The sequence below is a fragment of the Ranitomeya variabilis genome, chromosome 5 (assembly GCF_051348905.1).
Source record: "Ranitomeya variabilis isolate aRanVar5 chromosome 5, aRanVar5.hap1, whole genome shotgun sequence".
Taxonomy (NCBI): domain Eukaryota; kingdom Metazoa; phylum Chordata; class Amphibia; order Anura; family Dendrobatidae; genus Ranitomeya; species Ranitomeya variabilis.
The window spans coordinates 656,137,610-656,374,998 of record NC_135236.1 but is presented as its reverse complement, the minus strand read 5'-3'; the positions used below and the strand labels follow the sequence as shown (position 1 = coordinate 656,374,998).

Genomic DNA, 237,389 nt, shown 5'->3' with positions numbered 1-237,389 from the left:
TAGCTGTGCCATACAGTGCTCTGCACCATTATTGCCCCATAGCTGTGCCATACAGTGCTCTGCACCATTATTGCCCCATAGCTGTGCCATATAGTGCTCTGCACCGTTCATAATTGCCCCATAGCTGTGCCATATAGTGCTCTGCACCATTATTGCCCCATAGCTGTGCCATATAGTGCTCTGCACCATTATTGCCCCATAGCTGTGCCATATAGTGCTCTGCACCATTATTGCCCCATAGCTGTGCCATACAGTGCTCTGCACCATTATTGCCCCATAGCTGTGCCATATAGTGCTCTGCACCGTTTATTATTGCCCCATAGCTGTGCCATATAGTGCTCTGCACCGTTCATTATTGCCCCATAGCTGTGCCATATAGTGCTCTGCACCGTTTATTATTGCCCCATAGCTGTGCCATATAGTGCTCTGCACCGTTCCTTATTGCCCCATAGCTGTGCCATACAGTGCTCTGCACCGTTTATTATTGCCCCATAGCTGTGCCATATAGTGCTCTGCACCGTCCATTATTGCCCCATAGCTGTGCTGCTGCTGCAATAAAAATAATAAAACACATACTCACCTCTCTTGCTTGCAGCTCCCCAGCGTCCGGTCCCGGCGTCTCTCTGCACTGACTGATCAGGCAGAGGTAGGCGCGCACACTATATGCGTCATCGCGCCCTCTGACCTGCACAGTCAGTGAGGAGAGACGCCGGGAAGATGGAGACAGCGCCCGGCGGGTGGAACGAGGACAGGTGACTATGTAATACTTACCTGCTCCCGGCGTCCCGCTCCTTCCCCCGGACAGCTGGTCTTCGGTGCCGCAGCCTCTTCCTCTATCAGCGGTCACCGGCACCGCTTCATTAGAGAAATGAATAGGCGGCTCCGCCCCTATGGGAGGTGGAGCAGCCTATTCATTTCTCTAATGAGCGGTCCCACGTGACCGCTGAACAGGGGAAGAGCTGCGGAACCCGGAGACCGTGGGACGGGCAGGGGGAGCGTCAGGAGCGCCGGGACTAGGTAAGTATGCCTCGGGCGCCCTCTCCCCCTCACCCGCCGACCGTGACTCGAGTATAAGCCGAGGGGGCACTTTCAGCCCACAAATTTGGGCTGAAAATCTCGGCTTATACTCGAGTATATACGGTAGCTGTCAGCGGCGCCGCGGACCGGCTGAAAAACCCCAACGGCCCGGTCCTGGTCCGCGGACCGGCGGTTGGGGACCTCTGGTCTAAAATGTCTCGAAACAAAAATTTAGGAAATATCCAGTTGTAGAGCAAAAATTGAGACAGAATAACTCCAATCTTAGTATCCTTCTTGAGCAACAAGACCTTAGGCTGGTGCTGTAAGAGGGTCTGCAGTCACGTTATACATGATGAAGTATTGGTCACCGGTAGTCTGCCCGCAATGCCACTGACCATGTCAGCAACCCACTAGTTGAAGTTTCTTAGTATTACTGAATGGGCTTCAATGGATGTTGTATAGAAGGACTATGTATGAGGAGTCACCAACACCATACGTAAAGGTTGGGGTGACCAATAGCAAAGATTAAAGGTTTATTCCCCAAATCCAATCGCTTGGACTACCAGCGATTATTAGATCGGGGCCCCGGCAGCTTCGTCTTAAATGAAGTGGAGATGCTTCATTCATTGTCAATAGGATTGCCGTAAATGGTGGAGTACAGCGTTTGGCAACAAGGACCCTTATTCAAGTTTCAAAGACCCAATTTTGGATCGGCAAGTTATCTCCTACCTTACGGATAAGGGATAGATTGTGATTTTGAGAATAACAAGGCATTCTTGTGGTGCTGGTTAACATCACTAGCCCCATAACCAACCACTTGAGATAAGAGGATTTGATGTTTCATTTCACATCTCCCTTCCAGTTTACATCTATGTTAAGGCCTCCATACACATTATTATTATTTATTTATATAGCACCATTGATTCCATGGTGCTGTACACGAGAAGGGGTTACATACAAATTACAGATATCACTTACAGTAAACAAACTAACAATGACAGACTGATACAGAGGGGCGAGGACCCTGCCCTTGCGGGCTTACATTCTACAGGATGGTGGGGAAGGAGACAGTAGGTTGGGGGTTGCAGGAGCTCCGGTGTTGGTGAGGCGGTAGCTCCGGTAGTGATGAGGAGGCAGCGAGGTCAGTGCAGGCTGTAGGCTTTCCTGAAGAGATGGGTTTTCAGGTTCCGTCTGAAGGATCTGAATGTGGTTGATAGTCGGATGTGTTGGGGCAAAGAGTTCCAGAGGATGGGGGATATTCGGGAGAAGTCTTGGAGGCGGTTGGGTGAGGAGCGAATAAGTGTGGAGAAGAGAAGGTCTTGGGAGGACCGGAGATTACGTGAGGGAAGATATCGGGAGATTAGTTCAGAGATATATGAAGGAGATATTAGACTAACTTCGACCAAACCCGCTGATATCGGGGGGATTAGCTGACAGTTTAATGTGTATGGGGGTCTCTATAGATGTCGGGTGACAGAAGCAACTGGCATCTATGATCTTGGACTGCTGATCCTTTAGTGGAATCTGACAACGGCTCTCTCATAGAGGAGAAACGATCGCTAGCGACTCATATGTTAGGAGCAGTCACGAATAAACGCTGTTGGACAAGCGATTGGCTAAATCAACCTCTTTAATCTTTTTTTTTTTTTAGAATAACCCAATGCTGGTATCATGTCTAGGTACAACAGGAAGTATGTCCTCTGTCTGTAGGTCTCTTCCAGTCATTATCACTTTCCTACTAATGACGTGGTGTTAAAGTGATGCCACTGCCTGGGGCTCATTAGGATCTCATTAAGGCTGACAGGTGCAGGCATGGAGCCTGACCTCAGTCGCTCTCCAGGGCAGGGGCTCGGCCACTTCTTTTTTCCACATTACTGTAGGTGATGTCAAAACCTTTAAGCCAATTACTGCAAATAAAGCACAGGCGGTCAGACTATATAGGACCAGATCTTTTCTTCCCTGGAGTCAATGGATGAATGGAGAAGACCTTTCCCTGTATTATAGTACAACAAAGAAAGACAACTTACACATCATAATAGAAGACATGTAAGTGACCATTGTACATGGGACCAGGGGATGGAGGCCATATATGAATTCATCCTAAAATACTATGCAGTAATCTTTGTATTTTATCCATTATCTGTCTACCTATCATCTATCTATCTACAGTCATGGCTGAAAGTGTTGGCACCCTTGAAATTGTTCCAGAAAATGAAGTATTTCTCACAGAAAATTATTGCAATTACACATGTTTTGTTATACACATGTTTATTCCCTTTGTGTGTATTGGAACAGCACAAAAACACATGAGAAAAAAAAAGCAAATTGGACATAATTTTGCACAATACTACAAAAATGGTCCAGACAAAATTGTTGGCACCTTTCCAAAACTGTGGGTAACAACTTAGTTTCAATTATGTGATGCTCATCCAAACTCACCTGTTGCAAGTAACAGGTGTGGGCCATATGAAAATCACACCTGAAATCAGACAAAAAGGGGAGAAGTTTACTCAATATTTGCATTATGTGTCTGTGTTTGTCACACTAAGCATGGAGAACAGTAAGAGGAAAAGAGGACTTGAGAACCAAATTTGTTGAACAATATCAGCAATCTCAAGGTTACAACTCCATCTCCAGAGATCTTGATGTTCCTTTGTCCACAATGTATAACATAATCAAGAAGTTTACAACTCACGGCACTGTAGCTAATCTTCCAGGACGTGGACGGCAGAGAAAAATTGATGAAAGGTTGCAACTCATTATAGTCGGGATGATGGATAAGAAGCTCCAATTAAGTTCCAAAGAAACTCAAACTGTCCTGCAGACCCAGGATGCATCAGTGTCAGTGTGAAATATACGTCAACATTTCAATGAAATGAAAAGCTATGGCACGAGACCCAGGAGGACTCCACTGCTGACACAGAGACAGAAAAGCTAGACTGCAGTTTGCAAAAATGTACGCGAGTAAACCAAAATCCTTCTGAGGAAGGGTCTTGTGGACAGGGAAGACCAATATAGACCTTTTTGGTAAAGCACATCATTCTACTGTTTACCGAAAGCGGAATGAGACTACAAAGAAAAGAACACAGCACCTACAGTAAAATATAATGGAGGTTCAAATATGTTTTGGGGCTGTTTTGCTGCCTATGGCACTGAAAATTACCGATTGATTTTGGGTCGCAATGTAGTGCCCAGTGTCAGAAACCTGGATTTGTGTCCTAGGTCATGGGTCTTCCAGTAGGACAATGACCCCAAAAATACATCAATAAGCACCCAGAAATGGATGGAAAGAAAGCACTGGAGAGTTCTGAAGTGACAAGCAATGGGTCCGGATCTAAATCGCATTGAACACCTGTGGAGAGATCTTAAAATTGCTGTTGGGAGAAGGCGTCTTCAAGTATAAGAGATCTGGAGCAGTTTGCAGAGGAAGAGTGGTCCAAAATTCCAGCTGAGAGGTGTAAGAAGCTTGTTGATGGTTAAAGGAATCGATTGATTAGCGTTATATACACTGCTCAAAAAAATAAAGGGAACACAAACAACAGAATCTAACTCCAAGTAAATCAAACTTCTGTGAAATCAAACTGTCCACTTAGGAAGCAACACTGATTGACAATCAATTTCACCTGCTGTTGTGCAAATGGAATAGACAACAGATGGAAATTATTGGCAATTATCAAGACACCCTCAATAAAGGAGCGGTTCTGCAGGTGGGGACCACAGACCACATCTCAGTAGCAATGCTTTCTGACTGATGTTTTGGTCACTTTTGAATGTTGGTTGTACTTTCACACTCGTGGTAGCATGAGACGGACTCTACAACCCACACAAGTGGCTCAGGTAGGGCAGCTCATCCAGGATGGCACATCAATGCGTGCTGTGGAAAAGTTTGCTGTGTCTGCCAGCGTAGTGTCCAGAGGCTGGAGGCACTACCAGGAGACAGGCCAGTTCACAAGATGTGGAGGGAGCCGTAGGAAGGCAACAACCCAGCAGCAGGACCGCTACCTCTGCCTTTGTGCAAGGAGGAATAGGAGGAGCACTGCCAGAGCCCTGCAAAATGACCTCCAGCAGGCCACAAATGTGCATGTGTCTGCACAAATGGTTAGAAACTGACTGAATAAGGATGGTCTGAGTGCCCGACGTCCACAGATGGCGGTTGTGCTCACAGTCCAACACCGTGCAGGACACTTGGCACTTGCCACAGAACACCAGGATTGGCAAATTCGCCAATGGCGCCCTGTGCTCTTCACAGATGAAAGCAGGTTCACACTGAGCACATGTGAAGGACGTGACAGAGTCTGGAGACGCCATGGAGAGCGATCTGCTGCCTGCAACATCCTTCAGCATGATCGGTTTGGCAGTGGGTCAGTAATGGTGTGGGGTGGCATTTCTTTGGAGGGTCACACAGCCCTCCATGTGCACGCCAGAGGTAGCCTGACTGCCATTAGGTACCAAGATGAGATTCTCAGACCCCTTGTGAGACCATATGCTGGTGCGGTTGGCCCTGGGTTCCTCCTAATGCAGGACAATGCCAGACCTCAAGTGACTGGATTGTGTCAGCAGTTCCTGCAAGATGAGGGCATTGAATCTATGGACTGGCCCGCCCGTTCCCCAAATCTGTATCCGATTGAGCACATCTGGGACATCATGTCTCGCTCAACGTCACGTCTCGCTCCACCAATGTCACGTTGCACCATAGACTGTCCAGGAGTTGGCGGATGTTTTAGTCCAGGTCTGGGAGGAGATCCCTCAGGAGACCATCCGCTGCCTCATCAGGAGCATGCCCAGGCGTTGAACAGTAGGGAGGTCATACAGGCACGTGGAGGCCACACACAATACTGACCATCTTTTCCTTATCATGAGGCATTTCCACTGAAGTTGGATCAGCCTGTAATTTGATTTTCCACTTTGATTTTGAGTATCATTCCAAATCCAGACCTCCATGGGATATTCATTTTGATTTACATTGATAATTGTTATGTTTTATTGTTCTGAACACATTCCACTATGCAATGAATAAAAATTTGCAACTGGAATATTTCATTCAGAGAAATCTAGGAAGTGGTATTTTAGTGTTCCCTTTATTTTTTTGAGCAGTGTAGTTACATTGGTTGAAAAAACACATAGGCCTATTAAGTCTGACCATTCTCCACCTTTGTCCAAAGAGTGTGCAGCCGAATATTAAGCTGAGATTGCCAACAGTTTTGTCCTGCCCATTTTTGGGGGCTTTGTGTGAAATTATGTCAAATTACCCTTATTTTCTTATTTGTTTTGTGTTGTTCCAATACACATAAAGGAAATAAACGTGTATAACAAACATGTAATTTCAATAATTTTCCAAGAGAAATACTTCATTTTCTGGGACAATTTCAAGGGTGCCAACACTTTTGACCATGATTATCTAATCTACAATAATCTACTGTAATCCATCTACACTCCTCAACATATACTGTAATTGCAGCACAAAAATGGAAAAGTCATGGAATTGGGGAAATCATAGGATGGAGACATGTTAATGATCTACAAATAATGAAAAAAATGGCAACCAAGTTTTCAAAACATCTCAATTTATTCATGGAAGCACATTTAGGCTGAAAGTAGCAAGAGCAACATGCGGCCTGGCGTTGTTGTGTGGAAAGATCTCTCTTGGGACACCTTGAAGAAGTGGCCATATAACTAGTTCCATGATTGATGCATTCTGTTCCGCCACTGAAATAGGACATCACCTACCAAGACGAAGGTCAAACAGCATCTACACAAAGCAGTAGATGTTTGCATGACATTGGGCTACAAGCCAGACGTCCGGCTACAGGTGTCCATTGACTTCACGTCACTGCTCTCAAAGGTTATCATGTTGCAGAGCAAGGCGGCAATGGAGCCTGGAATAGAGGTCTGTCCTCTTCAGCGATGAGTTCAGGTTTTGTGTTGGATGTAATGGTCTGGAGATCACGTGGGCAACTCATTGAAGAGGTCTTTGCGAGGGAAATATCACCGAGTTCCTACTTCCAGGATTATAGTGACCCATCTAGGTTCTATTCCAGGTACAATAACAGCTCTCTGTTACATTGATTTGGTTGTGGAACCAGTGGCGCACCCATTTCTCTAAAGTGTCTCAGGAGCCGGTTCTCAACATAACAAAATGCCAGGCTGCATGTTGCTCGTGCTACTGTGAGCAGCCTGTGTGGCCTAAACGTGCTACCACAACCTGAAGCATCTCAGGACTTGTCTCCCATCTAGAACAACTGTGTCATTGGTGGGTAATTGTAAGAGGAGCTGCCAGCAGTGGATCTTGCTGACTTGCCCAAGTGCATTCAGCAAGGCAGAACATTCCTCAGGCGACCATTAATAACCTCACTGATCGCACGTGGGGCTCATACTCCAAACTGAATAAATTGAGAGGTTTTGAAATGTTTTTATTATTTCATCATTTTTAGATCATTAACATGTCTCTCCATCCTGCAGGTTTGCCAGTTCTCTGGTGTTACGTCCCTCTCCTACAACCACTGCCTTTGCCACCAGGCAGCGTTACACTTGCAATGTTGATGGCTTTGGGAGATGTTTTGTTTTAGATTAGGTTGGCTGGAACTTGTGGTCCCACCCAGACAGGGTGTCTATGTCTTGCTATTTAAGCCCCCGTAAACAACTTCAAGCTGCCAGCTATAGCTTTCTACTGCCTGGGTAAGTTGCTTTGTCTGTCCCTTGTATAATGAAACCACTGGGTATTGGTTCAGGCGTAAAATAGCTTTACATGTTATTAAATCTTTGCGCAATTTAGAGCTGGGCAAAAAAAATGTGCAACTTTTGGCGTTTTTTGACATGGTAGGTCAATCTTTCTTCTGGGGAGCATGCTCGTAATTTGTGTCTTGTATCAGTATCGTAGATAAAGAGTGCAGCACTTACCAGCTCTTTGCTATAGAGCTTGCAAGTGCTGCTCTGAAACCTCCAGGATAGGCGAGTGCACAGTTCTTCCCACTAATGGCCCCTGCTAAAGCCTTGGATAACTTGTCCACATCTACATAGGATGTTCACGACAATACACAGCCATTAGCTCACTCACACCAGTGTCTGAGTCCCCCCCTGCCTGTGGAGGTCTTTATGCCATCCATAGTGACTCCTCTGAGCGTTTCTATATTCAGGACTTATCTCCCTTAAAGGGGTTATCCACTATTATATTTTATTTTCCAAATAACCTGTCCTCTCCTTTGCGCTGCTGCCCATGTCGCCACCAAAGTCTCCTTTGTTTCCTTTTCCGGTAGGGAATGGCATGTGACCTCTGCAGCCAATCAGTCACCACTGATTTGCTGCAGCGGTGAAATTCTATCTGAACTGGAAATAACTGCTCTTTCAGCTCTGACAAAAGGTCACAACTGCAGTCAAATCAATGCAACCATCACCAGAAGATCATGCTCGAAGACCAGGAGGATCACTGGTGCGGAGGAGCGGGTATCTTTTTTTTTAGCTCCTCATCGGCTGCCTAGGCCCAGACCGTAACACTTAAAGGGTTTGTCTATTACTTTAAAAATGGACCGATGATTTTTTAAAAAAATCAACAAATTGAATATAACATAGATCCCTCTGCTTCTCCATACCACTGACATGTTCCCACGACTTCCGGCAAGGAACGTCCTGTTGAAAAGTGCCGTCTGAGCTGAGAGGGAGCAGGAGTCTCATATGGGAATGTTTATGTTTATTATAAGACCCATTTCTTAAATAATAAAAAAAAATTAGTGGACAGCCCCTTGAAATATGGTGCACAATTTTAATGCCCTGTATGTGCATCGCAAGTGAACCATACAAGAGCCCCTACATTTTTTTTTTTGTCCCTTTCATCTGAACTGTGTCCTATTATTGTCCGGGGCATCTGGGGGTAGCTGAATTTACTGTAGAGGTTGCATAGTCCCACCGTGTATTATGCTACTTAACCAGACCAGATTGTGTGCACACTGTGAGTCTACACATCCCTGCGGAGATTTGCTCCTGGGCTTTCACAAATAATGTACCATAACTGGGACCGTCACCTCCTTGTCGGAGAGGTCATGCAAACTGCTGGGACATAAACAACACTGCTCAGCGAGAGGGATCCCTATATATTACACCACCATTATGCCCAGTAATAGCCCTAAAGTATAGATTAACAAAGCAAATATATTATCTCACGCGGATGGGATTTTTATATATATCTTCTTTACTACAACCTAGCATCACTATTTACATATGAGGTTTGAGGGTCCATTTAATGGGAAGAAGGGTCTCCAAGACGTCTTTAGCAAATCAGTGCAGTTGAGTACAGGAGGAAATCAAATGATCACGCGGGATCTTCTCCATTGAGGTCTATGAGAGTTAAATGCTCTCTTTCTTGGACTCAGCCTTGGGTGGTCGAATCAAGCAAAAAAAGGAAACAAATGGGTTAACCTGGTTGCTGTCGAAAGATGATGAGAAGATGGAAATCCAAGTAATGCGAATTGTCAACGCGTTTCGAAGTTTGAAACTTAGGCATCGCGGTTTGTGCCGATGAAGAAGCTTCAAACTTCGAAACGCGTTGACAATTCGCATTACTTGGATTTCCGTCTTATCTTTCGACAGCAGCGCATGTTTCCATTTTCCTTGATTTCTACACTTTAGTAGTAAATGCTTGTGTTTTCTACTAAATTTTGGAGCATTTTCACCCCTTTTTCATTCCTTATTTTTTTTTAAAAAATGTATGAATAAATTGACAGATGTTCAATCAACACTAAGGCATCGTGGTTTGTGCCGATGAAGAAGCTTCAAACTTCGAAATGCGTTGACAATTCGCATTACTTGGATTTCCGTCTTCTCATCTTTCGACAGCAGCGGATTTGTTTCCGTTTTCCTTGATTTCTACTCTGCTCCTTAAAGAAGCGTAAGCCTCTTCAATGGTCGTGTGAACACAACCCGACCAGATGAGCAAGATTGTACAATTTTATTCATACGTTTTACCCAGATAAGTCCCTATTGCGTTTTTAGCCATTCTCTTGTTTAGTAATTTTTGGTTGCTGAATGGTTCGGATTGTCCTGATAGTTGGCAATCTCAAAAGGTTATGTTAAAGAGCATATCTTCGTGCAAAAAGGTCTTTTGGTCATCCGGAAAGTTAGGTCCTCCTGGCAGTCACTCCCACCTCCATGTAGACTGGCTTCTACACTTTGAAAAATGACCTGTCACCAGTAATCTAATGTTCACGTCATTTTTTTGGTTGTTTTTTCTTAGCTTGTTTCCTAATCTTATACCAGACTTTTAAATGATAAAAGTCTTGCTATATTTGACCACCACTAGGTGGAGCTGATTGAAGACACAAGTCCCATTGAACCAAGTGATAAATCTGTCTACAGTGAGCGCACTCGGTTGTCCGTCAAAGAGGACCTGTCTGCTCTCGTGACATGTCTGTTTTAGTAAATGCTTGTGTTTTCTACTAAATTTTGGAGCATTTTCACCCCTTTTTCATTCTTTTTTTGGGAACAGACTACATCAGACTCCCAACAGACAATGTTCCCAAGCTGAAGTCAAAACCCCAACCACAACGCTCCAGTGAGCTCCGACTGTCTTTGCTTCCTTCCCACCAGCGATGACAAGCTGTACATGCACATGACCGCAGCAGGCAATCATTAACCTCTCCAGTGATGCTAGCACGTTGGACACGAGACTGCTGAAGCCAGTGATTGTCTGCAGTGGTTACACGGGTGTACGTGATGTCATCACTGCAAGGAAGCACACGAAGAACAGCAAAAGAACCACTAGAACTTTGGCAATTAATTTTTTGTTTAATCCTGTGAAATGTAAGTATTTTTATATTTACCGTAATCAAATTTCATGCTTTTAGGCAATTTTTATAAAATGAAAAAAACAAAAAACAATCACATCAATGTGAGTCTCTTATTTCAGGAGACTTCAGACTAAACAGTCAAGTGGGAGCATGAGAAATAACACAATTTCTTCCACTACGGCTTAGATTTTCAGACATTTCTGTAGGGTCTACTCGTCTCTGAGCTAGTGAGTAGAGACTAGCTGCTAAGATCAGTTATTGTAGAACCAAAGAAGAAAAAAAGGATTTTACCTCATTTCCATCCATAAAATTAATCTTTTTTTAAATTTTTTTAAGAAATTTTTTTTCCTGTGCATCCTGAACAATATTGACGTGTTGAGTTTCTCCATTTGTTTTTTTTAGCTGTCAAGATGTCTTCTTTTTATAGCACACACAGACACGAGAGATCCCTGCTCTCCTTTCTTTAAGTAGAGCATGTTCAGAAGCATCATGGAGGACATTATACAGAAGTACTGAGCAGTGTAGCTGTGAACTCAGCTTTGGATTTTACATACAACTTCTACAAGGTCTGTTTGCGTTTGGGCTTCTAATCTGATCCTTCAGTGGGTTGTCAATGTGTTTTATTTTGACCAATCTTGATTTGAACAGTTTTTTTTTTTCAACAGAAGGAAGAAATGGCTCATAAGTGGAGAAAAAAAGCACAATTCTCTGATAAGATATATTACAAAGTTTCTTATATGGATTTATGCAAAGTTTGTAGAAGCAACAGCGGCCAATGATCCTGTAATACGGAGGCCGAAAATATAAAAAAGTGGAAGTTTGTGGTGGCGCCGTAACCCCAAAGCCTATCATGATAGAGCCGTAGCGGCTGCCACCGTCCAACCGCAGGGTTATGGGGTCAGATCCAGCTGTCACAATATTGCAACAAGTCATTGCTGTGGATATTGAATAGCTCGAGGCTTCTCTTCTGAAATCTATCGGGCCGCTATTCATCAGGGGACAGAGATTTACTCCACAGGAGAATCACCGGCCGGGGACTCGCCGCGAACTCCCACTGAGACAATCTAGCAAGTTCAGAGGAATATTAAGAGCGTGGTAGGCAAGTGCTGCAGTCACGTATGGCCGACTGTGCACCGGTCCTGGGAAAAGTGATCACACAGTCACTGGGGGGAGATTAGAAGACCCGGTGCCTATTGTTACACTTTATACCCCACTAAAGAGCGTGGGGGGGTGAAACACTAAATACTACACGAGGGGCCGCAACATTGTCTTCTGTCCCTGATTGAGATGCTTAGAATATGATATTATACGGCTCTTATGGAAGAAGCAAACCTACCAAAAAAAAAAAAAAAATGGATCCCATCATTTATGAAAAATTTGGGTCAGCGACAAAGTCTTTTGCATATAGTGCCCTCTGCAGGTTATAGTTAGATATTGCAATCCATCCTTTAGGAAATTAGTTGGTTTAAGTGGCGCCTTAAAAAAATATTTATTTCTTCCCATATATATGTCAATTCAGTATACTGGGCACCAAAACAATACAGATTTGTACCATAAAATTGGAATTGTAGAATCAAAAGGAATATAAGAGTCCATGGTAAAACCCAGAATTACAGTTCGATGAAACGTCCACCATAGTTTTATATTATATTTATTGATAGGGGTTCGGATCTTTCTCTTTACTAGTAGTGCTTCAAATCCTCCACTGATAAAACTGTGGCTCCTTCCGTCACCACTAGATGGAGCTAAATGCATACGCTTCCCTCTAGTGGTGGCAGCAGGCAATCGCTTTGATTGTGACGAGAAGCAGTTAAGAACTGGCTCCCCTTAATAGTTGGGTTGAAACTTTTTCGGTCTTTTTGCCAACCATTGTACTTTTCTAAATGTGGAAGAGGTCATAGCTGTAGAGGGCATGGACATGGTTGGTCCGATAGATTAATTGATAATAGCTGGAGTAGAATTTAGATTATGGAGGATGCGCAACCCAAAAGGTGCCACAGACTAATTCGCCCCCTTTCCAACATACAATGTAAATGTACAGCAGATGTCGTGTATGCATGTCAGGAGCTGGCTAATAAATAATGATTGCTACCCATGCAATAAAAAAAACCTCCTAAAATGGCTCCATCATGTGAAAAAAAATAAAATTAAAAAAATCGGTTATCAGAAAAAAAGCAGAAAATCATTTTTTTAAATTCTTTTAAAAGCAGATGTCGGCTGTGCATGTATAGAGCTGGGCTAAAAAAAAAAAAATGCCAAAAAAAAGCCCTTAAAACAACTACATTTAAAAATAATAATAATAAAAAAATATATAATTAAAATAAAAAAAAATCGATCAGATAAAGGACACTTATTTTTAAAGTTTCAACCCCCCCAAAAAAACAATGGCAAAAGTGAGCACTTTTCACCCCGTTTGAATTTTTTTTCCCCCCATTTTTCAATACATCATATAGTAAAATGAATGGTGTCATTCAAATCTAAAACCTATTTTGCCAAAATCAAACCTTCGGGAATTAAAAAAAAAATTAATTCCCTGGAAAGACGGGGAGGATAAAATAAAAGCACAAAAATAAAAAACGGCTCCGTCAAGAAGGGACCTTTTCTTCAAGGCTGGCATATGGGACCCAAGTCATGATGTATGAACCGGACCCCTATTATCTATTGTTTTGAGCATCTAGAATTTCCCAATTTTTTTTTTATTGCTTGAATAGGGCTGAGCTGCAATATCAAAAATGTCCATGAACAAAAGGTGGCGCTGTTTCTGGGTAGAAAAAACAAAAACTTCGTATGGTGTCGGTGAATGTGCCGTCTTGCTCCATTTACAGCGATAGAATTAGGAATTCTTTGGATCTGTCAAATATTAGTAATGAGCGGACATGTGCGGATAAGGTGTTATCTGAGCATGCTCGGGTGCTGACTGAGTATCTTCGGCGTGCTCGAATACTATGATCCAGTCCCCGCTGCTGCATGTCTGTTCGACAGCCGCAACACATGCAGGGATTGCGTGTTCGTTAGTGGCGCCATTTCTGGAAGATGGCAGTAATGTTGTTCTTTTCTAACCCCCTTTATAACATTTCAAATAAATCCTGCGCATTTTAGGACGAGGCATTGTTCCTGGCTGTAAAGCCGTCATTGCCCATTTTCTCCCATTTAACCAGTGAAGCGCCCATCTCGGGCATTCTTTGCGGTTTGCTCACACACTTCCACTTTTGATGGATCCTAATTAAAACTTAAAACGCTACAATAAATATCTTTAACGAGCGCCGACTTTCCCAGGAATCTTCCAAAAAACCCTCCGAGAGGGAGAAGCCGTAGCTTTAAATTGGGCGACTGATTTAAGTTTTTTTTTCGCAGCCTTGTAAAGTGAACTGCGAGCCACATGTGGTACGACCTGATAAGTCCGCTGTGCGGGAGGATACGGGGGCCATCACGGCTGTAAAGAACTTTCTACATTTACAACAAACGCATGATCCAGGGTCTTTAATAAATCCCCCCCCATTATAGACCCATTCTCCCACCACCTGGAGACGTTGCTTCACTTTCTCGGTCTAAAGGGAACCATTATTATTCTGGATCACCGTGAGCTGTAAACCCAAAGGGTCCCCCCATGTGTGCCGCAAAAATAGGCAGTTGCCTAACTAGCAATTCCCTGATCTAAATGATTGGGAGCTATCCATTAATACAGCAGGCGAGATTCTCAAGTGTCTTTTTTCCAGAATACACAGGCTGCACTTGGTCCAAACCAGAGCGCGCGTCGGGGAAAAAAGGCATTTTTGTACAACGTTCGATAAATTCTAAAAAAAAATAAATAAAATAATAATAAAAAAAAAAAATACACCCATAACTGTGCCTTAAACATGCCAGTACTGAGAAATTAAGCTTTAAAGCCACACGCTAATTAGTCAAGGAGTGCATTGGGGGCGTGTCAATACATTCCAAGTGCACTGTCACACCCCCAGTGCACTTCCAGACTAATTTGCAAGTGGCTTTAAAACCTGTCAGCGCTGGCACATCGTCACACTACCAAACAGGAATAATTTGTATTGCGGTGCTAGCACCTATACGGCCATATTACTAGTTTCAGTAGTAAACTCCTCCCAACCGGTTCCCTTTAAAGGGGTGTCTCACTTTGAAAAAAAGTGGTCCCCAACGCAAGATGAACAGAAAAAAAAAAATTATATAAAATTAGTTACACTTCAATGGAAGTCTTTGACATGATGACTGAAAAGCCCAATCTAAATCAATTATAACAGTTTTAATATAAATGTAAAAATAGCATGAAAAAAGTGCAGAAAAACCCCACTTAGTTGCACTAGATGCTACGCTATTGAAAATTCTGAGCTGCAATACCAGATTCAGCCCATGGAGATTTTTTTTTCCGATCTTCTGCCACATTGATTGTAATCGGGTTATAATGCAAGGAACGTTTAAGTGCAACATGCAATAACATTTTCCCTGTGGTCCAAGTATTAAAATAAGAAGATATTTTTTGGAATAAGCTCGTTCTTGGTTCCTGCGAGTCCAGATTCTCGCTGCCGTGGACCGTATCACATACGAGTGCCCAACACTGCCTCCTTGTGGAAACAAATGGCATTTACAGGGTAAATGTAGCCAAAAACTGGACATATATGTGTTCCCCTTTCCCTTTTTAGTGTTTCCTATTCATTCTCACAACTTCCTATCAATGAGGACAGTGGAAGGCCATTTTGATAAGAGCGCAATTCAGTTGCGTGCAGTTTTTCAGTCCAACAGCAGGTTGATGTCATATGATGGCTTCGTGAATCACCATGACCCATGATTGGGATTATGTGGCAATATCTTATTAGCGTGAATCTGGTTTGACAAGGAAATTTGTAACACTGTTCATTCAATATTGGCTGACGCTACACGGCGACTTCGAGGATGGCAGACATTGCGCAAAGGTCGCTCGGTGCCGCTGATACAAGTGAATGGGGTCACAATGCAACACCCATACTACGGAGACAAGCAAGTCGCAAAACATCCGATGGAGTGATTTCTTTGCGGCTTTCTTGTTGCAGTCGCGGTTGTATAGGTTTCATAATGTGACTTCATTCACTCGTAAAGCACTGCGAATAATTGAGGAATGGTACAGGGCAGGTATAATGGAGATATTTATATATATATATATATATATATATATATATATATATATATATATATATATATATATATATATATATATATATATATATATATATATATATAAAAATATGTCTCTTGCCCCATGTCCGGGGCATTGCAGTAGCTTAGGCATCCATGGAGAGCTGTATTACAGGAGAACTGTATTACATTTCTAATTGGGGGTAATTGTCTAATATTATTATACCTACTACGTATTAGGATGGGATCTTAGAGCAGCGAATAACCCTTTAATGACACTGAATAATTTATGAAGCAATATGTTTCCACCATGTCATACATACATACATACATACATCGCACTATATCATAGCAAAAACATATAGGCCTCAAAACAGGCCTGGTTGCCCATAACAACCAATCACAGGTCAGCTTTCATTTCACAAATAGCTCTGGAAAAAATTAAAGCTGTGCTGTGATTGGTTGCTATGGAGAATAAGGCCTGTGCTCTAGTTTGAGAAACGAAGCCTAGCTAGATTATTACTAAAGCCCATATAATTAACGAGCCAAGATGCGAGGTGATTTTTATTTTTTTTTACTGAAGTTTGGCAGTGACTATGATCATAAATAATCTATGATCAGAAATAATCAACATAATTTTCTCACATCAATGTTCTCTGAACATTTATAATGTTACATATAATACACAGCTTTATGAGATAAGACTCCTCATAGATACTGAAATCCAAATATCCGTCAGCCTGTACCTGTGGCACAAGGCCAGTTCTACAGAAATAAACCAGTGTCTGCCGCACACCGGCTCAGCCTTAATCCTCACTTCTCACAGTTTTATACATTTTTAACAAGGAAGCCCGAGGTCTGCAGGATAACGGTCACTCGTTGTATCTTGACAGCTTCAGCCTGGGTATGATATTCATTGACTGTAGTTCCTGGAACAGGAGTTTGCAGGCATAGGGGATCCTCAGAGAAGATACGTGGCAGGAGGACTTACAGTAATGGCACCTGGTGAGATATATACACAGTGATCAGGAAATGCGTCATAAAAATTAGTGATGATGAGGATTATGTGATTGAGGTTGGAGGGTGATGACGAGAATGATGGCGGCGGCGAGTAACAGTAATTGGCATGTCTCGTTTGTGTTGACAGCACACATGCCAAGCACTCCTGTGCACTCTATGAGACAGTCGCTGCCAGACATCTCAGGTGGGCACTTCTCTCAGTAAGGAACTGGACAGGCCAGATCCTTCTGTCCCCTGACATCATCAATGGGAATAGAGCACTTTAGTGATCACTGCCGTTGTGATTATTACAATGGCCAGGGCAACCCTGGCGGCTGCGGCCAGAGCACACGCTGGCGGCAGCCAAAGTAACGCTGGCATCACGCACAGCAACGCTGGTGGCAGCCTTTGAAATGATGACAGAGGCAGAAGTGGGCCATGGAACGATGGCGGAGGCAACAATGATCAGGCAACGCTGACGGCAGTGGCCAAAATAATGATGGCTGCAGTGGTGCCCAGAGTAATGATATATGTACTAGTAGAGAGCACTTTGAGGCGGGAAGAATAATGGTGGGGAGAGTGATGGTGACAGTAATTAGAATTATGATGGTGGTGATGATGGTTATGACAATAGTAATAAAAATAGCAGAATATATATACACAGTACAGACCAAAAGTTTGGACACACCTTCTCATTTAAAGATTTTTCTGTATTTTCATGACTATGAAAATTGTACATTCACACTGAAGGCATCAAAACTATGAATTAACACATGTGGAATTATATACTTAACAAAAAAGTGTGAAACAACTGAAAATATGTCTTATATTCTAGGTTCTTCAAAGTAGCCACCTTTTGCTTTGATGACTGCTTGGCACACTCTTGGCATTCTCTTGATGAGCTTCAAGAGGTAGTCACCGGGAATGGTTTTCACTTCACAGGTGTGCCCTGTCAGGTTTAATAAGTGGGATATCTTGCCTTATAAATGGGGTTGGGACCATCAGTTGTGTTGTGCAGAAGTCTGGTGGATACACAGCTGATAGTCCTACTGAATAGACTGTTAGAATTTATATTATGGCAAGAAACAAGCAGCTAAGCAGAGAAAAATGAGTGGCCATCATTACTTTAAGAAATGAAGGTCAGTCAGTCCGAAAAATTGGGAAAACTTTGAAAGTGTCCCCAAGTGTATTTGCAAAAACCATCAAGCACTACAAAGAAACTGGCTCACATGAGGACCGTCCCAGGAAAGGAAGACCAAGAGTCACCTCTGCTTCTGAGGATATGTTTATCCGAGTCACCAGGCTCAGAAATCGCAGGTTAACAGCAGCTCAGATTAGAGACCGGGTCAATGCCACACAGAGTTCTAGCAGCAGACACATCTCTACAACAACTGTTAAGAGGAGACTTTGTGCAGCAGGCCTTCATGGTAAAATAGCTGCTAGGAAACCACTGCTAAGGACAGGCAACAAGCAGAAGATACTGGTTTGGGCTAAAGAACACAAGGAATGGACATTAGACCAGTGGAAATCTGTGCTTTGGTCTGATGAGTCCAAATTTGAGATCTTTGGTTCCAACCACCTTGTCTTTGTGCGACGCAGAAAAGGTGAACGGATGGACTCTACATGCCTGGTTCTCACCGTGAAGCATGGAGGAGGTGGTGTGATGGTGTGGGGGTGCTTTGCTGGTGACACAGTCGGGGATTTATTCAAAACTGAAGGCATACTGAACCAGCATGGCTACCACAGCATCTCGCAGCGGCATGCTATTCCAACCGGTTTGCGTTTAGTTGGACCATCATTTATTTTTCAACCGGACAATGACCCCAAACACACCTCCAGGCTGTGTAAGGGCTATTTGACCAAGAAGGAGAGTGATGGGGTGCTACGCCAGATGACCTGGCCTCCACAGTCACCAGACCTGCACCCAATCGAGATGGTTTGTGCTGAGCTGGACCGCAGAGTGAAGGAAAAAGGGCCAACAAGTGCTAAGCATCTCTGGGAACTCCTTCAAGATTGTTGGAAGACCATTCCCGGTGACTACCTCTTGAAGCTCATCAAGAGAATGCCAAGAGTGTGCAAAGCAGTCATCAAAGCAAAATGTGGCTACTTTGAAGAACCTAGAATGTATGACATAATTTCAGTTGTTTCACACTTTTTTGTTAAGTATATAATTCCACATGTGTTAATTCATAGTTTTGATGCCTTCAGTGTGAATGTACAATTTTCATAGTCATGAAAATACAGAAAAATCTTTAAATGAGAAGGTGTGTCCAAACTTTTGGTCTATACTGTATATACACATACACCATATTCACAAGTTCCAACTTAGCCACAGACCACTTTCCTTAAGGGGGTTGTCCCATTAACACAGTTTATTTTAATCAATAGATCATGCAATAATAATAATTTCCACAATTGGATGTGTTAAAAAACATGTTCCTGTGCTGAGATAATCTTATAAATGTGTCCCTGCTATGTACTGTGTAATGGCTGTGTCTGACCATACAGGAACATGGTCTGATCATACCACAGCTCCTGGGCAAAGGAGGACACAAAAGGGTACACAGACTTTACAGAACTGGATCGCAAATAGTTCTTTCTGTGAGGTAAAACATTTTTTAAAAACAGGCAGGGAAATGCTGTATTTCACAAAAAGAATCAGCTGTGATCCCAAGCTGTCCTGTCTGTATACTCTCTTTTTCTTTCTCCCCTGCCCAGGAGCTGTGGTATGATCAGACCATGTTCCTGTATGGTCAGACACGGCCATTACACAGTACACAACGGGGGCACATTGATGATTATCTCAGCACAGGAACATTTTTTTTAAAACACTTTCAATTGTGGAAATTATTATTATTTCAAAATCTATTTTTGTTAGTGCGAAAATCTCTTTATGTTTGTAGAAAATTATTAGGACACACTTTTTACAAGTGAACTGTACAGGAAAACAAACTCTAGATCAGTGTTTCCCAAACTCCAGTCCTCACGGCCCCCATGGGTCATATTTCCAGGATTTCCATAGTGTTGCACAGGTGAGAGAATTCCCGATGCCTTGATGATACTTCCACCATCTGTGCAACACTACTGAAATCCTGAAAACATGACCCGTGGGGGCCGTGAGGGCTGGAGTTTGGGAAACACTGGTCTAGATCCACTTTATCATCAGTAGGGGTCGATAGGCTGGAATCCTCCACAACCCTCAAACTGATGACTAGAAGGAAGGGGTTGGGTGGGGAAGAGAATACTGCAGCTTTCATTGAAATGAAGGCAACATGCATTAATGTGACGCAATGTAGTTCCAAAATAAAACATGGTCTAACATGGTAAACACTTTCTTGAAGGACAATCTTTTTCGACACAGAGACTTACCAGCCGGAATATCCAAGTAATCCACACTGTCCGCAAACATCAACCTCAAAGGCATCGCTGGAAATCATCAGCCTCTCCAGTAGCAGCATACTGGCCCCATAACCGATTAAGCAGTCACGTTCCATTTCTCCAAGACGCAATCCACCATCACGGGATCGCCCTTCAGTAGGCTGCCTGGAGAAAACGGAAAACAAGAGAAAGACGGGAAACAGAGGTTTACTTTACAGAGACATTCGTATGCCAAATTTAGATCTATGCAATTAACGTGCTGGCCAATTTACACTATTTATTGATACCACTGACACTCGTACGGATGACAATCGTGTTTTCACCCATGTCACTACCAACACTCACACTGACTGATATACTCATGACACTCCTTTTCACATCACTCACAATGAAGTGACATGGTCTGACAGACGTCACATAACTCGCACCCACTCGTGTAACTCCTGCTGACACTCATGTCACGCTCATGCCAATATATTGGGGGTTACTATTTGCACTTAGGACCCCCCATACACACACAAAAAAAAACTACAGACGCAGAGAATTTTGCACAAATATCACTTACTAACCCCAATTAATACTGTCACAACATATACATATAGTAGCGACAAGACTGAGTATAGTCCCTAATGGATGCCATGTGCACACAGCATCTTGTCTGAAAAAGCGCTCGATAAACGTTAAAAGTAATGAACATATGCACAGCAATGTCAACATAACTTGCTGAATATATATTCCTTTTTTTTTTTTAACCGCTTTAGGCTTCGAAAACCATGAAGCAATATATATATACACACATACTGTATTTTTAGGCGCACTTTTTAGCAAGAAAAAAAATCTTGCTAAAAAGTGTGCATCCTATGATCGAAGAGAATATAAAACTAAGGCCACGTGCTCCAAAGTGTAAAAAAAAAACAAAAAAAAAACTAGATACTTTTTACATTAACTTCATATTGATTTTAAATAGGAACACATTATTACGCACTTTTTTTCCCCACATTTTGTATGTATATAAAAAAAATAAAAAGGTATTGGTGTAAAAATTAAAAAAGTCAATTTTCATGTATTGCTTGGTAAAAAAAAAAAAAAAGTCTGTGATGGTATTTGCTTTGGAAAACCTCCACTGCCATAGCCGACAGCAGAACACTGCACACAGGAGACATGGTCACAGCTTTCACTGACAGCGGCTCTGTCCGAAGCCTTTTCTGCACATGTCTGAAACAGATGCCGTCAGGTCACCTCTCCCGACACTGAGGACCATGCACTCAAATCAAGGCTGAGGAATTGGATTTCAATTAACACCCGTCTAGCTGAATCTGGGCAGGATCCCAAGATCAGTTATAGTAGTAATCCACTTACAAGATATGTAGCCTAATCATTGTACAATTAATAATAATGCCTTTTTTTTCTTTAATATACTTTGTGTAGCATTTTTCAGGCTTGCCAAGATCTCCGCTTGCTGTCATTGAATTGGAACCTTCACTGTTTATTTCCAGAAATGAGAGCAAATCACCGTGTGAGCAAAACAGACGTAAACAGCAAATGTTCCCATACATTTACTATAGAGATTGTACATACAGAGCGCAAATAATGACGTTTTTGAATGCCAATCCCTTAATAACCAACCTTCAAAGGGATTAAATGACAGGACAATTTTTTTCATTTTTGCCTCTCCATTTTTCAGCAGTCAAAACTTTTTTATTTTTTTCCACTGAAGTACATCAGGCTTGCTTTGTTTCATGTGGGACAAATTGTAAATTTTTTATCACTGTCTAAGGGTACATATAATGGTTTTCTTTTTGAGAGTCAAATATTGAAAAAAGCGATTTTTGGTTTAGGTTCTCTGTTTCTGTTCTTTCATCCATCTATATAATATAATGTATTTTATGTGAGAAAAAAAAAAATCTGATTTTTCTCACTTTTTTTTTAGTGGATACTTACTATTTTGCGTAAATATTTATAACTTGTTCCCCAAATTATCAAAGTTCTGTGGAGAATTGTTTTTACTTTATTGATTTTTTTCCCCCACTGTAACTGAGGCATCTATAGGAGACCCAGTTACAGGGAAAAAAAATTCCCCTGAAGTTCCAAATGTCACTGACAGAGCTGAACTGAGTCTGTAAGGACCCAGGAGCTCTGCTACACCTGAGTACACCTAGCGAGCATGTGATTCACCAAGTCGTAAACTAAGTAACATTCATTGAGTGCTATGTACCTGGTAAAATAGAAGACAGAAGTGGTTGTAGACCGCTTCTGTCTTTTCGCCTGGGTCCACAGCTGTGTGTAACAGCCAGACACCCAATCCTCTCCTGCTAGATTGCAGGATCTTTAATCCTGTGATAGAAATCTAAAATATTGTGGGTTTTAGCCCAGGGCCAAGCACTTGGTCAGTATGAGGTTACCTACGTGGCCGCTTCACTCGGGTCCTACGAATCGCTTTGGTACCTTACCTTGTGAGAACAGCTCTGGGTCCTCTTGCTCGGGCATGCATCTTATCCAACACCATGTGCTTCAGCTTCTGGTAGTACACAGGGCCAAAATAAATATAAGCCTCCAGAGGTTCTCTATAAAAGGAATAGTGATACATAGAGAGTCTTTATTAGAATGTAAAATATACAACATTTTGAAGCCTCTTTAAAAATATTGTTAAATTCCTCTGCTGTTCCTCCTGGAAATGTATGGCAACTGGGTGTTCCTATTTGCCTTGACCAATGTCAGACTGTCAATAGGGTGTTTGTCTACACAATCAGTGCTGATCGGTTCAGAGAGTGTGTTAGGAATATTTGTGTCTGTCAAATTATTCACTAATTTCCAGGAGGAACAACAGAGAACAGTACAAATAATAATTTATCACAACCAGAATCAATGGAGAAGAAAACAATGATATACATCTGAATCTCGCAAAGCTAAACAAAACCTTGTCAAGTCTCTGGCATCTTTAAGAAAGCCAAGTTCTTACCCAGTTATCCCAGATGTTACATAATCCTTTCCCAAGTAATTATAACCGTATCGAATGAGGTCTTCACACACATCCTTTACTTTGCTGCCCCCAAAGGCTGTTCCATAGTGAAATCTTCCATCGAGGACCCCGGCCTTTCCAGCTAAGAGTTCAATCAGTTTCCCGACCTGCGTAAAGACATGTTTTAGGAAATTCTGGGTAATAAAAATGTCAAATAATTGGAATGAAAAACATCCTTCAGTTTCAGGTCTACAGCTCCTAGGCTGAGCCATGTGTATCCATGCTTACACCACGCTCTCTACCCTACAAAGTAGAACAGGTTGGCAAATGCGAAAAAAAAAAATAACAGAATAGCAGTGTCAGACTACACACAGGGTTTGTTTGTAGTCTGTTGCCATGGATGCACATAGGATTCTATATCAGAAGTATACACAAAACGATAGAAGATATTTAACCAAGGCCAATTACAAAGCTTCTTAGTTTTTTAATCTAGATTCACGCGAGCAATAAAAAGAGATATAACCTCTACATATCCCTTTTAAAAAAAAGATGTAAAAAGTAAGGGGTGCAGTTGACAGATGCAGTTTAGTAGATGCATCAATTATTTTTTTTAAATCATTTTATAGATGTCTTAAAATCCTAAAGGTTAAGATCACAGGTGTGTAATAATCGCACTAAATGACATTTATTCAGTTTGATGGTTATCTCCAAATAATTGCGATCCAGAGACAACCGCAATCTTATACACCGTGACAAATAACATTGCTCGGGATTACCGCTCATACTTCTTACAAGGATTTGATGTCACTCCCTGATCACAAAGTCTCCAAAGTCAACAGCCGGGGGTTTATTAGTTTCACGTTAACAGGATTCTGCACTTTTGCACAGATTGCCCCCAATAAGCAGCCTCATGGGCTTGAAGACTACCCACCGCCTGTCAGACTCCGTAGACCTAAAGGGTAGTGTGTCCCTGAAATTTTGGACCTTAAAGGGGTTGTCCCATCTGTTACATTTATGGTACAGGCATGTCATAAATATCCGATAGATGCTTGGCCCTGACAGTCAAAGTTAGAAGACAAAATGCAGTCACCAATTGGTGGAGCTTACTGAGGACACAACCACGGAACTTAATAATAAATCACTTTTCATCTGACTCATAAGCTCTCCCGTGTGGTGGAAATATAAAAAGGAAATGTCATCTGTGCTATGTGTGAAGGGAGTTGGTGTACTGACTCATTTCAAAAGCTAAGCCAGCCCCCTCTCTCTCACAGATGATGCAAAGACAAAGAAAGGGGCTGGCTAAGCTATTGCAATAAGTAGTCAGTCAACCATGACTAATGTATTTTCTGATGCTGGTGCATGAGCAGATGAAAAATGCGCTAAGATTATTAAGAGGAACATGTTTATTAGTGGATTTGGCTCATCTTACTCCATCCTGAGATCAAAATTGGCATACCACCCACATTTTTCATATTATCTAGTTCAGGATCAGGCCATTTTTCCCCCCATTCCTGACCTAGCACCTTTTTTTTTTAAATTGTATTTTATCGTACATGCGCTTTTGGGGGCGCTAAAAATTAGTTTTGTTTTCACAATACAGGGCTTAATTTTTTGTAGTTTTTAGATAGTTTTTTCTGAAATCAAGGGAAAATACTAAATAAAATAGGAAATACAGTATATACTCGAGTATAAGCCAACCCGAGTATAAGCCAACCCCCCTAATTTTGCCACAAAAAACTGGGAAAATTTATTGACTCGAGTATAAGCCTAGGGTGGGAAATACAGCAGCTACCGGTGAATTTCAAAAATAAAAATAGATGCTCCATACCGTTCATTATTGCCCCAAAGGAGGTTCCATATAAAGCTGTGCCATATAGAATGCTCTGCACCGTTCATTATAGCCCCATAGATGCTCCATATAAAGCAGTGCCATATATAATGCTCTGCACCGTTCAGTATGGCCCCATAGATGCTCCACATAAAGCTGTGCCATATATGCTCTGCACTGTTCATTATTGCCCCATAGATGTGCCATATAAATCTGTGCCATATATAGTGCTCTGCACTGTTGCCCCATAGATGTGCCATATAAAGCAGTGCCATCTATAATGCTCTGCACCGTTGCCCCATAGATGTGCCATATATAATGCTCTGCACCGTTGCCCCATAGATGTGCCATATAAATCTGTGCCATATATAGTGCTCCGCACCGTTGCCCCATAGATGTGCCATATAAAGCTGTGCCATATAAAATGCTCTGCACCGTTGCCCCATAGATGTGCCATATAAAGCTGTGCCATATATAGTGCTCTGCACCGTTGCCCCATAGATGTGCCATATAAATCTGTGCCATATATAATGCTCTGCACCGTTGCCCCATAGATGTGCCATATATAACGCTGCTGCTGCTGCAATAAAAAAAAAAAAACACATACTCACCTCTCTTGCTTGCAGCTCCTCAGCGTCCCGTCCCGGCATCTCTCTGCACTGACTGATCAGGCAGAGGGCGGCGCGCACACTATATGCGTCATCGCGCCCTCTGACCTGAACAGTCAGAGCAAGAGGACGCGAAGACAGATCGGCGCCCGGCGGGTGGAACGTGGACAGGTGAATATAAAATACTCACCTAGTCCCGGCGCTCCTGACGCTCCCCCTGCCTGTCACACTGTCTTTGGGCGCCGCAGCTCTTCCTCTGTCAGCGGTCACTGGCACCGCTCATTAGAGAAATGAATAGGCGGCTCCGCCCCTATGGGAGTGGAGTCCATAATCATTTCTCTAATGAGCGGTCCCACGTGACCGCTGAACAGGGGAAGAGCTGCGGCACCGAAGACAGTGTGACAGGCAGGGGAGGTGCCAGGATCGCCGGGATTAGGTGAGTATGCCTCAGCGCCCTCTCCCCCTCACCCGCCGACCCCACCGCCGACCGTGACTCGAGTATAAGCCGAGAGGGGCACTTTCAGCCCAAAAATTTGGGCTGAAAATCTCGGCTTATACTCGAGTATATACGGTAAGTAGTTTTCATTTTTTTTATAAATTCACAAAAGAACAATATAAAATTTAAATTGCATTCCCCGTTCTGTAGAAACTATATCTATTTGAGAACTATAACCATTTTTAATTACATTTGTCTTTTTTTATCACGTTTTATTCCGCTTTTTGTTTGGTGGTATGATGAAATAGCATAGTTTTATGTTATTCACTAGTGGGACAGTCTTATAGGTCAGTTTGTTCCGGACATGGTGATACCAAATACGTGGAGGGATTTTTCTTCATAAAAATACTTATTTATGGGTAAAATCTATTTAGTTTTGTTTTATGATTTTGTGACTTTAAAAAAAATTACCTTCAGTAGTTTACAAATTCTTCTGTAACCAATGCCATCAGTATGTTCTGCAACAATAATGCTGCGAAGGTCTTGAGACATCTCACTGGTTTTACTCATCATGAGCTGTTTCTTGTGTAGACCTTGGTAATGAGACACCTTTATAGACCATCAGTTGAACCAGCTGATATTTTTCAGGACTGCTTTCTAATTACTGATAGATTTCAGCTGGTGTCATGACTTTCCATGGCTTTTTGCACCTCTCTTTCTTCCCTGTCTCATTTCTCATTATTACATATAACTTAATTAATGGACATCTACGGTTTGATTTATTTGCCCGTGCGGACTGAATGGGTTGTTTCTGACCTCTGGTGAGAATTTCATGTCAATAGCACCTTTAGAAATAGATTTACTTAGAAAATTGGTGACGTGTTCAATACTTATTTCACCCACCGTATGTTTCGTGCTTTATTGATTTTTCCATTTAATTTACAAACTGTGTCCCCCATGAAGTCTTAAAAGACTGTTGCGGGGCATTTTAATTTATTAAAGTATTTTTTTTTAAAATTTCACCTGAAGGTAAGGAATCAGTTGTGACTAGCCTGTTCACCCCGTGTTTTCTGTGTGGACCAGAAGTCACTTCTCAATGTAAGTCTATGAGCCTAAGGCCGGCGTCACACTCAGCGTAAGACAATACGGTCCGTTTTTTACGGCCGTAATACGGAGAAATGTTCCCAAAATAGTGATCCCTAAGTCATCCGTAGTCAGGGTGTGTCAGCGTATTTTGCGCATGGCATCCTCCGTATGTAATCCGTATGGCATCCGTACTGCGATATTTTCTCGCAGGCTTGCAAAACCGACATCTAATGGATTTATGTGCTCAAATGTTCGTTAAAAAATATATACAGTATATATATACACGCACACACACACACACACATATATATATATATATATATGTCATTGAGACACATATATATATATTCTGTATTTATATTTAATTCAGCGCGATATATGTGATAAGCCGGTAATTCAATTGCCGGCTTCTCATTTCTCCTTCCCAAACCCGACAGGATATGAGACATGGTTTACATACAGTAAACCATCTCATATCCCTTTTTTTTTGCATATTCCACACTACTAATGTTAGTAGTGTGTATGTGCAAAATTTGGGCGCTGTAGCTGCTAAAATAAAGGGTTAAATGGCGGAAAAAATTGGCGTGGGCTCCCGCGCAATTTTCTCCGCCAGAGTGGTAAAGCCAGTGACTGAGGGCAGATATTAATAGCCAGGAGAGGGTCCATGGTTATTGGCCCCCCCTGGCTACAAACATCTGCCCCCAGCCACCCCAGAAAAGGCACATCTGGAAGATGCGCCTATTCTGGCACTTGGCCACGCTCTTCCCACTCTCGTGTAGCGGTGGGATATGGGGTAATGAAGGGTTAATGCCACCTTGCTATTGTAAGGTGACATTAAGCCAGATTAATAATGGAGAGGCGTCAATTATGTCACCTATCCATTATTAATCCAATTGTATGAAAGGGTTAAAAAACACACATTATTAAAAATTATTTTAATGAAATAAACACACAGGTTGTTTTAATATTTTATTGCTCTCTCAATCCACCTGAAGACCCTCGCTTGGCAAAATAATAAATCAACAATATACATACCTTCTGATGAACTGTCAGGTCCAACGAAGTAAATCCATCTCAAGGGGTTAAATCAATTTACAGGCAGGAGCTGTGCTAAAGCACTCGCTCGTACCTGTAAACCCCGGGTGCTGAAAGGAAAGCTGAGTGATCTGTACTGACATTGAGTTGCGGTGAGGCGCCCTCTGGTGGATGAACTCATATGAACTCGAGCGTGGGAACTTTTCCAAGGCTCCAGTTCATGACAACATCCACCAGAGGGCGCCTCACCGCAACTCAATGTAAGTACAGATCATCCTGCTTTCCTTTCAGCACCCGGGGTTTACAGGCACGAGCGAGTGCTTTAGCGCAGCTCCTGCCTGTAAAATGATTTAACCCCTTCAGATGGATTTACTTCGTGGGACCTGACAGTTCATCAGAAGGTAAGTATATTGTTGGTTTATTATTTTGCCAAGCGAGGGTCTTCAGGTGGATTGAGAGAGCAATAAAATACTAAAACAACCTGTGTGTTTATTTCATTAAAATACTTTTTAATAATGTGTGTGTGTGTGTGTGTTTTTTTTTTAACCCTTTCAGACAATTGGATTAATAATGGATAGGTGTCATAATTGACGCCTCTCCATTATTAATCTGGCTTAATGTCACCTTACAATAGCAAGGTGGCATTAACCCTTCATTACCCCATATCCCACGGCTACACGGGAGTGGGAAGAGAGTGGCCAAGTGCCAGAATAGGTGCATCTTCCAGATGTGCCTTTTCTGGAGTGGCTGGGGGCAGATGTTTGTAGCCAGGGGGGGCCAATAACCATGGACCCTCTCCTGGCTATTAATATCTGCCCTCAGTCACTGGCTTTACCACTCTGGCGGAGAAAATTGCGCGGGAGCCCACGCCAATTTTTCCGCGATTTAACCCTTTATTTTAGCAGCTACAGCGCCCAAATTTTGCACATACACACTACTAACATTAGTAGTGTGGAATATGCAAAAAAAAAGGGATATTAGATGGTTTACTGTATGTAAACCATGTCTCATATCCTGTCGGGTTTGTGAAGGAGAAATGAAAAGCCGGCAATTGAATTACCGGCTTTTCACTAACACCGCTGCGTATTTCTCGCAAGTCACACTGCTGGTCCGTGTGGAATCCGTATTTTTCTCGCCCCCATAGACTTTCATTGGCGTTTTTTTGAGCAATACGCTGACAAACGCAGCATGCTGCGATTTTCTACGGCCGTACAAGACCGTATATTACGGATGCGTAATATACGGCTGATAGGAGCAGCCCCATAGAGAATAATTTGGCCGTGTGTAATGCGTTTTTTACGGACGTATTTTCGGCGCTCATACGTCCGTAAAACTTGCTAGTGTGACGCCGGCCTTAGAATGAGGCTTTCAAACACTTACATTAGGAGCTAAAGTAACGGTTTGTCACTGATTTTCGACAAGCCAAACCTGCGGTCACAGGATGGCAGAGAAAGACTAGAGCTGTGCAGGAAAGAATAGAACGCTGTGACCAGTATTTTGCTACACACCAGGAATATACATTACTGACACCCATGTTGGGGTGAAATTAAAAAACCCCCGCTGGAATGGAACTTTCATACATCCTGTTCATTGCCAATTTTCCCTGTAACTGGGGCTGGTATGGAACCAGTACAAGAAAATTCAGCCACCTGCCTATCTTTTATAATCCAGCAGCTCCTGTTCTCTTCCTATACTCAGCAATCACAAGATAACTGGGTCCGGAGAAGGAAGCACTGTCAGTGCATACTAATCTGCATACAAAAGCACTGGTTCAGCACTGAACGCATAGTAATAAACATTGTTTGTCTTCTCTTTGGAAAGTTGTATCAAACAAGCTCACTGCCCCCATGACTTCATAATATCTTGCTAACTACTTACTCTGCATTGAAATTTTAGAATGTCAGTGCAGTATAAAGTATGGACTGTCAGGACATTTCTATATGGGCAGTCCACAAGTAGTTTATAAAAAATAAATAAAATAAAATCACACTTACCTGAAGAAACAGGGACATCATTCACAAGTACACAAATTTCTACAAACTAATTACTGTACCATTATACAAAACTTAAATGGAGAAAAATCCTTTAGAAAAATCAATATGGTAACACTTACCGTCATACGAGATGGGAAGCCATGAGGATTCATGATAATATCAGGGCAGATCCCAGTTTCGCAAAATGGCATATCCTCCTGCTGAACTATTAAACCACATACACCTGCAGATGAAAAACCCATGAAAAGTGAATATTTGGAATGTGTGAAATTCTGTTGTGTCTTGGTTGCAAGAGACAAGCTGCTCCCCCACCCACGGAAAGAGAAACCAAATTGCAGAAAAGTAAAGAGACTAAAAGGGCTGAAAAATTCACAGGAGAGCGGCATTTTCTGCACTTAAATGGTTAAAGTAATGAAATGCATTACTCAGATTTTCATTATATTTCTTTAATAATTTGGGGAATAAAGCTTTTAAAATATTTTGAAACCGTAATATAGTATAGATATTTTATAAACCATGACTAGTAGCTAAAAAAAAACCAAAAACAGATCTAATATCTTAATTACTGAAAAGCTATACAACAAAAAACTAAAAAAAAAAATAAGAAAATGTTATTTTTTTTCTTCCAGGTTTACATTATAAAGTAGCCCTAAGGAATGGTCTGGGGTAGACCTGGGCAACATGTAGTCCTCGGACCACATCCAACCCTTTGAATGTTCCTATCCGGCCTTCAGACCAAGAGTCAAAATGCTAGAAACACTGGCGTACCGCCCATATGTTGAGGTAGCCACAGAACCGCAACCCGGTGGCACATACTCAGGATTCAGATTCTATTGGGTAAAGTCCTAAAAGAGGGACCAGCCAAGTCCCCTATTCAGCCTGTGCAATGGATTTAACTCAACCGGCGCGGTGGCGTCACTAGATCACGCCTGTTGCGCAGACCCTCAGTTTGCACATAGGACAGACCAGAGCAGAGGTGGGGAACCTGGGGGGAGAGACATAGTATCTGTTTTTTTTTTGTGGTCACTGATTTGTGTTGGGGGGATAGGTGGGGACAACATACTGTGTGGGGGCCATTATACTGTTTGGGGAGCAATAGGGGTCATCATACTATGTGGAGGGGAGGTTATGGGGTCCATCAAATAGTGTGTAGGAGAGTCCGCGGGAGCCATCAAACTATGCATGTGTTGTGGGGCCATCAGACTGTGTGGGGGTGGCTGTTGATCAAGGTATAAGGCCTGAATAATTATAGAAGTATGACTTTTTTTTTTATAAACTTTATAAAAAGCAGTAAATTATGGTAAGCTGAGGGAGGGCCTGGGTGACATATCACAGATTATGGGCACTAAATTCTGTGATGGGACGTTGATCAAGGGAGCTAGTGTGACTGTTGTATGTGGAGTCGGGAAGTATTTTTTCCCCTAAAATAGGGCTATTAGCATTTGCCTTCCTCAGGACCAACATGTTGGGGTATAGGGTGAACTTGATGGACTTGTGTCTTGTTTCAACTTTAAAACTATGGTCATCAAACTTAGAAGGTGTTGCCCACTACATGGACAACCCCTTCTCAATCAGTAGGTTTCCCCCAAGTAAAATAATAGCAACTATACTCCTCTCCGATGCCGGCGTCATTCCAGCGGTGTTGGCACTGACTTCCTCTGGGTGTCAGTCATGTTTGAAGGAGGGGAAAGTGAAACGGACACTTATTGGCTGCAGGGATCACGTGACAATGTCACGGGAGCCTCGGGAGAGCCAATGCAAACACCACTGGAGCCGCGACTCAACTAGAGGTGAGTAACGCTGCTATTATTTTACATACTGATTAAGGGGTTGTCCGAGTAGCGGACAACCCCTTAAAGGGGACAGATGGATGCAGCTATGATATCGGCCACTTTATATATTTAAGTGCACAGATTTATTTATTTTTTTGATACTTTTGAGTATATTTCCAAGTTGCACCAAAACCTCTGCCCTATAAAACTACTTCATCCGTCTTAATAATACGATGCAAGAGTTTAATAAACATGGCAAACGTGCATAATTTTGGACCCTCTTACACTTCAAGTTAACAACCATCCTATCCTTTATATATAATTTAAACATTATTTCACTTTTTTTTTTTTTTTTTTTTAGAATTAAAAAATAATAATTCTACAGTATTTAGACACATTAAAGAAGAAAACTCCAAAAGATAGATATTAGTGAGCATGCTCATGGGCTAAGAGAGTGTCTTCGGGGTGCTTGAAAAATATGTCCGAGTCCCCGCGGCTGCATGCCTAGTGGCTGTTCGAGAGCCATAACACATGCAGCCGCGGGGACTCGAGCATATTTTTCGAGCACCCCGGAGACACTTCGTTAGCACCCGAGCATGCTAAGATAAGACCTTATCCCAGCATGCTCGCTATTCACTAATAGATATCCATGTTACTGACATAGGAATCTTGTTGGAACTCACACAAACCACCCTCATGATCACGGTTGCATCCTAATTACCCAAATTTGATCCTGAAGATGCAACAACGAAAAAAAAAATCAAAAAATAAAACAATGGCCCGATATCTAAGAAAAAACAAGCATATCCACAAAAAAGGGCTGAAAATTGAAGTTTCTATTAAGCCCTACGCTGAAGGTAACATGGAATATGCCAACCCCCGAGAGCCCCTTTTATGTGCCGGAGTGGTTCCCATAGCAGACAGTCACTGTGTTGTTTGTTTTGTGTGAAAGTGAGTGATAAAAGAACCATGAAATCGACACAGAAAAGCAAAACAGCAGAAAGAAGTGGGGACTCTCCATCATAGCGGCTCCTACCCTCTGCTGACTCGCCCAACAATGGGATCGACACATCCATCCGCAGATCTAACACAGCTGTGCATTTCATTAGATCAAGAGGCCGAGGGACACAAGTAAATAATTAACTTATTCTGCTCTGCTGACTGTGCCGCCAACACCAGTCAGAGCTGACAGATTTTAATACAGGAGAACACAAAAGGGCCGTAATGAGCTTAGAATAAGTTATAGTTTGAAAGTAATGAATACTTACAGGGCGAATATTAAAACTAAGAGCGGTTAATGCATGCCGGTACGGGCGGCCATCAAATAGAAACACTGAGTCAATCTCCAAAATGGTAGGTTATGGTTTTATGTTTTTTAAATTGCAAAATTATTAACAGACATTTGTCCATAAAAAATAGTGTATATACATATATACACACACAAAAAAATACACATGTATAATATCTAGTGCAGTGAATGATTTCTAACGTATAAAAAAAATACAGGAGAAAGAAAGAAGTGTATGTATATATAATAATAATAAATAATTTTAAGGGTGTGTATACATAATTTATAATATATTTATTTTACTTAAAAATGTGTATCCTCACCCGTCCCCTGCAGACTGTGAGCCCTCGCGGGCAGGGTCCTCTCTCCTTATGTACCTGTATGCCATGTTTTTTTGCTCATGTTTAATGTATTTGTCTATATTTGCCCCGTATTCACATGTAAAGAGCCACGGAATAAATGGTGCTATAAAAATGTATAATAATAATATTAAATAAATATATATATATATATATATATATATATATATATATATATATATATATATATATACACACACACACACACACACACACACATATATATTATAGATATAGAGAGAAAAAGTGATGCATGGCACTGCTACTAAATGTCTCCAATACCACCACATAAATATTATTTATATATATATATATATATATATATATATATATATATATATATATATATATATATATATATATATATATATATATATATATATATATATATATATATACACACATACACACACACAATGCATTGTAAAGCAATATACACAATTTTATAAAAAAAATAGATTTTAATATAAAATTAGATATCTATTACAGCATATGTAATAGTAGTAATTTATTGTAATATATTTTATTGTACACGTATTTATACACACAAACAGACTTGTATTAAATGAAATATATGAATTATTTATCTTGGTACAATATATATATTTTTTTAAAGTAGTGTGTGTAAATATATATATATATATATATATATATATATATATATATATATATATATATACACATACACACTTAAAATAAAAAAAATAAAAAAATATATATTTATATAATATATCTATATCTACTGTATCTATCTATATATATATATATATATATATATATCTCTATCTACTGTTCTACTGTATCTAATATATATATATATATATATATATATACCGGTATATATATATATATATATATATATATATATATATATATATATACACACACACACACACACACACACACACACACACACACACACACACACACCACTTTTCCTAACTTTTTTTTTTTGCTAATTTTTCTGGATACTGAAAAATTAAGGTAGGATGTAAATGGGTGGAAAAAGCGACATCAAGTCTGCAAAATGTTCGTGTTCCGCTGTTTTTGATTGTCAATGGGGGCCATGACCGTAAGCTGTGAAAAATATCGAGCAGACTCGATATTTTTTCACGGCCGTAAATACAGCCCTCACGGCCATACGGCGTACCGACGAATTATTGCGGCCCCATAGAAATCTATTGGGGGTCGCAAAAACTGACCGCAAAAATACGGCAAGTGTAAAAGAAGCCTAAATCTGTGTGTTACATCCTATATATTATTTTACTTTTATTTAAATTAGTTTGAATGCAATAAAATAACACATTGTGTTTTCGAAACACACCAAAAATTAACCATGGATAATTGTATTTTTATTTTTTTAATTATTATTTGCTATCAATATTGATTTAGAACTCACTATAAATTGTTAAACAATAATTATAATGTATATAATTATAGGGCATTAATAGAAACGGATATACTATTATTCACCAAGACATTTCATGAATCTGACAAAAAAAATGTTAAAGAGACACCATGTAGTGTAAAATAAGTAGATAAAAAATAAATTAAAAAAAAAAAAAAAAAAAAATCGAAAAAAATTAAAATAAAATAAAAAATAAATAAAAAAAAAACAACACAAACACTTTTTGCTTCCTGGTTAAACAGGAAAGTGAAATGATCTACTTAAAACTTGTGAAGACGACAATACATTTGCAGCGCAGTGTTCCCAGAAGCCCCTGAAAGGATCGGACTAATACATTTGCATAGTGGTAAGCGCACAAAAGAGCTGATTAATTGAAATCCTCACAATGCTCCTGCCCTGTTATAAAGCAACCGCAGGAACTTGACAAAACACACATACCGCACAAATAAAAAAAAAAAAAATGGTTTGCTTAGTGGAGAACTGTAATTTTATTCTGTGCCATAAACGGGGAGGGAGAGAGTCAGCGGCTCCCTGAACAATGTGCTGGAGGTCGGGGGTCACTCATTGAGCCTGGGGAGGAAGGACAGGGGGGGATCTAAATATTTGCTTACCTCCAAATGAGCATTTAATACGGAATTCATAGATGGAGCTGGGGACACGGACTAAGACCCTAGAGGATGAAAAGGAGCCTCGTTTGCGGCTACTACTTGCCAATTAGTTGGTCACTTTAAATGGGTATGTACTTACAGGAGGGACGGCTTCTTTCTGAGAGAACTCGCCCGACACTGTGCGCTTTCATCGCCATTGTGCAAGAGGCAGACACTTGTCCGAGGGAAGAACACCAGCGCCATTGTTTATCCCCCCCCCTCCCATGTATTTCCTCACAGACTACTTTTATATCATCCTTTTATTGTGATCACAAAATGAGCTGGCAGCATGAAGCACTTAAGCTGGTGCAAAACTACAAATCCCAGCTTGCCCTGACAGCCACAGGTTGGTCACTCACGCATTATAATGATCAGCAGCTGGTTAGATACAATAATAGTGATCAACCTGCGCCTCTACAGCTGTTACTCACCCCTGCATTATAATAGCCAGCATAGACTCAACACAGTAGGGGTGAGCAACCTGCGCACTACAGCTGTTACTCACCTCTGCATTATAATAACCAGCATAGACTCAACAAAGTAGGGGTGAGCAACCTGCGCCTCTACAGCTGTTACTCACCCCTGCATTATAATAACCAGCATAGACTCAACAAAGTAGGGGTGAGCAACCTGCGCCTCTACAGCTGTTACTAACCCCTGCATTATAATGATCAGCATAGACTCAACAAAGTAGGGGTGAGCAACCTGTGCCACTACAGCTGTTACTAACCCCTGCATTATAATAGCCAGCATAGACTCAACAAAGTAGGGGTGAGCAACATGTGCCACTACTGCTGTTACTAACCCCTGCATTATAATAACCAGCATAGACTCAACAAAGTAGGGGTGAGCAACCTGCGCCTCTACAGCTGTTACTCACCCCTGCATTATAATAGCCAGCATAGACTCAACAAAGTAGGGATGAGCAACCTGTGCCACTACAGCCTTTACTAACCCCTGCATTATAATAACCAGCATAGACTCAACAAAGTAGGGGTGAGCAACCTGCGCACTACTGCTGTTACTAACCCCTGCATTATAATAACCAGCATAGACTCAACAAAGTAGGGGTGAGCAACCTGTGCCACTACAGCTGTTACTCACCACTGCATTATAATGATCAGCATAGACTCAACAAAGTAGGGGTGAGCAACCTGCGCACTACTGCTGTTACTAACCCCTGCATTATAATAACCAGCATAGACTCAACAAAGTAGGGGTGAGCAACCTGCGCACTACAGCTGTTACTAACCCCTGCATTATAATAACCAGCATAGACTCAACAAAGTAGGGGTGAGCAACCTGCGCACTACTGCTGTTACTAACCCCTGCATTATAATAACCAGCATAGACTCAACAAAGTAGGGGTGAGCAACCTGCGCACTACAGCTGTTACTCACCTCTGCATTATAATAGCCAGCATAGACTCAACAAAGTAGGGATGAGCAACCTGTGCCACTACAGCTGTTACTAACCCCTGCATTATAATAACCAGCATAGACTCAACAAAGTAGGGGTGAGCAACCTGCGCACTACTGCTGTTACTAACCCCTGCATTATAATAACCAGCATAGACTCAACAAAGTAGGGGTGAGCAACCTGTGCCACTACAGCTGTTACTCACCACTGCATTATAATGATCAGCATAGACTCAACAAAGTAGGGGTGAGCAACCTGCGCACTACTGCTGTTACTAACCCCTGCATTATAATAACCAGCATAGACTCAACAAAGTAGGGGTGAGCAACCTGCGCACTACAGCTGTTACTAACCCCTGCATTATAATAACCAGCATAGACTCAACAAAGTAGGGGTGAGCAACCTGCGCACTACTGCTGTTACTAACCCCTGCATTATAATAACCAGCATAGACTCAACAAAGTAGGGGTGAGCAACCTGCGCACTACAGCTGTTACTCACCTCTGCATTATAATAACCAGCATAGACTCAACAAAGTAGGGGTGAGCAACCTGCGCACTACAGCTGTTACTCACCTCTGCATTATAATAACCAGCGTATACTCAACAAAGTAGGGGTGAGCAACCTGTGCCACTACAGCTGTTACTCTCCCCTGCATTATAATAGCCAGCATAGACTCAACAAAGTAGGGGTGAGCAACCTGTGCCACTACAGCTGTTACTCACCCCTGCATTATAATGACCAGCATAGACTCAACAAAGTAGGGGTGAGCAACCTGTGCCACTACAGCTGTTACTCTCCCCTGCATTATAATAGCCAGCATGGACTCAACAAAGTAGGGGTGAGCAACCTGTGCCACTACAGCTGTTACTCACCACTGCATTATAATGATCAGCATAGACTCAACAAAGTAGGGGTGAGCAACCTGTGCCACTACAGCTGTTACTCTCCCCTGCATTATAATAGCCAGCATGGACTCAACAAAGTAGGGGTGAGCAACCTGTGCCACTACTGCTGTTACTAACCCCTGCATTATAATAGCCAGCATAGACACTCAATGTACGGGTAAGCAACCTGTTCCACTACAGCTGTTGTAAAACTATTATAGTTTCTCATCAGCTTAAAGAGGACCTATCACTTTCTAAAAAAAAAAAAAAATTGAGTCATATACTTTGTAAAAATCCCTGATCTCCCCTGATTCTGCTGCTTTTCCATTTTGCGCTCCATTGCATAGATATTCACGTTTCTTCTACAGTGCACTATGTGAAATCTCAGCTTTCACTACAACTGAGCGTTTCTTCAAAGTCTTCTCTGGGAATATGTGCTTTCACCTCCCCCCAGATGCTGCCAATCACGGCTCGGCAGCTGATCTAGCAGTCTATTAGTAGTGATGAGCGAATATACTTGTTACTCGAGAATTCCCGAGCACGCTCAGGGGGTCCTCCGAGTATTTTTTAGTGCTCGGAGATTTAGTTTTCATCGCCTCAGCTGAGTGATTTACAGCTTTTAGCCTGCATAAGTACATGTGGGGGTTGCCTGGTTGCTAGGGAATTCCCTACATGTCATTAGGCTGGCTAGTAGCTGTAAATTATCCAGCTGTGGCGAAAAAAAAACAATCTTCGAGCACTAAAAAAAACTCGGAGGACCCCCGAGCGTGCTCGGGAAATCTCGAGTAACGAGTATATTCGCTCATCACTATCTATTAGTCTTATAAGCTGCTGACCTATGATTAGGAGAGTCTGAGGGGGAGAGGCTAAAGCGTATGCCCCCAGAGAAGACTCTGAAGAAACACCCAGTTGGACTGAAAGCTGAGATTTCACATAGTGCTCTCCAGAAGAAACAAATGTGAAAATCTCTGCAACGTACAGACCAAAACAGAAAAAAAGCTACAGAATGAGGGATGCTCAGGGATTTACACAAGGTAGTTAACTCATTTTTTGCTCAAGTGACAGATCCTCTTTAAATTCCACTCCTATATTATAGCTAGCCAGCTGCTGATCAATATAATGGCGAGGAGAGCAACTTACGACTGTCAGGTTCACAACAATTGTAGTGCCGCAGGTTGCTCACTCCTGCAAGATTGTATCTAACCATCTGCTGAAGGCTATAACACGGGGTTGAGCAACCTGCGGTAGTACAGCTGTTGTAGAGCAAACACCCAGCAGGTCCCTGACAGCTGCAGATGGCTCACCCCTGCATTATAGAGACCAGTGGGGAGTTCTGCACAAAGAAGCATTGCTGAGACTTTTAGTCCAAGGACAGATAAGGCATTTGTGTTTTCGCACTACAAGCAGGTTCTATTTGTTAAGATGCCCAAACATATTAAATGAAGGACAGCTGAACAAGGCTATGTGACAGGACAAGACCACCAAATGTGAGGGTGTCCCGATTTAGAGGAAATAAGGAGAAGATAGATGTTCGAAGGGGCATGTTTCACTTCACTTTCAGACTGGAAAGCATGCATGATTGCAGTGTATATATGTGCATTCACAATTTTTTTTGTCATTGTTGATTGCTTACTAAATGAAAAATTACCCATCTTTCTAATTAGTATTCATTAAAAAAAAATTCTACCATTTTGCTTCTGCACAGTGTCCGCAAGTTCTTAGTCTAGCTGAAAGACCTGCAAAAATGTTACAAATCAGTGAAGAGATCCTGGTCCTAGTTCTGACTGCTCCTCCCTTTTCTCAGTGTTCGAGATAACAGGGAAAGGAAGTGAAGTCTACGGAGATCGCCATAGAATAGAGAGGGGGTAAAGTATCTTAAGAAGGCCAAAAAGAAAACGGGCTATAAAGAAGGTAAGAACATGAAGAGGGAATTGCAGGATAGAAGCTGTGATGATAAACGAGATATATCATCACCCTGGATACATGCAGTGCCCATATCCAGCCTATATTACTGGGAAAGACACTCCTAGAGGAGAAAGGGATACATGCAGTGCCCATATCCAGCCTATATTACTGGGAAAGACACTCCTAGAGGAGAAAGGGATACATGCAGTGCCCAGATCCAGCCTATATTACTGGGAAAGACACTCCTAGAGGAGAAAGGGATACATGCAGTGCCCATATCCAGCCTATATTACTGGGAAAGACACTCCTAGAGGAGAAAGGGATACATGCAGTGCCCAGATCCAGCCTATATTACTGGGAAAGACACTCCTAGAGGAGAAAGGGATACATGCAGTGCCCAGATCCAGCCTATATTACTGGGAAAGACACTCCTAGAGGAGAAAGGGATACATGCAGTGCCCAGATCCAGCCTATATTACTGGGAAAGACACTCCTAGAGGAGAAAGGGATACATGCAGTGCCCAGATCCAGCCTATATTACTGGGAAAGACACTCCTAGAGGAGAAAGGGATACATGCAGTGCCCAGATCCAGCCTATATTACTGGGAAAGACACTCCTAGAGGAGAAAGGTTAGAAACTGCATATCAGAGGTCCGAAAACAAATCAAGAAACAAAGACTGGACACTGAACCTTAGAGCAAGTGTATTAAAGGGTATCCATCTGTCAGCAGCATCAACCCTACCAGGATGTCTAGATTGCATGTCGGTCATAGGAAGCCGAATAAAATGATACCTTGATAACTGCGATCTGACGTCTTAGTTCAGAAAAATACGCATTTTTTTCGTACTATGTAAATTAGCTGTTAGGATCTATGTACGTCCCATAGATCCTATCTGAGAATCTGACTCCAGAAATTATTTTAAATGAAAGGGGCCGTTACCAGTGTGAGACATGTAATGACTGACAGTCTGCTCTCCGGATCTACATGTCTCATACTGGTAATGCCACCTTTCATTTACAATAATCTCTGTAGTCAGATTCTCTGGGAGATCTATGTCCGGCCCATAGACCTTAAACGATCATTTACATATTAAGAAAAATATTGATTTCTTGGAAATAAGACATCGGATTGCAGATATCGAGGTATCATTTTATTCAACTTCCTGTGACCCGCATGTCCATATAGACGGTTCGGAGGGTTGATCCTACTGACAGATTCCCTTTTACTAAAATAAGTAAAAATCTATTTTTCAATGTCAAAATTTGCCCATAGTCTGTAACTCCTTCACCACACTAGGCCACCAGGGAATCTAAAACTAACCTCTCAGTAAAGTAGTCACTGGGGATTTTGGCAATAACCACTTTCCTGTCATAGGCGACCATCACTCTTCTAGACCACCAGGGACGTTGGGATTTACATATTTGGCACACTAGACCTTAAGGATATTAGATAATAAATGTGCATGAAGTCACGCTCCGCTTTTTTTTTAAAGTCGTTAATCATTGGGTGAACCAGTTACACATAGACAGTGGAACTGGTCTACAGGCAGTATGTAAGTAATACCACTTTTCCAATTGTGGTACAGAACTGCTGCTTAAACAGGTCATCCACTAGTTAGATCCTGATGGCCTATCTGTAGGATAAGTTATCAATGTCCGATCCGTGGGGGTTGGACACCTGGCATCCCCACCAATCAGACACTTGCAGATTGGAACAGCACAGCGCCGTATGGTTTAGTGGCCACTCTAAGGTACTACAGTTCAGCTGCTATTTAAATAATGCATCTTTTTTACTTCTACACATTTTTTATTGGTAAAAAAAAAACAAAAACAAAAAAACACACACGACAAAACTCTACTGTAACACTGATGCAAACTGTTGAATTTTTAAACAAGCATATAGTTTTTTTTTTTCCTTTTTAACATGTAGTGGCATGTATAAGTTTGGGCACCCCTGTTCAACTTGTTTACTGTTCACAACAACAGTAATTTTGAAGATGAAATGACCTCTAAAAGGCCTAAAGTTATTGATGACACATTTCTCTTGTATTATAGACAAAAAATATATGTAAATGGGCCAATGCAAAAGTTTGAGCACCCTGCCTGGTTAGTGTCTAATAGCACCCAGTTTTGCAAGTGTCACAGCTTGTAAACGCTTTTTGTAGCCAGACAAGAGTCTTTCAATTCTTGTTTGAGGGATTTTCATCCATTCTTCTTTGGAAACTATTTCCAGTTCTGTGAGATTCCTGGGTCGTCTTGCATGCACTGCTATTTTGACATCTAGCCACAGATTTTCAAATCAGGGGACTGTGAGGGCCATTGTAAAACCTTCAGCTTGTGCCTTTTGAGGTCGTCTATTGTGGATTTTGACGTGCGTTTATCCATTTGTAGATATGTCCAACAAGAAAAAGTAAAGCAGCACAGCCCGCACAGGAGGCGTAATGTGTAATCAATCCCGGAGGCAGTGGACCTGATAGTCTCGGGAGGTGCTCGCGTGTAAATTAAGTCCAAACCCCGTAGAAGCGCTGTTTTGGTGTGAAACGGCCGTCGTCCTTCTCTGCTCACCCCTCTCTCCGCTCCACTCCCCCGTGCCGTGAAGATGTTATAATTCTGCTTCAATAAAGACAAGCTTTTGCTACAGGATCGGTGAGTGCTGCTGCGTTTTTTTCTTTTTCTTTGACTGTTATCCATTTGTAGAATCCATCCTCTTTTCACCTTCAGCTTTTCTACAGATGGTTTTATGTTTCACCAAGAATTTGTTGAAATTTCATTGAATCCATTCTTCCCTCTACCCGTGGAATGTTCCCTGTGCCATTGGCTGCAACACAACAGCAAAGCATGAGTGATCCACCCCCATGCTTAATGGTTGGCGAGATGTTTTTTTTTCCTGAAGTTCTGTGCCCTTTTTCTCCACACATACCTTTGCTCATTGTGGCGAAAGAGTTCTATTTTAACCCCATCGGTTGACAGGATTTGTTTCCAAAATGCATCAGACTTTTTTAGATGTTCTTTTGCATATTTCTGATGTTGAATTTTATGGTAAGGATGCAGGAGAGGTTTTCTTCTGATGACTCTTCCATGAAAGCCATATTTGTGCAGGTGTCTCTGAACAGTAGAACCATGTACCGCAACTCCAGAGTCTGCTAAATCTTTCTAAATGTCTTTTGCAGTCAAGCAGGGGTTCCATTTTTGCCTATCAATCTCTAGCAATCCTACGAGCAGCTCTCCCTGAAATTTTGCTTGATCTTCCAGACCTTATCTTGACCTCCACTGTTCCTGTTAACTGCAATTTCTTAATTACATTTCAAACTGAGCAAAGAGCAACTTGAAAACACTTTGTTATGTTCTAATATCCTTCTCCTTGCTTTGTGAGCCTCCACCATTTTCAGAGTGCTAGGCAGCTACTTAGAAGAACCCATGGCTGCCGTTTTTTTGGCACAAGGTTAGAGGAGGCTGGGTTTTTATACAGTTGGCACATTTTCATCACCTGGCCTTTCCCAATGATGACAGTGAACAAGTCATAACTAACAGGCAAATTAAGGTCTGAAACCTTGGTCAAAGATATCTGAACACACACAATTTCAGGTGTGCCCAAACTTTTACACAGGCCCATTTTCCTTTTTGTAATTTGTAAAATGTAAACAATGACATACACATATATGTTTGTTTATTTATTTTTCCTATAATACAAGGGAAATGTGTCATCTTTAACTTTAGGCCTTTTAGAGATCATCTCATCTTCAACTTGCTCACAATAACAGTAATTTTGATCATGGGTGCCCAAACTTTTACATGCCACTGAGTGTTGCCTCCAATTTTTTCTTAAGCATTAATTTAAAAAGAACAAAAAAAGATGATATAAAAAAAAACAGATGAAAAAAAAGAAGGCAAATGGATGATCTACATCCTGAAAAAGAAAAAATTGAGACAATTTGACACTTGATAAATAAGGCTTATGGGTGTTGTCCACCTTTAGAGACAATTTTTTTTTTCTTACGTAGGTCCATGTGTTTGAAGGGAAAAGAAAACAACAAACAAAAAACGTTCTACACAATTTGGCTTTTGTTATACTGCACATTTAACTTTTATTGTGGTAAAAAAGAATAAAGTTCCAAACTCTTCTGTCTGACCATTAGAAGGAGCTCACTGATAGATTCTCAGTTAACTCATTCTTAATCCACAAAAGGAAAGTGCAACACAGAGGCTACAGAAGGCAAGAAGTGCAAAATTTTAAATAAAACTGGATTACATAAAAAAAAAAAAAAAAAAAGTGTTCAAAAGTTTACCAAACTTTTTTTTAAAGGGGACGTGCATCAAAATCACTTGAACGCAACACCAGCAATACTATACTTGCATTGCCGTTATATGTTGGATTTGTAAAACTGATCGTTACAAATCCAATCTACATTGTGAATACGATTTAATACAAAGCAGGAGAAATAGAAGGAGAATTAAAACACAATGGAGCACAAAGTATCAGCTTTAAGCAGGCGAGGCTTACAACAAAGTATTACTGCAAAAAGAAAAGGGATAAAGGGGGGCGCTGATGCCTTCAAATCACCACCTCGACGGTCTTACAAAAAGGAGAAATCTTCGCACTTGGAAAAAACGACAAGGAATCTGTTTCTTCAACATTAAAGATTTTTTATCCTCAAAATTTTTTCTAACTTGTAGAAGCTCGGAGAGAAGGAAAAAAAAAAAAAATAAGAAAGGGCTGGTTCTTTGATGTAAAGAAATCAATATATGACCGGTCTTTAAGAGCATTTCTTAGTCTGTCATGTGAAAACGGATTAGCACCTCCAACAAAAAGGGTTTGCAGATCAGAGGACTAAAGCAGTCATGCCGGGGAGTATTAGATGGGTGGGGGGCGAGGTGAGAGCGCAGGGACCGCGGTAAGAAAAGTTTTCCAAAAAGTGTGTTGTTTTTTTTTTTTTTAATGGTCACATGTTAAGATAGCGGTTGTCCATCATCCCCTTTACCATGTAGTAATATTGGTTAGAAGATTATATATATATATATATATATATATATATATATATATATATATATATATATATATATATATATATATATATATGTATATATATATATATATATATAACAAATATATTTTCACAGACACATGCAGTCATCTATTATCTATCCATCATTTAGAGGTGTTTGGAACTATTTCTATGATTTTATTTATTTATTTTTTTTACTATGCGACAAATTACTAACAGGCAGGTAGTTGCTCATCTACCTGCTTGTTGTGCCTGGCACTGATCGGTTTCTGCTGATGTCACATCGACAGAGCAGCAGCTTTTCTTCTGTTCTGCTGTGTTGACAGGGCGTGACTGCGGACGTCATGCTAATTGACGACTGGCTCCCTACTGTCTAGCTGCGGGGAGCCGGCTGTCAATCAGCATGACGTCCGCAGTCACGCCCAGACAGAGCAGGGAGGAAGAGGAAAAGCTGTTCTGTCGATGTGGAGCAGCTGAACTGCTGGCAGGAGAAGTTGGTGACTGCTATGTGCCGGGTAGAACAAGAAGGTAGTTTTTAATCCCTTCAAGACCTTGCCCTTTTCCGTTTTTGCGTTCTCGTTTTTCGCTCCCCTCCTTCCCAGAGCCATAACTTTTTCATTTTTCCGTCAATATGGCCATGTGAGGGCTTATTTTTTGCGGGACGAGTTGTACTTTTGAACGACATCATTGGTTTTAGCATGTCGTGTACTAGAAAATGGGAAAAAAATTCCAAGTGCTGTGAAATTGCCAAAAAAGTGCAATCCCACACTTGTTTTTTGTTTGGCTTTTTTGCTACGTTCACTAAATGCTAAAACTGACCTGCCATTGTGATTCTCCAGGTCATTACGAGTTCATAGACACCTAACATGACTAGGTTACGTTTTATCTAAGTGGTAAAAAAAATTCCAAACTTTGCTTTAAAAAAAAAAAAAAATAAAAATAAAAATTGCGCAATTTTCCGATACCCGTAGCGTCTCCATTTTTCGTGATCTGGGGTCGGGTGAGGGCTTATTTTTTGCGTGCCGAGCTGACGTTTTTAATTATACCATTTTGGTGCAGATACGTTCTTTTCATCGCCCATTACTACATTTTAATGCAATGTCTGGCGTTTCACATTTTTTTCTCGCTAGGCTGTTTAGCGATCAGGTTAATACTTTTTTTATTGATAGATCGGGCGATTCTGAAAGCGGCAATACCAAATACGTGTAGGTTTGATTTTTTTTTTATTGTTTTTTTTTGAATGGGGCGAAAGGGGGGGGGGGGATTTAAACTTTTATATTTTTTTTCATATTTTTTTAAACTTTTTTTTTTTAACTTTTGCCATGCGAGGCTAGAAGCTGGCATAGCCTGATCGGCTCTGCTACATAGCATATCATCAGATCGCTCCTATGTAGCTGAATTGCAGGCTTGCTATGAGCGCCGACCACAGGGTGGCGCTCACAGCAAGCCGGCATCAGCAACCATAGAGGTCTCAAATGCGTTCATTTCCGGCCGCACGCATTTGACAGCGGCATTTAACTAGTTAATAGCGGTGGGTGAATTGCTATTTCACCCGCCGCTATTGCGGGCACATGTCAGCTGTTCAAAACAGCTGACATGTCCCGGCTTTGAGGTGGGCTCAGCGCGCATCAAAGCAGGGGATCCGACCTCCGCTGTAATAGTACGGCGGAGGTCAGTAAGGGTTTAACTACCTACCTGTTTTTTTTGTTTTGTTTTTTATAATGGGCATAAAAACTAAAATCTTGGATAAGCCCTTTAACACAGTATGCTCATTGCCTATAAGAGTAAAAGGTTGGGGTGCAGCCCGCGTCTCAGGGTCCGTCACTCAATGACAGCACATCCCTAGCGCACGCCCATTGTGGGTGTGCACTAGCGATGCGTCCGACATTGCAGTCAATGGCGGCCGGAACGGACTACGTTACACCGCGTTTATGCCGCGGTGTAACGTAGTCCGTCTAAAGGACGCCACTAACGCAATGTGAACCCAGCCTAAGTATTGAAGACATGAAAAAAGAGGTGTGAAAAGCAATGGAAAGTCGTGACACCAGCTGAAATCTATCAGTAATTCGATTACATGCCATTTAGATTGACATGCCACTTTGTGAAAAATGTCAGCTGGTTCAACTACAGTAGTGGTCCAGAAAAAGTTAATTACCAAGGTGCCACACAAGAAACATCTCATGATGGCTAAAACCAGTGAGCTCTCTCAGGACCTTTGCGACCTTATTATTGAAAAAAAAAAAAGATGACATTGGTTACAGAAGATTTTTGAAACTACTGAAAGTTCCAGTGAGCACTGTTGGGGCCATAATCCGGAAGTGGAAAGATCATCATTACACCATACAGTGGCATGTGAAAATTTGGGCACCCCTAGTCAAACTTACTGTTCGAGTGAACAGTTAAGCAAGTTGAAGATTAAATTATCTCTAAGAGGCCTAAAGTTAAAGATGACACATTTCCTTTGTATTTGGGGCTAAAAAACATATAGTGATTTTTCACATTTTAAAAATTAGAAAAAGGGCAGATGCACGTTTGGGCACCTTGTATGGTTAGTACCTAGTAGCACCCCCTTTTGCAAGTATCACAGTTTATAAACGCTTTTTGTAGCCAGACAACAGTCTTTCAATTCTTGTTTACAGTCATGGCCAAAAGTATTGACACCCCTGCAATTCTGTCAGATAATAGTCAGTTTCTTCCTGAAAATTATTGCAAACACAAATTCTTTGGTATTATTATCTTCATTTAATTTGTCTTAAATGAAAAAACACAAAAAGAATTGTCCTAAAGCCAAACTGGATATAATTCCACACCAAACATAAAAAAGGGGGTGGACAAAAGTATTGGCGCTGTTTGAAAAATCATGTGATGCTTCTCTAATTTGTGTAATTAACAGCACCTGTAACTTACCTGTGGCACTTAACAGGTGTTTGCAATAACTAAATCACACTTGCAGCCAGTTGACATGGATTAAAGTTGACTCAACCTCTGTCCTGTGTCCTTGTGTGTACCACATTGAGCATGGAGAAAAGAAAGAAGACCAAAGAACTGTCTGAGGACTTGAGAAACCAAATTGTGAGGAAGCATGAGCAATCTCAAGGCTACAAGTCCATCTCCAAAGACCTGAATGCTCCTGTGTCTACCATGCGCAGTGTCATCAAGAAGTGTAAAGCCCATGGCACTGTGGCTAACCTCCCTAGATGTGGACAGAAAAGAAAAATTGACAAGAGATTTCAACGCAAGATTGTGCGGATGTTGGATAAAGAACCTCGACTAACATCCAAACAAGTTCAAGCTGCCCTGCAGTCCGAGGGTACAACAGTGTCAACCCGTACTATCCGTCAGCGTCTGAATGAAAAGGGACTGTATGGTAGGAGACCCAAGAAGACCCCACTTCTTACCCTGAGACATAAAAAAGCCAGGCTGGAGTTTGCAAAAACTTACCTGAAAAAGCCTAAAACGTTTTGGAAGAATGTTCTCTGGTCAGATGAGACAAAAGTAGAGCTTTTTGGGCAAAGGCATCAACATAGAGTTTACAGGAGAAAAAAAGAGGCATTCAAAGAAAAGAACACGGTCCCTACAGTCAAACATGGCGGAGGTTCCCTCATGTTTTGGGGTTGCTTTGCTGCCTCTGGCACTGGACTGCTTGACCGTGTACATGGCATTATGAAGTCTGAAGACTACCAACAAATTTTGCAGCATAATGTAGGGCCCAGTATGAGAAAGCTGGGTCTCCCTCAGAGGTCATGGGTCTTCCAGCAGGACAATGACCCAAAACACACTTCAAAAAGCAGTAGAAAATGGTTTGAGAGAAAGCACTGGAGACTTCTAAGGTGGCCAGCAATGAGTCCAGACCTGAATCCCATAGAACACCTGTGGAGAGATCTAAAAATGGCAATTTGGAGAAGGCACCCTTCAAATATCAGGGACCTGGAGCAGTTTGCCAAAGAAGAATGGTCTAAAATTCCAGCAGAGCATTGTAAAAAACTCATTGATGGTTACCGGAAGCGGTTGGTCGCAGTTATTTTGGGTAAAGGTTGTGCAACCAAGCATTAGGCTGAGGGTGCCAATACTTTTGTCTGGCCCATTTTTGGAGTTTTGTGTGAAATGATCAATGTTTTGCTTTTTGCTTCATTCTCTTTTGTGGTTTTTCATTTAAGACAAATTAAATGAAGATAATAATACCAAAGAATTTGTGTTTGCAATCATTTTCAGGAAGAAACTGAGTATTATCTGACAGAATTGCAGGGGTGTCAATACTTTTGGCCATGACTGTACTTAGAAAATTGGTGACGTGTTCAATACTTCTTTCACCCCTAGTAGTTGCCCTCACCCAGCAAGCCCCCCACAGTGACAGATAAGGATTAAGAAACGAATATAAAGTACTGCACCTTTTTGTCCGTGACGGCTGCTGAATTTATCACCAATTTCGGGCCTCCGTGTTTGTCTCAGTAGGATTTTAATAAGAAACGCTTCTTCTGCATTGGAGGAAATCATGACTTTTTCGATATAGGACTCGGTGGAGCCTTTGTAGCTACAAAGAAGAAAATATAAAAGTTCAGCGGGTCTTATATTTCGGATAGCTGGGGGACATAGTGCTTCCCCTTGTGGTCTTCTGGAGAGACTTATAGATATGCAAAGCACCTTTGGATAAAGTTATGTAAATCAGATTTCTGCCAGAAAGATGGCAAGAACTCTCTAGCTGCACCTAACAACCCTAAGACCAACCTCATACATCCGACATAGTCAATGAAGGGATCTCCTGATCCCAATAGCTTCATACATGCCTATGAAGATTCTGAGTTGGAGTTCCAAGTTCAGTCCGAACGTTGCGATATGGAGTCTGACTGTGATATACGGATGTGCGAAACGGACTTATAAGTCTATAACTCGGCCCTTTTAAGTGCTATGCGTAGAACGTTAAACTCATTCAGATGTCCTTGCAAATACGGGAATAATCAACAAAAGATAAAGTCACACAATATAAAACTTAATAAAAGATCTTCACGCCCCATATTCACTTACGTTACAGGCACGTCTTTAAACTGCGGCTGCTGAGGCACACTACTGCCCTCCAGAGAGGTTTGGGTGACGGTCGGCATGGACTTGTTGACGAGCACTTGTTTGTTTTCCACTTTTTCCCCTAGTGACAAAATTTCAGGGGGAAAAGAAAAAAAATAAATAAATATACATACTATGGAGTAATCTCCAAAAATAATACTGCCGGCACTGACTATAAATACACCATATCGCACTGTGCAATTTTTGTTAAAATGAAAATTTTTACTTTATTTTACAAATGGGGGGGAAAAAAAATAAAGTCAATCAAAATAAATAAATAATTCTCAGAAGTCCCAATTGAGAGGATAGAGCAAAGACTTGGATGATCTGCGCGGAGGCGTCTTATGTGTCCGTAGTGAACACAGTTATTTGCTTCTCAGGGTAAATTTATGTATTTTATCTCTTTAGCTAAAATGTGCATATTTTTAGAGTACCGGAACTATCCCTTTCTTCTCAGCCCCCAATGGGGCTGGTCTTTGTTGTCCTTTCTCATTCTTGGGTCCTCTACCAGAGGGTTCTGCGCAGGATCTTCGTTGTTCCCAGCATTGCACTTTTCTGGACAGAGAGCTCAGATGTTGCTCCTGGGATCTGTTGAAGCCATTCTTCCAACATAGGGGGTCACAGCTCCAAGTGCTCCTATCACCACTGGAATCACTGTTGCCTTCACCTTCCACATCTTCTCCAGTTCTCCTCTGAGGCCCTGGTATTTCTCCAGCTTCTCATATTCCTTCTTTCTGATGTTGCGGTCACTTGGCACTGCCACATCTATTATCATTGCTGTCTTCCGATCCTTGTCTACTATCACCATGTCTGGGTGGTTAGCCAACACCTGCTTATCCGTCTGGATCTGGAAGTCCCACAGGATATTAGCCATTTCATTCTCCACCCCTTTTTCTGGGGTCTCCCACCTGTACTTAGGTGGACTTAGCCCATACGCTGTGCAGATGTTCCTGTATACAATTCCCGATACTTGGTTGTGGCGTTTGGTATACGCTGTTCTTGCATTTTGCATCCTGCCACTATGTGTTGGACGGTTTCTGAGGTTTCTTTGCATAGCCTGCACCTTGGATCTTGTCTTGTGTGGTAGGTTCCTGCTTCTATGGATCTGGTACTTAGTGCTTGCTGTTGTGCCGCTGTGATTAGTGCCTCTGTGCTGTCTCCCAAGTCCCGCTTTCTCCAGCCACTGGATTTCTCCATGTCAGCCACCTCTATTATCTGTTGATGGTACATCTCATGCAGCAGCTGGTCTTGCTATGGCTCTTCATGTTCTTGTTCTTCCTTCCAGATCTGTTGTTGTTGCTGACTTAGGCTTTCTCTCTGCATCTCATCTTTTGGTGCCATTTTTCTGATGTGTTCCTGGATACTCCTTGCTTCATCCGTGATGGTGGCTTGGATGCTTATCAAGACTCGCCCATCCTTTTTTCTGTTGGCATACAATCTTTGGGTGTTAGACTTAGGGTGGAAACCTCCATGCATTGTGAGAAACTTTCGTGTCTTCACATCGGCAGATTTCATCTCTTCTTTTGGCCAACACACCATGCCAGCATGGCATCTGACAACTGGCAGGGCATATGTATTGATGGCGTGGATTTTATTCTTCCCATTGAACTGGCCCTTCAGGACCTGTCTCTCCCTTTGATGGTATTTGGAGGTTATATAACCCAAAGAATAAGAGCGGGACTAAAAAAAATAATAAATAAATAAAATATCGCAAGTTGGGTGCAAAGCCCCCCAGGCAAAGACGAAACCTTACATAGAGTTTCATAAATTGGATATAGATATATATACATAGAGAGAGAGAGAGAGAAAACCAAGAGTGTGCAAAGCAGTCGTCAAAGCAAAAGGTGGCTACTTTGAAGAACCTAGAATATAAGACATAATTTCAGCTTTTTCACAGTTTTTTGTTAAGTATATAATTCCACATGTATTAATTCATAGTTTTGATGCCTTCAGTGTGAATGTACAATTTTCATAGTCATGAAAATACAGAAAAATCTTTAAATGAGAAGGTGTGTCCAAACTTTTGGTCTGTACTGTATATATCCCCCGTCCTGGTATATGTCCCCCATTCTGCCACTGTTCTTTAATGCTTAAAAAAAAAATCATTATACTCACCTTCCCTCTGCTCCCCCACTTTTCGGAATCCTGTTTTGAAGCCGGCAGACTTCAACACACAAAATATGGGAGCACATGATGTCACATACCAACGTCAGCTGCTGGCCTCTGATTGGACGTCAGCGTGTACTGCAAATCACAGACCCAGCGAGTCTTTGCGCCGCAATACACTTCAACTGAATGTGCGTTCGAGGATGGATATCCAGGGGAGTTTTCACTGGCGTTGTTGGGCCCCTCTGTAGGGGTCCGGTCGCGAACTCTGCAACCATGATCATTACAACCCAGTACATAGGTACTGAGAGTAATCAAAGAACGATCAATGCATAAAGAAACATTCTGCACCTTCCCAGTTCAGTTTAGGGAAATGTATTTTATGCCAGTCTTGAACCATAAATCTGCCAAAATAAGGAAAGGGCTGATCTCTCTTCACCCTTTAAAGGAACCAGACATTTTTAATTTTTCTCCTGCTCTTCACGACTTTTTTTCCCTCAATATAACCGTAAGAGAGCTTGATAGTTTTCTTTGGGAGACGAGTTGAGCTTTTTAACGACAACCAAAATTTTACCGTAGAATTTGCGTAAAAAAAAAAAAAATGCAAGTGTGGCAAAATGGTGAAGAAAAAGACAGAATTCTGTCATGGTTATTTTGGGGGTATTTTCTTAAAAAAAAAAATTACCTGGAAATAAGGTTAGTACGATTACCGAACTTAACTTTTTTTTCTTATATTTTTTTAGTGCTTATAATTTAGAACCTGGTTTAAAAAAAAAATTTTGTTTCTGTCGCCATTTTTGAGACCCAGTAACTTATTTTTAATTTTTCCACCCTTGGAGCTGGGTGAGGGTTTGGTGTTTGTACACTGAACTGTAGGTTTTATTGATGGCATTTTAGGGTACTTGCGGCATTTTGATGAATTTTTATTGCGCTTCTTCAGGATGTTGCGGAAACAGAAAAATAGCAATTCTGGAGTTTTGTTTTTTCTTTGGTGTTTTAACTACGGTTTAAATAAATTTATATTTTGATAAATTGGACTAATTCCTCAGTCACAGTGATGCCAAATGTGTTTGTTTTTTTCAATTTTTGAATGGGGAATAGAAACGCAATGTAGACTAGATAAGTTTGGAACTTTTCATTGTAGGATGATCAGGGCTTCATGTTCGTAAAAATGGAAAATCCCTTGAAGAGATTAAAACAGACAGAATCAAGGTGATGCATATCACGTATTACCAGGCGAACCGTACCGCACTTACCGGGTGAACAGATGCCATCAGCGTCTAAGATTTCATGTCTCCAGATTGGCTTGCGTGTGGTGGCGTCCAGCATGGGTCCCATCACTTTGTCGAACGTCTGGTTGCTGTAGCGTTTCAGCGTGCACTTGGCATTTTTGTAAACGAGACAACGTCCAAAGCCTGAAAAGAAAGCAGCAACAGGTTAACCCAAGGGTTCACAAAATTAAGGAATGTGTGGAGGCTGTGCAACCGCCGCCCCCAAATACACCAGCACGCACTAGCCCACTTGGCTATACCTCATTTGAAACCCTGCTCCCCTCAACAACGCCATAATAAATGGAAAAGTGTTATCACAAAATTACCTATTGACAAAACATTTTTTTATGTTAAATTTAATTTAACACAGTTTTTTTTTCTTTACTTTTAATATCACGAGCTACTGTATATTAAAAAAATAAAATCTTGCAATTTTCACTCCGGTCAATACTCCATATTGAGAGCAAGTACTAGAGGCAATAGATCGATTCAGGCACTATCTTTTGTATTGAAGCATCTAGTGAACGTGGGCAAATGTTATTGTACCAGAGGAGGAGGAGCAATTGAGCTGTGACATCACCTATTGTGAATGGTGGATCCTGTGCTATCTGCTGTATATATAAAGGTGCTATCAGTCATTGTACAGGAGGAGGAGGTGAGCTGTGACGACACAGACTGTGAATGGTGGATCCTGTGCTATCTACTGTATATAGAGGTGTTACCAGTCATTGTACAGGAGGAGGAGGTGAGCTGTGACATCACCTATTGTGAATGGTGGATCCTGTGTTATCTACTGTATATAGAGGTGTTATCAGTCATTGTACAGGAGGAGGGGGTGAGCTGTGATATCACCTATTGTGAATGGTGGATCCTGTGTTATCTGCTGTATATATAAAGGTGCTATCAGTCATTGTACAGGAGGAGGAGGTGAGCTGTGACGACACAGACTGTGAATGGTGGATCCTTCTGCTATCTACTGTATATAGAGGTGTTATCAGTCATTGTACAGGAGGAGGAGGTGAGCTGTGATATCACCTATTGTGAATGGTGGATCCTGTGCTATCTGCTGTATATATAAAGGTGCTATCAGTCATTGTACAGGAGGAGGAGGTGAGCTGTGACATCACATATTGTGAATGGTGGATCCTGTGTTATCTACTGTATATAGAGGTGTTATCAGTCATTGTACAGGAGGAGGAGGTGAGCTGTGATATCAGCTATTGTGAATGGTGGATCCTGTGCTATCTGCTGTATATATAAAGGTGCTATCAGTCATTGTACAGGAGGAGGAGGTGAGCTGTGACATCACATATTGTGAATGGTGGATCCTGTGTTATCTACTGTATATAGAGGTGTTATCAGTCATTGTACAGGAGGAGGAGGTGAGCTGTGATATCAGCTATTGTGAATGGTGGATCCTGTGCTATCTACTGTATATAGAGGTGTTATCAGTCATTGTACAGGAGGAGGAGGAGGTGAGCTGTGATATCACCTATTGTGAATGGTGGATCCTGCGCTATCTACTGTATATAGAGGTGTTATCAGTCATTGTATAGGAGGAGGAGGTGAGCTGTGACATCACCTATTGTGAACCGTGGCTAATGTGTGATGTACTGTATATTGAGGTGATCAATCATTGTGTGGGAGGAGGAGGTGAGCTGTGATGACACCGACTGTGAATGACTGATTCTGTTTTACCTCTACTATATAGAGAGGGGCTACCTTCATTGTAATCCTGTCCGTAGTGACGAGACTGCTGAAAAGTCACCTGTACAGAGCAGGATGTGCGAGTCTCATATTTACACAGGTGCTTCTCACAAAATTAGAATATCAGCAAAAAGTTAATTTATTTCAGTTCTTCAATACAAAACGTGAAACTCATTACATAGAGTCATTACACACAGAGTGATCTATTTCATGTGTTTATTTCTGATAATGTTGATGATTATGGCTTACAGCCAATGAAAAACCAAAAGTCGTTGTCTCAGTAAATTAGAATACTTCATAACACCAGCTTGAAAAAAATTATTTTAAAATACAAAATCTTGGCCTACTGAAATGTATGTTCAGTAAATGCACTCAATACTTGGTCGAGGCTCCCTTTGCATCAATGCGGCGCGGCATGGAGATCAGCCTGTGGCACTGCTGAGGTGTTATGGAAGCCCAGGTTGCTTTGATAGCAGCCTTCAGCTCTTCTGCATTGTTGGGTCTGGTGTCTCATCTTCCTCTTGACAATACTCTATAGATTCTCTATGGGGTTAAGGTCAGGTGAGTTTGCTGCCAATCAAGCACAGTGATACTATTATTTGTAAACCAGGTATTGGTACTTTTGGCAGTGTGGACAGGGGCCAAGTCCTGCTGGAGAATGAAATTTCTATCTCCAAAAAGGTTGTTGGCTGAGGGAAGCATGAAGTGCTCTAATATTTCCTGATGGACGGCTGCGCTGACTTTGGTCTTGATAAAACACAGTGGACCTACACCAGCAGATGACATGGCTCCCCAAACCATCACTGATTGTGGAGACTTCACACTAGACCTCCAGCTGCTTGGATTATGGCCTCTCCACTCTTCCTCCAGACTCTGGGACCTTGATTTCCAAATGAAATGCAAAATTGACTTTCATCTGAAAACAACGTCTTGGACCAGTGAGCAACAGTCCAGTTCTGTTTCTCCTTGGCCCAGGTAAGACGCTTCTGGCGTTGTCTATTGGTCATGAGTGGCCTGACACAAGGAATGTGACTAGTGATGAGCGAATATACTCGTTACTCGAGATTTCTCGAGCACGCTCGGGGGTCCTCCGAGTATTTTTTAGTGCTCAGAAATTTAGTTTTCCTCACCTCAGCTGAATGATTTACATAGGCAACCCCCACATGTACTTATGCTGGCTAACAGATGTAAATCATTCAGCTGCGTCGATGAAAACTAAATTTCCGAGCACTAAAAAATACTCGGAGGACCCCCGAGCGTGCTCGAGAAATCCCGAGTAACAAGTATATTCGCTCATCACTAAATGTGACACTTGTAGCCCATGTCCTGGATACGTCTGTGTGTGGGGGATCTTGAATCAATGACTCCAGCAGCAGTCCGCTCCTTGTGAATCTCCCCCAAATTTTTGATTGGCCTTTTCCTAACAATCCTTTCAAGGCTGCAGTGATCCCGGTTGCTTGTGCACCCTTTTCTACCACACTTTTTCCTTCCACTCAACTGTCCATTAATATGCTGGATACAGCACTCTGAACAGCCGGCTTCTTTAGCAATGACCTTTTGTGGCTTCCCCTCCTTGTGGAGTGTGTCAGTGACTGTCTTCTGGACATCTGTCAAGTCAGCAGTCTTCTCCATGATTGTGGAGCAACTGAAACAGACTAAGGGGCCTTTTTAAACACTTAGGAAGACTGTGCAGGTGTTTTTTGTTAATTCTAATTTACTGACATAATGACTTTTGGGTTTTCATTGGCTGTAAGCCATAATCATCAACATTAACAGAAATTAACATGTGAAATAGATCACTGTTTGTAATGACTCTATATAATGCATGAGCTTCATTTTTTTGTATTGAAGAACTGAAATAAACTATCTTTTTGATGATATTCTAATTTTATGAGAAGCACCTGCATATATATATTGAAGTGGAAATAAAAAAAAATAAAAAAAGAAACCGATTAAAAAATAGGTACCTAATTTTCTTATGATACATTCTCTTTAAATGGCATGTCCACCACTAGGAGAAACTCGGGAGCTCTGTGGACGCTGAATTCAATAAATCAATATGTAGTAAGCGCCCTTGAGCTGTGACTATGAGCAGGCCACAGCGCTGCAACCAATCAGTAAACTCAGAGGCTCGGGCAGTCTATTTGGGCAGAGCCGTAGAGATCAGTTACTGGTTGCAGCGCCGGCAATGCGACGCCAGTGCTGCAAACAATAACAGACATTGGGAAAAGCAGCGGAGACTTAGTTATGGACCCAGGGAGGGTGACTAAAGCTTAACATAACTAGTAGATCCATCTGTTGGCAGTGGTGTCGCATGTAACTCCTGCAGCGGTCACCATTGGGGGGTCTTGAATTAAATTCCTGTTAATAATAATCTTTATTTTTATATAGCGCTAACATATTACGTAGCGCTTTACAGTTTGTACACATTATCATCATCTGTTAATAGTCTGGATGTGCTGATTAGAGACCCTCAGAGATGACACGCACACAACACCAAGCTTCAACAGCCCCCCGACAAAAGAATGGCACCTCCAATTAACATCACTCACTGGACGGACGCCTCTGTGCCATTGTTCCATAAGGCAAAGCTCTGGGTCCCAAAACCAGAATAAAAGGACTTTTTTTTCCCCGTCCCCGCACTCCTCTTCTTAATGGTGTGCTCAGTAATGGGCATCAGGGCACCCCGGGTTTGCAATCCAGGCTTAATACTACTGTCGGCCACTTCTGCAGAACGCAGCTTAGAGAGCACGCTACTATATTATGACCGTGAAAGCAGCACAAAGGTGTTTTTTTTTCTTATAGTTTCGATTTTACAGAAAAAGGGGGGAAAAAAATTCAATTCCTATTTAGTTCCACTTGTACTGACATGGGCGCAAAAGCAGACATTAATGTCAGGGATAAATGTCTGGGAATCATTTCATAGGAGCCTAGCAACCGCTGCTGCCCATCATGTCTACTAAAGGGATGAAAAGACTGGCGTGTGCGGCGTGCATGGAAGGAAAGGTGATCCAAGTCCTACTGACAAGAGAGACTCAATTATTTCTCGCTAATGACCATCAACCCCCCCAATCTCAGTCCAATTAGCCTGATAGAAAATAAAGAAAAGGACGGAATTCGGTTTGCAAACAGAAGGTAGAAATGAATAGATGCCGGCAGCGGCGATCACGCAACTACTCATCATACATGTGCAGAAGAGTAGGAAGAGCGGGGGAGAAGCCAAATTTAGGAACCCAAAAGAAGAGAGGGGAGCACATGTCTGCAACAATAAAAGCTGACCAGTAAGGACTTATTCTGGTGTCCGTGCACAATGTTCTGATCAAGGACAGGCTGCGTGTCCCTCGGCCAAAGTAGGTCCTTTGTACAAGGTTGCGGGTGTCTCGACCGAAGCAGGACCTTTCTACGAGGTTGCGAGTCTCTCGACCAAAGCAGGACCTTTCTAAGAGGTTGCAGGTCACCCGGCAGAGGCAGGACCTTTCTACGAGGCTGCGGGTCTCTCAATTAAAGCAGGTCCTTTCTACGAGGTAGCGGGTCACCCGACCAAAGCTGGACCTTTCTATGAGGTTGCTGATCTCCAGACCAGAGCAGGACCTTTCTACGATGGTTGCGGGTCACCCAACCGAAGCAGGACCTTTCTACGAGGTTGCGGGTCTCTCGACCAGAGCAGGACCTTTCTACGAGGTTGCCGGTCTCCTGAGCATAGCAGCACCTTTCTATGAGGTTGCTGGTCACCCGACCAAAAAGCAGGACCTTTCTACGAGATTGCATGTCTCCTGACCGGAGCAGGACCTTTCTACGATGTTGCGGGTCTCTCGACCACAGCAGGACCTTTCTACGAGGTTGCAGGTCTTCTGACCGAAGCAGGACCTTTCTACGAGGTTGCGGGTCTCTCGACCACAGCAGGACCTTTCTACGAGGTTGCGGGTCTCTCGACCACAGCAGGACCTTTCTACGAGGTTGCAGGTCTTCTGACTGAAGCAGGACCTTTCTACGAGGTTGCGGGTCTCCTGACCTTTGCAGCACCTTTCTACGAGGTTGCGTGTCACCCGACCAAAAAGCAGGACCTTTCTACAAGGTTGCAGGTTTCCTGACCGGAGCAGGACCTTTCAACGAGGTTGCGGGTCTCTCGACCAGAGCAGGACCTTTCTACAAGGTTGCAGAGGTCTCCTGACATTAGCAGGACCTTTCTACGAGGTTACAGGTCTCCTGACCGGAGCAGGACCTTTTTACGAGGTTGCGAGTCTACCGACGGGAACAGGACCTTTCTACAATGTTGCGCGTCTCTCAACCAAAGCAGGACCTTTCTTCGAGGTTGCGGGTCTCCCGACGGGAACAGGACCTTTCTGCAATGTTGCATGTCTCTCAAGCGAAGCAGGACCTTTCTATGAGGTTGCGGCTCTCTCGAACAAAGCAGGACCTTTCTACGAGGTGATCACACTCTGATCAGGAGAACGTCGGCCAGTATGGACGCTGCGGTCCAAGATCAGACCAAATAGCATGGATATCTGAATAAGCCCTAAGGCTGATTCCACATATCCAATAATCACAATTACAAACAGATTCAGCAGCAATCAGGATAAAATAAATTGTGCAGAAGAAACTTTTTTGTCCAACCAAAAAAAACAATTGAAACTAGATCCATATATTTTTTAAATTTTAACATTAAAGTCTATGGAAAACAGATCCGTTAAATAGCGGTCCGTTTTTCTGGAAACTTTTGCTCAGTCTCATCCTGCCAATTTTATATACATTATTGGTAGCTACAAAAACTGCTGATGCTCCTGTAATAAACAGAAACCCTATCCGTAATGAAAAACATGTGGATGCAACTTTAAAAATCCTCATAGTGCAATATTAAAATCTCATATCGCAATACTGCTACAGCAATACAAAGAAGTCTGTATATCAATGTTTTGCTGATACACAATATAAACATACAATTTAAAACATACAATTCTGGCTGCCTGCCATCACCACTAGGGGGCGCTAAGTAGTTGACTGCAGACAGGTCAATGTAGAAATAGTATGTGAAAGCTGCCAAACCATCCAATAATTCAAGGGTGTCAGGGATAACACCAGGGAGAACACGCAGTTCACACCGCTGCCACTAGTTTGTCAGGGTACGCAACTCAACAGCCTTCAATCGTCAGGACCTATTGAACAATTGACTAACAAGTGATGTATGAAGTTGTGGCTGCTTCCACTACTTGGCCGGTTATTGGGGAACTCACAGTGAGCATATATTATATACAGCGTTGATTTCAATGTGGAATATATATATATGTATGGCTTCAGGGGTGCAGTTTACAGAACAAAAGGAACAGAGCTATTACATTTTAAATATTTAATCTGGAAAGGTAGGAATGGTTTATAAAAATATATACAGAACATAAAATGGGAAAAAAATAATATGGTATATACAATTACATAAAATAAAAAAGAATAACTAAAGAAAAGTACTAAACCTGATGTTGCAGGAATCTTTATAGAGGGAAGCTCTCCGATTAAGAAAATGAACACACTCACTGAAAACTATGTCTTCCAGAAATAAAGAATGACAGAAACTCAAACTCAAACATTGTGGGATGTGCTAGGTCTGTTAGAATTTTATGAGCTCCATAACTTTCATGATATCTTCACCCCTGGACGTTACAGGCAGTAGATATTGTACTCATGTTTCCTACTGTGATTTTACCTTTCTATAGAGATGAAACATGGCATGGATAGCATTATCCATAAGATAATTAAGTTGCAGGAGATAGAATGGCCCTACGGTGATGAGAGTGAATGCATCATATTCATCCCTTCTCTATTCATCACTGAGCACTGGCTCCAAACTGTTTCAGACAAGACCTTTGAACAGAGGAAGCTTTTGCCTCAGAAGTGTACTTCTCTGCCTCTGTCTAATGGAATCGCAGTCTTTGTGGCTGGTTCCCAGAGCATATCTCCGCTATAATTACCGGGTCACTGCATGAGGTCCCTACTTCAATGGAGGCTTAAGTGTCAGCTCTCTCTCACCTCCCTAGTTATAATTAATCCCACATGTTCAATGTGAGCGTGATATGTCCCCTCTCTGGAGATGTCTTTATAGATTTTAATTTTCATCTATGGCACATGGGTTTTGTTATTCAAAAATTTTCCCACAACCAATAATACTGAAGAAATAAGTGAAAAATGTACACCTATCCATTTAATCCAGTGCCACGTCCCTGGTTCTCTACTGGTGCCATATATCACTAAAGCCAAGTCATTGGCTGTAGCTGTGAAGCCAGTAAAATAGAAGACTGGCGGGGAAAAGCAGGACACATTTTAAAAGGGAAAAGCCCTTTAAAATATTTAACAACCTAACCTTTTAATTCCGGACAGGTTAGCCCTCAGTGTACAGACAGGTATTGGTACGTGCCTGAACCTCACTTACCTCTATCCAATGAGGCTTTATTTAACACAAGGGCGTCTTCAATGTCATAACCACTGTAACTCATCACGGCCACGGTGGCGTTCTGTCCGGCTGGAAGTTTTTCAAAATCTATAAGTTCAATAGTCTTTGTCTTCACCATCGGCCTCTGTGGATATGCCAGCAAGTACATCAACGTATCGATCCTGTTCCTCTGGTTGTAACCAATCGTCCCTGAAGAAAAAAAAAATATATTAAAATCATACACCACATTTCTTTGGGTAAATGTTAAAAACTTAAAGCACAAACTAATAAAATCCTAAGCTACACAGGCGTAAAGAGGACCTAAACTTTTATTGTATAGAATTCTGTCAAGCATGGAAAGTTATGAAACTTTGCGTTTTAAGTGGCTTCCAAACCCCTCATTTTCTTCACTTTATTTTTGTGCCTTTAGCTGTATTGATATCAGAACATATCATGCTTCAAACATAAAGATACCAAATGTAAATTTTTGGTGAAGAATCAACACAAGTGGAACACAATTGTGAAGTTGAAAGAAATTTATTGGTTATTTTACATTTTTGTGGAAATTCAAAAACTGAAACGTGAGGCGTGCAATATTATTCTGCCCCTTTACTTTCAGTGCAGCAAACTCACTCCAGAAGTTCATTGTGGATCTCTGAATGATCCAATGTTGTCCTAAATGCCTAATGATGATAAATATAATCCACCTGTCTGTAATCAAGTCTCCGTATAAATGCACCTGCTCTGTGATAGTCTCAGGGTTCTGTTTGAAGCACAGAGAACATCATGAAGACGAAGGAACACAACAGGCAGGTCTGTGATACTGTTGTGGAGAAGTTTAAAGCCGGATTTGGATACAAAATGATGTCCAAAACTTTAAACATCCCAAGGAGAACTGTGCAAGCGATCATATTGAAATGGAAGAAGTATCATACCATTGCAAATCTACCAAGATACGTACAGGCAACACAGCTCATCACCCTGAACACACCATCCCCACTGTCAAACATGGTGGTGGCAGCATCATGGTTTGGACCTGCTTTTCTTCACCAGGGACACTGAAGATGGTTAAAATTGATGGGAAGATGGATGGAGCCAAATACAGGACCATTCTTGAAGAAAACCTGTTGGAGTCTGCAAAAGACCTGAGACTGAAACGGAGATTTGTCTTTCAACAAGACAATGATCCCAAACATAAAGCAAAATCTACCATGGAATGGTTCACAAATAAACGCATCCAGGTGTTAGAATGGCCAAGTCCAAGTCCAGACCTCAATCCAATCGAGAATCTGTGGAAAGAACTGAAAACTGCTGTTCACAAACTATCTCCATCAAACCTCACTGAGCTCGGGCTGTTTGCGAAGGAAGAATGGGCAAGAATTTCAGAGTCTCGATGTACAAAACTGATAGAGGCATTCCCCAAGCTACTTGCAGCTGTAATCGCAGCAAAAGGTGGCACAACAAAGTATTAAGTTAAAGGGGGCAAATAATATTGCACGCCCCACTTTTCAGTTTTTGAATTTCCACAAAAATTTAAAATAACCAATAAATTTAGTTCAACTTCACAATTGTGTTCCACTTGTTGCTGATTCTTCACCAAAAATGTACATTTGGTATCTTTATGTTTGAAGCATGATATGTGGGAAAAGGTTGAATAGTTCCAAGGGGCCGAATACTTTCGCAATCACTGTAGTATCCTGTTATCCTGTTAAAAGGGTCATTTTCACCGAATTGATCCTCCATAGCCATGAAATTTGGAAAGAAGACCACATTTGAAGGTCTTAAATCACCCTCTTAATAACAGGTGGGTAGTTGACCTCTTATACCAATTTGCGGCATTTACTTTGAGGTGGATGGTCCAGTAAACCACTGTAAGATTTTGAATATATTGGGCAGTGATGAGAGAATCTTTTGGTGGGATTTGAAAAAGCCAAGAATATTTTTGACCTAAAAGCCATTAAAAACTGGGCTAAGATTCTTCAGGAACGCTGCCAGAAGCTCCTGTCTGTTTGTGCATCATGTTTGCAGGAGGTCACAACAGCCAGAGGGGCTCTACTTTACTAAGAACTAAAGACATTTATCATGAAGGGGTTGGGTAATTCTGAGACTGAAATTTAGATTTTACGAGATATACAAAACACAAATTATCAAGTATTTGTGAAGTGTAAAGGAAATGATGCACATAAATCTGAAAAATGTGATGTCCATTTGTACTCCGCCTCCCTGAATCGGTAGCTTGTAGGACCACCTTTTGCTGCAACTACTGCTTCAAGTGTTTTGGGTCCGTCTCTACCAGCTTTGCACATTTAGAGGCTGACATTTTTGGCCATTCTTCTCTGCAAACTAGTTCACTGATATTGGATTGAGGCATCAGTGAACAGCATCTTTCAAGTCTTGCCATAGATTCTTACCCTACTTTGCTCTTCTTCCCAACTTTATCCCTGACCTCTCTGGTGTGTTCCTTGGTTTTCATTATGCCATTTGATCCCTAATGTTCTCAAACAAACCTCTGAGGCCTTCACAGAACATCTGTAGTTATACGGAGAATACATTACACACAGGTGGACTCAGCTTACTAATTATGTGACTTCTGGGGACAATTGGTCACTCAGGATTTTATTTGGGGGCATTGGACTACAGGGGGGTGGTAAATACCAAGAGGTGCCACCTCACAACAGAAGGTCCAGCAACCCCCATCCTTATCTTGTATGTAACTTCTTCCCATGTACAGAACCATGGAATCAATGGTGCTCTAAAAATAAATAATACTTTGTGTATATCACATATAATCTCCAAAAAATACATCTTAAATTTTAAGCTTGTGGGTGTAACGTGAAAAAAAAAGTAAAAAAAAGTTCACTGGGTATGAATACTTTTTGAAGGCAATGTCAGTGTATATGTATATACACACACACAAAATATATATATATATAAAATCCATATACTGTATGCATACATTAAATGTATTCCATATTTGACATAGTTCAGGGGTGAATACCCAGAGTTTTTCTATGGCTGTAAAATGCCAAGCCTCGGCATATTGATGCGATTAGCCCACCGCAGAACAAAACCATGGTTTCTAGCTGATTTCACATTAGGTTTCAGGTCATAACATGTCAGATGTTTTGTATTGTTGGTCTGAAAATTCCTCCAAAACATTTTATTGCCATTTAAAATTACGGAGATTATTATGCAGGTGATTTCCAAACAACAAAAGGTCCCCGGCACAAAGCGCTTTATCCCGAGCAGTGAATGCAACGCGCTCTGCTGGGTTAATAACACATAAAGAAACACTAAAGAGTGATAAAGGTCGAGTGGAATGAAACCAAAACGGAGACAAAAGTAAAAGACATAGTACATTATACAGCAGTCGGCAAAGCTGGGGCACTCCAGATGTGATGAATCTACAACTCGCAACATGCACCGACAGCCACAGAGCAACCACTTCTGCGTTCACAATCTTACACCAATAATACCATCTAAATAAATATATACATATAAACAAAGTAAGGCAAAAGTTTTAGGCAAGGTTAGAAAAAGGTTAGTAGTCCATTCTAATCAATTAAATTTAATGAACAAAACATAAGTCTAAATAAAACTTCCGTAATATTTGGTGACCTCCCTTTGCCTTCATCAGTTCTTCTAGATACACTTGTACTTCACACAGTTTTTGAAGGAACGTGGCAGGTAGGTCGTTCCAAACATCTTGGAGAACCAACCACAGATCTTCAGTGGATGTTGCTTGTCTAGATCCTTTCATCTCTTTGTGTAATCCCAGACAGTCTGGATGATTTTGAGATCAGTGCTCTATGAGGCCCATACCATCACTTCAAAGACTCCATCCTGCTTTTGTCTTGGACAAAATTCTAGCCAGAGATTGGCCTGAAGACCACATGGACCACCCCATGAAAAGGCCTTCACGAGGAAACATAAAAGTGTGAGAAGAGCAGTTTTTCAACATGACAACTCCAGGCCATATGTTGCTGGTGCTACTGTGAGCAGCCTACGGGGCCTAAACGTTCTACCACGACCTACGTCTCCAGATTTATCTCCCATCGAGCACATCTGGGACGTCGCTGGTCAAAATTACACAGGAGCTACCAGCAGCTCTAGAGCTCAACCCACTCTAACATTCATGGGAAATTCTGAAAACACAAGTTCTCACTCTCCATCCAGCATCCAGGCTCTAAAAGAGGTCGTTCTTGAAGAATGGAAGAATGGAAAAAGATGTTGCAGGTTGTCTTCAAGTTCTTCATTCCATGCCCAGGAGACTTGGTGCTGTCATCATGGAGGTCATACAAAATGCTAGATGTAGTAGCTCTTGATGTGAGGTGTACTCATTTTCGAAACAACTAATTTGAGCAAAACTGAAGATTTTGCAACAAAACTTATATTATTAACCTTCGTTTTGGGTTTAAAAAGAAAAAACATGTTCTATGAAACTCAGTCTTGTCCAAATTTTGGAAATTGTTCTTGTGTTGAATGAGATATTGATTAAAATCTTACTTTTCAAAAGGGGGTGTACTCATTTATGCAGAGAGAAAGTGTAAATGGCACAGAATTGCTATTAAATGTAAAATTTGAAGAGACTACAAAAAAACCCAGATCAGACTAGTATAGCACATAAGAAGTCCTATTTATGCTGAATTAAAGAATGTATTAAATTATCTCTTTTTATCTGGAAATCCTAAATCACCAAACTAAAAAGATTGTGCAGATATATTTATTCAATTTTCTTTATATTTATTATATACAATGGTAAGCAAAAGTATTCACCCCCTGGCTTTTTACCTATTTTGTTACATAAATATTTAAACACAGGTTGTAATGTAATACGATTTGTGTGTGATGCATCAGCACTAAATAGTCTAAGTTGGTTAAGTGAGAAAAAGATATAGTCAAAAATTAAATTTATGGGATGAAAAAAAAAAATTGGCATGTGCATAACTATTCACTCCTTTTGCCATTAAACCCCTAAAAATTTCTGGTGGAAGCATTTACCTTCATAAGTCACATGCTTAGAGAAAGGAAGTCCACTTGTGTGCAATCTAAGTGTCACGTGGTCCGTTAGTATATACACTTCACTTTTTCTGAAAGGCCACACAGGCTGCAACACCATTAAACTGAACCTGTCAGCAGGATTGTGCTAAGTAAACTACAGGCATTGTCAGGTTGACGCTGTTATACTGATTAAAATGATACCTGGGGTGAAGAAATCTGTCTTGTGGTTCTTGTGTAATCAGTGTTACAAGTTTTAAGTTAATGAGATGCCCGTGCTCTGGGGTGGGACTGTAGGCAGAGTCTTATCTACCTGGTCCAAGCCAGAGAAACCAAGGAGAGACCTGTCCACAGGCCGCCCCGAAGCACAAAGGGACAGAGAGACATACTGTTTGTGCTTCGGGACGCCTGTGGTCAGGACTCTTCTTGGTTTCTCTGGCCTAGAGCATCATGAAAGACTCTGCCTACAGTCCCAGAGCATCAGCATATCATTAACTGAAAACTTCTAACACTGATTACACAAGAACTACAAGACTGATTTCTTCACCCAAGCTATCATTTTACTCCGTTTTACACTGCCAACCAGACAATGCTTGTAGTTTACTTAGCAAAATCCTGCTGACAGGTTCACTTTCAGCAAGAAGCGCTACTAACCAGGAACAAAGTTGTTGAGAAGAACAAGTCAGAAAGGCAGCAGAGAGACCAAAAGGTAACCCTTTAGGAGATGTAGAGTTCTGAAGCTGGGACTGCAGTATCTATCCATTCAACCACAATAGGCCGTACACTCCACAGAGGTGGCCTTTATGGAAGAGTGAGGAGAAAAAAATAAAAAAAATCACAAAAATGATAAAGCTCGTTTTGAGTTTGCCAAAAGACTTGTGGGAGACTCCCTAAATGTATGGAGGACGGTGCTGTGATCAGATGAGACAAAGGCACCAAAGTAAATACTATTTTTGGCGCCAAACTAACACAGCTCATCACCCCAAAGACACCATCCCACAGTGAAACATGGTGGTGGCAGCATCATGCTGTGGGGATGTTTTTTGGCAGCAGGGACAGGGAAAATGGTCCAAGTCGAGGCGAAGATGAATGGTGCAAAATAATATTCTTGAGCAAAACCGGTTTCAGTTTGTCAGTAATTTGAGACTGGGACGGAGGTTCACCTTCCAACAAGACAATGACCCAAATAAAGCAACACTTGAGTGATTTAAGGGGAAATATACAAATGTTTGGGAGTGGACTAACCATAGGCCAGACCTTAATCCAATTGAGAATCTGTCATCAGACTTGAAGATTGCTGTTCACCAGAGAAAACCAATTAACTTGAAGGAATGGGAAAAAATCCCAGAGGCAAGATGTGGAAAGCTCATAGAGACTTATCCAAAGTGACTTGCAGCTGTAATTAATAAATTTGCTAAATTTTCTACATTTATTTTTTCAGTAAAGATGGGGTGCAGAGGGTACATTAATGAGAAAATAAACTTTACTAAATTTACCAAATGGCTGCAATGAAACAAAGAGTGAAAAATTTAAAGGGGTCTGAATACCTTCCGTACCCACTGTAGACAAGGCTGACTGCAGTGTGAGCAGCCTCTTCTTACCTCTGCATCTGTGGTATCTCCGGTATTAGATCAGATAGACAAGGTTGGCAGCCTCTTCTTCCTCAGCACCCCTGATGGCTCCAGTATTAGATCAGATAGACAGGGAGGACAGCAGTGTGAGCAGCCTCTTCTTACACAGCACCACTGTTCTCTCCAGTATTAGATCAGATAGACAGGGTGGACAGCAGTGTGTGCAGCCTCTTCTTATACCGCACCACTGTTCTTTCCAATATTACATCAGATAGGCAGGGAGGACAGCAGTGTGAGCAGCCTCTTCTTATACCGCACCACTGTTCTTTCCAATATTACATCAGATAGGCAGGGAGGACAGCAGTGTGAGCAGCTTCTTCTTACACAGCACCACTGTTCTTTCCAGTATTAGATCAGATAGACAGGGTGGACAGCAGTGTGTGCAGCCTTTTCTTACACAGCACCACTGTTCTCTCCAGTATTAGATCAGATAGACAGGGAGGACAGCAGTGTGAGCAGCCTCTTCTTACACAGCACCACTGTTCTCTCCAGTATTAGATCAGATAGACAGGGTGGACAGCAGTGTGTGCAGCCTCTTCTTACACAGCACCACTGTTCTCTCCAGTATTAGATCAGATAGACAGGGTGGACAGCAGTGTGTGCAGCCTCTTCTTACACAGCACCACTGTTCTCTCCAGTATTAGATCAGATAGGCAGGGTGGACAGCAGTGTGCGCAGCCTCTTCTTACACAGCACCACTGTTCTCTCCAGTATTAGATCAGATTTCCCACTAGGTGCACAGTTTCCTATACATAAAAAGGAGAGGCAAAGCTTCTTCCTACTGCACAGGCTCCGGTCCTATTAACATTCCAGGACATGTTTTGATCATTTTAATAAGGTGGAGTCCATTTTAACCCTATAGTGATTACCTCCCTAAACAAATTACTTGTGATTTGCTAATTATATATAATTTTCTTGTAAAATACTTTCAATGACCTTTTCTTTTCTTCCTAGAAAACCCCTTTAATAAACAATTCTTCCATAACTTTTCTTCCTAGATGAGTCTTAGCAGCTCCATATTCATTCATTTAGGACATATTCCTACCCGTTGGACGTCTGGTGCCAATTTTCCCCGGTGAGGGGTTTTTATCTGACGACTTCTTTATTCAGGTGTTTGGTAATAACAGAAACAAAGGCCTTTTTTTATGGCTTAGGATATCTTGCAGCCTTTGTATCCTGACCATCGACAGTAACGTCAGCGCATTGTATCCAAGGAGCTAAATGTGCAAGACCCGGGGTCACGGCAGCTGAATACACCGACCTCAGAAAACAGACAATGAATTGCAAATGACGCTCCGAACAAAAAAAAAAAAAAAAGAGGAAAAAAAACCTTATTCAGGGAGAGGATGACAAAGGCCTGTGCGAGGCTGAATTGGCTTTCTGTACTCACTGAGCCAGTCCGACTGTGTGTGGCAAGAAAACCAAATGTGTTCCAGCAAAGAAAGCCAAATCCAGTAAAGACCTCACGTTTTTTTCTTACCCCCGGAAATCTGTCTACGAGGCATCACTCTTGGTCTCGGACTGTACGAGCCGCCTCGGCCATTGTCTTACACGTCAATCAGAATTCTCTTTATTGTGACATTATCATATCATTAGTAAAAATGAGCCAAAGGAATGACCGGTCTGTACACAACACTGGCAAAGAGAGTATCATATCATCATATCAGAAATGGACTAGGCTGAAGATAAACAGTGCTACGCAGCTGCTGCAGAACCTCATAACACACACCTCAGCTGCTGCAGAAGCTCATAACACACACATCACCTGCTGCAGAACCTCATAAAACGCACCTCAGCTGCTGCAGAACCTCAACGCACACCTCAGCTGCTGCACAACCTCATAACACACACCTCAGCTGCTGCACAACCTCATAACACACACCTCAGCTGCTGCACAACCTCATAACACACACCTCAGCTGCTGCACAACCTCATAACACACACCTCAGCTGCTGCAGAACCTCATAATACACATCAGCTGCTGCAGGGCCTCATAATACACACCTCAGCTGCTGCAGAACCTCATAATACACACCTCAGCTGCTGCAGAACCTCATAATACACACCTCAGCTGATGCAGAACCTCATAATACACACCTCAGCTGCTGCAGAGCATCATAACACACACCACAGCTGCTGCAGAACCTCATAATACACACCTCAGCTGCTGCAGAGCATCATAACACACACCACAGCTGCTGCAGAACCTCATAATACACACCTCAGCTGCTGCAGAACCTCATAATACACACCTCAGCTGCTGCAGAACCTCATAATACACACCTCAGCTGCTGCAGAACCTCATAATACACACCTCAGCTGCTGCAGAACCTCATAATACACACCTCAGCTGCTGCAAAAATCCATAATATACACCTCAGCTGCTGCAGAACATCATACACCTCAACTGCTGCAGACATGGTACGTGAAATCCACATCACATCTCCAATGTGTATAGGTATCCATACATTAGTGAACGCTTTCCCCTTTTCCATTACACGCCTCATTATAAGTAATCTGTCACTTTTTTTCCTTCTTGCAGATTAGCCAAAATGTAAGAAGTTATCGGGAAACCGTCAGAAATGATGCAATTGGCTGATTTCTTGGTGAAGAAGAACATTGAGCTCTATGTGGGTTCTTCACACCATATGCAGGAAGGAATGGTGAGGATGTGCAGCCCCTACTTATGTGACCCGACGTCTTGGCTCCGTGTATCGCTCGTCGATCCTCCATAATGCGTGTAAAATATAAACACTACTAGGATGGCATATGGCCATGTAAGTGGAACTTTTATTTTTGTATATTTGAAAGCGTGTGACTTTAGGGATAATGTAGAAAAACATTTTGTAGTTACCATTATCATTAATGTGTATAAGGGCCTAAACGTGTTTCACTGGGACAGCGGCTTCATCAGTGGTTGGGACAAAATGAGGACTATCCCATCCCCTGATGAAGCTGCTAAAATGGTAAATCTGTGGGGGACACTTCTAATGTGTGCTTCATTTGTAAGATCACACTGTGGAGTGTCCCCTCAAACAAGTTCCACTGCGACAGCGACTTCATCAAGAGATGGAATAGAATGTGGTGACTGTCCGATCCCCTGATGAAGCTGCCATCATGGCGAAACACGTTGGACTGGAATACTGCCCGTGTAAACATTTTGCCACTGGTTCGTCAAGTGATCGGATCGGACCGGAAAACAATTGCCTAGACCGTCGGCACTCACTAAGAAGCCAAAATCATGAATTATAAATGGGCCCAGAGCCAAAAAGAGACAAAAAATGGTTTCCTTACCCATGGCTTGTTTCCCCATAGCACACTGGTAAGTGTTTCTTGGGGACTGGTTGTGATGTGGGTACGGGATAAGTCCAGCACAAACCCCGAGCAATGTAAAGGGTTCAATTTCCAAATGGGTGGTGTGCCTAAAAAACAATCACACACAGCAGACGTCACCATAAAGTGCGGCGCATCAGAAGGAAGACAAGTCTTACAAGTAATACAACACGGGACGTTCTAGAAGATCGTCAGGAAAAGCAAACTATGCGCTGCGAGAATTTTCTAAAGACACCGTTTATTTTACCATATAATATCCTGAAAAGCAGGAAAAATATGTCAGGTGGAGTGAAATAAAAATAAACATGAAGAAAAATAGTATAGTTCTTCTGATTAGCTATGTTGGTTATCTCCAGTGCAGGGAATTTTAGTAGCTTAGGTATCCATGATTATGATCACTCATATAGTGACGTTAAATGGCTCTTAGTGGCCGTAACCATGGATACCTAAGCTACTGCAGTGCACTGCATATGAGGTAAGCCACATAGGGTATCTGAAGAACTATACTATATTTCTAACTAGAGGTATTAGCTAATATTATCATTATTACACATATTACATACTGAAATAGGATCTGGGAATAGCCCATCTCAAAAATATTCAAAAGTTTGTAAAATTCCACTTTACCCTTATCATACAGGAGACAAAAAGCGTTTTTCGGGGGATTAAAAAAAAATATGCTCGCTTTTACTGAATGTTTTGTTTTTTAAATGGCCATTTTATGGGGTTTTTCCTCACATTTTTTTCACGCATTAGTATGATCAAATCCGTTCTTGTCCGTTTTTGAAAATCCAACTTGACCATTTTAGTCAATAGGAATGGAAAAAAATAATTTAATGTATAAGTCATCCATGAGCTACATGATTGACTGGTGCTTTACATGATTTTTCACAATAAGCTGTATATGAATAACACCACTTCTGGTCATTATTAGTGATGAGCGAGCGTGCTGGGATAAGGTGTTATCTGAGCATGCTCTTTGTGCTAACAGAGTGTCTTCGGCGTGCTTGAAAAATATGTCCGGGTCCCCGCAGCTGCATGTCTCACGGCTGTTCGACAACACATGCAGTGATTGCCTAACAAACAGATAATCCCTCCATGTGTGAGCAGCGGTAAGACATGCAGCAGCGGGGACTCAAACATATCTTTCCAGCATGCCGAAGATACTCGGATAGCACCTTATCTGAGCACGTTCGCTCATCACTAGTCATTACATGAATTGCTTCTAGCACTAGTCACCGGTTTCCCATCTAGCTGCTATGTCTTAATACACCATGTAGGAATACACCAGCACATGTTCAGCACATGTATGAGGATATTATACAGCAGTACTGAGCAGAGTATCTGTGAATCCAGGGTTGAAAAAATAAAAACTGATTACAATCCTGCAGTCCCGCTTTAAAATATCTGTTCTTCTCTTTTTCACTCTGCTCCTCTCCCTCCCACTCTACACAACCTTCAATAAGCATCTGCAATCTGATCCCTCAGTGAGCTGGCGGCCCTTGTTTAGACCAAGACAAATTTTAGCAGTTAATGACAGACTGGTACAGAGGGGCGAGGACCCTGCCCTTGTGGGCTTACATTCTACAGGATTATGGGGAAGGAGACAGTAGGTTGAGGTTGCAGTAGCTCTGATGGTGTTGAGGTGGCCATGTGGTCAGTACAGGCTGTAAGCTTCTTTGAAGAGGTGGGTTTTCAGGTTTCTTTTGAAGGATCCAAATGTGGTGGATAACCGGACGTGTTGAGGCACAGAGTTCCAGAGGATGGGGGATATTTGGGAGAAGTCTTGGAGGCAGTTGGGTGAGGAGCGAATAAGCGTGGAGGAGAGAAGGAGGTCTTGGGAGGCCCGGAGATTACGTGAGGGAAGATATTGAGAGATTAGTTTGGAAATATACGGAGGGGACAGGTTATGGATGGCTTTGTAGGTCAGTGTTAGTAGTTTAAACTGGATACGCTGGGAAATTGGGAGCCAGTGAAAGGATTTGCAAAGAGGGGAAGCGGAGGAGTAGCGAGGAGAGAGATTAATTAGTCGGGCAGCAGAGTTAAGGACCGATTGGAGGGGTGCGAGAGTGTTAGCAGGGAGGCCACAGGGGAGTATGTTGCAGTAGTCGAGGCGGGAGATGATTAGGGCATGCACGAGCAATTTGGTAGAGTGAGGGTTGAGGAAAGGACGGATTCTGGAAATATTTTTGAGCTGGAGGCGACAGGAGGTGGCGAGAGCTTGGATGTGCGATTTCAAGGACAGGGCAGAGTCAAGGGTTACTCCGAGGCAGCGGATTTTGGGGACAGGGGAAAGTGTGATTTCATATATTTTGATAGATAGATCAGGTAGGGAAGATGTGCAAGATGGAGGAAAGATAATTTGTTCAGGTTTGTCCACTCTGAGCTTGAGGAAGCGAGAGGAGAAGAAGGATATGGCTGATAAACACTCTGGGATTCTGGAGAGCAGAGAGGTGACATCTGGGCCAGAGAGGTGGATCTGAGTGTCAGCAGCATATAGATGGTACTGGAAGCCATAGGACCTTATGAGTTGTCCCAGGCCAAGTGTATAGATTGAGAAGAGAAGGGGTCCTAGGACAGAGCCTTGGGGGACTCCAAGAGAGAGGGGGCGAGATGAAGAGGTAGTGTGGGAGTAGGAAACGCTAAATGAGGTTGGTAAGGTATGAGGAGATCCAGCATAAGGCGAGGTCTTTGACCCCAAAGGAAGAGAGGATCTGTAGTAGGAGGCAGTGGTCCACTGTGTCGAAGGCAGAGGACAGGTCTAGAAGGAGGAGTAGAGAGAATTGTCTGTTAGCTTTGGCTGTAAGTAAGTTGTTAGTAATTTTGGTCTGGGCAGTCTCAGTAGAATGATGGGGACGGAATCCAGATTGTAGGTTGTCGAAGAGAGAGTTAGATGCAAAGTGAGAGGAAAGTTCAGCATGGACGTGCTCCTCAAGGAGTTTGGAAGCGAATGGGAGCAAAGATATGGGGCGATAGCTGGACATAGCGCTTGGGTCAAGGGATGGCTTTTTGAGGAGAGGTGTGATTGTGGCATGTTTGAAAGCAGTGGGCAAGGGTAGAAAAGAAGTGGCTCAGAAGTGGATAAAGAAGCAGATTTCCCTGATAGGACATATTATACAATTTCTTATACTCACTGTTTTGTATCATAGATTTATATAAAGTTATATAAAGTTTGTTGAAAGTGACCTTTTAATTTAGTTATTGGTGAAACATTTGGAAGAAAAAAAAAACAGGAGTATAAGCTTTAGATAAAGCGGTCACTTACTTGGATATGGAGTGTTCGTACAGAGAGATGTAACAATCGTTCTCTTCATTCACATCCAAATATTCCACCAGACTTTCATGGAGGAAATCCTCAAAGCTCCTGTAAATGGTCAGCGAGATAATGAGGAGGGAGTCCCGGCACTCATATAATCACATTCGAGTATGGAAATCCTCAATCCCAGGAGCGGTCGCTCGCGGGAGTCGCCTGCCAGGCCTGAGGAGTCCGACGCGTTCCTCAGGAGAATCATCTCGGTTCCTTCTTATCAGTATATTAAGAGATATGTGCCGAGACTCCCATTACTTCTGCTCAGATTACTATTCTCTCTACTGATACGAATATTATCCCATGGCGCTCTTCTATTTAACAAGTAATTAACATAGGCAGATATAACAATGATGTAATAAAAAAGTAAAAGAATAAAAGCGCTGAATGCGAAGGCATAAATTGAGAAACCATTCTGAAAGACATTGCAAAATGCAGAGTGAACATGCCAGATTACTCTTTTGGTCCAGACTCATTAATGGAAATCTGTCAACAGCATGATGTAGAGGCAGAGATCCTGATTTCAGCAATGTATCACTTATTAGGCTGCGTGCTGACGATTTAATAAAATCAATGTTTTATCAGGAGGAGATTATCACTGCAGGACTAGGTGTCCCCTGACTTCTGGTCCAACCACGCCCCCACCACCCAACAGTAAGCGACCAATCAGTGAAGTGGGCGGGGTTACACACAGCTCAGCATTCCAAGCTCTGCAGCAGAGAAAATAGGGACTGTAGGACTGTATGAAAATTGTGTAGAACAGCAAGTGACACATCGCTGGAATCAGGCTCTCGGCCTCTACATAATGTTGCTCTCAGATTATATAGCAAGAACCTGCTGACAGATTGGCCTCCATTCTTCTAAGGTAAAAGGCATGGATGTCAAACTAACCTGTAGCCCTGAGACAGCTCCAGGATGTGCTTGTTGGTCACCATCGGTCTCTGGTTTTTGACAATAATGTAAGGTCTGCAAAAAAAACGGATATTAAAAAAACTAGTTAGCGGAATTTCATTTTTCATAACACAAAACAAAAACAAAAACATCCGGGGACTCAAACACATTATTCGAGCACATCGAAGACCCTCGGTTACACACATCCGCTCATCGCTAGTGTTGCCCCAAAATGACAACTTATCACCTATCCTGAGAGCTGGTGATAAATGTCCCACCCCTGGAACTCCTACTGATCGTGAGAACGGGGGGTTATGTTGATCACATTTTAATGGAGTGGAGGTTGTGCCTGAGCCTTGCTGCTCTACCTAATGACTATGGGACAACCAAGTGTGGTGCTTGGTTTAGACCAAAAAAAAAAAAAGCCTCACAAATTATGAATTGAGCCCATGGAAGTACTGATTGCCAATCTTCATTAGTCCCATATGCAATCAATGGAGCCTATGCGCAATGGCTGATTAATTCAAATAAGGGACACAGGACCCCTATGATCTAAATAATTGGTGGTCCCAGCAGAACCTCTAGTTATCATGCACTTATCGGTGGAGGCCATTTTTCAGGGAGAACGAAGGAATGACTACAAGATGCAGCAGCGGGGATGTTGGCTACACATGTCCACCGTATGGTCAAACTTCGACAGGAGGGTGTAGAAGACCTGGAGAGAGGTTGTGCTCAGTATAGGACACCAATAAGGCTCACAATAGAGAGCATAAAAAAACTTCCTGGCCCTAGAAGTGTGGAATTAGTCTCCAACTCAAAGCTGTCATCTGTGATGGCCTTTCTTCATACTACAGTTTTGAGTTGATTTTAAAGGTTGTTTTTTTTTACGGCAAAAAAAAAAAAAAAAAGTAAAAATAAAATTTACTCTCCAGCAACAATGTACATGCAGAAAAAAAATTCTGGATCTGGCTCAAAAAAAAAATAAATATGAGGCCTCCAGGGATGTCATCGGCCAACTACAGATTGGCAGCTCCTATTCCCAGGTGTCTATGGGCCACCGGCAGAAGATCTGTTCTGTAGAAGACTCGAGGGACCTCAGCTGTCAGACAGTATTGGGGCATGCAGGACACCAGGCTATACAGGGTCGGCCATATTGTGGAGGGCTGGCAGATAACAGGCATTGTGCGTGTATCTGCTGTCAATGAGGCTCCGTCATGGTGCGGGACCAATAGGCCTCTGCCAGGTGCACCCTGCTACTATAGGACCCTCATTACCCCAATACAGGAGCGTTACATTATCCCTCTCAGAACGAGCTGCTCCAAAGAAATATTCATTAGTGTTTGTAGGATTCGGACGATTCTCTTCTGCAGTTAAAAATTAGATTTGGGAGGAACGACTATTAGATCGCAGGTATAGTTACCAAATGTAGGAACATCTTATATGACTTCTGGGCTTTCCCACCCGGTCATTGATAATTGGACTATTCATCCAGAGCTACCTGGTTCTTAAGAGTTTTGGGGGTATTTAATTGCGAATTGGGGTCGGAGTTAGAACCCGTGGGCAGTACAATGGCTATCATGAGTCGTTGAGAACTTGTGTGGAGGCATTCATAAGAGGATGAACAAATTAAAAGAAGGTTTACACTGAAGATTTTTATTTTTTTAAGGATTCAAAAAGTAGCAATATTTACCTAGATTTTATTAGATCCCTACTTTTCTCTACTTCCAGATCCTGTCTGAACCGACCAAAAAAGGACAGGAAGTGCGGGCTCAGCCAATCACAGCCACAGCAGGGACCTCCGTAGTCAGTGATTGGCTGAGGAGGCATCTCCTGCCTTATTCATTAAGTCAAGGACAGGACCAAGAAGTAGCGATCAGTAAGGACTGGATAAGGAACAAGAGCGACAGGAGATTGCTGGGATGAGTAATGTTTCATTTATCAGGGTTGCACCTCAGGTACCCCCATGTAATGGAAGAAGGAGGGTCCCAAGAGGGGGGGGGGGCAACATGGTCCTTCCATAGAAGTGTATGAGTTTAGACACACTATTGGCCTCCTCGCCATTCCTCTCGTAGTTGATGTGGCCACTTTCCACCTATTTGCCATAAATGCCCACGGTGGGGATAACTATGTAAAACTTACATATAATCATCCGATAGTCTAGCGTTTGTATGACGCCATATTAAAGGGACTGTCCTGTGAATGCAAGTCTAATAACAGGATAGGTGAAAAATTACTGATGGATGGGTGGTCCACACCGATCGGGAATTTTCATCCCAGGAGGTGAGGACTTAACTCAGCTACAAAATGAAGCCAAAGATTGGATGATCAACTAATTCTACAGTTATTTTCTATGGGACTCCAAGAAAAAAGCCGAGCGCAGCAATCAACCACCACATAGTGAATGAATGGACTGGCGGTCGAGCAGGCGCACTGGTGATCCATTCTATGAGAATAAAAAACAAACAAACAATTGAGAGCAGGTCCCAGTGGTCAGACCTCCTTTGGATAGGTAACTTATTTTTTCACAAACTACCCTCTTTCAATGAATTTGTACCAATAATCAAACGCATCTTCATAATGCACCAGAATGAGAGAACTTCTCCCATAGTACATGTGCACCATCTCATCTGCGACAGGTAACTGATGTATTAGTATTAGGCCCAAGCGAGGGATTCCAGAAATAGTCACTAATGTAAATCTTATTGCCCGAACGTTAATAGGGATCTGCAGAGGCCTCCAGTCATGTAACAGAGGCTATAACTACATGCCGCGCGTGTGAATTGCCCATACATATAAAGCCCAGTGCAGGAGGAAGGTGGAGCAGGACACAACTAATCCCCCACATATTAATAACAGCTTGTAAATGAATCACAAGCTGTAATTATCCACCATGGGGGTTTTAAACTATTAAATCAACTTTTTATTGCGGTTGTAAATATGAATTACCAGTGACAGCGATGATGACATCACAAGGCGCATGACATCACAGACCTCACATGACATCACAATAGGTGTAGAATGTACGAAGCTCCGCACCGGAGCCATCTTGTATCACTAGGACCTGACAGCTGGAAGGGGACGAGTCCAGGTAGGTCGCTGGGGAGATTTACTGTGATGGGGGTATTTATTGTAACGAGCCTGGGGGAGATTTACAGTCATAGGGTATTTAGTGTAACGGGCCTGGGGGAGATTTACTGTGATGGGGGTATTTATTGTAACGAGCCTGGGGGAGATTTACAGTCATAGGGTATTTATTGTAACGAGCCTGGGGGAGATTTACAGTCATAGGGTATTTAGTGTAACAGGCCTAGGGGAGATTTACTGTGATGGGGGTATTTAGTGTAACGGGCCTGGGGGAGTTTTACTGTGATGGGGGTATTTAGTGTAACGAGCCTGGCAGAGATTTACTGTGATGGGGGTATTTAGTGTAACAGGCCTGGGGGAGATTTACTGTGATGGGGGTATTTAGTGTAACGGGCCTGGGGGAGATTTACTGTGATGGGGGTATTTAGTGTAACGGGCCTGGGGAGATTTACTGTGATGGGGGTATTTAGTGTAACGGGCCTGGGGAGATTTACTGTGATGGGGGTATTTAGTGTAACGGGCCTGGGGGAGATTTACTGTCATGGGGGTATTTAGTGTAACGGGCCTGGGGAGATTTACTGTGATGGGGGTATTTAGTGTAACGGGCCTGGGGAGATTTACTGTGATGGGGGTATTTAGTGTAACGAGCCTGGGGGAGATTTACTGTGATGGGGTATTTAGTGTAACAGCCAATTATTTATTCCGGGGCTCAGTGTGGGGCAGATATTTTTATTCAGGAGCATTATAATGACACTTTTATCTTTAAGGGCGTCGTGTGGGGATGTGCTGCAGGAGACTGGAGAAGATGGAAGTCTGCAGATAAGAGCTGTGGATGAGAAAACTCATCATGGTGTCTGGACAAGATGTAGAAGAAAAGAAACGTCATCTATCAGGTACCTGGATGTAAATGTTTTTCTGATGGTGACTAATTCTCATGTTTTTAGTGGTTAGAAGAAATACAGGGGTTTCCAAGTTTGTGCTGAGTCTGCACTCATTCTATGTGACTGCAGACTTCTGAATTCTCTCAGTGCGCACTGCACGCTGTCAGGATTCTCTTGTGCCCGTGATTTGCATACATGCAGTCATGTGCCAACTAGACATGTGCAACCTCACTCTGTGAAAATGAATTGAGCGAGGCCAGACACATCTAGATGTAATGTGGCCAGAAGTATACAAACCACATACTTGTGCTCCATACAGTAAAATGGCCCCACATAGTCCTCCATACAGTATAATGGCCCCACATACATAATAATAGCCCCATCTAATGCTCCAAACTGTAATGGCACCACATAGTGCTTACTACAGTATAATGTGCCCGAATTGCCTTCTATACATTATGATCGGCCTACATTGCCTTCCATACAATATAATGGCCTCACATAGTGCTCCGCACAGTATAATTGTGGGGTCATCATGCTGTATGGGAGCACTATGTGAGACCATTATACTTTATGGAAGGTAATGTGGGCCCAAAATACTGTATAAAGCACTGTGGGTCATTACACTGTATGGAGAACAGTGTAGGGCCATTACACTGTATGGAGCACTATGTGGGGCCATTACACTGTATGAAGCACTATGTTGGGCCATTACACTGTATGGAGCACTATGTGGGGCCATTACACTGTATGGAGCACTATGTGGGGCCACTACACTGTATGGAGCACTATATGGGTGGGGCCTTTACACTGTAAGAAGTACTATATGGGGCCATTCAACTGTATGGAGCACTATGTGAGACCAATAGACTGTATGAAGCACTACAAGGGACCAATGTACTGCCCCATACAGTGTGTGGGGCCAATGCACTGTATGGAGCACTCTGTGGGGCCAATACACTGTATGGAGATCTATGTGGGGCCAATACACTGCATGAAGCACTATGTGGAGCCAATATAGTATATGGAGCACTATGTGGGGCCATGACAGTGTATGGAGCACTATGTGAGGCCATTATACTGTATTGAATTGCTCCACATAGTGCTCCATACAGTATAAAGATCCCATAGTCCTCCATAAAGGTATAATGGCCCCACATAGTCCTCCATAAACTGTAATAGCCCCACATAGTCCTCCATAAAGTTTAATGGCCTCACATAGTGCTACATACAATATAACTGGCCCACATAATCCTCCATATAGTATAATGGGCCTCACATTGACTTCCATACAGTATAATGGCCTTGCATAGTACTCCATACAGCAAAATGACCCCACATTGTTGGGCCATTATAAAGTATGGAAGGCAATGCAAGCACATTATACTGTATGGAAGACTATGAGGACCCACTGCACTGTTTGGAGCACTGTGGGGTCATTATACTGCATGCAGGACTATATGGGCTCATTATATTGTATGGAGAACTATGTGGAGCCATTTGATACAGTATAATGGCCCAAAATAGTGCTCAGTACAGTGCAATGGCCCTGCATAGTGCTCCATACAGTGTAATAGCGGCACATAGGGCTCTATACAGTGTAATGGCCCCACATAGTGCTTCATACAGTATAATGGGCCGACATTGCCTTCCATACAGTATAATAGGCCTCGCATTGCCTTCCATACAATATAATTGGCTTGTATGGAAGGCAATACAGAGCCCATTGTACTGTATGGTGCACTATGTGGGATAATTATACTGTATAGAGGACTATGTGGAGCCACTCTATATAGTATAATGGCCTCACAAAGTGCTCCATACAGTGCAATGGCCCCATATAGTGCTCTGTACAGTGTAGAAGCCCCACATAGTAAAGGCAATGGAGGGCTTTATGGGCCCATTATACTGTATGGAGCACTATGTAGGGCCATTATGTTGTATTGAGCCCTATGTGGGGCCATTATACTGTGTGAAGCACAATGGGGCACAATTATACAGTATGGAAGGTAATACAGGGCTTATTAAACTGTATGGAGGACTATTTGGGGCAACTATACTGTGTGGAAAACTATGTGGTGCCACTATACTGTATGGAAGAGGAATATTTGGGGCCCATTATACTGCATGGAGGACTGTGTGTGTTTCATTATAGTGTGTGGGGATTTAAACCCCTTTAAATTTGTTTCTGTATGTAAATATTCATCGTTATATTTGATAAGGAAAACTCGCTTAGTTATAGACATTTTTTAATGAATTTCAAGGTTTCTCGCAACTGTCTCCAAACTTTTAATCTTGTCCCTCTGTGTATTTGAGTTTGACGTCCCTGGAATAGAATGTTCAAAGTTCTAAGCCTGAATCATTTTGTGTTTTTAGACCCAGACAGTTTGAAGGTGACCGGCCCAGGTAAGTAACTCTTCAGACAATTTTGGGGGCCTGTTCACACTTTATGTAGCTGAGGGTGTTTATGGTGAAGTTCAGAACTTTACCATTTATCCCCCACAGAATCAGAGACAACACCTCTGTGTTCATTACTATGGTTATCAAGGTGATGCCTTTACAGTAAGACATTTCTAAGAAATATCTCGTAGGCCTCATTCATTAGGCCTCAGATGTTAAAGTTTGTTTTTTGTGTCCGAGAAAAAAATGGACCGCACTGGGTCCAAATTTCAACCAATTTTGGTCCCAGTCTCTATTCAGTGTGGAAACAGATTTTCTTATACGCAAAAATAAATAATAAAAATGACTGCTACTTACCAGGAATTTGATTTACTGGAAATCCATAACAGCAACCAAAAGAAAGGGATTTACCCTATCAATGGACAGGAAGCCAAGAGCTCAAAATAAAAAGGCAAATCCCAATTGCTCCTTCAATGTGGTTTCCAAAAAGTCAAGTAGGAGTCACCGGACTTATTATCATTCTTGTTATTATAAATTCACTCAAGACCATTCTTCATTGTGAGAAGAGAAGACTGAGAACCACCAACAACTATAAGCCAGAGGGAGGGAATAAATAGGGGGTGCCGTCATGGGTTTCAGGAAAATCTAATTACCGTTAAGTAATTATCATTTTTCCCACCACCATGACCAAGGAACCCTCTGATAGGCAGGGAACACCCCTGTAAGATCTTACACCTGAAGAAAGTTCCCAAGATTATCCTAGTTCAACGGATAGTGCTTAAGGAAAGTAAATTGTGAAAGTTTTAGATATTCTCCAATCAAGATAGGAGGATCAACTGGACGTACACTAATTTTGCTCAGATCAGCCATACGAACCTTACAAAATGCCACCAGGAAACTAAATGATGAAATGGGCAGCCCACCAGACGCAGGGCCAGAACCGAGGTGGCGGCCCACCACGCCAGACGAGAGGCCAGACCCGAGGCGGGCGGCCTACCACACTAGACGGGAGGCCAGACCCGAGGCGGGCGGCCCACCACACCAAACGCGAAGCCAGACCCGAGGCGGGCGGCCAACCACACCAGACGCGGGGCCAGACCCGATGCGGGCAGCCTACCACACCAGTCGCTAGGCCAGACCCAAGGCGGGCGACCCACCAGACGCGGGGCCAGACCCGAGGCGGGAGGACCAGGAGACGCGGGGCCAGACCCGAGGAAGGTGGCCCACCAGAAGCGGGGCCAGACCCGAGGCTGGCGACCCACCACACGCGGGGCCAGACCCGAGGCTGGCGACCCACCACACCAGCCGCTAGGCCAGACCCGAGACAGGCGGCACACCACTCCAGACGCGAGGCCAGACCCGAGGCAGGCGGCCAACCACACCAGACGCGGGGCCAGACCCGATGCGGGCAGCCTACCACACCAGTCGCTAGGCCAGACCCAAGGCGGGCGACCCACCAGACGCGGGGCCAGACCCGAGGCGGGAGGACCAGGAGACGCGGGGCCAGACCCGAGGAAGGTGGCCCACCAGAAGCGGGGCCAGACCCGAGGCTGGCGACCCACCACACGCGGGGCCAGACCCGAGGCTGGCGACCCACCACACCAGCCGCTAGGCCAGACCCGAGACAGGCGGCACACCACTCCAGACGCGAGGCCAGACCCGAGGCGGGCGGCCCACCACATCAGACAGGAGGCCAGACCCGAGGCGGGCGGCCCACCACACCAGACACGAGGCCAGACCCGAGGTGGGTGGCCCACCACACCAGGACGCGAGGCCAGATCCGAGGAGGGTGGCCCACAAGAAGCAGGGCCAGACCCGATGCGGGCAGCCTACCACACCACTCGCTAGGACAGACCCGAGGTGGGCGGACCACCAGACGCAGGGCCAGACCCGAGGCATGCGGCCCACCACACCACTCGCTAGGCCAGACCCGAGACAGGCGGCCCACTACACCAGACGAGAGGCCAGACCCGAGGCGGGTGGCCCACCACACCAGACACGAGGCCAGACCCGAGGCGGGTGGCCAACCACACCAGACGCGGGGCCAGACCCGATGCGGGCAGCCTACCACACCAGTCGCTAGGCCAGACCCAAGGCGGGCGACCCACCAGACGCGGGGCCAGACCCGAGGCGGGCGGACCAGGAGACGCGGGGACAGACCCGAGGAAGGTGGCCCACCAGAAGCGGGGCCAGACCCGAGGCTGGCGACCCACCACACGCGGGGCCAGACCCGAGGCTGGCGACCCACCACACCAGCCGCTAGACCAGACCCGAGACAGGCGGCACACCACTCCAGACGCGAGGCCAGACCGAGGCGAGCGGCCTAGTACACTAGACGAGAGGCCAGACCCGAGGCGGGCGGCCCACCACACCAGACAGGAGGCCAGACCCGAGGCGGGCGGCCCACCACACCAGACACGAGGCCAGACCCGAGGTGGGTGGCCCACCACACCAGACGCGAGGCCAGATCCGAGGAGGGTGGCCCACAAGAAGCAGGGCCAGACCCGATGCGGGCAGACTACCACACCACTCGCTAGGACAGACCCGAGGTGGGCGGACCACCAGACGCAGGGCCAGACCCGAGGCATGCGGCCCACCACACCACTCGCTAGGCCAGACCCGAGACAGGCGGCCCACTACACAGACGAGAGGCCAGACCCGAGGCGGGCGGCCCACCACACCAGACACGAGGCCAGACCCAAGGCGGTCGGTCCACCACACCAGACACGAGGCCAGACCCGAGGCGGGTGGCCCACCACACCAGACACGAGGCCAGACCCGAGGCGGGCGGCCCACCACACCAGACACAAGGCCAGACCCGAGGCGGGCGGCCCACCACACCAGATGCAAGGCCAGACCCGAGGCTGGCAGCCCACTAGACGCAGGGCCAGACCCGAGGTGAGCGGCCCACCACACCAGACGCGAGGCCAGACCAGAGGTGGGCGGCCTACCACACCAGACGCAAGGCTAGACCCGAGACAACTGGCCTAACAGACGCGGGGCCAGACCCGAGGCGGGCGGCCCACCACACCAGACACAAGGCCAGACCCGAGGCGGGCGGCCCACCACACCAGACACGAGGCCAGACCCGAGGCGGGCGGCCCACCACACCAGACACGAGGCCAGACTCGAGGCGGGCGGCCCACCAGATGCAGGGCCAGACCAGAGGAGGGCGGCCCACCACATCAGAAGCGAGGCCAGAACCGAGGCGGGTGGCCCACCACAGCAGATGCAAGGCCAGACCCGAGGCTGGCAGCCCACCAGACGCAGGGCCAGACCCGAGGAGAGCGGCCCACCACACCAGAAGCGAGGCCATACCAGAGGCGGGCGGCCCACCACACCAGACGAGAGGCCAGACCCGAGGCGGGCGGCCCACCACACCAGACACAAGGCCAGACCCGAGGTGGGCAGCCCACCACACCAGACACGAGGCCACACCCGAGGCGGGCGGCTCACCAGATGCAGGGCCAGATCCGAGGTGAGCGGCCCACGACACCAGACGTGAGGCCAGACCCGAGGCGGGCGGCCCACCACACCAGACACAAGGCCAGACCCGAGGCGGGCGGCCCACCATACCAGACACGAGGCCAAACCCGAGGCGGGCGGCCCACCACACCAGACACGAGGCCAGACACGAGGAGGGCGGCCCACCACACCAGACACGAGGCCAGACCCGAGGCGGGCGGCCCACCACACCAGACACGAGGCCAGACACGAGGAGGGCGGCCCACCACACCAGACACGAGGCCAGACCCGAGGCGGGCGGCCCACCACACCAGACACAAGGCCAGACCCGAGGTGGGCAGCCTACCACACCAGACACGAGGCCACACCCGAGGCGGGCGGCTCACCAGATGCAGGGCCAGATCCGAGGTGAGCGGCCCACGACACCAGACGTGAGGCCAGACCCGAGGCGGGCGGCCCACCACACCAGACACAAGGCCAGACCCGAGGCGGGCGGCCCACCATACCAGACACGAGGCCAAACCCGAGGCGGGCGGCCCACCACACCAGACACGAGGCCAGACACGAGGAGGGCGGCCCACCACACCAGACACGAGGCCAGACCCGAGGCGGGCGGCCCACCACACCAGACACGAGGCCAGACTCGAGGCGGGCGGCCCACCAGATGCAGGGCCAGACCAGAGGAGGGCGGCCCACCACATCAGAAGCGAGGCCAGAACCGAGGCGGGTGGCCCACCACAGCAGATGCAAGGCCAGACCCGAGGCTGGCAGCCCACCAGACGCAGGGCCAGACCCGAGGAGAGCGGCCCACCACACCAGAAGCGAGGCCAGACCAGAGGCGGGCGGCCCACCACACCAGACACGAGGCCAGACCCGAGGCGGGCGGCCCACCACACCAGACAGGAGGCCAGACCAGAGGCGGGTGGCCCACCACACCAGACACAAGGCAAGACCCGAGGCGGGCGGCCCACCAGATGCAGGGCCAGATCCGAGGTGAGCGGTCCACCACACCAGACGCGAGGCCAGATCAGAGGCGGGCGGCCCACCACACCAGACGCGAGGCCAGACCCGAGGCGGGCGGCCCACCACACCAGACACGAGGCCAGACCCGAGGCGGGCGGCCCACCACACCAGACACGAGGCCAGACCCGAGGCGGGCGGCCCACCACATCAGACACGAGGCCAGATCCGAGGTGGGCGGCCCACCACACCAGACACGAGGCCAAACTCGAGGCGGGCGGCCCACCAGATGCAGGGCCAGGCCAGAGGAGGGCGGCCCACCACATCAGAAGCGAGGCCAGAACCGAGGCGGGTGGCCCACCACAGCAGATGCAAGGCCAGACCCGAGGCTGGCAGCCCACCAGACGCAGGGCCAGACCCGAGGAGAGCGGCCCACCACACCAGAAGCGAGGCCAGACCCGAGGCGGGCGGCCCACCACACCAGACACGAGGCCACACCCGAGGCGGGCGGCTCACCAGATGCAGGGCCAGATCCGAGGTGAGCGGCCCACGACACCAGACGTGAGGCCAGACCAGAGGTGGGTGGCCCACCACACCAGATGCAAGGCCAGACCCGAGGTGAGCGGCCCACCACACCAGATGCAAGGCCAGACCCGAGGCTGGCAGCCCACCACACCAGACACGAGGCTAGACCCGAGACAAGTAGCCTGGCAGACCCGAGGTGGGCGGCCCACCACACCAGACACGAGGCCAGACCCGAGGCGGGCGGCCCACCACATCAGACACGAGGCCAGATCCGAGGCGGGCGGCCCACCACACCAGACACGAGGCCAAACTCGAGGCGGGCGGCCCACCAGATGCAGGGCCAGACCAGAGGAGGGCGGCCCACCACATCAGAAGCGAGGCCAGAACCGAGGCGGGTGGCCCACCACAGCAGATGCAAGGCCAGACCCGAGGCTGGCAGCCCACCAGACGCAGGGCCAGACCCGAGGAGAGCGGCCCACCACACCAGAAGCGAGGCCAGACCAGAGGCGGGCGGACCCACCACACCAGACGAGAGGCCAGACCCGAGGCGGGCGGCCCACCACACCAGACACGAGGCCAGACCCGAGGTGGGCAGCCCACCACACCAGACACGAGGCCACACCCGAGGCGGGCGGCTCACCAGATGCAGGGCCAGATCCGAGGTGAGCGGCCCACGACACCAGACGTGAGGCCAGACCAGAGGTGGGCGGCCCACCACACCAGACGTGAGGCTAGACCCGAGACAAGTGGTTTACCAGACGCGGGGCCAGACCCGAGGTGGGCGGCCCACCACACCAGACACAAGGCCAGAACCGAGGCGGGCGACCCAGCACACCAGAGACGAGACCAGTCGCGAGGCCAGACCCGAGGCGGGCGGCTCACCACTCCAGACTCGAGGCCAGACCCGAGGCGGGCGGCCCACCACACTAGATGAGAGGTCAGACCCGAGGCGGGCGGCCCACCACACTAGACGAGCGGCCAGAACTGAGTGGGGCGGCCCACCACACTACACGAGAGGCCAGACACGAGGCGGGCGGCCCACCACATCAGACGCGAGGCCAGACCCAAGGCGGGCGGCCCACCACACCAGATGCAAGGCCAGACCCGAGGTGAGCGGCCCACCACACCAGACGCGAGGCCAGACCAGAGGCGGGTGGCCCACCAGAGGCGGGGCCAGACTTGATGCGGGCAGCCCACCACACCAGTTGCGAGGCCAGACCTGAGGCGGGCGGCCCACCACATCAGACGCGAGGCCAGACTCGAGGCAGGCGGCCCACAACAGCAGACGTGAGGCCAGACGTGAGGCGGGCGGCCCATCACACCAGAGACCTAGGCTAGACCCGAGGTGGGCGGCCCACCCCACCAGACAGGAGTCCTCTCCAGGAGTCATTCAGTATTACAAGGCCCCCGGTGATGGGTGATGTAATACATAGGTGTTCTGAGTCTTCCAGAACCCGATCTGCTCTTTGTATTAGCTCGTCACTGTGGCTAATAGAGGGAGAGAATAGTTGGATCTCACCCTCTATTACATCCATATGTTTTAATACCTACAGGGATGGTACAGTTGGTACTCCACGAGTCTCAGTTGTTGGGTATTCTTAGCATTGATGTTCACAAACCATAGCATTTTGTAACAAAACTTTGCAAAGTGTTAGTGTTCTCTGTTTTCAGCAGTTTTGCTGCGGTCAGGAAATCCAGTATGGAGTCCTGTGTGTTCCTTTAGTATACAGAGCAGTAGGTGATATGCACTAAAGGAAGTGTCTCTTATAGGAATTTGCAAGACATTGGAAGGATGATTTATTACCTACTAGTCATCCTGTCCTTTACCACTCATCAGTCTTAAAGAGGTCGTCCGGTCACAAGATATTGTTGACCTATTCTTGTAATTGGTCATCAATGTAAGATCAGTGGGGGTCCGACACTCGGCATGCCTACAAATCAGCTGTTTAGCCCCAACGGTGGTCGGAGGTGAACACTGGACTGCACAGCTTCATTCACAGTGTAGTGGCCGCTGCTGGGTGCTGGAGATCAGCCTCTATTCAAAAGGAGAGCTCATCATTATCAAGTGACCGGACAACTCCCTTAAAGTCCGCAGACACAAGTCACTACTTTGGAGGCCATTTGGAGCCTCCATTATATTTACCAAAAATAATGCTGAATGTAATGCAAAGGACACCTTGGCATTACCCAACAGACCCCAATAAGAGTCAATGGCAACTTATCTCTGAGCGAAAAATGTTGAAATTCAACCTGCCGGATCCTTCTTTCCCTGACATCATCTGTCGGGAGAAAGTTGGAAGGTCCCCCATGTACATGAGGTGGGCGCATGTTCCCTCCAAAATCAGTGAGTCCACCATCTTATCTAATATGTATGGGGGTCTTTAGCTGGCGGAGGGTATATTGTATATTAGTCTGTAAGAGCAGAGCACCCACTGTACTAGACTGTGAGCTCCTGTGAGCAGGCTGCATGTCTTTCCTTCCAGGGTCGGCTCTCCTGAGCTTATAATTACATACAGCAATATGCAGCAGGACAGACGAGATCCAGGGAGATATCCGATCGCCAGAATTGGGGTCAGGAAGGAATTTTTTCCCCCCCTGAGGGGGGGTTTCTTCGCCTTCCTCTGGATCTATGGGTCCAGTGGTTCTCATCAGGTCCGCAATGTCCGCAGCAAGTTCTGTGGCCTCCATCGGGCCTGACCTGAGAGTCATTGTGACCTTTTATTTATTAAAGGGCCGGTAATATTTTCATTACAATGTTGCTTATTGCTATTCCAATAAAAAAAAAATTAGAAATAATATATTGTGTCGTGTGTTTTATTTGTGTGCACAGTGACAATGATGAGAGTGATCGCCGACACTCAATATTACAGGCTGCTGATCCGGCACATAATGAAGTGTCTCATCTGCTATATACATGGCTGCAGCTGCTGCAGGACCAGGGGCTGACTATAGGGGGCGCTGTATACACAGAGACCAAGTTACATCACTAATGTTATGGGGGTCGGGCTCTGTAATGGGGTCCTATATAACACACTACCTGAGAGACTGGAGACGACGCAGAATACAGGAGAAAGAAAATAGGAACATGGCCAAAGAGGCGTCACAGGGTGCAAGAAGTAGCCATGGGGCCCGGGACACAACTAGGGCCTCACTCAGAAATTACCACACTGGTCCATTCACCAAGATCGGCTATAGGAAGTAAAGCAGGTACTCAGGAGGGATTTGTGCTAAATTTTACACCTATTAGAATAATATAGATACATGATTGTTGTTAAAGGGAATCTGTTAGCAAATTTTTTTTTTATTATGGAATCTGAAAGCAGCATGATGTAGGGACAGAGAGCCTGATTCCAGAGATATATCACTTACCGGACTGCTTGGTTTGATAGAATCCCTGCTTTCTCTGCTGTCTAAGTAGCAGTGCTCAGAATGTTAAGCCCTGTGTAACCCCGTCCTCATTCCTCATTGGCAGTTTCCTGTGTACAAGCTGCAAATCAATAGTGAGGGCGGGGTCACACAGATTAGCCTGACTGGCCTGCACCTGACACAAAGTCAGACAGTGATAATCTGCTGCTGATAAAACACTGATTGTATTGAAACTACAGCACACAACCTAATAAGTGACATATCCCTGGAGTCAGGATCTCTTGCTGTTCTCAGATTAAATAGCAAAAACCGACTGACAGATTCCCTTTAATCATGTACATGTCCTGTCTGACATCCCCCACAGCAATGTCATCAGTGTCCCTCACCACCTTTGCAGATGTGAGCGGCCCTGGCGGCCCCTTTATGTCTAATAATTACCTGCAGAGCCGGCCTCCATTAAGCTCCATTAGTTTGGGGCAGGAGAGGGACTGCTGGTTCTAGTGTACTAGACCCAAAATGGCTAAAGAAAGCCCTGATGAGCTTAGAAATTGGTGTCCACCATTGTTACTGGACACATGAAGTCCTCACATCCATGATACCCACACACATTAATACAAGCGGGAAAGCCTTGTCCTTGTGAACACTACACCTGACTTGAGGCCACCACCTCTTGGTTGCCCAATGTTTTTGCATCTCTAGGGTTCTTCTCAGATAGTCGGTACACCAGCGCCCCAGAATACTAAAGCTGGTGACCGAGAGCCCCTGTGGTGGCCATAACTGCCGCAGCCATGGGGCAATCCTCTATAACGACAGTCCCCTGAGGTGGTGGAGGATGTACAGACCCATTCACACTGCATTCAGCTGTTACGCAAGGCTTCCATGTGAATCCCCGATATTCTGAATTGTGCCATCTGAAATGATAGACACCTCCAAAATGGAAGGAAAAAGGAACCGAAGATTTGTACTTTGTTCTTTTGCCTTTGCTCAATTCAATGTCTGTCAAAGGAACATATGAATTCCATTCTTCTGTGATTTAGACAGAAGCCCCAAATGGGGCCATGAATGCAATGTAAATGTCAGTGTGAATAAGGATACCTAGAGGATGGTTATTAGTGCATCATGCGTTTCATTTACCCTTTCTCCATACTACAGGTTTGAGTGGATTTTATGTATAAAGAACAAAACAAACCTTATTCCCCAGTAATCTATGTGCAAAATAATTTTTTGGCACTGGCAAAAATAAACATGAGGCCTCCAGGGATGTCATCGGCCAACTACAGATTAGCAGCTCCTATTCCCAGGTGTCTACGGGCCACCGGCAGAAGATCTGTTCTGTAGAAGACTCGGGGGACCTCAGCTGTCAGACAGTATTGGGGTATACAGGACACCTGACAATACAGGGGCGGCCATGTTGTGGAGGGCTGGCAGGTAACGGGCATTGTGCGTGTAGTTTGGCTACTGCCCGACGACGGCTTCTATTGATACAAAATGGCTCTATTTAGTGTAATAAACTTGTATCTGCTGTCTGTGGGACCGATGGCCTCCGCCAGGTGCACCCGGCTGCCTTAGGCAGGAGCGTTACATTTTCCAGTTGAGCGATCCCTTTCAGAACCAGCTGCTCCAAAGAAATATTCACTCTATTTAAAAATTACATTTGCAAATTGTACCAATAGTTAATAGTCGTTCTCATGCATATGTATCAGAGCTGTGTGTGTCTACATGTGCCTATGTAGCAGAGCTGTCTATATGTGCCTATGTAGCAGAGCTGTGTCTCTATGGGGCTATGTAGCAGAGCTGTATCTCTATGGGGCTATGTAGCAGAGCTGTGTCTATATGGGGCTATGTAGCAGAGCTGTGTCTACATGGGGCTATGTAGCAGAGCTGTGTCTATATGGGGCTATGTAGCAGAGCTGTGTCTATATGGGGCTATGTAGCAGAGCTGTGTCTATATGGGGCTATGTAGCAGAGCTGTGTCTATATGGGGCTATGTAGCAGAGCTGTGTCTATATGGGGCTATGTAGCAGAGCTGTGTCTATATGGGGCTGTGGAGCAGAGCTGTGTCTACATGTGCCTATGAGGCAGAGCTGTGTCTATGTGCAAATGTAGCAGAGCTGTGTCTATATGGGGTTATGTAGCAGAGCTGTGTCTATATGGGGCTATGTAGCAGAGCTGTATCTATATAGGGCTATGTAGCAAAGCTGTGTCTATATGGGGCTATGTAGCAGAGTTGTGTCTATATGGGGCTATGTAGCAGAGCTGTGTCTATATGGGGCTATGTAGCAGAGCTGTGTCTATATGTGCATATGTAGCAGAGCTGTGTCTATATGGGGCTATGTAGCAGAGCTGTATCTATATGGGGCTATGTAGCAGAGCTGTATCTATATGGGGCTATGTAGCAGAGCTGTATCTATATGGGGCTATGTAGCAGAGCTGTATCTATATGGGGCTATGTAGCAGAGCTGTATCTATATGGGGCTATGTAGCAGAGCTGTATCTATATGGGGCTATGTAGCAGAGCTGTGTCTATATGGGGCTATGTAGCAGAGTTGTGTCTATATGGGGCTATGTAGCAGAGCTGTGTCTGTGCATATGTAGCAGAGCTGTATCTATATGGGGCTATGTAGCAGAGCTGTGTCTATATGGGGCTATGTAGCAGAGCTGTGTCTATATGTGCATATGTAGCAGAGCTGTGCCTATATGTGCATATGTAGCAGAGCTGTATCTATATGGGGCTATGTAGCAGAGCTGTATCTATATGGGGCTATGTAGCAGAGCTGTATCTATATGGGGCTATGTAGCAGAGCTGTGTCTATATGGGGCTATGTAGCAGAGCTGTGTCTATATATGCATATGTAGCAGAGCTGTGTGTATAATACACACTGCAGAGAAACACTAACAATCTATTACCTCCATATTCTACTCTGTACATTAAAATTAGCGATAATGAGTCACTCCTCTACTTTACACCGCCAGGGAAGTTTTACTTAACAGGAAAAATGTTGCTACTAAACCTGGGATGCATATTATGGTAAGGTGAGGTTTACAGTCTGAAATATACAGTAATATATACACATACTTTTTTTGTGTTTGTTTTTTTTTGTTTGTTTTTTAAGTGATTCAGACTGCTTTTAACTAAAATAAAAGACACAAAAACCCCTAAAGTAGCAACACTCACCCCTCAACCAGTCTCCCCATAGGTCTCACTGTGACACTTATCAGATCCCTACTTTTTTCATCTTCCTGACCCAGGCTTAACGCAATGTAAATGAGAGCAAGTGCAGGCTCAGCCAATCACAGCCACAGAAAGGACCATCCTCAGTCAGTGATTGGCTAAGCAGGAATTGTGCAAAACATGTTGTAACTTTCGGTGCTTTTACGCTAGTTCCCCCAACTTTTTGAAAAGTGGGCACAGCTTACCAGAGAAGGGGGCATTGCAGAATGCAGACAAAATACTAATCATAATTTACATCACAAAAGTAGCATAAATTAGGAGAAATGTAATCCAGCCCCTGCCTAAAGTAATATTTACGGTGGCGCACGGCTGCTGAGTAACGCAATTAATCATTTATGAATTTGGTACTTTTTAGTCCAACGCTCTCCATCAAGACTGGAGTTCAAAACACCAGTCGGAGGCCAAAATGTGTGAACTCGGCCAAAGGTACACATCTGTAGTAACTGTGTGGTCATACTTTAGGTCTAAAAATTACCTGCAGAGCCGGCCTCCATCAGAGGAGATGTACACGCATCTGTCCGACAGGTTGGTGGAGATGGACACAAATTCGTTGATGTAGCCCGCTCTTCTCATTAATCGGAACGTGTTCACCAACTTCTGGTGCTCGCGAATAACACCAAGAATGTTTCCTTAAGATGGAAAATAAATTACAATCTTCTATAGGACATAGATAAATAGGATACAGACAGTAAACTCAGGCAGCGGTCGAAAAAAAAGAGTCATAAAGAGTTAGGTTTTAATAGTCCATTGCAGATACGTTTCGGTTCATGGTATAAACCTTTCTTACTATGAACTGAAGCGTTGCCACAATGGGCTATTAAAACCTAACTATTTTTCACTTTTTAGAGTGCTGCCTCCATTTAGGACTATATTTTCGAAGGTTTGGTTGCCTATGACACTTGGCAGCCAATCTCAATTTATGCAATGACTCGGTTCAAAATAGCACAGCCCTTCTCCTGGAGAGGTACTGTAATAGGAAAGAGGCCTGGTAAAGGCCCTGGAAATCCCCCCCCCCACACCCCCTTCCCCGTAAAAGGCCCCAGAGAATCCCCCTGTAAAAGGTCTTCGAAAACCCCCACTTGTAAAAGGTCCTGGAGAACACCCCCATGTAAAAGGTCCTGGAGAACACCCTCTGTAAAGGGTCCTAGAGAATTCCCCCCCAGTAAAAGGCCCAGGAGAATCCCCCGGTAAAAGATCGAGGAGAATCCCCCCCTCCCCGGTAAAAGGCCGAGGAGAATTCCCCCACCAGTAAAAGGCCCAGGAGAATTGATTGCCCCCCTGGTAAAAGGCCCAGGAGAAATCCCCCCCAGTAAAAAGCCTAGGAGAAATCCCCCCCCAGTAAAAAGTCCCCCCGGTAAAAAGCCCAGGAGAAATCCCCCCCCCAGTAAAAGGCCCAAGAGGATTCCCCCCCCGGTAAAAGGCCCAGGAGAATTCCCCCCAAAAAAAAGGGCCAGGGGAATTCCCCCCCCCCCACTAAAAGAGCCAGGAGAATTCCCCCCCCCCCCCCAGTAAAAGGCCCAGGAGAATTGCTTGACCCCCCCGATAAAAGGCCCAGGAGAATTCTCCCCCCAAAAAAGGGCCAGGGGAATTCCCCCCCCCCCCCACACTAAAAGAGCCAGGAGAATTCCCCCCCCCCCCCCAGTAAAAGGCCCAGGAGAATTGCTTGACCCCCCCGATAAAAGGCCCAGGAGAATTCTCCCCCCAAAAAAGGCCCAGGAGAATTCCCCCCCCCCCCCCCCCCCGATAAAAGGCCCAGGAGAATTTCTTGCCCCCCCCCCCCCCCCCCCCCCGGTAAAAGGCCCAAAAGAATTCCCCCCCGATAAAAGGCTCAGGAGAATTCCCCCTCCGGTAAAAGGCCCAGGAGAATTCCCCCCGTTACTAATTATGTTCTCGAACTCCTGGCTATCTTTAATCCTTAATGTCCTAAACACTCTGCCCCTATTTGATATGTATACAATTAGAATTAGGCCAAGGGAAAAAAAAAAAAAAAAAAACTTTGCAGGAGCCCGGTCCAGCGGCCCCCAGACAGAGTCCTGCCAACCTCCTCCTTGACACTATGCAGGTACAGAGCCAGGCCTTTCAATCAGTGGAGGCAGCAGGGATGCTAGAAAACAGTAGGAGGCTCGGAGGACTCTGGTCTGGAGGCCATGGACTACTCATGTTGCTGCTGGATCGAGGTCCTGGGAATCTTTTTGGTCTACTCTATATGGGTCGAATTAGGATGTAAATTACCATTGAGGAACACGATGAAGATATTTGAGTAGGCCAGTTCTTCACCACACAGCAGATTGACATCTTCCACTCCAAGATTACCGGCCAATTTAATGATAGGCCCGTCCTCCATATCTGTTGTGATATGCGTCATTAGAGCAAGGTTTTTCACAAGACCGCAAGCCTAAAACACAAAATAAAAGGAGAACACGTCTGAAGTGAGTAAATGCTGAACAGCCCAATACAGCTGTCATAGGACTACAACCCCCAGCATGGCTAACGGTTATTTTCAATCCTCAGCATATGTTTACCTCTCCTTCAGGAGTATCGGACGGGCACAGCATACCCCACTGCGAAGGCTGTAGGGATCGAGGACCGCTGACTTTTCTCGTCTTTTCAAACTGGGACGATATTCTCGTCATCATTCCCAAGGCGGATATGAAGGACAATCGCGAGAGTACCTGCGTCACACCCTGACGGTCCATTTTAAATCTCTTCAAAGACCAATTTCCCTAAATAGAAAGAAAAAAGGTTAACAAACCTGTGACAATCCAGTGTGGCCAATAAGGTCAAAGGGTGACTTATGTTTTATGCCAAGAAACTTGAAACCCCCTCAGAGGTCTCTGGTCAAGTGTCCACATCGGTAGTCTGAGGTCACCAGATCAGAGCCCCGAGAATCTCCTCTTACCTGTCGGCATCCCCGGCTCCTCCTTGGTTAATCGCCCAGCTCAACAATGCTCATGTCAGGCCAAAGCTACTGCTTAGGATGCTGGTAAGTAGTAGAAAGACTGAAACATTCTGGCCTGGTGGTCACAGACTACAGACATGGTCACTGGGCAAAGGAAAAACACAGCTTAGAGCATATCTGGTGGTGGGGAGCACTATTGTGGAGGGTTCAGGCAGCTGGCATAACCTCATAAAAATGTCATCGCTTCCTAAAAGTTAAGGAGCCCAAAAAAGTATAACCTTAATGTATAGGGAATAGAAGGCTAAGAGTAATTCACTGATGACCTGACTGTAGGAGAAGTCTCTGTACGACAACATACCGGGTACTTGACCATTAGTGGTCTGTAAGTGTCAAGTAAAAGGTTTAAGTATAACCTGGTCTGTAAAGATCCTGAAATGTTCAGGGAAAGTTAAGAGCTAGGTCTCTAAACCGTCCTCTCAGCTTACCGTAGAGATGGCATTAACCATGCCATTGGTGATCTGGTCTTGGCGCATGTGTTTGACCACGTCGAACTGTGCGGCTCTTTGCTTTGGGATGACTTGGTCGGCGATCTTCTTCATCTCAGAGTTAAACTTTTTGAACAAGTCTTCAAATAACAGAGAGAGCAGCTGTGATATAAAAAGATCAAAAAAAGTACCATAAGCCATTAGTACCGGGGAGCCCCAAAATCTGATTTAAAGATTTAGTCCCTGGAGAGAGGAGCAGAGAATAGAAGGTTAGGCAGAGGTGAACCTCAGCTGATCATCTACGCCAATTTGTGTTACCAATCAGTGTGTGTGGGGGGGGGGTACCTGTTAAGATTTATGGGCCAGACATAGATCTCCTCGAGAATCTGCCTCCAGAGCTGATTCTAAATAAAAGGGGGCGTTACCAGTGTGAGACATGTAGATCAGGAGAGCAGTGTCAGTCATTATATGTCTCACACTGGTAATGCCCTCTTATTTACAATAAGCTCTGGAGGCAGATTCTCAGGAAGATCACACTGGTAACGCCCTCTTATTTAACATAAGCTCTGGAGGCAGATTCTAAGGAAGGTCACACTGGTAACGCCCTCTTATTTAACATAAGCTCTGGAGGCAGATTCTAAGGAAGGTCACACTGGTAACGCCCTCTTTTATTTAAAATAAGCTCTGGAGGCAGATTCTCAGGAAGATCACACTGGTAATGCCCTCTTATTTAAAATAAGCTCTGGAGGCAGATTCTCAGGAAGATCACACTGGTAATGCCCTCTTATTTAAAATAAGCTCTGGAGGCAGATTCTCAGGAAGATCACACTGGTAACGCCCTCTTATTTAAAATAAGCTCTGGAGGCAGATTCTCAGGAAGATCTATGTCCGGCCCATAGATCCTAAAAGCTAATTTACATATTACGATCAAAATGTGGATTTCTTTGGAATAAGACATCGGATCACAGATATCAAGGTATCATTTTATTCATCTTCCTGCGACTAGCATGTCCGTATAGACGGCTTACGAGGGTGGATCCTAATGTTAGATTCCCTTTAAGCATCCTGGCGCAGCTTTAAGAAGCAGCACAGTGACCTTTCTGGCACTTCAAAGGTTAACAGTGGTAAAATTTTTCAATTTGCATTAATCAAAAGAGACTTTACAGTTTATAAAACGCCAATAATAAAAAAAAAAAAAAAGAAGGAGGGAGGTTAGAAAATATGAAAGAATTTAAGCCGCAGCAACAGTTTCACCAATTAGCTTAATGTCAGAGAATTCTAATTAGGCGCCTTGAGACTGCCATTTAGCGCGCAAGCTTTTAGAGTGCCAAATTCTCCTTTTCACACAAACCGGTTTGCGGAATTAAAGACATTAGGCGGCCCTAATTACATTATCAGAACAGCTGGGATTAAGGCAATCTCTGAAGTCAATGCGCTGGTCTTTTGTCGCGAGGAAGAAATCCCTTGCCGTGCAAGGTGGTGGATTTCGAGGCCTGCTCCATATCTCGTCCTCACAAAGCAAGCTGCATTAGACAGAGAAAAATACGGCGAGACAAAAGGGACCGGGGAAACGCTTCACAAATAATGAACACGTTAAGAAGGGGGAAGACGCAAGGTGAAAAGATTAAGTCTCCAATCGGTAGGTCTTGCTAACACCTCCGCTGGCGAAGGGCCTACCCCAATCCTCTGGTGACAAAAAAAGAAAACCGGTTCGGCTTATGGGTCCACATCTGTTATCTAAAGCTGGAGCCCGTCTCATACTTCTATTTCCCATGGGGTGTGAAATTAGCAGAAAAATCACATCATTCCGTTTTCTTTCCTTTCTTTGGAGACACAATACAGTCTTACGCGCGCCATTGTTGGAAGAGACGTCTCTTCCAGTGATCTGAACACATTGAGGACTGTTTGTTTGCCCTCCTTTTCTTTCCAACAGTATGAACTGAACATTTCACTGGAGAAGCAGCCCAAAATAAAAAATAAATAAATAAATAAATAAATGTTCCTGAAATCACTGCCAGGTTCAGATTAAATACAAAGAATGAGGAAAATTTGTGCAGGAAAACTTTCGAAAATAAACACGAAAAAAAGATGATCGAGTCGATCCCAAAAATGTAAAAAAAAATATTAAAAAAAATTAAAATAAAATGCAAGTTATTTACTTAAATTTTGCAAAAAATAAAATTGACATTTATATAGACAGTCGTGGAGATTTATCAAAACCGGTGCAAAGAAAAAGAGCTCATGCACTGGCTGTAACTGCTAGAAACATGGCCCCCAACATTCACTGCACTGGCGGCCGGACGTGTACATCTTACTGTGACCTTTCTGCTTGTTGAGCCATGTCTCCGCCCAACGTGGCACAGAATGCACATGCACAATGGGTGCATACTCCACCAGCACGCAGCAGTTCTAAAAAGATACTGGTCAGGCATGGAGATATGTAGTTGAGTAGAGCAAACCGGATGTGAGCATGTATGGCAAAGAAGCTTCTCGTCAGTCCATTAACCCGGAAATATCACTGTCAATCAAGAGGCAGTGATTTTAAAAGGTGAGATTTACAAATATGGACCGATTCCTATGAATCCTATGAATATATTTTGTATATTCTTATTTAGTTTGGAGTGACCCCCCCCATACTGGGCTCCTGCTCCAAGCATAAACTATAAGGGCAAAAGTATTGGGCAGACGTTTTACTCATTGAATTCAAGTTATTCATTCAGTCCTCTTGCCCCCAGTGTATAACATCTGGCCCCTTGCCCTGCTCTCATTGTATCCAATCCGATCCCTCGCCCTACTCCCGGTGTATAACATCCGTCCCCTCCCCCTAACTCAGTGTATAACATCTGGCCCCTTGATATATAAAATTGGACCCCCCATCACACTCTGGTGAATAACATTGGGCCTCTCCCTGGTGTATAACATCTGATCCCTCACCCTACCCCAGTGTATAACATTTGATCCCTCACCCTACCCCGGTGTACAACATTTGATCCCTCGCCCTACTCCCCCCGTGTATAACATTTGATCCCTCATCCTACCCCCCCCCGTGTATAACATTTGTTCCCTCGTCCTACCCTCCCGTGTATAACATTTGATCCCTCGCCCTACCCCCCCCCGTGTATAAAATTTGATCCCTCGTCCTACCCCCAGTGTATAACATCTGTCCCCGCAACCTACCTCGGTGTATAACATTTGATCCCTCATCCTACCCCGGTGTATAACATTTGATCCCTCGCCCTACTCCCCGTGTATAACATTTGATCCCTCATCCTACCCTCCCATGTATAACATTTGATCCCTCGTCCTACCCCCAGTGCATAACATCTGTCCCCTCAACCTACCTCGGTGTATAACATTCGACCCCTGGTGTATATCATCTTGTCCCCCTCGGTATATAACATCGGACCCTCATGCCCCTACTTGGTGTATAACATCCAGCCCTTTGCCCCCATTGCACAACATCAGGCCCTTCATCATGTTGTCTGCTTTGATGTGACAGAATGGCCGGTGGTGCAGAGCTCACTGATACTAACGTGTAATAAAAGTCACCAGGTAACAAGTCGGTTCATGATATTTCTTCTCTCCTAAATCCTCCCCAGTCACCTGTGAGTCATATTATTAAGGAGCCGAAGGAACCGCAGCAACTCAGCCATGAAGTGGAGACCCCGTAACGTTACAGAGTGGGATGCCGAGCACTGAAGAGCAGAGGGCAGAAAAGTCACCAACGCTCTTGCTGACTCCATAAATGCAGTCTCCAGACCTCTTCTGGTATAACATCAGCATAAACACTGAGCTCTGCCTGGAGCTTCATGGCCGAGCAGCTGAATGCAGCCTTACATCACCAAGCACAATGCCGAGCGTCGGATGGAGTGGTGTAAGTCCACCACCACTGGACACTGATGAAGAGGAAATGTGATCTGTCCAGTGACAGATCAAACTTCTCTATCTGGCGTCTGATGGATAAGTCTGGGTGGCTAGGACTACATATAGTATTGCACCACGACAAGAAGCAATGCATACAATTGATAAACCTCATTAAGGCCGCAAACAACCAGGCATGTTGAAATCCAACATGCCCAACCCTTCCATTATGAAGTTTGGGAAACACTAGGTTAATTCTACTAGCCATTTATTTTATGTGTCTTCCACCATTTATTTCTATGTCCTGAATATATATAGAACGGACTCTACCTGTCCTGCCAGCTCCAACCTCTTGTTCCCATAATAATCTCGATCGTCGACCTTATTTTCACCTTGAGCCAAGATGACTCTCCGGACCATCACCGCCGTGTAGATGCACTTGGCCCTGAAGTTGAATTCCTTCACCTATGGAATAAAGGAAGAAGACTAAAGTTATAGCTCCGTCACCAAAGATCACAATCTTTACATTAAACCCACAAAATCCAAAAGTACAACCCAGATAGTTTTCCTTTAATATACTGTATCTATGGAGCTGTGCGCAGAGGCGCCATCTAGTTCCCGCGGCTCCACATTACATAGCTGTCGGTGCACCATGTGCCGATATATATGGCTTCATATTACCTATATATTCTCCTGTAGAAGAAATGGTTATAGAAAGAGAACATCTGAGTAATACGGAACGTGGCACCATTTTTTTCTGCCTGATCAAAAAAAGATTATGACCCCAAAAAAACCTCATGCAAAGACCTAAAAACAGATTATGGCGCTGAGCCTTCTGTGTTTACTTAGGAGCCGCCGGCTTTCAGTCATAGAGGCGTGCCTGGAGCGGCTACATCACCACACGACTGTAAACAACCCCCGATATGTTGATTGACAGCTCGTTCTGCAGCACATCTATTTAAAGCTAGATGTCCATCAAAAGTTGGGGTCATGCTTGACTCTACAGCTCACAATGCTGTGAGGGGTGACTGTAGCCGCTCCATGCACACCTCTAAGACTGAAAGCCGGCGGCTCCTGGGAGAAATACAGTTTACTTTCTCCTGGTAGCTATGCTTTCGGTAAGTTGGACAAACAGCATTATCCTCACATTAAAGGGGTTTTCCCCAAGATATTAAGTCATTCCTAACCATAGTATAGGGGATAACTTACTGACCATTGGGGGTCACGGGCAGTACTCTACCATCTCCAGCAGTCCCATAGACCATGAATTGTGCAGAGGTGAGCGTGCCCGATCTCCACATCGCTGGCGGGGGGATCCGACCCAGGGATCCATTGAATAGAGGATAACTTACCATCTTGAGAAAACTCTCAAGGATGTTAAACCAGAAATTAACCAAAAAGGTAAAAATTGACAGAGCCATAAGATAGTACTCTAACCATCAGTCAGTATTGGGTTACTTACCGGCACATGAGCCAGTATGGTCGACGCCAGAAGCTCTCGAGCTTCATCCACTCGGGACTTTTTGGGTCCTCCTCCCCACATCCTCTGCCTTCTCACTTTATTACCAATATACTTTAAAGCCTGTAATAAAAGGGGAAAAGACATTGGTCATTGAAGGGGTAAAATATTGCCTCCTCCATTAAACAAAAAGTCCAGCTGTGTTTGGATTAGTTGCATCTGTGCTCCTGACTTTACATTCTTAAAGGAAAAAAAATGGAAGCCATGTTGCTCTAGATTTAAAGCTGTTGTTCCACTTGGACAAACTTTGCTCGAACCAAAGACTGTCAGTAGATAAATTAATTAAGTTCTTCAAGGGGTAGTCCACGTTATATTTATTTTAACAGGAGTATTGTGTGGTCTGTGTGAGAGGAAGTACTAACAAGATGGAAAATCCCTTTAAAGGGGTTGTCCACTACTCTGACAACCCCTTTGCAATCCATAGGTTTCCCTCTTATACAATAATATCACCCATACTAACCTCCGGTGCCGGCGCCGTTCCAGCGGTGTTGACACAGACTTTCCCGGAGACTGCATGACACTTATGTCACGCCATCCCTGTGGCCAATATCACGCGATTCCCAGGACATCCACTGCCGACACCGCTGGAACCTCGGCAGCACTGAAGGAGAGTATAGGTGTCTTTTTTTTTTTTCAAGGGGAAAACATAGGGATTCAGAGGGAGTTGACCAAGTAGTTGCCAAACCCTTTAAAAGAAGACGCGCGCTTCTTCCCTGGCTAATTAGGAATCTATCATATGGCATAAGGACACGGTCTGTCCTAATGGGACACCCCTTAGATAGACGTTTGTAAAGTTTTTGGGGGGAGAGGGATTACAGTTTTTTTTTATATATATTTTTAAAGCGTCAAATAGGACATTTCAATAGTCCGGAAAACTGGGGGGGGGTAACAAAATTGTAAAAGTCGAAAACTTTATCCAAGACAAATTGTCAAAAAAGAAATTAAATCATTCAAAGTCAAATGTCTCAAAACACAAATTTCTGCATCTAAAATGATGAAAAAAAAATAAATAAATGCTATAACTGGAAACACATGTAGTATGTTCAGGCTATTCAACTGGGTCACATCAAAAGCGTAAAAAAATAAAAACAATAAAACTTTATTTAGTGTTAAGCCCAACGTAAAAGCCTTGTAATTGAGCTTCTCTCTCTCTACCTTGTTAGGCTTTGTATTGCGGGCTGCATACCAACAGCATAAAGTGAAATAAAGACGTAAATATAAAAAAAAAAAAAAAAAAAAAAAAAAAAAAAAAAGCAAAAAAAAAAAAAGAATCAAACATAACATACATAAAAAAAAAAAATCCCACCTGCAGCTGGGTGAAGATCTGAGCTTTCTGGCACTCCTCCAAGCTTGGCCCAAAAGCCGCCATCACGTGCTCCTCCGTTCCGATCATTTGGACAATTTCTTGGTCACTTTCGACACCCATCGCCTATCAGATTTAAAAAAGAAAATGTATAGTTTTGGGGTTTTTTTTTTTTTTTTTTTTGGGGGGGGGGGGGGATGATCATTTAGTGACATTTGCTTATGTGAATGCCGCGCCGCTTGATGGAATCGTTTTCAGGCACTTGTTTGACTCTTGTAAGACCCCGGCCATCTGGCAGAGGCGGCCACACAATAGTGGGAGCCATTAAAAGCGATTTGCTATCAGTTTTAGTGCGGGAGGTTAAATACTGCGGCATGTGAACATAAGTGTGGTAGTAAAAAAATAAACAAAACAAAGTAATAGAAAAAAATGTTTGTCGTTCACCAGAACCTGGCGGACATCTTTGGAATTTTGCCTGTTGTTGGGGGAGGTGATTGCACCAAATATTAGGTACAGAAATGAATGATGTGGCCGATAAGCTTGGCTGATGACGTGATCTAGAGGAGGTGCCATGTTTGGGTGCCCCCATTCCCATGTTCATCCGGAACAAACCTACACATCGCTATGACAAAACCGTACCTCCACCGCTTCCACTCAAATTCCGCATTACGAGTAACTGTAGTATTAACGGATGGCAAATTAATTAATTTACTGGTGTCCTGACGGATAAACTCTCTTTGTTACCCATAGCAACCAAGAGTTAGGGCCTAAAATTCAGTGGGCATAATTTATCCATACTGCCATTGTAAAACTGTCTGTTTCCCCCTGCAACCAATCAAAACTCAGCTTTCATTTTGTCAAAGCAGTTTAGGAAATAACACCCAAGCTCTGATTGGTTGCTAGGAGCAACACACAGTGTTACTGTTAAACAGCTTTGATAAATGAGGCCTAGTAGGTTATGAAGCCTTTGAAATTAACGGTCTGTCCTTAAAGGGGTTTCCCAGGCATAAAATATTAATGATCTATCCTTAGGGCTAGTGCAAACAACTTTAGTTTCCAATGTTTTCATCGCACTCTGATCAATGTTATGAAATGAGGCTGTGCAAGTGTTCGATTTTTTTTTCCTCGAAACAAGTGGTCCGAAGAAATAAATAACAGCATAAAATAATTATCAGGTCAAGTCTATGCGTCTGTGAAAAAAGTTGGACCGCACTCTGATGTATAAAAAAATAAATATAAGATTTTGTCTAATTCTCCACCTCTGAGAAAAATGGATTCCACTTTAGTCAGGGTGGGATCCAGAGTCGACCCAGGGCGCGGCCAGGGGCGGGACCCAGGGCGCGGCCAGGGGCGGGACCCAAGGCGCGGCCAGGGGCGGGACCCAAGGCGCGGCCAGGGGCGGGACCCAAGGCGCGGCCAGGGGCGGGACCCAGGGCGCGGCCAGGGGCGGGACCCAGGGCGCGGCCAGGGGCGGGACCCAGGGCGCGGCCAGGGGCGGGACCCAGGGCGCGGCCAGGGGCGGGACCCAGGGCGCGGCCAGGGGCGGGACCCAGGGCGCGGCCAGGGGCGGGACCCAGGGCGCGGCCAGGGGCGGGACCCAGGGCGCGGCCAGGGGCGGGACCCAGGGCGCGGCCAGGGGCGGGACCCAGGGCGCGGCCAGGGGCGGGACCCAGAGCGCGGCCAGGGGCGGGACCCAGAGCGCGGCCAGGGGCGGGACCCAGAGCGCGGCCAGGGGCGGGACCCAGAGCGCGGCCAGGGGCGGGACCCAGAGCGCGGCCAGGGGCGGGACCCAGAGCGCGGCCAGGGGCGGGACCCAGAGCGCGGCCAGGGGCGGGACCCAGAGCGCGGCCAGGGGCGGGACCCAGAGCGCGGCCAGGGGCGGGACCCAGAGCGCGGCCAGGGGCGGGACCCAGAGCGCGGCCAGGGGCGGGACCCAGAGCGCGGCCAGGGGCGGGACCCAGAGCGCGGCCAGGGGCGGGACCCAGAGCGCGGCCAGGGGCGGGACCCAGAGCGCGGCCAGGGGCGGGACCCAGAGCGCGGCCAGGGGCGGGACCCAGAGCGCGGCCAGGGGCGGGACCCAGAGCGCGGCCAGGGGCGGGACCCAGAGCGCGGCCAGGGGCGGGACCCAGAGCGCGGCCAGGGGCGGGACCCAGAGCGCGGCCAGGGGCGGGACCCAGAGCGCGGCCAGGGGCGGGACCCAGAGCGCGGCCAGGGGCGGGACCCAGAGCGCGGCCAGGGGCGGGACCCAGAGGGCGGCCGTTATAATCAGGCCATTTTTTTCGGATAGGAAAACATACGGTTGTGTGACCCTAGCCTTAGGATAAGCAATCAATATCAGTTTCTTGCCCAGTAAGAGCGCGTTCACGTCACCTTTGGGACACCATTAACCAAGAAGTGCTTTTTCTACTTAAAAAAAGATGGAATGTCATTTTATAATGACAGTATACAACGCACAAAAAGATTTAAAGGGAATGTCTACAGTAATAATAAAAAAAACAACAAATGAAATAAGCTGCCATCTCCCCATGTGTAGCAAACATAATCGGGAGCAGCCATAATCCAAAAACATTTCAGAAAGATCAAGAGCGGCGCCCGCGGCCTCGTCAGTGTAGACCAGTGACTGATCAGAGGACAGGACCGCAGCGGATGATGTAAAGCCTCTCGGAGTACAGGGAGCACGTACAGCTGGCAAACACTCCCAGGACCTAAGAGCCGGCCACCTCAGGAGCATCTCATGCCGATACTGCTCCCACAGATATAATTGCAAACACAAAGAAAATGGATTTTAAAGACCACTTTATATTCGGATGTTTCAGGGCTGTGCCAAAAAATTTTTTATACAGTAGATCGGATATTAACGTCTGGTCAGAGGAATCCCTACAGATCCGGAAAGTGCCGATCACATCCAGTAATGGAGACGCTGCCAAAAGTGTACTGTCATGTTAAGGAAATCATTATACAGAGTTACATGAATTAGAAACCACATTTGGGACAGATTTCACAATAAAAGTGGCATATATTATAACACAGATCTCTTAGACCTGATGAGGCTGGTGTAATTACTTTGATAATCCACGTCAAAAATGGATGAAGAATCCTATTTGAAAGTTTAAAATTAATCTCAGCCCAGCAATCCTGATCGACAGCTGGTCTGGGTACCTCCTCCCTGCTGTTGGATCTCCATCCACCTAGCCTAACTGACAGCTCCTCTGTGTTCCTCCCACATACAGCCGCTGAATCTCCACCTACAAAGACTGACTGACAGCTCCTCAGTGTCCTTCCTCCCTGCTGCCACTGAATTCCACACACCTAACCTGAGTGACAGTTCCTCAGTGTCTCCCTCCGACAAGCAGCTGCTAAATCTCCACTTACATAGCCTGACAGTTCCTCAGTGTCAGACAGATGGAGTCGTGGAGTCGGAGCCCATTTTGGTGGAGTCGGAAGTTTGGCTTACCTACTCCACAGCCCTGCCAGTTCCTCAGTGTCCCTCCACCCTGCCGTTGAGATCTCACACTGCTCAGCACAAGCTGCAGCTGTAAATAGCAGGGCTGTGGAGTCGGAGTCGTGGAGTCGGAGCCCATTTTGGTGGAAGTTTGACTCATGTTAACATCAGAATTACACAACACACGTTCAATACGGCCATTGAAGAAACTCTGTAACCCCAAGCCAGTGGCTCCACACTCTATGTAAATTCTGGAGCCCACTACCGACATGTGGCTGCCAGCCTCCTGTAGTAGGTCTATCATTTCCACCTATGCCCTATCCAGTGGTTCTCCGAGCATATGATATTGATGAGCTATCCTTAGGATAGGCCATCAATATAAAATCTGTGAGGGTCCGACATCAGGCACCCTCACCGGAGCCGGAAGAAAACAATAGTGCAGTGTTTGAGAGCCCCAACGCATCTGATATTGATGGCCTTTCCTTTGCCCGTAAAACTCATTTATTGCATTTGGCCACATTTTAGACTGAAGTAGCCCATAATACACCTCTGCTCTGAAAATACACCACCTTGGGTCATTTCACACCTTAGGCCACGTTCAGTATTTGGTCAGTATATTACATCAGTATTTGTAAGCCAAAACCAGGAGTTGGGGATAAATGCAGAAGTGGTGCATATGTTTTTATTATACTTTTCCTCCGATTGTTCTTCTCCTGGTTTTGGATACAAATACTGATGTAAAATACTGACCAAATACTGAACGTGGCCTCACAGTCCGCAAAGACTTGACTTTTTTTGGCTGTAGCGCCCATGATTTTTCTTTCTATATACAGCTCTTACCAGTCTTGGGAGGCAGTAGGAAGGCGGAGCCTCATTATGAGCATGGGAGAGTAACCAATGGGATGACAGAACAGGAGACGCGGGATTTTCAGTCATCCAATCCCGCTCTCCTGTCGCACTACTACCAATCATCATGAAGCAGCGACACTAATAAAGATGGGCTCCAGACCGCAGTGTTTATTCATTCGTTATAGTACGTGACCTTTAAAGTGTCAGATGGAGCCGGAGAAGATGATGGATGGAGAGTTCTGCAGTTTAAACATGGAGACGGTACAAGACAAAAAGATGGAGGCAGACTGTGAATGTGAGTAAAGAAAGAGGTTCTTCTACAACCTTGTACCAACCCAGTCGTTATGTCCATGCTCTGGGTGCCAACAGAAGAGACGGACTCTTCTGAGGGGTCTGAAGTCGGCAGTGTTAAGGGTTTGATGATGTTTATGGTCAGCGGGTATGCAAGAGTCCTGGACTCCAGGGTCCAAGTACAACGAGGATCTCAGAGGAACTTGATTGGCCTCTTCGGACAAAGACAGTAATTCATGCAAAGGAGACGACTTGTGGGCATCATTTTGTCGCTCTGATGATCAGTATAGCTTTTTTTCACTGTGCCCATAAAAAAATCCCAAGCAGCCAAAGAAAGGGGCCACGATCGAAAGTGTTAAAACGCACCATGTTTGTGATGTCAAAATGGAGGGCAGGATCCTTGACCAAAAGCAAAAACTGAAGAGTTGTATAAAAAGTCACTACCGTCTGGATACAAATCTACTCACAGGGGAATGCTGCCCAAGGAGACCACGGAAGAAGCTGACCAGTGCACCAAGGAGGAGGCCATGAAAAAAGCCAACCAGTGCACCAAGTAGGAGGCCATGGAAGAAGACAAGCAGTGCACGAAGGAGAAGGTCATGGAAGAAGCTGACCAGTGCACCAAAGAGGAGGCCATGAAAGAAGCTGACCAGTGCACCAAGGAGGAGGAGGCCATGAAAGAAGCTGACCAGTGCACCAAGGAGGAGGAGGCCATGAAAGAAGCCGACCAGTGCACCAAGGAGTAGGTCAAGGAAGTAGTCATCCAGTGCACCAAGAAGGTGGTCATGGAAGAAGTCGACCAGTGCATAAAGGAGGATAGCACGAAAGATGCCAACCCCTGCACCAAGGAGGAGGTCATGTAAGAAGCCGACCAGTGCACCAAGGAGGAGGTCATGGAGGAAGCAGACCAGTGCATCAAGGAGGAGATCATGGAAGAAGCCGACCAGTGCCCAAAGGAGGATAGCATGAAAGAAGCCAACCGTGCACCAAGGAGAAGGCCATGGAAGAAGCCAACCAGTGAACCGAGGAGGAGACCATGAACGAAGTCGATCAGTGCACCAAGGAGGAAGCCATGGAAGAAGCCGACCAGTGCAACAAGGAGGAGACCATGAAAGAAGTAGGCCAGTGCGCACAGGAAGATAGCACTAAAGAAGCCAACCCATGCACCAAGGAGGCCATGGAAGAAGCCAACCAGTGCACCAAGGAGGAGACCATGAAAGAAGCCGACTAGTGCACCAAAAGGAGAAGGCCATGGAAGAAGCCAACCAGTGCAACAAGGAGGAGGCTATGGAAGAAGGCAACCAGTGTACCAAGGAGGAGGCCACGGAAGAAGCCAACCAGTGCAACAAGGAGGAGGCCACGGAAGAAGCCAACCAGTGCAACAAGGAGGAGACCATGAAAAAAGCAGACCAGTGCGCACAGGAGGATAGCACGAAAGAAGCCAACCCGTGCACCAAGGAGGAGGCCATGGAAGAAGCCAACTCGTGCACTGAGGAGGCCATGGAAGAAGCCAACCAGTGCACCAAGGAGGAGACCATGAAAGAAGCCGACTAGTGCACCAAAAGGAGGAGGCCATGGAAAAAGCCAACCAGTGCAACAAGGAGGAGGCCATGGAAGAAGGCAACCAGTGTACCAAGGAGGAGGCCACGGACGAAGCCAACCAGTGCAACAAGGAGGAGACCATGAAAAAAGCAGACCAGTGCGCACAGGAGGATAGCACAAAAGAAGCCAACCCGTGCACCAAGGAGGAGGCCATGGAAGAAGCCAACCAGTGCAATAAGGAGGAGACCATGAAAGAAGCCGACCAGTGCACAAAGGAGGAGACCATGAAAGAAGCCACACCAGTGCACCAAGAAAGTGTGCTTGTCATCCGCAGTCATGGTCCACCCCATCATTAACCTGGAGCTTTGCTCACAGAATGGCCCGGTAAAGACCATGGGAGGAGTACGTCTGAGATGAAGAGGAGGGAGGACCATGAGAGAAGTACGCAGTCTCTTCCAGAGTCGGATCTCAGAGACAAAGAACATCACTGACTTTTGTCTGACTCTTCATCACAAGAGAAGACATCTGGGCCACACTATATGCTAATCCCACGTATCCAGTAATGGACATGTAAACTAACTATTTTGTGCCTGATTTGGGGTTTTCTGTTGGTTTTTTTGCACTCACTCGCACATAATTTGTTACTTTGCACTGGGTCAGGCTGGGAAGTTCGGTTCTGACAGTATTAATGGAGAGATGTTTCCTTAGGGCCTGTGCACTCGTTGCAGATTTGTTGCTTTTTTTCCTTCTGCGCAGATGTTTCTGGACTCCAGCAAAGTGAATGAGAGTCATGCACATGTTGCTTATTTGTGATTTGGTGCAGATCTAAATCTGCAGGGTGCCAATATTTTCAGCATATTTTGGTGAATAAAACTAACTTTATTAAACATGTCCTGCTGACAAATTACATATAATCTGCACCAAAATACCCTCACCAAAACATGCTTTTTTAAAGCAGTTTCTTTACTGCTAAGACAGCAAGTTTTGCCTGCACGAAAAACAACAACATTTGAACATATTTGTATGCCAATAGATCAGCCCCATGTAGCAATGATTGTTTGAAAACTAGCGATGTGGCTGTTTCAAGAAGCACAATAAGGAGGCACTTGAAGAAAAATGGTCTGCATGGTCGAGTCGACAGAAGAAAGTCATTACTGCGCAAATGTCACAAAGTATCTCACCTACAATATGCAAAACAGCACAGAGACAAACCTCAAACCTCAAAAGTTCTGGAACAAGGTAATTTGGAGTGATGAGACCAAAATTGAACTTTTTGGCCACAACCATAAACGTTACATTTGGAGAGAGGTCAAAAAGGCCTATGATGAAAGGAACGTCATTCCTACAGTAAAGCATGGAGGTGGATCGCTGATGTTATGGGGATGTGTGAGCTACAAAGGCACAGGAAACTTGGTCAAAGTGGAAGGAAAGATGAATGCAGCACATTATCAGCAAATACTGGAGGCAAATGTGCACTCGGAAGCTGCACATGGGACGTACTTAGACATTCCAACATGACAACGATCCAAAACACAAGGCCAACTGGGAAAATAAAGATATATATACACAAACGTCATTTTGTCACCACAGCTCCCTAAAAAAATGCTTTAAATAGTAATCAAAACTTTGTATCTACCCCAATTTTGAATCAATAAAAAAAAGTCAGCTCACCACGCAAAAAATGAGCCCTTACACAGCGACATCAAAGTTACAGTTCTCGGAAAATTGCGACACAGAATTGGGTATAAAAAAAATGTTTTTTACCGGTAATAGGATTTTACAGAGTCCACGACAGCACCCTTATGAGAGAGGGGATCCGCCCACCATCTGGACAGGAACCTACAGGATTTAAAGGGGCGGTCCCCCTCACCACTCCACTTTGTGTTTCAGAGTATAAGGGACACCGCCATTGAGTTAGTACACAATTATATATACTTAAACATTACTAAATACCATCACCTTCTAGAGAGTGACAATTAAAGGCACACCTTCCAATAGAGTGCAGGAATCCAGTGATTAACTACGGGGGGAATGTGCGGGTGCTGTCGTGGCTCCGTAAAATCCTTTTACCAGTAAGTAAAAACCGGTTTTCCTATCGCCACGACAGCACCCCTACGAGAGACTTTCAAAGACTAATCACCTGGGACTGACTACAGCACTAAGTACTGAACGGCCAAAGTCTAAATTGGCCTTCGATGATAGATCAAGATGGTAATGTCTATAAAAGGTGGAAGGAGATGACCACGTTGCCGCCTTACATATCACGTCTATGGAGACGTCCGCTCTCTCCGCCCAGGATGAGGCCATGGCTCTAGTGGAGTGGGCCCTGATGCCGTCTGGTGGTATTTGCCCTTTGGCAGTATAAGCAAGATATATGGCATCTCTTATCCATTTGGCGATAGACCCTTTTGTTACATTCGCCCTTTTCCTTGGATTCTGAAAGGAAACAAACAGAGCCCTACTCTGCCTCCACGGTTCTGTTTTGTGCAAGTATTCTAACACTGTTCTTCTAACATCTAGCATATGACATTTCTGCTCTCCCGGTGAAACTGGATTGTCACAAAATAATGTAAAAATATTTCCTGACTTCTGTGAAATTTGGAAGCTACCTTTGGTAGATATGCTGGATCTGGTTTTAATACTATTCTATCCTGAAAGACCATCAAATAAGGGGAGGGTCTACCGACAATGCTTGCAAATCACTCACTCTCCTAGCAGAAGTCAGGGCCACTAGAAAGGCTGTTTTTAAAGTTAAATTTTTAATGGAGACAGAATCTAACGGCTCAAAGGGGGGTTCTGTTAAAGCATCCAAAACCAAATTTAGATTCCATGGCGGCAATTTAGGAACATGAACTGGGTTACTTCGCTCAGTAGCTTTAATGAATCTAGATACCCATTTATTTCCCGCCACATCACTGTTATATAATGCCCCCAAGGCTGATACCTGGACTCTAAGGGTATTTACCGCCAAACCCAATTCTCGGCCCTTCTGTAAGAACTCCAGAATAGCCGGAATTGGAATTTTGTCCGTAAAGGGATGTTGGTAAAAAGCAAGGAACTTCTTCCAGGTCTTAGAGTAGATTTTAGTAGTAACTTTTTTTCGGCTACTTAAAAGGGTAGATATCAAAGCGTCTGAAAACCCTTTCCTCTTTAATAACTCCCTCTCAAATTCCATGCCGTCAAATGCAGAGATTCCACATTGGGATAACGGAATGGACCCTGAGAAAGAAGTTCCGGACTCACAGGCAATACCCAGGGATCGGTCACAGACATTGCCCTGAGTAAAGAGAACCATGCCCTCCTGGGCCAGAAGGGGGCAATTAGGATCACTCTCGCCCTCTCCTCCCTGATCTTCCTGAGAACTATAGGAATCAGACATATTGGGGGAAATGCATATGCTAGAGGGAAATCCCAATGAATCTGTAGGTAGTCTATTATACAAGGTCTGTCTGCTACCCGAAGGGATGCAAACTTCCTGGTCTGTCTGTTTTCCCTCATGGCAAACAGATCTATATCGGGTAACCCCCACAGACTCTCTATCTGCTTGAACACCAGTCGACTTAACACCCATTCTCCCTGACGTAGAGAATGACGGCTGAGGTAATCTGCCTCTGTGTTGTGTTCCCCTCGAATGTGAACAGCGAAAGTGAGCTTCAGCTATGTCGAGTATGTCTGTGGTGGTGTTCATTAGAGACCTTGTCCCCCCTTGATGGTTGAGATATGCTACTACTGTTGTGTTGTCTGACTGGACCCTCACATGTGAACCCCGCAGAGATGGTAGCCACCTGAGTAGGGTATTTTTTACTGCTGTAAGCTCCTTCCAATTTGAGGACTCTCGAGTCTCTAAAAGAGACCATTGCCCCGAGTCCAAACATCTATGTGAGCTCCCCATCCTATTGGACTGGCATCGGTTGTAACCGTGTTGTCTGGTACTACACTCCAATGTACCCCTTTTGCCAAATGTTCTATATTTAGCCACCATCTTAAACTGCACAGAGTGGCGGTGGATAGCTTGAGTCTCCCGCCTAGGTGACCCTGAAGACTCCTTTCTGCATCCAAGACTTGGGCTTGCAATACTCGAGTGTGGAATTGAGCCCACTGGACGGCTGGTATGCAAGATGTTAATGATTCCAAAAGGGACATTGTGTCTCTCAAGGTCAGATCTGTTTTTTTTATCACAGTCCTGACTTTGTGTACAATCCTCTGCTTCTTCTCTTCTGGAAGGAAACATAGCTGATTTTCTGAATTTAGCAGAATACCCAGGAAAGTCTGACTCGTTGATGGATCTAATTTTGACTTTTCTAGATTGACCAGCCAACCCAGGTCCTGTAGGGAAGATATTATACAGTTTAGGCGTCTTTTACACTGAAAAAACGAACTTCCCACTACTAGGAAGTCATCCAAGTAGGGTATAATTAATGTATCTTGCTCTCTGACATAGGCCATCACTTCCGCAATGATCTTAGTAAACACCCTCGGTGCCATAGATAGACCAAATGGCATTGCAGTAAACTGAAAGTGCCTGACCTGATCGTTTAAACGCACCGCCATTCTGAGGAATTGTTGATGATCTTTGTGAATGGGCAGATGATAGTACGCATCTTTTAGATCCAGGACTGTCATATAACAACAGGGAAAAAGAAGTTTAGTCGCCGTTTTAATTGATTCCATCTTAAAGGCATGGTATTGTATATATTTGTTCAGCTTTCGTAAATTTATGATGGTTCGAAAGGATCCATCCGGTTTGGAGATTAAAAATAAAAGGGAATACAACCCTTTCCCCTTCCTGATCTTTTGGAACCTCTACAATGACCTCCTTCTGTCTTAACATCTGAACCTCTTTTTCCAGGGCCTTTTGTTGATCTAAGGAATCAGGGGCAGTCAAAATATAGAAATCAGAAGGTGTTTCCCGGAATTCTAATTTTAATCCTGACCTAACTATACCCAGAACCCAATTGCTGGAAGTTATTCTGGCCCACTGAGTATAGAAATGTTTTAATCTGCCCCCTACTGGGAGATCTGTTTTAACGGTAATTTCATCTACGTCTTGAAGAAGATGAGGAGGCATTAGGCTAGGTTCCCATTGCGTTAGGGCAATCCGTTTAGCGCTAAGCACTAGCGGATTGCGCTAACGCAATGTCTTTTTTGGGGTCGCGTTAAACGTCCCCGCTAGCGCAGATCCCCGATCTGCGAGAGCGGGGAACGGACCGCGGGCGCGCCGCTGCAAGCAGCGTCCGAGGCGCACTACAAAAGACCGGCACATCGCTAGCGCGTGCCGAAAATGACACGCGCTAGCAATGCGCTTTAACATTGCGGGCAATGGGAGCGCTAACGGACGCGTTGCACAGCGTTAATTTCCCCGTGCAACGCTGTCCGTTAGCGCTCAGCCATAAACGCAATGTGACCCTAGCCTTAAAGTCTGAACCTTTCTTCTTCGGCTCCGTCGACTCCCAATTTCGGTTTGAGTAAGGTCTTCGGTATGGGAAGCGTCTCCTGAAGGTATTCCTAAAGGTAGGATTGAATATTTTAGGAAAACCCTTCTTCCCATCCTCAGCCAGGATGTCATCCAGTACCGGGCCAAACAAGTACTGACCCCTACACAGAATAGCACATAGTTTAGCTCTTGCCTGAGCATCCCCTTTCCAGGTCTTAAGCCATAGTGCTCGGCGAGCAGCATTTGAGAGTCCCGCAGATCTGGCTGCAAGCTTCAGAGAATCCACTGATCCATCTGCCAAATACGCCACCCCCTCACGTATCTGAGACAGGGAGTTTAGTAACTTATCTCTAGGCACTTTGGATTTCAGCTGTTCCTCCAGCTGGGTTATCCAGACCATAACGGATCTGGCCGTGCAAGTACTAGAGATCGCAGGTTTGAATGCTCCTGATGATGACTCCCAAACCTTTTTCAAAAACATATCCGCCTTCCTATCCGACGGATCTTTCAGGAGACCTACATCTTCCAGTGGCAAGGTACCTGTTTTAGATGTAGAAGCCACTGCCGCGTCCACCTTAGGGACTTTCATCCATTCAGCTAAGTCGTTATCATCAAAGGGATACCTCCTCTTTGCAGATGACGGCAAAAACCCTTTGTCCTGTTTATCCCATTCCCGTTTAAGAAGGTTTTTAACTGTTTCCACTACCGGGAATGACTTACGACTTTTTTGACACAAGCCTGCAAACATTATATCTTGTGCAGATTTTGGTTCTTTGTTCTCTGCAACCCCCATGGTTGCCCGAACCCCTTTGACTAATACATCCATATTCTCCACTGAAAAACATGGCCTTCCCTCTTCATCCGAGGAGGATGTCGATGAGGAGCGAGAACATTCACCCTCTTGCACGGATGGGCTAGATGCAGGAGATACGTCCCTGACCGATCTTTCATGGCGACTGCCTCTAAGGGAATAACTTATTTCCTCCCTGATGACCGCTCTAAGGTCCGACGAACGAAGGGGAGCCTCTTCCTCTAAGGTCTGACAGATGCAAGTCTGGCAAAGCCTTTTGTTATAGCTATCAGGCACTGGGCATAATGCACACTGCTTATGCTTAGATTTTGATGTCTTTTTAACCTAAAACAAAGCACAAAACATCGGACCATATCAGCATCAGGTGTATTGTTAACACTCACCACAAGGCTGATCCCATGAATACCGGTTTCGAAGGAGAAGGATCCATATGTGACGCTGGGGCGCTCGTATGCTGCTGCCCCCGTACCACTCTGCTGCTACTCCTTGAGCGGCCGCTACCGCTCTTGCTGCGCTGCTCCAGCACCTCTACCTGAGGGTGCTCTGTGTCCCCTACTGAGGACATCTTGCCGCACAGGTCATTCCACAGCCGCCGCTCTTTCATACTCGCAGCCACACTTCCTCCCCTGGAAGTGTATGAACTACTTCCGGGTTCACCAGCGCCGGTGAGAACGCTGAACCAGCACTTACAACTGCGATACAGGACGGCACTGCCCAACTCCTGGGACGCGCTCCACATGGCCAGACGAGGGGGGGTCTGCAAGCAGGACACCCCTGACGCTGCTTCCAGCGACCCCGTCTCTGCCGTTCCCACAGACACCACGCAGAGGCTGAGGACCTGGGTAGGAACCTTCCTGCTTTAGCACCTGTGTGCCCATCTAGGACAGGAACCCAAACTGGAGTGGTGAGGGGGACCGCCCCTTTAAATCCTGTAGGTTCCTGTCCAGATGGTGGGCGGATCCCCTCTCTCGTAAGGGTGCTGTCGTGGCGATAGGAAAAAAGAAAATTTGCTATTTTTTTTCCCAAAAATTAAAAATTCCCTGGTCACTAAAGGGTTCAAGCATATAAAGTGTGTGCCTATCTGCCTACCAATGCCCCTCCCCAATGAGGAAATTAGACAGTATAGTCCATCGGCCACTTGGTGGCAGTATTGCACATATTTTGGCACGGAGCTATGCTGCGCACCATCAGTTGTATAGAGGGGGCAGGAGGCGTCCTCAGCTCATAGAATGGACGTCAAAACACCAACACGACCATTTACTACTTTATATCATTTTTTTCATCCTCCCATTTGAAGAGTCATTATTTTATAACAGTATAAAGGCTTTTTTATTATTATTATAATAATAATGTTAATGGCACCAAAAAATTTACCATATAATAAAAAAAAAAAAAAAAAAAGGGGGGGGGGGAAAAATCTGTGTGTAGTTGAAGAATATTAATAAATAATATTTATATAAATAAAATATTGCAATTTCACCTTTTTTGGTTTTTTTTTTCTTCCAGGATTAACAGTGCCGTAAAAATGACTTTAATTTTGTACTGATCATTAATAAAAAATCACATAAATTTGGCATTTTATTTTTATTTATTTTTTTACTAATTAAAAAAAATATACCGTATATACTTTTACAGAAGGATATAACACAAGGATTTGCTTGGCCCCATTCCCTTATGGAGCTCACTGGTGGAACCTCAGTTAACTCACTCCGCAGACAGCAATACACCGTGCAACATGAAGACTACAGAAAGCGAACAATGCAACATTTTTTAATGAACCCATTACAAAAAAAACAAAAAAAAAAACACTGAACCCGTTACATAAAAAAAAAAAAGAAAAAACACTGAAGAATCGGAGGAACAGCATGAATAAAATAGTACATTTTTAACCTAAAAAAAAAAAAATAAATAGTAATAATAATTTTGCACACTCCCTGGAGCTTTGTAGTGTTTGTACCCAGACTATTTATGAAGATATAAAGTTTATTTCTGCACTCCGCGCAGATTCCTTTCGTGGACCCGGAGCGAACAGACCCCTTATTCAGAAGTTGGGGTGATACTTATACCCTTCAATCTCAATTAATGGCTCCAGTCTTAGATTTAAAGTGGCATTAATGGGGAAAAAAATCAGTGGGACAGGTTATAAAACAATGACTGACGAGGGTCCGATAGTAGCGAGCTACTCAGATCCCACCTTCCTGCTGGGATCATGCATCTCCGTTCAAGGAATTGATCGTGGCCCCCCCACAATAATTGGACCCTACTAACCTTAGATTCATAGCATAATGTCTCTAGGAGGAAAAGCATTATACGGGGTGTATAGAACACTTCTAAGAGGTGAGATCACGAAAAACAGACAGAAGACCCTGCTGAGATCCTTGTAATGATGGAAACTCTTATATACAAGTCCGAGCATTAAATAGAGGCTGGAAAAGTAGCCAATGGCGCCCTCCTGTGGCCAATAGTGGAATAGGGAAAAAACAGTTCTCAATTTCCAAGTAAAAGAGATTTACCACCAAATTAAAGGCGACAATTATGTTTATTTACCGGTATTCATTTTTTTTGTTAAATAGGGAAAAGTAGGGGTGTGAAATTTAAACATTAGAATTAATCTATGAAACCTACCCACAAGCAGCCATGGAGAGAGCTTCCAAACAAACCGTGTAAATTCTGCGGTCAGTAATAGACGGCGGCATGTAAAATGATTAAGCAGCAGCGATCGGAGCGAGCTCCGGTTGCTGCTGGCTGCATAACACAGCCGATGCCAGCTCCATACACCCGCACCTGACCTATGACGTTTATATTGTATGTATGTCACAGGTCATTAAGTTTAACGTTAACACTGGATTCAACAAGCAGAGCTGCAATGTAAAGCATGGGGGGAACTACAGAATAAAAGCGACATCCTGGTCAGCGTTTTGTACCACATTTTACAGCACCGCTGATTTGGTCGGCGCCATATATGAAGGTGCAGCTATTGTACTTTCACTAGCTGCAGCGACTGCCAGACCCACCTTGAATATTATGGAGATGGGGATATCTTCGGACAACGTATTGTGCTTCAGGTAGAATCGGCCCTGTTTCATCACCAGGTTGGTTCTGCTTTTCTTCTCGTGGGTGGAGCTGCACAAGACGGAGAGCAAATACAATAAAGACTACTTAATAGGGAAAAAATGCAGAATAAAATCTCAAGATTTCCTCAATAGGCAAGTACCTTAAAAGCAGCAAATTGACCACCAGTGGAGAAGAACGAGCGTGGCCTCTTTCCCCACCACGGCTGGGGTGAAGCTGCACCATCAGATCACACATATACTAGGGTTAGCGAAGAAGGACGTGAATGAAGAAGTGCCAGGAGCCGGGGTGATTTTTTTTTATGGCTCCTGTCAATTAGACCCCATAAAACAACAAGATTGTTACGCGCCTGTCCCGGATCCGTGCTTTGCTTCTCTCACCCTGGTCCGCTAAACTCTGTGGTGCTCCACGTCTGGCTTTGCAGATGGCCCGGCCTGATCATCTGCCTGGGTCTATATAAGGCCTACCAAGATACACACCGGTGTCTTAAGACTTCAGCATCACTAAGGCTCAGTGTGTCGGTACACCTTGACGTGCTCTGCTGGCTGTATGCGGTCTTCTGGACTCCTCCTGCCTACCTGTGGTTTTCACCATCCCAACTGTCTGTCCATGGTCTTCTGGATGTCTCCTACCTGTGGTATCCAGCATCCCTGCTGCCAATACTTCATCTCCTGAACAACTCTTGCCTGCCTAGGGTTTCCAGCATCCCAGCTGCCTATCCGTAGTCTTCTGGATGTCTCATACCTTCGGTTTCTAGTATCACAGCTGCCTCTTCACGGTCTTCAGGACGTTTCTTGCCTACCTGCGGCTTCCAGTATCCCAGCTGCCAGTTCTTTGTCTCCTGAACGTCTCCTGCCTGCCTAGGGTTTCCAGCATCCCAGCTGCCTATCCGTAGTCTTCTCGATGTCTCCTACCTGCGGTTTCTAGGATCACAGCTGCCTGTCCACGGTATTCGGGATGTTTCTTGCCTACCTGCGGCTTCCAGTAACCCAGCTGCCAGTTCTTTGTCTCCTGAACGTCTCCTGCCTGCCTAGGGTTTCCGCATCCCAGCTGCCGAGGTGTAGTCTTCTGGATGTCTCCTGTCTACCTGCAGTTTACAGCCTTCCACCTTCCCAATTTTTTGTCTCCTGTCTTCCCGCGGCTTTCAGTAACTCTGCTACCTGTTTCCCAAGCGCAACACCTGCCTGCTGAAATGACAATCATGGCCAGCGCGCTCGCTCGGACCTTAGGCTTGGAGGATCCACTTTACCTAGTGAGCCTAACAAAGATTTCTGAAATTCCTCTGTTCCTCTATTGCTACTCCTGGAAATTATTTTTTTTTTTTAACTTTATTACTAGGTGCTACCATTGCAGTCAGCAATGTCCAATCATGTAGAGATAAGTCCCATTGACAAGAACGATAATCAGTTGCTAATTTCTTCACATATTTCCAGGAGGAATAAAAGAGGAAAGGCACAATACAGGGCTGTAAGAAAATATGGGCCAGAGTTGCTATTTCATGGGGGAAATATTAAAAAAAAAAAAAAAAAACACAGAAGAGCTGTCACAGGAGAGCGCCCAGCAGCTGGACATGCATGGTCACCCCACCATGGTTATCGGACCACTCTGTCTAAGGTTGAATTCATGAAACATGCCTAAAAGTACAGACCGACCGGGGGTCTTCAGACCTGAACTCCACTGTCTCTTAGACATATAGGAGGTAGCTGATTTGTGATCAGGGGACCCTCGGGCGATCCGTATATCGCCCTACGTACTCAGAGCGTGACGTCTGCACATTTTGGAGAGATGCATAATGCTGTATACTATTTAGTACTGTGACATCTCCATCTGCTGCAATTTCGACAAATTGATATTACAGAGAGAATGCCGATGGATATTTCAGCTTGATACACAACAACCCCTGGGATTAAACAAACAACTAAATTATAGTTGATTTTTTATGAATGGTACTGTCAAATTACATCAAAGGGGTAATAGATCAACAGTTTAAGTACTTTGTTAGGCCTACTTAAATAAATACTTTTTCTCCCGTTCCCCACCCCCCAATATACCATCTGTATATTAGTCTATGATGAAGTGTCGATTGGAAATTAGGAGACTGTGCCTTTAAAGCAGTATTTGGGATAACTTCTTTTAGCCATACTATCAATATTAAACTGATCTGTGTTTACAGTAAGTTTCAGTGATATGATTTCACCATTATAATAACAGTGATTGGTGAGGACTTAGATGCACATACACGGTGGGATAATGGAGATAATCGGTCAATCGTACCATTCTAAGTGGTGGTTTTTGTTATCGTAATGATTATATATAGGGACCATCAGGTACATTACCTAATAGACGCGGCGATTGTGTTAATAGTTGTATCTGCCTGCAGGACCTGCCGTCATCCTTTTTCTTTTCCCCTGATGAATCCCCTTTTCGGGGGAGGAAACGCGCGTTGGGAGGCTACATTATTCATGGGCAATTTATAAACCGGTCCACACTTGGGTACTGCCCATGTCAGGGCGGGAGTATAACAGGGGCACGACAGGGAGAAATAGAAAGACCACCTTGTCTTTACTCTTTAATCCCCCTCCTCTCTCCCACCATTATAGGAAACCGATCTTGGGAGGACAGGTATACTTTGACTTTTTTAATTAAATTTAGTAAACGTTAAGTTTTAGTATATTATATTTTATCCTGATCACGCTTTAAACTTTGATACTACAACTCCCCAGAGGTCGGAGCATGCTAGGAGTTTTAGTTTCACAGCAGCTGGAAGTCCACATGTAATAGATCAATGATTTAGAGGAAATGGATTATATGTATTTTTGTGCAATAATAAAAAAACAAAAAAAAAAAACAAATAATGCGTCCTTGTACTGAGATCAATACAAAGACTAACAACCCTTCAGGTTGTGAATTTTCCCCGGTCCAGATCATTTTTCTGCTCGCAGAGGAGATTTTGGCCAGGTATAGATTTCCTATGACACAGAGTCATTGAGATTAATCTTCAAAGTTTAGAAATTGCAAGGATAAATAATAAAAAATAAAAATAAATTGTGACTCACATTAATTAATCCTTGCTCCGTCCCTTTCGTGCCAAAGGCAGAAATGTCCTGCAGGAGACATTAGTGCTGGAGGGGGTCGACACTTCTGCTCCCCAACCAAGTATGGACTGTAGGGACAGGAGCAGCTGCGGGGTCTCCTGCTCCAAACTCTACAGCCTCATGTATGCCTCGGTTCAGGAGACCCACAGCCGGTGCTCACCTGAAGGTTCAGAGGAGAAACGACCTCAAAGTTTGGAAACCCAAAAAGTTACGTAAAGGGTTCGCCGAGGCTCCAGCAGACCGTCCGACGAAGCGGATGTATAGCACCCCAGCACTCCCCACGGGGACCCGCACCCCGGCTCGGGCTGTACCTAGATTTCCAACTCAATATCAGGCTGAAGTGAACAATACTGAAAGCTATTAGGACACATACACGATACTCATAGGGTACTATATGCGGCACCGCTGTGTCTCCCATCATCTGGAAGCGGCCATTATTTCCTCATCTGACTTCCTGAACCTCACCTTGTAACCGAGGCCCCCACGGCCCCTTTCCTGTCGGCCTCCACAATAATTCTGTTTTTCGAAAGCTGTTCCTGAATCAAGATGACTTTTTCTACTCCTTTAACAATGAAGTAACCACCTGAAAAAAAGCAAAGGGAGATCAGAAAAAAAACCAAAAAAAAACCACTCCGTCCTAACGTATGCCACAGTCCTATGCCACGTAAAGTAAAATGGTGACCAATAGAATTTTTTGCAAATCGATCACGACAGTAATCTATGGCTGCCAAACACGGAGCCCTGATTACTGATGTGTCCAATGTCGTGGGAATCAATTTGCACCAAGTTTAATAGCCAATCCTTAAAGGGGCTGTCCACTACTATAATCACCCATGGTGAATAAAAACATCCTGTACTGCCCTCCGGTGAGTCGCTGGAATGGCAGTGGGACCAGAGGGGAGTACAGGCTGTTTTGATTTTATATGGGGTTGGCAAAGCAATGGAAAACCCCTTTAAGTAAAGCAGAATAAAGGGACGTCCAGCCCTTTATTGCTGATTTTTGACACATCACTTTGTCCATGAAGGCGTCTGTAACATTTACTGAAGTTTAAACCACTTCAAAAAGTCCAGCGCCTCCACAGAGGAGTCAGTAGGGAAGCTGGGACTGGTTTCTGATACCAGGTACTGGTGGCAGAGACCCCCCAGCAATATAGGGGATACAATGTGTGGTATAGCGCACGTCATATACGCCGTGATATTCATAAGCTGCATTTTATCTGCATACCTGGATCCAGCGGACACTCGTTTAACTTTGCAAATTCAGCCGGCGTCTTGCCCATAAGGACACAGTTGGAACTACGCAGCATGATCGGCATCCTGCAAAAAGAAGACAGCAACAACAATATTTGGAAAAGCTGTTTTTTTTTCTCCGTGCACTGGCCACGAGCTGCAAAAAGCCATCAAAAAGCTGAGGCCAGTGATCAGCGCATAGACGTACAGCACCATCAGCAATGCAGGAATAAACACAAAGACATGCGCGGACCACCACAATGGCACTGGATTTATTAAACGAGTAATGTTTTGGGGGCCTTTTAGCAGATTTTTTTTCCTGTTTGCTTAAAGGGAACCCGTTGAGCCAACGAGCGACGTCTCCAGATCACGCGCCAACGAGCGACGTCTCCAGATCACGCGCCAACGAGCGACGTCTCCAGATCACGCGCCAACGAGCGACGTCTCCAGATCACGCGCCAACGAGCGACGTCTCCAGATCACGCGCCAACGAGCGACGTCTCCAGATCACGCGCCAACGAGCGTTGTCTCCAGATCACGCGCCAACGAGCGACGTCTCCAGATCACGCGCCAACGAGCGACGTCTCCAGATCACCGTGAGCACCAATGTGAGCCATCTAACACTGCACTGGCCCTTCGTTACCTGCCAATAGGTAAGGCGTTGCGGATGATACGCTGGCTGCCTCTCGTGTATTCAATATCAACCGTGATTGGTGCAGAGTAGGTCATATCCCGAAGGCGACACTGGAAAAAAAACGAAAAAAAACACATTTTTTAAATTATTTATTAAGGCTCCCACATTCAGTATCAAACCTTAAAGGGGTTGTCCAAATCAAATCTTGAGGACAAAGTCTGCCGTCATGTCACGATTCCCCAGTATTCCCACTGCATGAGTAGTAGTCATGATGACTGCTGACTTTTGCCCCAAACCTGGACAACCCCTTTAAAAGTCTACACTCAGGATCGATGGATATCCTATAAATGGCTACCTAAACCAAAACGTGTATATACCTCGTGTGGAGATACCGGTCTGGTCACATTGAAACTCTCTTCAACATCTGGGACACCTACATATATATTGAGGTACCTGAAAAAACAGTAATAAAAGAAAAAAGTCCTATTAGAAAAAAAAAATGCTTGCAGAACACACATTCACATAAATACGATTTTCCACCTGGATTTATGGACAGATTATGCTCCTGTACCTTTTATATAACTTTTGAGGATAAGCTGATGTGTCTATATGAGTAATAATACTATTTCGAGCCATTATATGACTTGTATTCCGTATTTTCACCAGTTTTCCCTTCTAGCTCCTAATTCGCAATCGACTCTGAGCTGCTTGGAACAGACTAACCGATAAATAAACAGCACAGAGAGAGATTCCTGTTCATTATTCCTTAGTTAGCGCACAGGTAGAAGAAGCAGAGGTATGGCGGACATTATACATCAGTACTGAGCAGTGTAGATGTGATTCCAGCTCCAGAGCGAGGTAAAAGACTTGCTGGAAAGCTCAGCACCATCTTTCTGTGTCTCGCTAAGTCTTGTTCTCACTCTACTCCTTACTCCTCCTTCTCTCTTCATAGAGCACAATAGGGGGTGTAACCAATGTGAAGACCGTCCGTCTTGAGCTGTTTTTTTACCCCAGAGTGATGAGTTCAGGATGCAAAATGGGAGGGAAAGAAGTGGTTCCTAAGTGGGGAACAAAGCAGTCGAGCATGTGCACTACTGATCCATCTTAAAGGGTGCAAAAGTGTCCTGTTCTGGCAACAGGTGGGGTCTAAGCAGGCAGATCCCACGGATAGGTGATAACTAGAATAGCCCTTTAAATCTCTCCTACAACAAGTAATTCTCCATGAGCCTCGGCCCAGCGTCAACTGTATCCAGGTGCTAGCGGCCATCATCTGCATCACTGCCAGGACAGAGTCATGGGGTTCACTTACTTTAAATACCACATCGGATCTGCATCACTTGTCACCTTTTCGTTTGCCTTCATTATTTTTTTAATCTGGTAAAGAAAAGGGAAATTGTTAGAAAAAAAAAAATCCCAAAAACAGCATGCAAACCGCACTCCTCCGGACACGTGACCACCCTCTTACATCGGCAACACCGGGGGGATTAGCAGTCTGTAGTGATAGGGTGATTGCAGACTTTGGTCCAAAATCTGGACAACCCCTTTAAGGAAGGTTAGGGTCTTCAGTTCCTGGCAAACTTCTTTAAAGGGGACATCACTTTTTTCTTTCAATTTAATATTCCTTAAGGGATGTTCCTCTCCTCTATACTTGGGTTCACTTTTCCTAATTAAAGCCTTAAAAAGGTTTCCATATTGTGTCTAAAAAATAATAATTAGAAAAAAAAAAAAAGAAGTCCCAAGTAGCGAGGAGTCACACACTACTAGTCAGCTTTTAATCCAATCACATGACTTCTAAGCACCTACTCATCTTCTGATTGGCTAGAAACCAACCCATGACCAGTAGAATGGGACTCCTCACCGCCTGAGATTTTCAGTCCTTCCAGCAACGACTTTATACTAAAAACCACAACACTTTGTAGCGTATTCCGCACACTTTCAAAAAAGCAGTAGCTAGAGTATTGAAGATTTTGGATACTCACTGTGAAAAAAATCTTTGTCAGAGTCTTTATTGGGGGACACAAGAAGCACGAGGTCATGGTTCCTGCGTCCCTCAATGAAGCGACAGAGAAAGTCCATTAAGCCAATTATTGAGCATGTTATGGACAGGTTGTTTTTTTTTCCTTTCGCTAAAGGACTTGAAAACACCCAAATACAAAGCATGTACAAAAGCAAAAAAATAATAAAAATGAAAAAGTGAATGAAAACAATAATAATAATAAATTATAATTATTAAATAACAATAATAATAATACGGTAATAATCATAAATTATAAATAATAATCATACAATTATTAAATACATTATTATAAAATAACGTTACTTAACATGATTTCATAATAATTTGGCAACATTATTTAAGAATATATTTTATAATAACACATTATGAACAAGAATAGTAATACTTGATTCATAATACTAACAGATAATAAGAATAAGAAAAGCAAATACTAATAATTGCTGTTATTATTATTTGCTAATAATGATAGTTGTAATATTTTTATTATTATTATTAATAAATATTGATAAGGGTTTTCCTGACTTTTTGCAAATACTATAGGAAAGCATAAGGGAGATACACCAGGAAAAAAAATGCCTAAAAACTTTGAGGCAATTTAAGAAAACCATCTTTGCTGTCCTTGACAACAAATCATATCAATTTAACAAGTGTGTGTGTGTGTGTGTGTGTGTGTGTGTGTGTGTGTGTGTGTGTGTGTGTGTGTGTGTGTGTGTATCTATATCTATTATTAAGTCTTTTTTATTAAGTAAGGAAAATGGTCAGTTCCAGTGATTTTAGTGGGATCCCACAACCCTCCATGACAGCTCAATTGAAACATTCACGGCTTACAAGCGAATATGTGAGGTCCTGCGCCATTACCACGGTGCAGCCATGTTGGCACCATTCCAGTCCCTACTTCTAGTCCTTTTGCGGCACCACCAGGTCTCACCAGCGAGCTGAGCTCCATTACTACCTTCTTCACCAGGGGAAACTTACCTCCACATTGATGAAATAATTGAATGAATCGATGTGCTGCTTCACCAGACCCTTCACCTGAAAATCCAAAAAAGAAACGAGTTATGTGCAGCTCATCCTTGCGCGGACCTGCAGCGCTACAAACTGCACATTTGAGTTTAAAGAAAAAAAAAAAAAAGTACACGGCGCTGGATGCATTTTGGGGGAATTTTTTTTGCGGTGGCGTTGCTGTTTATAAGAATGCAGCCTGATGCACTTTTACGCACAACAGTATAAAAATTACAAAATAAAACAAGATAAACCACTCCAGCGGGGGGCGCTACGCCTCTTCTCTGGCCTCCATAGGGTGAATAAAGCTCTGTGGATACATATGACACATACACCAGGAGCTCTGGAGTATAAGCGAAGCTTTAGCTTCTAAGGAGTTAATATTTATTTTTTGTAAACAGAACCACTTAGGCTGTGCTCACACCCACCGTTTTTGAAAAGTTTTTTTCATGCTCACTTGGTTGTAAAATCACTGCATTTTTTTGGTGCTTTTTTTTTTTTTTTTTTTATACATGATTTTTTTTTATCTGCAGATTATATGTTTAATAAAGTCAGTTTTCTTCTCCAAAAACCGCAAAAATCGCAAGAAAACCTGACTGCTGCAGGTGGGGGTTTTGCAGAGTCTTTTTTTTTTTTTTTTTTTGCATGTTCTCAGTAGTTTCACTGGGTGAAAAAAAAAAAATGCTGAAAGAATTGACATGCAACAGATTTCACGCTGAGGGGGAAAAAAAAAAAAAATTGTACGCATGAGTTTTCTTTCAACTCAGAGCTTTGGCTGGAACTGAAATAAACGCAGCTTCTTATTTGCATAAAATAATAACGCAGTAAAAAGAAACACTGTGTGTGAACAAAGCCTTAGGGAAAAGGCCGACAAAAGACAAAACTAGCTTAAATATTAAAGCACATCAAATCTAGATGAAAAGAAAAAAGCTTAAAAAAAACACAAAAAAAACAATTGTCGTTGGCAGCCTACTTGTTGATAGTTTCCAATTTTAACCCTCTAATCCTTTGTCATGGGGATATTTTTTCGAAACAATTTCACAACGTAAGAAACTTACCTTTAAAAAAGCCGGCAGCAATTTCCATTTTTCCTGCCAAAGAATAAATACACAGTATTAAAATAATAAAAAGGTACAAAGTACGGGAAGACATTAGATATATATATATAAAAAAAAATTTTTTATTATTAAACTTGTCCATGCTTTGACCTAAATAACTGTTGCCTTAATTCCTCAGGTTACTACGGTCATGTGGATGCCTAGTATGTCGAGTTTTTTGGGGGGATGTATATGTAATAAAACATCTTTTAGACTAAATCATGCTGTCACTAAACGGTCTCCTTAAAATAAAAGGGTAAAATTGCTAAGAACTTCTAAAAACAATAAACTTTGCAATTTATGGCTTATTAAAAATCCTCTAAAAAAATAGAAGGATTTTTAGTTTTTTAGTTTACTGCTTGTTTCCTAGGTTACCGGCCACCTTTATAATCTACTAGAGGTGGCTGGTTCCTAAGCAAGGAGTGCACGCTTACAAGCTTTTGGCTATAGAGCCTGCAAGCGCTGCTCCGGAGATAGGTGTATCGATGGATTTGGGCAGCGTCAGTGACTCTGCACTCCTACAATGATGCCTCTGCTGGCAGCGTGAGAAAGTGCACTGTTCAGAGCAGAGGCTCAGCCACATCACCGACCTGAACCGTCATTGGGAGTCCAGCCTGCCCATTAGAACTGCAGGTTGGATTCCTGATGCCAACATCACTGGAATGGGGTATGTGCGGGAGTAATAGAAACACATAGGTCTGGCTTGGAACTGCACACATAAAACAGTCATTTTTTTTTCCATAAAGTTTTGTTTATAAGGAACTGGGGTGACTTTGGCTGAAAATAATGTACATATGGTCGCATTGTGACTACAACAAGCAAGTTGACAAAAAGTAAATTAAAGCAAATATGACTTTTTGCAACTTGCTTATTGCAGACGTCGCCCATTCACCTGTGATGTACATCTTTGACTGTGCAATGGACTAATGGCCGTATAGTCAGCCCCAGCTTTATTCCCCCTCCTTCCATGAGACAATATGTGCTCCATGTTACATGCAGGAATTTTGTTTTCTTTGAGGACAGTGGTGGGTTAGGGACAAAGTATGTTTATAGCCCATCTTTGGCCTTTACCACCCTGATGTTTGAACTCTGCATGCACCGATTATTGGCATTACTTTATTTGTCTCTTTAAAAGAGGCGGTTTGTATCTAAGATTTCATTTTATAATGTGTAACGTCTTGATGCTAAAACGCATGAAAGGGACATAGGAAGAGAGAAAAAAGAAAAAAAAAAAATTGTGAAATTCTGAATATTTACACAAATATACATTCATTATGTAGCAATTCTGCATCAAAACATAACATTTGCAATTTTATTTTTCAATTTGGACATTAGAGCAAAATGGGGCCCCACACAAAATGCACTAGGGTGACATATATATATATATATATATATATATATACACACACACACTTTATGAAGACGTGTGAGTATATATAGTGTGTATATATATATGCATGTTAGGACACTGTGTGTATATACATATACACTACATATGCATGTGCATTATCATAGTGTGTATCATGTTATATGTGTGCATGTGTATATCTACATATAGCTATGTACAGTACATATATGTGTGTGAGCGTAGTGTGTATATACACTATCATAATGCAGACGTATATAGTGTGTGTGTATATATATATATATATATATATATATATATATATATATATATATATATATATACACACACACACACACACACAACAGTGTCTATATACATTACGCTTGCACGTTTTACATATAAGTGTACACACACATATATATATATATATATATATATATATATACACACACACACACACACACACAAGGTGGGTGCATAATGTATATACAGTATGTACGTGTGTGTAGTAAATAAATAAAAATATATATATATATATATATATATATATATATATATATATATATATATATATATATATATATATATATATATATATATATACAGAGCACTGCTATAGTGAGCATACACAGTCTCCTCCACCTGCACTGCCCCTGGCTTCTCACCTCCACAGTAGCCACAGGGGCGATGAGCTCCTCCTGAGTGAGACTCCCAAACTCCTCAGCCAGCACATCCATGCCTGCCTCCTCTACAGCCCAAACACATGGGAAGAGATGAAGTGTGCACCCGAAAAATCTTCCCACAACCGCAGGGGGCTGTCAACAAACGTTCCGCCACCACAGTCACGGCACATCCCCTCAGAGGTTACATGGCGGCCATCTTTGTTAAGGGCAATAAGCAGAAAGGACCCATATCTGTTAAAAAAAAAAGCATAGCTATCGTCTGTATCATCAGGCGAACATAGTATACGAGTATTATACACTGAAGTCGTGTGTTATTACAGGTCACATGGCAGTATAACATTGTACGCCTGTTAATCGCTATGTTGACTTCACTCTTTGTTGCATATTTTGTGGAGAGACGTGAATTACATTATGAGGAAGGTAAAAAAAAGTTCTGAAAGTTAATATGTGACAATGTAATGTGCCATGAAAACGCTGCAAACGCGACTAAAGGAAGTTTGGTCCAAATCTGCCCCCGTCCCCTCAGCCACTGGATTCTTGTGCTTGGCTGCCACATACACAGGGAGGGATTTTCTGCAGCTGAGGCTGGGAGGAGTTTTTCGGTATCATAGCAACACAGTTTTCTAAAAAAAAAATTCCAAGTTTCACTCACTTTGCAAACTTTTAAAACTTTGTAAAAACTTTTTTTTAGGATCCCTGTCAACCGCCCACAATGATGTTGTAGGCCTGCTGCTATAGGGACAGCATATTCATATAGATTTATTTTGAAAGAACATCCCATAATGTCCAGTGAAGCAAAGCAAAGGAAGAAAGGGGCTTCTCCGGGCACCAAAGACGGAGCGGGATCGGGGCAGCGGTCTGCGGATGAGACGGCCAAGAAGATGGCGGATCGCTCACCGGTTTCGGGCGGCGGATCGTCATGTCTTGATTTCCGGACGGCGCTGTGCTCCTTGTGTCTGGCGGTGTGCGTGGCGCTAACGTGGTAAGTGGGGCACGTGCCGTAATCCTGCCATAGTCTGTTAGCGTGGCTTTAATAAGGCTAAATATATACCGGTGTACTAATTGGTAATCAGTGATGAGCGAACATGCTCGGATGAGGCGTTATCTGAGCATGCCCGGGTGCTAACCGAGGGTCTTCACCTCAAGGCTCCTGCAGACGTCTGTGCAAACACTCCGAACATGGACCGCTAATGTACGGACTGGCCGGCGGCTCCCCTGACCCGAGCGAGACAGACGCATAGAAATATATGAAGCTGTGACACTCTGGTCGAGAGAGCTGCCGGCCGGTCCGGGCAATAGCGAACTGACTGCCACAGACGTCTGAATGAGCCCTAAGGCTATGTGCACACGCTGCGGATTACTCTGCAGATTTTTTCGGACTGATTTTGGTAAATCCGCAGGTAATCAGCACTGCGGAATTACTGTGTTTTTTTGCGGTTTTTGTGTGGATTTCACCTGCGGTTTTACACCTGCGGATTCCTATTATGGAGCAGGTGTAAAACGCTGCGCAATCCGCACAAATAATTGACATGGTGCAGAATAAACAACGCAGCGTTTCCGCAGGTTTTTTTCCGCAGCATGTGCACTGCGGATTTTGTTTTCCATAGGTTTACATGGTACTGTACAACGTATGGAAAACTGCTGCGAATCTGCAGCGGCGGATCCGCAGCAAAATCCGCAGCGTGTGCACATACCCTTATAGGGGCAATTTTGAATTTAGATTTTTGCTTAAATGCATGTATTTTTGGCATTTTTTTTTTAAACATTGCACAGTTTGCTTCCTACAGCCTCTTTGTTGTAATGTGTATTGCTGGGGAAAAAAAAACAGCGAAAGGACGCACAAAAAAATAACAGAAAAAATTGGGGAAAAAAACAACGAAAGGATGCAAAAAAATAGCAGAAAAAATGGGGGAAAAAAGCAGCGAAAGGATGCAAAAAAATTGCAGAAAAAAACACAGTGAAAGGACGCCAAAAAATTGAAAAAACACAGCAAAAGGACGCAAAAAAATAGCAGGAAAAAAAACACAGCGAAAGGATGCAAAAAAAATAGGAGGAAAAAAACCACAGCAAAAGGATGCAAAAAAATGGGAAAAAAACCACAGCGAAAGGACGCAAAAAAATAGCAGAAAAAAATACAGCAAAAGGATGCAAAAAAATAGAAAAAAAACAGTGAAAGGATGCCAAAAAATAACAGAAAACATGGAGAAAAAAAACAGTGAAAGGACGCAAAAAAATAGCAGAAAAAAATAGAAAAAAAAAACACAGCAAAGGATGCAAAAAAAAAAACAGCAGAAAAAAAACACACACAGCAAAATTAGCAGGAAAAAGGCAGCCAGATTTACCAACTCCAGGTCCCAGTACTAATGCACTGCAGGATGCAACGACCCCCATGATAAAGGTACGGGCAGCACAGATGCAAAATACTGATGAACAGACACTCGCCCACCGATCATTCATGGAGGGGGTGGTCGCTTGGTATAAATGCACATGAATGAGGCTTGTATAGGGCACCAGTCACACAGATACATGGAGGGCACAGGACCTGGCTTACAGCCTATTAGTGACGCCCATACTATATAAGTGCACCCCCCCAGGGGCAGACCCCCTAGCTTACCAAGCCAACCGTGATGCATCCTATACAAGCCTTATCCGTGTGCATTTCTAACACTAGGCGACCTCCCCCTCCATGAACCCCCTTACTTGTCTTGGCTGGTTTTTTTCTGCTATGTACGGTAATTTTTTTTTTATTGCTGGCTGCAGAATAGGTCAACTGAGAATCCATCAGTGAGCCCGTTTTAGTGTGTGACTCTCATCTTGCTTCTTTTCGAGTCCTCTCGGCTGATTTATGACCATAAAGTTCATCTCCACTTTCCTGTGGTCGGAACTCAGATGAGAGGAGCTCAGAAGAAGAACTAGGAGAGGGATAAACTCACTGTTGGATTCTCAGTTAACTCATTCTGCAGCCGGCAATAGGCGGTGCAAGACAGTGGCTGCAGAAGGCAAACTGCGCAAACATTTTTAATGAAAGCCAATAGCAAAAATTATTTTTTTGCAAAAAAAAATACATCCATTTAAGAAATCAAAACTGCTCCTGAAGGTGTCCTTATATTATAAAGCATGTGTATATTGATGCGTATGTTCAACCGCAGTCCCATGCAAACTCCCTTTCACTTCGGTTATGTAATGAGGACGGACCCCCATTCTAGTGATTGGAGGTGGTCTCAGTGATCAGACATTTATCATCTATCCTTTGGGCAGATGATTATTGCTATTTGTAGGAGACCCCCTTTTAATAACCAGTTCCCCCATAGTTAAAGGGGTCAGCCACTACTTTTTTTTTTTTACTGATGGCCAACCCTTAGGAAAGGCCATCAATATCTGATCGGTGGGGAAGAGACAGCCAGCACCTCCGCCGATCACCCGGAAGTTTTCATATGCTGCTATTCAAATGAATAAGGGGTGGATCTGCAGTACCTGGTCGCGGCCACTATAGAAATGACGGCGCTGCTGTGGTCTGGCAGCATATGAAAACTTCTGGCTCCGGTAACAGCTGATAGGTGGAGGTGCCGGGTGTCGGACCTCCACCGATCAGATATTGATGGCCTTTCCTAAGGAAAGGCCATCAATGAAAAAGTTATGGCCAACCCCTTTAAATATCAGAATGCTGGGTAACACAATGTCATGGCCAGCTTAAAACCCCTTTAAATATCAGAATGCTGGGTAACACAATGTCATGGCCAGCTTAAAGGGGTTCCCCGGTAAAAACAAATTATCATCTACACCACTAGGACCTGCACCGATCTGCGGAACGGGGCCCTAATATCCCCATTAAGATGGAGTGACAGTGCGCTCGCCCGACCACTACTCCATACTGAAACGGATAAAAGTTCCCCATTGCGGGTCCCAGCGCTCGGATCCCCACTGATCTATAAGTTATCGCCTATACGAGATAGGCAATAACTTGTTTTAATCGAAGAACCCCTTTAAAGTTTGGGGTAATTGATTGTGCGCGATCAAGTATGACATCCACATTAGGAGTATGGGAGTGAAGGGGGGCATGCATATTTCAATGCAAAAATTGTCCTTTTAAAGAAACAGCGCCACTTCTGTCTATGGCCGTGCCTGGTATTGCAACTCAGTTGAACGACAATACCATAAACAGCTTGTGGGTGAAATTGGTGCTGCTTCTGGCTCATAGAGGCATCCCGAGCGCCAGTCCTTTGACCTAGTAAGGTATGTGGACAGAAGATGTCTTAGCGAGACCCTACATTTACAGGGGAAATCCGATTAGACAATCCTTACAAGTCATAGTTGATAATAAGTAAAGTGTCGCCTTTTATCAAACTTGGCAATAAGCAATCAGTTTCCCTACAGCTCCCCTGCAGGGGAAATGAAGCATTACAGACAGACAGTCCTCCAAAGGTATAGACGTTCTTTCTAACTACTCTTCATCCTGACCAAGAGGTGAGTCTTGAACAGAGGACTCCCCTATCTAGAATAGCACTTCAAGGTGCGGAGACGGTTGTGGCATCTTGGTGTATTATCTGGTTATTGTGATCGCACCGGCTCCGCATTGAAGCCCAATAACAATTTAATCCCTTAGATGCCGCAGTCAGTGGCAGCCATAGCGTCTAAGCGTTTACTCGCACCTGGAGGCTAGAAGGGCTCAAAACAACCCTTACCAATACTTTAACAAGACCCCTGATAATTAGGGGCCATGTTGAAGAGTTTGCTTTGGGTTCACAGTGTAGTAATACATTTTATGTTTTTGCGTCATCGTTCGTCATTAATATTTCACCGTACGTTTCAGGATTGTGTTTCAGCAGTCTCAGAACTTCACCATCTTGGAGCAGAAGCTTCAGTCTCTGCGGTCTGAGTCATCAGCGTTACAAGAGCTGGAAGAAAAAGTCAGCCAGATATTCAGAAAGGTAATTTTTATTTTTTCCCCACAGTTTTGGCATAAGGTTTTATCAAAATCCTTTTGGCTAAATATTTGACCCCCAAAAATTAGGAGACCACTACTCCTCCGCACCATCGAAAGGCTGCCCCATAGTCCAATCAAAAATTCACTCCTTCATCTTTATGGATGACGAGGAACTCGGATTGTGCTGATTTCAGAGTAACGGTAAGCTTAGGCTGGTTCTGCTCGAGGAGATCTGGCTGATGAGATTCTTACCGGATCGGCAATAAGTCCCACCCAAAAAGAAGAAAACGGTCTCTCTAATGCCACCTATAGGTAGCTATCCTGTAAGTCAATGTTAGACCCACTTAAGAGCCTTAAACTATGACTAAGGAGATCATCCAAGCCAGGAATACCCATGTTTTCCCCGGCAGGCAGTGGGCAGTGGCGTACCACCATGCCGGACATTTCCCACTCCTTAGGATGTAAATACAAAGGTGGAACAGGGAGCCATCTGCTCCCCCTTCCACCATGTAGCCTATGTATCTTATACTCAGTGCAGTAAGTGTGATGATGTCAGTAGATCATGCCTGCTGTGTGGAGCCTCAGTCCGCACACGGCTCAGACCAAAGCCATGCATTGGGGGAGCAGGACTAGTATTCAGTAGGTTTATCAGTCAGTTCTTGTAATGGCTTGTGGGAGCATCCTACAGTGTGTCGGGAACTTTGGTTTGCCATCATACTGTAAGGAAGGCTGTAGGGGACATCATACTGTGTGTGGGTGGCTGGTATGGTCATCATACTGTGTAGGGAGTGGTCAGGGACATCATACTGTGTGGGAGCCGGAGGCTGTGGGGAACATTATACTGTACTGTGTGGGGAGTTGGCGTTATGATGGACATCATATTGTGTGTCGGTGGCTGCTGGGGACATCATATCGTGCAGGTAGCTGTAGGGGACATCATACTGTGTAGGGGACATTATACTGTGGGGAGTTGGCATTGTGGCAGACATCATACTGTGTCGGTGGCTGCTGGGGACATCATATAGTGTAGGTAGCTGTAGGGGACTTCATACTGTGTGGGGGACATCATACTATGTGGAGGATATCATACTATGTGGGGGGCTGTGGGGAACCTTATACTGTATGGGGAGTTGGCGTTGTGGGGGACATCATACTGTGTGTGGGTGGCTGCTCGGAACATCATATCGTGTAGGTAGCTGTAGGGGACATCATACTGTGTGGGGGACATCATACTGTGTGGGGGACATTGTACTGTGGAGGTTTTGTGGGTGACATCATACTTTGGGGGCTTCTCGAGATATCATACTGTGTGGGGGACTGTGGGGAACATCATACTGTGCCGGGTACTCTGGGGGACATCATATCATGAGTGGAACATAATACTGTGTAGAGAGCTTAATCCTATGTAAGGGACATCATACTGTGTGGAGGGATTAAGGGGGGAATAATACAGTTTGGGAGATTCACTTTGAAGCTATCATACTTTATATGTGGGGCATTTTTGGGCCATCATACTCTATGGGGGCTATATAAGAGGTATTGTAGTGGGTAAGAACACATAAGGGGTTTCAATAGGAACAAAATTACTGCCTCCCCAGGTCCAGTACTGTGTCAACACCCCTGGCCCGATTTCTGTTTTTCTACAGCGCTGACATAGTGTTGACAATGCTGCAACCAATCACTGAGCTCAGTGACTTGTGACATTAGCGTTGCAGACAAGCAACATAGACCAAGGCAGCTGCAGAGACTCGGGGTTGGACCTGGGGAGGGTGAGCAAAGCAAAAAAATTTTTTTATTATTTTTTTTTCATTAAGCTACATTTGGGGACAGGACTTTAAGTTATTTGTCTTCTAAAGTTTTTTTTTTTAGCCATTGGCAGTGGGATATAGGAAATCAGAGGTCAGCGTTTAAGGAGCTTTCCTGGATCATCCTTTATTTGTCCCCTTACTTACTCTCTATAGATTACCTTGTGGCAAAGCTGAAACCATCTGTGCAATGGAATTGTTTTCTATCACCGTCATCCTCTACTGATGTGGATCAGTACACATAGTTCTCCTCGCTGGTCCGCAGATGGTTCACTCATTCAAATCCTCGGCAAAAATGTCTGCGACAAATCTGACAAATGTGAATACATCCCTGTAAGTGGTAGATTTTTGTAAAAAAAATAAATAAATAGTAGCCATGACGCCAGCGTGAGAATTGAAGACAAAAAATAGTAATAATGATCTTGATAATTGAGTTGTACCAAATTTCGAAAAGGTGCGATATTGTATATATATATTTTTAGGAAATATCGGCATGGTTAAATCTTCTTTTCTTTCCTGTTGGTCTATATATGTTCACGCAGTGGAATCTTTATATGGATTTTTGGGCCATAATCCACCCCAAAATCTGCACGAAATCCGCCTCTTATTTCAGATTTGCGCAGAAATTTGAAATCAGCCTGGTAGGAAAAAAAAAAAAGAAAACATGAGCGACGGATCACTTATGTAAGTAGAGTCCACGATGGGTTAGTAACGTGTTTATTAGCTCCTTTTGAATCCGTTTAATGGATCTATCGCATGTCAAACTACAAATCAGCAGTGAATTGCTAGGTTCAGCGTCAGATTTCTGCTGCAGAATTTTTTGCAAATCCGCATAGGATTTTTCTATATGAAACATCAGTTGTTAGTTGTTCCAGGTAAACTCATAACAATCTGTCATGTTCTAATATATATCACTTGTATCCTGTATTTTACTCCAATTTTCTTTCTCTAATTTTCAGTTCTCTCTGACCTAGAGAGAGACGATTTGGATGCCTTATGTCTCCTATACACAATACGCACAGACCTGTCTCCATGTAGCAACAGCTTGGAAGATATACTGCATTACTGAGCAGTGTAGCTGTGAATCCAACACTGGGATGAGATAAAACGCTTACTAGAAAGCAGATACGTCACTCTTCAACTTCTTCCTTTTTCCATAGACTTCAATAGGCTGCTGTCATCTGATTCCTCAGTGAGCTAGGTGTTGATTTATGCAAAGTGTGTTAAAAGGACAGTATCAAGTTCAACTTGGTAATTAAATAATATGCCGTAAGCCGCCCCTAGTGGCGACCAATGAAAGACTGAAAGATCTTTTTACACTCTGTGTGTGCATAGGTTAGAGCTGTGAAGCTAAAAAAAAATTATGGCTATAAAGATTTTATGCATAGCACAACTAACAAGTTTCCTGCAATTGCTCATAAGGCAGGCCATCAATTCTAGGTCACATGTAGGTAAGTTAAAGGGAATCAGTCAGCAGGCCGTTGCTATGGAATCTGAGACCATCATGATGTAGGGGCAGAGACCTTGATTCCAGCGATGTGTCACTTACTGGGCTGCTTGTTGCAGTTTTGATAAAATCCCTGTTTTCTCTTTGGTAGATCTAGCAGTGCAATGAATGCAGAGCTGTGTATCACCACGCCCACACTCCTGATTGGCAGCTTTCTGTGTACATTGTCAGCAAGTGGCCAATCAGTGGTGGGGGCGGAGTCACAGATTAGCTGGACTACGTTGCACATGACACCTAGTCCTGCAGTGATGATCTCTTGTTGATAAAACACTGATTGTATTGAAATTAAAGCAAGCTGCTGAGCAAGTGACATCGCTGAAATCGGGCTCTCTTGATGCTTTCAGATTACATAGCAGAAACCTGCTGACTGATTCACTTTAATGGTGTTCATGTCAAAATAAGACCCCCGATGTTAACCTAGCTCAGTAGCAGTCCTTACCACGGTGTCCCTATGCTGCACAAATAGGAATGTTACCCAACTGGCCAGTCATCATCTTCTTCTTGGCATCGCATAATCACATAGTAATTTTATGTAATGAGAAAAAATAATGATGCATTAATGTTAATTATGGTGAATCAGTGTCCGCTCCTTCCAGGGCATTTCCTGTATCCACTTCACTCCGTCTCCAATTTCTTCACCCTGAGACACAATACCCAGACTGCATGAATCTTACATGAGGCCTAGATTGGATTTCTATGGTTGTGACATAATGAAGGAGGCTTCTACAACTCCTGAAAAATATATAATTTGGTTTTATTACAATATGGTGTAATTACAGTTTTCGGGGCATAGGAAACAGAGGCTTTAAAGGAGGTTTCTGTTTTTTCTTGCATAGTGAAAAGTCGTGCAAATTTATGTATAAAAAAAATTGTATATCAATTCCTTTCCATTTTCAAAGTCTTGGTTCCTTGTCAGCTGTGCTTTACATTTAGCACTAATCATTTTCAGCCACTATTATCAGCATAAAGGGTTAGGCTATAGCCTGCTGTGCTGTCAGGTTCTTGGCAGAAAAATATCCTTAGACACAGAATTGTCACATTGGGCTCTGTGCGCGGAAGTCTGGCAAGTAGGCCTTTCATAGACAGGCTTATTGCTAGCCACTCTTTCTACCAGGGACCTTCAGCCTTTAACCCTTTTACAGGGGTCTCTCGGTTCGATCCTCGGAGTTTCTGCTGGCCGGTGGAGCCGTCTGGTGGCAAAAAGGGTCATAAAGCTTGGTCGTTACCAGGAGGTCTGTCATGATCCAGGCCGGGTTTTGTATCATGTCTCTCTTTCCCAGTCTGATCATGTCAAGAGTTAACTTTTCTCTGCCTCGTTCTGGCCTCAGGTCGACTATTTCTCTCCACTGCATCCTGCAGGCGGTGTCAGTTATAGTTTCTGCCTACGGCGTGTGTAGCTGACTCTGCGTACCCTGATTCGTCCTGCTGCTTTTGCTGACTGTACCCGTGTCTGTTTATTCCCTTCTTCCCATCCAGACTCTGTGTTCCCCTTTCGTGCTTGGATTCCCTGGTACCTGACTTGGCTTGGACCCTGACCTGCTGTTTTGTCTCTTGTCTTTGGCATATCTGCTCCTGACCGGTATTGATCCATTTGGCTTGTTTCTGACTCTGTGCTTGGTTATTCCTTTGGTACTGTGCTACAGACTAAAATCAACCCGGCTTGTTTTACTATTCCGCTGCCACCTGGTGGTGGCCTCGCTGCTGCGCTGCAGGTCTGCTCCTGCTGTGTGCAGTCCTCCCTCCTCTCTATTGCCATCTAGTGGAGGTGCATCTACATGCATAGCAGCAGCGTGACAGGTCAAAATCAGACACACAATTGGATGGTCAGAATACAAGCCAAAGTCAGAAAGTAGAATACTCAATAACACCACAGGAGCAGAGCGCAGGGATGTGAACCAGGTCAAGCTGAACTTTATAACTGGCAGTGTAGAACAGCGATTCAGGAATTTAAATAGACAGCAGCCCTACCCAGGGAACTAACACAAATCAGATGTAGAAGTTAATCCTTACATTCCCTGTCTGGTTGGCACCACAATTACCATAGAATTACACTTAATGGCTGCAGTATTGCCACACTTTGCTTGGAGCTTATGTGTTCACTGACATTCCATTCATATTATCAGTCAGAATGGAGTGGGGCTCAAAGTTACGGGTAAACTACCTTAAATGTATTGTCACAGCTTGAAATCCATTTTCTAAAATCAAGCTGGTTCCACTGATCAACTGATCATGGTAGATCACGTTTCTGAAGCTGCAGCCACATGTTTTCCCTGCAGCGCCTCTGCAGGAGAAATGTGGGATTACACTTTTTTTTTTTTTTTTCAAATAAATATGGAACTATTTGATACATGGCAGGTCCATGTCTACTTGAGTGTTCCCCTTGTTATCATCTCACATCTGTCTGGCTAATGTTCACATGAGGAGTTTCTTGATCTTTTTTTTTTTTAAATGCCTTGATGGTAAAAAAAAAATGTATATGGTGCTTCTTTGAAGTAGATCCTGAAGGAAACCTCCTAAAATGAAATACTGTCTAATCAAAAGGCTGCAAAGAAAACAAAAACTTCCAAAATTGTTCAAAGCATTTTTAGGAAATTAAAAACTTTTCCAAACACTCCCCCCCCAAAAAAATGAGTGTTTCTTGGTGTAGTTTTCCTTTGAATAGCTCCATGGTTTTTAAATCCTCAAAAAAGTTAGTGTGAACATAGCCTTGGGAATCACAAGGCCTAAGATCTCTCCTCTTGACTGGTGGTTGTAGGTTCTCACGAATGGTGCTTCCTCCTTCTACTGCATGTGACCTAACTTTCCGTGCAGTTCTACATAGATACCTCATATGACCCTGACTCCATATTGGAGAACTTTCTTCAGTCTTCTTTGGTCAACTTTATTAAGTCTTCATTTTCTGCTCTTCCATGTCTACCTATCGGTGGAGAAGGTCTATGAGTTCGAAAGCCTTAAAAAAAGTTAAAATGTGGCTCCTGATTGGTGGAAGCCAAATCTCATATTTTTGTTCCTTATAATGACACTGTGTTTATGGATTTTTTTTTCTTTCATACATTACATTGTTTTACATTAAGCACATGGACCTTCTCTTACAGCTCAAGTCTACCGATGAGGTCCTAGCAGAAGCGACATCGTCATCTTCTCTAGTGAGCAACTTGCAGCAACAGTTGACTAACCTCTATACCGATATCGATCACATCCAAGTCCATGAGCTATCACTCTCTGAAAAGATGCAGACTATCAACCTGAGGTTTCAGAACGTCACCGATTCATGGAAGAAGAGTCTTGATGAGATGAAGCTCGAGTCTGACTCTGTCAACTCGGACACCAAGTCTTTCCGTAACCAGATGACCTTGAAGATCAACTCTGCTGATCAAACACTCAAGCAGCTCTCCGAGAAACTTAAAGAGTTTGAATCGGGGACTCTCCGCAATTTTAGAACGGTGAAAACCCAGGAAGGCGATGACCTTCAGCGGATTTCTGACGTTCTGGAATGGGATGATAACGCTGTCAAGGAGCTGGAAAAAGAGCAGAAGGACTTAGCCGATCTGAACAATAAAGTCCGAAAGAACATGGAAGAATTCCAACCTAAACTGACGGAATGCATCAAGAATCTGCCAACGATCGACTCGGCTGTACGTAGCCTTCTGAAGGTGTCTAATGAGATGCAGGACCTGGAGAAAAAGATGAATACATTGACCGAACAAGTTTTTAATACGGAGGACAACTTGCTGAAAATCATTACCGAGACTTTGGAGATCCAGCATGCCCTGGAAAGGATGCAGTACGATAACAGTATCCTAAAACTTCAAAATGAAGTCTCAGTATTGAAGGAAAAAACAAATATTTTGTCCAAACTTGACGACAAATCTCTTTCAGAAGAGAAGGAATCAGATAGCAGTTACGATGAAACTTAAAGGCCGAAAAATATATATGTTTTTTTAACCTTTTTTTAGGGCACTACAAACATGCATACATCTGCTAAACCATGGACCCAAATGGGTGACGTCAGTCTACCCCTTTCGCCAAAATCTGACCATTTGAACAGTATTCTTCCAATTTAACCAATTTTAATACCAGATAATCTTCTGGCAAGTCTCTGATTACGGAAGGAATGACATGTGGCTACAAAGTGCGCTTCCCAATGGGGTGTTGGCACACAATTAATCAGTGTTATATGACTTTTGTACTGGGAACAATATCTCCATTGTGTCGGGTTTAAAGAGAATTATTAGCTTTTTTTAATACCAGACATTTTGCACTGATCAGTTTCTTAATAGATCAATAAAAAGATTGGAGCACCATTTTTCTGTAAAATAAAAAAAAGTAGACGTACCGGTAACCAATATGATTTCGGATACTAGCAGCCACCAGTAGGGGGAGCTTTGGAGCTTATGAAATACAATTAGTAAAAATATATGCAACTTTGCAATTTGCCTCTTGTTAAAAGTCCTTTCTGTTCTCAGGAACGAAGGGATTTTTAATTCTATTGTTTACAGTTTGTTGCCAAAGTTATCGACCTCTTCTGCTGGCTATCAGCTGGGTGGTGTCGTGGGCAAGGAGCAATGCATTTTTATGCTTTTTGTTGTAGGGCTTGCAAGCAGTATGTGTCCATGGTCTCCTCCGACGTTGCCTCAATTTGCAGCATAGAAGAGTGCGCAGTTTGAGGCGGCAGTGCAACCATGCTGCTGGTCTGAATTGTTAATGATCAGGAGCACACCGACTCCTGTCAAGTAGAAAGGCAGAGGAGAGGTGTACTCCAGATGAATGAAGATGGGACAAACCCTTTAAACTTTTGTGCTGATTATTGACACCAAATATTTATCCTTTTGCACCTGAAGTAGTTCAGGTTCGCATGAGCTTCCAAAACTATGATGTGTGGTGGGGCATCGTGAGTCATGTAGTTTACAGCTGGCACTGCAACTACCAACACGTCCCCTGTGCAAAAGATAGCAAGACAGTGGCTCAAGCTGGGGTCATAATGTGGTAGCAATTCTTCGGTTATTTCCTGTGGATGGGGAGTTGCCAGCAATTTTGCGCTAATTCCAAATGTGTGGAATTGGATGCAGTCTTATTCGATCAGCGATTAGTCCCAATCTGAATGTTTTCTGCATTTATGTCCATCTTTGTCATCAATTTTTTCACTCTAATGCATCCAAAATGATCTGAAGCGACTTTATAAATAGACTTAATGGAGTGTTCTAATCTTCTGGCTTCAGGAGCAGACCACTTCTTTGCCTCCCGACTTCCTGGTTGCAGGGGGTGGTGTGCTCCTCAAGATTAAAAGTTTGCACAAGCAGTATACTTCAGCAGCATACATCACATAGGAGACACTGGGGCTGGAGCATATACATCTCTTAGAAGACCCTGAGACTGCAGCATATACAGTACATCACGTGAGAGACACTGTGGCAGAAGCATGTACACCACATTTGAGATGGTGGGGCAGGAGCATATGCATCACATAGGAAACAGTGGAGCGAGAGCATATACATCACATAGGAGACAATGGAGCCGGAGCATATAGACGATGTGGCAAGAGCAAATAAATCAGATGCTGGAGCATATACATCAGAAAAGACACTGGGACAGGAGCATATAAATCACAGGAGATACTGGGACAGGAGCATATACATCACAGGAGAGACTGGGACAGGAGCATATACATCACTGGATATGCTGGGACAGGAGCATATACATCACAGGAGATACTGGGACAGGAGCATATAAATCACAGGAAAGACTGTGACAGGAGCATATACATCACAGTAGATACTGGGACAGGAGCATATACATCACTGGATATGCTGGGACAGGAGCATAAACAGATAGATAGTAATTTTATTTATATAGCGCCCACATATTCCATAGCAATTTACAATTGAGCAGGGACTAGTTCAGACAATAACATTACATTGTAACACCTAGTTCAACACTTAGGAGTGAGGGCCCTTCTCACAAGCTTATAATTTAAACATTGCAGGAGACACTGGGGCTGGAGCATATACATCACACCGGAGACACTGGGGCTGGAGCATATACATCACACAGGAGACACTGGAGCATGTACATCACACAGGAGACACTGGGGTTGGAGCATATACATCACACAGGAGACACTGGGGTTGGAGCATATACATCACACAGGAGACACTGGGGCTGGAGCATATACATCACACAGGAGACACTGGAGCATGTACATCACACAGGAGACGCTGGAGCATGTAGATCACACAGGAGACACTGGGGTTGGAGCATATACATCACACAGGAGACACTGGGGCTGGAGCATATACATCAAACAGGAGACGCTGGAGCATGTACATCACACAGGAGACGCTGGGACTGGAGCATGTACATCACACAGGAGACACTGGGGCTGGAGCATATACATCAAACAGGAGACGCTGGAGCATGTACATCACACAGGAGACGCTGGGACTGGAGCATGTACATCACACAGGAGACGCTGGGACTTGAGCATATACATAATAGGAGACATGGGGGCTTCCGCTGCTGTCTTCATCTGTGGGATAGGAGTGCATTGTGTCCTAAATCTGACAATCCGATCTGACAATGAAGCGTGGACGGTAACTATATTCAACGAGCTGTAAACATCAGAATTAAAAATGCCTCCTTTCTGGAGGATTTTTAATTTAAAAAATACTTTGCCGAGTAGCTTTTTTTTTTTACAATCACTTTGTAAATTTTAACCATTTAAGAGCTTGAGACAAGACTTTTAGTTCAGTAAAGTTACAAAAGTTTACACATTTTTTTTACATTGCGCAGAGCACATATTTTTATGCCTTCTATTTTTAATGCAATAAAATGAGAAAAACGTAAGCGTGTACTGTATTCTTTATATGCAAGTATAGTATTTGTGAGCTGTATGTCTCTGGGACAAACAGCAGGTGCAACATCACCAAAGGCCTTGTGGTATCAGGTTTTCTACTAATAGGTCCATTATTTAGGGTGGAATGTTTATTTCCATTTTTTCTGGCACTGTACCGGTTCCTAAAAAAAGTAGTTCTTAAAAATAGCTCGGGGGCGGAATGACAGCCAAGATGAACCAGTAATGAAAACATCCCATTCTTTCCTAAGAAAAACAGGGAGGAATGGAGCTGTGAGCACTGGGAACAAACTGGCAATTTCTGCTGAGTTTTACACTTATCGGAGAAAAATAAAAGTTAAGGATCGAAAATTATTTGGATACAGAGATCTAATGTAGGTAAGCCCACCCTACTGATCAACTGATCGTTGCAAGTCTGGATCGCCAGTTAAGATCATGCACTGTGTTTACCTGTTTTTGTTAGTGCCATCGACTCAACCACCACTTCAATCAACGTTCTTGTCATGTTCATGAAGCTAATTGGGTGGCAGTGTCCCCCATTCTAGTGGTCATTGGTGATCCCAAGGGTTAGCTCTAAGTTGACATTTATCACTCATCCAGTAGATATTTTTGGCTACGATACAACTTTTAAAGGGCTTGTCTGCTTTGGACAACCCCTACAAGTAAGAAGGGTTCTTTGACAAATAAACTGATCATAAAATGTCCTACTACCAGGATACCATGTCCTACTACCAGCTGGTTGTCCCTCAGCGTGGACAACCAGCTGTGAAGCCCTCCTATACACCTTTGTTGTCAGCTGATGATGATTTAGCCATTTAGCTTCCGACTCTCCTGAACGCTCTTGTGTTCTCTACGAGAGAGCCCCTGCCAGACTCTTCCGATGGCGGCTTATCGCACAGAGAACAAAAGGATCGGTAGTTAGGAATCGTACGTGGTGGATCCACACATTAGACTGTCGGCTGAGCCCATTGATATCAGCTTTGGCTGACGTTAATTTAACATGTATGGACTTCATAGACGCTTCAAGGCAAAAGAGACGGTCGGGATCTGACCATTGTGGTTATGTACATGTGTTGTTTCCTGAAACAATAGGATGTGTTAGTCTAAAAGACCCTAATTGACAGTGTGAAAATTCCAAGATTTCTATGTATTATTTGTAATACACATTGTTATATGTGAAAAAAACTTTGCTAAAAGTTAAATGTGTATAGGCACATTAGACACTTCATTTCAAAATATAGGGTCGGGGTCTGACCATTGTGACTTATGTACATGTGTTGTTTCCTGAGAGTCTAAAAAAAAAAGCCCCAGTGGCCATAGTAAAAAATACAAATGTATTATTTGTAATACACATTGTGATATGTTAAAAAACAACTGCCAAAATGTTAAAAAATATATATATTTAACACAATTTGATTTAAACAATAGATCATTTTCTGGTGAATGCTTCCCTATATGTGTTCATTTTTCCGGCAGTGCCACCACAGGGGAAATGTACCATTGCACTGTGCTCATTGAAATCGGTAGGATACCTGTGTAATAGAACTAGCCCTCCAAAATGAGAGACCATCTTGGCACACTTTTCATGCTGCCCAATAAATGGCGACCTTAAAGGGGTGTTCTTAAGTTTTAAAAAAGTTCTCCTTTCCACAGGATAGGGGATAAGTTTCCGATTGTTGGAGATCCGACCAACTCGGGGATCAGTTTGAGACTTGAGCAGAGGATCCCATTGTATTGATAATTAACTTCTCAAAAAGACGGGAACATTTTCATAACTTGCTGCACCGCGTGAATTTTTTTTTTTTTTCATGTCGAGCTCGGTGTACAATGTATGGATCATTTGTTCTCTTCTTCGGAGAGTTGTTGCTGTGGAAACTGAAATAACGTTCTTACACTGCTTACAATATATTGGTTGTCTACACTAGATAAACCTGTTTTACCCTGTTAGACTGCGGTAGAAAATCGATTCAACTTCCCCCATACGCCATCCATTTGTTAGATTAAGCCAAGGACTGTGGCCGTCCATTGATTGCATTAAAGCCCATCATGTAAGACTCCAAGCAGCAGGTCCAAAAACTACGATGGGACCAAGTCCAAAAACTAAGATGGGACCATGTCCAATAAGTTGTTCTAAATCATCTTGATTGTAAAATATTACAAAAAGACGACCAAGAACATGGCAGATGCTTTTTTTTTTAGGCTATAATAATAGTATTGCATGTATAATAGATTAGATTAAACTGGGGATAAACGAACAAGAGAAGGACTTGGCTGTTCAGAAGCCAAGCAGCAGTACTCAATGCCAAGCAGCAGCTGAAAAAGCAAGTAAGATTTTAGAGAATTTAAAAAAAAAAGATAAAGAAAAAACTGCAAACCCTGTATAATATTACCCATCGATAATTCTGTAAAATTGTGTTAAAGATGAGATTTTGCTTAGTAAGTGATTTTCAGATTGATTAGAAAATGACCTGCAATTTTAATCAGCGTTTTATGTTAAGGAGGTTATCCGAGACTATTTTTTTTTTAATGGGCCTAAGACCTTACAGGCAGGTAGTTGCCAACTACCTGGCTGTTTGTTCTGCCCGGCGCCAATCTCTTTGGCTCAGAGCAGGCACAGACCATTCCTACCAATGATTCTGCGGCTTACAGTGACATCATGTCGACAGAGCAGCTGTTTCTCTTCCACTCTGCTCTGTTGATAGGGCGTTACTGCCAACATAATGCTGATTGATATCTGCTCCCTGCTTCTTCACTGCGGAGAGCCCTCTGTAAGTTAGCAGAAATTCAGCAGTCACATACTGTCGACAAAGCAGCCCGAAAGAGGTACAGCTACTTTGTTGATGTGAGGTCAAATGAAGCAGCAGAATCGCTGGCAACTGTGGTCCATGACCACTCTGAGCAGGCGCCGGGCAGAACAGACAGACAATTAGCATCTACCTGCCTGTAAGCTCTTAAAATAGTCCCGAATAACCACTTTAAATATATTTTTTTAATGTTTGTTCTTTTTTTATATTACTTTTCATATCACAGTCTGTATTAAGAAAAATAGATATTTTGCAGTTTTCACAGCACATGGGGAAATTCTAGACTCATACTTGTTTTTGTTTTTTTTCAGGAAATGCACATGTACATTAGCAGCAATAGACTGATTCCGACCCTATCTTTTGTATTGAAGCATCTAATGATCATGTACAAATGTCATTGTGAGTGCGTGGAAATTAGGGGGGAGATGTGATATCATCTGTTACACAAAAAATAAAAAATAAGACCCAGATACCTTTAGTATTAAATTAATGCACAGGTGCACAAATGCGCTATATGGCCAATATACATACAGGATGCGTCAGCACTATGCGACCAATAAATACATGAAGTCCCATAAAAACGTAAAAGGTACTGAGCGCTTTTTGATCAAAGAGCTCAAAAGCCATTGCTTTGTACAGCTTTTGGCAGAGCTCTGTACTTTTTGTTGTGGTAGCACTTGATATTGCAGTCGGGGATGTGGAGTCGGTAAGCCAAACCTCCGACTCCTACTCCTCAATTTCCATGACTCCGACTCCAATTCCACAGCCCCACCAGGGCTGTGGCGTCGGTAAGCCAAACCTCCGGCTCCACCAAAATGGGCTCCGACTCCAACTCCACAGCCCTGATTGCAGTTTAGTCCAATTCAATATAAGGCACAGCCAAAGTATGAAGGAACATACCATTTACTGAATCACAATGGCTCCATCATTCAGCTGATCGATTGGATGTTGGACCTCACCAATCAATCTTTGATTACCCATCCTAACAAAAGCCAGTTATTTATAAAGTTCAAAAAAAAATCTGTTTTTCTATAATTATTATCCTTTACTTAATTTTCAGATGGAAGAAACCACACAAACCATGACCAAGCTAAAGGATCTTCAGATCACACAACGCATGGAACAGTTGCAAAAAGACATCGGCAACATCGAGCAATGGACAAGTCTTATTTCGGCAAAAAGAGACCAACTGGAAGTCAACCTTACCGCTCTTGAACAGGCCATTTCTCAGGTTGAGCAGACCACCACAGGTATCTCGAAAGAAGTTTCCAACAAGATAGCCAGCGTAAAGACAGATGTGAGAAGGATATCGGGGATGGAGATGGACATTATATCCATGACCGACTCAGTGAATGAGTTGGAGAAAAAATTAGAGAAAGTCGAAAAGAACACGGCAGAGAGGATGGGAGATGCTTTATTCGGCAGCATTGACCGTATCACTTCATTGAAGAGCTCGGTGTCTAGAAATTCGGACAGAATAGATCTTCTAAAGATACGTTTGATGGAGCTCAAGAGCAATTTCACGGACAATTCAGATAAACTCTCCAGTCTAGAGAGTGAGAGGTTGAAGGTCTTACAGGCCGTAAACTTTGCCAACGAGCTCAAGCCCAAAGTCTTCACAATCAAGAAGGACTTTGCCTATTTAGAAGCCATGATAAATGATCTGTCTCTGAGGATCGGCCGCTTGGCATCCGACCTACTGAACAGAGAAAAAGATATTAACCTGCTAAGTGATAAAATGTACAACCTAACGGTGATGAAATCCGAAGTCCTAGATCTAAGTAATAAAATTAGTAACGTGTAGGAGGTTAAACCAGCTCCATCGAGAGGGGGGCTAGGTATGAGTATTGTGTACACGACACATTCCAATTAAAGTGTTTTGTTTTGTTTATCTTCTATACTTTATAATTTTATTGATTTTGTATGAATTTTATTTTCGGCAACAGTCCTATTTTCACCTCCCACTCACTGCCAAAATCTGTTTCTTCTTAGAGAGGCTTTAATTATGTAAAATGTAATGTATGTGTTGGTGTGCTTCATGATAATATAGAAAGTTACTGTTCTGGACCTTCTACGCACATTTAATTCAATAGTTCAACTAAGAGTCAACTCCTTGCGCACTGGACTAGGCTCGCTTGAGGTCCTTACTCTGTGAGGCACTATCTTCTCCTCTGTAATACAGCATGTAATAAATCACCCATGTGTCAGAAATACTATATGGGGTCAGAGCAATTTAGATGTGTAGACCATGTCAACTCTCGGCAAAAAATGAAGCCAATGACAGATGCTCACTGCAGCCTTGGCATGGCGACACAGTTCAATGCACCCTCCCACTTGTTTTCTTTCTGTTTTATTTCCCTATTCCTTGATTGACAGCTCAGACTTTACAGGAGCCAAAGATCGGTGGAAATGTGTTGTGAATTCTGCTCTTGGTCTCCCTCCGGTGGTTCTTGGTGGTAGTGCAGTTGTCTCTGGGTTGTAATCCAGGGCAGGTGTTTCTGCTGATTGCAGCTCTGCTAGGTATTTAGGTGTGCAGGATGCATGATTCCCTGCCAGTTGTCCATTGTTCTTGGAGGGATTGCATCTCTGGCTCCTCATGCCCTGCAGTCAATTCAGCTAAGATAAGTGTCTGTTTTCTTTGTCTCTGTAGCACACATGCTGTGTGCTTTACATCTCAGTGCAATTCATTGTGTTTTTGTCCAGCTTAGACTTTGTTTGGATTTTTCAGTCATGCTGGATTCTCAGGAGATGCAGATATACATTCTATGTCTTTAGTTAGATGTAGAATATTTTGTATTTTCTGCTGTGGATATTTTTAGGGTTTTAATACTGACCGCTTAGAATTCTGTCCTATCCTTTTCTATTTAGCTACAAGTGCCTCTTTCGCTATATCCTGCTTTCTGCCTGCGTATGTCCTTCCTCTTATACTCACAGTCAATATTTGTGGGGAGCTGCCTATCCTTTGGGGTTCTGCTCTGAGGCAAGATAGAATTCCCTTTTCCATCTATAGGGGTATTTAGTCCTCCGGCTGTGTCGAGGTGTCTAGGATGTGTTAGGTACATCCCACGGCTACTTCTAGTTGCGGTGTCAGTTCAGGGATTGCGGTCAGTACAGGTTCCACCTACTCCAGAGAACGTCTCATGCGGCTCCAGGGTCACCGGATCATAACAGAGATGGATGGAAAACAAATACGGTAAGTGGGATGGTGTACTGAACTGTTTGGCCACGCCAAGGCTGCAGCGAGTACCTGTGCTTGGTTTAACGGCCATTCATTTTGTATTAAAAGAGAACTATTGTTAAGCAGTAGATGTTGACAAAATGGACCCCATACACTATAATTTCAAGGCCTACAACCAATTATGGCATAGTTTTGGACTACCCCTGCAATTGGCAAATCAGTATTATGAAATGCCAGACATTTTGAGCCATTGACTTTTTTTATCTATATATACAGCAAAGAGTTTTCCTTCGGGAAGGTAGAAATGGTCTGATTCCTGCAGGTCCTATCACAGCCCTTTGTTATGCATCTGTTGTCAGTGACTTTGGTAAACGATGCTGACTGAACGATGCTGACTGAGCGATGCTGAACTGTTCTGCTCCTGTTTATGGCAATGTTATAATTGCAAGGCGCTGGTACAATTGGCATAGCAACAATAATTGCACAATAGATCACTTGTCTCACACTCTGTTTACTTTATTGTTTTTTTGCTAAAGATGGAACGGTACTCGTATTCCACATTTGCTTATGCATCACTTTAAAGATCTATGTATGCCCATACAACACGTTAAAAAAAAAATTACCTCGACAGATCGAGTCAGGGAGATCTGCAGGAGTCATTCCTTCCAGTGCTAAGACGGTATCTGTCCCGAAAACTTGTTGAAGGTTGACTAAGACTAGAAAAATTGGTCTGCTTTTCTTCCCCACTAACAGCGCCACTATTGTACATTGGCCGGAACTGGAATTGCAGCTAAGCACTTTTTACTTGAATGACGCTGAACTGGAATACCATTAAAAATGGGGATATATCCATTATATAACTATACAATAGGTAAAATAAGTACGGTATTTGATATACTGCCGATTTTCAAGTTTTACCACCTACAAAGAATGGAGAGGTCTTTTATCTTAGGTACACTTCACCTGTGAGAGACAGAGTCTAAAAATAAAAACGAGAAAATCACATTGTATGATTTTTAAATAATTATATTGCATTTTATTTAATGAAATAAGCATTTGCTCACCTGCCAACCACCAAGAATTTTGGCTCTTACAGACCAGTCTCGGACCGTGAATTTAGAATGCGTGAAACCGACAATTTTTCTTTGGGTTGCCTTAGACACAATTTATGTTTTGGTGAATATTCTCCTTTTGAAATGGCTTTCAAGATATTAAAATCACTTGACACAACTAAATTATGTGTAAAGATCCCTTGTTCTAGGTACATGTCTCCTGAAGATTGAGGTAGTCTTGTTTAGATTACGGCACCCTTATCGTTAGGAGGCCAAGACCTAGAAGTGGTAAGTCGGATATCTGTGAATTGGAACCAATGGTACTGCATATTGTTGGCACACCGAACTAGTGTAGAGGACACACCAACTTACAAGCTACGCATCTCAAATTTATAAATATAGTCTACTTAACAGAAATGTAGCTGAAGACTCATAGTGGCGAGTTGTCCAAAGGCACAAGCAAAAAAAAAATTGCAAACAAAATGCACCCCTTTTGTAGGTTTTTTTCTTAGCTCTTTTGTGACAAAAACATCTACAGTATGCCCAGTTTTTGGCTTTAAATCAATTGCAAAAATATTAATCCCATTTTGACCAGTGCATTTTTTTCTGAAGTCATCTTATCAGTTGGGGTTGTTGGGTGTCGACCTCCATGAGCCAATATTGATAACCCATAATAAAAATAGGTCATCAATATCATATACATTGATAACCCATTTAAGGGTATATTTAAGTGTCATGGTCATGTTGTGGTTCTTGCAGGAAAAATTTTGCAGGTATTGGATTTTTTTGGGGGGGTGGGGGGAGGGTAAAATTTAATTTGAGGGAATCTGTCAGCAGGATTTCACCCTCTTCCCCCTCCCAAACTATTTATATGTACATGTAGCTCTTTTACGGACAAGCCCAGACCGTTCCTGCGTCACAGAGAAATCAGTGTTAGGCCACGTTCATACATTCAGTTTTTTGCATCAGTATTTGTAAGAACAAAACCAGGAGTGAGTGATAAATACAGAAGTAGTGAAGTGTTTCTATTATACTTTTCCTCTGTTTCACTCCTGGTTTTGGCTTACAAATACTGATGTAAAATGCTTACCAAATATTGAACATGTGAACGTGGCCTTAAATGATACTAAAGATCAGTGGTAGATCTGAAGACTCTGTCACTCCATGAGTATTCCCCGCCCTCTGCTGCTTCCTCTGCGATATTCTTAAAATTTTCTTTATTATCCACTTTGAGAGATGAGCGAACTCGAGTTTAAAAGTTTGGGGTTCGTACTGGACAATTAGTGTCCGCTGCTAAACGCCGAAAATGGAAAAATGGACTTCTAGAAGTCTGTTGCAATGTTTGGAGTTCCAGAGGGAAGCCCATTGAAAAGAAAAAGAGATCCAAAGTTCAAGTTTTCAATGGGGTTCGAGTTCTGGTCCCCGAACCGAATTTTGGACTTAAGTTCAGTTGGGTTCCAAAATACGAACTTTCATGTCTCCGCTTATCATTACTCACTACGCGTTTCAGTGTTGTACGGGCATCTTTATCAAGTGTAAAAAAGAAACAAGGGAATAGATCTGGAGTGACAGAGGCTTCAGATCTGTCATAGCCTCTTTTGCATGTCAATTCAAATACTGATTTCTCAGGAACAGAGGAAAGCACTTTCCACGAGAAGGCATTGTTGTACTGGACTTTGAAAGAGCTACATGTGCATATAAATAGGTGTGAAATCCTGTTGATAGATTCCCTTTAAAGCATACATGATCACCTTGCAGTAATTAATCCTATATATCAACACTAGGCTGTGACGTAAAACTGTATTCAAAATCTTTTTTTTTATATATATATATATATTTTAGTGATTTTCACTACTAAAGAAAGTCCCTAAATCATTGGACATTAATGAAAAGAAAGAAACCCCTCTTAATGTGCCAGAGTGGCTCCTGCTTTGGCAGTCCCAGCACATTCCTACGTTATATGGATGGCCATTTAACCGCTGATGAAGAGACCGTCTCATCCGTCGATAATAGCTGATTGCCAAGGAAGATAGATGCTGGACCCATGACAATTAAGTTAAGTTATATTTATTTGGTCTATTTTTGTAGCAACAGGACTAACAACGTAAGCATAGGTCTAACATCAGCCAAACCTGCCTATATCGATGAGTTCAGCCTACAGTCTAACGTGTATGGAGGCCCCACAGAGATGATTGTCAGGTGAGTTAAGGATCAGGCGTGTCGGATTTCAGACTGCCAATCATTTTGCTCTCCCTGACATAAGCAGCCACCAGAGAAGTCCGACTGTGGCTCTCATAGAGAACACAGGTATGCTCACTATTGGGGAGATGGCCAAGATGGCTGCCCGCCAAACCATTCGGCCAACAGACATTTAAGGTGTATTGTTGGCTTTAGAGGTATACTAAATATAGGACATACACAAATGTAAAAAAAATAGTTCACAACATTTCTTTTTGGAACATCATTGAATAAAATGTTGAGAAATACTGTAAGGAATTATTCTGTCTGAATACTGCAAGGTTAGCTAACCACACACTCACTGTTTTCACAAACCTGTCTCTGGCTGTAAGACAACTAACTGGCTGCAGCACAAGCCTTCCCCAGTATTAGATCACTGGTGGATTGCTCCTGCTGCAATTAGTTGTAATAGTTTGGTTTCATACATCTGTGATTTGCAGTCCATACTAGGATGGGACAAACTGGTCTTGGGTCTACTGTTCTGGCACAAACTGTCCACGGGTCTACTGACCTGAACTCAACATCCTCATAGGCATCTATGAGGCTGTCGGGTCCCGTCACCCCCAGACAGTTCATGCATCGGAGTCCCAGTGTAGGCCCATGAAACATGGCTATGTAAAATTGTCCTTACATCCACACATTTGAGAGAAAGTATGGGACCAAAGAAGGTGAAGGGACTGTCAGCACAAAATAACTGTTCTATCCAAGTACAAGGCGCTTGGTGCATCATGGCATGGCAAAACATTTAAGTGCACCTTCCCATCTATTTGTTTTCCCCTGAATCTCCACCCTCCATTCTTTTTTGTTTGACAGATCTGGATTCATAGAGCCAAAGAAGGGCAGAGATATAGAGGGGAAACCAAGTAGGTGGGAAGGTACACTTAACTGTTTGGCCACACCAAGGGTGCACTGAGCACCTGTACTTGGGTGTGAACAGTCATTCTGTGCTGAGTTCCTTAAAAGTATTATTCCCAAAATAAGTTATTCCCTTTAAATAAGGTGATAAAATGACTGATTGCCGGGGGGTCCACGCACTGGATTATTGAAGACATTACTCTGCAGCCTAATTTTGAACGTAACGATCATGTGTGGTGACACAGCTGTTGGGTGACCTGGGACCAGGGGCTCCTTCCCTGTCCATAACACTAGGGGGCGCCCTAGCTCACCCTGCTGCCCAGGATACTTCAGATGGCGAAGATGCCGGGGCCTCCACCCTTGCCTTATCTCATAAATTAGCCCTCCGTCTGTTCTTTTCCCCCACCCAGGAAAGAGGGGGCGCAACTGTGCACCGCAGTACACCAACCCGACAAACAGAGCAACACAAACAAGGGTTAACATAAAACTCCGGGCATACAAAATATTCACTCACATATAACAGAGGAATCCACCGAGGTGTGCAGGAAGGGGAAAAAAAACAATCGAGAAGGAGTACAAACCAAACAAGTCACGAATAACTTCTCCAACTCTCATATGAACTCCTCTCCCTCTGTTAGCCATGCAGCAATTGCTAGCTCTGACAAGGAATTGTATCAGAGCCCAGATTATAAAGGGGAAAGGGGTGGCTAACCGAGCTCAGCTGTGAGCACAGGGATTTCCAATGTTGCTGATTAACCCCTGTTCTGCCAAAAGAAATAAACACATTTAATATGACGGAGCAGTGCTTCTTCTCAGCGCCGCAGTAGGAGCAATCGGACGCTGCAGTTTTCTGGCTCCACACCATCACGGTGACCCCGTGACAACAGGTTTATGCTAAGAGTTCGCTCCATTCATTGTTCATGGAATCGCGGGAGACAATGGAGCGGTGTACTATAGAGAATGAAGGAAGGCTACGCTGAGCATGCACATCTCTGGTCCATTAAGCACAGGACTCTTAAGAGTTGGGTGCCCAGGTTCCAAAGCCCACAATCTTGGGATCACTAGATAGGGGATAACGTGTTATTTTGGGAATAATACTTTAGGGACATTAAGAAGAAAATGTCTTGTACGTTTTTATTTTATTTTTTGTATCATCCACATTCAATGCTCCCTTAATAGCAGAACTATGTTCATTCCGTGACCACATTTTCCCATTTCACACCTATTCGTGAGGCAACACCAGTTTTCTAAAACCCCAGGGAAAGAAAGCAGAAAATAAATTTTACCCTTTGGTTGTTTTTGTTCTTTTCTTATTTTGCAGCCATGGTGGTTAGAAAGAAAATGTGGTGGAACCAGTTAATCAAATTTATGTCAAGGACTTATAGAAGGGGCCTTCTCCGCATTAACTGGCACTCATTATCCAACTCATATACATGCAAATGACCCAACCCAAAGACTTGGCCTGAAGAACTATGATCACACAAGCATTTTTCTTGAACTGGTTTGGTCCTCTTTTTTTAGTCCCAAAATAGGACTAATCTTTGGATGAAGTATTGAAGGTGCTGTATAAAAATCTGGAGCTTAGGAGGCAGAGCTAAACCACGGTTTCCTGCTTAATTTGCATTGGAAATATTTGATTTGCTAAAAAGGTGCCAATAAGATTTGATGCGAAGATCAGGGGTTGTCCAAGCTATTATTTTGTGCATAGCGTGATGGTTGCAGGTCCAACAAAGGAACAGACCCAAAAATAAGGGAGTTGAGACCTTTTAAAGGGAGTCTGTTACCCCCAAAAAGCAAATTAAACTAATTTACCTATCTAGTGTATATAATCACCTATGGGATATTTTTTGTCTTCTTTTTATTACTTTATTATGGTAGGTTCTTTTTATTCTAATTTTGTACATGACTATGGTGGCAGCCATCTTGTTTGAGCTGCTATTGACAGTGTTCCGAGAAATGCTTTATAGCAGTCATAGGAACCTGTAGTCTGGAGAGGTCTCATTGACTTATTGGATGGCTGATGGGGTGTTGTTGCCATGCTCTGTGACCTATACAGAGGCCGTGGTGCAGGGAGGAGGAGGCGAGCTGTGACATCACCTATTGTGAATGGTGGATCCTGTGTTATGTACTGTTTATAGAGGTGTAATCAGTCATTGTACAGGAGGAGGAGGTGAGCTGTGACATCACCTATTGTGAATGATGGATCTTGTGTTATCTACTGTATATAGAGGTGTTATCAGTCATTGTACAGGAGGAGGTGTGCTGTGATATCACCTATTGTGAATGGTGGATCATGTGTTATCTACAGTACATAGAGGTGTTATCAGTCATTGTACAGGAGGAGGAGGTGAGCTGTGACATCACCTATTGTGAATGGTGGATCCTGTGTTATCTGCTGTATATAGAGGTGTTATCAGTCATTGTACAGGAGGAGGAGGTGAGCTGTGACATCACCTATTGTGAATGGTGGATCCTGTGTTATCTACTGTATATAGAGGTGTTATCAGTCATTGTACAGGAGGAGGAGGAGGTGAGCTGTGATATCACCTATTGTGAATGATGGATCCTGTGTTATCTACTGTATAGAAAAGTGTTATCAGTCATTGCAATCCTGTGATGATAATGAGAAGTGATGTCTACAGAACATGAAGTGTCAGACTATTATAATTTTTATTATTATAGGGCTCAGAGTGAAAATTGCAAGATATAACAATATTTTAAAATACAGGCAGTGTCATAGAAAATGTAATGAAAAAAAAAACAACAACAAAACTCTTTTAAAGAAAAATATGGCAAAATAACAGATGCCAGTTCTGGAGAGAAGGTCTGCTCAATTGAGGGGGAATCTGCATCTCTAAAACAGTGTGAATTGTTATGTCTCTGGTGTGATTGGTTAATGATGGGTGCTAGCTATGTTACCCATATTAAACCCACCCAATTTAGGGAGACACTTTTCTAAAGTTTCATTATTAAACTGGTAGTTGGTTTCTTGACCTGTTGGAGATGCGACTGCCTCTTGTTGTGCTGCGATTTGCTCTGTCCTCAAGAATTACCCGTTATAAATAGATGAGCAGCTGACCTTATCCCTCCTTTGTGAGCAGGACTCCGCTAACCGGTCTATATAATGAACACCCCCTCCTCGTTAGCTTCGTGTCAACAACTTGGCCAACAAAGACGTCTCTACCTTCACGGCACTTTACTGTGAGCGAGATATAGTGCGACCTCAACGACAGCCATATCATATGCCTCGGGATGTAACTAAACACCCATAATGAAAGTACTTGCTATTTGATCTGTTGTCCATAGCTGCCCCTGCGTGCTCGGATTTTGTGGGTTTATAAGGGTCTACATGGTACGTGACTACATACATTCACAGATAAAAAGTGACTTCTTATAGCCATTTATCATGTTCTCCCTTACACCACTTTTTTGCGTGAAAAAGTCAATAATGGCCCAATAGAAAAAATAAAAAATAAAATTCTCCACCTTCACCATTCCGATAGTTCACGAAAATCGGACAGCACAACAGATGTCAACAGAGTGCAGTCCGATTTTTTTCACGACCCTATCGTCAAAGTCATAAGTGTCAAGGCAGACGATTCTCAGGAAACAGTCAAGGAAAGAGAAGAAAAAAAAAAAACTATAAATGAGGTTTTTCCTCTTTAAATAAATTAAAAAGGATACAGAAAAAAAAACACTTTAATGAGAACAAGTTTAGAACTACTTCGAAATCCCTACATTGGTCACAGCCATGGCTCAGTTACACATTTTCGTGGATCTGTTCCATTTTAACTAACAGTTTATCGGTATTTTGTTTAAGGTCTTCAACGGACTCCTTAACAGATCTCAAGTCCTCCTCATTGGTTTCTATTTTTACAGAATAGGCTACCAAACTATCCACGGCCTCCCTCATCATCTTCAAGTCAGATTCCAATTTTTTAATCGAGGAACTTAAATTCTCAATACCGGGTTCTGCCTCTGGAGACCCTAAATTACCCTTCCGCTGCTCATAGTCGGTTTTCAACTCATCAATCTGCTGTTTGTGGCCTTCTAAGGAGTTTTTCATATCCGCTTGTAATTTTTCGAAATCAGAAGCCACGCTTGGAAGGATTGCAATAGAAGATTTCAGCTTATCTACATCTTGGAATAACGCTTGTTGAGCTTTTTTCAGTGTCGATAGGGTTTCAGATCCTTCAGGGCTTCCTTGTTCATCAGACAAAGAAAGGGACTTCAACTCAGTGATGCCTTCTTCTGCGGCATTCAATCTTCTGGACAATTCTTCGAAAAGGGGCTGCGAAGTTCCTAGAGAAAACGATTGACTGTTCAGCTCCTTCACTGCACCTTCCAGAGGCTTTAATCTCAGCTCAACGCCATCTCTGTTTGTCTCAATTTCTTTAAGTAAGTCATTGTTAGCGGAGATGTAGTTACCCTCCATCTCTTTGACAGAAGACGAAATTTGCTCAAACTCCTTGAGGACTTTGGCAAGTTCACCTTTCAGACTCAAATCTTCATTGCTCATAGTCTTCTCCATCATGTTCTTTACCACCACCATTTGTTCCTCTACATTTCTCTTTAAGTTCTCCTGTTCATTCTTGAGAATCTCAATTTCATTACTGTTGGCGGTAACAGAGTCCACATTTAAGGAATTTTTCATTAACCAGTCAATCGACTCTTCTTTAGATTTGAAGGAGGATGTTAATTGAGAGGCGAGATCCTTCAAGGCCTTCACATCTTCCTTGATTGCATCTAAGTCTCCTAAAGAAGCTATTTTGGCCTTCACATTGTTAATTTCCTCCTGGCTTGACTTCTGTACCTCGGTAAGATCAGATAGATCTTCATTTATTGAATTATTTAATTCTGCAAATTTTTCTCGCAAGGTTTTGTCAAAGAGGTCAAGATCCCGTTCTCCTTGGTCTCTTACATCTTGGACGACATTTGACAGATCTTTCTGCAGCTTCTTAAGGACGACACCAACAACATCTAGTTCCTTTTCGCAATTCTTGATAGATGTGTCGTGTCTTTGCTGCTTTTCTTGAATATCTTTTGAGATAAATTCAACTCTTCCAATGGTTTTTTCAAGTAAATCGACCTGAAATGAAAAATGTGAGACTGTCAATTTTTTACAACAGAGACAAAGATTTAGCCTGCCCTAGCCCTGTATCTTAACACCCTGATCCAGCCTTCCTCTGGTGACCAATACATTTAACTCTACCGACCTGTGCCTAGAACTTTTTTTTTAATTTCTCTTTTATTTTATTTTTTTTACTATGAGTATAAAAACTCACAGGCAAATAGTCGCCAACCACCTGCCTGTTCTACCTGGCGCTGGCTCAGAGAGTTCACCTACTGCTCCTGCCGGAGATTCAGCTGCTCCATGTCAACAGGGCTGCTCTTATGGGTTGCTCAGTTTACTGGGCATGACTGTCTACATCATGCTGATTGACAGCAGGCTCCCCACAGTCAGGCAGTGGGGAGTTGGCTGTCAATCATCATGACGTCAGCAGTCATGCCCGTACACAGAGCAGAGCAGAAAAGAAGTCGCTGCTCTGTTGACATGACGTCAGCGAAGACTGGTGAATCGCCAGCAGGAGAGGTTTGTGACCTCTTGATGCTAGCAGAAATCGGAATCAGACACAACAAACAGATAGTTAGCAATTACCGGCTTGTTAGTTCTCAGGCCCAAAGTAAAAAAAAAATAACTACAGTAGTTCCGGATAACCTCTTTAAATATTAGGTAACAGAGCACAAGAAACATTTCCAGTTTGTTTTTTTTTCCTGCACAAGCAAAACACTAATTTAGAGTACTTACTACAATATTTTTTAAAAAGCTACGCACTAGGGCCTAGGCTTTCCTTTATCAAGGCTAATTTGCTATAGTACACTTATTACCTCTAGCAATGGTTAAAAGAATCAGAAAAATTGATGCAAGGTTGGGAGATGGTCAATAAGTGATTTAGGTATTTTTTATTTTATTTCTTTATATTTGTTTATGTCTCACGGTTTACTACACCAATGCCTACCTACATTATCGGCCACCTCTGCTGTCTATTAGAGGTGACCTGTCTTCATTCAAGGACCATAGTGCTTGCAAGCTTTGTGCTTTAGAGGTTGCTCTGAAACTGACCGGATCACTCTCCCCTAATGCTACATGGACAAAACGGCCACTGTTTGAAGCATCAGGGACCGCACAATTCGGGTCAGCAGCTCAGCCAACTGTTTATGATCAGGAGCCCAATGACCCTAGGCAAACGGGAAGCCAGGAAGCCGGAAAGAGGTGCGCTCCTGAAGACATATAGTAATAAAAACGCTATAAGGAGACTTGCTGTGTATGGAGTCTTATTAGAAATACCCAATAGGAAAAAATATGCAAAATGAATTCCCTCCCAGAAGGAAAGGAATGCTCACTAAGGTCACCTAGCCCTGTTGTATAGTTTGGCTGGTGGCCCTAGCAAACCTTCTTAAAAGCATCTGACATCGATTTACACTGTAGATACTACTAATAGCTGGCACTAGTACGAATTGTATTTTTCTTCTGGGAGAGAACAAAAGGATTAATATATTCAGTAGTCTGTAGTGATGAGCGAACGTGCTTGGGTAAGGTGTTATCTGAGCATGCTTGTATGCTAACAAAGTGTCTTCGGTGTGCTCGAAAAATATGTTCGAGACCCCGCGGCTGCTCGACAACCACAATACATGCAGGGCTTGTCTAACAAAAATATCTATCAAGTAAAATGCCTTTTCCAGCTACACAGTCACGCTATCATGTACACATTAGCAAGTAACCCAACCACTGTGTAGACTTAACCAAACTTTCGATTTTAACATTGATTCCAACCATGAAAAATCATAAACTTGTCAGGAAGAGCTGGAAAAGAAAATTGAAAATTAAAGTTTTCTTTCTGCTTAGACAGACTAATGAGAAGAAGCCTCAGTGCACTTTAGGGTTACAAATGTGCTGTGCTAGCTCAGAAAACAAGTAGCAGATCTGGAGCGCCCGGAGCGGTAGATGCTGGAAAAACAGCATTCTTAGTGTGTAATGACAACCGGGCATTGTGATTGGCCGGATCATGAATGGCGTCACAGGTTTTTCGATTTGCTTAACTCCAATTTGGATGCTCCCACGATCAATGATAACATCCTGGGATTAGCAGCACCATCTGAACCTGTAATCAAGTTATATACATGCATAAGCTGATCAGCCATAAGACTAAAGACCTCAATGTCCACTAGATAAAAGATGTTCGAACTTGCTAATCATCGCTTGTGTATGGAGGCCTCCCAATCGTTGACGTTTTAGAAGAGAAGAATCGTCATGTTGAGATTTCAACAGCTGATCCTTTCGTTTGGCGGGGGAGATAAGCCGCTGCTTGAGGAGCTGGGAGTTGGACCGTTAAGGAGGATACAGGAGGACTTGGCCAAGCCAAGTGTTCCTGTGTATGGCGGAGTTGGGAAAGCCAAATAACCATTCAGCCGACAGCTATCTAATGTGTATGGCCAGCTTCTAACCACTGATCAAAGAAGTGAATGGCATCGATTATCTCATGACAATGACACTTATCAAGTGGATGGTTATTTTTCAAAGTTGATGTGTTACCAGCAGGAAAAACAGGAAAGCACAAGGATCGGTCGACTCTGACAAGAATCAAATGTTCAACCTACAAAATTGAGTGAGAGTATGTCCAAAACATCAAGTCTTGGGAGGTGTTCCAGAAATAGAATGGCTAGTACCTACCAAATATGGTCAAAGAAATAACCATATAACCACCAAAATGTTCATGGGTTGGACCATCTGGTCCAATCTCACCGAACAACCACACAAATTGTTGAAAAAGCGACTGCTAGCCATTAGAGTTGTTGCAACTCTGTTCACATGTGTTGCGCACATGGCTGTTGAACCACTGTGCCATAGTCTGGTGCAAACCTGGAGGGGTGTAACTAGGTGACCATCTGACTCTTCCTTAGGGCCCCTGATGGTGAGGTTTAGACTTTGCTCTAGATGGATGCCAGGTGCTACTTCAGGACAGACCCATGGCGCCATGGCAGCTGACCCCAAAGGGGGACAGCTAAGCAGGACCGGCCAGGAACTGGTTAGCAGGAGTGTATGGCTTGTAGAAAGGTGCAAGATCAGGCAGAAGCAGGACTGGTACAGAAACACAGGAAGGATAAAGGTATGTGATCACAGGTCCAGGTTCAGGCACAGTCAGGATGGATACAGGTATGGGTTCAGCAGGACTGAATGGAATAGGTGCAGACAAGGGCGGATAGGATCAGACAGCACGGGTATGGGGACCTAACAACTAGCTAGCAGGATATACACTGATTAACTAAAGTTGCTAAGGCACCTCCCAATAGGGTAGGATGCCTTATATACCAAATGCCTCACAGCTATTGGCTGGGGACATTTTTTAGTGGCCTTTTATGAGACAGGAAGCACGCCTTAAGCAGACACCAAGGAAGCGCAGGTAGGCAAGTTAACATGCTGGCGTCCCTGCAGGGGGATAGGAAGGGGACCCAGCAGGGGTGCCGGTGCCGCTGTAACAGGATTTTGGCCACAGATTACAGACGTTGCCGATGGAACGGGGTCCGAAGTACTACCCCTTGCCTGACAACATCCAAGGCTCTTCTTTTGATTATCAAGCGTGGAGTAATGTCACATCACACCGCAAAGATTATATTGCATCAGTTTGGCTAATCAAATGAAGAGCCAGGCAGGTAAGGGGCAGTTCTCAGTGCTCCAGTCCAGCGAACACAGATTACTGACCTAACTGAAAGACCTGATTCTGCAAATCAAATCCCACCATCTCTTCTGGCCAGGATAAATGGGTCCCAGGACACGCAGAAAATCACAGCTTGCTGTGCGTTGGGCTGCAAAACCATAGACCAGTTCATGCTGACCCCTACCAACTGCCTACAAAGGGGATGTGAGAATCAAACCTGAACCAAGGAGTATTAGAACAAGGTGGCATGGTCTAAAAATTCATGTTTTCTTTTACTACATGTGGTGGCTGGGGGTGCATATGTGTCACCTACACTATGGGAAGAAGACAAGACTGTACAAGCATTGTGATGGTCTGGGCAATGTTCTTCTGCCAAAGATTCTGGCTTCACGTGGATGTAACATGTACCACCTAGTTATACATTTGTACAGACTAAGTACTCTCCAACAGGGCAGCCATATTCCCCAACGACTGACCTCTTTTAGCAGGATAATGCCCCTGTCACACTGCAAAAATTGTTCAGCAATGGTTTGAGGAACATGGCAAGAGATCTCAATCTATTTGAACATCTGTAGGATGTCCTGGAACAAGAAGTCTGATCCATGGAGACTACACCACACCATTTACATATAGTAAAGGATCTACTGCCAATGTCTTGATACTAGATACCAAAGGACACCTCCAGATCTCTTGTGAATTCCATGACTCGACGGTTCAGAGCTGTTTCAGCAGTTCAAGGAGGACCTAGACAATATTAGGCTGGTGATTTTAATCTGAAGGCTGATAAGCTGTATATCTCTACACATCTGGCATCTGGTTGAGTTACCTTGTATCTTCATAGGTTTCTTCTTATGCCTCCTTAGGCTACTTTCACACTAGCGTTGTGCACTGCACGTCGCTATGCGTCGTTTTGTAGAAAAAAACGCATCCTGCAAAAGTGCTTGCAGGATGCGTTTTTTCTCCATTGACTTGCATTAGCGACGCAGTGCGAAGCATTGCCACACGTCGCAACCGTCGTGTGACGGTTGCGTTGGACCGTCGCCACCAAAAAACTTTGCTTGTAACGTTTTTGGTGCGTCGTTCCCGTCTTTTCCGACTGCGCATGCGTGGCCGGAACTCCACCCCTGCCTCCCTGCACCTCACAATGGGGCAGCGGATGCGTTGAAAAACAGCATCCGCTGCCCCCGTTGTGCGGCGCATTCACTGCTAGCGTCGGTACGTCGCAACGACGCAATTCGTCGTGCTTCGTCCGACGCTAGTGTGAAAGTAGCTTTAGGTGTAAGCAGTATTGCACCTTAATTCGACTTTGAGCTGTAATACCAGACAACCCATTGACGGGCGAGGCACTGTTTCTGAAAGCGAGTGGCCATATTTTTCTAGTTTCCTAGAAACACTTAAATATTAACCCCTCATACCACATCCATAAACAGCACAGATGGCCTTCAAGTCTGAAAGCCAATGGTGGATGGTGTGATCTGGATTATAAAGAGTCTATTTACATAAGATAGGAGACAACACCCAAGCAAGTGAAAGATAATATCAGAGCGATGGCACATGAATCTACCTATGAACTAGTGCCGCGTCCTCTAGTAAAGGACAAGACCATCTGCTATAAACATCACTAAGGGGAGTTCAGTCATTCATTCATTCCAGGCATATGTGCATGTACAGAAATATGTACACATCCTACCGTCCACTTCACTAATTTACGTAGGACCCAAAAATAAATCTGAAAGTCAAAGCTAAAAAGGTTATAAGCAAATACAGTATGGACATGAATGAAGCAGAAACAGTAAGGGTCATTTCCATTAGATTCCTACAGTCATGGTTGCCCTCAACCATAAAGAACCAGCGTCTGCTGTCTCGTTGAAAAGAACGATAGTTTGTGTTGACTGATGACCGTTCTTTACCATAGAAAACACCAGTTGGCCATGTTGGATTTTTTTTCCTGGTCGATGTTAAGTATTATTAAGTATGCAGCATAGACCAAAAACAAAAATCCAAAGTGACCAATTCAGTCCAAGATTTACCACCGACGAGTGACCATTTGTCGGCCCATGTTTGTCCAACGTGTATGGGGGCCATTCGTATTTTACAGCTACAATTATCCTTATTTTATGTGTATCTGAATATTTAGGCGCACGTGGTCTAACACTTCCTACATATTCTGGATTCCATTTTTCCAAATTACTAGAAGAGTTGAGGGATTGTGGGCCAAAAGGATATCTAAATTACACACCAAAATGGGACCCCAGGTAGAGTAGTGATGTCCTCTCCTGTGTCACTTCCTATACAGCCTCAGATTTCTGGCCTACCTACCAGAAATGATTGATGATGGATTCACGGTGGATCCTAACCCCATATGTTGGGTTGTTATGATGTGGAGGCCGATGTGTCGGCCCAGACAAGCAAGTTGTCGATCAGTTGTGACACTATTTCATCAGTTATGATGGAGTTGTAAGTACAGGAAACCCTAGTTGTGTTGGTCAACCAGTTGTATATCTGGTTGCACAACTAAAGATCACTGTATGCTGGGGCTACATCACAGCACGATGCAGGTGAATGAGGTGGCATTGTGACCTGCAAGTCGAAAAAGTCATAACCAGGTGGATTTTTCTTGACGTGTTAATTGCGGTGCCTTGCAGGTGGCAGTGCGACCCCAAAGAATTGCATTATGTTGCTTATGTAGCAGCGGTATAGAGCAGACTTTGGCTAATTTGACCCATGTCACCGCCTAAGCCGCAATGTAATCACAGTGTATATTCCTACAAATCAAAACAAAAAGGACCCCACCAATTAGAACCATACTGTAGATAGGGATACGTTTTGATTATGGGAATCCACTTTAAAAAGGGCTTAGTACTGACATATCAGAGCTTGTGACCTAGTGTCCTGTTAACTTTATAGGGCTCTAAGCCCCAAGTCGAAACTCAAGCTTAACTATAGTGACGTGAAAGATTCACTAAATCTGCTGCAAAGAAAATGGTGAGCAACTGCCCATAGTGACTGGTCCTCCGGCCTGTGAAAGCAAAATTCAAGTCACAGCGACGGGTCCGCCGGCCTGTGAAAGCGAGATCAAGCCACAGCGACGGGTCCGCCGGTCTGTGAAAGGGAGATCAAGCCACAGCGACGGGTCCCCCGGCCTGTGAAAGCGAGATCAAGCCACAGCGACGGGTCCCCCGGCCTGTGAAAGGGAGATCAAGCCACAGCGACGGGTCCCCCGGCCTGTGAAAGCGAGATCAAGCCACAGCGACGGGTCCCCCGGCCTGTGAAAGCGAGATCAAGCCACAGCGACGGGTCCCCCGGCCTGTGAAAGCGAGATCAAGCCACAGCGACGGGTCCCCCGGCCTGTGAAAGGGAGATCAAGCCACAGCGACGGGTCCCCCGGCCTGTGAAAGCGAGATCAAGCCACAGCGACGGGTCCCCCGGCCTGTGAAAGCGAGATCAAGCCACAGCGACGGGTCCCCCGGCCTGTGAAAGCGAGATCAAGCCACAGCGACGGGTCCCCCGGCCTGTGAAAGCGAGATCAAGCCACAGCGACTGGTCCTCCGGCCTGTGAAAGCGAGATCAAGCCACAGCGACGGGTCCGCCGGCCTGTGAAAGCGAGATCAAGCCACAGCGACGGGTCCACCGGCCTGTGAAAGCGAGATCAAGCCACAGCGACGGGTCCCCCGGCCTGTGAAAGCGAGATCAAGCCACAGCGACGGGTCCACCGGCCTGTGAAAGCGAGATCAAGCCACAGCGACGGGTCCCCCGGCCTGTGAAAGCGAGATCAAGCCACAGCGACTGGTCCTCCGGCCTGTGAAAGCGAGATCAAGCCACAGCGACGGGTCCACCGGCCTGTGAAAGCGAGATCAAGCCACAGCGACGGGTCCTCCGGCCTGTGAAAGCGAGATCAAGCCACAGCGACGAGTCCGCCGGCCTGTGAAAGCGAGATCAAGCCACAGCGATGGGTCTGCTGGGCTGTGAAAGCGATATAAGGCCATAGCAACTGGTCTGCGGGCCTGTGAAAACTAAATCTGGCCACAGCAATGGGTCCACTGACCTGTGAAAAGTAAATCTAACCATGGGCAACGGGCTCACCAGCCTATGAAAGTGAAATCAAGCCACAGTGACGGTTATGCCGACCTGTTAAACTGAAATCTGGCCATGGCGACGGGTCTGCCAGCCTGTGATGACTAAATCTGGTCATGGCGACGGGTCCACTGGCCTATGAAAGCGAGATCAAGCCACGGCGACGGTTCTGCCATCCTGTGAAACCTAAATCTGTTCACGGTGACAGGTCCACCACCCTGTGAAAAGCAGATTGCACATTGGCAATGGGTCCGTTTGGTTGCTATGGGCAACTGCTCCACTTTTACATTGACAAACTTTTTCCACTGATCTACCAGTCACAGCTTTTTGGTACATCGCTGCAGAATATGTTGGACATATACTATATGAAAAAAAATAAATAAAAAAAATAACCTTTCTGCAGCTTGCACGTTATATCTTTTTCTCGGAAAGCTGGGTATAAACCAATATGTCTGCCATTACAGCTCATCCAGAATTCTGAATGACAAATGTGCATGGCTACATACTACAACAAGGCGGATTGACCATTCAGGATCATAGAAAAGCGGGGTGATTTTTTTTTTTTTAAGATTTTTTGCACATACTATACAGCTAAAGCCAAAGTAAACTATACACAAAATACAAGAAACGTACAAGACGGATCAGCAATGAATGAATGAATGAAACTCTGCGGTAATTTCGGCGAGGGGTGACCCTACGCCCTTCTAACTCCTTTACCTGTTTCTGGAGGGTGTTCACAGTTTCGGCCAGTTCTCCCTTCTGGTGTGATAAGTGGCTAAGTTTGCCGCTTATCAGTGCCACTTCTTCCAAGAGGTGATTTACCAGCCAGCCCGTGCCGGCAGCCATCGCAAGCACAACTACATAGAAGAGGACAGTCAATAGGTTGCTGAAGAGCCCAGCTTTCCTTGATGATGATGATGATGGCGGTGATGGTGATGATGAGGCTGATGACCCTTTGTTGGCTTTAGGGGTCTGTTTCGGGGTCTTCTTTGCCACGTCATTGCCAGCTGCTGCAGCCTGGGAGTTATTTTCTTGAGTTGAGTTGCTTTTATTCCTGTGCCTGGCACTGGCCATGGTGTCAGTGTGCACTGGTGGCAATCGGTTAGTTAGTAATGCGGCTTCCTGGTGGGGGTCTAGACCAATGATCTACAGGAATCAATGGGGCTGGACTCAAGTCCTAACTTTCTAACTTTAGGGGTAGTGCAAAAAAAAAAAAAAAAAAGTTATCATCCCCCTCCTTGTGCTCACACCCATCCTGGCCCCTCCTGCAGGAGGCTGGGGAGACTGCCACGCATACATACAGCTCACCCTTGGGAAGCTGTCTGGCTACAATGAAACTGGATGCTTCCTGAGACATTGGAGGTGTGGACTGATGAGGTGTCATCAACGTTCCGAAAAGAGTTGTGCAGAAAACTGGAAAGTTTGCATAAAAGTTTATGACTCTATTTATGTGGAACTACAAGTTCCGTAATGTCTTAGTGTTTCGTATTGCTTCAATGTGAGTTTGAATGGGATTCTCCAAGTATTGCTATGCTGATCATTAGGCTCCGTTCCCACAATGAGTTTTCACGTATTTTCAAAAAAAACGCAAGTAACCTATTTTACTAAAAGCGGTATTCCCATCTCCAAGATCCTATCCCAATATAATAAAAATAAAATAAATAATCTTATTGATATTAGCAAATTCCTCCAAAAAGAAATGTAGTCTAGTTTTTCTGATTAGCTACGTCTCATTCCGCATGTGCAGATATTGCAGGACCTTAAGTACATGCCCTTACATGGTAATGCATTTAGCTATCGCTTTATCATTGGTCGTAACCATGCATACCTAAGGTCCTGCGATGCCTGCACATGGGGAAAGAGACATAGTTAATCAGAAGAACTATACTACATTTCTAATTGGAGTTAATATTATTAGACCTACTACATATCTGCAACACAAATCTACTACAGCAAAAAACTCATCGTAGGAACGTAGCCTTAAAAGTCTCACTTGTTATATTGCACAGACTTGGGAACTACAGATACCAGAATGTGAGGCTGGGATCACGCCATGGGAACTACAGCAAGGCAAAGGAAATACATGCATTTCAAAATCTACATAAAAAACAAAACACTTTGAATAATTTTTTATTTGGATTTTGAAACCTGAAAAATTCATGTAAATTAACCCTAAAGTTTTGGAATCTTTGTAAGGGCATGTGAGGTTTTTTTTTTATGTTTGCATGGAATTTGAAGCTAATCCACCTCAAAGAGGTTTTTGATGTGGATTTTTATGGTATGTCCACACTGGGTTGTGAAAAATCCACATTAATAACGCTTTTTTTTTAAAAAAACCTAAAAAAAAACTTTTTATGAGGTTTTGTAAGAACACAATTCTTTATGCTGGTTTTTCTGTGCTTTTTTTAATCTTTTTTTTTAGTGTTTTTAGTTATTGCATAGTTTTTTTTGTTTGTTTGGTTTTTGCTGCATTTCCGAAGTGAAAAAAAATACAATAAAAATATTATTTTTTGGCTGTAATTCGTGCTTTAAAAAAAAACATAAAAAAAACCCGCGCATTATGGATGTTTTTTTCCGTTTCCTGTACCTTCACGTTTAGTTGTGCATGCTACCACATTGACAATAATGATGCGATGTTAAAATGAGACCTTTCGATTTTGTTGTTATAGCCCTAGTCCTATGCCAGAAAAAAAAAACATTCCCACACCGCCGCCATGTTTTACACTTTTCTCTAAATCTCCCGTGAAGGGCATTGTAGGTGAATGGATTTGCTCAGCATTAAAAAACGCGCACACACGTGTTAATATTTGGCGGCGGAGACGTGACGACTGCAGAGTCTCATTATGGAATGTTATGCAGTGTTGCATGTATTTCAGTAGGTGGCGCTATGGAGCGCCATATAAATCCTAGAGGGCTCCTGTACTTTCAGAACAAAGCAATAATCCAGAATACGTGTCATCAATTCCGGCACTCGGCGTGTTGTGAAACTACAACTTCCAGCATGCCCTAACAGCCACGGTAGCCTAGGGATATGTTTTTACACAATTTTTTTTGTTGTTGAGTTTTTGGAGCAGAAACCACTAGGAAATCAAAAACCATGCCATTGATTGGAGGACTTGAAATATGTCCACGCTGATTTTTTTTTTTTTGCTGGAGTTTTCGAAACAGAAACTGTGTAGAAACTTTTCAAATCTTCCCCAGAAACGTAAAAACGTAGAGTTTTCCGCTTAAAAAAATTCAGCATGAAGACTCAGTGTGAAAATACCCCAATTCTTCAATAGTTTTTCAACTCCTCTTGTTTTGGGAGAGGGACGATGTCTTTTTCAGGCGTTTTATGCCACGGAAAATACTTGAAAAAAAAACTATTAAAATTAAAAAAAAAAATAAACATGAAAATTGTTATGTAAAAACATCTTGCCGTACACATGTACAGACTTCTTAAATGTCTTTTAACCACGTCAAGTTTCTGAAAACACCAAGCAGTTAAAAGAAGTGATGTCCGTTCTTCTGTTTTTCAACGGAAAAGATAAAAAGATGGACGGATTTTTTTTTTAAAGAGTTTTGTTATAGTTTTTGGAGTTTCTTCATTATTCAATAGACTGAAAAAAAAAAGAATAGGAAAACATGAATAAAAAAAAAAAGACTTCATAAAAACTATGGAAAAAAACCCTAAAAAAACTCAGGTGGAAAAAAAAATAAAAAAAAAAAAGTTCAGAAAAAAAAAAAATAGGAAAAAGTCAATAAAAAAAGACTTCACAAAAACTATGGGAAAAAAAATTTAAAAAAAACTCAAGTGGAAAAAAAAACATTAAAAAAAAAGTTCAGGAAAAAAAAAAATAAGAAAACGTCAATAAAAAAAAAAGGCTTCACAAAATCTATGGAAAAAACCCTAAATGTCCGGTGGGAAAAAAAGAAAAAAGTTCAGGAAAAAACAACATAAAAGACTGTTTAGGCAAAAAAAAACAACCTTCAGAGTATCCTGAAGCGTCTTCTGCTAGAAAAACTTGTTGGGTTCGACCGAGTTTGACGTCATGTGCACATAGCCAGTTTCTACTCTTGAAAACTCAGCAAAAAGACAAAATGTGCATAAACCCTAAGGCCACGATCAGCATGTGGACACCAGTATGCGTAAGCCAAAATTAGGAGTGGGTGAAAAATTGTTCCACTCCTGTTTTTAGCTTTCAAATACCGGTGTAAAATACCGAACGTGAGAACGAGACCTAGAAAAAAAATCACCAAATACTTACCATGTGCACGTGGCCTTAGGGTATCCTCACATAATTGGACGCAAAGAGGATTTTCCAGATTTTCAGTTTAGCAGTCTACTATATGGGTGCAGAGATCACCGTGCGTCATATCACACAGAGCAGTAGTATATAGGGCTGCGGTCACATACCACTGATCTTGAGGCCTTGTCACCTCTGTAGCCAAGTGTTTTGTGACTTCATTGAAGTTTTATTGTTCAGAGGAACAATGGCTTCCATAGAAATGTCTATTAGATCTTTCTTTTTTATTGACCAATTAGTTATATAAGTAGGAACATGTTGTGTTTCAAATAACGCCAAGTGTCCCAATTTTTCGGAAACAGTCTTACCAAATTTGTGGTGTCCCGAGACGTAAAAGGGGCCAGGTTTATAGGTCCGTGAAAAATTCCGACCGCCCTTGATGCCATCCCCGTAATGTCCGTTTTTCGTGGACTCCTAGATAAAGTTTTTTTTTTCTCATCCGAGAAAAATTGACAAAATTTGGACGGCACTCGGCCGAAATTCTGAACAAAATCGCTGATGAAACTAAGACCTTTGTTCTCATACGTGAAAAAATGGCTGTTATTTTCTGCAGAAATCTTTCCGGTACAGTCTGCAGTATTTCAATAGTGTGTCTGAATGTTCCCTTAATCTTTCCACCATTCCATCTGCATATCTTCGGGTCAGACATCAAGTACTAACGTTAGATCTGATGGTCCAAATTGTTGACTGTAGACCAGATCTGCTGCCCACGATCGGTCATTGTACCTACGGTATCCAAGTGCCAAGCCTAGTGCCCCCTGAGGACGCATATAAAGGTGAAACTGGCGCTCACCGGAGAACTGGGGCGCTGTCGCACAGTGTTAATGACACCCCTAAGTACTGGTCTTCTCATGTCGGACAGAGAAGCCCTTTGGACCACCTCAGGTTCAGGTGCAGCCTTTATGCCCCCCATGTAGTTCTACCACTTATATTGGCACTTTTGAGGCACAGTGCAAAGCTCAGAAGGGAAGAGGCGCCATATTGGAGTTCAGATTTTGCTGGACTGGTTTGAGGGTGCCATGTCCCATTGGCAGAGCCCCTGAGGTGCCAGAACAGCAGAACCCCGCAATAAGTGACGTAATTTTACAAACGACACCTCTCAATTAATTCATCTAGGGGTGCAGTGATCATATTGACACCACACGTGCCTCACAGAAATTTATACCATTGGGTGGTGAAGAAAAAACAATTAAATTTTTACCACTAAAATGTTGTTTTAGCCCCTAAGTGCTACAAGAGCAAAATCCCCCCTCAAGTGACTCACTTTTGGAAATTCTACCCCTGCCACGCATGTGTTCGTGAAATGTGGTTTAGGCACACTGGGGCTCAGAATTTGGATTTGGGAGTGCAGTATTCATTGGCTTTCTTTTGGTGGGTGAGGAGCCATAGCACTTTTCCAGAGCCTATGTACCACTGGTAATATGGAAGACCTCTACATTTCCATTGACAGGTGATGGACCTGAGTGGGTCAACGATTCAACGTTTCTATTGGTACCATTTTCGATCACATGACATTTTTTGATCGCTTTCTCTTCCGATTTTTGGGAGGCAGAGTGAACAAAAAAACAGCAATTCAGGATTTTTTTTTTTTTTATGCAGATTTCGCATGTGGTAAAATTGATAAGGCAGCTTTATTCTTTGGGTCAGAACGGTGTCAGCGATGCCTCATTTCTGTCATTTTTTATGTTTCTGCGCTGTTACACAATAAAAACTTTTACAGAAAAATTAATTATTTTTGCAACACTTTATTATGGGAGCTATAATTTTTTTTTACTTTTCCGCTGATAGATCTTTATGGCGGCTTGTTTTTTTGCGAGACAATATGACGTTTTCAGCGATACCATATATATTTACATTCATAGATTACGCATAGTTTGTTTTATGACTTTCCCTACAGGGGTTAGCTAGTGTGAAACATTTATAGATCGGGTAACGCTGCGACACCAAATATGTGTACTTTTTTTTGTTTATTTTTATGTTTTTACATAAAAATGTGTATTCATTTATGTAAATTTTTTTATACTATTTAACTTTTTTTTTTAAACTTTTTTACTTAGTCCCTCTATGGGACTTTGACTTCTTTTTTTTATCTTGATCACAGCTATAAGGCATTGCAATGCATTATACCTGTACAGAAAGCTTCTTAGTCCATGCTTTGAGCATGGTCCCAGAAGCTTTCCATAGCTTGGTGACCCGGGGGTCGCATGACAACGACCTGACTCCTGCGATGACTTCACGGGGCGCCGATCTGACAGAAGAGGGAGCTCTCCTCCCTCTGCCTGCCTCCTAAATGTTTAGATCGCTCTACATCACAACATTTAGGTGGTTAAACAGCCTGGGGCAGTGCTGGCACTGTCCCTGGCTGTTAGTGCAGGAGCTCAACCACTAGCAGCACCGAGCTCCTGCTGTGATATGGCAAGGGGGTGCTGATATTTCAGTGTGTCCTGCGTGATCATGCTGTGATCGGTCAATCAATCTAAAGCATTGCCGTAGTGACAGTTCAAAGTCATGACAGATTTAGCTCATCATGCAAAAACTGACACCCGCTTATGACGTGCTATGTCCGTCATCGGTCATAAAAGGGTTAATGTTCTTATCCACGGGCAAAAAAACTTGAATCTGGTAAAAAATAATGGCCACCTTGTCTAGGGGTCAGATGTTTAGCTGATTCCAGATAGAATAGATTTTGGCGATCGGCGCTGACCATGACCAGATGAACTGCCCCCTCCAGAAAATGACACCAGTCCTCAAGGCCAACTTTATTGCCAAGAGCTCCCTATTATTAATGTTATACATCTTTTTGGTGGACAACAATTTTCTGAAGAAATATCCACACGGACACCATTTACTTGGAGATGAACCCTGTGACAACATCCTCAACCCCTACCTCCGACGTGTCTACCTCCATAATGAACGGGTGAGTAACGTCAAGCTGTGTAAGAATCAGAGCAGAAGCAAAACATTTTTTCAAGGTATCATTTAGGGCCCTACTTTAAACTTTTGCCCAGGGCCCCACTTTGCCTAAAACAGGCCCTGTGCATAGCCACTGGAAAGGTGCATGTCCTCCCTCTGAGACCCTCACTATTGGGATAGTGGATAGTACGAGACTAGAAACTGGTGATGGAGGCTGTCATCATGTATGGTGGGAGGAAGACCAAAACCACCATAGGCGCCGGCAGGGCTGGCAAAACAGGACAAGTACTGGGACCCACCATGCATAGGGGTCCGCTCTGCCTATCATGTATATGGCGGATATGCGCGCCGTGTGTATGTAATGGACCCAAGGGCTGGTATGCAGCCATCACCCAAATCTGACTGCTGTGAATGGGGTTAGACCCGATTGCAGCATTTTAACCTCTAAGATGATGTTTTCAATTTCGAAAAGTAGGAAATGTCCATTGTGATACCCACAGACCTCCCCTCAACGTGACTGCAGGGTGCCGATAGCATTGACTTGCGGTCGATTTTCCCCATAGCCTTCAATTAGATGCGGAAAATCTGCAGGTAAAAAAACGCACATGCTTAATAGTACGTTTCCATGGCAGAAACGCATAAAAAACGCGGCTCTCCCCACCCCAAGTTGGGACTCAAGAGCCACCGTCCAGTCCGTGCAGTGCGTTATATATGGACGACTGACTGCGCCCTTAAAGGGTCTATCTAACCCTTTAAAAACGGATCTGAGTAGTGCATGCTGCGATTTTTGGACACGCATGTGGACAGCTTTTGGACATGCATGTGGACAGTTTTTGGAGACGCACGTGGACAATTTTTGGACATTCTTGGACACGCATGTGGACAGTTTTTGGACACGCATGTCGCATGTGGACAGTTTTTGGACATTCTTGGACACGCATGTGGACAGCTTTTGGACACGCATGTGGACAGTTTTTGGAGACGCACGTGGACAATTTTTGGACATTCTTGGCCACGCATATGGACAGTTTTTGGACATGCATATGGACAGTTTTTGGACATTCATATATTCATTTGATCGACCCCATTAATTTGGTTTGGTCAGTACGCTATCCGTCCAGACAAAAAACTACCAGCGATCACTTAATCCACAGTTCTGAAAATCCTAAGTGACCATCAAGTCACGAGTAGACACTTTGCAAACACATTCGATTAGGAAGCAGGATATTATTACAGCAAAGTGAAGTTATCCTATAAATGGAATATATATATATACATATATGCAGCACCAGTTCTACTAACTCTGCCCTCTCTCTCTGCCCTCTCTCTGGTGCCCCCTTGATTGAACACAACCCCTCCTCCTCCTTTTGCAGCACATCCAGGGCATGAAAGGGTTATCCCTCCCTCTGCCATTGTGCAGCCCTCTGCCACTCCCCAGCATGAGTCACTGCACCGCCCCCTGCTGCCTGTCTCTAGGTAATGCTGCAGCTAACATGGAGGCTGTGTGATGGTGCTGCCTCTGCTCTCCACTCCTGGACCTTGTGTCCCCTGATTCCCCCCCTTTTTCCTTCTGCAGCCTGGTCCTTGTGGCTGACCATGGAGGGACCCCCAGTGTATAGATGAGGAGCCCCTACAGATCCCCCCCACCCTTGCTCCTTTAGGATCTCCTCTACACCATGGCTGGGATTATCAAGAAGCAGATCTTGAAACATTTATCCAGGTCAGTTGTTTTGTTGTGTTCCTAGCATTGTATACAATGGAGCAAACTCTGCAGCAATGTATCACTGGCTTATAGTAAATAGTAAACAACTCTTTCTTTTCCAGGCTTCCCTGTGTGCCAGAAGGCGCATATTAATAGGGGATGCTATAAATAATTTATTTGGGCAATAGGAAGGGATTGTTGTGCAATCGGATCCCTTAAAGGGTTAACCCGCGCTGACTTGAGCGACTGTATGGAAATATTGCATTTTTTTTGCTCTGCTGTACTTTGCCATAGGGGGGGGGGAGGTGGTGTATATATAAAAGGTCTGGATGCGCATGATGTCATGCTGTGGGATTGAGGGTACAAGGGTGACATCTGTGACTGGTACTGATTGCTCAGCCTGCGACTCTTTACAGGTCTCCTGCCACCTTTTTTAGTGCAGGCTGCAGCGTTAGATCCCTGCAATTTTTTGGGGGGGTTTATTTTCTCCACCTTTTTTGGGGGGTGAATTTACTACTGTACACCGAGCACGTTTATTACATAGAGGCGGAGAAGTGACGGGCATCCTAATGTTAGACCCTTGTGGATTTTTTTTTTTTTTTTTTAAAGGGGACTTTCACTTTAAAAGAAATGCCCTGAAATCTGGGCAGAGAGGTTGGAGCCTCATAACACCCATAAAAAAAGGGACTACAGTCAAGTGTAGTGCCCCTGAGCCTAATAACTTGAAATATTCATCACAAAAAGATTCTTCCCTGCCCTGATCTAGTCTTCACTTCTGTGCCCATCTTGCAATGTCTGGCATTGTGGACTCCTTTGGCTTCTACTATGCCCTGCGACGTACGTCTTGACCAACGGTGTCAAGGATCCCGTAGGAGTGAAGATTTCCCATTGTCAGGTTGCAATGGAGGACCTGAGTAGACGCCAGACAAGGCAGCGCACCTCTTTTTGCTCCAATCTAAGCTATAGCTCCTTAAATAGGCCGTCCAATGAGTGCAAGAGTCCAGCCGCTGGGATCCGTAATGATCGGCAGAATGTGGAATCTTTTATACTTTTATCGCTGTTACAAAATGTCACAGGTCGGTTGTGTATGCCTCTGTCGCTCCATCCTAATAGGGATCAAAGTTGCCCGTTCTGCCGATCGATGCCGGTCCCAGTGGTCAGACACCCACCAAACAATCCCTTTAAAATTGGTTTTCTGCCTCTGTCACCCCTTTTGGGTATTCCTTATTCTTTAACACTCCTTTTATGTAGCATCCCACAATTCGGTACGTCATAGAAAATGCCCCTGTGGTTCTGAAGGGGTTTGTCATTTTGTTATCAGCGTCCAACATGTTCTGCCAATGACCATTTACTAGTGTTGGCACGCCGCGATGCTCTATAGTTGGTTTATTGCTCACTGTCTAGGAATCTTGAGTTTTGCATGACTTGGAGTTTGCCAGTCTAACAATCACATCCCGGAAAGTTTTTAAACTTTTAGAATTGTGATTTGGACACGTATCCCCCTATGGGCGTCTACATGTTGTACATATTATGTCATTGAGCAGCATAGTCTTTTTATTTGGATTTTTTCCAAATAACTATTTTTTTTTTCCCAAGGAGCAGCTGAGCTGAATTTATTTGGAAAATTTGAAGAATGAGTCTGTTACATGCAAGGATAGAAAAAGTGAAAATATTAGAGTTGGCACCTACATTCCACTGGAAGCCTGATATCTGGGACTAGTATTCCTATCAGTGACTCTAAGAACTGATATGTCCTCAGGTTTTCTGCCAGAACCATCAAATGAATCCAGTGCCTCATCTGAATTAGTTATAGAGTCACTAATGATGTGTAATTGACAAACTAACCACAAGAGCGGAAGAATTGGGAAAGCGCGTGCATGAGGGGCATTTATGTCTAAGACTAGTAATAGACGTTCTTATCTGGCCTCATTCTGGGCAAGGTTATATTGTTGTGAACCTTGTGTTGGTGGAACGGCTGAAAGATGTTCTTCTGTAGTTGCAAAGCTCACAATAGTTCCACGCCAAAAAGAAGACATCTCTGAATTGGGAAAGAGCGTTCATGAGGAGCATTTATGTCTAAGATTAGTAATAGATGTTCTTATCTGGCCTCATTCTAGGCATGGTTATATTGTTGTGAACCTTGTGTTGGTGGAACCACTGAAGGATGTTCTTCTGTAGTTGCAAAGCTCCCATTAGTTCCACGCCAAAAAGAAGGTAACGCTGGACCTTTTGGCACTAGGTGTCTACATGACTGACAGTGTTGCATCAATCCTATGGGTCCTTTGCACTATCCTAAGCGTGGTTAAATTCTAGCTAGGCTTATGATGGAGGTAAGGTGAACAGGAGACTTTAATTTGGAGATCTTTCATTGCCATAGCCTGCCTGATACCCAAGTATCAATGTTTAATTAGTGGAATGGGATATTGTACCCCTTTTATTAACATAACATACCACTGGCATGGGGCTGTGCAAAAATCGAACAGTTCTTTCATCCATAGATGAACCCTTAGTTCAAGGAAAACGTATTTCCCAAAAATTTGGTGTCTAAATTAGTAGAGAAATAGCTCTAATTCTCAATGGTAAGTGATTGTCTCATAGCCCAAGTATGAAGCCAAATAGCAACTGTTTATGTATGTTGTCTTATCTTCAGAGATAGTCTACGCTTCTTGGAGACTCCTGTTCATGCAATGGTTTTCCTTGATTCCTTGTAGATGGCTGAGGTAGCCATTCTGGGTAAGTGTGCCTTGAAATTGGAATGAATCGCCCACAGTTTCTCCGGCAAAGCACCATCACGCCTCCCCCTCCATCCTTCATGGTGGCACCACACGTGTCGTCACTTTTTCAGCATCTCGCAAAAACGTGGTGATTGGTACCAAAAATCTCAAATTTAGACTAATCTAATGTCCAGTGCTTTTGTGTTACTTGACTCAAACAAGTCTGTTCTTCTTATTGTAGACCTCAGTAAAGGCATCTTTGCAGCAATTTGACCATGAAGGCCTGATTCTCGTAGTCTTCTCTGGACAATTGATGTTACGATGTCTGCCTTTTGAAGTTTGCATCATTTATGAAAGCTGTTGTCTGAGATGCTGACAGATTGCACTGTCTGAGGCTGGTAACTTTCATGAACTTATCCTCTGCAGCAGAGGTAATTCTTGTGGTTCCTTTCTTGTGCAGTCCTTATCAGAGTCCATTTTATTATACTAATTGATGCAGTTGTGGATGCCTTCGAAGTTCTAGAAATTTTCCAGATTGACCATCATATCTTAAGGAAATGATGGTAAGCTGATTCTCTTTACTTAGATGATTGGTTCTGGTCATATTTTGGCTTAAAAAAATAGGGCTGAATGGATTGTGTGCCAACACTGACTGCTAAACACACGTGATGGTCGCAAACACTTTCTGAAGGACATTCACTCTACAAGTGGACTCTTGGTTCGGCATGACTATTCGTTGGAGGCCAGTTTAGATGACTGTCCGATGAAGCCGCTTTGGAGAATGGCAAATGGGTATAAACATGTCACCAGCATAAAAGGGGGTATTTTGAGGAATGTAAAATTCAACACACATTCTGGTTTGTTTCATATGTTTTTCTTTATTATTCCTTCATGATTTTGCTGCCATCAGTCTGAATCTGCAATGTTCACATTCCTGTAAAAACAAGGAAAACCATTGCATGAACAACGTGTCCAAACATTTGATTGGTACCAGGGGCGTAACTATAAGAGGTTCAGAGGTTGCAATTGCACCCCGGGCCTTGGAGAATCAAGGGACCCCAAAGGTCCCTTTGCCCATAGAAAAAGACTATAACCAGTGACAGTTAGGGGGGTCTGCTGGGAATTTATGCTACTTACTGGCACTATAACAAATGGTTGACATAGCGAGGTACAGTTGAGGCCCATTGTCTTGGATTGGAGTCCTATTCCGAAGCCATATCATGGCTGTGTCTATATGGCACCTACATCCTAAACTAACTTGGGGTTGTTCCATAAACCACATTAGTCACCTATCCACAGGATTCATGATGTATGTGTGGTCATAGGGGATCTTGCCGCAGAGACCCCCACCGATCCCAAGGATGGGAGTCCAGTGGTCTCTGTGTGAGCATGGGTGACCACCACTTCCACATAGGTGGTTGCACTACTGCTCCATTCACAGTGGGGGACCCCTATGTTTGTAATCAACAGGCACCCCCCCATCAGTCATATATTTAACGCCTATTTTGGCCTACATATACATGTATGTGACACACGGCCACCGTTTTTACTTGAACGCTGTGATGTGATGGCTTGTGTTGTTATATCCCATTAACGTTAAATAGATAAAGTGACTTACTTTCCAGCACGCTGCAAAGATGAATAATTTAAACAGGGCATTAATAATAAATGATCTCATCTGATTATTTCAATCGTAAATTCCTCCCGTTGGAGTAAAAAAAAACATAGGAATGTCACCAGTCACGATAATTTCCCATAAGACGATGTCTGCCCTTATTATCTGGCAGTTTTATAAGTTCGATGAGCAATGTACAGTGAGCGAGGAGCAGGGTGATATCACAGGTGTCATTACAGCCGTGTATTTCCATTGCTATGCCGGGATTATTATATTATTCATTATAGCCGATTATAAAACAATTATATTTAATTGCCTGGATTCTCGGTGACGTAAGGGCACAAATAGGACAACCCTGTACACAGTCAGCGTATGGGAATGTCACTGTATTTAATGGGGTATTCCTATTTCCAAGATCCTATCCCTTTTTTTTTTTTTTTTTGTAGTATATTATATGTAAAATTATTGGTGTGAAGGGTGGTGCCCCACTATTGCAGAGCGGCCCACCAGAGGATTCTCCTGTTCTCCAGTGGGCCAGTCCAAGCCTGGTCACAATTATAGTGTCTCCTCCTGGAAATACGGGAGCCTTCCAGCCAAATATTACAGAAATACCTATAAATATCACTAGAGAGTTGTAGTAGTGGACTTGGTAATGGCTGGTGCAGTCGCTGTATATATGTGTGTGGGTGTATATAGTGTCATGTTTGTATTGATCGCAATGTAAATGGATACCCATGATCAGCCTGAAACAGGCCCATTCATTTACTATTGGGTTGCCTCTAAAGAGAGGGACAAGTAGGACAAATCACCTTTACGTCACAGCTATAGAGTCACATTTCTCTTGTATTTCCTCTAAGGTCATCTGAAACCTCTCAGTTCTCCCATAGCAGCGGCATTGTCATCTCCTCCTATAGTGCGGTATACACAACACTGTATGCTCTCTGCACCCACATGGGTTAATTTTTAAATCTTATTGTGAATATTTTATATTCTCGTATTTCTTTACTTAAAAGAGTAGAAACGATGTAATAGTAACCGAGAAATCATTAGTTGGGAAAGGGGGCGACTCTTGTTCCAGCTTCTGTAATTGGCACCATCTCCACATTATTCTATCACTTGTGTTTACAGTTCCTGGATCTCCAGGACCGGGTTATCCGTCTGTGCTTGTTTTTTCTCCCCCAAGTTCCTACGACCCAGGCGTTGAGTTGGCGTTTTGAGATTTGTTCAAGAGATTGTTGCAGACCACATCTCTGGGTTAAAGGCGTCTATCTGAGCACCCACATCCTATAGGAGCCGGGCACCTGTCTGAGCTTCCCCCAACCTCTAGGGCCACAGCACCTGACCCGACTGAGCCCCTACCTCAGTCTCTAGGGCTACGGCCCCTACCCCAGTCTCTAGGACCACCATGCCTGACCCGACTGAGCCCCTACCTTGGTCTCTAGGGCCACGGCGCCTGACCTGACTGAGCCCCTACCCCAGCCTCTTGGGCCATGGCACCTGACTTGAGCCCTTTCCCCTACCGCAACCTCTAGCGCCATGGTGCCTGAACAGACTGAGCCCCTATCCTATCCTCTTGGACCGCGGTGCCTGAACCAACTGAGCCCCTACCCTGGCCTCTAGGGCCACTAAGGCTGAACCGACTGAGCCCCTTCCCTGGCTTCTAGGGCCTCAGCGACTGACCCGACTGAGCCCCAACCCCAACCTCTAGGTCCATGGCGACTGACCCGACTGATCCTCCTACCCCGGCCTCTAGGACCACGGCGCCTGACCCGACTGAGCCCCTGCCTCGGCCTCTTGGGCCATGTCGCCTGACTTGACAGAGCCCTTTCCCCTACCCCAACCTCTATGGTCACGGCACCTTAATTAACCCCTCTATATGCCTACCAACGATAGTTGAAGATCATGCGTAAATTAAAATCCATAACATGCCGAATCCTTTGCAGCTTTATTTGTGGAAAGGCTGTGTGTTCCACCCTGGCCTTAACCCTTCTAGTAGCCAGGCGGATGTCTCACTTCAAGGACTCAGCCGCCTGTCTGACCTCACAAAATTCTGCAACTTGGTCACCATCTAATCATAATTTAGGGACTGGGAAAGATCTGAAAAATGTTAATGCTTCTAATGGTTGTAATTGCCGTACACTGGACCCCAAAACTGCTAGTCCACTTTAAGGAGGTTTCCCGAGATTTTAAAAAATTGGCCGTAAGGTAGGAAGTGTTTTATGTAATAAAGATGATTTACTGCTTTAATTTCTTGTGGTTCTCGGTGACACCAGAAGTGATGTCTTGATCATCATTGACCTGACCAATTAAGCCTATCTCCTCCTTCATGTATATCACATGTCTGCTGATGCCAGTGATTGACTGCAGCGGTCAGAAGATAGATGGATGGGATATCATCACTGCAAGATCAGCAAGGATCAACAATGCGGCGGGTGAATCAAGGGCCAAGTAACTGTTATTTCTTTAGTCTTGAACATTCCGTAAATTGGGGCCAATTTTGTAAAATCCCAAGAAATAAAATCTTGAGACCAGAGATGGGTCAAACTGAAAAAATTGGTACCTCTTGATCGAAAAGATCCTGGTGAACGCTATTTGGCATGATGGAATATATTGTGATGGATGTCCTTTAGAGAGTTTGTCCCAATTAGGTAGTCCTTTCTCTAAAGGATGCAGTTGGGATAGACCCTTTACAGTGAAGGCCCAATTATTATTTTGTATTTTTTTTTTTTTTACGTATTCTATGTGTCATTGAGTGACCTCCATTGATGACATCTTCAAAAAACCAAAGATCTGCGATTCCCACCAATCTCGAATGAAGGAGCTGGAGTTTGTGTCATGTTTGTAGATCTTCTGATACTGAAGTTGTTTTGATAGTTGTTCTATCCATTGCTTTCAATGATAAAAAAAAAAAAAAAAAAAAAAAGTTTGACCCAAAATTAGAATTGCCCATCTTTTCCCCTTTTAAAAATAAAGGTATAAAAAAGCATGTTCAGTCCAATCTGTCAAAATATAAAAATTATTTAATTTAACTCATAAATGACCCACAAATAAATTTAAAAAAGCAAAATCCTAAAATTGCTTTTTTTTGGCCATCGCATAACTCACTTCAATTACAATAATGACCAATCAAAATGTCTTATGTATACCAAAATGGTACCAATAAAAACTGCAGGTTGCCACGCCAACCCCCCCCCCCCCCCAAAAAAAAAAAAAACAAAAAAAAAAACAAGGCCACACACCGCTCAATCAGCGGAAAAATAAAAACGTAAGGGTCATTCGAAATTAGCAACCGGAACCACATGTCCATACTATACAAACTTCAAAATTATTTTATGCCTCTAAAATAATAATACTAAAAAGTATGTCTGGTGTTGTCATAACCGCCTTGTTGCAAAATAAACATTGTAGAAAAAAAAACAAAAAAAAAAAACAGCAATTTTATCATGATTTATATTTTTTTTACAATTACAAAATTGCTGTGGTTTTTTTTTTGTTTGTTTTTTTTCCCCCCTGTTTTTTTAGCACAGTTTATGATAAATGAAGCGTGCCATTCAAATCTACAACTTGTCCCTCAAAGAAACGAGCCCTTGTACTACTGGGAAAAATATATAGTAGCCGTGGTTTAAGGGGAAAAATGAGTAATAAAAAATGAAAAATGTCTGCGTCATTAAGGGGTTAAGGTATAAAATGATCCGGCACCAGAATTACAAGGGCGGAAGAATTTGCAATTTGTTGAATATAGTTCATTATTTATAATTATGAGTTGGAGCATAATATAATCATTCTATGAGCTGTGTGGGTTTCTCTAGTGAGCCGACCTTTGGTCGGGTTGCTTGGTGTCATATTCGGGGCAGGAGCGGCGCTGGAATAACTGAGCTGTTTATTTGACTGGTATAAATCTGTATTTTCCAGTGTTAAATCGACCTTTGGAGTTATGTAAATTTTACTACGTTTCTCGGTGTGAACCACTATCTAATCTGTAGCTTTACATTAAAAGAAGTCCCACAAGGCTGGTTACGCGCTTTTAAACAAATGTGTGGTGTCCCCATACAAGGCAGCGGCAGGGCTTAAATGGAACCTGTCATGTCCTCAAACACTATTTACTTGCAATATAGAGTTAATCTGCGACTTAAGAGTGGCTGCTGGGAGAAAATGAACTTTATTCTTCCCGCGAGCCGCCGGCTTTCAGTCATAGAGGCGTGGCCAGAGTGGCTGCAGTCACTGCTCAGTACACAGTGAGTGGTGGCTGTAAGCACACCCTAGAACATCGATGGATCCCCAGTGAACACAACTATGCAGAGCAAGTTGTCATTCAACATGCCAGGGTGTGCTTACAACCCCCGCTTGCTGTGTACTGAGCGGTGACTGTAGCCACTCTGGGCACGCCTCTATGACTGAAAGCTGGCGGCTCCTCCCAAAGGCATAAAGGTAATTTCCTCCCGGTAGCCGCTCTTAGGGCATCGTAACGCGATTAAGCTGGTGAGAGCAGGGGTTCCAGTCGCACTCAGGCCCTAAAGCCTAGGGGGAGCTCGAAAGCTCCCTTTTCGCCTGCATGAGAAGACCATTGTTATTAAAAGCCTGTGATTTGGGGACCATTTTGGAGATTTTGTTTTGGGGCCCACGAGCTTGACGTTAAAGGGATATTCCCATCTCCAAGATCCTATCCCAATATGTAGTAGTAGGTGTAATAATAATAATAATATTAGCAAATGTCTCCAAACAGAAATGTAGTATAGTTTTTCTGATTCTCTGCGTCTCTTTCCTCGTGTGCAAGTAGTGCAGGACCTTAGGTATCCATGGTTATGACAGTGACAGGTAACTAGTTGCTAGTGGTCGTAACTATGGAAATGTAAGGTCCTGCAGTACCTGCACATGAGGAAAAAGACATAGCGAATCAGAAGAACTATACTACATTTTTAATTGAAGGTATTTACTTATAATAATATTATTACACCTACTGCATATTGGGAAAGGATCTTGAGGATGAAAATACTGCTTAGTATGTTAGCGACAAATCTGAAGATGAGCAGGGGCTTCGGAGAAGGGTATGGGTGGATAAAGGACACAAAATGGCACTGCTCTATTGGGGAATACATGGACAAATGGCAGAAGGGGAAGCCATGGCTATATTGCTGAATACTACATTCATTATTGTTTTTTTTTTGTTTTTTTTAATAGACTTGTGGGATTAATTGAATTCTGCACCAAATTTTTCAAAATGCCGCGCATGGTTGTTGAATTTTGTGCAAAACTAAAAAAAAAAAAAGTCCCTTATTTCTGTGTTTTGACTTGTTTTTGCAACTTTTTAAAAGTTGCATGCGCTATTAAAATGTAGTAACATTTGCATAAAAAAGTTCACACATACGGGGGCAGCTGGAGTACGATTGTATATAAATTTAGAAAGATTCAACTGATAAATCAGCCAAAAACACCTGAAAACACCAAACCCTGCCCACAGTGATGAATATAAAAAAAAGCCCCAGGGGAATACATATAAAACGAAACTTAAAAAAAAAGGAACAAATTAAAAGAAGAATTAAGTGCAAAAGGGTAAAAAACACCAAAAACAAAACAAAAGTCCAAATGCAATAATGAGTCAGACTGATATGGATTTTTTTTTTTTCTTTCTGGTGAGATTTCGCAGGACACCGCTGATTGCATATAGAATAAATTGTGATGTTATGTCGCTGACGTCTCAAACAGGAAGATTTTTTTTTTTTTCTAGAAAATGAAAACAGAAGCAGTCATGCGTTCATGAATAAAGATGACGTACTGCCCAAACATTTCATTTTTTGAATTGGCCTAGAATAAAAGTAATTTTCAGAAGACCTGTGAAGGTGTTTTTGTTTTTTGTTTTTCTTTTTTTGTTTATTTTTTTTTTTTATTGTCCAATATGGGAAGTCCAGGTTTTCTTTGGAAATCTATGTGATTAGTACATACTTCGGCATTTATATTCTGTATTAAGTGCGAATTAAAGGTAATCTCCCTCCCCAAAGTGCATATCTTTTAAAGCTACATTCATTGACACCTTTTATATCTTCTATTTGTTGCTGCGTTCCTGAGAAATCAGTATTTTTATTCACATGCAAATGAGATATTAAGTGCTCTGGGTGGGAACAAGCACTCCCTGAGCCTTTTCCTCCTAAGCTTATTTCTCCGTCCAGCACTAGACTCTTTTTAGCTTGATTGATAGCTCACTGTCTGTGACATCTGGTTGCAGGCAAGAAAATCGGACAGTGAGCTGGCAAGCTAAAGATTCTGGTGCTGGATGGGGAGACAACCTCAAGAACCAGAGCCTTGGGAAGTGTTCCTTCACCCCCAGAGCCCTTGATGCCTCATTTTCGTATAGATTAAAAAGTTGATTTATTGACAATGCAGCAACAGATACTAGATATAAAGATGTTACTGTATTTAGCTTTCACAGACCAGCATGCCCAAATATGCAATTTGGGAGAGTTGATTCAATTTTAGAAGAGAATCTAAGATCAAAAAAGAGGAAATGTTTCTCTTTTTGGAGAGCACCAAGCTGTCAGAAGGAGACTTGTAGGCCATGCAATGCTCCTGGGGAAATTAAATATGCAAATAACCTAAGAGGATTTGAACTAGCAATCCTAAAAGTCAATAACGACCCTTTATCGAGCCTTGCATATGACTTAGGATAAAATGCCAAAGCAAGCCCTCATTTTGAAGACACGTGTTTCGTGGCGTTTGCCACTCATCAGCAATTGAACGTGAGAAGTTAGAGATCGGCTGCAGCCCAAATTTACTCTTCATGTTCAATTCATACGAAGGCAGGAACAGTGACGCTAGCGCTAATTAGGAGCTGGAGTCAAGGATTGCAACAGCCCGGAACGTGAGTGCCGTGATCACTGGAATGGCGCAGGCAATGGAGGTGGATATAACAGTAGCATTGCATAGCCTATGTCTACGGACTCGAGCTTTGTACTACTCAAAAGGAGAAACATTGCCCTTAAACCCCCCAGTCGGAGGCCTCTCATCAAGCGAAATCATACCTCTTGCTTTGCACTGCTTAGGGGTAAACACCCCAAAACATGTGTCTGCAAGTGGAGTGTCTGGTTTGGCTTCTCATCCCAAGTCATGTGGAAGGCTTGTTAAATGGTCGATATTGACTTTTAGGATTGTTACATCCCATAGGTGTCTCTATGGTTCATACCTGGCTGCTTTCTTTAATAAAATGACGCCTGTGTCCATGTGTTGTCTGGTACTGTAGCTCAGTTGCAATGATTAGAATGAGCTAAACTGCAGTACCACACACAACCTGTGACCAGGGGTGGCGCTGTTTTTATTCCCGTACATCCCCTTTGAATATTCAGAACTTTATGATCAGCCATATCTCCTCCCTGAATATGTTTCTGGATATCGATGCGTCTTTTTATTCTATTTCAGAACTTGTATAATAAATTTTCAGTTGGATAATTTTGTGGTGTAAACTTTAGATGCCGTCGGTATCTGCATGAGTTGAAATAGATTTATGGACTCCTGACTACTGTGCGTGTTCTAGTTTTATTGCAAAACCTCTTCGTTCCTATCCAATGAGATTGGGAAACGTGTAAATCTGTTTTATTGCTTTTTTTTTCTAAGTCCTGTCACTTTTGTGGGATGGATCTGTAGACCATTGTTTCTAAATTGAAGGGGAGAAGATACAGATTAGGTATTAGGAAAAAAGTTTTGACAGTTAGGGTGATCAATGAGTGGAACAGGCTCCCGCAAGAGGTAGTGAGTTCTCCTTCAATGGAAGTCTTCAAACAGAAGCTGGGCAGACATCTGTCTGAATACTTCTGTTGGAGGAGAACTCACCATCTCAAACAGAGGCAGGATAGACATCTGTCTGAAGACTTCCATGGAAGGAGAAGTCACCATCTCAAACAGAGGCTGGACAGACATCTGTCTGAGATGGTTTAGTGACTCCTGCATTGAGCAGGGGGTTGGACACGATGACCCTGGAGGTCCCTTCCAACTCTAACATTCTATGATTCTGTTTTCAGAATTTCCTTAGTATTGCACCGGTGATGGAATTATATTAGCAAGGCATCAGAAATTGCCACGGGTTCTCACCATAGGATAACCAAAAATCTTGACCCATCGGGGGATGTTGATGACTGGAGTTGAGAAGCGCTTCTTCTAGACTGTCAATATGGTTTTAGCAACAAAAAATAAAAACGCAGCGTGTGAACCTGCTCAACCCATGGTCCATCCTGAAACACGCACTGTTAGGCCGGGTTGACATCTTTCCAACCCCATTCTGTCCTCGGAAATCCCAGGAGAGTGACCATTTTAATGGTGTCCCTTTCATGATGTGAAATATTACATTAAATTAGGTCTTGCCCATACCGGGAATCACATTTATCACCTATACACTGGATCGACTATTAAGGCTTAAACACTGGGACCCTCCGACAAGAACCCACATTGATGAAACATCCCAATCTTCTTTGGACAATTCCGGGAACAGGACTGCAGAAGGTGCGAGGTTTAGTATAACCGTTTTGGGGTCATTGTTGAAGATTACTGGGAGCGAGACTTAAATGAATCTTGACATTGGCCTTGTACATGTGGGTAGATATGTGCTGATCACTAGATCTGAGATCCTTTGGTCCTTCCTTAATCATGACCAGGGGACTATCGGGAAAACTCTGAATGGAGCACTGGTAAGGAGGAAGAACTGCGATGGTCCCAACAAATAGATGCCGATCAAATGTCCACTGATGGAATATCCTAAATACACTGCATAAGTCCATCAGGAAGGTGTTACCCTCTAGTCCAGAGCTCTATGGCCATATTTTTTGTCCTTAGACCCAGCTGACACTCATGGAGGTGAAGATGTTGAGGGCCAAACCTGCTTCCATTAGGATTTCTTTCTCTTGCTTATGTAGGACCAGCTTATTCTCCAGAGATATTAATCATTCTCCCCATTCTCAAGTGGAGCTTACAATCCTATCACCCTATGTATAACCCAACATAATGTATAACATACCCCCTCATCAGGATAGGTTTGGGGGGAGAATCTGAGGTGCCTGGAGGAAACCCATAAAACCTTGCGGAGAACATATAAACTCCTTGAAAATGGTGGAATCGAATCCAGGAAGATTGTTCTTAAGGTTGTCACCATCACCATAGTGCAACTTGGTGGACCACCAGATCACACTCCGAGTCAGTCAACCCAATGCATGGCAAAAATGATGGCCTCTTTTGGACTTCCGTTTTTCATGGACTTCTTAAATTTATGTTTTTCATAGAATAAATACCTACCCATTATATTCTATGGTCAAGGCCTTATTGGTCACAGGGTGCGCAACTGGGCCCTGAGACCAGGAGGTCCACTGGTGGCCAACATTATTAGGATGCAAATCCAGCTGAAGGGCAGAGAGCCAAACTCTTCCTTCTCTGACGTAGAGGACATCAGTGTCCAATCTCAAGCACCACAAGAACATCTTTGCATTTTGCCGATTGTGCCATCTGAAGGAAGCCATCCTAAAGGACTAATGTTGATGTAAGAGTTTAATCCTACAATATTGTTCTCAGGAAGCCGCTGATGCAATGATCTCAGTTTATTTTCCTTGCAGCTCAGCTTTTTTTTTTTAAAGCCTGAGTTGCAAAATGTTTTATAATTCCCATCTGAACTTCTTCAGCCTTTCTTTGTATTGCAATTTTTTTTTTTTTTTTTTAATTAACTGTTCTTTCTTAATTTAAGGCTCTGCATAGATAATGAGGAGGATGATGACTTGTGCTTTGGACACAGCCTTTCTGTGTGAGCAGTTTTCATTGTGTAAAACTTGGCAAAAAGAAAAAACAAACGGGGGGGGGGGGGCCGTGCAGCTTCAGTCAGATATCTTGATGGGTTCATGGTGAAATTGTTCCTCTTTGTGCAAGATATCTTCTGTGTATTAACCAAAGATGTAGGGTGTGAATGGCTTTAAAGGTTGGTGTGTACTGGTACCGTGACTTGTGAATTTGAATGGGCTGAGCTTCAGAACTGGACATGGCCATGTGTATAATGTCATGATCCGGTCCGGGTTTTGAGTCCTGTCTGCCCTTTTCCCAGGCTGATCAAGTCAAGGGTTAACTTTGCTCTGCCTCATTCAGGGTTCAGGCTTGCTATTTAGCTCTGATGCATCCGGCAGGCGGTGTCAGTTATATTTTCTGCCTTCGACATGAGTTCCTGACTCTGGTGGTACCCTGATTTGTCCTGTTGCTCTTTCTGACCTTGCCCATGTCTATTCCTCCTTCCCTGCCCGTCTTGTCTTAGTGTTTCCTGATTTGCTTTTCGATTTCTGTGTTTGACTCGGCTTTGACTCTGACTTGACTTTGCCTCTGGTCCCTGGTACTTCTGCCTCTTGTCTGGTATTGACCCTTTGGTTCTCCACTGACTCTGTTATTGTTTTTTCCCTTTGTACTGCATGATATTCTAGGTTTTGACTCGGCTTGTTTTACTATTCTGCTGCCACCTGGTGGTAGCTTCGCTGCAGCACTGCAGGTCTGCCCTTGCAGACTTGTTACTTTCCTTCCACTCTGTTGCTATCTGGTGGAAGTTGCAGATACCTGCATAGCTGCAGCGTGACAAATACGCATTAAAGGGGTTGTTCAGGCTTGGCACTCAAGTCTGCAATAACTCTGTGTGTACTTGGGGTCGCGCACCTGCCAGCTTAGATACCAACACAAGGAAACTCTGACAGCATGCACACTGCACGTTGTGAGGATTCACAAGTCTGCAGTTACATAGTGACTGCAAGCTTGAATGCCCGGCATGCACAACCCCTTTATTATGTCAGAAACTTAAGTGAAGCGGCCTCTAAATCAGACCTCCATTTTTAATGTGCAATCCAATAGAAGAAAATCGTGTTGTATGGCAATAGTAGTTGGCCTCGGATCAACTTTTATCAAAGAGCTGTGTCTGGTAAGATTAGAAATAATCTGTCACTTGCTATAAATATGGAATATTTTACCTGGTGTAAACGCCGCTGTTCTCCTGAATCTGGCGTTGTTTTTCTTTTGTTCCTGCGCCTCTCCGTTCCAGAGATACGGCCCCTTCTTCCCTGTGAATAAATCTGGTCCTTTTTTTAGCCAACTGGGCGTGGACTTCAAAAGGACTTTCATAGAGAGGAGCTGAGAACCACGCCCACAAGGATAACTAGACTAGATTTATATACAACGAAGAAGGGGCCATATCTCAGGAAGGGAGAGGCGTAGGAACAAAAGGAAAACGTCGTCGGATTCGGGAGAACAGCGGCGTTTACACCTGATAAAAATTTATGGCAAGTGACAGGCCTTCTTTAAACAAGACAAGCTCTTCTTTCGGAAAGCCATAGCAAAGGCACATGACTTCTTGGGGGCAATTTATTGATTGACCACTGCAGCTAACTGATATCATTAATTCTGGCGAGCACCGGACTGGCTGCACTCACGATATGGAGCGAGATAAATGTCAAATAATGGTTATTTCTTTATTTTAGATCATAGCCTACTTTTAGGGCAAAAAAATCCTGCAAAATGCCTTTAACACATTCTGCAATGTTACTTTCCTTTGTGGCATATTGTTTGCAGCAGTCGGAATATTCATGACCTGCATTAATTGTCACGTCATTTAATTTTTAAATGGGGAAGAGAAAGCTAAAAGTACAAAGTTTATCTTCCTTTTTCATTCTGTCTCTAAAAAGCCATAAATGTCGCTTTTGCTGCCTGTGCATGTTTGACCTGCAGACTGGAAAGTGACAGGTTGAAATGACCCAGAAAACCAAAGAGTGAAGTGTTCTGTGCCGGCAGATCTAAAGGGATGATTAAGAAGCTGTGGAAAGTGCATCATTGTGTAAGACCTCGTTCAGACAGCTGAATTCTTGGCGTGCTTTAAGTTCCATGTCTCGGCTGCAATACCCAAACCTCTTAGGTGTTTTGGGTTTTATTTTAGATGTTTGGTGGTCTTGGTTCAAATCCGCAAAACATCGTAAGGGGTCTGGGTGCTACTACATTACTTGGGAAGCTAAAATGTGCCAGGGTCCTAATGTGGGCTACCTAGGACTGTACTCCACCAGAATCCATGCAACCCATGGGTAATATCGAGTGAAGAAAGGCGGCAATGATGTGTAACTAAAAATCACTTCTAGCCCTGACTGTTCTCCATTCTGTTTGGGTTTATGTTTATTCCCGTATTTTTGACCTATAGGGGGCAGTGTTGTAGTTTTTGCCAATGGAGGTAGTATAAATACTGTACAGCCATTGGACAAAAGTTTCATATAGGCTGTCCTAGTCTCGGTGTACAGCGCAAGCTTCAGGGAATGGCATCCTTCATCGTGGCCACCTTGCTGTGTCTTGTTTCAAGGGGGAAAAACTACTGCAGTGTAATAATTTTTCATATCTAAAGTTCTGCAACTTTTTAATATACTTCGAGTTTCAAGTCTTCACTGTTTTGAAAATCTCTGCTTGCTTGGGAAAATTCTCGTCTAACTACTCACATTGGAGCCATCATGGAGGTAGTAAGGTCCCATAAACTGTTATGGGTGCCTCATAACCATGAAAAACAAAGGGCCTCTGTGCAGGACATATGTCTAGGCCCTCCATTAATGACCTAGATTACAGATATGTCATCAATAAGTTTTAACCAGTCAGATGCCTATCATACAGCCAAATCAGACCTCTTGCGTTGCACTGATGAGGGGCAAATGCCCCAAAACCTGTTTCTGGTTTAGCTTTTATCATGAATCATGTAGCAAGGAAATCTGTCAGCAGGTTTTCTCTGACGCCCATGACGGCACCACGGAGAGAGGGGATCCGCCCACCAAGGACAGGAAACCTACAGATAAAAAGGCGGTACCTCTCTCCTGCATCAGCAGTTGGTTTCCTGTCCTTGATAGGAGACCTACAGATCCACCTCCGTGGTGTCGTTAGAAGAAGATTCGTCGTGGGATGCCGGCTTTTCAGGCGGCGGGGGCCCCCCTGCCTCGGCTGGTGTGGTGACCCGAAGCGCCACCGCTGGGGCTAGTAGGCCTTTAGGGTGCGCGGAGAGAAGTGGCTGTCCAGGGCCACCTCTCTAGGTAAGACTCACCGGCAGCAGCGTTATCCAAGGGGGGTCCCTCTGTGGATAGGAGCCAACATCTTGCTCCTCCTGCGTAAGGCTGCGGGCTGTAGTTCCCGGGGGTTCCGGGAATCCAGCAAGAAGGTACGGTGATGCGCGGCGCCATCTTAGATTCCGCTGCGCACGCTCGAGATTCCCCGGGATTTAAAAAAAAAGGAGTCTCTGCGCACGCGCGGCTGGCTGCAGCACCGCTCGCGCCGGGATTCTCGTTCGGCGCTCAGGATTAGATGGGCCACGCAGGCGCGGGACTTGTCGTGGCTGTGTGGCCGCGTTCGCGCGCCGGGGCTCGCCACATGCGGCGGTCGGCGCAGGCGCGAGATTCTGGGCGATCACACCGCAGCTGCGCATGCGCGGGGATAAGAAATTTGAAAAAAAAAACCAAAAAAAAAAAACAAATGGCGCCTTCCACCGCTATTTAGTGAAGACACGCCTGGGGGCAGACTCTTCCTATGGAGACCGACCAGCGCTCACCAGTCATGAGCGACGTGGAACAGGCATCTCCCCTGTCCAGGGCATCTCCACCGCCACAGCAGCGGCAGCAGAAGCAACGTCCCCAGAAGGGGCACCAGGATACCGGTAAAGGGCGTTCTGGATCACTGCGCAGCAAGGAGTCCAGCACAGCGTCCGGCTCTAAGGATAAACCGACAGTGGATCACCCCCAACCGGTATTTATGGGTCCATAAGGTGGTAAGTGATCTACGTGAAAGTTAGTGATAGTGAGGGCCTATCTTTGTGTTTCCTTACTATAGGGAAAGAAAAGCACAGGCAAGTCTAAGCATAAGATTTGTGCTCTGTGTAGAGAAGATCTTCCATCTTCGTGGGAAAAGAGGCTTTGCAGTGTTTGTATCCAACAGACAGTGTCAGAGGGCCTCCCCGGGTTCGCAGCGGACCTTAAAAACCTGATCAAAGTCCAGGTAGAAGAGACCTTTAAATCCCTTAAAGGGGGGAAAAAGCGGAGGAGTCCGGTGATTCAGGGGAAGATATGGATTCAGACACCTCAACTTCTTCTTCCTCCTCGTCCTCATCATCATCCTCGTCCTCCTCTGGAGGGCGTAGTTGCTTCCCCTTAGAAGAAACAGACAGTCTGGTGGTTAAGGCTGTCAGGAGCACTATGGGGTTGACAGACTCTCACCCCAAAAAATCTGTTCAGGACATAATGTTCGGGGGGCTCAACCAAAAAAAGAGAAGGGCCTTCCCCCCCTTAATGAAAAAATCCAGACTTTAATTAAGAAAGAATGGAAGAAACCCGTAAGAAAGGCACTACTTACACCAAAAAGGAAATACCCGTTCGATGACCAATCTTGCTCCTTCTGGGATAAAGCGCCTAAGTTAGATGTTGCCATCGCTAAGGCATCCAAAAAATATGCCCTCCCATTCGAAGACATGGGGGTCTTAAAAGACCCAATGGACAAGAAGGCAGATGCCTTCCTCAGAGGTTCATGGGAGGCAGCTGGTGGAGGCCTTAAACCGGCGGTCGCAGCTGCATGTACATCCCGCTCCCTGATGATATGGTTAGACCAATTAGAAAGCCAGCTCAAAAATAAATCATCCCGTGATTCAATTTTAAATACTTTACCAGTTATGCGTGGAGCTGCTGCCTTCTTAGCGGATGCTTCAGCCGATTCAATCAAATTATCCGCAAGGGCGGCGTTTTTTTCTAATGCCGCTAGACGAGCCCTTTGGCTTAAATGTTGGCCGGGAGATCTCCAGACAAAGTCTAGATTGTGTACCATCCCTTGTGAAGGAGAATTCCTATTCGGGCCCACTCTAGATGATATCTTAGAGAAAGCTGGTGATAAAAAGAAATCTTTTCCCTCCCTGAGTTTTCCTTCGTACAAGAGGCCCTTTCGGAGCAAGAGGTTCTTCCGAAGGAAACCGGGAAAAAATCAAGATAAATGGGAAGATAAACGAAACAAAAACAAGGGGTTCATATTCAATAGAAACCCCAATGACAACAAAAAGCCTGCCCAATGAATGCTTACCCCAGGTGGGGGGAAGGTTGTCCCTCTTCCTCTCGGCCTGGGAGAAAATTACCAGCAGTCCTTGGGTTTTGAGTATAATAAAATCAGGGCTGAAGCTGAGGTTCCAAAAATCAACTCGCCCCATCTTTATGACAACATCGCTAAGGTCTTCGGAGGAAGAACAGCTAGCGTTGGAAAAAGAAGTCATGGGACTAGTAAGCAAAGGGGTTCTCATAGAAGTTCCCCCACAAGAAAAAGGGCAAGGATATTATTCTCCTCTATTCTTGAGAAAGAAACCGGACGGTTCTTTCAGGACGATTATAAATCTGAGAAATCTAAACAAATTTCTGGAGATTCAGTCTTTCAAAATGGAAACAATAAAGACCTCAATAAAAATGTTGTTCCCATTGTGTTTCATGGTAGTCCTGGATCTAAAGGACGCCTATTATCACGTCCCCATCCACAAAGATCACCAAAAATTCCTCAGAATAGCAGTCTACATCAGGGGGGTGTTATGCCATTTTCAGTTTTTAGCCCTTCCCTTCGGGCTGGCCATAGCGCCACGGGTCTTCACAAAATTAGTTGCAGAGGTAATGGCTCACCTGAGGGAGCAAGATACCCTGATAGTGCCATACCTCGACGACTTCTTGATAATCGGTTCCTCTCCGCAACATTGCGAGGAACAGCTGAAGACAGTCAGACATTCACTAGAAAAACTGGGCTGGTTAGTGAACTTAAAAAAATCCAGGTTGTTACCATGCCAAATCCAGGAGTACCTGGGCCTTACTCTGGACTCTATAAAACAAGAATGCCGTCTTCCAGAGGGAAAAATTCAAAACATCATAAGTCTAGTATTCAAAAGGCGAGACACCCCCTACATAACCCTCCGGCAAGCTATGTCCCTCCTGGGATCCATGACGGCCTGCAGTCCAATGGGCTCAGTTACACTCAAGGGAGCTTCAATGGCAAATCTTGTCAGAAGAAGTCTCTCTAAAAGGAAATTTAGAAGGTCGGCTCAACTTGTCTCCAAACACAATTCAGTCCCTGAGTTGGTGGACATCGCTAGACAATCTTTCTCAAGGAATCCCATGGGTAACCCCGGTCTCACGGATAGTAACAACGGATGCGAGTCCCAGCGGGTGGGGTGCACACCTGAACGACCTGTTAGCCCAGGGGGCTTGGCCACCTCATCTGAAAAAGGTGTCCTCCAATATGAAGGAACTTCTGGCGGTCAAGTTTGCACTATTAGAGTTCCTAGGTCCCCTTCAGTCTCACCATGTCAGAGTGATGTCGGACAACAAAGTGGTGATAGCGTACCTGAATCACCAGGGGGGTACCCATTCTCAGAGTCTGATGGAGATAACCAAATCAATCTTCCACATAGCCGAAACCAACATTCAATCCCTATCGGGCCTTCACATAAAGGGGGTGGACAACTACAGGGCAGATTATCTAAGTCGCTCTCGCTTGAAACAGGGGGAATGGGAACTGAATCAGTCAGTGTTCACTCAGATCTCAGTAAGATGGGGCAAACCAAACATAGACCTTTTTGCAAACCATCTAAACAAAAAAGTGGACACCTTTTGCTCAATAACACCATTGGGGAGCCTTGTATCTCTAGATGCGTTCCTGATCGCCTGGAACCATCAACTAGCATATGCCTTTCCCCCTATTGCTCTGATTCCGGCAGTGCTGAGGAAGATTCGGGAGGACGGGGCTCACATGATCTTGATAGCCCCGTTCTGGCCGAAGAGGCCTTGGTTTTCCTGGATGATGAGGATGTCCATCTCCGATCCATGGGTACTACCGGATCTCCCAAACCTCCTCTCCCAAGGCCCAGTTCATCATCCGTAGGTGGCGAGTCTGCACTTGACAGCTTGGCATTTGAAAGGGAGTTACTAGAAAACAGGGGGTTTTCTCTGGGGCTGGTATCTACACTGCTACAAAGTAGGAAACCCGTTACAACCAAACAATACGGGAAAGTATGGAAAAAATTCCTTTCATCTTCAGGTGCCAAAATGGGGGAGGGCGTCCCTCTTAAAGCCATACTTGAGTTTCTGCAGAAAGGGTTAGAACTGGGTCTGGCCACAAGCACCTTGAAAGTTCATGTAGCGACTCTAGGAGCCTTATTCAACTATGATTTGGCAGGGAATCGATGGATATCTAGATTCATCAGAGCAGCCGGTAGATCAAGACCTCTACCTGTGAAGGTTACCCCTCAGTGGGATCTAAATTTAGTTCTTAGAGCGTTATCTAAACCTCCCTTTGAACCCTTAGCGGAAGCTCCAATCAAAATCTTATCCCTTTAAACTTCCTTGCTCGTTGCTCTCACTTCTGCACGTAGAATCAGGGATATCCAGGCCCTATCCGCTAACCCTCCTTTCACGCAAATCCTCGATGATAGGGTCGTCCTGAAAATTGACCCGGCATATCTCCCAAAAGTGGCATCCCGTTTCCATAGGACGCAGGAAATATCTCTGCCCTCCTTCTGTCCTAATCCTAAAAACAAAGAGGAAGAGGCATTACACACATTAGACGTGAGGAGATGCCTGATGCATTACATAGAAGCCACTAGAGAGAGTAGGGAGGATACCTCTCTTTGTATGTTTTCAGGGCCCCCGGAGGGGGAAGATAGCATCTAAGGGCACCCTGGCAAGATGGATTACAGAAGCCATCAGCCTGTCATACTCATCGAGTGGCGTACCCGTCCCGGGAAATATCAAGGCGCACTCAACAAGAGCAGTGGCAACCTCTTGGGCGGAGAAGGCCGGAGCTTCTATCGAGCAGATATGTAAAGCTGCTACCTGGTCTTCACCGTCCACTTTCTATAGGCACTATAGATTGGACCTTTCCTCCTCTTCGGACCTTACTTTTGGTAAAAGGGTTCTGGAAGCGGTGGTCCCTCCCTAATGTACAAATCTCTGTAATTCTCTCCGTGGTGCCGTCATGGGCGTCAGAGAAAAATATAGTTCTTACCGATAACGGTATTTCTCTGAGCCCATGACAGCACCCGTACATTCCCTCCCTTCACTTCTTGGGTGTGCACAGTAATATAGTGCCTTATGCTAATAGTGTAAATAGTCACGCGGTATCTCAATTAAGTAATGTTAAATAAATAAGTCTCTGTTCATAGTCTCCCATCGTTCTCTAGTAAACAACTGATGCAGGAGAGTGGTACCGCCTTTTTATCTGTAGGTTTCCTGTCCTTGGTGGGCGGATCCCCTCTCTCCGTGGTGCCGTCATGGGCTCAGAGAAATACCGTTATTGGTAAGAACTATATTTTTTCTATGTAATCTGAGGAAAGTAGGGGCTGAGATACAGATTTCAGGGATGTGTCACTTATTAGGCTGTATGCTGTTGTTTCCATACAATGAATGTTTTATTACCACCAGATTATCACTGACCAGAATACAGCTCATGTGAGCCCTGGTCTTTCCACGGTCTAAAAGTAAGGGCCAGCGATGACTGGGAAGTATTCCAGAGTCCTTTATATACAGTGGGGAAGATAAGTATTTGACACACTGACAATTTTAATAATTTTCCCACCTACAAAGAATGGAGAGGTCTGTAATTTTTATCGTACACTTCACCTGTGAGAGACAGAATCGAAAAATTAAAAAAATGAAATCACATAGTAGGATTTTTACATAATTAATTTGCATTTTATTGCATGAAATAAGTATGGGATCACCAATCAACAAGAATTCTGGCTCTCACAGACCTTTTAGTTTTTCTTTAAGAAGCCCTCCTACTCTGCACTCATTACCTGTATTAATTGCACCTGTCTGAACTCGTTACCTGTATAAAAGACACCTGTCCACACACTCAATCAATCACACTCCAACCTCTCCACCATGGCCAAGACCAAAAATCTGTCTAAGGGTACCAGGGACAAAATTGTAGACCTGCACAAGGCTGGGATGGGCTATGGGACAATAGGCAAACAACTTGTTGAGAAGGCAACAACTGAATGGAAGAATCACAAGATGATTATCAATCTTCCTCGGTCTGGGACTCCATGCAACATCTCGCCTCGTGGGGTAAGGATGATTCTGCTAAAGGTCATGAATCGGCCCAAAACAACATGGGAGGACCTGGTCGTTGATATGAAGAGAGCTGGGACCACAGTCTAAAACATTACCGTTAGTAACACACTATGACGTCATGGATTAAAGGTCCCTCTGCTCATACCAGCACATGTCCAGGCCCTTTTGAAGTTCACCAGTGACCATCTGGATGATCCAGAGGAGGCATGGAAGAAAGTCATGTGGTTAGATGAGACCAAAATAGAACTTTTTGGTATCAACTCCGCACGTCGTGTTTGGAGGTTGAAGGATGCGTACAACCCCAAGAGCACTGTCCCAACTGTGAAGCATGGTGGAGGAAACATCATGGTTGTGGGGTGCTTTTCTGCAAAGGGGACAGGACGACTGCACCATATTGAAGGCAGGATGGATGGGGTTGGAGCGCCCCCACACCGCCGCAGGGCCGAGGGGTACCCGGAGCCGGGCCTCTAGGTCTCAGTCCTGGGATTGTCACGGTGGCTAGACCCGGTCCGTGGCCCTGTCTGTCAGTGGGGGACGTCCGGTGCAATAAGTGATGTTGTAGCGGTGCAGTTGTGGGGTGCAGGGCGCGGTAAATAACGAGGACACCAGGTTGCAGTCTCTTTACCTCTTTACTGAAGCTCTCTGGGTCCTCAGTCCAGAATACGGCTCACCAGGCTGCGCAAGTCCGGCCGGTCCAATGGCACTTCCAGAGCTCTCCTTGCAGGTGGAAATCGGTGCCTTCCTTCTAGCGCTATGTGTTGCAGTCCTTCCCTGCTGTGCTTACGGAAAGTACCCCACAACTGTTGTGTCTGTTTCTCGTGTTCCCTCACAACAACTTAATTCGCAATGATCTTCCTCGTCCCTCCAGATACTATGGTAGGAACGCACCCGTATGACGGGGAGGCTCGGAGATCTTCCGGGACTCTATCTGCGCCCCTCTCCTGTTGGTACCCCCCTTTGCCTTCCTGGGTGATGCGTGAGACAGTCCGCCTCAAGCTAACTGCCCTGCCGTAGGTCTGAGGTATGGCTTGAAACTCTTTACCTCCTCGGCGTTCCGGCCACCGGTAGTGCGCCTCAGTAAGGTGCTGCCTCTTTCAGCACAACCCTCACTGGTATCTCCTTTCGCTTGATTTCGTTTCTCACTCAGCACAATCTATCTCGCTTCTTAGTCCTTCCTTGGGCACCGCCGCTATGCTGAGCAGGCACGGTCCCTTTACGTTCTTTCCATGCCAAGCCTCTGCCAGGATCCCACCCCTGGCAGAGACCCTACAGTCTCTCCCTTCACAACACCCTCTGCCACCAGGTGTTGCTCCGTTCAATCCCGTCAGCGTTCTCTCTAACTTCCTGCCTGACCCCCAGTTTACCCACTATGGTGGGGAGTGGCCTAATGAATAGCACCCTTAGCTCCCCCCGGAGGCCCAGCTGTGAAATGTATTGGTGACTGTGATACCTGCTCAGAGAACTCCTTCCGTGCCATCGAACGCAGCATGGCCCCCCTTAGTGGCTGAACCATGCTACTGCAACGACCAGGACTCTGGGGCGCTGCACTCCCCCCTGGTTAAACACAGTACTCCGGGACTGGGAAGAAAAACAACAATACAGGTTAGCAAAAAGACATACAATTTTGTTGAGTGCAAATAACAATAAGTATACTTAAGTAGGCTTCCCTTTATGGGAGGTGAGGACACTTGTAACGTTACAAACATAATTAACCTTATAATTTACAGAGTATAAATAACTTCTGTTACCCAACCGGGTATTCTATTTAGTGCAATTTTTTTGAAATAATAACTTAACATTGCCTTTAAGAAACTCACACTCTTAGTCTATCAAAGGCCTTCCTATAATCACATTATAAGGCATTTCAACTTTACATTCTCCTTCTTGTGAACCTGCAGGACCGCCTGTCCCTACGGCACCAGACCTACTGCCTCTCCTTTCTTCTACAGGACCGCCCTGTTCAGCCAGGGCCTACTGCCTTTCGCTACTATACACAGTATAGACATAACATTCCTTTCGGTTGAAGAACTCTGAGCCAGCTCTACTCGGCCCCTTTAAGGACTCACTCTCTAACCCCTACGGGTTCACTCTCTGTCCTTAGCAATAAAGTAACTTTTCAATGGGGACGCAGGGTTTACCTTCTATCCTCACCCTCATTATTACTTCTCTTACTTTCAACTATGCAGACCTCTACTTCTACCCCTACGGGCTCTCTGCATCTTTCCTGTCTTCAAAACATTATTCAAATTTCACATTTTAACAAATTCAACACATATAACTCGGCATGTAAAACAGTTACATTTTCTTTTTAAGGCATCATTACCACATTACTGTTCTGTAACAGTATCGCTTTCAAGTACAATTCTTCACATCCCCTTTAAGAGGGGACCAGGTCTCTCTGAGGTAGCTCGTCTTCTCAGCCTACCAGTCTCATGCAAAGTTCCGGTCCGGTATCTTCACAAAGTGTCTTTAACTAGGACCAGTAGGAACGGTTTCTTCGCAAAGTGTCTTTTGACTAAAACCAGTAGGGAGCACCTTTAAGAAAGTGCAAACTATTTACAAGGGAAAGTTTGAATCATGCGCAGTTCATGATTTCTGCAGTTCTTTTTTTTTTTTAAAACTGTATAAACTTCAGGAAAACAACAGTGACCCCGGATCAACAAAGGGGTCACCTTTAACCCTAGACGGGTTTAGCAGCAAACAGGAACAGTTAAAGGAATGAACAGTTAACTATTTACATTTTCCATCCAATGATAGTACTTTCAAAACTTTCCACGAGGCGCCACCCGGCAGGTGGATCCCTGCAGTTCAGGGTTCAGATCCACTCCTACTGCCAGGTACACCCCATGTGTTCGGGTCTGTTGTATGACCAGATCGTGCGCAGCGATGAAGGTCTGGGTTCCCACTGCTCTCTGCGCTGGCTCCTCAGGAGTCTCAACCACCCGAAGAGGCACTCCCTTGGCCACTGCTGTGGTGGCGGTGATCAACCTGCGGGCTCCAGGTTCCGCAGCCAGGCAGGTGGAGGCGACCGGAGTGGCTTCAGATCGATCACACGGTGACACCCTGGCTACAGGGGCTGGCCTCTCCTGCTTGTACACATTCAGAGCAAACCACCCCTTCTCTCCAAAGTGCCGGGTGTAGGTAACGCTGTCCCCCGGGTAGAGGTCCCGATCCGGGTGACCTTCTCTGAGGTGCGACTCCACATCCCGGCGATTGACAAAGACCTCCGCATACAGCCCCGGTTCCTTGATAAAGCCCCAGCCTCCTCGGAGCTTGAAGATGGTGATAATGCCCTGCCTGCGCGGGGCCTGATGGGTGGTGGGGTCCTTGCGGGCCCGATCCTTAACCGCCAAATCTTTTTGATGGTAGGCCTCCCGTTTGGCCTGATGTATTCTCTCTTCCTCTTGCCACCGCTGTTCTAGCTGGGTCTGATATTCTTCCCAGCTTAGGGCCTGTACCATTTCTCCCTTCTGGGTCTCCACCCCGGGGAACCCCATGAGATTGGATCCAGGGTTCACCCAGCGGCACACCGTGCGCTCCGCACTGACCTCACACGGCAAGGGAGTAGGGGTGATAGGGGCTCGCATACGGTGTTCCATGCCCGTGGCTTCCTCCCATGGTAACAGGCGCTGAAGTCTATGGGTCCCCGGGAGAGGCGGTGCTGCTACGGGACCCACTAACACCCCCTCGGCTGGTGGGGCAGGACCGGGGGACTCACCCACCGGTACGAATCCACTTTCCGCAACAGGTCCCGCTGGTTCCTCCGATGTCCGGGAACCCGCTGCCGGCACCGCCTGATGCGGGGCCTGGATTCTCGCATTCAGTTGGAGGAGCCGGGTATATAAATCCTCCATCTCGGCTCTCAGGAATTTGGTGTTATCCACAGAGGACAGGCTGCTGGGCTCGTCCGGGTAGTCAGGGGAGACTTCCACTTCAACCCCGCTGTCGGGTTCGGAGCTGCTGGCCATAGCGTCCTCCACGTGGATCGCTTCCTGGTCTTTTTCCCGCTCTCTCCTGCGTGAGCAGTTTCGTTTTCTCTGCCTCCGCCCCCCATTAAGGATCAGGAGGCGGATCTCTGCTGCTGACGGACACGTCCTCACTGCACAGAAATATTTAGACTGGGCGGCCATTATTCTTCGCGCTCTCCAGCTTGTCTACGCCCACTCCACGCCCTTCTTCTCTTCCTGCGCTCTCCTCAGCGCTGCAATGGCGGCGGATTTTGGCGGCAACTGGCACAGCACACAGTCTTGCAATAAAGTTCAGTCCACACACAATAAATCACAGTCTCTAGGCACACATGACCTGATTCTTCAGGCTTAAGTAGATCCTGTTCGTGACGCCAAGTTTGGAGCGCCCCCACACCGCCGCAGGGCCGAGGGGTACCCGGAGCCGGGCCTCTAGGTCTCAGTCCTGGGATTGTCACGGTGGCTAGACCCGGTCCGTGGCCCTGTCTGTCAGTGGGGGACGTCCGGTGCAATAAGTGATGTTGTAGCGGTGCAGTTGTGGGGTGCAGGGCGCGGTAAATAACGAGGACACCAGGTTGCAGTCTCTTTACCTCTTTACTGAAGCTCTCTGGGTCCTCAGTCCAGAATACGGCTCACCAGGCTGCGCAAGTCCGGCCGGTCCAATGGCACTTCCAGAGCTCTCCTTGCAGGTGGAAATCGGTGCCTTCCTTCTAGCGCTATGTGTTGCAGTCCTTCCCTGCTGTGCTTACGGAAAGTACCCCACAACTGTTGTCTGTTTCTCGTGTTCCCTCACAACAACTTAATTCGCAATGATCTTCCTCGTCCCTCCAGATACTATGGTAGGAACGCACCCGTATGACGGGGAGGCTCGGAGATCTTCCGGGACTCTATCTGCGCCCCTCTCCTGTTGGTACCCCCCTTTGCCTTCCTGGGTGATGCGTGAGACAGTCCGCCTCAAGCTAACTGCCCTGCCGTAGGTCTGAGGTATGGCTTGAAACTCTTTACCTCCTCGGCGTTCCGGCCACCGGTAGTGCGCCTCAGTAAGGTGCTGCCTCTTTCAGCACAACCCTCACTGGTATCTCCTTTCGCTTGATTTCGTTTCTCACTCAGCACAATCTATCTCGCTTCTTAGTCCTTCCTTGGGCACCGCCGCTATGCTGAGCAGGCACGGTCCCTTTACGTTCTTTCCATGCCAAGCCTCTGCCAGGATCCCACCCCTGGCAGAGACCCTACAGTCTCTCCCTTCACAACACCCTCTGCCACCAGGTGTTGCTCCGTTCAATCCCGTCAGCGTTCTCTCTAACTTCCTGCCTGACCCCCAGTTTACCCACTATGGTGGGGAGTGGCCTAATGAATAGCACCCTTAGCTCCCCCCGGAGGCCCAGCTGTGAAATGTATTGGTGACTGTGATACCTGCTCAGAGAACTCCTTCCGTGCCATCGAACGCAGCATGGCCCCCCTTAGTGGCTGAACCATGCTACTGCAACGACCAGGACTCTGGGGCGCTGCAGGGTCATGTATCGTGAGAGTTTGGCCAACAACCTCTTTCCCTCACCAAGAGCATTGAAGATAGGTGATGGCTGGGTCTTCTAGCATAACAATAACCCGAAACACACAGCCAGGACAACTGAGGAGTGGCTCTATAAGAAGCATTTCAAGGTCCTAGAGTGGCCTAGCTAGTCTCCAGACCTGAACCCAATAGGGAGCTGAAGCTCAATGTTGCCCAGCGACAACCCCGAAACCTGAAGGATCTGGAGAAGATCTGTATGGCGGAGTGGGCCAAAATCCCTGCTGTAGTGTGTGCAAACTTGGTCAAGAACTACAGGAAACGTCTGACCTCTTTAATTGCAAAAAAAGGTTTCTGCACCAAATATTAAGTTCTGTTTTTCGATTCTATCTAATGTTTATTTAATGCAATAAAATGCAAATTAATTATGTAAAAATCATGCATTGTGATTTTTGTGATTTTCTTTAAGATTCTGTCTCTCACAGGTGAAGTGTACCTACGATAAAAATTACAGACCTCGACGTTCTTTGTGGGTGGGAATACTTACAAAATCGGCAGTTTATCAAATACTTATTTTCCCCACTGTAAGTAATTATATTTTTTTGTGATATGGGATTGCAGGGATCCCAAGATGGCATTTTGCCAGTTGTCTGGTGGCAGGGTCATTTTCAATGTGGAGTATTTTGTTACCATGGCCGTATCTGATTAGTTGCAGTGCCTCGGGTATTTTTGGCTTCCTGGTCGGTCCTTGGTCAGTCTGTTGGCAGATCAGCGTCCCACCTTCCCTCCCTCTACATTTAGCAAGTTCTATGGGTCTTCAGGTGTAAGGCCCAGAATTAGGTATGGTGCGACTGCTAGGGGTAAGGCGTCATGTCATGGCAGCTTGCGATCTCGAGTCTTTGGAAAGCCAAGTCTTGGTATGGTAAGGAGGGTGAGTGCTGTTTTGGGAGCTTCACCTCCCTCCTTTTGCAAATGGTAAGGAATACTCGATGTCACCAATGGGCTAAGGTCTCGGAAGGAAAATGTATTGGGCACCATTTAGCAGGAGAACCCTCCCGAATTGGCGCCTTGCAGTTGGGGGCAAAAGAGGAGCAGCTGATGGTGACAGGTTTTATGTGTTGGTTTCCAAAACCCTTTCCTCATATTCAGGTCAATTTTGATAATATGTTAATGAATAAATGTAATTTATTAAAGGCTGCTGTGTCGGTCATTATTGATTGGGTGGAAGATTGGACTTCAGGAAATTATATGGGAAGCGGGAGGTTATTTGGGTGGTTCAGAGGGGCATGGGTCAGCCACTCCTCAGTCAAGGCATCTACTGAGCTCATCGACAAAGGTTGGCCTTCTGGTTTGACCTCCTTCCCGAGACCTCAATGGTCCCCAGGGCAGCTGAATCGGTATGTCTTCCCCCTATGTGTGAATACGCCCTTGAGTTCCAAATCGATCTGTGCATCCTTCTTTGAGAAGGAAAGGGTTGGTGCATTCATATGAAGCCCAAATTGCATGCAGCCTTGACTTCTTGGCCCATGTTGGCAAGTCCAAGGCTATAAGGAATTAATCAGTTTATTGCAATAGTTACAATGGTCGACTTCTTTCTGCCCCGGGGTAAACCAATTACTCAGAGGACATCATCTATTTTCAGTTTTGATTTTTGAACGTCTTTATCTAAATTAATAGATATGAATACTCTAATTAAAGTGTCTACTTGATGAACCAGTTCCTGTGGCTTAATATAGAAGCATTTATACTTATTTTTGGCAATTGCTACCTCCAATGTCTTTATAATGACTTTATTACGAAATTACATAAACCATGACTTACATAAAAGTGATCGCGTCTGCCAAACTTGCGGATAAGTGACGGAAACTTCTTTCCAGACGAGCACACTCCGGTCTGACTGCATACCCAGCCACCTCATTCTTTCAATGTAGAATTAATTTAAGTGTTAGTTTTGACATAGGTATTATGATTTAAAATGGTTTTGACCGCCTGCAGCAGGAACCTCTCCCCTCTGCTCTAGGGGAGAGGTTCCTGCTGCAGGCTGACAAAACAATGATTTTTCAACTCACACTAAAGATTTATTTATTTGCAGTATAATAAAAATGTAATAAAAGGAAAGGGGGGAGGTTAAAGTGGTTTATCTCTATAAACAGTGAATGGAGCAATGGACATGTTTCCTCACTATCGCTCTATCCAAGGGACTTTGGACTCCTTTTTCTCCTGTTTGGTGGTGGTTCCCGCTGGTGGGCTGCCATTGATTTGTTTATCACCCTATACTTGGGATCGGTGATTAAAAACAGTTGAGCAAAATAAATTTGCTGAAATCCTGGTCCAACAGCTTAGTCCATAGTCTATGACTGCTGGACCAGAGCACTGTGAATCTCCTACTACCAGCCGCATAACCGGCGCCTTTTCTGATCATTCGGTCCCACAAAATCTTTACATTGTGAGGACTTATTAAGGAAAAGAGGCACCAGGTATGCCGCAGTTTGCAGCGCTCTGGCTGGTGGCCATAGACTACTGACAAGGCCTTTGGACCAGGGTCCTGCAAATATTTTTGCTTAACACTAGTGATTACTGGGTATTACACTAAAAAAAATTTTTTAACACCTCTGTACCCCCCCCCCATTGCAAAGTCTCATCTTAGGTTGTCCTATCTCTTTCTGTTAAAAATGTAACATTACTTAAAGTGTTTTTCTTGTTGTCCTAAAACAAAAGAAGTTGAGTGATAATTTTGATATTATAGATTATATTCAATTTATTATTGTTTGTTCTCTAGGTTCACAAAGAATCTGTCTCCTGATAAAATCAACCTTAGCACCCTTAAAGGAGAAGGTCAGTTGACTAATCTAGAACTTGATGAAGATGTGCTGCAGAACATGTTGGATTTACCTACCTGGCTCGCCATCAACAAAGTGTTCTGCAACAAAGCTGCTATTCGGGTTAGTCCGGGATTGTTTTTAGCATTTCAGATGACCCTCCACAACCCCATTTGAATGGCCCCTATTACTGCCTTCGCAGAGCTCCAGGAAAGTTTTCTTTTACTAGGGGCAAACCTTTTTATTTCCTACATTTGTCCTTTATCTCAATGACCTGACCAAGCTTTTGTTACTCTGCTTCTGTCTAGTAGCCAAACAACCTCTTTCCCCTTTCCATTGTACAGTCTTACAAAGATGCCCATAGACTTAGCTGGTGCCGTAAAATGTCCAATTTTCCTCTCTAATGCTACAAAAGTGGGGGGTTATTTTTTTCCAAGGGGACCTAAAGGTAAAATGCCACCTTCTCGAACCACCGTTCTTTGACTTTGATGTTCACAAGTTCATAAATGAATGAGTAATGTTGCCACATCTGCCGATATCGACGGTTTTGGCCGACACTCTAATGAGTATGGGGACGCCAGCCAACTGATCGTTGTAGGAGATGTCAATTGGGCATGTCTAATTTTGGGCTGCCGATTGATTTGTTATCCTGCTGCCGGCAGAGGTGTCAGTCGGTGACTTTCTCATAGAAAACACAGGAACCCTTGGCAGAACAAGCGCTTCTGTGTATGGACGTAACGGCTGAGATGGCTGCAGCCAAACGATCGGTCAAAGCGTGGTTCAGATTAAAGTCATCTAATTTGTATGGCCAGCTTTACATTATCCACACTTTCCTTTTTTAGCTGAATTTCTAATTTGTAGGAGATTACTAATACCTTGCATTTCCTTGTGTTTGCAGATACCATGGACAAAGCTGAAGACTCACCCGATTACTCTGGTTGGTCTCCTCTAATATCAGATCGAAGACTCTTGTGATATGAAAAAAAAAAAGTTCTAATGCTTATCTTTAGCTTATATTTTGGTGACAATACCATTTAAGGGGTTTTCTAATGTGGACAACCTTTGTTGTGTCCTCGGGCAATAAACTGCCAAAGGCTATTTTGCTGCTGGGAACCCCAGAGATTACCAGTAACTTGTACAGACTTTCTTAGTTTAGAAGCCACGTACTGCTCTCAGAGAGCATCACAAGCCACATTCTATTTGAAGAAATCTTAGAAGTCTTCAATGTGCCCCTTATAAAGGTTACAATTCCCCAAGCGCCCCCTTTATAATACCCTAAGTGTCTTATTATAACCCCTGAAAATGAATAACACCTTGAGAAAGCCCGTTCTGAGCTATTGTGGGGTGTGTTCTTTGTCCCCTGAATGTTGCTGACTCCTTATGATTGGTCGACCTCATGCAGAGGAAGAAGTACAAGCCCACCCAGTGAAAAATATCCTCTAACACGCTCTTGGACTTTACATAAAATATACCCTAAACTTTACAAGCTGAAATATCCATAACAGAAAGGAGAAACTAATATATAGCAGCAAAGTTTTACTTAACTCTGCAGACACTATTCTATGAAGTAGCTAGTTTACTATGCCAAAACTGGTGAAAGGTCCTCTTCTTCTTTTTTTTTTTTTTTTTATGGATTGTTGCAAAAGTGAGTGCTTGCCCTTTATTATCAGTCAATGGTATGTGAACTTGAGTTACATTATTGGCACAGTAATTAGGTCAAGAGTTCAGAATAAGTTATCACTCCCTGATTCTTATCTGCTGCTGTCACTGTGAATACCTTACATGTCATACCGTACATATTAGCAAATTAAATGTCAAGGCTTAATTTTTTTTGTTATTTCTTTAGTCCCTGGATAAAGTAATAATGGAGATGAGCACATGTGAGGAGCCGCGGGCGTGCAATGGACCCTCGCCTCTGGTGACTGCTTCCGGACAGAGGTGAGGCGGAACAATCCCAGACATAACAGAAATCTACATTTAGATTGTGTCCAAGGACCTAAATAGTTATCAAAATATACTAAAAAAGTGAAAATATGACACTCCTATAATAAAAATAAATATATATTTATGTTAAATAAAGAGAACCTTTTTAGCACAATATGGGTTTAAGGTTCAATATTCTGTACTAATCAGTTTCCCAATAGATCGTTTTAGGAATTCTCCTGTATAGACCTAGATTGAGTGATACAATTCCAACTGCCAGAAACCACCATTAGAGGGAGCTGACTGCATACAGCGGTTTCATTGAACTCAAAGTATAGACAGTATGTACTGCTAGAGCGTACAGATCAGGGGGCACAAGCTCCAAGCTCCTATGTTTTGTAACCTCCTTCCATTAAAAAATATGAGAGCACTTTTGTTACCAGAAACTAATAATGGCCCCACATAGTAGCGATTCACACTTTGTACCCCAGAACAAGTGCCCTTCTTTTTTACCCCCCCCCCCCCGTTGGTAATTTTGCGCCTTTTTGATTTTCACATATGGTCTTGCATTGTGCCCTTACTCGGTAATTCTGCCACTCTTTGTTTTCCATATAAGGTCCTACTTTGTACCCCAGCTTAGTAATCCTGGCCCTTTTTGATTCCCACATAGGGTCTTGCTTTGTGCCCTTACTCAATAATTCTGTCCCTTTTTGATTCACTCATATGATTCTTCTTTATTCCCCATTTGGTAATTGTTCCCCTTTTTGATTGCCACATAGGGTCCTGCTTTGCGCCCTTACTCAATAATTCTGCCCCTTTTTGATTCCCTCATAGGGCCCCCACTCTGTAATTCTGCCTTTTTTGTGTCCCATATAGTTAAAATATCCTCTGTATGCCCCATAGCAATTTTCTCTTTGTGCTCGCACAAATTATTAGTGCTCGCTTAGGGCCTTTTACAAGGTAATTTTGCCCCCACTTCCTACCCCAAATAAATAACAGTTCCCCCTTCTCTAACATTTGGACCTCCCACTAAGTAATATATTATCCTTTTTGTACTCCCACAAATTAATAATGCTCCCTCTGTTTCCCCAAAAATAACTTCCCACTATCTCCCCTCAATAATTAACAGTGCACCCTTTGGAACCCCAACAATATATTAGTGTCCCTCTTGCCTCCCCACAATGTAGTAGTGCCCAAGAAAGGTAATAGTGTCCCCTTTGTGGCCCCCACACAAGGCCAATTCTCCATTTGTCCCCCCCCCCCCACCACCACTTCTGTCTTTTACATAATAGAGCATATTTTTTCCAAAAGTAATAAAAACTCGGGCTCGGTACGGGAAGTATGATGGCCGGTCCTAACTTCGTTATGCTGTCGGCATTGACCTGTACTTTGCCCTGATCTTTTCGTGGGTACCAGAGTGGATGATGGGGCATTGTTTGCCCATTCTATGGGGCTGTCTGTGCATCGAGACCACTCCGATGTAGTTGAATGTAGAGGTTGGACAGGGATTTGGGCCATCGGGCCAAAAAATTTATTGTTGGCATTGTCACAGTGGGATCAACCTCAAACGTAGCACATCAACTCGATATTCCTTGGATTTTGATTTCTGGGGAAGAGGCGATTCGGCGTTTGGATTTCTACTGACCCTGAGGATGGAAGTCTTGGGTTCCCTGTTTGTGGAGGACACTTGGCTACACGTGGACTGGCACTGCCCATCGTACTCTATGGGTGATCCAGAGACGCCGGTGTAAGCGGCAGGAATTGGAGCCGCTCCTTGTACGCTACAGAATGTGAAGCGTTTACTCTGTTTAATGCTGACTTGCTCCGCCACTTGCTGATCTGCGCTGTTTGACAATCTCAATGTAAATGTTTAGTCGGATCGTCTCATCCGTCGTCTAATCGGCTTATTATGTTTAACAAGGTAAAACAAACGTGTCTGCGTATACTTTCGGATATGCATACTTTCACCATCCAAACTTTCACATATCTCAGCCTCTGTGACATTAGGGGAAGGACATATAAGGTTAACTCCACTCGGCCATTATTTTAGAATCAAAAACTAAGAATTCAGCTGTATGGTCCAGAGCTGCATTCACAGTTCCTCAGGCTTCAGAGCTCAAATCGCCCACAATTCCTTGTTGCCTCAGTTCCTTCACTTCCTCCTAATACCCGCAGCATTGCCGGCGCATCTACAGAGCGATAGGATCCACTTTGTCATTACATTGTGGGTCCCTACTGATGAGAAGTGGTGCCAGGTTTCCCGCAGGTAGTAGGGAGTTCGCTTGACGCTGTCTTGGCAACCATGGACTACTTGCATAGCCGCTGGCAGTGGCCAGACTAGTCTTATGGGCCATGGTGCACAATTTGGACTACGGCCCCCACCAGCATATTGATCAAATGTATGTACCCTGTAATAGTGTCCTCCATCCTGTAATATTGTCCCCCATCCTGGCACCTATTCTGAAATAATGTCCCCCATCCTGGCTACTTCCTGTAATAATGTCCTCCTTCCTGTAATGATGTCCTCTATTTTGGCTTATTTCTGTAATAATGTCCTCCATGCTGTAATGATGTCCCCAATCCTGGCTCCTTCCTGTAATAATCTCCCCAATCCTGGCTTCTTCCTGTAATATTGTCTCCTATCCTGGCTCGTTCCTGTAATAATGTGTTCCTTCCTGAAATGATGTCCCCAATACTGGCTCCTTCCTATAATGATGTCCCCCATCCTGAATCCTTCCTGTAATGATGTCCCCCATCCTGGCTCCTTCCTGTAATAATGTCCCCCTTCCTGGCTCCTTCATGTAATAATGTCCTCCATGCTGTAATGATGCCCTCTATCCTGGCTTCTTCCTGTAATAACGTCCTCCATCCTATAATGATGTGTCCCTTATTCTGGCTCCTTCCTATAATGATGTCCCCTATCCTGACATTTTCCTTTAATAATGTTTTGCATTCTGTGCCCCTTACTGTAATAATGTCCTGTGTCCTAGACCCATTTTTTACTAATGTTTTTTGTTCTGAATGCTTCCTGTAATCATGTCCCCCATCCTGGTCAATTTAGTTTATTAACCTGCTGGCCTCTTGATTGCAGCCTGTATAGCTATTGTAGTGTACAGGGCTGGTGGCTCTCTGCACCACAATACTTTTCAGCTGATCGTACATCCAAGGACCCACATTCAACTGAAAATGGCGCTGGCGTCAGTGGGCTTCCTGACTCCATAGACCCCAGCCATAATCGCAGAGGGTACCCCTGCCTGCCCCCTGGCAATAATGGTGCAGTTTTACATTACTGGGCGTATACCACAAAGCTTGCTATCTCTACTCTGATGTTGGCCAATGAAAACAAGGCTACGCCCACAAGGAACTTCTGTGGTATACGCCCAGTTGGTTGAAGGGAAAAATTGCACTATTATTACCGGGGCCTAACTTTGGAATGGAGGGACGCAGAAGGAAAAGAGAAACTGTTCCAGAATCGGTGGAACAGCGCCAGTTGGGGGAGATACTCAGTTTTTAATTAAAAAAACTATCCAGTTAAATGTCACCTATAAGACCTCTTTTCACCTGACACCATATTCTTTTGGTGGTTTCCCTTAAGAGAGTTTACGCAATTGATTCAGAAGAGGAAACCCATTTACATTGAAGTATGATGGGGCTGAGAGTTGAGAAATGGCTCTATATGAAATGTTGTGGTTTAGCAGCAGCGTGCCAAGCGTCTATCCTCAATGAATGGATTCCGGGGCAGATGAATGCGGTTGTGGCCTCATCTGTCACTGTGTAATCTGCACGGACATCGGGACTATTAATCTGAACCGTAATCATATTCTGTATTTGGTATAAATATGTATCTGTCTTGTGTCCCTGGTTGACTATAAATTTCTAAATTATTATTTTTTTACCTTTTGATTTTTTGCCATTGTATTGTTTCCCATATATTACGCTATGGTTTTATCATATAACTCACATTTTTTTTTTTTTTTAGTGAATATGGATTTGCCGAAAAAGTGGTAGAAGGAATCTCCCTCTCGGTGAACTCCATCATTATCCGTATTCGGGCGAAAGCTTTTAATGCTTCCTTTGAGTTATCCCAGCTAAGAATATACAGCGTGAACGCCAACTGGCAGCTCAGCGACCTGCGCTTCACCCGGATACAAGATCCCCAGCGAGGAGAGGTGAGGGGTCAACCAAAAGGAAAATTTAGGGGCTAATGATTGGCATTATTGCTTAAAAACACTGAGGACCTGGGTCCGAATCTCATGGCATGGTCTACTACCTTGTCTGGGTTGGGTTTCCATGCGGCACAGATGGAGGAGGCCAGTTGGCTTTCTATGAAACTTTCCTTTGTGGCAAATTTTGATCATTTTGGGCTACCAATGGTTAGAAGTAACATCCGATGGCCAACGGCAGACTGTCTGCCAAAAACGTGGGTTTTTGATTTGCTGCACAAATCGCCCATTTTAAGTAAGTGGGTCTGTAGAAATGGCATGCTGAGGTCTGTCCTCAGTTGTTCCCGGTGTCTGTGGCAGCCGGAAGTTCTCAGTTACTGAGCTAAACAGCTCCGTCAACTCTATGGTGGCCGCGGCTGGGTACTGTATATCCGCCACCTCTTCAAATCAATAGTCGGTGGATGTGTAGTACCCGGCCGTAGCCACTATTCTGTTGACGGTGCTGTGCAGCTTCATAACTGAGCAGTTCTGACACCGGGACCAGCTGATCGGCAGGGGTGTGGGGTGTCGCTCCCCCACCGATCGGACAAGTCCAGGACAACCCCTTTACAGCCCATAAACACAGCTACACTTTTAAGCACTGAGGCCTAACGTCACTGTACTGCTGCTTCTCTTCTGTTGTCCAGAGAAATAGGGGATACAGAGACATCATAGCAGCCAGTCTCCACCCACCAGCTCAGAGACAACTGAAAATTAGAGGGAGAGCCTGCAAAGGTGAAAACGTTGGGTAGAAGTCACATAATGGCCAGAAATGAATACACATAACATTTAGCTTGAAAAAATCACCAAAAAAAGGACTATGAGCTTTTATGTGAATTTTACTACATAATAGATTTTTATTCGCAATGTGACTTTTAACCATTATGTGATATGAATACTTTTTATATAGCTCATACAGAGTAGTGAATGTAAATGTATATGAAATTCCCACAGGCACAAAGAGGTTAATAACAGCACATATATATATATAATATATATATATTTTTTTTTTTTTTGTAAACCACAGCATGCCTCTTGGCCCCTTTTATTTAAATTTTTTTTTTTTGCTATTTATACGTTTCTCTCCCACTGAGCCTAATGAATAGAAATGTACAATAAATGCAAAATATAAAAATCAACTAAAAAATAATGTGTTTGCCACACAGTGTTCCAACAGCTTTTTCTATACAGAAACATTCACCCTAGAAAGGAGCAATAATTATTAGAAATACCGATGTGTGTGTGTGTGTGTATGTATAATCCTCCCAGGTATACACCAAACCACATGCTATTATCCAGAAAAATGAAGGCAGCACTTCAATAGAAAAAATAAATGTGGCTTATTGGCCCATGTGTGACTTTTCAGTCCAGGACGTGGACAAGCTTGAGAAAGGTCCACATCCTGGACTGAAACGTCGCACATGGGCCAATAAACCACATTTATTTTTTCTGTTGGAGTGCTGCCTTCATTTTTCTGGATAGTGTATATATATATATATTTTATTTTTTTTTCGTAAAATATTTTTGCATGGTGTTTTCCACCTTCTTCACACAGATGCCAGAGTGGGGCAGGGTCTCTCTAAATAGGTGGTCAGTTAGACTATGTGCACACCTTTATTATTTGCTGCATTTTTGTAATTTTTTTTTTTTTTCCCTCTCAGTTTTGTCACACAAATCGAAGCATTGTGAATGATTTTCATGAAGTCTCGTGCACACTTTGCTTTTTATGCCTTAGAGATTTGAAGCGGTTTGTCGATTCTTGCAGCGTTTTTCACCTATTCTAATGAATGTAAAAAAAAATTATATATATATATATATATATATATATATATATATATATATATATATATATATATATATATATATATACATACCCCGTATATACTCGAGTATAAGCCGACCCGAGTATAAGCCGACCCCCCTAATTTTGCCACAAAAAACTGGGAAAACTTATTGACTCGAGTATAAGCCTAGGGTGGAAAATGCAGCAGCTACCGGTGAATTTCAAAATTAAAAATATATGCTCCATACCGTTCATTATGGCCCCATAGATGCTCCACATAAAGCTGTGCCATATAAAATGCTCTGCACCGTTCATTATGGCCCCATAGATAGCTGTGCCATATACAATGCTCTGCACCTTTGATTATGGCCCCATAGATAGCTGTGCCATATATAATGCTCTGCACCTTTGATTATGGCCCCATAGATAGCTGTGCCATATACAATGCTCTGCACCTTTGATTATGGCCCCATAGAAAGCTGTGCCATATACAATGCTCTGCACCTTTGATTATGGCCCCATAGATGCTCCATAGAAAGCTGTGCCATATACAATGCTCTGCACCTTTGATTATGGCCCCATAGATAGCTGTGCCATATATAATGCTCTGCACCTTTGACCTTTGATTATGGCCCCATAGATGCTCCACATAAAGCTGTGCCATATATATAATGCTCTGCACCGTTGCCCCATAGATACTCCACATAAATCTGTGCAATATACAATGCTGCTGCTGCTGCAATAAAAAAAACAAAACACATACTCACCTCTCTTGCTTGCAGCTGCTCAGCGTCCCGTCCCGGCGTCTCTCTGCACTGACTGATCAGGCAGAGGACGGCGCGCACACTATATGCGTCATCACGCCCTCTGACCTGAACAGTCAGAACAAGAGGACGCGAAGACAGAGCGGCGCCCGGCGGGTGGAACGAGGGAAGGTAAATATGTAATACTTACCTGCTCACGGCGTCCCTGGCTCCTTCCCCCGGACAGCTGGTCTCCGGGTGCCGCAGCCTCTTCCTCTGTCAGCGGTCAGCGGTCACCGGCACCGCTGATTAGAGAAATGAATTATGCGGCTCCGCCCCTATGGGAGGTGGAGCAGCCTATTCATTTCTCTAATGAGCGGTCCCACGTGACCGCTGTACAGGGGAAGAGGGGAAGAGCTGCGGCACCGGAGACCGTGGGACGGGCAGGGGGAGCGCCAGGAGCCCCGGAAGCAGGTAAGTATGCCTCAGCGCCCTCTCCCCCTCACCCGCCGACCGTGACTCGAGTATAAGCCGAGGGGGCACTTTCAGCCCAAAAATTTGGGCTGAAAATCTCGGCGTATATACGGTGTGTGTGTATATATATATATATATTATAATTTTTATGCAGTTTTTTTCCTGCGAAGAGACACATTTTTGTTGCAAAAATGTCAGCAACAAATACTTAACGTGTGCATAGAATGTAAGTCCTCAAGGACAGGGTCCTCTCCCCTCTGTACCAGTCTGTCACTGTAAACCTGTTTACTGTAAACGATATCTAACCCTGTACGTAACCCCTTTCTCATGTACAGCACCATGGAATTAATGGTGCCATATAAATAAATAATATATATATATAACCTTAGTCGGCCTGTTCTCATAGGTCAGACTGAGCGGTGTGGGACGCTCCTGTGGCAGCCAGTTGCCTTACAGCGGGTAATGGGTCTGATTTGGGGTTTGTGAAAAAGGAGCAGCAAAATGGCTACCGTTCTGGTAAACACGTTGAGTTCCTCCATTGGTATGTTATGTGAATTTGCAGTCAGGTGGCAGAATTACTCTCGTGAGGATCACAACGCAATCCTTGGACTGGCCGTCGGCTCTCCTGTCCTGAGCCTGACAGCTGCATAGAAATATATGCGGTCACACTTGGATAAGGATAGCCGCCGGCCAGTCCGAGCATTGTCTTCCTTGTTATATGACCATCTGACTGTGCCCTAATAGTGTGTTTTACATGAGATGGGCACGTATATGAAGGATCTCTTTTCTTCTTTTTTTTTTTCTTATAAAGATACTGACATTTAAAGAGATAAACTGGCAGATGATCCGGATAGAAGCAGATGCCATTCAGAGTTCTGAGCATGAAATAATGAGCGCGCCCGTCCGTTTGATCACCAATCAGTCCAAAATTCGAGTCACGTTGAAGAGAAGAGTGAGTCTGAACATTTTCTCTCCTTCTATGAGCCGTGGAATCTCCGTCTTCTTCTCTCTCGCTCTCTTCCGCCATCTGTCATCTTGTTCACTTCTAAACTGTTTACTTTTTTTTTTTTCATCCATATAATTACTTGGAGGCGGGGGGTAAAAATCAGTCTGTAAGTTAAGATTAAGACAGAAACGGAAAAGCTGTATGATTCATGGTGTCTCCTTTAAAGGGCAGCTCTATTTTTTGTTGACCGTCTTTGTACCCTTCTTCAAGACCCAAAATGTAGAATCTCTCCCTGTGGCTTTCAGTTGTGATATATTTGTACTTGAAAAGGGACCTCCTAGAAAGTCACTCCACAAGTTTATGGGAGACCATACTGGAGGGGCTTTCAGTTATAGTGTGGTTACTGATCATCGGGGTTAGGTCCTTTTAATCCCCCTGAGTTCTTCAGTCTAGAACATGGCTGTGGAGTCGAAGTCGTGGAGTCGGAGTTGGTGTCATGGAAATTGAGGTGTCAGAGGTTTGGCTTACGAACTCCACAGCCCTGGCAGGGAGTCTGAGTCGTGGAGACGGAGTTGGAGTCAGTGTCATGGAAATTGAGGTGTCGGAGTTTTGGCTTACCGACTCCACAGCCCTGGTCTAGAAGCCTTCTAGGAAGATGGGTTGGTGGCAACAAGGCAGTTTTTGTCTCACCATCGAGTAGTTGTACACAGTGTCGGACTGGGGTGCCAACGGCCCACCAGTAACATTGACTTTGGCGGTCCACTTTTCACCTGCATACAAATATTACATGACCCTGGTTCACAAATTTACCTATATCTCTATATAATAATAAACTAGGTAGTTTGGTTAATGAATGATGGGATGCTGCCTTTTTCTGCACAGAGAGAATCAAGTGAATTATGATAAGTACTGCCCATACAGTAAGGTTGGGGGGCCTAGGGGTCCACCGAGGGATTCCCCTGTGGGCCAGTCCGAGCCTGGTTGTACACCAATTAACCATGAGCCTAAATTAAAGGACACCTGTATCCAAGTATTTTTGTTTGTGTCGTCTCCCGTTTCCAACGCTGCTCCAGTCCTCTCCTTTATCATGTGGCTGCAGCTCTGATTGGCTGACTCAGAGTGGACCGCTAGTTCATTTAGCAGGTTTTTTGTATTTTTTTTTTATTACCCCCTCTTTTTGCAATCCAAAATGTGTGTGCAGTAAAATACTTATACATTGTAGGCGCCTGCCGTTTCCTGCGCTTCTGCAGTCCTCTCCTGAATAATGAGATGGCATTTCTTTCTTGCTGGCTCACACCATTAGGCCTTGTTACTTTGAGGAAAGTGACTTATGGTCCACACAGAAAATGCTGTGTGAGCTGGCCGCTCACAATTGTGGTCACATGATGCAGGAGAGCACCGGTGCAGCGCTGGAAACGGCAGAAGCCAGCGATGAGCAAATATTTAAATTTATAGTGTAGACACATTGTTGTGTGCTAACACAGTGGGCAATGGGGAAAAAAACTGCTAGAGTTCTCCTTTGGAGAGTATAACAGCAGAATTTGGAGATTGGGAAGTCTTCAAGCTATAAACAACATAATATTTTAATGGTTTGGATCTTTACGGATGTCGAAATACGAATCAAATTTTTTATTTCCAAATGGCGGATGAGGCGGTTCATAGCCCCCTCCTATTTTCAAAAACTTAGATGCTGTGGTTGCTATTATCTGCAGCATCTAAACAGTTAAACTGTCACTATCTAAGCTTTTAACGTAATGCAAAATGCATAAGAAATATGTACATACTTATGTTCATCCTCCATAAAATTCTAAAATTAAAATGTACACACCGCTAGGTATGAGCGAATCTCCAAAATTTGTTTGGGACAGAATCTCTTGTCTTGGCTGGTAGATTTGATTCAAACAATATAAACATAGTCTTAAGCAAAAGTGATCTGATTGCCATTTATTATGCTCAGAGATTACTGCAGACCCCAAAGCATAATAAACTGAGGGCTGGGAATGGGGTTAAAATTAGAGTAAACCATTATATTCACCTGTTGTGTCACTGGAGCCCCCTGCCGGGACCTCTGCTCACTTCAGGTCTTCGGTCTTCTGGACTTCGACGCTTTGGTCTTTTATCCAGGATCTTCCGACATTGACTTGGACTCTTGTATCGCATCCTAAGTGAAAGTGACCATGTTGTGAGATCTAGTCAGTGGCCAAAGATATGGGACAGAAGACCAAAGGCCAGAAGTAAACGGAAACCGAGCAGGGAGCTGAGACTGCAGTACTTGTATATTGGGGGGGGGGGGGGGTGTCTGAGACTGGTGAGGATAATTCTATACAATTTTTTTAATTGTTTTTCAGCCCCATAAAAAATCCAGCAAAATAGTAACCGGCTTGAGTTGAGTCCCAAAAAATTGGTATTCTGGTGACTTTGAATTTTTTGGGGGGAAATTCACAACAAATTCCATTTTTTACAAATCTCCATACACCAAAATTATTTTACGGATCTGTTTTACCTTAAGACATGATCTCAAAAATGTCAACACATGACAATAGTTTTCCCTTTTAGAGGGGTTGTCTTATGAAGCCTTAGAATGAATTTGGGATAATGGGGAGGGACTTCCGATTTTGGCTTTATGACCTCCGATTTTGGCTTTATGACCTCCGATTTTGGCCTTATGAACTCCGATTTGGCTTTATGACCTCCGATTTTGGCTTTGACCTCCAAGTTGGCATTATAGATGGCTGTCATCTTCATAACCTAAGTGTATGTTCTTATGTTTTGCGACAGCTCAAAGATTGTAATGTGTTGGCGTCAAAACTGGTTCTTATCCTGGATGATTTGTTGTGGGTGCTGACTGACTCGCAGCTGAAAGCTATGGTCCAGTATGCCAAGTCCCTAAGTGAAGCAATAGAGAAGTCCACAGCCCAGAGAAAGAGTAATGCCGCCTCCGCAGAGCCAGCACAGGTAACAATTTATGGCTAATTCTGTTTCCATAGGCCGTAAGTTTCATCCCCTTATAAAATTCATGTTTTTATAGAACAATGCTAGTGTTTTGCCGTTAATGGTTTTATTCCCCTCCTGCTCAGAGTTGGACACCCCCCACCAGCTCTCAGCAAGTCAAGACCCAGCAAACCTCAGCGACTGCTGAACAGAACCAAGCTATACTGAAGCTGTTCCGAGACTTCGATGTGAAAGAGACCTCCTATCATCTAGTGATTTCCCATCTGGATCTGCACATCTGTGATGACATTCACTCTGCCGAAAAAGGTGACAAATCCAAAAGCTGTTTTTTTGTTTTAATATCCGACCGTCAGACAGGTCATATAGGAAAAAGGAGGAAATTGGAAGTTTCTAATTAAAAAAAAAAAAAGTACTTGCAAGTCTACATCCGTTATCTTTTATGTCAATATCCAATTTTTTGATTGATAAATAGTTTATTCGCATTTTTATCATCAAATGCGTGTAAAGCGCCATGGAATAAATGGCGCTATAAAAATGTATAATAATAAATACAAGCAAACGATTTACTGAGGGTTGGTGACCGCAACTGATGAACCCAAGGAAGTCCCACCTGAGGGTCCATTCTGCTTAGGTTTCAGTTGGTGCCATACTTGTACGGAGGATGGGCATACTACTATGTGTTATGGAAGGTGTCCATTCGGACAACCATCGGCCCACCCATGACATGATTTGTGAGCGGAGAAAGGGCAATGATATTGCCTACTGAAGGCCCCAGTCATTGCCATATTTTTATACCTATAAAGCCTAGAAAAGGTTTCTAATACCCATTGTCAACCTGCCAGAAAATGCTTTTGTCCATAAATGTCCTACCATGTTGACTGGGAACATTAGAGTAGACTCCATCAAGTTCTTGGCTCTGTTGAGCTTTTGGGTCAAGCTTGAATCTCCTCCCAAAGATGATAAGTTGGACGACTCTCTGGTTCTTTGGGGAAGTTAAGGGTAGGAGTTGTTGCTCCTGTAACAGGCGAGCTCCTACCATAGGAAAAGACCAAAGAAACAGGTCATGGACCTGCCCACAGAGTCTTCACTTGAAGAGAAGAACTTGTTCACACACAGAAGAGGTCTGCACTAGGCTTCTTCTACGTAACGCTGCCCCCAGACAAAGTGAAGCTCAGAATTGGTGATTGCTCTTCACACATATAAGGCTTTGTTCTCACCTGTGTCATTTCCATATTTGCGTTTCTTTATAAGTCAAAAATCACAATAGTTATTGCCGGCCATGTACTGAATTCGGCTTCCGAACAACCCTACAGATCTTCTAGTTCGTAACCCGGGAACTGCCGTAACTTGTGTGTTTTGTAGGCTTCTGTGTTCTTATAGGGGCCTTTTTCTGTCCGGGTGCACCCCTACATAGGGACAGCATGGTGTGATGTGGGAGAGTTTCTTTTTATGTCCCGTAGATCATATTTTCCACTCCATATATTAGGAATTAATACGATACTTTTACAGTTTTGGACAGGAGAATTACGGGAGGAGCCATGCAGTTGTCATTCAGTCAGCTGACGGTGGACTATTACCCGTATCACAGAGAAGGTTTGTTTCCTCTTAATACATTTTATTTATATATTTTATATCATAGATTGAAAGAGATTCTGTCACCCCACAATATTCTAATTAAACCTGTTATACAATAATATAGGGGACTTGGCCCTCTAAAAAAATAACACTTGCAGTGTACATTTACAGCTATGTTTATTTACATATATGAAAAAAAATTATATATATATATATATATATATATATATATATATATATATTATATATATATACATACACTAGATGGTAGCCCAATTCTAACACATCGGGTATTCTAGAATATGTATGTAGTTTATTTATGAAGATTTTAGAATAATACGTTGAATACACAGGATTTGGCCGGCAGCGACCAATTAGCGAAGCCAAACTGCGCCTGTCGCAGTAGTATATAACAGCCCACGCAGTATATAGCAATGTGGGCATCGTATCCCTGTTAAAAAAAAAAAAAAAAAAGTTAAATTAAAAAATAGTTATATACTCACCTTCCGTTGGCCCCGGATCGAGGCGAAGCGGTTACCGATGTTCCTCGCCCGCTCTGGTCCCAAGAGTGCATCGCGGTCTCGCGAGATGATGACGTAGCGGTCTCGCGAGACCGCTACATCATCATCTCGCGAGTTTGCAATGCATGGAGCGGTCACCGGAGCGTCGCGAGGAGCGGGAAAGGCCGGTTCTGGATCTGAGGGGCCGACGGACGGTGAGTATATAACGATTTTTTTTAAAATTATTATTATTTTTAACATTAGATCTTTTAACTATTGATGCCGCATAGGCAGCATCAATAGTAAAAAGTTGGTCACACGGGGTTAATAGTAGCGGTAACGGAGTGAGTTACACCGCGACATAACGCGGTCCGCTACTGCTGCCATTAACCCTGTGGGAGCGCTGACTGGAGGGGTTATGAAGCGGGCACTGACTGCGGGGAGTAAGGAACGTGTATATATATATACAGTGGGGCAAAAAAGTATTTAGTCAGTCAGCAATAGTGCAAGTTCCACCACTTAAAAAGATGAGAGGCGTCTGTAATTTACATCATAGGTAGACCTCAACTATGGGAGACAAACTGAGAAAAAAAAATCCAGAAAATCACATTGTCTGTTTTTTTATCATTTTATTTGCATATTATGGTGGAAAATAAGTATTTGGTCAGAAACTAAATTTCATCTCAATACTTTGTAATACATCCTTTGTTGGCAATGACAGAGGTCAAACGTTTTCTGTAAGTCTTCACAAGGTTGCCACACACTGTTGTTGGTATGTTGGCCCATTCCTTCATGCAGATCTCCTCTAGAGCAGTGATGTTTTTGGCTTTTCGCTTGGCAACCCCGGCTTTCAACTCCCTCCAAAGGTTTTCTATAGGGTTGAGATCTGGAGACTGGCTAGGCCACTTCAGGACCTTGAAATGCTTCTTACGAAGCCACTCCTTCGTTGCCCTGGCGGTGTGCTTTGGATCATTGTCATGTTGAAAGACCCAGCCACGTTTCATCTTCAATGCCCTTGCTGATGGAAGGAGGTTTGCACTCAAAATCTCACGATACATGGCCCCATTCATTCTTTCATGTACCCGGATCAGTCGTCCTGGCCCCTTTGCAGAGAAACAGCCCCAAAGCATGATGTTTCCACCACCATGCTTTACAGTAGGTATGGTGTTTGATGGATGCAACTCAGTATTCTTTTTCCTCCAAACACGACAAGTTGTGTTTCTACCAAACAGCTCCAGTTTGGTTTCATCAGACCATAGGACATTCTCCCAAAACTCCTCTGGATCATCCAAATGCTCTCTAGCAAACTTCAGACGGGCCCGGACGTGTACTGGCTTAAGCAGTGGGACACGTCTGGCACTGCAGGATCTGAGTCCATGGTGGCGTAGTGTGTTACTTATGGTAGGCCTTGTTACATTGGTCCCAGCTCTCTGCAGTTCATTCACTAGGTCCCCCCGCGTGGTTCTGGGATTTTTGCTCACCGTTCTTGTGATCATTCTGACCCCACGGGGTGGGATTTTGCGTGGAGCCCCAGATCGAGGGAGATTATCAGTGGTCTTGAATGTCTTCCATTTTCTAATTATTGCTCCCACTGTTGATTTCTTCACTCCAAGCTGGTTGGCTATTGCAGATTCAGTCTTCCCAGCCTGGTGCAGGGCTACAATTTTGTTTCTGGTGTCCTTTGACAGCTCTTCGGTCTTCACCATAGTGGAGTTTGGAGTCAGACTGTTTGAGGGTGTGCACAGGTGTCTTTTTATACTGATAACAAGTTTAAACAGGTGCCATTACTACAGGTAATGAGTGGAGGAAAGAGGAGACTCTTAAAGAAGAAGTTACAGGTCTGTGAGAGCCAGAAATCTGGATTGTTTGTTTCTGACCAAATACTTATTTTCCACCATAATATGCAAATAAAATGATAAAAAAACAGACAATGTGATTTTCTGGATTTTTTTGTCTCAGTTTGTCTCCCATAGTTGAGGTCTACCTATGATGTAAATTACAGACGCCTCTCATCTTTTTAAGTGGTGGAACTTGCACTATTGCTGACTGACTAAATACTTTTTTGCCCCACTGTATATATATATATATATATGTATATATATATATATATATATATATATATATATATATTATAAAAAAAAATATATTTTTTAATTAGTAATGTAAAAGAGGGGGTTTCGATGCACGCTTTTCATGACCGAAAGCTCATTGAAATGTACCTCCTCCCTCCATTACAATCCTCCGTACTGCCCCCTCCATTACAATCCTCCGTACTGCCCCCTCCATTACAATCCTCCGTACTGCCCCCTCCATTACAATCCTCCGTACTGCCCCCTCCATTACAATCCTCCGTACTGCCCCCTCCATTACAATCCTCCGTACTGCCTCCTCAGTTACAATTCTCCGAACTGCCCCCTCAAATATGTTCCTCCTAACCGCCCCCCAGTTACAATCCTCTGTACCATTCCCTGAATTACAATCATCCGTAGCACCCCCCCAATTACAATCCTTTGCACCGCCCCCTCAATTATAATTCTCCGTTCCGCCCTCCTCAATGACAGTCATCCCTTCCTCCCCCCTCAATTATAATCCTCCTCACTGCCCCTCGATTACAATTTTCCGACTCTCCTCGTCAGTTACAATCCTCCATACCTCTCATTATGTTGATTGACCGCTCTCACTTTGGAGCGCTGCCTGAATTGAATCCTCAGTACTGCACACACTGACACTGGTGAAGCTGAGCACGCACACAGTGTGTGCCGCTGCATTCACATCACTCTCCAGTTTGCAGCGGCCGCTTGCAGCACACAGGATCACACAGCTGCGGATGCTGACAGCAGAAGGGGATGAGGGGGATAAGAGTGCGCACTCGCTGGCTCTCCATACTCTCCTGTCACCATGTGACCGTGGATGCTGCGGGCGGCCGCTGCAGACGAGAGATGGATCTGAGCATGCCCATTTTGATGCTGTGTATGTGTCGGTGTGTACCGGGCTGGTGGATTCAATTCAGCAGCTCTCCAAAGTGATCCATGTCAATCCACCCAAGAGGTTATGGTGTAGAATTGTAAATCTCAAGCGGAATGTCGCGCCTGCGTAGAAATTCTTGAACCCCCTCATTCCTTTCCGTAAGTTCTCTACATATACAGATGTGACTCTTGTGTTCGCAGGTGACAGCTGCAGCCACTGGATGTATTATGGAGACGCCACCAAGACGAGATGTTCCTGGGCACAGGAGCTTCTTCAGGAGTTTAAGTGTAATGCAGATATGTTAAACCAAGCGGTAAAAGACCACGGATCTGGGTCTCCCACCAAATCCATGCCCAACATATCCCAACAGTATGGACAACCAGGTGAAATCTACAGGGGATATATATATTTTAATGTTGTTTGCTTCTCCTATCCCAATATGTGGTAGGTGTAATAATAATGTTAGCAAATACCTTAAATTATAAAAGTAGTATAGTTCTTCTGATTCTCTGTCACTTACCCCATGTGCAGGGAATTGTAGTAGCTTAGAAAACCATGGTTACGACCACTAACAGCTAACTCACTATATTAGTGGTCGTAACCGTGGATACCTATCCTACTGCAATTCCCTATACATGGGGTAAGCAACATAGTGAATCAGAAGAACTATATTACATTTCTAATTGAAGGTATTTGTTAGTAGTTATAATAATAATATTAATATTATGTATTGGGATAGGATCTTGGAGATGGGAATACCCCTTTAAAGATGTTTTCGGCTTTTTTATTTTTTACTAAAAGCCCCCCTCCTGGAAATAAAGTGATTGCATGTGAGTCCAAAGTTAGTCTTAAAGAGACTGCCTGGTTCAGAAAAAACTATTTTTAGAATAGTTAAATGCATATATTCTGGGCTAAAAGTAATTTTTGCATTTTAGTCTAATTAAAAAGTTTTCACTGTTTGCCATCTACAGCCTCTGGGTTTAGTTATCTGTTTCTAGCTGCAGAATAAGTTAACTGAGAATCTGTCAGTGAGCGTGTTCTGTCCGGAGAGTTTATAACTCTTCCTTCTGAGCTTCTCCCACCTTAAAAGTTGTGCTGAACTCTGCTCATAAATTAAATCTCCCATTCGAACAAGCTCACTGACGGATTCTCAGTTTACTCGTTCTGCAGTTGAGCAACACAGAGTTAAATGGTGCAACATTTTAATCAAACCCAATTGCGAAAATGTATTTTAGCCAAAAATACATGCATATATGGTAAGTAAAAAAAAAAATATATATTTCCCTCAAAAGTGTCCATGTCACTTATGGGGTTCCCTAGGATTAGAGCACATGGCTGCTTTTCTCCACAAACAGTTCTACTGGGCATGGGCTGAGTTTTGTATTGCACATCAGCTCCATGAAAGTAAATGGGGCCAAGTTGCAGTACCACCCACAACCTGTGGACAAGGGTGGCGCTGTTGTTGTAGTTAAGTAGTCATGTTCTCCTTTTCTCGGAATAGAGGAAAAATAAAATAAAAAAAATTCCAACATTTGCAGGTCAGTATGATTTCAGCTATGTCACATTTTTATAGTGTATTTTTTTCTATAAAAAAAAACAAAACAAAACAAAAAAACCCTAAAGAAATAATGAATTCAGTTTGTTTGTCCGTATTCTTAGACCCATAACGTTTTAATTTGTCCATTGTTGGACTTGTGCGATGACTTATGTTTTGTAGCGCGAGTTGTAGTTTTTATTGTTACCATATTGGGGGGCTGATGACTTTTTGATCACATTTTGTGCATTTTTGAGAGGGAGGTGAAGTGACTGAAAAAAAAAAAAGTAAATTCTGCCTGGAATTTCCCTGTGTGAAACAAATCATGTTATATTTTCACATTTGAGACTTTTATGGTCCAAGTGGTAACGTTTCTCCTTGTTGAAAGTGGCATGTCAAGCCTGGCATGTCAAAGTGAGGAGACTTATAGGCCATGCATGCTCCTCTGGAAAATTAAATATGCAAACTGTCTCTTCAGAGAGGCAGAGGACTTGAACTCTAGCGCCACCTATTGGAAGCAGCGATCCTAAAAGTCAATATCGACCCTTAACGAGCCTTGCAATATGACTTAGGATAAAAGCCAAACCAGAATCTCAGTTTTCAGACACAGTGTTTCGGGGTATTGCCCCTCATCAGTGTAAAGTATGAGATCTGATTTGGCTAGGTGATAGGCTCTGGACTTGGGGTCTAAAGGGTAAGGTTTCTCCTTCTGAAGAGTGTCAAGCCAAGCCTGGCTTGTCAGAGTGAGGAGACTTAAAAGCCATACATGCTCATCTGGGAAACTAAATATGCAAATTGTCTCTTCAGAGAGGAAGAGGACTAGAACTCTAGTTTTTTTTGTTTGACGTGGGTTCCGCTATTGCTTAAACCATCACTTCTAATACTTTCTGCGAATATTTGTGTGCATGTTTTGATTTTTACAGCAGTTTTTTTTTTTTTTTTTTGTAGGTTCCGATTCCAGCAGCAAAGGATCTTTTCCCACAGCAACGTTGGAGCAGCTAAAATCCAAACTAATGTCCAGCTCTTTTGTGGTCAGACTTGCTGATGTTAACATTTTCCAAGTAAGTGAAGTATTATATTGCAAATATCCCGCTTCTGTATTATATAGTGTACTGGTGGAATGCCAGTCTGCTTCCCAATCCCAAGTTTCGCATCCACAGCTTCTTCTGGGGCTTTTGTTTACCTGCAGGACTAGAAGTACCAATTTGCTACAGAGCTGTTTGACTTTGGAGACCTTTTCTTAACCTTATATGTACATCGTCTTGAAAAAGTATTCATACCCCTTGAACTTTTCCAGTTTTTTTACGTTACACCCACAAATGTAAATGTATTTTATTGTGATTTTGTGATATACCAACATAAACTAGCAAGTATTTGTGAAGCGTAAAGTAAATGATACATGGGTTTTCTAAATGTTTAAAAAATATAAATCTGAAAATTTTGATGTCAATACTACTTTGTAGGACCCCCTTTCACTGTAATTACTGCTTTAAGCCTTTTGGGGTCTGTCTCTACATTTTTGCCCCTTTTTTATTTGCTCTCGCTCAGTGAGATTGGATGGAAGCGTCTGTTTTCAAGTTTTGCCACAGTGGGTCATTCACACACATGAATAATGAATTGATGTAAACCATCCATTGTAGCTCTGACAGTAGGTTTATTGTCATTGTCCTGCTTGAAGGTGAACCTATGCTCCAATGCCTTTTACAACCTGTATCCAGTTTCTTCCAGGATTGCCCTGTATTTAGCTCCAGCCACCTTTCCATCAACTCTGACCAGCTTCCCTGTCCCTGCTGAAGAAAAGTTTTCCCCATAGCATGATGCTGCCTCCACCATATGTGACGGTGGGGATGGTGTTTTCAGGGTGATGTGCAGTGCTAGTTTTCTGCCACACATAGCCCAAAAAGTTCTACTTTGGTCTCATCTGAGCAGAGAACCTTCTTCCATATATTCTCTATGTCTCCTATATGGCTTTTTGCCTATGGGACTTAGAGATTGCTTTCAAAAATATCTTTCTTTCTGCCACTCAGATTTGTGGAGTACACGATTAATAGTTGTCCTGTGGACAGATTCTCCCACCTGAGCTGTGGATCTCTGCAGCTCCTTCAGAGCGACCAAGGGCCTCTTGGCTGCTTCTCTAACTAGTGCTTTCCTTGCTTGGATGTCAGTTTAGGTGGACGGCCATGTCTTGGTAGGTTTGCAGTTGTGCCATACTCCTTCCATTTTTTGATGATGGATTGAACAGTGCTCTGTGAGATGTTCAGTGCTTGGGCTGTTTTTTATAACCTAACCCTGCTTTACTCTTCTTCACAACTTTATCCCTGACCTGTCTCATGTGCTCCTTGGTTTTCATGATGCTGCTTGATCCCTAATGTTCTCAAACAAACCTCTGAGGCCTTCACAGAACATCTGTAGTTATACTGAGATACACACAGATGGACTCAATTTACTAATTATGACTTCTGGAGGCAATCGGTCACTCGGGATTTTATTTAGGGGTATCAGACTACAGGGGGTGAATAAAAATGCACGTCACAATTTTCAGATTTATATTTGTAAAATATTTAGAAAACCATGTCTCATTTCCTTTGCACGTCACAAACACTTGCTACTTGGTGTTTATATATTACGTAAACCCTGCTAGGTAAAACTGGAAACAAATTAGGTCATTAAAGGGGTTGTCTCCTTTCAGAAAAAATGTTATTGTTTTTCCTCTACGCTCGGTTGCTAGTAAAAAATAAAAAAATCCCAAACTGGGCTTTACTCACCCTCCTCTGGTCCAGAGCTGGTTCCCCATTGCTGTTGCCAGTTTTTCCCTGCAGCGCTGTCACTTTAACAATGCAGCCGCCAGTCTGTGCACTCAGCGGCTCATTCTACATCGGAAGAGCTGCTGAGCTCCGTTGTCTGCTAAGCTGTTGACGTCAGGGCTGCAGACAGCAACAGACATTGGGGGCAGAGGTGGAGACTTGGCGTTGGACCCGGGGAGGATGAGTAAGACGTTTGTTTTTTTTTGTTTTTTCCTAACACAGCTTATAGAAAAAACCTCCTTTGTGAAAGTGGACAACCCCTTTTAGGCCCTTTTCAGGCATGGTTTTTAAGAGGTTAACATATAAATAATTTTTCATGAGTATATTCGCCCCAAGACGTAAGCGTTTAGGTCTAATGTAAAATCTATATCTGCAATTTTCTATTTCATGTAATATCTGCCTCCCAGCAGCCGTCCTCCTCCAAGAAAGAATGTCATTTATTGCAGATGGGATTTATGGATGGCTGAACTGTGAGAATAGAAACCCCAGAGGAAAAGCGAGCGAAACCCCTGTACGGCATAGACGAATGAGAGGCACTTTTTTCAAAGGCCTCCATTCCTCTGTGTTTAGAATGTAGAATTGCTCTATGTCTGTTTCTTTTGAAAAACAGGTAAAAAGTATTTTCCCACTTGATTTTCTGTGGTCAGTAGGGGGATGTAAACCACCTCGCTAGTCACAAAAATCAAAATGTAAGAAGCCACATGTTAGCAATTTTACCCATTTAGAATGAGAAAACGCCTCTAAGTGCTTGTAAAATTAAGCAACTTTGCAATTTCTTTTCCAATGCTACCATCAGAGGCGGCTTTGCTTGTGCACAGTGGCAGAGTAGAGTCCAATAGGCCTCAGTGCAGAATTTGGACTTGGGCCCCCACCTGAATGTTGGTCAGACGTATGGGCCCTTGTAGCATTCTAGATCCCATAGAGACATATGTGTTCGCCCCTCATGTAATAATGTCCCCCGCCCTGGCTCCTTCTTGTAATAATCTCCCTCATTCTGGGCCCCTTCCAGTAATATTTTCGCTCATCCTCAGCCCCATGCTATAACATTTTCCCTCATCCTGGGCCCCCTTCCTGGTATAATGTTCTCCCCCCGTCCTAGCATAATGTCTCCCCGTCCTGGCATAACTCCTCCCCCCCGCCCTGGCTCCTTCTTGTAATAATCTCCCTCATTCTGGGCCCCTTCCAGTAATATTTTCACTCATCCTCAGCCCCGTGCTATAACATTTTCCATCATCCTGGGCCCCATCCTGGTATAATGTTCCCCCGTCCTGGTATAACTTTGCCCCCCCCCCCCCCCCCCCCCCCGTCCTGGCATAACAATGCCGCTGGTCAGAACGGCCCACCTTCTAGAGTGCTCAGCCCCCCGGCAAGCGGGAAGACAACAGGCAGAGGAACGACACGTCCTGAAGATTGAAGAGCGCCTAGGTACCTTCACATGGATGGACCCTAACGCCATCAACTCACCTCTTTATGGGCCTCAAAAATACGGGATGAGATCAGGTCTGGGCTCTAATAAAAATACATAAATGTTATCCACTTTTGTTTTCCAGGTATCCACAGCAGATCAATGTCGATCTTCCCCTAAAACTATGATTTCCTGCAATAAGAAGAGCTTGTATCTTCCCCAGGAAATGTCTGCGATTCATATTGAATTTACCGAATATTATTTCCCAGATGGAAAGAATTTCCCCAGTAAGAACAGTATTTTATTTTTATTTTTTTGCTGCATTATTTTACAGGAGCCCTAGAGATATAACAGTATCGGGTTTATTGTTTTATTCTGCAGATAGGAGGAAGATGGTTTGATGCTGCAGAGATAAAAAAATAATGTGGGCAGCCCATAATGAGATGCAAAAATACAATGGAGGGGCTTTTATACAAAGGAGGGGTTTACAGTGCCTATTGAAGATGGTGTAACCTGGCACAAAATTCCCCTAATTTATTAAAATGGGGCATTTTAGATACTTTACATTTACCTTTTTCACCACCTAAATGTACACTGAAATGTTGTACCTTTTTTAAAATTTCACAAAAAAAGTGCTCAATTTTTCTCCAACACTAGTTTTGATAAATCGCCTATTGGTTTTAAGTTACTTATACAGATTTTTATTTACCTAATTCTTTTTTATATACTATAGGCTGCCCATAAAGTTGAATGATAAAATCTGTGCTCAGTGAAGACAGATTTTCCCATTACTGAGATAGATTATGGTAATTAGTGCTCATAAGATTCTATGGAGAGGGGGCGCCTCTTGCCATTACTAAATTTCCCCCCCCCCCAGTCACTAGAGCTAAGGAAAAGGGGCTCACTTTTTTCGAGAGGCAGCACAACTTATTTGCACTGCCTTGGTCCGGCTACCATGGAGTATCAAAGTGGGTGTCGGACCAGGGTAGTGCAAATCATTTTGCTCATTTCTAGAGGAGACAATGTAGATGATTGTAGAGACCAATGACCATCATCAGAATGTGATCAGTGAAGGTGTGAATCCTTTTTTTTTTTTTTCTTTTAATATATTTTTTTTTTACACCAGCTTGAATTTCTTCAAATATATTTTTCACTCACTGGGCAACCTCTCATCTGATTGATGCTGCCCAAACCTCGGGCTGTATGAATATATATATATATACAGGTCCTTCTCAAAAAATTAGCATATAGTGTTAAATTTCATTATTTACCATAATGTAATGATTACAATTAAACTTTCATATATTATAGATTCATTATCCACCAACTGAAATTTGTCAGGTCTTTTATTGTTTTAATACTGATGATTTTGGCCTACAACTCCTGATAACCCAAAAAACCTGTCTCAATAAATTAGCATATTTCACCCGTCCAATCAAATAAAAGTGTTTTTTAATAACAAACAAAAAAACCATCAAATAATAATGTTCAGTTATGTACTCAATACTTGGTCGGGAATCCTTTGGCAGAAATGACTGCTTCAATGCGGCGTGGCATGGAGGCAATCAGCCTGTGACACTGCTGAGATGTTATGGAGGCCCAGGATGCTTCAATAGCGGCCTTAAGCTCATCCAGAGTGTTGGGTCTTGCGTCTCTCAACTTTCTCTTCACAATATCCCACAGATTCTCTATGGGGTTCAGGTCAGGAGAGTTGGCAGGCCAATTGAGCACAGTAATACCATGGTCAGTAAACCATTTACCAGTGGTTTTGGCACTGTGAGCAGGTGCCAGGAAGCATGAAGTGCTCCAAAATCTCCTGATAGCTAGCTGCATTGACCCTGCCCTTGATGAAACACAGTGGACCAACACCAGCAGCTGACATGGCACCCCACACCACTGACTGTGGGTACTTGACACTGGACTTCAGGCATTTTGGCATTTCCTTCTCCCCAGTCTTCCTCCAGACTCTGGCACCTTGATTTCCGAATGACATGCAAAATTTGCTTTCATCAGAAAAAAGTACTTGGGACCACTTAGCAACAGTCCAGTGCTGCTTCTCTGTAGCCCAGGTCAGGCGCTTCTGCCGCTGTTTATGGTTCAAAAGTGGCTTTACCTGGGGAATGCGGCACCTGTAGCCCATTTCCTGCACACGCCTGTGCACGGTGGCTCTGGATGTTTCCACACCAGACTCAGTCCACTGCTTCCTCAGGTTCCCCAAGGTCTGGAATCGGTCCTTCTCCACAATCTTCCTCAGGGTCCGGTCACCTCTTCTCGTTGTACAGCGTTTTCTGCCACATTGTTTCCTTCCAACAGACTTACCATTGAGGTGCCTTGATACAGCACTCTGGGAACAGCCTATTTGTTGAGAAATTTCTTTCTGGGTCTTACCCTCTTGCTTGAGGGTGTCAATGATGGCCTTCTTGACATCTGTCAGGTCGCTAGTCTTACCCATGATGGGGGTTTTGAGTAATGAACCAGGCAGGGAGTTTTTAAAAGCCTCAGGTATCTTTTGCATGTGTTTAGAGTTAATTAGTTGATTCAGAAGATTAGGGTAATAGGTCGTATAGAGAACCTTTTCTTGATATGCTAATTTATTGAGACAGGTTTTTTGGGTTATCAGGAGTTGTAGGCCAAAATCATCAGTATTAAAACAATAAAAGACCTGACAAATTTCAGTTGGTGGATAATGAATCTATAATATATGAAAGTTTAATTGTAATCATTACATTATGGTAAATAATGAAATGTAACACTATATGCTAATTTTTTGAGAAGGACCTGTATATATATGTATATATATATGTATGTATATATATATATATATATATATATATATATATATATGTGTGTAGGTATATATATATATATATATCTATCTCTGGCTGTAATAATATATATAATATAATAATAATTATTATATATATTATTATTATTATTTTTTTTTTCTTTCTAAAAATACCAGAGAAAATGGACTTTAAAGATCCATATTAATCACCTTACCACCCTCAGTCGGCTCTTCCCAGGGCTTCTAGAGCTGAGTGGCAGGTCTCTCCCTATGTTCACACAAGGAACAGACCTGTCAATCACCTGCAGCATTGCTGGGAATAGCCGACCAAAGTGGAGCCAGACTAGTCTCCTCTCCAGCGATGGTCCAGCTCAAAATCGGGTGGAATAGTGTATTATTATGATGAGCTATTGGACAGCAAAGGGCCCTCTATTATCTGGGTACCCTCCTGAATCACATGACGGGTCTCTTCCTTTGTACACACAAGGAAGAGACCTGTCGATCACCTGCATCAGCGCTGGGAAGAGCCGGCCAAAGTGGAGCCAGACTAGTTTTGTCTCAGTCTGTTAGACTGCCGTGGGCCCTTGTATTCTTCTCACACAGAAGCCATCTTCTGTCTGTGTTTGCCCCTGAATCAGATAACAGATTTCTCCCTATACATACACGCACGCACGCACGGATCAGACCTGTCAATCACCTGCATCAGTGCTGTGAGTAGCCGGCCAAAGTGGATCCACACTAGTCTTGTTTCTAGATATTAGACCGCAAAGGGCCCACATACTTTGTTCTTCCACCGGGGCTTTCTACTGTCTGTGTCTGCCCCCGAATCAGATGACAGGTCCCTCTATATATACACACACGAGGATAAAACCTGTCAATCACCTGCATCAGGGCTAGGAAGAGGCAGCCAAAGTGGATCCACATTAGTCTTGTTTCCAGGTATTAGGCTGCACAGGGCCCATATATTATTCTTGCACAGGGGCCTTTTACTGTCTGTGTACGCCCCTGAATCAGATGACAGGTCTCTTCCTAAGTACGCACGAGGATGAGCTCTGTCAATCACCGGCAGCAGCGCTGTGAAGAGCCGGCCAAAATAGAGCCAGACTAGTCTTATTTCCAGGTATTAGACTGCACAGGGGCCCTCTTCTGTCTGCGTCTGCCCCTGAATCAGGTGACAGGTTGTGCAGCCACCATAATACAATTTGAAGGTTAATTTTTAATTGTATTTCCCATAGTTCCAAGTCCCAACCTCTATGTACAGCTGAATGCGCTGCAGATAACTGTGGACGAGCGAAGCATTCTGTGGCTGAACCAATTTATCCTGGACTTGAGGCAAAGCGTCGACCAGTTCATGGCAATGTACAAGCTGAACGACAGCTCGAAGTCAGACGAGCACATCGATATCCGACTGGATGGCCTCATGCTGAAGGTAAAACATGGCTGTATGCACAGCACAAGCTGAATAATTCAGCTTCATACTCCACGTACATCAGCTAATCCAGACATAAATGATAGATAAAAGCATGTATATTTTATACTACGGGACTACAGCGGGCCCACAGTCCAACCATTTGTGATGACTTTACAAAACATGGCCTCCTTATTCGGGCTACTGGGCCTTTTTTTGATGAAGAACCAAGACTGGTGATAGAAAAGACTTTGGATCGACTGGCCCCGTGCCATTAATACTGAGGGTCAGTGGGTTTCTTTTGGGCTGGGCTTCATATTCAGATATTCCCTAAACCAGTACTTCTCAAACTGGTGTCACCATTAACCCTATTCCTGTTGTCTGCAGCGATTATTAGTTTGGTCATCTAATTGACTCCTTTTGTTTTTCTTTAATGTTCTACTGCATTCATGAGACTAAGAACATTGACTACAACCATTAATGATGCCCAATGTTGGACCCACTTCTGCCGGACCCTTGGGACCAATGCTTTTGTCCACCCGTGCATCCTTCCGTAGGCCTTTGTTTCCGACAAAATAATGGTCCCAAAGGTTAAG

General features: G+C 43.8%; 4 protein-coding genes across 8 annotated transcripts in view; 2 read left to right on the top strand and 2 right to left on the bottom strand.

Annotated features, from left to right (window-relative positions):
* Positions 1-16,472: 16,472 nt before the first annotated feature.
* On the bottom strand, positions 16,473-130,404 carry POLR3B (RNA polymerase III subunit B). The gene is made up of 28 exons (XM_077266462.1): positions 130,156-130,404; positions 128,104-128,136; positions 127,019-127,075; positions 125,336-125,400; positions 124,404-124,479; positions 124,036-124,136; positions 123,388-123,479; positions 122,628-122,745; positions 119,010-119,118; positions 103,630-103,752; positions 102,267-102,386; positions 101,135-101,269; positions 96,944-97,105; positions 96,082-96,282; positions 95,792-95,954; positions 94,035-94,188; positions 75,647-75,721; positions 74,714-74,812; positions 71,410-71,537; positions 61,487-61,696; positions 53,347-53,505; positions 49,949-50,066; positions 49,315-49,457; positions 30,357-30,460; positions 23,251-23,417; positions 22,742-22,855; positions 20,283-20,456; positions 16,473-16,916 (listed from the first exon to the last, which is right to left on the bottom strand). The coding sequence occupies exons 1-28, from the start codon at positions 130,225-130,227 to the stop codon at positions 16,787-16,789; spliced, it is 3,402 nt and encodes a 1,133-aa protein (XP_077122577.1). The 5' UTR covers positions 130,228-130,404; the 3' UTR covers positions 16,473-16,786.
* Positions 130,405-130,479: 75 nt separating this feature from the next.
* On the top strand, positions 130,480-149,959 carry IKBIP (IKBKB interacting protein). 5 transcript variants are annotated; one of them, XM_077266466.1, is made up of 4 exons: positions 130,480-130,593; positions 130,865-131,155; positions 134,984-135,101; positions 141,505-142,465. In XM_077266466.1, exons 2-4 carry the CDS (start codon positions 130,956-130,958, stop codon positions 142,324-142,326), a joined length of 1,140 nt encoding a protein of 379 aa, XP_077122581.1. In that variant the 5' UTR covers positions 130,480-130,593; positions 130,865-130,955; the 3' UTR covers positions 142,327-142,465. The 5 variants fall into 5 exon arrangements, with proteins under 5 accessions (XP_077122581.1, XP_077122583.1, XP_077122580.1 ...); XM_077266468.1 differs by lacking the exons at positions 130,480-130,593; positions 141,505-142,465 and adding exons at positions 130,646-130,775; positions 149,124-149,959; XM_077266465.1 differs by lacking the exon at positions 130,480-130,593 and adding an exon at positions 130,646-130,775 and having other exon boundaries at positions 141,505-142,722.
* A 9,108-nt stretch (positions 149,960-159,067) lies between these two features.
* On the bottom strand, positions 159,068-169,527 carry CKAP4 (cytoskeleton associated protein 4). Its single transcript, XM_077266461.1, has 2 exons — positions 168,895-169,527; positions 159,068-160,475 (listed from the first exon to the last, which is right to left on the bottom strand). The coding sequence occupies exons 1-2, from the start codon at positions 169,249-169,251 to the stop codon at positions 159,147-159,149; spliced, it is 1,686 nt and encodes a 561-aa protein (XP_077122576.1). The 5' UTR covers positions 169,252-169,527; the 3' UTR covers positions 159,068-159,146.
* A 7,313-nt stretch (positions 169,528-176,840) lies between these two features.
* BLTP3B (bridge-like lipid transfer protein family member 3B) overlaps positions 176,841-237,389 on the top strand; it is an 85,747-nt gene continuing 25,198 nt past the window's right edge. The window contains exons 1-13 of the mRNA XM_077266460.1: positions 176,841-177,096; positions 208,753-208,915; positions 209,691-209,729; positions 210,639-210,730; positions 214,695-214,884; positions 218,729-218,869; positions 221,642-221,818; positions 221,941-222,121; positions 223,325-223,408; positions 227,058-227,240; positions 229,340-229,452; positions 232,746-232,887; positions 236,621-236,814. Coding sequence (XP_077122575.1) covers positions 177,053-177,096; positions 208,753-208,915; positions 209,691-209,729; positions 210,639-210,730; positions 214,695-214,884; positions 218,729-218,869; positions 221,642-221,818; positions 221,941-222,121; positions 223,325-223,408; positions 227,058-227,240; positions 229,340-229,452; positions 232,746-232,887; positions 236,621-236,814 — 1,743 coding nt within the window. The 5' untranslated portion in view covers positions 176,841-177,052. The remainder of the gene's footprint in view (positions 177,097-208,752; positions 208,916-209,690; positions 209,730-210,638; positions 210,731-214,694; positions 214,885-218,728; positions 218,870-221,641; positions 221,819-221,940; positions 222,122-223,324; positions 223,409-227,057; positions 227,241-229,339; positions 229,453-232,745; positions 232,888-236,620; positions 236,815-237,389) is intronic.

What these genes read in the sequence shown, in the direction of transcription:
- CKAP4 (XM_077266461.1), bottom strand. Translation starts at nt 169,251, where the DNA reads ATGGCCAGTGCCAGGCACAGGAATAAAAGCAACTCAACTCAAGAAAAT. An exon ending in TGAACACCCTCCAGAAACAG is followed by an intron (nt 160,476 to 168,894) that starts GTAAAGGAGTTA and finishes TTTTCATTTCAG; the next exon opens with GTCGATTTACTTGAAAAAAC.
- POLR3B (XM_077266462.1), bottom strand. Translation starts at nt 130,227, where the DNA reads ATGGATGTGCTGGCTGAGGAGTTTGGGAGTCTCACTCAGGAGGAGCTC. An exon ending in GAGCTGTCTCAGGGCTACAG is followed by an intron (nt 74,813 to 75,646) that starts GTTAGTTTGACA and finishes GACCATTTACAG; the next exon opens with GAGCTTTGAGGATTTCCTCC. An exon ending in CCCAGAGCTGTTCTCACAAG is followed by an intron (nt 20,457 to 22,741) that starts GTAAGGTACCAA and finishes CGTTTTCTCCAG; the next exon opens with GCAGCCTACTGAAGGGCGAT.
- IKBIP (XM_077266465.1), top strand. Translation starts at nt 130,956, where the DNA reads ATGTCCAGTGAAGCAAAGCAAAGGAAGAAAGGGGCTTCTCCGGGCACC. An exon ending in GTGTGCGTGGCGCTAACGTG is followed by an intron (nt 131,156 to 134,983) that starts GTAAGTGGGGCA and finishes CGTACGTTTCAG; the next exon opens with GATTGTGTTTCAGCAGTCTC. An exon ending in TCAGCCAGATATTCAGAAAG is followed by an intron (nt 135,102 to 141,504) that starts GTAATTTTTATT and finishes CTTCTCTTACAG; the next exon opens with CTCAAGTCTACCGATGAGGT.